The 285084-nt window shown below is 57.3% G+C and overlaps 1 protein-coding gene across 6 annotated transcripts; it reads right to left on the bottom strand.

The window, feature by feature from the left end:
• Positions 1–48595: 48595 nt before the first annotated feature.
• On the bottom strand, positions 48596–250288 carry TNS3 (tensin 3). Of its 6 annotated transcripts, XM_044245712.1 has the most exons (31): positions 250245–250288; positions 208597–208705; positions 195290–195327; positions 178654–178692; positions 154994–155046; positions 153387–153558; positions 151509–151559; positions 149916–150038; positions 146067–146131; positions 143738–143821; positions 137902–138014; positions 137538–137598; positions 136872–136947; positions 126442–126571; positions 126094–126159; positions 125176–125280; positions 107812–109065; positions 100130–100302; positions 99233–99359; positions 99065–99148; positions 70880–71051; positions 68867–69498; positions 68253–68339; positions 65906–66037; positions 62456–62551; positions 61747–61824; positions 61170–61247; positions 53870–54038; positions 52342–52410; positions 52213–52239; positions 48596–50915 (listed from the first exon to the last, which is right to left on the bottom strand). In XM_044245712.1, the coding sequence occupies exons 6-31, from the start codon at positions 153534–153536 to the stop codon at positions 50771–50773; spliced, it is 4347 nt and encodes a 1448-aa protein (XP_044101647.1). In that variant the 5' UTR covers positions 153537–153558; positions 154994–155046; positions 178654–178692; positions 195290–195327; positions 208597–208705; positions 250245–250288; the 3' UTR covers positions 48596–50770. The 6 variants fall into 6 exon arrangements, 5 of the variants coding, with proteins under 5 accessions (XP_044101647.1, XP_044101649.1, XP_044101650.1 ...); XM_044245714.1 differs by lacking the exon at positions 178654–178692; XR_006384240.1 differs by lacking the exons at positions 178654–178692; positions 195290–195327; positions 208597–208705; positions 250245–250288 and adding an exon at positions 161896–161984 and having other exon boundaries at positions 48596–49359; positions 49417–50915.
• Between the last annotated feature and the right edge of the window lie 34796 nt (positions 250289–285084).

Genomic DNA, 285084 nt, shown 5'->3' with positions numbered 1-285084 from the left:
TATTAAATCTATGGCCTGCAGGGCACCTGGTGTCTCAGTCAGTAAAGCCTCTGCCTTCAGCTCAGGTCATGATCTCAGGGTCCTGGGATCAAGCCCCGCATCGGGCTCTCTGCTCAGTGGGGAACTGCTTCTCCATCTCCCTCTGCCTGCTGCTCTGCCGGCTTGTGATCTCTCTCTATTTCTCTGCCAGGACTCCCCGTGTCCAGGTGCCCAAGTGCCATGTGGGAACTGTGGGCGCAGAAGTGTGGGGCCACACCTCTGTGGGACCGGGGACAGGCAGGTCAGGGACCCATGCCAGCCCCTGCTCCATGAGATCTGGCCGGCCATGTCAACACACTCAGCCTGGGAAGAACCCATAACTTACCCTTCAGAGAGTTCCGCCAAGCAGTGGGCACACAGCCAGGCTCTAGGAGGTCAGCGTGGCTCACTGAGCGAAGGATGTGAGGGAGCACCAGGACCCCCGCAACTCTTGGAAATGGAGTCCTGTACCAGCGTGACCCCTTCTGCCTGATAACCGCTACTCCAGGGCAGCACAGCCCGAGCACGTGGTCTCTACTGGCCACAGACTCTCACCCCCGCACCCTGGCCTTGCCCTGTGTCCTTAGCGTCTCACACATACTTCGACAACAGAAATAATCATAGACGGAAAATCAAAAACATCGTTTTGATCTAAATTGTTTCTCTCTGTCCAGAACCTCCTCATTTTTTTTGTTCTGTTAGGTGCAGGTCACGCCGGGCATTTTGAGGTTCTCATCATCTACAGAAAGAGAGGGCAGCCAGCCTCCCAGAGTTGGGGCAATCCACACAACAAGTACGGTGGGATAACAATCTGCCGTCGTCACGGAAGCATAGCTCACTCCTGCTGTTTCCTTCGTCACCCCTTTTGATGCTCGATGAGAAGGTAATACATTTTTTCTGCAAGGAAGCATTCTTACAGCAGAGCGCAAGACACAAAAGAGGCAATTCTCAAAAGTCAACAAGTATGGGCTGCCTCTCCCCGCCCTCCAGAAGAGCAAGCATTCCCCAAGCTGTTGGAGGAAGAAAGACATGAGCCAGCCCTAGCAGCTGGGTTATCTTGGCATTCCTGACATGGGCGCTGAGGCTGGGATGAGAAACAGCGAGCTGGGCAGGCCTGGGGGTCTGAGGACAGCAGCCCTAGCCTGGACCCAGAGCCAGCCACTCAGGAGTGTCAGGGACAACCTCAAAGAATGTCTTAGAGCTGCAGATGCTGCACACACGCAGATTCCAGTCTACTTTGAATCAGCATGGGATTAGAAAGAATCCTGGCCAGGTCCAGGAGGTCAGAAGCGAAGATAAGCCAAGGCGGTCAAAGACAGGATCATGGCTGTGCGTTGACGATGAAGGAATGGGCCAAATTGGATGGCCCCAGTGGCCACCGACCCACATAACCACTAGTAGAATCACAGATCCCTAGGCTGAGGGACCCTGAGTTGTCAACATTGTTTCAGAAACTCAAGGATTCTAAGTAGAAATTGTGTTCAAGGTAGAGGTCTTGTGCACCAGAATTTGCAGGACGATGCTCTCACATCCAGCAGAAGCAGACAGTTCTCTCCAGGCATCGGGATAGCGGACGAGCAGTTTGGTTTTCGACTGCGTTCATAAGCATGCTGCTGCAAAAAACCAAGGCGCAGAGCACTGGGCAAGGTTGGGTTGGGAGAGCAGACGCTGGGCAAACATGGGCTCCTGATCCCTTGCCCTGATGGTTCTCCAGTGCTTCTTCAACTTTCCATCTGATGTCAGCAGGCACAAGTAGAGTGCTCCCTTCTCTTAGCTCACCAGGGTTTTGACGAGCTCAAAGAACCAGGGGCAGGTCAACACGGTCCCAGTAATGTAACAGTGGTTACAGGCTATTTACCTCAGGTCTCACCACCCAGACGTCATGGTGGCCTTCCAAGAAGAGAATGACAGAGCATGATAAAGGCAAGAGAAAACACTTGCTTTGTTCTGTTTTTTTAGAGAGAGAAGGAGGAATGGGGGAGGGGCAAAGGGAGGAAGAGAATCTTAAGCAGGTTCACACTCAGCACAGAGCCCAATGCGGGGCTCTATCTGAAGACCCCGAGATCATGACCTGAGCAGAAATCAAGAGCTGGACGCTTACCCAACAAAGCCATCCAGGCGCCCCAGAGAAAACCCTCAGAAGAGACGACGCCGTGCACTCAGACTCAGGTGGGACCCGGATCTGAGAACGATGGACGGGGAGCAGGGTATAGCTGTGAGGGACACATTAAGGCTCTCGTGGGAAAGTAGAGAAGTTGCAACAGATGAGTAACAGAAGTGGAGAGATGGAAAATTTAAAAAAGAACAAGAGGCAATTGCTAGAAATCAAAGACACTGTAACAAATTAAGAATGCTTTTGATGGGCTCATCAGGACCATGGGCACAGCCAAAACTTGATCTTGAAGATAGCCCCATGGAAATTTCCTAAACAAAACTGTGAACAGGGAAAAAAAAAAAAAAAACAGAACATTCAGGAACTGTGGGACAATTTTCAAAAAGGTATGACATGTGCATGACTGAGATACCAGAAGGAGAAAGAAGGAGACATGGACCAGAAGACAACTTGAAGGAATGAGGACAGAGAGTTTACCCAAAATTAATGACACACTGCCAACCCCAGATCAGGGACACTCTGAGGGCCGCAAGCAGGACAAATACCAAAGAGCCTACAACATTTCCTACTCAAACTGCAGAAAACTAAAGACAGAAAGAAATTCTTCAAAGAAACTCGTGGGGGACAGCTTTGTCACAGGGGAGCAAGAAGAGTTTCGGGGGTCTTCATTCCAGAAGTCATGTCAACAAGAGGAGGATAAAGCAAAATGGTTAAAAAAATTAAAAGGGAAAGACATCAACCTATAGAATGCAAGGTTGGTGAGATCATCTTTCCAAAGACCAGCAGGAAAGAGACAAATGAGGAATGGAACATGCTGTTTTGTGGGGTACTCAGTGCAGAATCTGAAATGCACGCATTTCCTCTCTGACAACCAGAAGAAGGGGTCATACAAAGGTGGGACCTGGATTCTCTGAGCCCATGGCTGTGGTCCACGCGACGATGCCAACCACAGCCCCCTTATGCCTGCCTCACTGTGCTAACATGGCACAGGCGGAGCGTCTGACCAGACAGAAGGGAGCCTGGTGGTGATTCCATGAACAATCCACTTACTTTGGGCTGTTGATGGAGAAGTGAGTCAAGCATGGCCACTGTGTGCATATGAATGGCCTTTGATGAACACTCCCCTGTCAATGACCGGCCTCGAATGGCATGTTATTTTCCCCTCGGATTAGGTGGGTCTTCCTTGGAACCCAGGCCGGTGAAGCTATGTGCTTCCCCTTGGCCTTGCCTGCTGCCCTTCAGAGGTCACAGCTAAAAACCCAAGGGTTGTGCGGCACTCCAGCCACAATGACACTGTCAGTGCTAGCAGTGGACGGGGTGCCTGTGCCAGGCTGTCTGCTGTCCACTGACCTCCTCCTGGTGGCAGGTGGACACGCGCCCTCACCTCAGGCACACACCCCTGGTTTGGGTGGGCTCCTGGATGCCTCCCAGCCTTACTCTTGAGAGAAGTGACCCCAATGGCGCAAGGTAGGTCAAATATAGGTTGACATTTAAGAGGAAACTCATTTATCCTAAAACAGGAACACAAATATGCATGATAGTTTAGCCAAATTGATGCCATACCAGAGTTCTTTATACTAGACGAAAATCAGGAATGCCTCCTTGCCCCCCCCCAAAAAAATAGCTTATTTTTTTTTAAGATTTTATTTATTTGAAAAAGAGAGATCATGAGAGAGATTACAAGCAGGTGGTGGGGGTGGGCAGAGGGGGAAGCAGGCTTCCTGCTGAGCAGGGAGCCCGATGCTGGACTCGATCCCAGGACCCTAAGATCATGACCTGAGCCGAAGGCAGATGCTTAACCCACTGAGTTTCCCAGGCACCAAAAAAAAAGATCATTTAAAATAGAATTGTAACATAACCAAAATGGACTCACACAGCCACGTCACGTTGGTCTGTGAAGGAAGACTTCAGTAGCCCCCAAATCCCTGAGGACACATATGAGTCCCTGCTGTGTCCCCAGGCCTCTGGGGCTCCACCTTCCTGGTGCCTTCCATCCCCTTCTCTGCCGTGGATCTCTCTCGCCACCCTCCACTGCCTCGCTCCCCCACATGCCCTGCTTCGGAAGGATCTCGAGCTGTGATCACCCTTTATGGACCCCGGTCCCTCGCGCAGCCCTGAGTTTGAGGATCATGCAGGGTATGCCTTCACGAGGCTGCCTTAACTGAGGGCCGCAGGTGGGGTGGCCCAGACAAAGGATGCTCATGATCTCGGGGTTCTGGAATTCAGAAATCAGGAACCAGACAGGGCCATGCTCCCTGGGGCACCACAGAGAGGAAAGCTCCAGGCCTCTCTCCTGGGTTTGTGCCTGGTCCCCAGCCCCTGGGTTGCTTCATATCACCTCCCTCTCAAGGATTTTATAAAGACGAGCAATCGTTTTGGATTAGGGCCTGCCTGATGACATCTTAGCTCCACCGCGAGTGTGCTACTCTGTGTCAGACCCTGTGACGGTTCAGATGACGTGTAACGTTGCAGACACAAAACTACTCTGTCATGCACGACAGAGATGGGTCGTTTTAGGGAACTCTGGAATCAAAGCTGGTAGAGCCCCGAAGTTCCCATCGGAAATCCCTGTCTGCGCACCGCCTCTCTGTCAGCTTGGCGCTGACCGCACGTCCCAGCTGGACATGCCACGGAGACTCGGGGGGACAGTTGGGGGCCCTCTGTTGGTGGGACGCCTCTGCCCAGATGCACACGACTGCCCACTGCACACACACACAGCATCGTGAAACGGGACCAATTATGTCCATTTCGCTGGGTGGGGCCCCAGGGCCCCAGGGGAAGCAGCCTTCCAGCTCCTGGAATGAAGGGCTGGGCACAGCAGGGTCCCGGAGGCCAAGCCCACGCCCTCTGCCGGGAGAGGCCCACCGACCCCTGAAAAGGTGTGCACGTGAGCGAGGACAGGCCCAGGGTGCCCTTCTGTCTTGGCAGCCTGCCGGGAAAGCCCATGCCGGACACAGGCCAGTGCTCTGGACGCTGGCAGACCCCTGGCCCTGCCGCTGAGCCATGGGGCAGCAGAGTGAGCTGCCCCTGTCCTGAGGGACAGCTTCATCCCGGGAGGAAAGCAGGTCAAGGGCACAAGACAAGGCATGTGCATGTGGGAGACCAACACGACCCAGGCGTCGTGAATCACGACAGTAGCTGGAACCAAGGAAACGGTCCAGGAAGCAGGAGGAGATAGAACATTCTGGAACTTGGCAGTTGCATCCCTGCACGAGAAGCAAAGCGCAAGGAAGAAAATCCCTGCATAGAGGCCTCGTCTCGCTGGGGTCCCCGTGTCCTGCAGGACAACCATGCACAGCCACAATTAAGGGAAGGGGTGAGGTGTGGACGCCAGGGGCCAGTGCGTCACGTGGGTTTGGACAACTTTAGTTAAGAAGTCAGCACTGGCACGAGCGGCTAACACCCAAGAGGGAGGGCATCTGATTGCGGGCAACTTCTGCTGTTTCTTTCTAGGGGAGTTAGGAGTCAGAGAGAGTCCCTTTTGGGGTTGGGGACATCCTGGCGGATAGGACCCCCGTCTCCCCAAGTGGAAGCAGAGCTGGCTGGTCATTGCTGGCCCAGAGCCGAGCAGCCCTGCTGAAGTGGGCCAGCTGTCAACACCTCCTCCGAGCAGACCTCACCAGAACCCACCACTGAGCCAGGTCTGTCTGCAGGAGGAGTGCTCCCCACCCACCGAGTGTAGACCCCAGGATATATAAACTCCGTGGGGAGAAACAGAAGATGGGAATGAAGCAGCCTGCCCCCACCGGGGAAATCAGCATTTCCCTGTGGATTTTGTAGAACGACAAACTCTGTCAAGACAGTGGGTCTTGGGCTGGAGGCCTCTGTGTCCCCAGAGCCAGATCGCAGGCAGCCCAGAGTCGGTGAAGAGAGGAGAAGGGGGAGGGGTGGCCAGGACAGGACACCCCGTCCACAGGGGAGCCCATGGTGGCCTTTCAGCTTCTTCTCCTCCAGCGATGAGAACCAGCAGAAAGCTACCTGTCCCCCCACCCCCACCCCCTCATGCCTATGACCTAGTCAAGCTGTTACGGAAACTGAGGCCACAGCTACAAATCCAGGGGGACCAGGGCAGGCCAAGCCTGGGAGAGCCTTAGTTCAATTTTCCTGACACGCTGACATCCGAGGCCATCGTGCTGCAGAAACTGAGGGGAAGAGGCACGTCCGAACTCCAGAAAGACAGCATCTCCTCCTCAGACAACAGGGACAACAGCTCGCCCTCTCTTTCTCAGGAGCGGTGGGGGCTGGCCCCGCGATTCACGGTCGGAGACTGCCATCTGCTGGAACAGAAAACAACCCAGACCAGGCTACTGCGGGGCAGCTTGAGATACAGGAGGGCCAGCCGCTACCTGGGACCCGGCAGAGAGTTCCGGAAGCACTAGAGCTGTCCGCGGAGTGGCCCCACCGTGAGCAGGTGTCAGAATGCATCTCCAAGCTCTCCCCTGACAGTGTGTGCCGGAGGGACGCACGCCCAAGGGACCCCCAGCATGGCCCAGGAACGACAGAGGACTCGCGACAGGCTACACAGCCTGGGCGTGGCCCGTCCGAATTCCAGCCCCTCCCTGGAGTCCTGGACAAGCCGAACCCCCAGACAAGGGCAGAGCCCCACCCCACCTTCCTGCCCACCGCAGGTCACACAGCCTACGTTCCTTAGGGGACCTCGGGCTCCCCCAGCTCCTGCTGTCCACACTCCCGCTCACAGGACGTGGAGATCCTGGGGACTCCACCGACTTCGTGGCTGAGGACAAGGAAAGCCCCGTGGCCCCACCATCACCCACCACCCCTCTTCGCCAAAAAAACTGTCCCTGGTCCTGGCAGACAGGAGCCACGCAGGTAAGAGTGGCTCGGGCGCATACATCCCGTCCGTTCGCAAGAGCAGGGCTTGGGGAATGTGTTCTGCCAAGGTCAGTGGTCCACGGAGGCCCCGGTCCCTGCGGCCACACCGGAGGCCAGCAGTGCGGCAGGATGCAGCCTCCCATGGTCTCCCGTGCACGGCAGAGCCGTGTTCTCAGAAAACCGTCCCCACCGCCTGTCTTCAGCCACTGGTTCTGTGTGACCGAAAAATAAACCAATAGCAGGCAGGTGGGTCCTGGTTACGGCAGAGGGCGTGGTCTGGGCATCCTGAGATGGACACCGGCCACGGGTGCCCGTCTTCACACCGGTTAGCGCGCCCGAGGGTCCATCAGCCTTGTCCCACCCGTGAGGAGATTAAGGCTCAGAGAGGGGACGGCCCAGGACACGGAGCACCTACGTGTCTGTCTGTCCTGGCGTGTCCGTGGTCCTGAGCCCCTCCTCCCGTCTGCAATCTTCCTGAGGCAATCTTCAGGGCAGCCCGCCGGCCTTCTTCATGGCCCTCACGCATGGCCCGGAGCTGCCTCCAGCCCTCCAGATCCTTTCTGCGGGAACCAGCTCAGCCCTCCCTCTCACCTGTCTCTGTCTCTCTGTCTCTCTGTATCTCTGTCTCTCTCCCATGTCTCTCTCTCTCCCTGTCTCTCCTTCTCTGAACCTCTCCCTTTGTCTGTTTCTCTATCTCTCCCTCCCTGTCTCTCTCTCTCCATCTTTCTGTCTCTCCCTCCCTGTCTCTCTGTCTCTCCCCCTCTGGCTCCCTGTTTCTCTGTCTCTCTCTGTGGCTGTCCTTCCCCAAAGGCTGCTTCTCAGTCCCTCAGCCCTTGGCCAAGGGGCAGCCGGGAACAGTAGGGCCAACGCAGCATCTTCAATCCCAGCCGTTCTGGATGGAAAGGGTGCCACCACCGTCGAGCCCACGGGTGGTTTGGGAACATGGATTTGGCACGTTTTAAAATCTGTCACCCGTGGACGAGCCCTTACCGAGGACGTACTCAGGGAGAACATCGTAAGGTCGGCCCTGCAGGTGCTGGGATGTGACCTGAGGAGGGACAGGACTGGCCTCATGCTTAGTTTTCTGTCTGCTGGGGCCCGTGCGCCCCTGTGTGCCCCGAGCCAAGCAGGCACACTGGAGTCCTGCTCGGAAGGGGGCCCTGGGCAGGTCACCACAAGACTCGGGACAGGGCTGGAGTGGGCTGAGGCCATTGGGGTTGCCTGGGGCGTCCTGCCCAGGCTGGGAGGGGAACTTCTTCCACCTGCCCAGCTTCTAGCACACGGACGGCTCCGGGGTGGGGGCTCGGAGATGCGCAGTCTCATGCCGACCGAGGACGAAACAGAGCGTGTGCCCTGGACAGACCAGAGGCCATGCTCCCCTCCCACCTCCCGGCTTCTTTTGCGGAGAAGATGCGGAGCCCACTTCCAGGGGCAGCTTGCCTCGACCCCAGTGCCCTCTGCACTGTTGATGGGCTCCTTCCTACGCCGTCCTGCTGGGCCAGCCGTGGTGTGAGCCAATCTCACCGGCCATGCTGCTCACGGCCTGTCTCCCCCCCCGGAATGCGTGTCCCGTGCACATGAGACTGTTTCATCCCCTATGACGAAACCCAGCACCGTCGAGCCTGCATGGGCCCCGGGGCACACAGCCACGCTGCTGGGAACGCACGGGTGCTCCGAGGGGAAGGCTGTGGGGCAAGGACAGGCTCCCGCAGAGTGAATGCCCTAAGTAGATGGGCACGGAGTCCTCGGGCAGGACATCTTCAAGAGCAATCCCAGAATCACATGGTCCCACCAGCCGACGCAGGAAGGGGCAGGAACGGCAGTCCCATGGTGGGAAGTCTCAGAAACACCCCAGCGGGCGGACAAAGCATGTGGCAGAGGAGGGACAGGGAAGGTTCCCGGGGGCGGGAGTCAGCAGCGGCCGGCTGAGCTGGGCGTGCTGAGGGGCCCATGCACAACGTGGCTGTCAGCAGACACGCGAGCCACGGCCACGGCTTCCAGGACCCAGGATGGTGGTGTTGGCAGGGGAGGCACACACAGAAGCCTGGGGCTCTGCACGGGGGACTCACGGGACCACTTCTATTCGCCAGGACCGCTAGTGTCTGCAACAGACAGGGACGCTTCCACACTGCTCCCCGGTGAGATCACATCTCACACTTCCAGAGCTGAAAGAGGAAGACAGTAGGGGTCCCTCATGACATCCACGCCATAGGGGACTCCCTGGCTGACCGTCCCCCGAGCAGAAGGAGGGAGCAAGACCCAGCACCCAGTGCAGGGTGGTCTCTGGGCCGAGCCCTGCTTGGTCACACAGACAGACAGATAGACCACTTTCCTCAGGGCCCTGTCTGCCGTTTCTTACTTAGCATTTGCGCTGCTCCCTTGCGTTTGGCACTTCTGACCTGGGAATGATTTCTGCTGCAAGGCGGGGAGCTGGGACCTTCCGGAGAGCGGCCTGCACCGGACGCCCTCCACCGCATCCCCAGTCCACCGTCATCCTGTCTGGAAGTCTCATCGAAGTGACGGCGACCTGCCACTCCGTGCGGGTTCTGGGAAGGCCACCTGGTGAGGGAAGGAAGCCCTCACCAGGATTTAGGATTTAGGATTTAGGATTTAGGACATAAATCCTATGGACGGACAGACAGGCAGCAGCAGCAGCCCAGGTCCCGCTGAGGAACACAGGGGCAGGCCCACCGCACCTGCCCAAGCAGGTGCACCTATGGGGACTTTGGAAGGCCTCAGGCTCTTCCCACCAGGTGCACCTGGGCCAGGGAGAAGCCCCCTGGGACCTGTTGTCGGGCCTCAAGAACAGCGGCCGCCTTGCCCCTGCCCTGGCGTGAAACTCCTCACTTTGTTCATGAACCGACTGCCCGTTTCTGAGCTAGACGACTGTGCTCAGCGCCTCATTTGTCTTCTGTCAACGTCGACGCTCCCCTCCGGCACGGGGCCTTCCAGACTGGGTCTCAGAAGCGAATGCTGACCCCGTCCCCCAGCTCTGACTTCCCCAGGCCTCAGCTGCATCTCTGGGGCGTGTGCCACAAGTTCTGGCCCACAGAGAGGCCCTGGAGCTCAGGCACGGTTTACAACGCAACCAGGTTTCCCAGGGGCTTGCCGCGGTGATGCTGGGACAAACAGGATGGGGACACTCAGCACAGACACTGCAGACACCGGGGGGAAGGGCGGGTAGACCGGCTGCATTTCCTCATCTTCCAGGACCTTCCACGCTCAGCCTGCTGCGTCCTGCACGTGGCCCCCAGAGACAGGCATCTGTGCAGAGAGGAAGGGCCCAGGCCCGGCTGCAGGGACCACGAAGACTGCGTACCTGGTCCTCCCCGCCCACAGCCCTCATGCAGGGACGGTCATGGGTGGTTCCTGAAGGAGCCGCTGCAGCCCTGTCCTTGAGCTTGACCGAGCCCTGAGCCAAGGACCTGTCTCTGGGAGCAGCTTGCCCTGGAGACCAGAGGTTTGCGGATAAAAGAGGGCAGGACGCAGCCTCCAGCAGCAGGAACACGCCCCACCACGGGCTTCCGGCCCCGCACTGTGCCCCTAGACCCCTCCTCTTGCATGGGCCCAGGGAAACACTCTCCCTCCAGAACCATCTCAGATGTCGCTAGGCCTTCCGCTGGGCCCTCCTCTCTGCTCGGACATCCCATCCAGCAAACCTCACGGCCCCCGGCCTCCAAGAGCGGGAGCTGCCCCTCCCCGAGGACCGCTGACCCACGGGACTGCCCACGCCCACCTCCCGTGTCCGTGCAGAGAAGGTGCTGGGTCTGGGAGGGAACGGCCGTGTGCACAAAGTGCAGGAGTGGGCTGACGTGGCTACCTCGGGATCCCCAGGGCCACGCAGACCGTTGCCGGCTCCCAGACATGCTGTCCACCCTGGGCTCAGCAAACAAGGTGACTGTGTGCAGATCACCCCTGGAGGAACACCCATCCAGAGGCCCGGCTCTGCACGTAACGGCCCTCGCTCCGGGCCTGACCCTCCGGCCTCATCAGACCGTGCGGCGGGCACATCCCGGGGCCTCCAGCACGCCCCTCCCAGACACCGTAAAGTCTCTCTGCACCTCCAGCACGTTCTCCTGCTTCTCCGTCCCGTCCCCCCAGGGGAAGGACGCCCCAGCAGGCCCAGGGTCAATGGTACGGCGCTCGAGGTGACCGTGCTGCGCTCATGCCTCGGGAAAGCATCTGCCATTCATTGTTCCTCGGCAGGCTCCAGAGAAGAGCAGGGATCCTAAAAGCACATAAAGGAACTGGCAGAACAAGCAGAAAGTTTTAAACTAAAACATCTGTGGGTGTGCGCAGTGCAGACCAGCATTTCAACTCTGACCTTTCCTTCCAGAAGCAAGAGGGGCGCCTGGCCTAAGACGGGGGTCCCGTCCGTGAGCGACACACACCAGGGGTCCCCGCGGGTACAGAGGGAGGAGAGAGGACAGACATGGAGGCAGGGAGACAGACAGAGAGACGGGAGCCCGACTCAGAGACAGACGGAGACCAGGAGAAGGAAAGACGGGAACCGAGAGAGGAGACATCGTGGGGCTGGCAGGACCGAGGGCCCATGTTATCGGGCTCATCTTTTCAGGGACCCAAATCCCACTCTTGATTTCTGGCAGAAGCAAAAGTGACAGGGGAGAGGGCTGACACCCCACTCTCCTGCCCCCCTGTCCCCCCAGGAGCTCGCACCGGGCCTGGACTCCCGCCGGCGCTGTGAATTCCATCCCTCCGTCCTCACCTCCCTCTCTGAGGCCCTCCCGGGGCCTCAGCCTATCCCGGGGCTCCTGACCCCGGGACCCCTGGCCAGCAGGGAGCCCGCAGCCCCTCAACCTGTGCCGTCTGCAGCTCCCGTCCCCAGCGGCAGGACGGTCCATGTCCTCTCTGCAGCCCAACATCTTGCCCTTGGACTGGACACAGGATCCCCTGTCATGCCCAGGCCCTGAATTTCAGGCCGGAGGGTCATCCTACGACGGACATGGAAAGGGGAAATTTCATCCTACTGAGCGGACCTTGGCCTCCAATTCGTTGTCAGTTTAATGCCACTGCTCCTGAATGGGGTAGCAGATCTGACATCAACCTCACACACGGAGCTTTTGGAATCTGGGGCATCACACTGGGCTTAGTTAGGGCTTTGTCCCCACCGGCGTGCTGAGCCCCTGACCCGAGGGCCAGCCTGCCCGACGCAGATGCCATTGCTGTGATTAGGAGAGCCCCGCTGGATCACGACGCCTTTGCATGGGCTTCTAGACGGTTCTCCTTCCCGTGCATCCGTGTTCCCTCAGCTTCCTAGAGTCCTGCAAGCCCATGCAAGACCTGGCCAGGTGGGATACAGACCCCCACCCACGGGCCTGGCCCCCCTGCCTGTGGGCGTCCCTCCCCAGGGCAGTGAGTCCCTGAAATAGGACCCCGACCCAGGTGGACACATCTGTTCTGGCCCCCGGGTCCCTCACACTCACCCGGGTAATTGGGAATGCAGCATGACGCCAGCCCCCCGCAGCCCCAGGACCGAGGGATTAGCCATGCCCTGACAGGTGCCGGCCGCCAGCCCCACTGTGGGGCCAGCACAGCCTCCCTTCAGCAGCGGGGAAGAAAAGGTCGAGAAGGACGGAGGGTGCCCCGCGGATAGGGGACAGCAGGCCCGCCGCTCTCCAGGACCCCCGCTGCCGCCTCGGCTCTGCTCACATTTCATGGGGGAGGAACCGCGTCACAGTCTCTGTGAAAGGACAGGGCAGAGTCTCCGCCCCAAGGCAGGGGGCCAGGTGCGCAGCCAAGAGCGACCCCCGACGGCCACTTACAGCTTAGCAGACAAAAGGCTGCAACAGGAGCCTGTGCTGAGGACTGTGAGGGGCAGCAATGTCGAGCAAAGCGCCGTCCCTTTCTGCATAAAGGGCACCGGCCTAGAGATCCAGCACGGTAGCCTTTCCCACTTGTGGGCTGACAGGCCTGCTCGGGGCTGGCCCCCTCGAGGGCTCCTAAGAATTCTGAGGCCAGGGTGCCCACGGGTCCCACCCAGAGACCCCGTCCTTGGGTCACGAGCTGGGAACACCTTCACAGCAGAGGTCAAGCATTAGACGTGGCTTGATCCTTTCCCCCTCGGACAGCATGCTGCCTTCTGTCGCCCAGAACCTTAAAAGAATTGGATTTCTCATCCCAAAGGCACCACAGGGTAGAGTAGAGAACCGGCAAAGCCCCCAGGGGTCTGTGCACGGAGCTGAAATTTCTGTCCTACGACTTTGTGACTGCAGGACGTCAACAAATTTACGTGAATTCACGGATTTCAGCAAATAGGTTATGAAATTACTCTCGTGTTTGGACAGTGAGAAGGGGTGAGCAGCCTAGAAGACCCAGTCTGCATTCTATCCCCACAGAGTCTACTGTCCCTGAGAGCCAGAGGTCAGCTGTGCGTTCTTGTCACCCACATCTGCCGACAGAGGGGGAGCACGCCTTGGCCACTGATCTTCCAGCTGTCCGGGGGAACAGATGTGGTAAGACCCCCTTATTCCCCTTTGACCCCTGGATGGCCCAGAAGCTTCTTGGGGAAGACAGGAGCAAGCAGGTGTCCTTCCGTGTCTGGCAGATTTCAGGCCCTGAGCCCAGCACCTCAGGGTCGGTGGCCGTGCCCCACAGAGGTCCCGAGCAGATTCCAAGTCCCAGGTCCCAAGGCCAGTCTCCAGGCCACCAGCTGCCCGCGGTTGTCAAGGTTCCAGGCAGGTTTGCACCGAGATGGGCTTTCACTGAGCAGAAAGCAGGGAGGAAGGACGGCAGCCCGGGGCCCCTGTGGGCGCTAAAAGCCTAGTCTCCGGTGACGGGGCAGGAATGACGTCTCTGAAAGTGGCCCCACCTGTTGCGCACTCGCTAGAAAACCTCAGCCTCCCCATTGCTGTCTGCGTTTGCCGCCGCTCCTTCTGCGCAGACGCAGCACGGAGCAGCCTTGGGGCGCACAGATAGGCTCACAGATAGGGCACATGGATAGGATAGGTGCACAGATAGGCGAATGGATAGGGCACACGGATAGGACGCATGGATAGGGGCACAGATAGGGTGCGCGGATATGGTTGCCTGAACGCCATCCGCTTTCCTTCCAGTCTTCCATGCCGGACACCCAGAGCTGAAAGGATGGAAGTAACCTCGTTGCCTCCGCTTGACATCGGGAGGCCCAGATCACCTCTTTCCAGCACAAGCACCCAGGGACCAGAGGACATTCAGTTGGAAAGCTCGGCCGCAGCAAGCAGGTGCACCTGAAGACACAGAGTGGGGGCAGCAACGTGCAGGCTGTGCTTCTGTTCTCCGTGCGGAGAGCATGCAGCTGTGGCCTTTTGTGGGTCCTGGGGTGCTAAAAATAAGACAATGGTGGTTTCCCATGGTTTTACTGGGAGGTAACAGCCGAATACCATGGAGTCAGACAAGGCCCTTGAAATAAGCCTGATTCAAAACGGAAAGCTCTCCTGGGGGGGTCTCATGCACGGCACGCGCCAGTGTGCACACACAGAGATGCACCGACAGGAGTCTGTTCAGGGCTCTGTGGCTTTGAGACCCCAAATGGGTGACTTCCCTGGCCAGACATGCAGCACCCTGGGTTCCTGTACTGGTCAGGGAGACATGCGTTCTTCAGCTCTCCTGCTGTCAGGGATCCTCAGCCACAAGGCAACAGCAACAGGCAGAGCTCCGACCTGAGAAGACGTCTCTGGCCTCCCGGGGCAGGCAGGAGGACAGTGCCTGTCAGCAGAGCTGGGGGAAAGAGCACAGCAGTCAGGGCAGGGAAGTAGCCCGGCAAGTCCGCTGGGGTTTGGAGCTGAAGACGGCACATCCCGGGCTCAGACCCTGACCCAGGACCTGCGACTTCTGGAGGTGCAACTGTGCGGAGGGCTTGGCGCCTTACTGCGCTTTATTTTGCACGTCTGAGCCCATGTCAGTGGGTGCCCAAGCTCTGGTCTCAGCACCGGCATAAGATGGACCTTCTGGGGACAGACGGTCATAGGGACGGAGGCGGAAATGCACACGGAGGGATGGCAGGCAGATACTAATTTAGGATTCAATCAAGGGCACCTGGGTGCTCCAGCCAGTTAAGCCTCTGACTTTTGGTCTCAGCTCAGTTCTTGATCTCAGGGTCCTGAGTTCAGGCCCCATGCTGGGCTCCACACTGGGCAGGGAAACTACTCAAAAAAAAAAAAAAAATTACTCAAATAGAGGAAGTCATTTGCAAAGTGGCCATCATGAAGGCCTGGCTTCCACAATGGGGTGCGTAGACTCTGCCGCTGCCAGCAACAGGGGTGCCCTGAGCCCGCGTGGCTCAGAGTTATTAGCAGAGCACAGGGTTAAGGCTGGGGCCAAAGCCCTCGTGACGAGGACAGAGCGCACACGTGTGTGAGCTTGTCCTCAGAGCAAACACTGCGGCTCCGGAAAGCCAAGTGGCCATAGGTGGGAACTAAAAGCACCAAAGGCACCTCGAGTCGTAAAATTACAATCCGGACACTTTCCGTGCTCAGAGTGGTACGTCAGCAAGACCAGCAGTTCTCCTGGTGGGGCCCCGCGAGGAATGTCACGGATCCCACGTGTGCCTAGAGGTGGCCCATGACGCAGAGCAGTGGGCTTGCGGCCAGGACCCCGCTGCCACCCCATCAACCCCGCCACGCACTGGTCCACGTCCTGCCAGTTTCGCTCCCTGGTGCCAATAAAGTGGGTTTTTCTGCCTCTTTTCCTTTTCACCAGGCCAGCCTGGCACCTGCTCCCGAGGAAGGCTCCCCCTCCCTCACTATGTCCCTGGGCTCTCCTGGGCGGTGGGGGGCGGGGGGGGCAGGGCGTAGTTCACATTCCACCCAGTAGAATAAAAGGAGGGCGAGCGAAACACAAACCTGAAATGCTACGCTCACTTTGCGGACACTGGAAGGATTTTCACTGTGCAGGAAATTTTGATTTTAGAGCCAAGTGTCATCATGGCCCAGGACCATCGTGGCCCGGGACCGTCATGACCTGAGACCTAGTTGGGCAGCTGGTGGGTGATGCTCGCGGAAGCCTCATGACCACCAGGGGTGCAGCCAGTCTGGGGACCCCCGAGACCCCGGCTCCCAACTGTGGGCAGGAGGTCAGCCCTATGGGGTCTACACGGAGGCCCGTCTCCCACAGTGATTATGATGCCGGACTGGATTCCGTCACATGGCAGCCCTCCGGTTCCTCCTGGGCCCGTGGGAAGTGCCTTTGACCGCTCGAGCTCTGGGGCTGAGGTCAGACCCCCGTTTCCCACGGCACTCTGTCTTCCCACAAAAGCACCAAGTCCCTAGTTCTGTTTTTGTTTCATCCACATTTCCCCAGCAATGACAATTTTTCCCTAACTTCTTTCATTTGGAATCGTTTCAGGATAGAAGAAACAGAACCTAACAGAAACCAACGACGTAGGTAAGAGAAGAGTTCGCGTTCCTTGTTGCCAGCATTCCCTGTTCCCCCTCTGATTTTATTTTTAGGCAGGTGCATGCGTGGCAGGTGCACATGGCAGGTGCATGTGTGGCAGGTGCATGCATGGCAGGTGCGCGTGGCAGGTGCATGTGTGGCAGGTGCATGCGTGGCAGGTGCGCGTGGCAGGTGCATGTGTGGCAGGTGCGCGTGGCAGGTGCATGTGTGGCAGGTGCATGCGTGGCAGGTGCATGTGGCAGGTGCGCGTGGCAGGTGCATGTGTGGCAGGTTTGACATCAAGCCCATAAAAGTGAACCAATCTTGGTGCCGCCCTGAGGATCTTTACACACAGAGACAACCGCGTAGACATCCTCCCAGATGAGGACTCGGAGAGGCATCCCAGAAGCGTGCTCCGGACCGCCCCCAGTCTGCACCCTGTCCCCCCCGCACCTGTCCCACCTGGTAACTGTGATTCTAGCGTCCACCACCGTCAGTTGGTTTGGTCTTTTGTGCACCACGAATCACTGGAATCACTTTCTTGCCTGCCTTCTCTCTGTCACCATGAAGCCCACCAAGAGTCACCCGTGTGTGTGAGCCACATCAGTAGGACAGTTACGTCCCTGAATGCTTACACGCTCTCCTCTCCCGGACACTCCAGCTGTGTGCAGTTTTATAAAGAAAGCACCTGGGACCATTTACATACCTGGTTGGTAGAGGAAATATTGCCTTTTTTTTCTGTTCTTATCGATACCAAGGCCTGGACTTTCCACCCTCTTCCCAAAGAGTATACTGGAGGCACGACTGTGTCCCTGTGGGACAGCAGAGACTGATGTCACCCCACAGTTCCTATAGGAAGCAGGTGCCAACAGCCGCTGCATGCACCGGTCACCATGCACCTGTCACACGCACCTGCCACGCGTGCACCTGCCATGCGCACCTGCCACACATGCACCTGCCACGCACACCTGCCACACATGCACCTGCCACGTGCACCTGCCACGCATGCACCTGCCACACATGCACCTGCCACGCATGCCCTGGGAATGGGACAGCATGTAACCTTCCCAGTGACACCCCCACATGCCCCATCTCCCCTGCCATGTTGACTAAACACAGAACTCCTTAGAAGCTCTCACAATGAAATGCTGCTTCCAGGACTCAGCCCGAGATCCCAGCTCTGACCTGAGGTCTCTGAGAGCAGGGCAAACACCTAACAGTAAACCTAACTCCATGGCTATCATTTTTCTACAAAAAGGAAAAGAAGAGGAAACCTTTATTCCTGGCAACATGAAATGCTTCGAGGGTCAGGCAGGGCACTACACCCGTCTGCTTTCCCCATTTATGTGCAGCCCTCACCGTGCAGGGAAAGGTCAGAGCACGACCGAGCCTGGACACGCAACTCAGTATCAGTCAGGAATGCGTCCCCAAGGCTCCAGGGCCTCAGAGCAGAGAGGATGTTGAACTTGGCCTAGAAGGGGAAGACTGTTCCAGGAAGTGTGGCAAAGGATGTGGTGGGAACGGACAGACGTCTGAGTGGCAGGGGCAGGGAACGCGAGGGCACAGAGGAGGAGGAAGCCCGCGGAGGTGGCGTCCAAGGACCGGCGAGCAGAATGTACCCCAGAGGGAGGCGGCGTGGCCGGCGGGGCTGGGCAGCACGAGGGTAGGGGTGACCGCGGGAGAGGGGGTGGGGGACAAAGCACGAAGCGTCCCGCATGCCTCGCCAAGGGGCTGTCGATGGAGAGGAGGTGAAGGATAAGGGTGGCAGACGGATGGGAGTAAACCAAGCATCTCATGGTGATGGCTGCAGACCAGGCTGACACTTCACCCAACCCCGGATCCGTCGGCGTGGGCTGGTCCGCGCTCGCTGACAAATGAGCCCAACGGCCTCACGGTTCGCACAGCAGAAATTCGCCAATGCCTTACGCAGAAGTACGCTGCGGGCCGGGAAAGGCTCCTGCCAAGCAGTGGCCCTGAGACCCCAGCGGCTTCCAGGCGGTGGGTGCACCACCCCAACAGCGGGCTCCCACGGCCCACCACAGCCTGCAAGAGCGTCGGAATGCCACGGACCCCACATGCCACCCGAGAAGCAGAGGCAGGTACCACCGCCTGCAAGATAGTGCCTTCTGCGAGGCCAGTACACATGGGGAGCAGATACTGGGGACGCTGGGTGGCTCTGCCCCCAACACCGAGCAGTTAATGTCCCCTTGGGGTCCCGCTGCTGACGTGAGCAAGCGACGGTGCCAACACATCTCTTCTTGTCGTTCTCCTTGGTGGTTTTGTTTCCAGAATGAATTCCGCTCTTCGCATAGTCTGAGGTTTCATGATTTGGGTTAGGAAATGGACCTTTGCTTAATATTCACCTGCAGGAAAGGAAATCCTTTTAAATAGTGATTATGTCAACCCAGCAGTCATAACGCTAAATAAAAACAGTTTTAAATTCTAAAAAAGACATCGCCAAAGTGGTGTGGTTGGCAGAGTCCAGCCTCCCCATTCCAGCCGGCTTTGCACAGAGAACCACAATGCAGAGAGCCGGACTTCCCTCCCCCTCTCCCCCGTGCTCCTGCACCCCATTCACCTGTGCGTTAAGGTGAGCTGCTGAGGCACCTGCTGCCTCCTTCCTTCCCAGGCAGGTGTTCCCACTTCCCAGAGCGCAGCCTGTGGGAATCTAGAATGTGCACCCACGTGCTGAGAAGCCCAGTCCGGCATGCGTGGCTGCCTCTCTGGGCCTTTGCCTTGGGTTTGCTCCACCTACCCTCCCCAGTTTTGGAAGGATCTGTCAGTCCCCCAGTCTGGTCTCCTGATCCCCAAAATGAATACACTTGGATGCCAGCCTTACCACGACCCAATAGCAACTCTAGGTCAGTGCGGGGAGTTCACAAGGCCCATCAACACCGCTGGGACACAACAAGCAAAGAAGGGACGTCCACGTGCTATGACCAGGGCCAGGAGGTCTACCCAGGCATGACACACCTCTGTCACTCCCTTTACCAAGGTGGTCGGATCACCCATGTCATTCTTTCAGTCTCCCTAGGGATTCCCACTGGACGGCTGAAGAAGACTAGGGTTCGCATGTGGCCAGATGGGTGTGCTCATGGTAACTTAGATGCCATGTGTCCCTGTCCCAAGCCAGCCCTTCATCCCAGGTCAGGCAGCATGCCCAGATGCACTGAGAGGAGACCCAGTCCGATGTTTGGTCACTACAGCCACAGCCCTCCGCTCAGTGACAGAGGAGGCAGGTGTCCCCGTGCAAAGCTCAGGAGCGGGGAGGACACCCAACGCTGTGAAGCCCACCTGCCGGTTTCCCTCCTCCGGGAGACCCAACACCTGCCAAGAGTTGGGCGACGTCCCCTATTATTTGAAAACCGCTGAAGTGTCCCCTCAGAGCTTTCATGAGATCCCGGAGAGCCCCACATCCCAGGAAACAGAAGTGGCTAGTGGTCCTCCTATCCCACCCATGAAGGATGACAGCCTGCCTCTCCAGGAACAGACCACGAAAATACACCCTGAGTTGGCGCATCTGGTTTCTTCAGTCTCTCCTGCCTCCTCTCGTTACCCTGTACTGGGACGAGAACTCAGAATTTCAGCTCGGCCACCGTCACTGAGAGCCTTTAAGCATCAATCGCGTGTATCAGGCACAGCATCTGTGACCTCCGCCAGCTCCCTAAAACCCAGGAATGCCGACATTTCTACTGTGCAACTAGGACAACGAGCATCTGAACCAAGGAGCCCTGCAGCACCAGAGCCCTAAATCAGGACGCACAGTCGCTTGTCCACCATGACCCGCCGCCCGGCCGGGCTTCACGACACAGGAGACCCTAGCACCTCCCAATTCTTCCAGCCTTGCTTGCTTTATACATCAAATGCACATGATGATCTTTTATCCATCAGGTTCTGCACGGGACCTTAACTGTGCACCTGCTGTGCTGGGAGACCGGTGTAAGGTGGGGTGCAGTGCGCTCTTCTGCTCAAGGTGCCCCCCCGACAGACGCAGGCACTGTCTGGAACCTCGGCCCGGTGCCAGGGGCCAGGGCAAGGACGGGCAGGAACCCCTGCTCCAAGCCGGACCCTGGACAGCTGTCCCTGATCGATGACCCGCTAAGGACAGCCCCCCTTACCGGCCGTCACCTCTGGGGTTTTCTCTCTCCAAGTCTTTGTTTCCTAATCTTTGAGGACCTACATACTCTGTCTTACAAACCCTTACACCCGTGGCGCTCTGCCGTGTTTCATGCACCCCGTGTTTCCGATGGATGCTGCCTGCCACTATCCCCTTCTGCAGCCTCGTCCCCCGGCCGGCTGCCTGCCTTCCTCGTGCTCGAGTCTGCAGGGGTCACCGGCAGGTGTCCTCTCCCTGTCCTCTTCCTGTCCCATGCGGTTGCTCTGCGGCCGCTCGGTTCTACTTCTGCCTGAGTCTGTCTCCTTGTGGCGCCAATTTCCCGTGTCACCAGCTTGCTCGGTGGGGATCCCGATGTCGCTGGTTCCAGGGCTAATTTTGTTACTTTACCCTTCTTCCTTTTCATCATTAATCCTCGTGCTTTCATTTTGCCACTCAATCTTTAATGTCTCTTCATTTCAGCGAGTCTTTTCTCCAACTTTAATTCTCTCTTTTTCTTTAACGTGTATAATCCCATGGGTTTTAGTACAGTCACAGGTTGGTGCAAATACCTCCAATTTTAGGATATTTTTATCGACCCCAAAGGAAACCCTGACCCTTCAGCAGTCATACCCCATCCCCCCAAACCCTTCAGCCCTCCTTTCTGGCTCTGTAGCTCTGTCTACTCTGGACATTTCACAGAAACGAAAGCCCGCCACGTGTGGTCTTCAGCGATGGCTTGTCTCACTCAGAATAATAGTCTCAAGATTCACGTATGTCACAGCATGTGTTAGTACGTTGTTCCGTTTTATTGCCAAATGCTTTTCCAGCACGTGCTGCGTCCTTTCTGTCCATCCATGCATCTCTTTTTACTGTCCATCTCTGGGTCTGTCTGTGTCACTTGACACCGGGACTGGAGGACCATCACAAGGTGGGTTGTGTAGCACAGGTGCCATGCTGAACCCTATGACTCTTCTCTCACAGGGAAGCCAGCACGCTCAGCCCCCCTTAGCCCCTCTTGGTCAGCACTCGGTCCCACTCGGCTGCCACTCACCTCTGCTCGGTCCCCAATGGTCCGACCTAGCCCCCATTTGGTCCCACGCGGCCCCACTCTGTCCCCACTTTGCCCACCGTCCATGTCTGTGCCAAACGAAGGGGATTCTGCGTCTCTGACAGCACTGCGGGGTTCGAGCCTCTGCCCCCGGCTGGCGCTGGGCCTGCGAGCTCCGACCCAGCATGTTCATGTCCAACCCAGGCAGCCTTCCACAGGCAACAGGGCACCCTCCGTCCCTGACACTGCACCTCTCTGAACCTCGGTATCCCCAGCTGTGTTCCTAGTAACCCACAGGGGTGCAGGTGTACTGACAGTGCTCCCAGCAGAGTCCTCGCATGGCCGCTGCGAACTGTTCCCCCGTCCCAGCCCCAGATTCAAGTTAGAGACTGCAGGGTGAAGAGGGTGTGGTCCATGGAGGGGAACGGAGTTACTCATCAGTGGGCCTCGAGTCCGGCAAGATGCATAAGCTCTGGAAACCTGCCGGGCGTCCTTGTGCCCGCGGTCAGCTCTGGTGGACTGTGCACACTGATGTCCGCTTAGGAGGGCTCTCGTGTGAGGTGTTCTCACCGCAGTGAAATACAATTAAGGAGAGAGAGAGAGAGAGAGAGAGTTGCATGTCTCCAGGTTGGGGCTCACTTCTCCCAGGGGCTTGCTCTCTAACTAGGTCAGCGTCCTAACTTCTAACTACTTCTGGTCCTTGTTGCCAATGCCTCAGCACACCCCAGTGCCACGCCTGACCCACTTACAGAGTACGGCAGCCAACTTAACCCTAATGTCCCCAGGGGCCTACCTCCCACCAGCAACCACTCTTGGTACGCAGCACCTCGGCTCGTCACCTGACAGTGTGGACCCACAGTGGGGCTGTTATTCTTGCCCCTCACCTCCATCCCTGCCTCCCCATCTGACATCCATTGGGTAACTTGGCCACAGGCAGCTGTAACACATCACAATTATTTGCAGCAAGAAGGAAGCCTACCCCCAAAGCACTGACTTCTAGGAACCTCCGCCTCGATTCCAAGAATAATATTTGTGGCTGACACCATGACGATGCTATGAGCGCTGGGAGCTTACAGCTCACAAGGCAGCGCCAAGGATTCTGCATGCTGTTCTTAGTTAGGCTCAGCCCCTGCTGCCATCTAGTAAATTATTTCCATGATGAGTGTCAGAACTAGCTGTCCTCTAGACAAATCCTCCTCTAATTCTGGCTGTCCCTGCGGCACGGCCAGGAACGGGGCTGAGACTACACTACCACCCCAGGAGCGGGGCTGAGACTGCACTACCACCATCCTCCACCTTGTATGAATGACCTTGGGAAAGATGGGGTTGTTCGGGGTCGGAAAGTGAATCTGCTCCCATCAGGGATGGGTGGTCGTTTTCTGTAGGGCTAGGGCAAAGGAGGGGATGTCGCAAGTCTCACGCACTGAGATTCGGGTGCGCTCCCCTCTCTAGGCCTTCATTGCGACGTCTTGCCATCAAGGGTCAGTTACACCCACGCATGTTAACACACCTGTTCAATAAACATACACTGTGAACCTCACATGCTCCAGGTTTTCTGCTGGCTCTGCAGATTAAACACGAATAAGAGAAGAATCAGACCGTTTCTTCACTGTAGCAGATTGTAAGAGCAATGAACACAGCAGGACTTATTACAGGTAAGAACTTAGTGTACGATAAAAGATCCATTAGAAAGAAGAAGAAAAAAAAACGGGGCATGGGCCAATTTTGTTAGGAAGATGACTCACAGTTTTTGAATAATAATAATTTCTCATACCATCTACCAAAATAAATGCCCAATAGATTCAAAAAGTAATTCTAAAATTTTCAGTAGAAGTGACTCTTTCTGGTGGGCAGTGGACTTGCCCCGTATGAAACATTGAAGTAAATTCAAACGGAAACAAAAGGATAGATCAGCCAATATAAGGATTTTAAACGTATTCATATACCATACATTATTTAAATATGATTGAAATATAATTAGATATCTATCAATAATTTGACAGATAATCAGTAATCATAATTTGATATATGCCATATATATAGTTATCTGACATATATATATCGCACAAATCATACAGAGAAACCTCAAGTAAAACTCATTGCAGCCTAGTATTTTAAAAATGCACACAAGGATTAGATGCGAGCTGACGGGCAGCAGAAGACAAAGGAGAAGGAGTGATCAAAACAGGGAGACGTTGTCTTGTGGCTAATATCTACCCTGCGTGTGGTCCTCCACGCCTGCCTTCCTCCCGGACTTGTGCCAGGTTCGAGGACAGCATGAGCTGCTCTCAAGTGTGAGGATCCCTTGGTCTTCTTCTAGCCCCCAAAGTCTGGCACAGGCTCCTGATGGCTTTCTCGTGTTTGGTTCTTTAGCTAAGACGTCATGAGCATGGGCGTGGAGACGGCCTTGTAGGCACAGGGCTGGAATGGGTGTGCGTGTCCCTGTCTAGGCTGAATCCTTGGAGGACATGAATCCGTCCTCCTCTGCCCGGTACCCGGCACACTACCCTGGGACCGAAGGGTTGGAGAATGTCTGAGGAAGGAGCTCCCAGCGAGGCCGCTGTTCTCTACGGAAACTGCCACGAGCCGCTGCCCCGCATCCCTCGCCCCAGCCCCCGGCAGCCACGAGTCAGATTTCTCTCTCCGCGGTCCTGTCCGTCCTGAACGGTTCACACACATGGATTCCTACGAGACTCAGCTTTTCGTCTCTGGCTGCTTTCACCTTCCATGTGCCTTCGAGGCTTATCTACGTTGAAGCATGCATCAGCTCTCCGTTCCTTTTCTTGGCTGAATAATATTTCATTTCATGGAGAGACCCCATTTTTAACCCCATTACTGACTGACAGGCTCGCAGACTGTTCCCACTTTGGCCCGAGATGAACAATACCACTGTGAACACTGTCGTGCCATGTTCCACGTGGACGTGTGTTTTCAATTTTCTTGTTATAGATCTAGAAGTGGGATTGCTGGGTCATGTGGTAGCGGATTTTAACTTTTTGAGGATTTTCCAGACTATTTTCCAAAGGATTTGCACCATTTTCATTTCTACCAGCAATGAAGAGGACTCCAGGGTCTCTGCTGCCTCAAAAATTACTATTCTGTGTCCAGCCTTCCTAAAGAATGTGATATGCCTTCCCGTTATGGTTTAGCTTTGCATCTCTCTTTTTTAAAAAGATTTTATTCATTTATTTGACAGAGAGAGAGATCACAAGTAGGCAGAGAAGCAGGCAGAGAGAGAGGGGGAAGCAGGCTCCCTACTGAGCAGAGAGCCTGATGTGGGGCTCGATCCCAGGGCCCTGAGATCATCACCTGAGCTGAAGGCAGAGGCTTAACCCACTGAGCCACCCAGGCACCCCATCTTTGCACCTCTTTAATGGCTAATGATGTCGAGCATCTTTTCATGGACTCATTGGCCATTTTTATTTTCCTCTTTAGAGAAATGTCTATTCAAATCCTCTGTCTCTCTTTTTTTTTTTTAAGATTTTATTTATTTAGTTAACAGAGAGAGACACAGTGAGAGAGGGAACACAAGCAGGGGGAGAGGGAGAGGGAGAAGCAGGCTTCCCGCTGAGGAGGGAGCCCGATGCCAGGCTCAATCCCAGGACCCGGGATCATGACCTGAGCCAAAGACAGAGGCTTAATGACTGAGCCACCCAGGCCCCCCAACCCCGCCTCTTTTTAAATTAAACTATTTATCTCTGTACTGCTGAGTTGTAAGAGCTCTTCGTATGTGCTGGACCCTGGACCGTTAACAAATGTGTGGCTTACAGTGCCTCCAACTCTGTTCTTCCTTTTCAGGATTCTTTCAGCTCCTCTTGGTTGTTGCATTTTCCTGTGAATTCTGGGATCAGTATGTCCAGCTTTGCTTTGAAAACAAAAAACAAAACAAAAGGAAAAAAAGCAGTCTGATTTGATGGGGATTTCACTGAATCAGCCGACCAGTTTGGGGAATTTTGCCACCTTAACGATATGAAGCCTCCCGATGCACAAACATAGGATGTTTTCTCATCTTCCAGGTCTTCCTCTAACTTCTTTCCACGATGTTCTACGGTGTTCGGTGGACAAGCCACAGAGCTGTTGTTACGTTTACTCAGAAGCATCGTGTTCCCGATTACGTTCTTGTAGCTAGAATTGTTTCCTTATGTCCAGTTTTGGGCGGTTCACGGATGATGTGTAAAATGCAATCTACTTTTGCACATTTGTCTTATACCTTCCCACCTTGCCGAACGTGTTTATTAGCTCAGATTGCTTTTGCGTGGGTCTCTGGCTTTTCTCCGTAGAAGATCATGTCATCTGGAAATGTATGGAGTTGTGCTTCCTCCTTCCCAATTGGGATGCCTTTTCCTTCCTTCCTTCCTTCCTTCCTTCCTTCCTTCCTTCCCTCCCTCCCTCCCTCCTTTCTTTCTTTCTTTTTGAGCAGAGTTTCATTCCACTGCTTTAGGCATCCCTGTTCAAGTGAGAAGAACACCCTCTCATGGGGGGGGGCGAGGAGGAGCAGAGTGAAACCACGTTCCCCTGGGGGCGTGGGGATGAGTCACAGCCTCCGCGAGCCCACACGCCTTCGATCCCAAGTCACCACACCCCACGCCCGTTCCCCCGCTGACCTGATTTACAGAATCGGGCTTTTCGACCGTCCTCTCCGCATTTAAGACTGAAGACTGGGCCTCTTTCTGCCACGTCAGCAGACTCGTGGTCTCAGCCCCTGGAAGGGGGTAGGGTGGAGGGGGCCATCGTCCTTGTACCTGCTGGGGGAGGGTGACACTTGCCACAGGCAGATTTTTCCAGGGCCACAGACTTCCCTTATCTAGTAAGAAGGCAAGTTACTTAGCACCACCCACACCTCAGATCGTGGCAGAAAGTGGTTTCAGACCGGGTCCTTCTGACACAGCGCTGAGCTGTCCTCACAACAGCCTCCTCCTCCTCCAGCGTCATCTCCCTGGGACAGAGGCCAGCCCTCCCGGGGCCAACCCAGAGGCAGGGGAGCATAGACTCTATGGTGGAAAGGGGCAGAGGAAAATCCACACATTCAGAAAAAATTTCAAGAGGAGAAGGGAAGAAAGGGGAAGGAAACCATCGAACGTCTGTCTGGAACCAGGCGTGTTCACACACTTCATCTCATTTAACCAACACAGGGCGGTAGACTTGTGCTCTTTCTGTGAGCGGTGAAACAGAGACTGATGATTTTTAACAGAACCCTTTGAAGAACTTGCTCAAGTCACAGACCCGGGTGTACACCTGGATTCTCTCCTTGCTTCCGCCTGACTCCCTGGGCTGGGTTTCCCCCTTATGCCTCCCGAAGTGACTTGTGCAAGGTCCGTTCTGGTAACAAAGGCATCTGGAGATGTGCAGGAGCAGGCAGCATGAGGCTTGGAGCTTGGAGGTACTCTGAGCGCGGCACAAGGCGTGTCCCTCTCCGGTGTCTTCCGAGGTCTCCAGCCGGTTGAGTCACGACATCCAGTCAACAGAGAATGAGCCACTGCTTTTAGGAACTCACAGACATACCTAAAAAGCTGCAGTGAGCGACCCCAACACTGCCTGTTGCTCACTCTGCAAATTTCGGCACAAATCTGGGCAAGTCACGGATCTGGAGATGCTGCTTCCCATCAACAAGGTGGGAGTCAGAAGACCAACATTCCTGGTTTGCCCAGAGAGTAGCCCGTGCTTCCCCGACCCGCAGCTATGTGAGCACTAAAACCTGCATGCCCCTGCCTATGCTCCTGGGGGTGCGGGGACCCTCTCCCGGCTCTAGGCACACGCAGTGTCCACCATTCTTCCTTAGGACCTCCCTGGGCCACCTCTGGGGACACAGGGAGCTGCTGAAACCTGGCCAAGAGAGTCTGGCAAGACCCAGCCCAGCCTGCTCTCTGCAGAGGGGAACGAACGTGCTCTTCCCCACGCTGGAGATACGCTGGAGCTTGGTCCTGAAGGCTGCAGTGTTTCCAGAACACAGCCTCCCTCCACTCCTCCTCCTGCCGCCCCCCTCCCCAGGGACCTGCCGCTTACTGGAATGCCCTTATGACTCACTGGGGGCTGTGGGCTGTTAGGATTTTGAGGAGAAATGAGGTGAACTAGAAAGATGGTGGAGAGTCTCATGACGAAAGGCAGGGCTTTATTCTTAGGAAACCTTCAGTCAAATATAACCTTTGCGCTGTGTTTCAGGTACGCACATCATGACATAAAATATCCCGAGATTCCAGGAGACAGAAAGTCTCCCACAAGTCCCGTGACAACGGTGTCTTATTACCACAGGTGACGCAGGCGAGGTGATGGGTCAGACGGCGGCTCTGCCCCGGTAAGTTGAAGGCACATAATATCTAAAATCTTGAACCAAACTGAGAGCCAGAGAACTGGTCTGCTCTTGACTCATCCACAGACAAGCTTTATAACTCTGGGCAAAACTCTGCACCTTTCCGTCCAGCTCCAATATTTCATAAGTTTATGATTTTGTTTCTCTATAATTCTGTACTGGTGAGTCGAAACGCCATGTGTGTTTTCCAGACAAAGTTCCAAATAATGACACAATGACATTCTGTGGGGCAGGCCATCGGCAGAAGGAAGAATTACTGAAAACCACAGTCTGAAACCAGTGACGACCGAGTGGCAATGACGACCCCCATCTCCTCACACTGCCTGATTCCCGCAATGACACCAGAGTCAGTTGTACCCCTGGGGGTCCCTGAGCCACAAGAGGAGACCAGGATGGCCATCTGACCTTTGTTCCCTCTTATCTACTCATCTCCAAGAGTCCGAAGAACAAAGCACAGGGTATCAAGGGAGCTGGAGAATTTTATTTTTCTACAAACCAAGCAATTATTGTGTTGTGAGGTGTTGAAATTTCACGAGTGGCTATATCCATAGTATTTCTCTCCAGCCAACAGTGCCAGCTCTTGTGAAAGAGAGGAAGCTGGACAGATTTCTAGTCTGTCCCAATAGAGTCAGAGTCTAGATTATCTCAGGCAGGTTAGAAAGACTCCAGGTACACTGTCTGGGCAGTCGGATGCTCATGCAAGTTCTGTCATGACGTGGGGGACAGAAATTCCCGCGGACGCCTTTCTGTCATCCCCGCGGATATGTCTGTATCCAGGACGCAATGGCCTCAAAGCGAGAACTGAATGTACTTTCACAACAGAAGCGAGTCTGCTCACTGGAAATAAACAAGGCTAGCAGGTGCCATGAAGAAATGAAACCACGCCCATTGCTGAGCCCATGCCGTGGACCCAGTGACGGGTGCCGGGTGCCCCACAAATGTCTCCTGAGTTCCCATGAATGACACCCCAGTGATGTAAGGACATTCTCCTCCTTTGCCAAAGGAGGGAGCAGAGATTCAACATGCCCCATTCCCTCAGATGGCACGTCTGGAGTTAGCCCTATTGCCAGTGCGTGCCTTTGCCTCTAAGAGACCTGGGGCACACGGGTGAGCTCACCCCAACTGCATTACCTGGGACAAGAATAGACCAGCTGCCACCAACCATTTATTAGCCCATTCAACACAAATTCAGTGAGGGCCCCTAGAAAAACAGCAACTCCCAAGCTGTGGTGTGCACGTGAGTGACCTACAGTGAGATCTGGATTCGGCGGGTCTGGGGTTGACAGACCACCTGCACCCAACAGGCTCCCAGGGGACACCCGTTGTCCTTGGGACAAATTTGAGCAGGATGGCAGAGAATTCGCAGGAGAGCCCACTGTAACCACAATGCTAGGAACCCCAAAAATTATAAGAAAGCTGGAGTCATTAATCCCAGATTAACGAGAAAAGCATCAGACAAGTTCAACTTATGGGGCTTTCTATAAAACACTCAGCCAGACAGGGCTCCTCAAGTTGTCAAGTTCATAAAAAGCAAGGAAAAGTCTGAGGTGCTGTTCTAGACTGGAGTGGCCTGGAGAGAAATGACAACTGAACTCACGGTGACATCCTCGACTGGATTAGGGAATGACGATGGAAAGGTATCAAGAATCAAAGTAAATCCAAATTATTCCGAAACAAAACAACTATCCAAACCTACTCAAGAAGATAAAACCTGAATGGTACAACATGCATTAAATAAATTAATTTTTTCATTTAAATCTTCTAATCCACATAGAAAATTCTCAGGACTCCATCCTCAAAACAATATTTATTTATTTCAGAGCAAGAGAGAGAGCAAGAAGGGAGGGGCAGAGGGAGAGAAAGAATTGCAGACTCCCCACTGAGCACAGAGCCCATGGTTGGGCTTGATCTCACAACCGAGAGATTATGACCTGAGCCAAATCAAGAGTCGACACTTAACCAACTGAGCCACCCAGCTCCTACCCCCAAAAAATTTTCTTAAGTTAGAACTGAACTAGCTTACCAACATCATAGAGTCCAGGTCAATGTACAAAATTCAGTTGTTTTTTTGTGTACAGTAGACCCTTGAATAACAGAGAGATTGGACGGCCAGCCACTCCCTCTTCTCCCCACAAAATCAAAAATCCACATTTAACCTTTGGCTCCCCCCAAACTTACCTACTAACAGCTTCCCATTGACCAGAAACTTTACTGACAGCATAAACAGCCAATGAACTCACAGCTTCTGTGTTACATTTATCATATGCTGTATTTTCACCATAAAGCAAGCTCCAGAAAAGCAAGTGTGACCAACAAGCTCACAAGGAGGAGAAAGTAGGACTACAGTGTGTTATCCAGAGCATCAGCTGACATTGTCTGCAAGACGAATCCTCTGTCAGTACTTCTATCAACACTTCCATGTAAGACACGGAACACCGCAGGTATGATGTGTATTACTAACACTCACATCAAAAGTGAAAAGATCATGCGGCAGCACCCGGCTGGCTCAGTTGGTGAAGTGTGTGACTCTTGATCTCAAGGTCATGAGTTCAAGCCCCATGCTGGGTGTAGAGATTATGTGAAAAAAATAATCAAGCTCTCCTAATAAAAAACTCTAAAAAAAATAATGAAAAGATAATGTGAAAAAATTATATTTACTTACAGGTAGACTGATTTGTGTATTGTATACAAAAAAGCAGCAATATGATTGCTTTAAGGTGGCCTGGTGTAGTCAAGGCAATTGCTTTACAGTAGCCTAGCCTGTATACTAACGAATAAAGAGTTATTAAATTTTTATGGCATACAGGATGACTGTCCTATTCATAATACAGTATTAAAAACAATAACACTTGCTACTTCCAGGCTATGTGGTTCATCAGAGAGCCTTTTCCAAATTGTCACACTTCCAGAAACTTTTCCAGTACATTTACTGAAAAACATCTGTGGGGCATCTGGGAGGCTCATCTGCGGAGCATCCAACTCTTGATTTCAGCTCAGATCATGGTCTCAGAGCTGCGGGATCGAGCCCCACTTTGGGGTCCATGCTCCGTGTGGAGTCTGCTTGAGATGCTCTCTTTCTTGCCCCCTCTGCCCCTTCCTGCACTCTCCCTCTCTCAATCTATCAACAAATAAATAAAATATTTTTAAAAGAAAAAAAGAAAACACCTGCATATAAATGAATCCATGCAATTCAAACTCATGTTGTTTGAGCATGAACTGTGCCGAGAGTGAAGGATCTGAAAATAAAATAAAGAAAATAATTCTATTAACAGTGGCATCTGAAGGTTAATAGGCTTAGGAAGAAATTTAACACTTTACCCTGAAAACTACAAGACATCGCTACAATTAATTGAATACCTTAAATTAAATAGAAAGTTATCCCATGTTCATGGAAGACACAACGTTATTCAAGATGGCAGTGCTCCCTAAGGTGGTCTTTGGATTTAGTCCAATTCCTGTCAACATCCTGACAGGCTCTTTTGCAACAATTAGCAAACTACTCTGATGTACAAGGAGATGCAGAGAATGTAGAATAATGAGGCAGTTTTTGGACACCTGAGATGTCAGGCTTACTCACATCCAGGACCCTTCAGAACACCATGTCCTTACCAGGGTCCTACTGAAAACTAACAGAATACATCTAAAAACATCTGACATACCTATGGCCAAGCCGGGACATGACCTACCCAGCGTGTGCCACTCCAGGATGGGAAAGTTCAGACTCTAGACACCGTGTCTCTGCCACTCCCCACAGATCTTCCCCACAAGGTAGGTGTCTGCTGCTTACACAGCGGAGAAAGGTCAGAGGGACCCGGGGGTTGGCTCGCACCCAGGGGAGCACTGAGCCTGAGAGGCCAAAGGGATGTGGGAGTCAAGGCTTCATGGGACAGGCATTGTGGGTGTGCAAGGGATGACTCCAGGTGCCACGCTCTCGCTCAGGTGGGCAGGAGATGAGCAGGAGGACACAAGCAGAGGGAGACCAGGAGCCCTGCTAGAAAGCTCCCCGGGATCCCCCCAACCTCCAGGTCTCCTGTCAGGACCCACAGACCAGAGCAACCACCCTCTGTGCCCACAAGGGGAGCCGAGGAGCTGCTGTCCAACCTCCGGAGCAGGAGAGGCAGGTGGCTGCGAGCAGAGATGCTGGGCTTTCTGTCCCGCAGGACCAGCCCATTCGCATCACTGGGAATGAGGGGGTTCCCGTCACTGGTTCCCCGCAGCAGGCCAAGGCTGACTGGGATCCCGCTGTGTTAGTGCACATACAAGTGTGCAGTCTTCTGTTTAAAGAAATCAAGGCTTGGCTTCGGTGGCGCTGTGAAGGCTGGTGACCCCTTCCTCCGTCTCGCTCCAGAGGCTGATCTTCTAAGACAGAGCAAGGACAGAGACGTCCATCACCCCTCCTGCCGTGACCCCACGTACACGTTCCACGTTACCATAGACGGCCTCCCCGGTTGGCTCTGTCAGGCTGCACCCCGGCCTGGCAGAGCAGTGTGGCAGGTGTTGCTGCAAGGGACCCTTCCCGGGCCCGACAACCCCACCGGGTGGGGTAGCACCCAGGCCCAAGGCACCCCTTCCACAAGTCATCGGAGGCCCAAAGCTCCCCCTCAGCCTGTTTGCTGCTTCCCTCCTTGACACAGCGGGGTGGGGTGGGGCTGGGGCTAGGGCGGGGCAGGGCAGGGCATAGTGGGGCAGGGCTGAGGTGGGCAGAGGAGGGCTGGGCTGGGCAGGGCAGGGCAGGGCCAGCTTGGGCTGAGCTGGGTGGGGCGGGGGTGCGGCAGGGCTGGGGACGCACCTGCCCCGCAGCCTGGAGAGACCAATTCCAAGCAGAGCTGCCGCGCCAGCAGCCCTGAGATTTGGGAAGAATCCGCCGGCTCCTCATCAGCGATGCCGACATCTAGAACCTCCCAGGGCTACGGCCTGAGGAGGCCCTAATGAGCGTCTCAGACGGTAGCAAATGTTCCTCGCCATGAAAGCCGACGCTAGCAGTCTGCAGCTGGGCACTGACGGGTGTGCAGGGCTGGCCGAGAGGTCGCACCCTTGGCCGCCCTGAGCACTCGCTCAGCCGCTCCTTGGACAAGATGACCCAACGCACATCATCGAGCCTCTAATTCGCATCTTCACAGGCGCCCGTGTCTGGTTTCTAGCGCTCGCCCTGAATTGTTATTCCAGCTGACCTCCTTTTGTGACCTCTCAGGGGATCCGCGTTTAAAACAAAACAAAACAAAACACAGTCTAGGAAACTTGCATGTGTCCCAAACTGAAGTGATCTGTTATTTCCAAATTTGTTATTTGTAAATGTGTGTTTTTCGTTCCCTGCCTAAGCTCTCCTCCAGGGGTTACATCGGTCCAGATCCTTGAGCATCTGGGAGAGCCAAGCCGCACACTCAACATTCTTCCGCGATTACAGAGCCGAAATAAACACCAGCGTGCGCCAGGCCCATCAGGGACACAGACGCCAGCGCCGCGGGCCAATGGGGAGAGCCCGTGGGTCCTGCTGGGAGCGTGCCGGTTCTGACACAAGATGACAGACGAGCGCCCTCCGAGCGGAGGACAAGGGAGCAAGCCGTCCATTCTGGCAGCTGCTTTGTTTACACCAAAGGGAAGGTGGGGAGCGGCCTGGGTCCCCACAGGCCTCCACCGTGTTTTGCAACTTCTGACTTCTGCGAAATGCTACTGCAGGAGCGAGGCCTCCGCTCCAGCTGGCGATCGGATGGCAGGCGCTGGCATCCAGGTGCCACATGAAGGGCGCTGGGCTCTCTGCTGGGGCTGGGGGTGTTGGGGGCGCTGCCTGGCAGGAACCGGTGGCTGGTCAGGCGCTGGGGGGCCCTCGGGGCTGTGCTGTAGCTGATGGTCCTCTGGCACGATCTTACCTGGTCCGTGGCATCTGCGGCGGCGCTGGACATGCTGGTCTTCCTCACGACCTCGCGAGCACGGCCACCAAGCGGAAAAACAGGACCGTCCTCACCCACAGTGGGAAGCGAGCCTCCTAGGTCCCCTGTTGAGGAACAGGGGACCCACTGCGGGTCCACGAGTAGCAGAGACCTTGGGCTCCGCTGGAAGCAACCATCACTCTCAGAAGCTCCACATGGGAAGGCTCCCGGCCAGGCTGCGATGGGCAGCCTGTGGCTCCCGGGAGGCCTGAGTGGGGACAGGGTCAGCGCACAGACAAGAGACAGCAAGGCCAGTGAGGGACGCCCAGCAGGGAGGAGGGGGTGGTGGGGCTTGGCTCCGGGTCAGAACATCTTTTGAGCTGGGTGAGCCCCTTCCTGGCTCTTCTTTCGTGTCCTTTAGGGCAGCTGAGGTCGGGTTGTGCTGCCTAGGCACCTGAGAGAGCATATGGGAGCTTTGTTCTTGTCCCCATAACTTGGCCTGCTTGCAGGAGCCGACGCTGACCCCTGGGCCACAGCCATGTGCCCCTTGAATGGTGTGTGTGTGTGTGTGTGTGTGTGTGTGTCTGGGCCCTGGAACGGTGCCCCTGTCACGTGAATGAAGGGATGGGGGCAGATGTGACAGGTGACTGGCCCTGGCTGCTCTTGGAGCTCTCTCACCCCTGCTCTGTGAGGACGGGATGTCCCAGATGGGGATCAAGAGGGAGCCCCCCGGGCCCTGGCACAGGAGGCAGAGCTGGCGTGGAGCGGGGTAGGGCAGAGCCACGGGCCACCCAGGGAACGTGCGGCATGAGCAGAAGCTCGCTTTTGCTGGCCTCTGCTGCACCCACTAAGCGCGGGGCCGCCAGGAGCACAGCGCCGGCCGGTGAACCCTGACCCCTGCACCCCCGCTCTCCTCGGAAGCCCCTGGCCTTGGCAGGCCACCCGGCTTCCCTGCCTCCTGTGCTGGCCACATCCCCAGTCAACACTTTCCAGAAACAGGTCGTAAGACGCATCGCTGGAAGGGTCACACGCCCCAGGCTTTGATCACCTGACAGCAAGTTCTACAATGTAACACCCTGAAGGAGCTCAGGAAACACTGCAGCGTGGAGCTGCGGGGGGGAGCCGGGGGGGGGGGCACGTTTTGGGAGGCAGAGCAGGAGGGCAGGAAACTGGGGGAGCCGGTTCTGGACGCCACAGGGTAAGAAAAAAGTAGGATTCCGCCCTTCATGGCGGGCTGGCCAGCGACCTGTTAAATGTCATCCGCCCCAAGGCAAACCCAAGCCCCACCCGCCCTCCACAGTCCAGAGATGCTGTGATTTGTAAGAAATACAAACTTGGTCTTCATGCCCTTTCCAGACAAGGAGCCTCTAAAACCCCTGGAATTCCCTAAGGGGAGGAGGGGAAAGGGGTCTCTTGTGATGCTAACGAAGTGATGTTTGGGAAGCACCTGGGGGTGGGGGCTGGTTGCCAGGGGAACCGACCACATGGTGACAGGGTGGGACCCCTCAGCCCCACCCTGACCTCTGGAGGGGAGGGGCTGCAGTTTGGATCAATCACCCATGGCCAGTGATTCATCAGTCACGTCCTTGTCATGAAACCACCATAAAATCCCAAAGGACCAGCCGGAGAGCTCCTGGGTTGGTGAGCAGGTGGAGATGTGGGGGCCGCGGCCCTGGAGGAGGGGCTGGGAGCCCCACGCCCCCCTCCCCAGACCCCGCCCCGGGCAGCTTACATCTGTCTTTTATTACATACCAATGGCGTAGTGGTACCCCTTTCCCTGAGTTCTGTGAGCCGCTCCAGCGACTTCACCAAACCAAACCCGGGAGGGGCGGTGGGAACGTGTCTGGAACCCGTAGGTCAGAAACCCCGGACACATCGTGGACTCTTGGTTGCCATCTGAAGTGAGGGAGGGTCAGGCTTGTGGGTCCGAGCCCTCAACCTGTGGGTCAGCCCCTTCCTCATGCCTGCAGCCCTAAGCACCCCCTCTAAAATCCCATCAAAATCCCTCCTATGTAACTCTAGCTTCTACTGCGCTTCTTGGTGCCCTATTGTCAAACCCGTGAAACCCTGGGAAGCCTGTGGTGTGGAGTGTCCCGGGAGCCCGCTGGGGGCTTTGGAGTGTTTAAGCCCAACGTCAGCTTGCCACTGGTTAGAGCCCGCTGCTAGGGGAGGGGATTCTAAGGCAGGGACCAGACACAGCTCCGGTGGGCCCCAGGGTGGGGGGTGACCCTGGCCCTTCTCTTCACCAAGCAACACCCCCTAGGTTTCCCGGAACCTCCTCTTGCCCACTGCCTGAGGGGCCCGGTTTGCCTCCAAGTCTCTGCAAGTGTTCCCAGTACTCCCCAAAACACTCAGCACCTCTGTAGTCAGCTCCTTGTCCCCAAGCCCCTGGCCCCTCCTGCTGGGTTCGTCCCTCCTGCCCGGCCACACAACAGCATCCTCAGGACCTCCAGGTGCTTCCTGGGCGTGGAGCTGCTTAGAGACACCGAGGTCACCATCCCGGATGCTTGGAGCCCCAGATAAGCTCCTGGGTAGCCATGTGGGATGGGGACTGCTTCCTCCTAGATGGGGCAGTCCCACCTCTGAGCCCCAGATTGGTGTGTCCTGCTGGAGGGCTTTGCCCTTGGTCACGCCCCCGCCCATCCCCAGGAACTGCCCCATCATGGTGGGCACATGCGGTACCCAGTACCTCCCACCTCTGCCCACAGAGGTTGTGGGCTCTGGGGAGAGCTCACCGCACCTGTCTCCTTGCTCCTAACCCTGCTCCCAGCAGGTCACTAGGGCAGTCTTAGCGGGCTCCCCCCAAATGCCGAATGCGTGTGGACCCCAACTCTGGACTCCGTCTCCAGCCTACACCCCACCAACTGCTAGTTAGCTAGTTCCACTCCCTAGATTGTCCTGGACAGGGTGAGGGCTGGGCTGGGGCGGCAGGGGGCAGGGGCCTGGCGCCTGGTGCTGATGACACTTGGCAGGTGTTCACCCCCCAGATGCTGACCAGGGCCGGGGCTTCCTCCAGGCACCGCCCTGGGGCTGGAGGCCACTGAGCATCCCCCAGCGTCTTCCGTGGGCCGGCCAGGGAGCCTGGGTCTTTCTCTCTGCCCTGCAGGAATCCAGTCCCCAGCCTCATGCTCACCTGGGGAAGCGGAGGGTCTCTGCCAAGCCTGGGGTGCCCCCTCCCATAGGGTCTCCCAGCCCCTCACACGTGAGGGACCCCTCGGCATCCCCCTCCAATGATCCCACGTTCTGAAAGACATATCACATTCTGGCAAATTCTGTTTGTAATCAACATCCAAAATGCCCACGAACTCGGTAACAGAAATGTTTGGCCATCTTATTGAAAGAGGAAAAGTGTCCATACCACAGGAAATGGACCAGGGCATTAGCTAGGGGAGTATGCCCCAGGCAAGTTCTGTCCCAGCAAGGGAGATAAGAGGCCCTCGGGCATTCCCCTTCAGGCTTGCTGCCATCTGTCCCAGACAGGCTCTGGAAAACTAGGTAAGTGAATTATTTATTCAGATCAAAGGAGCAGGGTTTACTGACCACGCACAGCCCAGTAACTCAGTCTCCCCCGTAATGAAATCAGGAATCAATGCCCTATGTGGGCAGGGGGCTGCAGGGAGAGTGTCCACAGGGGCACACGCCTCTCGCCCCAGATTCCAAGCCACCCAGGAGCAGCCGCAGAGACCAAGACCGACGGTGCGGCCGCCGAATGGAACAGTGGTCCCATAAAACACCTCGAAAGCCCCACTGTGCTCCCGGCTCTGCAGCCTCTGGTCCCTACGGAGAGCCCCGGGGGTCCAGGGCAAACTTCAGGTCTGATCCAGCCACAGGGCTCTCCAGATAGAACCCCTGGGAGGGGGCAGGTGGCACAAGCAGGCTGAGCACCCGCACTCGGTCCCCAGAGGCAGAGAAGAGAGCAGTGGGAAAGGGACCTAAAGCAAGAGCCACTAAATGGCCAGGGTTCCCGGACAGAAGAGCACCAAGACGCAGGGCCAAGAGCAGAACCGAGGGCAACTGCAGGACGGTCCCCACGATCACTGGGTAAAATGCAAAAGACGCCTAATGACCCCACAGGGATGCCATGTGAGAGGACAGGTGGCCCGCACAGGCCAGTGATGCGCTCAGAACAGCCCAAACCTCCAGCTGAAGGACAAGTAAGGTCAGACCCCACTGCCCCCATCCAACCCTTGGGGGCCGGGGGTCCCGTGCGCCCTCGACTCCCGTCCCTGTTCGCTTCCCCGCTTCTTCATCACTGAAGCCCAGCACCCCGGGAGCCAAGGCGGGTCTGCAAAACAGCACCACTGTCCCCAGCAGTGCCGCCTTCATTCACCCCCTCCCAGACCCCTGGACGCTGGGACATGGAACTGAGCCTCTGGCTAGATGTGACGCTTCCGGGATGTGGCCTGGGAAGGGAGGAGGGGGTCTTGGGCCGGCTCGCTGACTGTCCATTCAGCTGTCCCACAGGCTGGATATAAAAGGAACCACCCCAATGTGATCTCCTGTGTCTGACTCCTTTACTAGCCGGGCTTCAGAAGCTCCCCTATGTGGCCCTGCGGACCCCACCCTGCTCCTTCCCTCCCCGGCCTGAAGGCCAGCCCGGGGCACGAACAGGTGAGTTTTAGCTGAACCTCAATGAGGGACGTGGGAGCCGTTTCCACCTTCTGGCAGTTGTGAACATGGAACACGCTGCCGGGAGCGTTTCTGGCCGCTGCTTGTTGAAATGCCCCTTCCCAGACCCATACAGCGCATGCCTCCAAGTGGGGTTTCTGGGTCACAGGATATCTGGAATTGTAACGGCCATTTTGGGGCAAGTCGGACTTGGATGAACCACCTTAGGGGCACCTCGCAGGAGAGGACCACACACCTCTCCGGGGCAGTGGGCCCCGTTCTCAGGTTGCCATGCGGAGGCTTCGGAAAGACGAAAGGACACCCAACACTGCTCCCATAGGCTCCCTACAGCGTGCAAATACCTCTTTAGTTTAAAATAAAATATATCTGGCCGCGGGGGGTCTCAGGCCTGTGTGGCCACCCCCTCTTTAAGGCTGCCCTCTATGCTCCCGCCCTCTGTCCCCCCACACCTGGTCCCTGGGGCAGCCCCCACTGCTCTTACAGGACCTTAGCAAGACGCCCTCTGCGCTGCGCCCACCCAGCCCCCAGCAGCATTTGGCCCAAGATGCATGTCGGCCAGAGAACCCTCTAGATCCTCCCCCTGGACCCGTGCCCCCTCTTCAAACCCCTCTTGGTCCCGGGCGCGGAACCCACCCCCTCCTCCAACCTCTGCCCGCCCCCCCACCACCCCGAGCCCGCAGCCCTCCTCCGTGCAGACCCCGCCCCATCCCCGGTCCTCCCAAAGGACCCGGCCCCGACCTCCGTCGTGCAGCTGCGTGCTCCCTGACCTCCACACGACCTCTGCCCCCGCCCCGATCCCGCCCCGGGACCGACCCCCAGCACCGGCCGCGTCCCGCCAGTCCCGTTAGGCGCGCTCGCCCCCTGGCGGCCGCGCCGGGCCCTGCGCTGCGCCGCTGGAAGGGGCCTGTCCCAGTGTCCTTGAGAAAAAGGACTTCAGCCTTCTGGACGGTTCTGAAGACACAAACAAAGGAAAGGAGGAAGGCAGGCTCTGACCACTGCGGCACAACCGCAGTTACTGTCTGGCGTCCCTCCGGTCTCCTGCGGTGCCCTCCGGGGCACTGGCCGGCGCCGCGCCCGGCAGTACCTGAGGGTTTATGTTCCGCAGTGCGCATCCCTCGTCCTGGGGCAGGCCGCTGCACGCCTCTAGGTCCCATCGGGCGGGAGCGAACCCCGGGGAGCAGTGCTCAGGCCTGGCTCATCCTCTAGAGGCTCTGGGATTTCTGCAGCCGCCTTGGGATCTCTCCACGCTGCAGCCCGCGCGCCCTTACTGTAACCCCTCTCCGGGGGTTGCTCCCAGGGTTGTATAAGTCCAGCCGGGCACAGAGTCTGCCCTCGCCAAGTTCAAACACTCACATTGCTCGGATAACACCCCTCACTTTTCGTATTTATTTTTAATTTACAAGCGGTGGAACCCCTTGCTGTCCACCCGCCCAGGGAAGGACGTGGGCTGCTGCTTGGCGTGTGGCGGTGCTGGAGGAAGTGCTGTGAACCTCCACGTTGGAGGGTTGGGTAGGAGTTTCACAAGCCTTGGGTAAATACTTGACAGGTCCGCTGGGACTCAGCGTGTAAGAAATTGCATAAGAAATAAGAAAGCGTGTGGGCGCCTGGGTGGCTCAGTGGGTTAAGCCACTGCCTTGGGCTCAGGTCATGATCTCAGGGTACTGGGATCAAGTCCCACATCAGGGTCTCTGCTCAGCAGGGAGCCTGCTTCCCTCTCTGTCTACTTGTGATCTCTCTCTGTCAAATAAATAAATAAAATCTTAAAAAAAAAAAAAAAGAAAGAAAGAAGAAAGCGTGTAAGAAATTATAAGACAGTGGGCACCTGGAGGGCTCTGGGTTAAGCCTCTGCCTTCGCCTCAGGTGGTGATCTCAGGGTCCTGGGATGTAGCCCCGCATCGGGCTGGGCTCTGCTCAGCGTGGAGCCTGCTTCCCCCTCTCTCTCTGCCTGCTTCTCTGCCTACTTGTGATCTCTGTCTGTCAAATGAATAAATAAAATCTTTAAAAAAATTAAAAATGAACTTACAAGACAGTGCCGAACAGTTCCAGCATTTGTGTTCACACGCAGCGTGGAGTTCAGTAGCTCCACGTCCGTCCTCTTCATTATCCTCCTCATTCCAACCACCCCAGAAGAGGCAGATGATGGCTCATGGTGGGTGTAATTTCCGTGTCCCTGATGCCGCATGATGTGGGTGGCATTTTCATGCACTGATTTGCTATTTATTTGTACATCTTCTTTATAAAGTTCCTGTTCCAAATGATTATCCAGTTTTTATCAACCTTCGCTTTTAAATGTAACTGTGCCCATTTTCCACGGATCTTTTCCTGCTTTTTTTTTTGGACGACTGGAGAGATAATAGGCCCATCTAAGAGAGTAAACACAGGTCTGCTGCACATACGTGGTCACAGTTGACCACATGCTGGAAGAACTAGTAATTTTGCATCTCTACCAACCACAGTAATAGTGATGGTGGTGATGATGGTGACGGTGATTATAGTGATGGTGAAGAGGTAATGATGGTGTTGATGGTGATTGTGTTGGTGGTGATAGTTATGATGGTGGTGATGGTGATGATGGTCATGCTGATGGTGTTGAGGTTATGGTGGTGGTGTTCATGATGATGGTCATGATCATGGTGATGATCATGGTGATGGTGGTGGTCATGATGGTCATGATGATGATGGTGATGGTGGTGATGATGGTGATGATGGTGATGGTGATGATGGTGGTGATAATGGTGATGATAGTGATGGTGGTGATGATGATGGTGATGATGGTGATGGTGATGATGGTGGTGAAGACGAGAGTGATGATGATGGTGATGGTGGTGATGATGGTGATGGTGGTGATGATGGTGGTGATGATGATGATGGTGATGGTGATGATGGTGAGGGTGATGATGGTGATGATGATGATGATGATGATGGTGGTGATGATGATGGTGATGATGGTGATGATGATGATGATGGTGATGATGTTGATGATGGTGATGATGGTGATGATGGTGATGATGATGATGATGGTGATGATGATGGTGGTGAAGACGAGGGTGTTGATGATGGTGATGGTGGTGATGATGGTGATGATGATGATGGTGATGGTGGTGATGATGGTGATGGTGATGATGGCGATGGTAGTGATGATGGTGATGATGATGATGGTGATAATGGTGATGATGATGATGGTGATGGTGATGGTGGTGATGATGATGATGGTGGTGAAGACAAGGGTGATGATGATGGTGGTGATGATGGTGATGGTGGTGATGATGGTGGTGATGACGGTGATGGTTATGATGGTGATGATGGTGATGATGATGGTGATGATGGTGATGATGATTATGGTGGTGGTGGTGATGGTGATGATGGTGGTGGTGGTGGTGATGGTGATGATGGTGGTGGTGGTGGTGATGGTGATACAGCCCACCCAGGGAAAGCTCACTGTCCTAGGTTCTCCGCGGGTTCTTCTTACACAGATCCTCACATTATCTTCATTGAAACCCTTTGAAAACAAGGAGTCTGCAGCCCCTCGTGACACAGTGGCAACTGGCCAGGACAACCCCACCCATGTGCCGAGTCACCTACAGAACATACCACGGTGCAGTACCAACCAGACCAACTGTTCCTGTTTAACTGACACTCGAACATTTTCAGAGTATGTCCTTGATTGGCGTTCTCTTTGTTCTTAACCACAGCGGGAACAGCAAGTGTGCCTTCATAGCTGTGGTTCGGTGGACTCCTCTCCACCACCTGGAGAAGCGACTTTCTTGGCACTTCCATCTTACAGAGGAGGAAAACTGTCCTCCCCCATTGCCCTCCTTCTCTCCCTCCCAGGAGTGCCAGGTCCTGGGTCACGTGCATGCAGCACATGGGCTGGGATTGACGGCTCGTCCTGCCATCCCCAGCCCACCACGGCCAAGTACACATGACACAGGCAGAGCTCATGGGGACACTGCAAAGCTGCCTTGCTTTGTCCCCCTTTTCCCCGTATGCCTGCTCAGCAGGAATGCTCACTGGTTGAAACCTCAGGCATGCCCTGGGACTTCTCGGTCATTTTAAATAATAAAAAGTGACTGTCCCACAGTCACTTGTGATTGTGGAAAACAGTACAGTTTGGTGTCAAGGACATGCAGGTTCCTGCAAGAACTCAAGTGTCTCTCTGACTCAGTGTTGTTCTCCCTCCCTGAGAATTCACTACTGAGCCCTCAGGAGGTACCTTAGAAAGAAGAGGAAAGGGAAAGGAAAGGTGCCCCTAGCTGGGCTCTGACCCACCCTGGTTCCCGGCAAAGGCTGACCATTCTCCAAGTGCCTCTGAGGGTTTTCCAAGCCTCTGCCCCAATGGGTGTGTACCTCGCTGGACCTGGGCAAAGTTTTCTTCAGGAAATCACTGCCTCTTTCTTCCGGCTCTGGCTCTACAGGATCAGACCTGTTTATTCTGCTGGGTGGCAGTGAGAGATCCAAGATTGAAGACGCCCCCCCCCACCAGCTCTCTCCCAGTGCCACAGGTCTCCCCGTACATGGGGGGCTGCAACCCAGGTCCAAGCCCCGGCCACCACTTGGTCTAGACCTGTGTCTGGGCCAAATTCTCACTCTGGTGTCCAGAACCAGTTTCCAGGTTCCCAGTGATGGAGGGAGGCTGTGGACACATCAGCTCCTCCTTGCCTAGCCAGGAACAGGGATGCCCACCTATGAGCCCCTAGGAAATCCTACTGCAGAGCGGGATTTCTTAATCTAAGGTGACACTGGAAAGCTCAACCCAGGTCTTTGGGAGAGCAGCTGCCCCGTTCAGAGCCCCCCATTATGTCTGGGGGCCAACCTCTCTCCAAGTCTCCTCCCGTCCCCTCTGCTGTCCTGCAGGTGCCCAGGGGTTCCTCAACCACAGAGGAGCCTGACACTGGCCTCCACAGGCTCGTAGGCATGTTGTAGTTCTCGAAATCAACACGAGCTAGAAAACTGACAGAGAAAGGCCATTTTCTCCTGGTTCCCCAGTCACCCCTGTGCCGCAGGCCAGGTCCCCGCTCGCTTCTCGCGGAGACGCTTGGATCTGAGCCTGTGTCTCAGAGGCTTGTCATGTCTGTCTTCACTCTTCTTCTAGATGCTTCTCTGTTTTTATTTTTGTGACAGCGTTCTTGAGATATGATGCATGAGCATACACTTCACCCAGCGGGAAGGTAAGAGTCGAAGGTTTGGGCCCCATTTCCTGCAGCCCACTGCCATCCCAATTTTAGGACATTTCCATCACCCTATGGAGGAAGCTTATTCTGTGTTATGTCCTGGAATTCCTTTACACCTATAATCCGCGCACACGGATGGCGGGCCCGCGGCTGGGGGCCTCGCACCAGAGGGGCAGGGCGGCGTGCAGAGGGGAGAAGGGCCCACTCTCCTCTCTTCCGAGCTCACCAGCTTTGCCACATCAGCGCCTGTGCCCGCTAAGACGGAGACAGCCCGACCGCCACGTTCATCGTGAGAGGAGGCTTTCGGAAGCAGCAGCCGAGGGGCTGCCCCAGCCACAGAGCGAGTGCGTGCCAGAGCCCAGACCGGACGCCAGGCCCGGCATCCGCGCTCCTAACATAGGAACAACCCGCATTCTTCCACTCCCGGGGGAGGCGGGGCTGTCTCTGGCCTGCAGCCCCCCCCCCCCCCGCCCCGCTCACAGACTCAGGTCTCTGGGTGTTGCGCCGTGCTGCAGGAAGCCAGGATGGCCACCAGGGGGCAGTGCCGCCCGCAACACTGGGGCACCGCCTGGATCCAGCCCAAATCCCGGGACACTACGGATGGCGCTTCAGGGGACCCTTCCTGTCCAGAAGAGGGCAAAGTGCAGCGGGAGGAGCCTGTCGTCAGGACATCGCTCAAGAGGGGAGGGTGGGCAGGGTCAGCCTCTGGGGAGCCGGACTCCGGGCTGCCTGCCTGGGACGGAAGGACACCCACCCGAGAAAGGGGCAGCTAGAAACTATTGGGCTCTTTCTTCTAGGCCTGCATCCTGGGCCGTGGCTGAGCTACTGAACTTCTTGACCCCTAGTGCCGTGACCTGTAAATGGGGGAGGGCCACCTGCCTGTAGCCACCTGCGGCTGTGTGGACAGGCAGGCGCGACGCCACCCCCTACAGGGCAGAGGCGGCCACTGCGGCTCCAACCCTGGACATGGTCCCCCATCAGCCGGGTCACTCGGGCCCTCCTTGTGGGGTCCCCGCCGGCCGACAGCAGGGTGCTCCTACCCCGGTTTGCAACCAGTGGGGACTGCCTGGGCACCGCCTCCCAGGGACGCTGGACCCATCCGCCAGCGCTAACAGGGCTGGCACCGCCCTTGGCAAACCGTAGGTGCTCAACCAATGTCTCTCTCTGCCTCCTTGTCCCGCCAGAGGCCGGTGCCGTCCAGGGCCTGGGAAGCCGGGAGCTCTCCCCAGACAGCACACACCCCTTCTCCTCCCCCCCACTTCGGGGGTCAGACTACGGTCTGTCCTGCTGAGCCTTCCAGGGTTCTTGAACACAGGGATGTCGTGGCCGTGGGTGGGGAGCCCACGTCTGTGTGTTGGGTCCTACGGGCTGCTCATGTTGCCAGCGTTCCTGCATCCCGAGGACTTTCTGCCGAGTTCTCTCTGCTGCTGAGAAGGGGGTGTCGAGCCCCCTGTCCACAGCTCTGGGTTCGTCTGTCCTTTCGGCTCTGCCAGCTCTGGTTTCCCCCACTGAGGTTCTGTGTTTGGCGGGGGCGTGTCCAGGGGGTTCTGTCCTCCTGGGGGACAGGGCCGTTAGGACTGTAGGACACGTGTCCTGTTCTGTGCCCTAAAGTACACTTCGTCAGATGTGAAAATAGTGGCTTGATTTTTAAAATTAACGTTGACCTGATAGGTCTTTTTAAGATCTTGTAATTTTTTTTTTTATTTGTGAAAGAGCATGAGCGGCGGGGGGGTGGGCGGGGGAAGCAGGCTCCCCGCTGAGCAGGGAGTCCGATGCGGGACTCAATCCCAGGAAGGACCCTGAGATCATGACCCGAGCTGAGGGCAGACGAGTCACCGACCAAGTACCCCAGGGGCCCCAGAGCTGCTGTTTCAATCACCAGTCACCCGTGATGATACAGCCTGCGAGTCTCCTGCTCTCCCCGTTCCCTCTTCCTTCCTGGGGCTCCACGTCTCAGTCTTGGATGGCTCCCTTTCTTCACAAAGAGTCTCTGCAGGCCTCCCGGCAACCCCATCGAGCTTTCCTTCCCCATGAACGTCCACTCTCCCTGCATCTCCAAAGGACGGGCCCTTGGTCGGTGGAAGCAGATGCTTGCAGGACCTCGGCTGCCGCCGTTCCTCTAGTTCGGGGCTCAGCTTCTTGAGTCTGCAGGCTGGGGGCGTGAGAAATCTGGGGTCTGTGGGGGCTGCCTCAGCCGCTCCCTCGTCCCCCTGTCCTGCTCCTCTCCGGGGACTCAATGACACCAGGGAGGGCCTCTGGACAGGCCCCGGCAGCCGCCGGATTCCTGGGTCGGCTGGGCGGGTGCAGATCCCTTCCCCTGGCCCAGAACTCATGGACCCTCCCATCTCCTCCCATCCTCGGCCCGTCCTCCCATGAGCACCCCCTCCTGTGCGGTGCTCGTCAGGTCTGGGGTTTGTTTTCCTCCTTTCCATCCCTCCTCTTTGCAGTGGCTTCTCTGTTTTGTCCCCCCGCTGTAGGAACAAGGCTTTCGAGTGCTCCCAGAAGCCTGTTCTCTGGGTCATCCCGCATCGGATCATCCCACATGTCCTGGTTCTTGGCACACGGGGGATTGTCCATCGCATCCAGGACGTTTCGGCTGTGAAGTCAGGAGACTCTGGGTCCCACGTCCGACTGATCCGTGCTGGGGCCTGGAGAACCAGCATGCACCGTGCCCTCGAGGAAAGTCCGGTCGCCACAGAGATGGCACGAGATTTGGCCTGTGTGGTTTACATGTTGCTGTGGCCCCCACAGTCCTGATGTGGCTGCCTGGATGGGGGCAGGGGGCACAGGTGTCTCAGTGGTAGAGAAGGGGGACCCGTGGCTCAGCTTCCCTGGCCTAGCCTTCTTGGGGGGATCCCGGGACAGTGGGAGACACAGTGTGCTTCCTGGTAGGGGGCAGGACATCCTGCTGGTGTCCCCCCCTCCCCCCACCTCGCTGTCTCAAATGCATGGGGACAAAGAGGCCTCATGGGTCCACTGGGTTGTCCTGGCAGATGCCTTTTGCAGGCGCCCTCCCATAACCAAAGGGCTTTGGGGGCCCACCTCCCCCACCTGTACTGTGACCCCCACCCAGGCTTATGAATAGCATGTAGTTTGGCTGTGTTTTGATTCTCGCTCTGCCAAGTTCTGGTCTCTGGTTCCTCTGGAACCTTACGGCCACTCATTCCTGGAGCTTTCTCTTGTTACCAACTCAACAGCCTTGCCCAACCCAAGCGTGTCCAGACACGGCCAATCCCCGTGTCATGAAATGTCCCTCCCTCCGTGTTCCCGGGGCCCCAAGTCCACCTGGAAACTCCAATTCCACTTGAAGTCTGCTCTGTGAAACGTGACCGGAGACCCTGCGGAAGCTCGGCTCAGGACCACACACATACCTCGAGGGGAAACAAGGAACCCGACGGAGGATACGACAGACGTCCCCAGTGGGCAGGGCCAGGTGTTCATCTCCAGTAGATCCAGAGTCCCCTGGTGGGCGGGACCCCTGAAGCGCATCACTAACAGATCCACGGTTCCAGTGTGGGCGGGACCCAGGCACCCTCTCCAATAGATCCACGGCCCAAGGGGGCCAGGCCCGGGCACCCATCGTTCATCGCTCCTGGGTCCCCAGCAGACGGGACAGCAGTGTTCATCTTCAGTAGATCCTGGTCCCCAGTGGATGGGACCTGGGCAGTGACCACCAAAACATGCAGGGTCCCGACTGGGCAGGTGGAGGGCCCACCACTAATAGATCCAGGGCCCAAGAGGGTGGGCACAAGCAGCCATGTCCAATAGATCCGGGTCCCAGTGGGTGGGACCGGGCGCCCATCCCCAGCATGTCCACCAGTGGTAGCCGCTGAGTGATGAGCAGGGAGTTAATCTGTGCACAAGCTCCTGCCCGGGCTAGGACCTGGTGGTGGGAATTCTCTGGGTGGGCTCCAGGCCACAGTGACCCATCCACACGGTGCTCCTGGAAAGCCCATGCTAGTGGCTGTCTGATTGGTGCCTTGCCCACTTTTACTCTGTGACAGTGGTCGGGGTCCAGCCCCGCTGCCCCCCTAGAAACCTCCTTCTGGAGGACACTCTCCCAAGTGTGTCTCCTCTGCCTTAGGCCCCTGGCTGGGGCAGGAGCAGTCACCCCAGCCTGCAGGGGGGAAGGAAGGCACTGCCTGGGGAGCCCAGTGACTGTGCACCCACTGGGGGCCCCAAGACAGAGCGGCTCAGGGCTTTAGGACGCAAACAGCATGAGGGCCATGGGTCCTGGGTCCCCATCACCTAACTCAGGAAGGAGGTCAGCCAGGGAAAGGGAGCCCAGACCCCGGAATGCAAAAAGCCAGCATGATGAGCCCCATCTGATGGTGGAGCCCCCCGGAGGGGTGCTGGGCGACACCTGTATCCGGTGCAGCTACAGATAAGCCCACCGAACGGCACACTCAGGTCCAGCCCCCACCCTGTAGACACCTGGAAGGTCCCCTCGGGGCTCAACATCAGAAGAAGTCAGGTCCTCGGCGCAACAGCACATGTCGCAATTAAATTCTTAGTATCTCTGAACGTGGGGTGCCTGGGAGGCTCAGTGGGTTGAGCCTCTGCCTTCGGCTCAAGTCATGATCTCTGGGTCCTGGGATTGAGCCCTGCATCAGGTTCTCTGCTCAGCAGGGAGTTTGCTTCCTCCTCTCTCTCTGCCTGCCTCCTCCGCCCACTTGTCATCTCTCTGTCACATAAATAAATAAATAAATAAAATCTTTAAAAAAAAAAGTCTCTGAATGTTATTTTTCAAAACAGATGCCCAAGACAAAACATTATGTGAATATATTTTTTTATAGTTTTTAGAATTTTTTAATTTATTTATTTGACAGAGATCACAAGCAGGCAGAGAGGCAGGCAGAGAGAGAGAGGGGCAAGCAGGCTCCCTGCTGAGCAGAGAGCCCGATTCAGGGCTGGATCCCAGGACCCTGGGATCATGACCTGAGCCGAAGGCAGTGGCTTAACCCACTGAGCCACCCAGGCGCCCCCGTATGTGAATTTATAACCGAATCCAACACTCCATAAAACTCCCACTGAAACACGTGTACGCACACGCGTGCACACACATACACACACAAGCTCACAGAGGCACACCCCCTCTGGGCACTTCTACCCAACACAACAAAGTCCAGTCTCCCCGAGGCTTTACCACGTTGATAATTTTATTAAACTCTGAATAGAGACTGTATCTGAAAAGCAGAGAAAACGACTATACAAAGGGTTTATAGAACATTCATTTACATACTGGATATATTCTTTACAATATAAGAAAAGTAAAAATACCCACTAACAATAAGGCCGCTAAGGAGACGCGAGGTCTTTGACACCGAGGGTACACGCGGAGACCTTAAATTCGGTGTGGCTTACCCCGGCGCCAGGTTAACACTGGAGGACACGGCGACCGGTTAATGAGCGAGCTAACAGGACCCTGGCTGTGAGGCGGTGGGGACCGTGGAGCTCCCCGGGACAGGACCCCGTGCCCGCCAGCACCCGGAGGCCACGCACCTTCCACGGAGCGGCCCCGAGCCTGCGTGGGGGTGGGGGCGGGGCTCCCTGAGGTCGGAGCCCTGAGTTCCCGGGTTCCCCTTGCGTCGCATGACGCACGTGTAACAGGAAAAGAAACCTGCCACGCCGGCTCATCAGGAACCGGGGAGCAGACTTCCGGACATCCTGGCCGCGGCCAGGAAAAGCCACAGGCGGCCGGTCCGCCTCACGAGCGAGGGGCTGTGGCTTCTTGAGCGCTCGGGACGGGGACTGCGCGGGAGGACCCGGAGGCCGGGTCACCCACCCGCACTCCGTTTCTAAACTAGCCCTCTCTTCATGGGAAGGGTGAGGGACCTGACCTGCGGTCTTTGGGTCAAACTGGGTAGAAGCCATCTCGGGATGAGATGTGTCTTGGGGACGGCATCTCGGGTCCCTTCTGGCCGAATCTCTGCCGTGAACGGAATCCCGAGATGCCAGCCACCTCTGCTGAGGACCAGGTCCCCAGGGTCCCCAGGAGACGCCAACGTGTCCCACACAGCCACACCGACACCTGTCAGGGAAGAGGTCTGTGAAGACCAGGCAAACATTTGGCACAGAAATGAGGCACTTGTGTCTGGGGCATAGAGAGGAGCCGGACGGCGGATGCATCCCCCACTTTCACCTGCGTCCGACACCCCGCAACGTGAGGCTTTCTGCTCTGTGCTTCCCCACATCCGTCTCGGACTCACTTAACATAGAACATCACGTTCGCACCGCTGGAGTGACGGCTGAAGAGCTGGTCTTGGGCAGAGCGGGCAGCTCCTGGGAGCCCAGAGCCACGGAGTGCCCGGGCCATGTGGGGGGAGACCGAGCCCCCGGTCCACCCTGGGGTACCTGTAGGAGCTGTGGCGTGACAGGCATCTGGCTCAGAGGGCTCAGAACTGCCTGGGAGAGCAGGGCCGAGTCTCTGCCCAAATGTGACCCGCCCTCCGGAACCTTCCCCCACAGAAAGGATGTCACCCGCCTGCCAAACGGGAACCATCCCCCAGTGAGCTTGGGGGAGGTCAAGGTTGCTGAGGCTGGCCTGTCGGGGACGTGGCCCCGGATCGTGGACACAGGCTCGGCCTGGCAGCTCGCAGCACCGGGACCCCATCCTGCCCAGCAATTTACCATAAATAATTTGGCATAAGTAGAATATAAATTACACAAAAAGACACTTCATGTCCATGTTCCTTCTCCTCTCACGGACAAGACTCCATTCGGAGCCGGAGCGAGAGCGGGAGGCCGGAGCCACCACTGCCCGCTGGGCCGGGGCGCTCGGGCAGCTCAGTGCCCTCCCCAGGGACCAGGTGGCGTTCCTGGTCCTCGAGCCAGAGCGCCCCCCCCCCGGCTCGTGCCCCCAGACTTCTGGGAGGGCCCGACCTGCACGGACCTTCAGCAAACATGCATCCCCTTCTCGGTGAGCTAGTGTCTCTGTCGTGGGAGAGAGGCCTCCCCAGGGGCTGGATGGACGGAGCCCCTCCGCGTGGCTGGTGGCACCCCCGGTCACCCAGGGCTGCCGTCCAGGGGCCGGATGCGCTCCTTCCCACCAATGCCGGTGTGCAAGGGGCACGGGGACCCGCGTCCTCGCTCGGCCCTGCTGCGTGGATCCCACTTTCCTCCACCCGGGAAGCGCTTGGCTACAGAGATGTGCTGGCGAGCAATGTTTCGGGGAAGGACAGCAGACGGGGGGCTGTGTGTCCTCGGGTCTGTGAAGCCGGAGGAGAAGCCCCCGGCCCTCGTGGGGCTGGAACGTCAGGCTGGCCAGATGCCGGCAGCGGACGCTCCAGCCCCGCGCGGTCTCGGGCTGGGAGGGGTCAGATCTTCTTAGGGGAGCCAATCATGACCTTTGACACAAAGTTGACAATGGCACTGGCAGGCTGCTCGGGGTCATGCTCTGCGAATAAGTGGCACACGTTGTCTGTGGCGCTGCCCTGCTTCCGGGCCACAAACCCGAAGACTCTGTAACAGAGAAGGTGGGAGGTCAGCATGCCAGCGTCCCGGAAGGTCTGAGAGTGGGTGCAAACCTTTGTGTACTCCCCCTGCACCCCCACAACCTCTACTCACCACTCACCGCCACTCAGCCAGACACTGCCCACACCTGTCCACCCCTCAAGCCCCCAGGTACGGCAGGCACACAGCCGGCCACTGCCCCAGCCACTGCCCCAGCCCCAGCCAACGCCCTGGCCACTGCCCCAGGCCACTCCTGGCCAGGATCCCACAGACTCAGGTCAGGGCGGGTCCCAGAGTCCCCACACAGCTGGTGGGCTGACTCTCCCAGAGGAGGCCAGGTCCCTCCGGTACTGGGGTAGGGCAATCAGGTCACAGGGGGCTCAGGTGAGGGCCGCACGCAGGCCCTGTCTGGATGTCCCACACTCCTGCCCTTGGACCTCCTACACCCCAGTTACAAACTACAGGTAAGGAAGGAAATGGTTTAAAAGAACAGCACGTCTAACTATTAGAGGAATCGGGGCCATTCTCCAAATGAGCCTCCGTGAGCCCTGACCCTTGCACAGGGACTTCTGCTGTCCCCAGGAAACTTGCCCTGCTCCCTCTTAGAAAAACAAGGGATTCATCTGTTCCAGAGGCGCGGCTTCCCAGCCATGAGAGGGTGTGGCTCGAGGAGCTAGGAGGGGGTAGCACACTCCCCACACGGGAACACCGCCAGTCCCGCATGCCAGAGCCGGAGCCTCTGAGCACTTTGTCAGATCCCGAGACAAACAGGACCGTGAACGGGGTGCCAGGGTGGGACCCGTGTGGTTTGAGCGATTCCCGGCAATCGGATTTAGGTTACATGGAGGAAGCCGGCCTGAAGGGTGCAGACAGCTCCGGAAGGTTCCGGAAGATTCCAGGAACACTGCTGCCCAGCGGGACTGGCCTGCCGCAGGGCCAGGGCAGCGGAAACCATGTTCCCCCTGCGTCTACAAAACGCTGAGCACAGGGTCACTGTCGCTCACAAGGGACGTCCTTCCTCTACCCCGACTTGTGCACCTGCCGTCCGCTCCTGCCCCGAAGGGCCCAAAAAGCCGTGCGACTGGCTCCACGCTGCAGCCCCGGGGAACTGTGCGCCTCAGGGAGGAGCGAGCGGGAAAGCAAACCCCAGGAGGCCCTTCCTACAGAAGGACGCGCTTCCCTGTGTTTAAGCCATGCACGCGCTGGCACAATTCTCTCATTTCCCTATGGGAAACCCTTGCAGGAACTCAGTAAGGTCATGTACTTTGGTCCGTGCCGGGGAGGGCGCCGGCGTCCGGGAACCCACCTGGAGCAGGGTCCATCCGTGATCCACCTCGCAGACAGAAAGGAGAGGAAGAGTTACGTTAACGTCTTTATTCGCTTAACAGGCAAAGGACGCACGCGCGCTGCTTGATAAAAACAGAGATTATCTTACTTCCTGTCCTGTGGGTCCAACGCACAGAAAATCACGCTGCTCACGGGGTAGTGCCTCCGGAAGAAGAGCCTGTCGGGACAGGGCAGGGGGACACGGTTCTATTAGTGGGCGGGAGGGGGACAGTGACGCACGATGCAGGCGCCCCAGAAGGAGAGTCGGGCGGAGGGTGACTCGATTACTTGGAGAGAAGAACACAGAGACGCTGGTCAGAAATGGACAGTGACGCACGATGCAGGCTCCCCAGGAGGAGAGTCGGGCGGAGGGTGACTCGATTACTTGGAGAGAAGAACACACAGACGCCGGTCAGAAATGGGCAGACGGGATGTGGGGCTGAGTGGCATTGGAAATGTTGGTTCTTGGCAAGAGGGATGCACAGAGCAGAGCAACACTGTGCCCCAGCTGGCTGCGTGGGGTTTAGGACCAAACCCCAGAGCCCTGGCATGGCCCCGGAGGAGAACCAGGGAGCCCAGCCTTCCTGTGCTTGCCCGAGAACCGCAGACAGTGTCCAGCCACAGACCACGTCCAGCGAACCTTCCTTGCTGGGCATAGGGTGTCCAGGCAGGGACCGGAGCCCACGTCAGACAGGGGGATGGAGCAGACGGCTCACTGTGAACATACAGACTAGCTGTGAGGCGGATGTGAAGGGCGGGTTGGGGCTGTCCTGGGGACAGTGCTGCCTGCTGGCTGGAGCCAATGGGCTGGCCTTGTGCCCCATGGCACTCCTGCCATCCCTCTGCCTTTATGGCTGAAGACTGGCTCTTTCAGTAACCACACTGGGCTGTTTCCATAACACATGAATAACAACTGCATCAAAAATCCTTTGATCCTGAGGCCAGGGGCTCTGCTGGGAGGAGGGGCATGCACGCTGTGGTCCGTGCACCAGACTCTGCTCCCCCTTTGGACGACGGCCCTACTATGTTCCCGCCTGTGGCCCTACCATGTTCCTGGGACATCTGCTAGGTTGAAGCCGCTCAGGAGCAGCTCTGCTGAAAGCCACCGAAACATTGTTCTCTACATATTTCAACGCCACATAGAGAACATTTAGTATCATAACGACTGAGAGTAACTGTCACTAACGTTAGTTAGTTAATGTATCACTGATGGTTACATTACGGTTCATTATCTAGATACTGAAGGAACACCTAGCAGCGTCGAAACGGTACGACCTCCAATCAGATGGAATGACATGGAACCAAAGACAGGGGGTTCTACCACCGTCTCCCAGTGTTTTAACAGAATCGCGTTAAAAGGTTTTTCTGTTTAAAAACTATACTCGTGTGTGGGTGAGACACTCAAAGGTCCAAACCTTTCCTCCTTTTCTTTTTTATTACAATTTTACTGACTCCCAAGAAGAATGACCCTGGGCCGAATGTCCATGGTTTACGTGCAGGTCCTGGGAAGTCCCGAAGGACAGGGGGTGCCGATGAGGGACGCGTCCAGAGCCACATCCCGGGGACGTGCAGGCTGGCGGGAGGTCCAACCGGGTGCCCAGAAGCCCCACCCGCAGCCCGGGCCCAGGCACACTCACTTCCTCTGGTTGTCCGTCAGGGTGATGCCCTGGGCCGACACCTTGAAATGCACGACCGTGCACAGGGGAGGCGGCTCCTGCACGAGGGTGAGGCTCAGGGCCTTCTGGATGGCCTGGTGGCCGGTGAGCGACTCCATCTCCACGGAGTTCAGGTACCACACGTTGCAGGCTGGAAGACACCCGGGGAAGCAGGTGTTCACCAGAGGCAAAGCCCTTGGTCCCCGATTCCACAGATGTGGATGGGGCAGGACGTGGGACACACGTGCCCGGAGGCCCCATCCCGGGAGCCTCCCGCTGTCCCTGCCGCTTCGTCCTCCCCACTGGGGCTGGAGACCCCTCCCCGCCTCCGTGACGGTGTGGGTCCGCAGCACCACCGCCGGTCAGGGAACATGCGGGAGGGAAACCTGAGGGCCAGCACTCCACAGAAGCGTCCACACATGGAGCTGGAAGCTGCGGCACCCAGAGCAGCAGGGACAATGCGTGAGGCATGGGACTTGGAGCAAAGGCTGTGTGAGGAAGGCTGGGGTCGGCCCGTCCTGTCTGGGTCACATCCCCGCTATGCCATGGGGCTGGGGGCTTCTTGCGGGTGGGAAAGTCGACTGTCGAGTCTGAGCAGGGCTTGACAAACAGCCCATGGCCCTCTGAGACCCCTGCAGCTCACGCAGAGGCGGACATGGGACTTCAGGGTGCGTGTGAGGTCGGCCTGACCTGAGACGCTCAGGACTCTGCCTACCGTTCCCTCCCAGCAGGAGTCACGGCCCCACCTGGCCGGCCATCAAGAATGTGTCCCTTCCACCCCCCACCACCCCTAAGAAAACAGCTGCCTATGATGCCTGCCCTGCTGGACGCCAGGCTCCACCCGAGTGTCCGTGGCCTGCGAGCGTCCAGCCCCTGCTGGCCTCTAGGCAAATGTGGCAAATCACGGCTCATCTTCAAAGCCCGGGGGTCTCAGAAGCAAGACCCGGGTCTGCACCGAGTTCATCAGAATGCGGAGCTCTGCCCTTGATCCTGGGTTGCTGAGTGTGACAAGCATGCCGGCCAGGGTCAAACTGAGGTCACGGGGAAAAAACACCAGAACTGAATTATCATCAGAGCCACTGCAGAGGCCCAAGTGGAAAGGCCCAGGAGAAGGGAAGGAGCAGATTCTAATAAGCCTCTCGGGAAGGACGCAGCCTGAGGCTGGCGGATGGGGTCTTCAGCGAGACTGTCCGCCCTGCACGGAGCCGGCCATGCTCACTGCAGGGGGGACCCCACTTCCTCTAGGGGCACAGCCCCGAACTCGCCACCAGCAGTGAGTTTCCTCTGAGACCCCAGCTTTCCCCTACAAAGTTCCCTGAACCACACCCTTGCCCTCACCAAGAGCAGCTTGAGACGGCACCCCGGTACCAGCCAGAAATGCCCTGTGCTGCCAGGCAGCCGTGACAGGGAACTTCCTATCTCAAATGCGACCGTTTTTGGGCCTCCGGGTTCTGCTAACGCTGTGCACTCTGAGGACAATCCCTGCATCTCGGGCTGTGGAGAGCACTTTCCGGAGCCCATCTCCGCCCATCTGCACCTGTCCCGTGCGGAAGAGGGCACAGTGGCCCGGAGACCCCGAGAAGCGGTCCGGCCTCGCAGCCCCTGGGCGTCCACACCGCCACAGCTCTGTGCTGCTTCTGCTGCTGCCGCGGTGTCGACGGGGCGCGCTCAGTGAGACACGCCGGACGTTCCCGCGCGTGCGCTGTGGATTCTACCGTGAGGCCTGCAGGCTGAGGGTGCGCACCCTCAGCCACAGGTGATGCCTGCGGATGACACCATGTGCCTGTCCTCACAGCAGACACACCTTCAGAAGGTCGCATCTGTGCGCTCTCACCCAGAGGGATGCTTGGGGGGTGGGCAGGAGTCGCAGAAGCACTTGCTCCCTCCGGCTGGTTGGTACCGACCTGAGGGGAGCGGCAGGGCTGGGGGTGACCCGCACGCCAGCTGCCCCCTGGACTTGAGGGGTTTACACGGGTCGTCTCAGGACAGAGCTCATACTGGTTCATTATGACCGTGACTGCCCAGCGCCCCATGCCCGCCACGCTCCAATGAAATGCCAGGTCATCCCTGACTGCCCTTCCAGATAACGTGGCTGTCTTTATCAGGAGGCTCGGGGTCCCATAGGTCCCAGTTCCAAGAAGACTCAGAAGGAGAAATCTTCCATAACCACGGCGGACAACCATCTCAGAGGTGGGGATACTGGAGGCACGTGCTGACTTAGCAGGAAAACGGAATGGTTCGATGAACCCCCAGGGAAAACTGAGCAGCCAGCAGATGGGGGTCATGCCGCATGTACGATGAGAAAATGGGAAAGGGGGGTGTGGCGGCCACAGCCGACGCTCCATGTGGCTCACGGGAAACACATGAAGAGAGTGAGTCCTAGGATTTCTCAGCACAAGGAGAACCTTTCTTTCCTTTCCTCCTTGTATTGTATCCGCATGAGAAGATGGACACGGTCTGAGCCTCTGGAGGTGACCACCTCGAAACTTAGATCATCAAACCCTCTAGACGTGTGCCGCAGGCCTGTGCAGTGATGGTATGTCAACTGTTCACAAAGCCAGAAAGACGTGAGAGGCGGATGGGAAAGCAGGATAAAACCACGTCCCTGCTATCGTCACGAGTATACAAGGAAAGTGCGCGTGTTCGAGCAGGAGCTGGACGGGTGCCTGGAAACTTCAAGACCATGTGATTTTCGGAGGGTGGATGGCCTGCCTTCGATTTCATGAGCATTCCTGTGAGCATTTCCAAAATCAAGACGAGGAATTCTGATCTCACTGCAGTGAATCCCACAAAATGGGCACAGCCTGGGTCTAAAGAATGGGCTCCCACCAGCCCTTGTGGAACCACATGTGGCCTTTCAATAAGGAGTCGGGGCGTGGGGAATCTCACCCTTGACGGCAGAGCCACGGGGTCTTTTCTCAGAGCAGAGGAGGGAAGCTGTCCCTTGCCAAACCACAGCCGGGGTGGGTCTGCCAAGCACACGGATCCCAGAGCCCTGCTCTCCAGTGGGGAGGGGGAGCACAGGGTGACCAGGGTTTGTCCACACAGCCTGGACCCCAACGTCTAATTCTACCTGATGGCCCTGCCAGGAGTGGGGGTCGCCTTGTGGAGCAGAGCTGCCTCCTGTGAACGGGGCCGCACCTGTCATACCCACAGGAAACAAAGCCTCAGGGACACACAGCCTCCCTCAGCCCTACTGCGTCCAGGAACCCGGGTCCGAAGACGGCAATGCAAGATTCAGAGACAAAGACATAATGAGGAAAGGTAGCCTCCCAAGGGTTGTTTCTAGTATCAAGAAGCAGGAATAAGCCAAACGAGCAAGACAGACCATTGTGCAGCTGCGAGACCTGTGTGGTGTGTGGATGAAAGGGAGAACTTCTTACTCGGAGCGAGATACGGAAAAACTTCCAGGGCGTCTGGCCTCTGAGCAGTTCACCTTTCCTCTCTCTTCTGAGTCTTTTTTTTTTTTTTTAAATCAAGATTTTATTTATTTGTCAGAGAGAGAGCATGAGCAGAGGGGAGCAGACAGAGGCAGAGGGAGAGGGAGAAGCAGGCTCCCTGCTGAGCCAAGAGCCCGATGTGGGGCTCGATCCCAGGACCCTGAGATCATGACCTGAGCTGAAGGCAGATGCTTAAGGACTGAGCCACCCGGGCGTGCCTTCCCTTTTCTTAATTTAAAGAACTTCTACTGCTTTTATAAAGAAAATATCCTTCACAATCTGGTAAGTTAAGGACACAGCGTAACACTTCTGGGAAATGGCAAGAGGTCTGTCCCTTCTTCTCGGGATGGACTGTATCCGACGGCTTCAATGCCACCAAAGAAGAGACAAAACGCCAACAGTCAGAGATAGGAATAACCCAGAAAGCCCTCGGCCACCGGAGAGGAGGGGAGCGTGCACCCCACCCCCAACCCAGGGCTGCCTGTGTCTGCTCACGCTCCCGAGTGCTGCTCCCTCAGCTAGACGGCGAGGGGCTCCACACAGGACCATTCAAGCCCTGGGGTGAATGAGGACACTCACAAAATTTAATGTGGGTCGGGGGCGCCTGGGTGGCTCAGTGGGTTAAAGCCTCTGCCTTCAGCTTAGGTCATGATCCTGGGGTCCTGGGATTGAGCCCCACATAGGGCTCTTTGCTCGTCAGGGAGCCTGCTTCTCCTCTCTGCCTACTTGTAACCTCTGTCTGTCAAATAAATAAATAAAATCTTAAAGAAAAAAAATTTAATCTGGGGGGAAAAAAATCAGTTCCCTCGAGGTGATCGCTGATGGGGCAGTCTGACTGCCTCCCTACGCTTTTTCCTACAACCGCAGGGCCTCTGCGAGCTCGCAGCTGTTTTGTCCTCACTCGAGACATGGATCCGTGTACTGATTCCATGCCTTGCCTTGTCCCCCATGAAGTGAGCTGCGCGTACGTCTTAGAAACATGCAATTTTAAAAGGACACAGGCATCGCGCTGTCATGTGCTAACGCACAGCTCAGAGGCTCACATGTGGTCTCCGGGGCCCGCCTCACGTCCTGGGATCTGCCATTCTTCAGAACAGCATGTGATCTAACACTACTGGCTCCTGCCAGGCGCTCTTCAACAAGACTGCGAAGTTAGATCATTGATAAGCCGGAGTAGGAGAAGCTGTAATATCCAACCACGAGGGCCACAATGGTTCCTAAGGTCGATTAGCAAATGCACTGATACGTTTATTAACTGGACATTTACCGGGAAAAACAGTAACCAAGAAGCTGAGGGAGAAACGCGAGTGGGGCTTGTCTAAGAGGTTCCTGGGCCAAGTGCAGAGCGCCGAGGCATGTGGGGGGTGGTGAAACCCCAGGCTGAGCACATGCAGCCTGGAGACATCGGGCACCCCACTGTGGCCACAGGAAGGGCTATGTCTCCTGGGCCAGGAAGAGCATTTTCCGTGCAAACACAGCAGGGATAACACCACAACAACTTGTGTGAGTGCCCCGTCCCAGCTCCTATGGCGGTTTTCAATGTCTGATTCGCGTGGTGTTTGTAGCCACGCTGTTGGGAGAGATCATTATCATCGTCACGTCGAGGTCCACGTGGCTGAGTGGTCCAAACCCTGTGTGGTAGAGCCTGGATTTGAACCCAGGGCTGACACAGCCCACGCTCCTGGACACACAGAACGTATCCCTCAAGGACGGTCTGAAAAGAGTTCAATACTCCATTATTCGTTGAGAGAGAGATGGATTTTAGCTGAGCAAAAGGCGTAGTGACAGGGAGATCCACAGAGAAAAACTGCACGAGAGAACCATGCGCATCCTACAGAGGCAGAAACAAGAAAAGAGCTGTAGATCGCACTGACCTCTGACACACGGCTGTGAGGTAGGTACCGATAACGCGGTATCGTTATCGATCCAACCAGATGCTGACATTCCCTTCCCAACCTTTCCAAGAGCAAACGTCCATCATCGGGAACTCGGTTCCCTCACAGCTGCAGGCCCACAGGAGCCCTGTGGCCTTGGCCGTATCCACAGCCCACCTACACTGGGGCCACGAAGCCTGCATCAAATGTGGCAACAGCGAGCAAGGGACTGTCCTTACATCACGATACAGAAAACAAGATTAATATAGACGTCAATCCCTTTCCTGCCCACCAGAAAACAATCACAATTTGGAACTAAACACACAATCCAATGTACATTAGCAGCCCCCGGTGAAATACCTCGGTATAAATTTAATAAAATTATGTACAAGAAATAGTCACAAGGAAAACTGTAAAACTTTGATGAAAAACACAAAATAACTAAATAAACGGGCAGAAGAATCCATGTTCATGGATAAGAAGACTCAATTTTGTCAAGATGGCGGTTCTTCCCAACTTGATCTATAGATACAATTCAATTCCAATAAAAATCCCAGCAAGTTATTTTGTGGACATTGACCAACAGATTCTAGAGTTTCTATGGAAGCAAAAGACCAAGAAGAGCCAACACATGCTTGAAGGGGAAGCAGGACTGAAGAACTGACAATACCTGACTTGAAGATTTACTGGAAAGCCAGAAGTCACAACTGTGTTACTGGCAAAAGAACAGACAAATAGATCAGTAGAAAACACCGGGGGCCCAGAAATAGACCCGCGTAAGTACAGTCAGCTGATCCGCGACAGAAGAGTAAAGATAATACAATGGAGTGGAGATCCGGTCTTCCACGGAGGACGCTAACACACACCTCACACCTTTCCCAAACACTGACTCGCCGTGGGCCACAGGCTGGAATGTAAAATGTCAAAGTATAAAACTTCCAGAAGATCACACAGAACAAAATCCAAATCATCGTGGATTTGGTGACAAACTTATTAGAGACAACCCCAAAGGCATGACCCACGAAAGAAAGAAAAGATAAACCGGATGTCATTAAAATTTAAAATTTCCACTCTGTGAAGACAATGTCAAAAGAATGAGAAGATGAGCCACAGATTGGGGGAAAATATCTTCAAAAGACATATCTGATACAGGACTGGTCTCCAAAATATACAAACAGCTTCTAAAATTCAACAAGAGGAAAAATACCCAATGAAAAAACAGACCAGATACCTTAACAGACATCTCACCAAAGAAGGCATATAAGCAGCAAAGAAGAGAAGATCCATGTCACGTGTCATCATGGAAATGCAAATTAAAACATCGATGGGATACGAAAGCCCACCTATTAGAAACAGCCACAATCTGGAACCCTGATGACAGCAAATGCCCCAGTGGAGACTCGGGGACAGCGACATGTAACATAGGTTCATGCAACAAAGGTACCCTTTGGCGGGGGACACCGTAATGTGGAATGTCGGGCAGGGGGTCTGTGGGAAACCTCTACCTTCCTCTCAATGTTGCCGTGAACCCACAACTGCTCTAAAACTTCATAAAGTCTATTAGTTTTAAAAAAAACAGGTGCCCAGGCAAACTCGCTGTCCGGGGGTCTGTGTCACCCTGGGTTGTGGGCAAATGGGACGATGCTGTTGGCTGCTCAGTTAGGCCCACGAGCAATTACACTCACAGCTGGCGGGGGCTGGGCCCCCACAAATGGCTCCCTGCCTTCTCCCCAGACAAAACCCAGGACCTGGTTTTCTCCCGTGGTCTCTCGTCTTGTCCGCAGTGCGGGGTATTTCCAGCCCCGGGAGGCTTCACTCTGTCCGTCGGCACTCGCTGTTGCGCCCGGCCTGGGGGTCCCCCAAAAGGGAGCTCCTTCATGCACCCAGCAGGAAGGAAACCCGCAGACCCAAGGAAACCCCCTTTCCAAGCAGGAACTAGGACCGGCGGACACGAAGCCAGCGACTGACCTGCTCCTTGCTTCAGCAACTCTGCGGCCGAGTTGGCTGCCGTCTGGGGAGAGCTGTCGGCGATCTCCTCCAACGGATCTGCGGGAAGGAGAAAGAAAACGCGGGCATGAATCTGGCTCCCCGAGAAAGAACCTTCAGAACAGGGTGGGACTCGGGGGCCTGGGTTCCCAGGCGGTGACAGCCCCCGGCGTTCTGAGCAGGTGGAGGGGGTGACACAGTCCAGCAACACGTCTCTCTCTGCTCTCACGAACCACTGTGGAGGGCGAATGGCACTTACCTACGCCGTAAACCAGTCACTACGGAATCTACCACAATCCCGTGACATCAAGGCTGCCCAGGAAGGTGGGAAGTACAGCCAAATGACACTGTAGTCACATGAGGTGACGGCGTCACCAGGGCCTGCCTCTGCCAACTAGGCTGGACCACACGACGCTCTTTGGGATTGACCCACAGGGCACGCAACGGAGGACGACTCCGGTCCGACTTCTGTGGGCACATCCTCATGGACCCGACACCGCCGTTCCCCACACACACACGGACAGGCAGGCCCCCCAGAGGATCCCCCCCCCCCACGTACCTCGGTCTGGAATGAGCAGCTTGCAGGGCAAAGCCAAGGGCGTGATGGAATGCTGACACACCAAAGCCGTCAGGCTCCCTGGAACGGGTGCACAGCAGACGGGCATTAGCGGGGCCCCACACACCGCCAGCTCCACCCACGTGCCGCTGCGGGAAGCCCCTGCGGGGGTGGCGAGCGCTTCTGCTTTTAGAACTAACGCTCTGTTATTGCGGGACTTGGTGCAAAGCTTCAGTGGTGTGACCAGTCCCACAAGACAGCTAGAAGCTATGTAAAGGAACTGCGGGTGAGTCTTGGCACGACATGCAGGTGCCGACTTCAACAGAGGACGTCGGCCGTCGATGGAGTCTGGGACTGCAGCCCAGATGCCTCCGTGGTCCCTGCCACGTGCTCCTGGAGGCTGGGACTGTGTGTCTGGGTGCATCCCGGCAAGGGCTCCTCTCACGGAGAGGAACGGCCCACGCTCTGGCTCTAACCCAGACCCCACTTGCGGGCCTGCCTGTGAGGACGCCACCTGCCTGCCATGTATTTGGGTCTGAAAAAGCCTTTGGAACAATTCCCTACCCAGTTTATCGCAGAGACAGTAACTCGGGGGAGGGCATGGGGAGCCCGGAGCATGGGAGGGGACGGCCCCGCCTCTCGGGGCAGCAGTGGGGGTGTCCACCATTCTGGCATGGGCCAGAATGCCAAGTGGGACCTTACAGCCACTTACCGAAATAGGGTTCGTTGGGGCACCCTTTCAACCGCACTCCCTTCGGGGTACACTCGATCAGAAAGTGCCGAACGAGTTCATTGGCCAGATCCCCCGCTGCAGTGAGAGATTGAAAAGAAAGAAAAAAGAGAACTTAAAAAACAAGAGCACGGGAGGAGGGGAGAGAGGGACAGAGCACCAGCTAAAGGGAGGGGCCCCTGGAGCTGGGCCGCTGGCATCGGTGGGCTGCCAAGCAGCACCCTGGGGATGAGAACCGAGCCCCCCACGGTGACATGTCCAGAAGTGCAGGGGTCCCGGGGACGGACCCTCACACATTCTGCAAGCATCCCCAGTGCAGCGATGAGTCAGGAACATGCCATCTAGACCCTGCCCCTCGTAACAGGAGAAACCAGAAGAATCTGGACGCAAGGTGATGCCCGAGAACAAGCCACTGACGGGAGCTGGAAGGGACCAGCCAGGAGCCCCGTGGCAGACCCCCAGGAAAGAAGCCCTCTGTCACTGGGACCAGACAGAACATTGCCGCTGCCCCCCACCGGCCTGAGCATCTGAAGACGGGCGCGTCCAGAAAACCACCCAACTGAGCTGGAAACCACCGACAGTGGCAACAGCTGGCGGTCAGTCTGGTCGCCCGCCTGGCCCATGGGCAGCTCCCACACAGGCTGACGGACAGCAGCAGCGGACACATCGGGGTGGTGGGGAGGGCTGGCAGGAAGGACGACGGTCCGACTCCGTGGCAGGTTGTGGCGAACACAGGAGCGCAAAGGAGCAGCGTGCCACCTCGGCTGTGGGAGGAGAAGGATCCGCGTCTTCCACACTGAAGGGGACACAGGCTCCAGGAACAGGTGTCTCAGGGGGATGGCCAGCTGCTGGCTGCCCGGAGAACAGATTTGTCCTGGACGCCTGTCACTGCCTGGTCTCCGGGTACCAGAGGTGGGTGCTGACTCGCCGGGCTCTTCCCTCTTTAACTCCCCCTGCACCATGACAGCCAATTGCCAAATCCAGGGCTGGGCGAGGACAGGCAGCCAGTGAAGATTTCAACCAGAGGACAGCGGTGATGTTTTGTAATCTTCACCTTCAGGCTGAGTCAAGGTTGGCCTGAGAGGTCTGTGCCCAGCGGGAGGCGAGAACACGCACATGGCACCGTCCGCATCTCTGAAGCCACAGCACGTGCAGGAAGGATGTCGGCTTGCAGTCTCCGCGGAGCAAGAGCCCTACACGCTCCGCAGCGCCCGTCCCCACTCTCCTCGCAGACCCCGTCCACAGACACCAAGTGCTCCCATCTGGAGACTCTCCAGCTTGAGTCCTTGCTCAGGACTGCTGGGGCTTCTCCCGCTGGGCTCCTCTCCAGGCTCAGCTGTCTTACTCGATGTGCACGAAGCCTCCTCCTCCCTCGCTTGCAGACAGCAATGTCCGGATGTGGGTCTGAGTCCCTGCATCCCCGCCCCTTCCGCTGCCCCCACGGCAGACACCTCGGTTCCCTGAGAGCCCCTTAGCTGACGCCTCAGCCACCGAACCTCACGTCCTTCCAGGCACGGCTCCGAGGTCACTTGCTCCTGGACGCTGTGAGCACAGTCTCCATCCAGGCTTCCCGTCCACCTCTCGGGTCCTGGACGCGGCATGTGAGTGAAGCAGGCCAGTGTCCTTTTGCTCCTTAAACGTGTGAGCTCCGACTCTGCTTATCTGGACACCCCCGTGCCCGGTGATGAGCCCGCCGCCCAGACAAGGATCCCGCCTCCTGGCACTTCCTGACGTGATGTTTTTTATGAACTACTGACGGCTACGCTGCATCAGGGGAGTCTCTGGAAGCCATTCTTCCAAGGGCATATGCTCACTTCGCATCCCTGTGTCACAGGCTGGTATTTCCTGCAGTATTTCCAGCTTTTTCGTTATTATTACACTTGTTACTGTGACCTGGGATTAGACAGGTGGGACGCTCAGACGGCTTTCCCACCAAAGTGTTTTTTCATTAAGGCGTGTGTACTGCTTTTTGAGACAACACGCCGTTGCACACTTCGTGGGCCACAGCACAGAGTAAACGTGACTTTCATGCCCACCGAGAAGCCTGGACGCTCGTCTGACACGCACCAGAGCTATACGCATTATCAAAATACGCGCCTCAGGGATACACGCGTACTGTCAATCACCTTATTCCGACACACGTGTCTGCTGTGTCTCCGAGGCGGGCCTACGATCCCTGGAAAGCCGTCAGAGTGACAGTTACCACAGTCTTACAAGTAGAAACAATGAATCTTAGAAGGCAGCAGAAGAACCTCACGGAAGAATACATATTAGTTCTCTGATGCAGAGTTGAAAAGGGGCAAAACCACGATGTGTAGGGATTGCTATTTCACTGGTTAAGAGGAAGATGCTGTAACTCTCCCTTCTCCTTAGCAAGTGTCCTGTCCGCAGTGGCAGGATGCGCGACCTGGATGGTGTATGTCCATCGGGGCACAGAGGAAGGGGCAGGTGTAGCTGGGGACGGAGCTCGTCACCAGGGGAAGGCAGGAAAAACCCTGGGACCCCATGATTCCACGCCAGAGCTGCTATCAGCGCGAACTGACCAATGCTCTAGAGTGAGTCAGTCCCCCTCGGACACCCCAACACACCCAGCACTCACACTTCCCAGAGACCACAGCACACAGGGATTCTTGCAGGAATGGTGGACAGGAAAAGGACAAACAGTAGGACATCGGAAGGACACGTGGACAGCCCCAAGGGCCTCACAGAGCCCAATCTATGGTCTCTGGGATACGCGCAAGGTCGCAGGCTGACGGAGCGTGACACACAGGAGGGGTGCAGGGGCTCCCCCGAGGTTGTCTCCTGGTTGTAGGCACACGCCTGTTTGCTCATGAGAACATTCACCACACACGCAGCCCTCGCGACCTTCTCTGCACATGGTCATGTCCGTGATGGAAAGTACTCGGGAGAGTGAGCAGAGATCTGAACACAGCCGCACATGGTTCATGGGGTGGAGGGCCGTGGGGACACCCCTGGGGCTCATGATCCAGCGTCACTCTTAATCCAGCAAAACGCTCTCCGGAGGGTAGGTGCGAGAAAGCATGCACAGGCCACTGCCTTTCATGTGAGGAAAAAAGAACGTGCCTGTCTGCAGACACTGGAGAGACGGTCAGGGAGAAGGGGCAGGAATTTATTATGCTTCCTGGGGCAGAATGGGGCCCCGGGGCCTCGGTGAGGCCCATTTCCATCGTTCCGGCAGCCGAGCAAGGGAACGTATCACTCATTCACAGCAATAAAGAACTAAACTCCACAGATCATTAACGATGTTGCTTGCACAAGGCCAGTCCTGAGGGGGCCACACTGGAACAACACAGAGACTGCAAAGAAACTCAGAGCCATGTCCGTAAAGTCCCCCAGCAACGCAAAGCCGTATGCATAAGCCACAGACCTCCCAGGCAGGGGAGCGCGCCCCATCAGCTCCCGGGTCCCTACCTTTCTTGTTGAGCTGCAGGACGGAAGGGGGAGGTGTAGCCACTTTCATGGCCAGGCCGTAGGCTCCTCGGAAGGAGTGACTGTCCCGGACGATGAATGAGCCCGGCTCCTTGTCCTTCAGCATGGCGATGGCTGGGGAGGGAAGCAGAGACACACACACGTTTGCCGGGGCCCACGCGGCCTGCCCGCACATGTGGCAGATGAGTGTTTTTGCAAACTGGGTCGGAGGGAGCAGGCAAAGGCCTCTGGGGTAGGGTGGGGGTCTCGGTGATGACACATCGTTTTCAAGGGGAGCCTGATGGTAGAGGCTACAGAGAGCAACCCCCTGCCATCTGGCACACACAACCCCTGCTTGTCCCATGTCACCGGTGAGGCACAGGCAATGGCCCACAGCTGACCGCCCAGGAATGTGGTCCAACCGCCAGCCCAAGTGCTTGGGCCACGTCCCAGTCTGCATGGCATGGTGGGGCAGAGGCGAGGTGTGAAGCTCTCTCCCGTCCTTGAAGCTCTCTCCCGTCCTCGTGCAGCCCTGCCTGGTGCCCGTGGGGCACTGTACTAAGACTGAGTCCTTCCAACCGAGCAGACGGAAAGATGGAAAGGATGGCCCCCAAAAGTTACTGAATGTTTAACCCAAATCCCACGATTCATCCCACGGGCTTGGCGCAGCCCTGGGAGGGCCCGCACTTGACCTCAACGACCAAGTCCAAGGGTGCCGGGGCTGGTGGGGAGGTGGCGCCCACGGACCCCAGCAGGCTTCTGCTCATGGCCGATGCCTGCATCTGGGGGCTGGGCACGCGCTATTCTGCAGGCGCAGGAACAGATTTCTGACAAATGACCCGTCTTCAACCCTGCTATACCTCACCAGGCGTTTTGGTTTTCCCATTTAACTTTATGATCTTATTTCGCTGGAGGTGGGGGGGTGGACAGAGGTGCCCCAGCGTCATGGGCCACAGACGGAGAGGAGCTTGAGGACAATGTCAGACCCTGTTCTGAAACAGAACAAGGGGGATATGTCCTGCAGGGCCCGTGAGGGTCTCCCATTCCCCTGTGAGGTCAGTGGGATCAGTGGCCAGGTCTCCACCGCCTCCCGCAGCTGGTGCTTCCGGAGCCCCACAGCAGAGGCCCAGCCAGTGCTGCCGACACAGCTCTATTCTGTCTCTACTTTGCCTGATGGTCCCCTCCCCTCCTGTGGCATTTTTACATTCGGTTTAGGAAAAATCCTGAGCAATCCACCCGGCCACAGGGATACGGGACCAGCTGCATCCCCGAAAACGCTATCCCACTTTTGCTTCCCATTCTTCCTGCGTGTCCCTGACGTTTCACTGTAGCTTTTCCAGAAAAAGGCTCATCCCTGGCACTCACCACCTGCCTCCGAGGTGGAGCCCCAGCTGCTCCGGCAGCCCAGCCGGCCTGCCCAGCCCGGACGCGCACCAGTGGAGCAGGTGGTCTGCACAGAATTTTCTGGAACATGGCATGTCACAGGCCCTTCACAGCCCCTCTGGCTGGACAAGGTGCTGGGCTCACAGCCTTCCATCTCGGGGGCTCCCATACCACGGGCAGGGAGGGGACAACAACGCAGCGGCCATGCGGAGCCCGGACCGAGCTGAGCAGCACCGCCCCAAAGGCCAATTCAGGGAATCAGAGGGCTCTCTGGGCCGCGGGTCTCCCCCCACAAAACATGACAATAGGTTCCTTGAGCTCAGGGCAAGAAAGGCACATTCTTACCATTTTTATGAGCTACTTAATTGAATAGAAGAATTCCAGAGAGAAAGCAGAATGGTGCTGTTTGCCAGCGACTTAACTCTTTCTCTCCAGGTAGGTGGGGAAAAAGGCTCAGGACGACACCAGATGACTTTCTCCCCGAAATGCTGTCCCTGCTCAGCCCCACGCCTGCCAGCAGTCCCCGGGGTTCCTCTGGGAGGATCTCGGGGATGATCAGCCTGTCCCAGCAACCCTGCAAATCCTGCTGTGAGACGGCAGGGGCTCGCCCCCGGGACTGCCTCGTAGGACCGCCTCCCGCCCAGACCCCTCTTCCATTCGTCCTGCGGAAGGAGTGGCATTAGTGGATCAAACACAGATGTCAGATGTTGGGGCAGGAGCGCACAGGCAGATGCCATACAGCATGAGTGTGAGGCCCGAGGTTACACCCGGCACAGATGTCAGGGTGTTGGAGAGACCTCTGTCCTTCCTCTTGACCATTGGCCCCTGTGGCTCAGGTCCCAGACAGGAACAGGGAACCTCTTCCTGGGACGGTCTGTCACACTTTCCGCGGGGGTGCCCTAACCCTTCACCCCAGGGCCATGCCCCTCCGACGTCACCACCCCGAGGTCCCGTCCCGCCCACGCACCTTGCTCTCTGGAGATATCCGCCTTGTACCAGAATTTGGATGTGTCTTGGACGAAGTTCACGGACACGTGCTTATCACCCAGGTTATCTGAGAGAGAGAAGGCAAGAACTCTCTGGACGGTTTATTGCCGCCTGTCACCTCGCATGGAGCCCGGTGCTCCAAGTCCAGCCCAGGGCAGGGACGGCGTGTCTCAGGGAAGGAGCGCCATCTGGCCCCGCGGGGACCTGCTGGGGTGCTATGGGCAGCGCATGCTTCCCAACACATGTAGCACAGACCCAGCGTGACACACGGCCAGTGCAGTGTGGCTTAATCCTGCCGGAGCCTCATCTTACACATCTGAAGTCTTGCATTAAATACTGGATGAACTTACTGAATTCGAGAACAAAAGGTTATTTTCAAAGAACGAGGATTCCGAGTGGCGGGAGAAACAGAAGCTGATGGGGCCGTGTGCAGAGCAGAGGGAAACAGAGGACAACAAAGAAAACACCCCGAAGGGCCACTCTGGGCTTGGCTCTCAAGTTGCTGCCCTGAATCCCAGCACCCCCCCGCCCCAACTGAGTGAATGCACACAAGGTCGGGGGGGCAGGTGCCCACCATGGCTGACACGTGCCTACCTGGGGAGGGCGCTGCGGCCTCCAGAGGCTTGGGGAAGTCCGGGAGGACGTTTGGGAATGGGATGCTCATGGTGCTTCCACTGTGTGGGCTAGAGAAGCCACTGGAGGAGGGGGAGGCCGAACCCAAAGACCGGTCCCCCTCTGAGGCTCGCTTTTTCTCGGGAAGGGGCGGCTGCCCGGGCAGGGTCAGGCCCTGGCCCGGCAGGACCGGGCTGTGGTGGCTGCTGTGGCCAGGCATCACTGTGAGAAAGCCGTGGGACAGGAAGCCGTTGTCAGCCGCTGCTGTCCGCGGGGTGCCAGGGGCCTGGGGGGCTCCGTGGGAATGAGCCAGCAAGGCCCCTGGGTCCTCTGCCGGGGGAAGGCCGCTTCCCACAGGAACCGTGCCGAAGCTCAGGAAGGCCTGGCCACCTGGGGGGCCCACAGCTTCAGGGGGCTCCGCCAGGGACAGCTCATGGTTGTGGAAAGAGGCCTGGAGCTCCGCAGGCGGGCGGTGGGGCCGCCCGGGGCCGTCAGGACCGGGGCTGGAGAACTCTTCAGCGCCGAGGAGGCTTCCTGCCGGTCGGCTGCTCCCCAGCAGAGCTGGGGTGGCCTTGGGGCTGCTCTCCACCCACGGGAGCTCGGCTGACAAAGGGCTGTGGGAAACATGCAGCAATCAGAACGCCATCCTAGGAGACGCCCCAAGACCACCAAGGGTCCTGTGGACGGTGAGGACAGGGATGGGCACTGGTGCTGAGGCTTGGCCCAAGACATCGGAAGTCAGACACTGCCGTTCTCCCCTCCCCATCACTGCGCACCCCAGATGCTCTGCCCCCCACACCAGTGGACACCTGCCCTGCCCCCTCCTTCCTTGGTCTTCACCCAGCAAAGGTCCCTTCCCCTCGAAACAAAAGTCAACTGTGGCCCCGTGTCCAGCTCGCAGCCCACGTCCCTCTGTTCTTCCCTCTGATGCCATCCACATGGTGCGCCATGTGCGCTCCTGTGAGAACATCGTCCCCTGGGTGCAGACTGTGTCCCCCACTTTCCTCTCTCTCCTCCCCTGAGACCTAGCACTGGTGCCCGACTCAGTTTCCAGTAAGTGCCTGCTGGATAGCCAGCTGCTTAAGGGATCCCAGTGAGAAGGTGAGAAGTTGGGGCTCCCAGGGGACTCCGTGCGTTAAGCAGCCGAGTCTCGGTCTCAGCTCAGGTCTTGATCCCAAGGTTGTGATTTCAAGCCTCATATTGGGCTTTCACAAAATAGAAACACATTTAAAAAAAAAAAAAAGGAACAAGAGAAGTTACCATATCCAGAATGGGGACTTCCCAGATCAAGGGTATCAGAAGGTACCACACAGTTAGAAATCCAGAAAGTCAACCGCCAGAAATCCAGAAAGTCAACCTCCAAGCCCCACATCACACACACACTTGACTGGCAAACCCTTTGCGCTCTGGGTGGGATGAATCAGTGGAGCCCCCCGTTGCACGGAGGCAGGAGGCAAAATGTGGACACTGAACTGGGGCACTGTGTCCTCGCACAGGAGACATTCCTACGCTGTGCCCGTGCAGTGGCTCAGCGGCCATCCCTCGCCAAGCACCCACACGTCTCTGTCTGCACCCCCCTTCGCACTCCCCCCCACTGGGGGGTGTCCCCGCACTTTCCCGAACACCGGCACAACTTCCACGTCCCCAGGCCACCACCACCCTGCCCGCCAACCCCAGCTGTGGAGGGACACCCAGCCCCGGCTGCCCCCCCCCGCACCCCTGCTCCCACTACAGCTCAGAGTGCGTGTCACAGACGCCCGGTCCTTAAGTGGCCCATGTCCCCAGACTCCAGCTGCCCGTGTGGTCCCTGAGCGCTTGGCCTGTCAACACCGGGGTTGGGGGGGGGCACTCTCTGGAGTTTGCCTGTGACTGCATTTCTGAAGCATGACCGTTATGCAGAGTGGCCGGGTGTCAGGTGCAGGTCGAGCGCCCTGTCCTCCCTTCCTGGGGCCTACGGTCAGGTCTGCGGGAGTCCTCAAGGGCCCGTCTTCCTACCTGTCCCGCTGCTGGCCAGGGCTGCCGCTGGAGACGGTGCAGGAGGACGTGAACGCCCGCTGAAAGGCAGGTCCCGCCGGCACGTCGGCCCTGAGCGCCGCAGGTCTGGGCCCCCCAGGGCTCTCGGACATCCCCGCCGCACGATGCAGGATCTCAGCACAGCCTCGAGTATCTGCAGCGGGGAGAGCAGGACGAGACGCGCTTACAGGCCTGGTCCCTGTACTGGAAGGAGCAGGGTCGCTTCCGGACATACAGGCCACAGGTCCCATTCGAATCGAGGAATCGAGGGGCCCGATTCTACCATGTGTGGGTCGCTCTTGCCTGGCACGCTCCCCAAAGGCAGGACAGGATGCAGAACACACACCCCGCGCCTGGCTCAGCATGCTGGCTGAGCTGAGGAGCCTTGTGCAAGGTCGTCTGCAAGGACAAGGGCGTGCAGCCCACGCAGCCTCGCCCCTGAAGGCCAGGGTACTGACCGACGGAGTCCGCCCAGCCCACAGGCGCTCACTTCAGAAAGGGCCAGGCCTTCTCCCTGCACACCGGCAGGAGCCGCTCCACAGAGAAGACCCGTGTCCAGGGCGTGCACGCCTGGGGCTGTGGCCAGGTGACCGCTGAAGCTCCGTCTGTCCCCAGCTGGGAGCTTGGTCCACACGCTGGGCCAAGAGCTTTCCGGTTCAAACAGGGCCCTGCCGGCTGGTGTCCTCACCCTGGCAGGGGGCACAGACCCTGGCCCAGCCCCTGTTGCTCGGGGCGTGAGAGGCCAAGCACCGTAAAAACCTGCTGTTTAACACCAAGCCCGCACACTCCACCGAATTTTACACGCTTCCGTGACAAAATGCCCACCTGCTTGAGGCCCAGCATCACCATCATTTCTGGATATTTTTAAAAATCTTGCTTTTTTTTTTTTTTTTTTGGATTTTATTAATTTGACAGAGACAGAGCGAGAGAGGGAGCACAAGCAGGGGGGTATGGGCGCAGGAGAAGCAGGCTCCCCGCAGAGCAGAGAGCCCGATGCAGGGCTTGATCCCAGGACCCTGAGATCATGACCTGAGCCGAAGGCAGAGGCTTAACCTGCTGAGCCACCCAGGTGCCCCCCTCCCTTTTTTAAAAATTCAGCTTTAAGAACAGCACAAATCTACCAGGGTCAATGACAACATCGTAAGGAATACGGGCTATTCTGGTTTCCACTTTACAACAAGGTGGGGCGGATGAAGTTCCTGAAAACCCCGCATCACTCCCATCACTCATTTCCAGGAACGGGGTGCGGCGAGTGCGGGTCACATGTCCCGGACACAGGCCCGTTTGCAGCACGTGGATGGGAGGCCGAACCGAAGCCCACCGGCAGGGCCGTGGGAATCCCACTAAACCCGAGGCTGAGGCTGAGCTACGCGGCAGCCGGGACTGGAGGGACGTGGAGAGCCGACCCGAGCGCAGCCGCCCCTGCTGGCATTTCGGGATCCTCGGCTCGGAACACGGGGCCAGACGTCTGCCCCCAAGACGGAAGTGGCTGCTGAAGACCGAAGAACAAGCAGGGATTTCAGCACCTCCGTGGTGGGGCCGAAAGATGACCAGCGGGCTCAACGCACTGGCCTCAGATTTAAGGGGAGAGGGCCCTGAAGGCTACACTGTGGGGACACCAGCACCAGAAACAGACGAGCCCCCCGGATCTCAGTAGTGTGCCGCCCTCTCCGGAAGTAGACATCACCCTCCAGAGCCTGCCTCTGTCTATTACGGATCGACTGACCGATCCATCCACCGGCCCATCATCCACGCATCCACCCATCCAACTACCTCCCTCCCTCCATCCCTCTGCCCACCTGACCACCCACCCATCCAGCCACCTAATCATCTATCATCCATCCAACCATCACCAACCCATCCAATCTTCTACCATCCATCCATCCATCCACCTATTTTCCTATTTGTTTTTCTGTAATTTTTAGAAATAACTCAAATATTTACTTTTAAAAACAGACTAGGCATGCTAGTAACCAGAACAAAGAAAGGAAAACAAAGACAAAAAAAGAGAACGGGAAAGGGAGAAGAGCCACAGCTGTATATGCGTTAGAGGTCAAGACACGCACTTGAAAATAAGTAAGTGGAAACCGTTTCAGAAAAATACAGAACCTCACAGAAGAACGGGGGAACGTTGGGAATAACTGAGTAGAAATCCTAGGATGACGTTCAAACACAATTAATGAAATGAAGCAGGAGGCCGACGAACCCATCGGCGGATGCGCGAGCTGGGACAAGGCAGAGGCCGGAAGCAGTGGCGGGAAAGGCATGGAAGACGGGGACGGGGATGGCGCTGTGTGGGACACGATGAGCAATGTCTAATACACGCGCAACGGGGGCCCAGGAGGGGTGCAGGGATGAGCAAGGTGCAAGCAAGCCTGGGGAAGGATGTACTGAGAATTCTCCCGAACACGCTGAAGAAATCGAGCCACAGGTTCAGGAAAAAAAATCCATGAAATCAAAGCAGGAAGAGTTAAGAGAAATCCATACACACTCCTCGACCGCAGAAGCGATGAAAATCCAAGACCAGCCAGAGCGGCATCTTACGGGTCGGGGAGGGGGCGGGAGCCGACTTCAGTGCTGGCGCTTAAACGCTCGGTTAGCCCGTCTCTACGGGAGCCCAACGCCCACGTCGTGTCTGGACAAACCGCACGTGAGTCCCGGGGGCAGGTACTGTGCCTGGTCCATGCTGACGCCCGTGGTCACCAGGGCTGCGTCTGGTCCGCATGCTCACCTCCGACGCCTCCACAGCCCTGGGGCAGCGTGGTCTCAGTCCCAGTCGGGAGGCGCCCGACACGCCAGTGTGACCTTCCAGAAGGTTGTATTTTTAGGTCAGAAAACCTTCTAAAATACACATTTGTTGGGTGCCTGGGTGGCTCGGTCGGTGGAGCAGCTGGCTCTTGGTTCTGAGTCAGATCGGAATCTCAGGGTCGTGGGATGGAGCCCCGTGCTGGGCCTCCCTCACACGCAATTGTCTTCTTCATAGAAGAAATTATGTTCTCGATAGCGCATCCCTGTGTCCACCTCCCACATAAGACAGAGCTGCTGGGCGCCCACCACCGGTCAAAATGGTGCTGGCTGCCGGCCTCCGGTGAGCATGTTGCCAGAAGGTCAGCCTGCGGGCCTCAGAGGCCCCTGCCGGAAAGCTTCCTGGAGGGCTTCCTGGAGGAAGCACGTTCCATGGGAGCCTGAAAGCATGTGGGTTTCCAGTAAGCCAAGCAGATGCCATGGGAGTGGGGGTACCACCCAGGGCTCTGCTCCCAGCTGGGCCTCCACCACTGGGCTGGTGCCATGGAGCGCTTCACACCTGCTATGAATGAATGAATGAGTCCGCAGTGGCTCAGAAGTGACAGGAAGAAGTCCAGGGTGCGGTGTGGGTCTGACCCCAAGGAGTCAGGCTGGACGTCCCAATCACCCCCAGGCCAAGGAGCAGCACTGGACTCTGGGGTCAGGACTGCTTCTCAGTCCAGCCCACGGCGGGTGACTGATGGCGCTCTCAGGGGTCCTGCTGCAGCCACAGGGGCTGCCCGCTCCCATGTCCCCCACGACCCTGGGAAGCCCATGCCACGCCCGCAGAGTGCCTGAGATCACCACCAGCGGAGAAGAGGCAGGCGGGAAATAAGGTCGCGCTTTGTCCGTTACCCTGTCCCTGTTCCAGAAAACAGCAAACTCAGCGCTCCCCATGAAAGTGGCTTTGTTTGCAGCTCTGCACCAACACGGGGGCCGTGGCTGGGTTTGGTTCCCGGCCCTGGGCAACAGGACTTAATTAACCCTTCCATCTGGACGAGGGCCAGCCAAGGACCTCATTGCAGGGACACTGGCTTCCCGGCTACTTCTCCCGCAGGGCCGGGCCTCTCTGTGCTCAGACAGGCACGCCAGCAAGGCACGGCGGCCACTACGGGGCTGCAGCCCCCACCGTCCAACCAGGAGTGGAGCCTCAGGAGCAGGGGCATGGCCTCCGTCCTCAGACACGCAGGGTCCACGAGCAGAACGCGCCAGGTCCGGGAGTCTGGCCGCAGACCATGAACACGCATGGCATTCCTTCCAGGCCATGCACACCAGGAGGGCAGACATGATGCGTGCAGTCGGGCCTCTCCACCCTGCACATCCGTTCACAGCTACAGGGACATCTCCAAACGGGCTGTCTCTGGGCCCAGCCCCCTGTTCCACACACTCAGCATCCGTAGGCTCAGTTTGGGCCCAGAAGGGGCCCGGGGGTGCGGTGAGGGCCATTGAGAGCGGGGGAGGGGTCCTGTCTTCGAGGGAGCCTTGCAGGTGACACGGTGGCGGCTTTGCTCTGCGGTGGCACGTGTGGCTGCCTCGGAGGGAGCATGGCCAGGTCGGCCCTCCTGCGTCCCGGCGAGCGGCTGGCCTCAACCACTGTGTGGTGGTCAGACTTCTCCCTGGGGCCACGGCACGGCCCCCGGCAGGACGCATCCACATGTGGGGGTGCTGGGAGCCGTGAGGGGGCGGCTGTGGGCCCTGCTTCCTCCAGGTCCCTGACGTCCCCCAGGCTAAGCACAGTCTGTGTTTCTCCTGAGAGAGTCTCACATTTCCCCTTTCCGGCTGACACCCAGAGGAGGGGGCACAATACGGTCAGTGTTTGGAAAGCGGGCCCCCGGCTTCCTGGTTCCTTCGGCCAGCTGGTGTCCTGGCGCCTGCAGGGACCCAGGACCGAGGGGCTGGGGATGGAGGAGGGAGGGAGAGTGCCTCTCGCTCCGGGGCTCCCAGACCTTCCAGGACCTTCTGGGCCCAGGCTCCCCTTGGCTTCCCCTTCCTGCACTTCCTTTACCCGGAGCTCGGGTGACGGAGGGTCACAGGCTCTTTTCCAAAAGGTCTATTTTTAGGCTGCACTGGAGCTGCTGCAGGAGGTTCCGTGGGAAGCGGGGTAGCATCTGCTCTCCGCCAGCCACGATTTCCATCACACAGAAGTCAGCAGGAGGAAGGGGACCCCACAGGGTCACCACCTGCACAGCGGAGAGCCAGCCAGATGCGAAGGTCCACGCGCACACGCAGGGCCCACCGCGTCCTGGGCAACACCCAAGCCTGTGACGTCAGAACAAAACCGACGCTCCCCCCCCCCCCCCCGCCTTCACGGTGCAAGAGACCCTTATGAGGCACAGCAGTGACCACCAACCCGTCAATTACTGTTCGTAATTACAGACTGCCATGACACTTTCAGGTCGTCTTTAAAGACAGAAAAATTGGGGCACCTGGGTGGCTCAGTCAAGTGTCTGCCTTCGGCTCAGGTCATGATCTCAGGGTCCTGGGATCAAGTCCCGCACCGGGCTCTCTGCTCAGCAGGGAGCCTGCTTCCCCCTCTGCCTATTGCCTCCCTGCTTGGTGGCTTTCTCTGATGAACAAATAAATAAAATCTCTGATGAACAAATAAATAAAATCTTCAAATAAATAAATAAAATCTTTAAAGACCAGTAAATAATATTTAGCAGGGCTCGCGATGATACTCGCCTTTTCTGGGGAAGAAAGTGCAGTTTTGCTGTCTGACAACCAAGGCTGACCTCCGGGCTATAAGAAGCAGACTGCTTCTCAGTCAGCCTTTAGAAGGGAGTGTGAATCTTTAACGATGAGTCACTGACCATCATCGATCTATCGTCGATTGGTATCCATCTATCGGCCATTTTTCCGTCTCCATCCCCTGCCCTCCTACTCATACCCTGGGACTGCGGAGAACCGAGAGAATTCTGCGGAGTGTGTCTTAACACGTTTTGGGTCTCTGGCTCTGTATTTCCAGGTGTGATAGTCGGGGCGGTGGGGGAGGGGGCACCCAGTCCCCCAGGCTCTGGGGATACAAGTCACAGACCACTAGCCTCGTGCCCAGCCTCGGGGGCCCTCCAGGCTGCACGTGCAGAATCCCATTGACAAACGTGAGCTTAGATGTCTTCTCGGGTCTGTTCAGTGCTAAATTTAAAGCATTATTTTTAAGAGGCAAGACTTTGTATGGGAAGTTGGGTAGCAGTGATTTTTTTTTTTTTTTTTAAAGGAAGGCCTTAATCTTAGAACGCTTCTGTTATTTGTCCAGAAACAACAGGCCATTGACCCAACCTTCTGGAAAGCAAAGGAAGGAGGGCCAGGCAGCCACAGATAACGAGCACTAATTAGGGGAAACCCCTGAAAGACTGGAAAGGCACACCGTGCGTCTTGCTCGGTGAACACGGAAGTCACACGTCCGCGGTCCCACGGATACGCCGCCCACACAGGAGGAGGGGACCAACGGCCCCCACGGGACGGCCCGAGCATTCTCTTTGGTACGTCTTCTCAGAGCGTGAACGTGTTCCCTGGTCAGGTCAGCGTTTCCTGTGAGCAGCGGGAATGTCCCCCCAAGTGAAGGTGCCGGAAGCATCCCACATTCTCGCCCACCCCCCACCCCAGCACAGCTCAGGGGGGCCCAGCCAGCGCTGGGGTCAGGGTTTCTGCCTGGGCGCAGGCGGGTGACCCTGCTGGGATGCCCTCCCCCAAACTGGATGTGCCCCCGCCAGGGGCACGGAGAAGCCGGAGCTCAGCTAACGCAGCTCACGGCAGCTGGGCCCCGACCACGTCCCATGTCCACTCCAAGGCTCTCACTCCGACATGCCGGCAGGAAGAGCCATTTGCCCCCAGCTGGCGGCTGCCCCGTAGGGAATTCTAACGTGGAAAATGGTGAGACGCTTTGTTTCCTGCCCATGAGAGTTTCCGAGTGCTTCCCGCTCTTCAGGCGCACGGAGGGGACCAGTCTCTAGGGCGCTCACGGGGGCCCCTCTGCAACCCGCAGAGAACGAGCACAGAACTGGCGTGCGCACCCGGGGAAACAAACTGCTTCCTTCTGCGGGACTGACGGGAGCACAGCGTCGGGGCTGGATGTCCTGGGGACACTGAGACCACCAGAGCCTGGGCCCGGGAGCTGGGTCTCCTCCCAGACCCAAGCCCCTCCCCAGCATGGCACCCACCACCTGCCTCCTGCCTCCACAGATCTGACACCCCGCAGACCTCATTCCCGTGGAACCACACGGTTCTGGCACTTCGGTGTCCGGCGTCTGTCCTCGAGGCTCGTCCATGGGTGAGCGTGTATAAAAAGGTCCTTCCTTCTTAGGGCTGATGTTGGGCCGTTGCTGGTGGGCCACTTGGGCTTTATCCTCCGTCCCAGAGAGCACAGGTGTGGGCTCGGCTTTCGGGCTCCTTCGAGTGGCTCCAGGCTTCCTTCCGTGTTCTTTCCGCCAGCCACATGGGGACTGGTCACCTGCAGCAGCGAGCGGCCCCAGCAATAGGAGATCTCGGCCTTCAAGCTGCTTCCCCTCGGGTGGGAGTCGCAGTAGACAGCGATGCCCACGGCAGATGGCGTTGGGCCCTGGGGACAGGACACCAGGGAGGAAATGGAACCGAGAGGAGGAGAGCGTGCTCACCTGCCGGAGGGACGGCCGAGGAAATAGTAGGCATCCCGGGACTTACACACGGGTGGCTAGAGCTGAGCAGCACGCACGGACTCCGCAAGACGCAGGTGTGTCGGTGAGGACGGGGTCTCTGTGACCCCTGTTTGGTTCAGAGTCCCAAGTCCCCAGAATTATTCCAGCCCTGCACGGGGGCTGGGCCACTGGACAAGGAATCTTGATGCTTTCTTCCCTCGGGCACAAGCCCCAGCACATCTGGCTTTCCTCTGATAAACGCCCACAGGCTTCACGCTCTAGTCAGCCACGGACCTTCTGCGGAAAGGTGTTAAAAGGGCCTTCAGCCTGGTGAAGACCGCTGACCACGCGCGGCCCCCAAGGAGCCTTCGGCCGCAGGACACGTTCCTCCCGGCACGACGGCACGGCAGAAACTCACCGTCACGCTCGCAGAGCCTGGGCTCCGAACCTGCCTCTTGGCTGTGACTACAAAACCTCCTTTCCTGTGGAAAATCTGAATAAATCTTCAACATCCTTCCAGGATGCTCATCTCCCAGAATCCCTGCCATCTGGGGACCTGGATGGCCTGTATGCCCCAGCGCAGGCGGCAACAGAGACCCCAGATGGCTAATGGGAGGTTTCTGCCCTAATTTCAGAAACCGTTAACTCTGGGGATCGCAAGAGGTCATCGGTGCTCAGACCCTAAACCCAGGTCCCTAGCCAGGTAGCGGCACACTTAACATGCCTAACCCCCGGCTGGGACCACGGGATCTCAAGACCACAGACCCCGGGAGGTCAGCGCTGCATGTGCTGAGTGTGTGAAGCAGCATCCGTTTGTTACCAGTAATGACCGAACCTGTGGCACTTCCCGGGCTTACCTGGTCCTCAAAACAACCACTCAGAATGCGGGCTGACCCAAGCTGACAGGCCAGGAGGCCACGTCTTCCGGAAACCCCCTGCCTCGCCTGCTGGACGGGACTCCAGCGCCACGCCCATGTCCCGGGTCTCAGCTCTGCAGCGAAACACGTTCCTCTTCAGCCGGACCCAGCCTCCCTGGGTCGGAATCCTGGCATTCCCACACAGCAGGTACCAACAGCCAGCACAGGGGGGCCGCACTCACGGCTGACGGGAGCCTTACACATCGGGAATGTGCCCGCACGTCCTGGAGGCTGTACGCCCCCCATCCAGGCGCGGCAGGGTCAGTCCCTCCCGAGGCATCTCCTGGCCGTGCAGACAGCCGTCTCCTCCCCGGGTCCTCATGGGGTCCACACGGGTCTCTCCGTGTGTCTGCGTCCTGATCTCTGCTTATGAGGACACCAGTCACGCTGGACCAAGGCCTAATCATGTTGGCAAAAGCCCTAGCCCGAATGCAGCCACATTCTGAGGTTTGGAGATTTACGTGAGCTTCTGGGGAGGGACACAATCCAGCCCACAGCATGGGGAAGACAACTTGGGGCAACGTGGCCTCCCTGAAATGGCAGGCTGAGAAGGACTCTCGGGAGGGTCCCTCAGGTGGACATGGACGGTGCTCACGCCGTCCGCAATGAGGAACCGGAAATGGAAGAAGCCTGGTCTGGGAGGAGGCCACCCGTGGACGCCCAGGGATGCAGGCCAACACGGCAGAGTGCCTGCCGTGGGAACAGCACAGGCACTCTGGGACACAGCAGGGACCCAGGCGACCTCGTGGGAAGAGCACAGTGTCCGTGGCACCCGCCATCCAGTCCTCATTTGTGCAATGGCCCTGTGGCCTGGTGGGGCACCAGGAACCCCCAAGAGGATGAGAGGGCAGCTCCCTGGACCCTGCTGCCTTCCCTCTGGGGCCTTCACTCGGGTTCCCACTTGACAGCATTTCCGACGGGCAGGCTGGTCACGCTGGCGGGGGAGGTGTCTTCACTAACACAGTCCCCAGTGTTGTGGGTGCCGGGTGGCCTTGCGGGCACACGGGGACTCCGAGGAGCCCACGGCTCGTGCGCCAGCACCGGCGGCCACACCAGGAGCGTCCAGCCTCAGGTACGTGAGCCCCAGCTGAACTGGCCTGGGGCTGGGGTTCATGGGCACACGTGCAAACATTAGGAAACTGTTCAAATTGCTCCAAATAAGCAACTGACCGACCACTTAAGGAGGGGACTGAGTGCACCCACAGCCCAAGACAGGCGCTCCCTCCACAGGAGGCAAGGCTGGATGGGGAACCGGGCAGCATGTGTCTGACCCTTGCCCCCAGAAGGATGCCTCCCGCAGGAAGAGACACAGGAAACCACTCGACGCAGGGGGAGGAGGAAACCAGTGATTGGAGGGTCAGGTGCCCGCCACAGACCCGGGTGCTGTGCTCGAGCTGCATGCTTCCTTCTGTCCAAACACAAGGGCACACTGCAATCCGCGGTCGAGGACTGGGGCGCCGCTCCCCGTTGGAGGCTCCCAGATGGTGTCCGCCCCACGACCTCGTGTCTCCCGTCATCTGTTACACAGAACGATCACGGCTGACAGGGACCATGTGACTTCTGACCCGCTCAGCCTCCCGGAGGAGGGGATTCTGTGTGTCTACACCTGAGCAGCAGAAGCATGAGCTGCCCCAGGGGCTGGGAGTGACAGCCAGCCTGTCCCCTGGGCACCAGTGCCCAGGAGGACTCACGGGAGGCTGAGATCAGAACAGACAAGAATCAAGAGAAAAGGGAAATGGAAAAGAAAAAAAAAAAGTCTTAAGATTAAAGGAAGGAGAAAATAAACTGACGGGGACATCTGGGTGGGCGTGCACAGACCTACATGGGCCAGGAACCTGAGACAAGTCAAGGATGAGGTGTGGAGGTGGAACCACCACACTGGGCCCAGGGGGTCCTTACCCTGTGACAAGCCCCTCCTGGGCGCAGATGCCCTCCTGGTCTAATCTGAGGCCCGACCCAGAGCTCCCCATGAACCGCCCCCCACGATACTCTCTGTGGTGCAGATCGCACCACCCCCCTTAGGACCCCAACCCTGGTGGGCCCCCTGCAGACCCTCCACCAGGAAGGGAGGCCACTCTAGTCCCTGGGGCTCCTCCTGGCCAGCGGGGGCTACAGGGAGGGCGGGCCGAGCCTCCACGTGGCCCGCGGAGGACAGTTCTGCATTCTGGTCTCTAGCTTGGGGCCTCAGCTCCCCGCCGGTTTGTGTCCCCACAGAAACTCAACTCTACACACATTGCCAAATACATGGCGTGCCGCAGTTTACTGGGCACCGTTGTGTCCATCTCTGTGGTCCAGGGAGGGTTTGCTTGGCAACCTCTGTGCACGAGTAGACACGGCACCTCCCCGTGAGGACAGAACTCTCCAGAGCAGAAAGCCCAGGAAGAGGAGGCTGTGCTGAAAGGCGGACAAAGGATCAGGGTCTCCACGGCGCGGTTGGAGTTGGACCAACACACCCTGACCTCGCGGCCAGTGAGCCCACTGTCCCCACGCCACGTACGGCCACAGAGGCATGTGTTCCGGACAGTTCGTCATCGGGAGGTCTGCACCCCGTGGCCACGCTCCACGATGACCACTGGGCGCCACACAGACCCCTGCCCAGGGGATGAAAGAGACGGCTGCGTGTCTCCCAGAAGCATCCGCCAACCTGCTGGGGCTCCAGCCGCAGCAATGCCTCACCCCGTCCCTCGCAGCAGATCCTCGCGGGTGAGGACAACGGGTGTTCTTCTGTTTTCAGCCATAAAGTCTCCTCACATTCTACCCCAGCCCCGCCAGCGCCAGGAAACAGGGCACCACCCCGAGGGCGAGGCTTCGCCGTCCCACACGGGGTCCGATCGGGAAGGCTTTCTCCGATTCCCCAGCCTGCCTGGACAGCGATCTGCCTGCTTGACTGGGAGAGATGCTCTGGGCCTGTGGGTGTCTCCTCCAGACGGTGTCAGTCCCCACTTCGCCTCGGGGTCCTGCGTCTCAGCGCAGAGGAGGTGTTTGTGCAGTGCAGCCCGTGTTTACCAAACCAGCGATGCGGACAACAGTCAGAATGGGAACGTGTGGTTCCAGCCAAGACGGAGCTGCCTCACCCTGCCCAGGGCCTCACCCCTCCCAGGGCCTCAAGGAACAACTCCACCCAGGGCACCACCCCACTGCAGCGGGAGACTTGGACAGGTGGGCAGACGGCGGCTGCCTGGAGCCTTGGAACCTGAGGGAGGACGGGGCTGCCTTCCCTGGTCGCCCTGCTGCCTCTCACAGGCCCCAGAACTATCACCCGGCAGGGACAAAGCAGCTCCAGGAGAAGCCTGCTCAGCTCGGCGGTCGACCAAGCCCACCCGACACCGGGGAAACCCTCACACGAGGGGCTTAGTAAAGCTAAGCGGAAAACGCATGTTTCCTCACACCCCACTTCCTGGAGGAGGCCCTTAGGTTGTCCCCTCCAAGGAGGTGTCCGCAGAGTCCAGGGGCGAGCTGCCCTGCACCCTGGCCTGTGTCGGGACGGAACAGCGGGGCCGGCGGGAAGGTGAACTTCAGCACCGTGTGGCTGCCAACGGGCCTGTGGCTGACCGCCACAGAAAGACCAGACTACAGAAATCCGAGCCTCTTCCCGTGGCCTCAGGAAGCCCAGGGTGAACGGAAACCCCCTCATCACACAAGGACGGGGACAGTCACTTGGACGAGAGTGGGCAGTGAACGAGGGCCGCGTCGACACAAAGCAGGTGCAAGGATCGTCCAGCAGCTCATACCCAGGCTCCAGCAGACAACTACGCGTTCTCTTGAACGAAGTGAAAATAAATAAATAAATAAACAAACACCACCACCACCACCAAAATCTCAACCAGGATGAAAAAGTTACCACAAGAGTAGAAACCACCGAACTGAAAGATACAGGGAGAGAGACGTGAGCAGCAGCAGGGCAGCGGAGGGAGGGGCCTGGACTTGAGGGCCCAGCACGGGGGTCTTCACCACGCCTGAGCAGCACAGCCAAACAGACTTGTAGGAAAGGAGGAGTCCTGGGGGCCCTGGGCCAGTGACGGAGGATCCCGTGGTTGTGCCACCGGAGACCCAGAAGGGGAGGGAGCGCCAGCTGGAGGTCATGAGAAGAAACCATGTCTGAGCCTCCCCTCCCCACGGCAGGCCAAAGACACAACCTCTGATTCAAGGAGCCAAGGAGCTGCAGAGCAGCACCGACACTAGGACACCCACTGTCGGGACGCAGTTTCCGAAGGCCAGGGCAGGAGCCCTCCTACGAGTCCCGCACAGGGGGTGCCGACTCGAATGTGGGTGATTGTTCACCTCAAACCCAGAGGCCAAAGCGGGGCAGCACTGAAGTCCCAGGTACCGAAGGAATAGAACCGTGAGGTAGGAATTCTGGGAATTCCACAGGCAGCCAAGATACCCCTCAGCAACAGGGTAGAAAAGATATTCGCAGAGGATGAACAAACGGACAGGACTTGGTTTCCAAACCTGCCCTTCATGAATGGCCAGAGCACGTTTTCTAGAAAGAATGCAAACCCTAAGGTGTGGAACATGCAACAGAGATGGGACATCGAAGCAGGCGGACAGAGCTCCAGTAAGGCGAGCAGAGAAGCAGGGGTGAGACCCAGGGCAGCCAGCAGAGAAACGCACACACTCCTCTCCCCAGGGAGAACGCGCTTGACATTCAGGGCCCTGCCGCACCTGCACGCAACCCATGCGAGGGCACAAAGGGGCCCACGTTGCTTCTGTCCATGCGGGAAACTGCCCCAGCTCTCTCTGCAGAGCAGCCCTTTTCCTGCGGGCTGCACCCCGTTTCCTGGAACCAGACTTCCAGTGGCTGCGAGCCCGCCACGTGCCTCCCGCTTCCCTCCGTAGCACCGACGGGCCCATCCTCGGTCCGACCCTGCCCGCTCAGCGCCCCGGCTCCCCAGGCAAGTCCTCCCCTCGGCCCATGGTCCCCCGGCTGACAGTCCCCCGGCTGACCAAGATCCTTCACGACTGGACTTCCCCGAGCTCCCTGAAAAGAGGACCGTCAGGGTTTTGATTGGCATCACGCCAAGTACACACGTGAGGCTGGAAAGACTTGACACCTTTATGACGTCGCCTTCCGATCCAAGGATACGGTCTTTCTCTTCCTTTACTGTATCTTTTTAAATGTCTCCTATTAAGTTTTCAAAGGTTCTCACGGGAACAAGACGAGTATCACAGCCAACAGTCTGCACGGAGCTTTACTACCGCACTTTCCCTTCTGCCGCCGCCATCATACTCCTGGCCTGCTTTCCCCCAGCCCACGGGCCGCCGCGAGCCTGCTGAACACGGGAAGCTGACAGCAGAGGGGATGGGACAGCTGGACAGCTACATCCTTCTAGAAGGACGAGGGATGGCAGACTGTGTCACGTCGGGCCGCGCCTACAACGCACATAAGGACGGGCTGCAAGGCCCACGTCTTGTCTTCGGGGAACGCTTCTCCTTACCCCTGCAGAGCTGTCAAACAGCTCCGCAGCATTCTGGAAGCTTCTCTGTGCGCACTCAGCCACCCGGGAAAGCCGGCTCAGCCCTGGTTCCTCCAACCCTATTCCCTCCCATTGAGTTTCTGAATTCATGTCGCTTTCCTTTCCCTGGTCTACCTGCTTCCTGTTCAGCTGCCCCACTCGGCGCCCACCGGCTCTCCCTGAGGCCAACCACCCATCAAACATCAGACAGAGGACACAGTTCCAGGCGGACAGTAGCCGCCAGCTAGGGGCAGGACGGGAGTTCGCACCAGTTCCTTGCGTCTTAAGTCCATCCTTGTAAGCTTACATCCTGGAAGGATGGACGCGTCAGTGGGCACGGACGAGAAGCAGGAAGGGCGTGGTCCGTGCGAGGGGTCGTCTGGACCCCACCTCTTACTGTCCCTGTGACCCCGTTACCTTTACGTCACAGGAGAAGGCCAGCAGTGACAACCGTCTCGGGGGACGGGAGGCAAAGTAAGTGGGGAGGAATTCGGCACCAGTCCCAGCCGGGACACCAGCCTCTGCCCGTCACCGAACATCCTTCGGCCACCGTCCTGCCTGCAGCTCAGCTGGGCGGCTATCTGTGTCCAGACCTGTTACGGGATTTCTCAAAACCGGTTGACAAGGCATGCCAACTTTCTCGACAAAAGAACTGTAGAAAGCTTCTCGCTGAGTACCGATCACCGCCCGCCCAGCGCTGAGCTAAGCCGCATGTCGGCACCGCCAGGTTTAACCCTCAGGAAAGGTCTCCATGGGCAAGCCATCAGCACCGCGTTGCAGACAGGGACACAGAGCTTCTGGGCAGCAAGGCAAGCTAAGAGGCTCAGTCCAAGGAGACCTGCGGTGGTGTCTGGGGTTGCGGAGGCTGCACTCTGTCCCCACAGGGGCAGATGTCAGTCAGATCACCCCACCCTCCTGCCTCTTCCCCCCAGATGCCGTAGGATGTGGCCTTGGGGTCCTACCCGGCCACTGACATGGAGGGAGGGAATGACCCTCCCCCGGAATCAACGGACTGAGACTCTCGAACCTCATCTCCGGGGTCACAGCAATATTCCCGTGCTCCCTGATCTCTCGTCCGTCGACCCACACACGAAATTCACTAGAAACGACTCCCGTGCACAACAGGCAACCCGGGACCCCGCGCGAACCTGCAGTCGGGAGGGAACGGTTCCGGCAGTGCCGGGACGGGGAGGGCACGACACTTGCGGGCGGCAAGAACCAGAAGGCGACGCTGACCAGCTCGGGCTTCGCTTTCTAAGAGACTACAGGGCTTTTTGTGCTAAGCGGCATTTGGGGTTTTTCCTGTCTCTCCCTCTTACCCGTCCCCATCCTTCCAGCCACAGCAGCACGCATGACCCTGGGTACCAGCCCTCCCTGCCCCCCCACAGGCTCACCTGGGCCAGGCGGGAGAGCAGACCCTGGATGGCAGGCAGGCAGGGACCCTGACAACCCCCCAAGGTAACGGCGTGAGCGGGGCATGTCCTGACTGCGGTCTCGTGTGGAAGTCCTGGGTTCTTTCGTGCTCCCTCCGGCTCCAGCCGCATGGGGACCACAGTAAACCCCGTTCTGAAACCCCACATTGCTCCTGGCGCCTGCCTTCCGCCTCGGCCGGCGGACAGCCCTGCTCCTCCCGGGAAGCAGGGGCCCAGCACCTGGATGCAGCCCCCGGGCCTCTGTGGCCGGGCCAGCCGACTTCCCTGGGGCCCTGCGGCAGACGGTGGCAGCCGTGGAACCGGACAGGCATGCTTTCTTGGTTTTAGCAGAAGAATGTGCTGTGCTGGGAGCAGCCGGGCTCCCAAAGCCACACATCTGTGAAGCAGGCTCTCCTCTGCCCCAGGGAGTCCCGCAAACACAAAGCAGGGCTTTCTTCTGGAAGGGGGGGCCCTCCCTCCGGGGAGCTGGGGCTGGGGCCTCTCTCGAAGAGTCTCAGGACCCAAGGGCTGTGGCCAAGTGACAGAGGACGCCTGGCTCCCTGGCTCTGGGATTCTGCATCCCTCTCCTCACTGCCCCTGCCCCTCCCCCACCACTGGGGAGTTCAGATTCCAGCCTGGGCACCTCCCCCGCCCCCTCCCCCACCATGGGCTGCAGGGGGGATGGAGAGAGCAGGGCTTACCTGGGCAGCACGGGGCCCTGCTCAGTCCATGGAAGGTCCCAGGAAGTCACGGGCCAGGCGGAAGCCGCTCGGCAGGCTGTCCCAGGCGGCCCTGTGAGTGAGCAGCGTCCCCCACCCCTGGGGCAGGGCGACTCTGGGTTCCGGCATCCCGGGGGGGGGGGGGGGGGGTCGGGGCGGGACGGGGGCGGCCACCTCCTCGGAGGCCCATTCAGAGGGCGGCGGGAAAGCGCGGCTGGGAAAGAATCCGGGACTGTGGCGCGGGCGGCCTGCCCAGTGGGTGCCTCCAGACGGGCCGGCCCCGCCTGCTCACTGCGGTCCGCTTCCTCTCCAGTCCTTCTCCGGCTTTAACCTCTTGCAAACCCCCAGCTGAAGGCCTCCCCAGCTCTGGTCCAGCCCTGGGGCCAGCCTCACCCAAGGGGCAGGCAGTGAGTGGGCAAGGACCTCCCACCCCCCACAGCAGCCTCTGCTGCCCCAGGACCTGCCTCCCCAGTGCCACCTCCCCCAGTGTAGACCAGATCCCCGGGGATCTACTGCTCACAACGGACTACCACCCACCGAGTCCCTGGTCAGCGCGGGCCCCATCTACCTGAGTCCCCTGGATGGGGACACCCGGCTCACTGGGCCCCACCACCACCTGGGCCCTTCACTCCACCCGTCCCAGGGCAGCAGCCGGGACCCCTCCTCCAGCTCAGACCCTGCAGGCAGTCTTCCAGGGGGCGGCTGACTGACACCCCCACCCTTCCAGCTCAGGAAGGGTCTTCCTGGGGGTGGTCTTCCTGGGGGCGGCTGACTAACACCTCTCACCCTTCCACCCTCCCCCACAGCCAGGGCCCTCGCTGGTGGCCTAGTCCACCAACAGGCCGCTGGCAGGCCTGAACCCTCCCTTCCTCCCTCTTCTCCGTTCATGTTCCTCCCTCCATCTAAAAGGCTAGGCTCCCAAACAAACTGGCAAAGAGCTCCTATACACTCTTCAAAACCCATTTCAAATGACCCTGCATTTTTCCATGGCTCGGAATACCAGTCCCGGCAGGCAGATGGAGGCAGGTGCTCCATCCCTCGTGGCCTGAAACCAGACGGGTCTGCAGAGCACAGCAGAGGCATGCAGCCTTCGAGACCGAAGCTCCCAGAAGCAGATGTGCACCTACTGGCTGTGGGCCCATCAAGCACAGCACAGAGTAAGCACTCGCCCCTGCCCCCCTCCCCCACAGGTCGGGCCTGTAGCCCTCAAATCCCAGCACCGAGGCTGCTGCTACACCCTGAGCCCACCCTCGGGGAAGAAGGGGACGCAACCCTCCCAGAACACATGTCTCTTGCTCTCAGCCCAGCGGGGCCTCCACAGCAGCACAGTGGGACCACACATGCATACACAGGGCCGCGGCCAGCCATGCCATCCTGTGCCGCCCACCCAGCCCCAGGGTGACCCTCCAGCCCGCTCGCCTCGCCGCCATGGTAGGAGCCGACAGGTACGAGCCCCTCACACGGCCCCTCACACAGTACGCCCGGGACCCCCAGGACCAGTTCTCTCTGAGCTCCTGGCCAGGAAGCGCCCCAGGACAGCTACCCCAGGTCAGTGCAGGGCACTTCCTCTGGCTTGTTTATGTGTCTGTGGCAGGGGCAGTAAAGCATCTGTCGGAAACGTCTGCCCACAGCCCGGCATGGCCTCAGCCGGCGGATGGACGGGCCCTTCCCATGGCCCGACTCTCCCTGAACAGAAAGGAAGGTGATCGTGGTGCAGCCAGGCCCAGGAAGCCATTCCCAGGGCGGGCTCTTCCCGTGGTGTCCAGCAGACGCTGCAGGGCTGACGGACGTGGGGCAGCCGTCAGGAGGCTGAGGGGAAGCAGGACACGCTTTCTGAACACTGCTGCTGTGCGACTTTGTGCAAGCATGCCATGACCAGGACCCCCCCAGGTGGGAGTCTAGGGAGACCTAAGAACCTTCTGGAGATGTGTCTGCCCAGGCTGCCTCTCTGCCATGCTTGGTCCCCTGAAGCTGCTGTCCCCCCTGTAAGAGGGCCTGGGTCAGCGGAAGGACACTGCTGAGCTCACCCTTGCTGCACCCCAGCAGGGTCAACCCATGATCAGTGGGGTCACAGGTCCAGTGTGGACATGGCCCAGCTGCCCTCCCTTGGCGCACTCGGCTCAGACGGTGCCCACTGGCCCAGCAGGTCCTCGCAGGGCCTGCAGTTCCCCCAGTGAGGCAGAATCCAACCCCCACGGCGGGGCCCCTGCAGGATGGCTCTGAGGACTTGGTGTCGGTCATAGCAGGGAAGTTCGGGAGCCTCGCAGGGGAAGCCACTGAGACCGGGCGGGGGGCAGGGGGTGTCACTCGTGCAGATCGCAAGCCTTTCCAGAGACTATAGAAGTGGGCTCCAGATCACACAGACGTGATGTCTGCTGACCCGCACGCAGGTCTCCAGCAGGGGTTCTGCCCTCGAGACACAGAACTACGGGGTCTCAGGAAGGCCCCGCAGGACACACATGGGACATGAATCCTCCCGCCAGCACCCAGGGAGGTGTCCTCTGGGCTGCTTCCGACCCAGCCTGATCATCTGCTCTTGCAGAGAAGGGATGGAGAGCAGACGCGACTTCACAGCAGCCCAAGGTCAGGGTCCCCCAAAGCCTGGCCAGACTGCCTGCACCCGAGGGCACGCAAAATTCATGCACAGGGCCCCCCCTCCCCGCACACTCTGGGCTTTGCTGGAGCATCAAAACGTTCTCCCAACTCCAGGGCTCCCGGTTTCCTACCAACGTGCTCGTTCTCTACAGAAGCGCACGTAGTGCATGATCGTGGCAAATGCTCACAAAGCAAAGGGCCCCTCGACCCAGGCCCAACCAGCAGTGCTACCATGCGGTGTTTAAGTGACCTGCTCCACGTGTACGCAGACACGTGCTCAGACGTGACAGCATTTGAGCCCAAGACCGTGTCTCCACATCTCAGCAGAGCGGAGCCTCTCTGACCAGGGGCTCAGGTGAACACTCCCAAAGGCTCAGGGTGGGGGGGACCGTGGCCAGGAACCAGGGATGAGAGGCAGAGGGCCTATCCCCCTGCTTGTGCTCTCTCAAGTAAATAAAACTTTAAAAAAGAGAAAAAAAAAAAAAAAGGTGTCCTGACAGGCCCCACAGCTAGACACAGATCACCGGGGAGGCGGCTTGGGCCCCCCAGAGTCTGTCCCCCACGGGCTGGGGCTGGTCCTGCGTTTGGCAGGCAAGGCTCTGAGGAGGGGGACGCGCACACCCCGCCCCTCACCAGGGAAACACGAAGAAACTCTGCTCTAAGAGTCAGTAACGGTCTGGCGGAGGGGGAAGAAATGAGCGGATTGGAACACATCGGGGAAAACAAAGACCCCTCTGAACCAAAGCAGCACACAAAGGGCGGCATTCACCAGGGCCGGGAAACGGCCGGCTCACGTGGGGACACTTCCAGGCTTGGCCCGTTGGGGGTGAGGCGTGCGGAAGGCCGACCCGGCGTGCCTCCAGAGCCGCCTTCCAGCGGGCGGATGGACGCTCTCATGCCCGGGCCCGGCCGCACAGGGACGCCAGCAGCCCGCGGGGGGCTTTATTGTTCACTAGAATTTGAAACACTCAAATTTCTCTCTTCGTTTTCCTCCTCGGGGGCCCCGGGGTTCAGGGGCCAGTGCACTGGTGCGCGATCCACACCAGCTCCCAGGGTCCACAGTCCCCACGGCTCCCCGGGGTCCACAGTCCCCACGGCTCCTGGGGTCCACAGTCCCCACGGTTCCTGGGGTCCACAGTCCCCGGAAGGCCTTCTCCAGCACAGACCGGCCTGCAGTGGGTGTCACGGGCGCGCGCGGTCACGGAGACTCCTGTCTGGGCACGCGTGCACCTCCGCACGAACGCGTCCCCAGCACCACGCTGGCGTGCTCGCCTGCAGGGTCTGCAAGGCGCAAAGCCCTGGCGGGGTCGAAGAACATCACGCACTCCTCTCCAGCCTTCATTCCTGCTATAAACATTCTCATCAGAACTTCGTAGTTTCAAAAGAAAAGCAAAGCCGGGTACAGGAAGGAAAGGGGACGCCTGGTAGAAGCGTTTTACAATCTGTCAAGCTTTGAAGAACGACAGCTTTTTTTTTTTTTTTTTTTAAACAAAAGTAAAACACTGGGCTCCAAGCACTCTCTCCCGGTCCCTCTCTCAACAAGAAGGTCCTGGAGACGCCCTCTGGCAGACATCACCCATCTGAAACCACGTCCAGCACACTCCTGTACCCCGAGGCTGGGGAAGGCCTACGAGCTCCATCCTTCCCCGGCGATCAGAATCCCTCCTGGTCAGCACGACTGCCCCCATGGGGGGACGCCGCCCCTGAGACAGCCCGGGCCCCAGCAGGACCAGCCCTGTTCCCCAGAATGATGAAGACAAAATGGAGGTGGTATAAGTATAAAGGCGTCCTTCTTCTAGAAACTAACGTTGCCCATCAATCATTCTCCTTGCTGCTGGAAGTCCCCCCCCCCCAGCGAGGTGGGGGGTCTCTAAACGCCCCCTGGGAAGCCTCAGAGGTCAGTGGGTGACAGCAGACAAAGGTGGGGTCCCACAGGGGCACTAACCACCCCTGAGAGGCTCACGTTCCTGGCGGGTTTCACATTCTGTGAATTTCACCTCAACTAAACGAAACTCTCATGGATCACATTCGAAGCTGACGGACACCGGAGCCAAATTTTGTGATGAAACATTCCCGTTCTTCCCCACTTAACGTGGGGGAATATCAAGACTGAGGCTCGGGTTGGGAAAGGCAGCCTAACTGCTCCTCTGACCTGTATCTTTCTCTCCTATGAATGAACCCCTCCTTCACTAAAACTCTTAAAACTCTGTTTCAAGAAGCACGTTTAAAAGGCTCTGCGCCCACATCCAGCCTGTGGGGCTCCCCCACTCCACCAGGCAGCCCTCGGAGGCCGCCAGGGCTCCTGCAATCCACCTCCACCCCAACACATCTGCCCTGAGACACAGACCCACTGGTCGGGGGTGGGTCCCCCAGCACCGCCCTCCCCACACCAGCCCCACGTCCCGGCTGTCACCTGGGTTCTGAGTGACCAGCCACAGACCAGACGTTCCCACGGCCAAGTTCCTAGGCTTGATGGAAGTCGCTGGAGCGGCTCACAGAACTCAGGGCCGAGGTTAACTCAGGAAGGGACAGAAGAGCCGCCGGGGGAGGGGTCTAGGGAAGGGGGCACAGGGCTCCCATGACCTCTTCAGGGCCCACGGTCCCCACATCTCCACCTGCTCAACCCCCCGGGAGCTCTCCAGACCCTGTCCTTTGGGTTTTTATGGGGATTTCGTTACAGGGACGTGACTGATCAATCATGGCCCCGGGTGATTGAATCAACCTGAGCCCCTCCCCTCCGGAGGTAGGGGGTGGGGCTGAGAGGTCCCACCCTGTCATCAAGTGGTCGGTTCCCCTGGCAACCAGCCCCCACCCCCAGGTGCTTCCCAAACATCCCCTCGTTAGCATCACAAGAGACCCCTTCCTGCTGCTCCCCTTAAGGAATTCCATGGGTTTGGGGAGCTCTGTCTCAGCAAAGGGCTCAGAGACCAAATCTTTCTTACTAGAAATCATAGTATCAAAGGTTCATATCTGGAATTGCTGAGAAGTCTGGGGATGGTGTCCCCGTGGGCACCCATCTCCCGGGGTAGGACACAGGCAGGTGAGACATGCATTGGACACACTGCCTATCCAGGCTTGCACTGATGGGTCCCAGGTGGGGCAGAGCTGCGGGTCTCTGTCCTCAGGGGGCTCAATGCCTCAGACAAGAAACCTCGAAGCATGCGTTCCTGGGTCCAGCTCACGGCCCCACGTGCCCCAGCACCGGAGCCCCATCCCGTCCCCAATCCTTCCGGTACCAGCACCTCAGGGAGAATCCACAGTATCTGAATTCAGGTTTAAACACTGATTGTTTGTGTAAATGCTTAAAGGTCCCTCGCTGTCCTGGCAGGGGGGTGGGGGGGGTGATGCTGAGAGAGGAGCTTACTGGGCCCCACCCCCACAGCAGCGGGAGCGGGTCAGGGAGGGGCAGTCCCAGCACTGACCCCCGTAACCCCAGGACTTTGGCTTCTCATTCCACCATCTGTCTCTACACCTGGGGCACCCTGAGGCATGCTTTTTAATTATTCTGCTTGTTCAGTGCATAGGTTTGTTTCTGGCAAGGGGTGGATGTGAGGGGCTCAAGACAGGGGGCAGGCCAGGCAGGCTCCAAGGACACCTGGCACTGAACCTAGGTGGCCAGAGGACCTGGAGGAAACCAGAACAGAGGACACGTGGGCCGGGGGGCCGGGGAGCATAGGGCACACGCTGCCCCCCAGAGCCGCAGGGCACGGTGGGCCTGACCTGGGACAGAGTCCCTCCGTGACCACACCAGAGTCAGGGTTCTAGGAGCCCCTTCTCCCGGAGACCTGGACCTTGGCCTTGGCTGGCTCTCCCTGTAGGACCCTGTCTTAGCCCAGATTCTGCAAAATCATCTCTCCCCAGCCCGCTGGGGAGAGCAAGAATCCTGTGGGGCCAGGTTAGCAAGAATCCCCCTCCCCTGACATCCCATTCAGGAACTTTGCATCCACAAACCGTCCCCTCTGCTCTGGGCTCTCCACTGCTGCCCCAGGACCAGATGACATCTGTCTTCCCCACCTTCAGCGGATGCCTGCCTGTCTCTGCGGGTTGTCCCGGAAGCCACCGACCAGGACTCAGCGGACACCCCGTTATCTTTGAGACAGCGGAAGGGATTCTGTGTTAAGCGTCGCACTGACCCCGCACTGAGACCATCATGGAAATAGCAATGAAGTCGGAACTTGAGATTTCTCCCTTAGCCTAGTCAGCGGGTCCTGAACCCTGCTCCCCTTCACACAGGCTCCAGACCGCCTCACCAGGGAACAGCCTGCTCCCCACCGTGGGATCCCTGGATCCGTCCTCCCCGCTTGCGCACATACCAACAGAAGGACTGCGCTGGTGAGTGGGAGTGCACACGTGTGGACCGCACCCACGTTTACTCACCACCAAGGGCTCCCGGAGTTAACCTGAACTCCTTGTTACCTAACATTCCACACACACAGAGAAGCAGGCAGAACAGTATGATAAGGTCCCCACCCAGCTTGCCAGCATGGCTCCAACCACACCCCTCCCCCATCTCCCCCAGTGGGACCAACGCTGGGCTTGTGAGCCTGAGATTATTCTGGATTCGTACGCAGAGGTCAGGAATTACACAGAGATGCTCTATAAACACCGGGGTACAGGCTTCCGCACAAGTGTCAGTCTATTTCTTCAGGATAAAAACTCAGGGCTCCTCCTCGAATCACATGCATTGACATGTAAAGATTTTTTAAGGAAAGTGCCAGACTGTCTCCACAGAAAGGCTGCATGTGTCCCACCCCCACTAGCAGGACAGGAGAGTTCCAATTCCTCCACTTCTCGCTAGCACTCGGTGTTGAAACTATTTTTCATTTTACCCGTTACACTGGGTCCACCAGTGATCTCATGCGTTTCCCCAGCAGTAATGATGCTGGGCATCTGTCATGTGCATATCTGCCGTCCGTCCATCTTGTTCAGGGAGAGGTCTCCTCCTGGCTCTTACCCGCTTTCTGATCAGGTTCTTTCTTTTTCTACTGCCGAGTATTTTGAGTGCAGAATCTTCTCTCAGTCTGTGGTCTGCCTTTTCACCTCCTGGCAGGTTCTTCCTATAGAAAATTCTTTCAGTTTTATTTACCAATTTTCCTTTTTATGGATTGCTCTTTGGGTGCTAATCTAATTAAGCCTTGAGTAGCCTGGATCCCAGAGATTTTCTGCTATGTGTTTTTCCTTAAAGTTTTACAGTGTTATATTTGTTTACGATCTCTTTTTAAGTTAACTTCAGTATAAGATACAAGACTTTGGTTCACGTTCATTTTTTTTTTTTTTCCGAGAGTGAGTACCGTTTGTTGAAAGGACGGTTTCGCCCTCATTGACTTATCTTGCATATTTTCCAAAAGAAATCAGTTGGGCAGATTTGTGTGGGTGTTATCTTTGGGTTTCCCATTCTGTTTCCCTGGTCTTGTGGCTGTCCCTTGCCCCACACCACACAGTCCTCATTTCTGTGGTTACCTAGAAAGTCTGGAAAGTCGTCAATCCATGCCTCTCCCTTTATTCTTTTTCCAAAATGATTTTAGCTAGTCTACTTCCTTTGTATCTCTGCATACACCTTAAATTATCTTGTCTATAAAAATAATATTGCTGGGATTTTGATAGGAACTGTGGTAAAACTGTGTATCAGTTTGGGAGGAACCGACATCTTCACCAGGGTGTTCCAATCCATGAACATGGTACGCCACTCCATCTGTTTGAATCTTTGATTTCTTCCACTGACACTGTGGAGTCTTCAACAGAGAAGTCTTGCATATTTTCTTAGGTTTACGCCATACATATATACATACGGTCTGTTTGATCTATTATGAATGGCACTGTATATTTAATTTAGGTCTTACACATTTACTGCTGGTCAATGCAAATATAATTGATTTTTGTGTGCATCTCCTGGGTCCTGCAATCAGCTGATGTCCCTTACTTGTTCTGGGAGGTCTTCTTCCTAGATTCCTTGGAATTTTCCACATAGATAAAATCGTGAATCTGCGAAAAGGGACAGTTTTATTTCTCCCTTTCCACTCTGTGGCCTTGTGCCCCTCTTCTCGTGTGATAATCTTATAGAATTCCCAGCATTATGTGTGAGCTGTATAGTTTTAATAGATTCTACTAGGTTGAGGAAGGTCCCATCTGTGCTATTTTGCTGGGAGTTTATAGTCAGAACAGATGTAAATTTTGTCAAAAAATTTTTTCTTTGCATCTACTGATAGAAACTCATCTGGGCGCCTGGGTGGCTCAGTGGGTTAAAGCCTCTGCCTTCGGCTCAGGTCATGATCTCAGGGTCCTGGGATCGAGCCCCACATCAGGCTCTCTGCTCAGCGGGGAGCCCGTTTCCCTTCCTCTCTCTCTGCCTGCTTGTGATCTCTGTCAAATAAAATTTAAAAATCTTTAAAAAAAAAAAAAAAACCTCATATGGCTATTTTTTTCTTTATCCATTAAATACGATGGATGATACAGATGGAATTTGAAATATCTAAAGAGCTTTGCATCCCTAGCGTAAATCCCACCTGATAAAAGTGTGTACTTTTTTAATATACACTATTATTCTATTTCCTTGGGTTTGGTTAAGAGATTTTGTGTCTGTTCATAAGGGATAATGGCCTCTTGTTCCTTTTTTGTTCTCTTTGTCTTATTTTGGTACCAGGGAACACTGGCTCCATGGAATGAACCGGGATGTGTTCCTTCCCCTTCATTTTTGGAAGACGTTGTGGAGAATTCGTGTTAATTCTTTACATGTTTGGTTGAATTCTCCAGTGGAACCATCAGGGCCTGGAGAATTCTTTGGGGGCAGGGGGAATGCGTATGTCATGGATGAATTTCCTCACTAGCTACAGGGCATCCAAAGTGCCTAGTTCACACTGAACGAGTTGTCACGGTACATCGTCATGGTGAACCACTATGTACAGCGCTGCCATCCTCTTCCTGTCTACAGGCTGTGCAGTGAGGGGCCCCTTTCATTCCTGATATTAGCCATTTGTTTCTTCCCTATTTCTCATTCATCTTTGGAAAGACTGACCAACTCTCAATCCTCTCCAAGAACCTGTTCTTTTTAAATTTCTGTTTTCTATTATTTCCTCATTCATAATTCAAAAAACAGTGATTTCTGTTTGTATTTTAAATATTTTCTTCTTTAAAAATAAATTATTTTTTTTTTCTTTCTGGGGATCTTGGGGTTAACCTTTTCTAGGTTCTGGAGGCAGGCATTCAAATTCTTCATTTCAGATTTTCTCCTTTCCTAACGTATATGTTTACAGCCATGAGTGTTCCTCTCAGCTCTCTCTTACCACTTGTGAAATATTTTACTTTCATTTTATTCACTTTGGTATACTTTGTGATTTCCCCCGAGATTTTCTCTTGGACCCACAAATTATCTGCAAAGGGGCTGCATCACTTCCAGGCATTTGGACATTTTCCTGTTACCTTTCTGTTACTGGTTTCTGGTCACATTCCCTGTGTGGCACCCATTCTCTCTGCTCTGCGGAAGCCTGTTCCACAGCCGGGGATGTGGTCCATCTGGGTTCTGCAGTCCTGGGGCCAGGGCCAGTCCACCGCTCGGCTTCCTGGCATCTGTCTGACATACCGCCGGGAGGGAACAGGGAATGCCACATCTACTCCATGCCAGGAGGCCAACACCACCCTCCTGAAGGGGGTTTAAAGCAAATAATTTCACATATACACACAGTGGCACCTGGCGCTAAACGACACAGAGCCGGGCACTGTGTTAGATGCTGAGCACATCCCACCCCGACCCTGTGCGCCAATCACAGATGAGGCATTTTTGTGTTTGCAGATGAGGCAACCTGTTCAGCGGGTGACTACGCGCGGCACAGCTATTCTGTGAACGGACTCACGTCAGGGCGCCCCCAACCTGATGGTGTAGAACAAAGCACACCTGGCTGGGGGGAAGCTGGCCAGTGCACAGTCCCGGCTTTGCCCCCTGCCCGCTGTGTGGTTTGGGCGATGTGCTGGGCCTGTGTCCATTTACCCACCTGTGAGCAGGACGACAGGGACAGCGAACCCCACAATGAGACTGCAAGAAGAGAGAAATCACACTGCAAAGACCACAGGACAAATGTCATCTACACACGCATGAGCTGCCACAGTCCCAGCACTTGGGACCGCCACATGCAAGCAGGGTCCCCGCGCTCTGCCAGGCTGGTGGCCCCTCAGAGGTCCATGCCGTGTGGGTGTGTCTCTGAGCCCTTCATGGACCAACATTGGGGACAGTCCGATTAAAAATCCAGAGGACTCCCAGGTGTTCTTAGGATGCACCAACTGCCCCTTGACCGCGTCCGCCTTTCCTATCTGAGCTCAGAGCCCTACATCGCCAATGCGTGGACACACACACGGAAGGCTTTTAGGATGTGCCGGCTGTGCTGGGTGTGCAGACCGTGTGCCACACACAGACATGCCAGCCACACTGCCCACGGGCCTGATGCCCCAGAGCTGGCACCCCTGCTGAATATGCCGACCTCCTGCCTTCCCAGGCCTTTCTCAAGTTCCGGAAGGTTCCACATTCCCCTCATGCTCCTCCACACAGTGAGCCCAGAGGCCCAGTCAGGGGCTGCTCCTCAGTCTGAAGTTTTTTCTGGTATTTTCTTTCCTCGGGCTCATCACCCATGTCCCACGGCCGTCACCAGCAAAGCTGGTGTTAATACACTGAAATGAGCCCTCAGTCACGGTCGGTTCCCGGAGGAGGGGCGAGTGGAGGCGGAAGCCATGTCCCTGTGTTTGTTGCAAGACAGACACGCGACGCCGTGCGTGCATCCCTGCCGGTGTGATGCCTTCCACAGCCACACACGCACGAACCGCACCGCACACCTGCCTTGCCCATGGGTCAGCCCCACCTGCCAGGAAAGGCCAGTGGGTTAACTGCTCTGCACGTAAAGAGAAGTGTGTAAGGTCTTAAAGCCGATGGGAACTTTGAGGACAGCCTTTCCTGTAAATGACACTCAGATCCGGTTTTATCTGGGGAAAGGGACACGGCACCGGGTGTCCTCACTGCGACCTCCATGGGGCGCCCGAGGACCCCTCATGGAAGGCTGGCGGGCCCTCCCCAGGGCAGAGAAGGAGCCGCAGAAAGCAGCTATGAGCAGAGACCAAAGATTTCAAAACGCACACAGGGCTTCAGCTCCACACCCCACCCCATGCTTGAGGCCCGGCTGTCCTGGACACTCAAGGCCAGGGCGGTGTCCGCAGGATGAGGTGCCGCCCGGTGCCATCGCTGCTGCTCTATTGCTGTTCTCTCACCTGGGCCCGCGTGCCCTTGAACTCCATGCCGAGCACAGGGGATGTGTGCCAGGGCCTCGACAGACGTATCCTCAAGGTCACCCCCCCCACTGGGGAGAGCCAGTATCGTGGGTGGCGGGGGTGCGGTCTCGGGCGGCCCTGAAGCACTGAGTCGGGCTCCCTGACCCCGCAGGGCCCAGTTCCTCTGTAAAGGGTGGGGCGGGCATTCCAGCAGCTGCTTCCAGCTCCAAGGAACAGCAGGGGGAGGTCAAAACCATGGACACTGCACCCCGAGTGCCCACGAGCTTTCCCCTTGCTCGCAGGTTGCAGGCCGTGGTTAGCCCCAGCGGGCTGCACTCCCCGGGCCTTTTGAGGTGCCTGAGACGTGGCACCCATGAAACATGTCCACACAAGCCGCTGCCAGAGCAGAGGAAAGGAGGGATTCTTACCGTGAGTGTCTCTGTACAGACCACCGGCGCTGCCAACCTGCGGCCCGGGCGGGGTGAAGGGCACGTAACGTGGGGGTGTTGTCACTGGAAAAGAAAGCAAAGTTCTGTCGCCGCATGCTCCCTGAAGGGGTGCGGCTGTCCACCACGCGGGCGCGGTGTCTCGCTTACCGTACGGTGTTTCTGGAGACACAGGAAACGCCGGCGTGGGAGAGGCGGAGTCAGCGCCGCCCTTGGTTGGAGTGAAGGTCCTGCCGCTGATCCCACTGGGGTCTGGGGGGTACGTGGCGGCCACCGTCTGGAATGGGCACGGAGAGTCAGGTGAAGGCCGCCCCCTGACGACAGGCCTGGGCTGGCCCACGCGTGGGGATGGCGGCCAGGGCTCCACACGCAGTGCAGCCATCAGCAGCCACTGTGAAGAACTTCAGTAACTCAAAGGAAGGGGGAGTCCCTGTGGCCCAGCCACCTGCGACCGTGTGGAGCTGGCAGAGAGGGGCGGGCACCCGGCGGAGAATGGACAAAACCCATGCCTTATCGTGGGCAGTGAGACCAGGGCACTGAGAAAAAGCAGAAGGACTTCTCCAAATAGTCCTTTTCTAAGCTACTCCGGGCTCCAAGTGCCCACCTGGACAAGGAGAAAACACTGACGGGGACGCGCTCATCGTTCGGGGTTCAACCTACCTTACTACGTTCTCATTAAAGCCTGGAAATGCTCCGTGGATCCCACCACGGGGGCCACAGCCACGCTGACCCACTTTCTTCCTGCTTCCCTCCTGTGGCCTAAGACCACGGGCAAGTCCATGTCCTCCTTGGCCACCACCGTGCACCCTCGAACCCCCCCCGCATGTTCCCACCTCCCCCCACTGTGCAGTCTGAGCGATGAGGCCCAGCAGAGCCCCCAGTGGCCACGCCGTGCCTTCTGGGGGCAGGGCTACACACCTGGGCTCTCCCAACCGCACCCCTGCCTTTCCAGGAGAAACCCTGCCTGCAAGATGGGAGGGAGGCAGGGTGGCAACAGGACCCCAATTAGGGAAGGGGCCTGTCCGGCTACCAGGGGATGGTGCCTACCTCCTTGGCATCTGTTGGAGAGAGGAAAGACGCCAGACCTGTGGCCTGGTCCGCACTGGGGGTCTTGCCCCATCCGCATCTGGAGAAGGCTGGCTGCCCCCCAGCATCGTTGTCATACTGCCCGAGACTCAGCTTCCGGAATTTTCCACCCAGCGGCTCATCCCCCGAGGAGCCTGACAAAAGACACACACGTGGACTGCAGGTGCTTTTCCCACAGTGGAGGACAGAGTCCTTAACTAAAAGCTGACTACAATTCCCCAAACTGACATTTATTTTTCCTAGTTCCAGAACCTTTTCAGCTCCCACTGCCCATTCCCCTCCCCCTGCCCCTGGCGACCTCTGGTCTTCCCGGTTCAGGATGTTTCCTAGAAACGGAATCACCCCCGGGGGTCCTCTGCTCTCTGGCTTCCATTGCCAAGCGTGCTGTCTCAGCCTGTCACTATGGAAACCCACTTTTGTTCATTTCCCGCTTCTCCCAGCATCATTCCCAGAAGGGGTCTCTGTGCCTCTGCTCCCCGTTGCCTCGCACAATCCAGCGCTGTGGAAGCACGAGGGAGAGCCCGTGAGGCCGGGATGGAGCCCGTCCCCCGTCCTGGACCGTGCACGGAGGATTCTTGGTGGCCGCTACGCTGCGGTCTGCACGCTGACTGTATCGCTTTCACAACCAGAAAAACAAGATGCCGGACATCACTGGAGTTCAACAGCAAAACTCCTCAAACCTCTTTTCCGAACTGTATTGAAGAATCGGCAAAATCCACCTGCCTGAGCCCATGTTTCTCCTTTTCCGTGAAGAAGCCACATCAGGGGAAAGCGGAGCAGGAGACCAGAGGCAGGCAGGTCAGACTCAAGCTAAAGCAGCACCATGGGAACCGGCAGGTGGGCTCAGCCCTACCCCCAGCGGGGGTCCCTTCTGAGAAGGACCATGGGGAGAAGGGGCAATAAGCCCCGGGCTCCCTTGGGGGACCTCCTGCGAGCACCAGGCCCCGGATGCTAATTACCTGGACGCCTCCGTCCCATCTCCGCCCCCACACAGCCCCAGCCCCACACTCCTGTTTAGACACCCCCTGCCCTGCTCTTCCCAAGCGCTCCTCTTCCCAGCTGGCAGCCAGGACACGGGGGCCTCACCAGCCCCTCAGTCACAGAGGATGCTGCAATCGATGCAGCAACACAGCAACCCAGGACCACAGAGTCCGCAAAATCCCTGGGGACCCACGCATCCACCCGCAGGCCTGGTCACTAGAGGGTTGGCCTGGGTGCAGCTCTTTCTCTGACGAGTGCCGTGAGCCTGTCCCACCGGGTGACCCAGCGGCCCCTCGGCTGGAAGTTCACATCTTCACTTTGGTCTCTTTTCCTCCTGCCACCGGACACCACATACCCTGGGCGTCGGGGTCCCCCCCACCCCGGGCTTAAAGTTGCGTAGGTGTCCCTGGGAGACCCTCTCACGGCCATTCTCAAACACCAGCATGTCTGATTTTTGCAAATCCACTTCATTCCCAGGGAGGGGGTGGTGCTGGGGTCAAGGACAGGACAGACACCCCCCGCTGAGCCGCAAACCCTGTGTCAGCTTGGCCTTGGACAGGCTCCAGGAGGCTCAGATTCCTGTGGGGTGCAGGGGCTCGAAGACTGGCTCATTCGGTCATTCAGCAGATACGCAGGGACGGAGTGCGGCTGTGATCCGTGATCAGCCCCAGGACAGAAGGCATCTCAGCCCCTGGCGTGCCCATTCACCCAGTCTTTGATGGATGCGACTTACAGCCACTGTCACCAGAAGGTGTGGTGAGGCCCAGGGCAGGGAAATTCCCGGGTACCCGGACTCCCCCGCTGAGCCCCCAAGGGAAGCCCAGGATTCAGCCAAGACCATGGGGTGCCCACAAAGCCCTTCGCAGCAGGACTGAATTCAGCCTGACCTGGGAGATCAGCATTGTGGTCGCCAACTGCCACGGGGTCGACGGAGCGGCAGGAGGGGACTGGCTCAGATTACTCAATAAAATCCTGGATTAAACAACAACAACGACAAAAAACCCAGAAGCCCCTTGACAAGTCTGCACCTGTTTGTAAATACACCGATCTTTCAGAACTCAACACCCCTTTTTATCTTCCTTGCACTCCAACAGGGCGATTCAGACCTCTGGAGGTGACTGTCTGATCTTGTCCACAGGTGAAGGACTTGAGAACTCACAAGGTGGGGTCCCGGCCCCTCCTCTGCCCTGTCGAAATCAAGCCCAGACCAGGCCTCACCACCCTGATCCTCAGCACTTGACATCCCTCCAGCTTCCAAATTCCACAACAGGGTTGGAAAAGGTTTGTACCAGCCCTCCGGGTGGGCGGGGTCAGCCCTCCGGGTGGGCGGGGTCAGCCCTCCGGGTGGGCGGGGTCAACCCTCCGGGTGGGCGGGGTCAGCCCTCTGGGTGGGCGGAGCGCATGCCCAGGCAGAGCCATAAATACAAAACAGCCATTCTCAAACTTGGCTGCACATTAGAATCGCATTAAAATTCCTGGTGCGCGGACCTCACCCCTTCCCTGGGAAGGCAGAAGCCACGGGAGTGTGGCCCAGAGCCTGGCATTTTTCTAACTTCCTGGTGCCCCTGACTCATGACCACGCTGAGCACAGAGGCAGGTCTCCACCGGGGACGCCAAGACGTTCCAAAGGTGGGGGGCATTTAAAATCATTCTGATGCCCCCATCGCAGACCAGGTCAACCCACGCCAGCCCTCTGCAGGCAGACTCTGTCTCCGCATCTGGTAATGCTCCCAGGTAACTGCTCTCTGTAGCCCAGGGGGTCATCTGAGGCCCGGAAAGTAAATGGAAACCTCCAAGAACACGCCCTTTGTCATGGATCTGGGCCCCTAAAATGTGAAGTGCCCAGAAGCCATTTATTTACCTCCAGACAACCTCAGAAGAATGAAGTGCTGGGTCATACAGGCAAGCACACTGGGTTCTGGAAACTCCCTTGCATTCCTAGGAGTGAGGACAAACAGCAGCCAAAGCCTGCCCCACGGCTGTGGTCGTGGGAGGCCTCCCCAGTCCAGCTCCTTCAACTAGACACGTGCATCTTCTCAAGAGAGGGTGGGCAAGGTCAAAGGACCCGCTCCACACGACAATGAAGGTGCCCAGCTAAAATGTCCCCAGAATGGCTCCAGGAGCCTTATTCTCCCTAAGCTGCCACGGGATTGTCCGTCCTTGCCACCTGCAGGGTATATCAGCGAAGAGCTAGAAGACGTTTGTTAGAAATTCCCAGCACTGGCCAACACTCAAGACTGTAGCAGAAGCAGCCTCCAGAAGCAGAGAACTCTCTTTCTGGGTCTCTGGCCACCCTCCGCAGCACCATCCCCACACCAGGGGAGCCCGTGGGAATGGACTGCCGCTGGCACCACGAGGTCAGGGGGCCAAAGAAGGCAAGCCTGTCTTTTGGATTGCAAAACTGAAAATCCTTTTCACTGGGGGAACACCAAACCCCTTGGTTAGGTCACATTTCTTCCCCAAAGGTGCACTTAAAATGGAAAGGATGTGTCCCAAAAGCTAGAAGGCCATCCTTCCAGTATGAGAAATGTTAGCCATCCTCCTCCCACTATTCACTCCAAATGAGACAGGACCTCAAGCAAAATGTACGAAGCCACACAGCAACCAAAAGGCAAGTTCCTCACCCGACTCACTGAAAACACCAAAACCAGAGTCTGGTGCCTGGCTTTGGGCCCCTTCTGCCTCTTTGAATATATTTTCCCTTTGAATGATTTGTCCCCTCCCCAAAGCACTAGGTCTCACTGGTCTGCTCCTCAAACATGCGTCTTTCAGCAACCATATCTTTTTTTTTTTTTTTTTTTTAAGATTTTATTTGTCAGAGAGAAAGAGAACAGGAGTGGGAGGAGGGGCAGAGGGAGAAGCAGACTCCAGGCTGAGTAGGGAGCCCAACGCGGGGCTCCACCTCAGGACCCTGGGATCATGACCTGAGCTGAAGGTAGATGCTTCACCCATGGAGCCCCCCAAGCATCAGCAACCTTAGGGGGACATAGGATGGTCGTCGGAGCTGTCCACTTCAGGACCACCCTCGGGACAGGGAGGTGCAAGCCGGTGCCTTGGCCAGTGGTCCCTGCTGGAGAGGTTGTGACCTCTCTATCCAGACACAAAAGACCTTACCAGCCTTACCCAGGGGTTAAGTAAATGACAGCTGTCTGTAACTGACGGTGCACATAGCCATTAGGGGAACGCATCCGTGTGGACCCACTAGTTCTTAGCACATCCACGCCAGAGCTTCGGGAAACAAGCCACCCACATCAGAGGCCAGGGGGCCTCCAGAGCGAACTTTTCAACATCGGAAGGGGTGGTCCCTTGACAAGTTAAACAAAGAAGGGCCATGTGGCTCAGCAGTTCCACTCAAGCACTGAAACCATTCAGGAGCGCCTGGGGGGCTGAGTTGGTTAAGCGCCTAACTTCGGCTTAGGTCATGATCCCAGGGTCCTAGGATAGAGTCCCATGTCAGGCTCGGCACTCACAGGGAGCCTGCTTCTCCCTTACCCGCTGCCCTCCCTCTTCTCTTCTCGAGTTCTCTCTCCTTCTCACTCTGCCTCAAATAGAATCTTAAAAAAAAAAAAAAAGGACTGGAAACATTCAGGGTGGTACTTGCACATGGATGTTCACGGCGGTGCTATTCTCAATGGCCAAAGCGCGAAGCGACGGGATCTATGCTCGGGTGAGCGGTATACACACTGTCTGATCACCCTGCGGATACAAGGCAGCCTCACAGAGGAAGGACGCTCTCACACACGCTGCCGCCTGGACGAGCGTGGAAAAGCGGACGCTCGGTGAAAGAAATCAGACACACGCCGTACACGCCCATTAAACAAAATGCCCAGCACAGGCAAATCCAGGGTCAGAAGGCAGATCGGAGCAGCCAGGGGCCAGGGTTGAGAGACAGGACTGACTGCTAATGGGGACCGTGCATTGCACAAGTCACCGAACTTAGGGCTTTAGAAAATTGCCATGGATGCATCCCCTTGCCTTGCTGACTTGCTCAGAGGCAGCCGTCCTGGTGTTGACATGACCTTGGGTTGTTGCACGTCTGTGCATGTCTGCTGCATAGAAAACAAGGTGTGCAGGGCAATGACGTCAGGCTGCTTTCTGAGTGCCCACTTACCCTCACGTTCTCACACTGGATCCCTCTGTTTGGGGTTTAACATCTAACGTCGATGGGTGGGCTTTCCAGGATAGATGATTCAACGTTGCTACTTCTCAGGGCACCCAGGTGACTCAGTCTGGGAAGGGTCTGACTCTTGAGCTTTGTGTAGGCCTTGATCTCAGGGTCATGAGTTCAAGCCCCACCATGGGCTCTGTGCTGGGTGGGGAGCCTGCTTAAAATAAAAGCTGCTCCTTCTCATCGCTCTGAATTCCCCTGGAATGAACGGGTTCCCTGACTCAGTATTAACAGGTGGATGCATCCTGTCATTGTGGGCTCAGGTCGAGTTAACACAGACAAAATATTTGGCAACATGAAGCAAGGAGCCCTTGAGAGATGGGAAAAACAGAACTGGCTTCCTGCCATCTGTGGGACCATACCTTTCAAAGACTGAGTCCTTTCTTTTGCTACCTGGGCATCATCAGGCAGAGTTTCCCCCACCTGAAGAATGTGACCCGAGAAACCTACCTACGTGCTGGGCTGCAGGGAGGGGTGCACAGAGGGGCACACACACACAGGGCATCAACCAGAGCAAGAGAGCCACAGAGGCACAGAGGGAGTAAAACACCCCAAAACCCACTCTCCCACCTCACCCCCTTTCACGAGGTGAGAGCTTTCCAGCAGGACTCTCTCCTGTCTTACGGGCAGGGACAGGCTCCCTACACTGTCCTGTGACGAGCCTCTTGAATTCAGCAGAGCAACATGGGTCCTTGGAGAGTCATTGCCTTCCTGCCAGCACCACACCCCTCTACTGACAAACATCACTGTGTGCCAGGACACAAAGAGGCTTTCTGGCTGGTGGCAAAGTCAGAGGTTAGTGGAATAAGGGCTCAGCCACGGGATGCACAGTCAGACAGATGGAGTTCTGGATACATGCCATGGTAGACACAGAGATCATGGGTGACTCTGAGAAGCTCAAGCATGATGCCTGGGATAGCACAGGCACTTACTTACAAGTGCCTACCGTCCCTACTACCATCATCAACACCATTATCACACCAGTGGTCACCACCACCACCATCACCACCACCATCATCACCATCACCATCATCACCATCGTCATCAACATCATCATCATCATCAAGGCCATCATTGTCATCACCATCACCACCACCACCACCATCATCACCATCACCATCATCATCACCATCATCATCATCATCACGGCCATCATTGTCATCACCATCACCACCACCACCACCATCATCACCATCACCATCATCACCATCGTCATCACCATCATCATTGTCACCATCACCATCATCACCACCATCATCATCATCATCACGGCCATCATTGTCATCACCATCACCACCACCACCACCATCATCACCATCACCATCATCACCATCGTCATCACCATCATCATCATCGTCACCATCACCATCATCACCACCACCACCATCATCATCAAGGCCATCATTGTCATCACCATCACCACCACCACCACCATCGTCACCATCACCATCATCATCACCATCATCACCACCATCATCATCATCATCAAGGCCATCATTGTCATCACCATCACCATCATCCCCACCATCATCACCTCCATCGTCGTTATCAACACCACCACCATTAATACAGTGCTGGCATCGAGTCAACTTTCTCGGGAAATGCTCAGCTTTCACATACCATCTTCCTCCCAGAAGTAACCAGACCCACAGTGTGTGTGCGGCCAGTGCTGAGCCGTCAGGACACGCAGCATTCTCCAAGAGTGGCTGTGGGGAATGCCATTCCCAACGTCCTAACACTAGGTAACTAGTGGTCTTTCTTAGGATCAGTCCACATTCTATAAAGAGTGAGGGATTCTACTTGCCTCTGGATGCTGAGGTCCCTGCACCCAAGTATTTGCTACAGAAGAATTGCATCTGAGGCACAAGGCAGACCAGGCAGGGTCTTGCTGGGAGGTACAGCACCTTGGAACTTCCCCACCCCTTTCCTGTCTGAGCAAGACTCAAGGTGGCTCAGGTGAGACACGTGTTGGTGGGGCCAAGCCTCAGGCACACAGACACAGACACAATGCACGTCAGGTGACGGCCACCATGCTGGGACCGCAGGGTGCCTTTCAGACTCGCCAGCCCTCCTGGCTTGGACACATGTGGCTCAGCTCAGCTGAGCAGCCCTGGCCTCCCCATGGAGGTTCAGCATAGGGTTCCTGCATTGCCAAACCTGGAACATGACAGGGCTCAAAACCAGTTGGTTAGGGGACTGTGCCCCTCTGTGTTGAGGCCCTGCTGGGCCCAGATCCCCTCATCCCCACCATCCTTCCCCATGCCTGAGTCTCCTGCCCTCTCGGGTCTACCAGATCCATAAGCAGCCCCCTACTCCCGCAAGGCCAGCTAGGTGCATAGCTGCTGACCCGTCCACACAAGGCTGTGCCCAGGGGCCCCCCATCCTTTCTGCGGCCCTTCCCCGGACCCAGGGACGAGCCCAGCACTCCTTTGCAGGCCCCGTCCCATAAGACACAGACGCAGACAAATGTGCATCCCATGGGACTCCCACTCACCTTGCCGCACAGAGGCCCTGCCCGGGCCCTCTCCTGTGTCCTGCAGGCCGCTTGCCCGCAGCACACCTCCCCCGCTGTCAGGGGGCAGGGGGCCGTTGGCCTGGCTGCCCAGCGTGTTCATGTGGGTGGGGATGGGCTCGAAAGTAGGGTCCAGCTCCAAGATGAGCCTGTTGAGTTGCTCGATGGACTGGTCGATGTCCAGGGTGGGTGAGCCCGGGGAGGGGTCCGTGCTCGGCTCCGGTCCAGTCCCATTCACGACTCTGACATCTGGAAATCTGGGCTTGAATGCTCTGCCGGGAGGGGGCCGCTGTGCATCGGGGACCTGGGGCCCGGGGCCCAGGCTCCTCTGGATGGCCATTCTGTTGCCTGCCCCCCGAGTGGGGGTGACTGGAACCCTGGGCTGGGACTGCACCAGGCCAAGGCCGTCCTCCGGGCCGCGGCCCACGAGCCTGGCCTCGGCGTCGGGTGCAAAGCTGTACTGGTGGGCGGCCACCATCTGCTGCTGGCGCACCCAGGTCTGCGTGGAGTAGCCGCTCTGTCCGTAGGCCTGCGTCTGGGCGGACACTGAGGGCCTCCGGAGCACTGGTGGCGGCTGCTTGCACTCTCGGGTCCCAAACGCCCGGTCCCGCTCGTACAGGGAGTCCACGCCGAGGCTCAGGTCAGGGGCAAGGCTGCCATGGGGGTCCTCACCAGGGTTGCTGCCAAACCCTTCCGACAGGAGGGAGTTCTGGCTGCTTTGGTGGCAGGCAAAGGGGCCCAGGTGGGCTGACGGGTGGCCCTCCGAGGAGGACAGGGTCCCGATGCTGTCCACGCTGTGTAGGTCATGGCCGGGCATCTCGTCGTCCAGGATGTCTGTCTCCCGGTCCTTGAGTGTGGCGTCTCCGTTCACGTGCACCTGAGCAGGCACAACATGGCGTGTCCCACTATACTTGGTGGGTGCATCCGTCATATCCTTGATGGGGCTTCCGGAATCCTCCAGGCCAAAGCCACTGAGCAGCTGGTCCAGCTCGGCCTTCTCCTGGGGGCTCAGGCCCCGCCTGGACCCCACGGCAAGGGGCTCCTCGGTCCTGTCGGTCCTGACGGAGGCAGTGGAATGGCCAGAGTCGCTGCTGACAGACAGGGTGTGGTCGCCGTGGTCCGGGCTGCTGGCGGAGGGGACGCCTGGAGACCCGCCTGGGACGCCAGGATCCGAGGCACTCTTCTTTCTCACCTTGGCATAAAGACTGCCATCGACGGGGCCCTGCGTGTGCGGCACTGGGGGAGGAAATGGGAGACAGGTGGTAAGTCACGGCTGGAAAAGGAGCTTGGGCTCCCGGGATGCATGTGTCCATCTTCCTGAACAAACGAACTCCTGACAGACACCTCACCATAATGGGGGTGAGGACTCCTCAGGGCCCCCAAAGTCTACCCACACCCCGGTAACACGAGCATCAGCAAAAACAACTCAAAGAGTCCAACAGCTTTGGGACCCAGGACCCTTTCTTTCTACCTTTCTGTGCAAAGAGAGCCATCACTTAAGAGAACCTTCCGGAATCTCTGCACTAAGGAGTCATTTTGCCCCAAGGGCTCAGAGTTAATGTCTAATGTCATCATTAGTCTACATGTTGGGTACAGCTGAGCTCCTAAGCTCCTGGGAATGCAGAAGCAGGACACAGGGTGTGGGGGCCCTGAACCTCATGGGGAGAGAGAGAGGCAGAACTCATCTGCAGACTTCCCAGTAGCACAGCATCCCTCCACAGAGAAAGTCCAGCAACGACACAGCAGGACGCAGGAGACAGGAAGCAGATCTTCTGCACTGGCCTCCGCCCACCAGGACAGTTGGGAAATAAGCAGGGCCACAGCAGGGGCGGGAAGAGTGCGGCTCTCTTCCTCTTTTACTACTTCCAACCCTGGCCTCCACCTGCTGCTGGGCAGCTGGGGAGAGCCTGGGGCCCGGGACCTCCTCTGGTCTCCCACAGGGACATGGCTGGCAGAGCGCAACGAGGGGGCTGTCCAGGGTGGTGTCCACACTCTCTGGTCACCGGGGAGCCACCGTGGATCCGCAGCAACTGGGTCCCCGGAGGAACCAGCCCCAGACCCGGGGTCCCGGCCCCGGCATGCAGGGTACTCTGGCACAGTCAGCGGCTCCCAGCAGTTTTGGAAATGCTGGGATGACGAGACAGGACTGAAACCTGTAGGGTATCACAGGTTCTTGTGTGGATGGTACGTGTGATCTTGGGCTTTCTTCCTGATGGGCGTGGGAGAAGCAGGACGAAGGCAGTGTGCGACTGCACCGACCCGCAGCCACAGCAGAGCGGGGAGGGGGAGGACCCAGAAGATCCCATGAAGACACCGCGTGGTAGAGCTCAAGGGCGGGGGCTGCACTCCGACTCAGGGTCCCAGGGCGTCAGACCAGGAGCCCTGGCTGCATTCCGGAGCACCTGCTCGAGGGCAGACGCCTGCTCGCCCGGATTACTGCAGGATGAACTAACTCGTTCCTTCCTTCCAAGTACAGAGCTGAAGCTCCGCAGGAACTGGCCACTGGCCGAGGTCAGGTAACTGCTGGGAGGTGGAGGCGGGACCAGAACTCAGGCCGCTTGGACCCTGGGCACCAGCGGAAAAGACCCCACTGCGATCCCGAATTCCATGGCTCCCAGAGGAGGGGCTTTCCAGGCCCGACACGCATTCAACTCGGCTTCTGTGGGAGACCCCTGGGGCCAGGAGAGGATCTTTCATAAGACCCGCCGAGCACGCGCCTTCCCTCTGTCGGCAGATTGCAAGGCCAGGGGTGGCTCTCGTCCACACCACTCCCCACCACATGACAGAGACAAAGGGGTCAGAGCAGTCCAGGCCAGTGGGTGAGGGGCTGCGGCAGAGCCAGAGTTCTAGACACGGATCTCACGCCACAGCTGTGCGTCTGTGACATCCACATCCTGCTCCCCAAATCCCACTTAAATGCAGACACCATGACTTAAAAAAGGAAGCCAGCAAAGAGAGGTACAGAAGTTCTTCTAATTGACAATGGGACACAGGGCAAAAGTACCACTAATCACTCTGAGTCAGAAGCCCTTGGCCAGACCCACGAAGAAGGGTTTACATGACGTGGTCAAGGGTAGGAAACCCCCTTGCCTGGGGAGTCGTGAGTACCCCTATCGTTATCTTTACTAGCAGGAGCCCTGTCAAGAGAATAACTAACGTGTTACGGCAACACCATTACTGCGCACCCAACACCAGCCCCAGGCAAGGCCCAACGCTCAGGACAAGGGATCCTCAGCTCCTGGGGTTGTGAAGGGGGCCTGGGGGCCTCCCCATGGGCAGCACAGCGATGGGACACAAACCATCGCCAGCATGGGCCCTCCCTGAACTGCCCCCGATGCACACAGATTACAGGACGCACATTACAGCTACAGGAAAGGAACAGGACCCGCATCCCTAACGCCCAAGACAGACCCGCCCGGGCCTGCAGGTCCCTCTGTAGGAGCTCAGACTCTCCCAAAGGCATGGGATGTGCCCAGAGACGCACCCACTTGTGATCTCAGGGAGTGGGAATGTCTCGGCCATGGGGCGAGGGAAGGGGCCTCTGGCCCCCACTCTGTACTCTGAAGGGTTCCACCTTGCAAGAAGGAACAGGAAGGGTTTTCCAGTGGGAAGAATGTGACACCCGCGTTTCCATTCTGCATTTACGCTCTGTGCCCTCAGCTGGCACTGAGACGGCTCCAGCCCCTGGTTCCTTACGAAGTGGAGTGATTAATCCCACCTCTTAGTGCGGTTAGAGGAAAGAGAAAACGGGCGTACAGGTGGCCAGCGGGCTGCTTCCCTGAGGAGAGCTCTGTCCCTGGTGGATGGAGCCCAACACTCCCTCAGGACTTCATTTCCCGCCTGACCCTGCCCCTTCCAGACCCCAGCAGGTGCACACCTGCACCTGCCCCTGAGCCTTTGCTCCTGCTGTTCTCGGCCTCCATTGCTCTCTGTCCTGGCTCACTCCCTCCCCTCCTCTGCCGGGCCTCCCTGACCATCCTTTCTTGGGGAGGTGTTCCGTCTGCCACACACTCACACTCAGACACTGCAGCTTTGAGCGTGTGTTAGGGACCATTTGCATCTCCCACAAGAACACAGCCTCTGGCTGGGCTGGGGGTTTGGGAACCTGTGGCATCCCTAAAATTAGGGAACAGACTCCGGTACCCAGTGGGCAACAAATAACCAAGAGAGCCAATGTTCTAGCACGTTCACACACAGGGAAGACTGAGGAGCTGTTCTAGAAGGTTCCTCTAGCTCATTGGGCAAAAGAACTGAAAACCAACCAGCCCAAACAAACCCACAGCCACACAGCATGAAGGCAGGCATGCCCACAGCCCCAGGGCCCCCACTCTCCTGCAATCGGCGACCACCCCCACCATGAGACCAGCCGGCAGGTCTGCAGAGACAGAGCAAGGCTGCAGGGGCACTGAGGTCGCCCACACCAAGGCTCCAACACGCCAAAGCATGCACATGCAGTGAAGGTACAGCTGGCCCGGGGCGCCTGGGGGTCTCAGTTGGTTGGGCAACTGCCTTCAGCTCAGGTCATGATCCTGGAGTCCTGGGATAGAGTCCCACATTGGGCTCCCTGCTCGGCGGGGAGTCTGCTTCTCTGTCTGACCTCTCCCCTCTCATGCTTCCTCTCTCAAATAAGGAAAATCTTTAAAAAAAAAAAAAAAGGTACAGCTGGCCCACCGGCAGGCAGAGGGACCAGATATGCCCCTGGGTCACCCAAAGGTCGCCGGGCATTGGCACAGGGTGCGGCAAAGAGGGGGGCACGCATCAGGTGCTAAACAATGGCAAGGTATCTCTGCCACTCAAGTCCCCCCACCATCCTCCCAACAGTAGTGCTTTCCCTCGCTCAGACCCGCCCACTGCCCCGCCTCCCCTCCCCTCAGACCCGCCCACTGCCCTGCCTTCCCCCCCTCTCAGACCCGCCCACTGCCCCGCCTCCCTCCCCTCAGACCCGCCCAGCAGAGGCTTCCAAGCAAGCCGGGTCTTTAACCACCGGCACCACAGGTGGAAAAGGGGCTGCAGCACCTGGGTAAGGACCCGCTCACCCGCCTAGCTCAGCTAGGCTCCGACACCCGAAGTGAACAATGCAACCAGGGCCCCACACAGCTGCCTGCAGAACCCTCCCCCGAAAACTATCAGGATCCCGCCCCCCGCCATGCGCAGCCCCCCAGGGGCTTGGCTCAATCCTTAGGGACACTCCTGTTTAGTGATGGCAGAGGGCCCCTTGGGGTGTGGCAGGGGTCTGGAAAAGAAAGGGGAATAGTATTACCCCAGGGCCCAGGCACAGCCCTGACTCCGGCTATGGTCCCAGGTCCCCTGTGTGGCTAGTGTCTTGCTACTGCCACCGACCCTAGGGGGTGGGGGGTTTGGGGAGTGGGGGGAAGAGGTTAGGGAGGGCACGGCCCCCAAGGGAAGGAGGCTCCAGGCTTCGAAGCTCTGCACCATGTCCAAACCCAGCCGCTACAGAGTGGCCCCCTGTGGGGTCGGAGTGGGGGCGAGGACATTGAATTCTAGAAGGTGCAGCCGGGGGCTTTCTCTTCCTGCAGGCTTTCTGCTGGGGAACCGGGAGGGGAGCTTTCACTGGTCCAACCCTCCCTCCCCCCGTCATTCTCCTCTGTGTCACCTTTCCCTTCTGAGCCAGAACCCGGGCTCCTTTCAAAACGAGGCGAAGGCGTAGCCTGGTAATGATTTCCCCGCAGCCAGGGACTAGTTAAAAATCAAACGAACGTAAACACGGCTCTGATTAGGCGTGCATGACACAGCAGCGCGGCTTATCAAGTGGAAAAGAACAAGGAGGAAGAAACCACGGAAGGGGCTGCCTGGGCAGTGCCCCAGCCCTGCCCACCCCCACCTGACCTTGAGAGGGAGCGTTCCCGCCAGGAGAGAGCAGGCCTCTGAAAGCACTAGGAAAAGACTGCAAGAAAATGGGGGAGACCAGAAGATGGACAGAGAGAAGGAAACTCTCCTTCCCACCCTGTCTCCGCACATCAGGCAACGCCCACCTGTGCACACAAAAGCCTGTCAAAAACCAGCCAAAGGGACCCACTCTGCCTCCTTCCAGGCACCAGCCCCTCTGAGGCCAAAAAAGCGTAGAACTGACTTATAATAATTGGTTCCGCCACGCACCGGCCCTGCTTCCAATGGACGTCCGTTCTAAGAGAACAAACGTGACGGCTGCTTGGGCTCCCTGGACCCTCCTCTGTCTCCTGCGTACTGACTATGAGCCTCGCCCTCTACTGTCCTGTCAGTTTCCCTTACAAAGCTGGTTCTCATCTCAGAAGAGCTAACAGAGTCCTCCCTGCAAGTCTTCCATGCTAGCAGGCACATGTGTCCAGGCCTGGCTGCTGCTGGGGGAGGCTGTGTCCACAGAAAGAAAGAGATGCAGAGATGTCCTCCAGCAAATGTGGGGACATTCTAAAGACACAGGCCCGATGTGCGGGGCTCCTGTGACGCCCCCAAAGCTGTGAAGCAGGAACCGGAAAACCTGTTTTGCAGATGCGAACAGAGGCTCAGAGAGCCTGTAGGGCATCCAGGACGCACCCTGACCTCTGTCCCCTCCCCAAGTCCATGCCTGCCATTCCTTGAAGACACTGGAATCCTACAGCAGACCAGCTGCCTCGGTGAAATGAGCAATTTAATTTAGAAAAGGAATTCGCCTGGATGCTTTCTGTGCAATTTCCCCCCCACACGGCACTCCCTCCTCACACCATGCTTCCCTCCCTAGCTCCTGACCTGGCTCCCGGTCCGCTGAGTCCCCTGTTCCATGGCTGCTGGGTTGGCGGTGGCAGTTCCGTGTCCCCTTTGCAGGCTGCAGAGCGGCGGGCACCCAGGCAGACTGTGAGACCTGTTCCCTCCCGTGGCGCCCACAGTCCCTGGGGGCAGGAGCCCCTGAGAAAGGGAAGGCTCCCTCCCTTCCCTGATGCCCCTGCCTGGGAATGGCTGCCCCTGGCTGGGGTTGGCAGCCCCTGGCTGGGGACAACAGCCGATGGCTGGGGCTGCCTCCCGCTGGGGGTACATGGTGCTCTCCAGCTCCCCTCCAAGTGACACACTCAGGCCACACAGCCAAACCAACTGCCTCCTTGCCATGTCCCCACCGGACCCGTGCAGGGTTCCCAGGGAAGGAGAGAAAAGGACCCCATCCCTGCATCCACCTCCAGGCGCTGTCAGGCACACGGCCTGCTCCTGCCTGACCTTCTGGGGCAGAGAGGGAAGGCACCGAGGGGCACCAGGGCACTCGGCACAGGTATGTGCCCTATTCTGGCTGTGGTAGGAGTCTGGGGACAGAAAGCCCTGTGCAGGCTGAACAGAGTTCGTTTTACCTGAGGCGAGGTAGGCCTGGGTCAAACCCAGCTCTGAAATCAGGATGGAAAGGGGTCACTGCACCATGAGCCCACCCTGCTATGGCTCCCACCCCCCCACCTCTCTTCTGGGACCTTCATTCCTCCTCCTAGACCGCATTATGTGCTCAGAACTCTTCTCTCCTAAAGATAACTGTCCTTGGGGCCCCTCGGTGCCCTCCTCGTGCCACAAAGCATGCTTGGGGTTTGCTTTCGGAGTGATTTATAAGTACATCTCCACTTCCTTCTAGGCTTTCTGCCACAATCCACCTGGGCTCAGGTCCTGATTAAAAATTCTGACCACAGCTGTGTGATCTCGGGTGAGTTACTCAATCTCTCTGACCTCACTCTCCTTATCTCTGCAGAAGTGACCCGGCAAAGGGGAGTTCAAGGAGAGCCACCCTGAAATCACAGAGGGGGATATCCTTTGAGACCAACACAGAGGTGAACGCTGTCCCTGCACACCCCCTTCCTGCCCTGGGGACGGATTCTGGAATCTGCCACACTCCAGGCCTGCCTCCTCAGGGGCTGGGGAGTAAGAGCATGTCGGATTAAGGAGAAGGCATAACTCAGCTCAACTGATCTTGTCCTTCGGGAATAAAGTTGAAAAACAGATTCTTTATAGAAATCTAAAGTAAAAGCTAGATTTTTAGAATAATTCCTCCCAAAGTTTTATAAGCCTTCGTCCAACCTCATCCAGACTGCCAGCGTTGACTGTCCCGCACATGCCTGGGCACGGCTCGAACTGACTCGAGCTTTCCGCAGCTGTAACACAGCATCCCGTGGCCAGATGGTTAGGGACCCCATCTCCCACACCTGCTGCCTGGGCTCTGACCACCCGCTGCAGTGGTGGCGATGGTCTGCTTTCTGAGAATGGACCCTGCACGGACACCTGCCTGTGTCCCCACCTCTGGTGTCAGACAAGTGTCTCGGGGTCCTCTGCGTTGTGCAGACGGTGCACCCAGGTCCCAGCCTCTGGGGCCTAGAGAGCTCTGTCACCCAGCAAGCCCACCTGGAGGGGGTGAGCACGTGGGGGACCCCCGCGTCCTCTGGGCTGGAGGGGAGATGTGGGTGATCTCAGAAATGTCCTCCTCCTTGAGGGGGGGCAGGGGGAACTGAGGGAACTGAGGTGTCATTATCTCCCCAAGTCACCCACGCAGAGATCTGTCTCTCCTCTGGGGCGTGCAGCACTGCGGCCCTTATAAACCTCTCCCAAAACGAGGTCTGCTTTCATTTTACTCCAATAGCATCCTGCATCCTGTGCTAATTAAAGACTGCCCTGCATTTGTACTGAATTACTTCTCATTCCAGAGTAAATCGAGAACCAAAAGTGAGGACCACACTTGGGCCTCGGAGAACACGACCTCTTGGCCCCAAGAGCAGACCCTCGGCGACTCTGCTATGCTCCAGGGTGAGAAGGAAGCCTCCCTGAGCCTCAACCCTGGTTTCTGTTTTCTGAGCAGCAAAAGATGCAGGGACCCCCATGGGCATGAAAGGAGACTGGGTTTCTTTCCTGGGGCCCCGAAATACTTGCATCCCCGAACTGGGGGCTTCTCGGGGTGATCCTTGTCACCTGTAGACTGAGCGCTGCCAGGCCCCCAGACCCAGAGCCGCCCCCTGAACCGCCAGGCAGGAAGGCGCCCGCAGCAGGAAGGCAGGGGCACCTCGCCCGCTGAGCCGGGCTGCTGGAAATTGCTCCCTCCGGAGCCAAGATGAGCTCTGGCCAAACGTTCCCTAGAAACAAGGCAGGCTGTAAATTCTTGGAGAAACCCAGAGTAGGAGGGAAAAGCAAGAGAGAGAGAGAGTAGGGGCAAAGCATTCCAACCGGGAAGTCTGAGCAGAGGCGCCTCTCCGGGAAGGGGCGCGCCCACCGCGCCCAGTGGCTCTCAGTGGCAGAGGAGGCCACCAGGACTCAGGGCACTCCCACCTGTCCCCAGGCTAGGCTCAGCACAGTGCGGTACAGAGCACTGGGGCACGCAGCAGTCCACCCCCCAACCACGACAGCACAGCATCTCTCCAAGCCAACCACCCAGCATGGACTTGGCATGTCCTGGGCACTTACTTGGGCAGCCTTTGACCAGGCCCCTTGCGGGCACTCCTAACCACGAAAACACATTCCAGACCCAGTGGGCCAGGAGAACAGGCAATCGTGGCCAAATCAGAGCTCAACGGGTCAGCCAGCCATGAACCCCCTTCCAAAACACTATGGCCTGCCGCTCCCAGAGAACACACACACAAGGCAGGCTCTCCTCGGCAAACCGGCTTCCCGGAGCTGGCCTGGCACTCCATGGATCCTTAAACCCTGGAGGTCCCATCTTCCCCGGAGCATCGTCCGTGCCTCTAGTGGTCTGGTTTGCGAGTCTCCCAGAAGCACTGGGCTCTGATGCAGGTCTAGGAAGCCTTGCAGAGGCCGTGCGTGCACACACACACACAGGCGCGCGCGCGTGCAACACAGGCGCACACACTCCCCACTTACCGTCCTTCCCGACGGCCCAGCAGTGTGCCCAGGCAGCACCCGGCGGCCCCGCTCTCCCACGCACAAAACCTTCACCCCCAGAACAGCAGCATCCCGTGCACGCAGGGGGTTGGGGAGGGGGGAGGTGTGCCTCCCCACAGGGCCCTGGCTGCCCTCTCTGGGGAGCAAGACCTTCTGAGCCAAGCCTGGGACTCCCTGACTGGATTCCTCCAAAAAGGCCAGTGCAATGTAAACACAAGGGCGGGGTTTCGCACAATCAGGTTGAGTGAAATTTGAACTCTGGAGGTTGAGGAGGCAGAGAAAAGGCGTCCCAGGAGCCACTGAGCCAGACCTCAGCCTTCCAAACCCGCCGCCCATGCTGCGGACGGACGAACTGCCACCTGAGCATCCCACGGCCTGAGCATCCCATGCATTCCTCAAACTGTTGACAGGGACATCCCCGCCCGGCTTCCTTCCTCTCTGAGGCTGTTTCTCCCTTTGGAGCTCCCCGGGGCTCATCACACAGAGCACATCCTGCCTCCTCGCGTTCCTTCCACCCCTCCCCTCCAGGGATCCGCACCTGCTACCCCGGTTTAAGCCCCACCCTCGCCGCGCAGCCCTGTGCTGGGGCCTCGCGCTGGGGCCTCGTGCACCGACTCCGTAAATGGGCAGAATGGCACGCGCAGACCATCACAGCCCCATCAGAGCCCTGACCCGTGTGGCCGCTCTGTCAGCCCGAGGAGGGACCCTGCCGGGCGGGCAGCGCCCACCTCCCATAAACCGGCTCTCACCGGGGAGGAAGGATCCCTTTTGTTAGGGATGGAACGCACTGTTGTTGAGCCAGAAGGCCGAGTTGATGGGGTGCAGAGAGGACATGGACCGACCCCCTTGCCCTCGCAGGAGCGGACCCCGTGTGTCACAGAAGGGACCACGTGCAAAGGAAAGGAATCAGAGCTGCACGTCTCCGGAGTGCTTGGGGCCTTGCTGGGTCGGAGGACACAACCTGCACACCCATCCCGCGTCCGGAGCCAAGAGCTCCTTCCACGCCGCTCGCCGTCCTCTCCTCCTGGGCGTGGCCCAGGGTGGGCGCTCTTGGTGCTTCCCAGATGAGCCGCCGCAGGCCTTCGTGATCGTGGGGTGACCGCACCCGCCTGACTCGCGGTGTCCACGCTGTGGTCAACCTGCCGTGACTTCCCAGCACTCCCACCAGAGGGTTTGACGACACGGACCCCATCAGGCCATCCGCACCCACGTCTCCCGCAACGACGTGGTCTCTGAGGCCCTGCTGAGGCCTGGACCAAAGGCAGCGGCGGGCTCAGCATCTGCGAAGGCCTCCAACATTGTAGTGTCACTAGAGCTGTGACACTGTACACGGGATCACACGTCTAGTGTGGGGAAGACTCCGTGGGTTTCCCAACGATCTCAGGAAGCCCTTGGCGGGGGGCACAGGAGGCTGGGGGGCCCCTTGCAGGTGGGATACAGAGAGACGCCCCACGGGAGGCCTCAGGGAGGCCCCCAACCAGCCCCGACAGAAGCTTTCAGGGACGCTTCCTTGCTCTCACGCGTTGCTCACTGGGGCCTGTTCCTCGTCCAAAAGCAAAGCACCAAAATGTCTCCAGCAGTCGCCAGACCGAGGCCCCACATCCACGACACCTGGTCGAACGCCAGGTAACAAGAGTGTCACACTCAATAGTGATCCAACTCAGGTCACAAATCACAGGGTGACCGCCCTCAGCGCGATTCCATCAGGACGCGAAAGATCCCCATGTCCTGCAGCGACGTCCCAGGGACCATGACGACAGGGACCATGACACCAGGGCTTCATCCGACTGTGAACAAGCCACTGCGACGTGAACGTAAAACAACTAAAAGTGCGCCACCTCTCAGTTTTGGGAGGAAAACTTCCCGGGGCTGCCGAGCACCGTCCGGGGCCTGTTCAGCGAGGTGAGCACTGAGTGTGTGCAGGGAACCCTGCCGTGCACCAGGGTCCGTCCAGATGCCTTCTGCTTATCCACCAGGACCCATTTTCCTGGCCCCTGCACCTGCCCGCCTGCAGCCCCCAGTGGCCTGACACCAGCCTCCTCTCTCGAACAGACACACCTGCCACCCGGTCACCCACATGCCAGACGTCCCCACAGAGAAGGGCCTCCTAGGAACACGGCTGCCTGGAGCAGCAACAGGGACAACCACCCCCCAGCTCTGTCCTCCGTTCAAGGGGGGCCCGGTGCTAGCCCCCAGCTCACGCACTGAGCAATCTGAGGGTCCCTTGCAGCCCCCACGGCTGACGCAGGGTCACACACGGCCACCAAGATGAGCCCAGTTCTCAGAAGCGTCTGGCTGCCGGGCCTACCGCATGCTCTGTGGTCCGGGTGCGATATGGTAAACGCAGCTCCAGGAACAGACACATCGTCACATGCTTCCGCCTCGCGCCCTCTGCCCTGCCCGACGGTAGTTTCCAGAAAGAGAAGAGAATGAAACACGGCCATGCCCTCTGTCCTTGGACTGGCAGTGGGAATAAAAGCCTGATTAGGTGTAATTGTGTGTGTAAAAACCTTGTTTGTTGAGAGGTGTTTTTTTTTTGTTTTGTTTTGTTTTTTAAGATTTTACTTGTCTGACCGAGAGAGAGAGAACACAGCAGGGGGAGTGGGAGAAGGAGAAGCAGGCTTCCCCACTCAGCATGGACCCTGATGCGGGACTTGATCCCAGGACCCCGGGATGATGACCTGAGCCAAAGGCAGAGGCTTAACGACTGAGCCACCCAGATGCCCCTTGTTTATTGAAATTTAAATCCAATTCCAAAGCTGCATTGTCGCAAAACAACCCTGAGGGCCATGGCTTCCCGCTGTCAACGGCAGAACCTGGTCTCCGAGTAGGGCTCCACGCAGAATCCCCAACATGACAGATCCAGAAGGCAGGGGAGGGACGGCGGGCAGAGAGGGTCCGGGCAGGGGAACGGCCGGGGACATGCCTGCTGGAGAGCCTAGAGCTGCTGCACAGGCAGCATGTCCGCAGGGACACCCTCCCTCTCCCCCCGTCAAGGCCACGGCCAAGAGGAATCACGCATGGCTGGAGCCAGGTTACCTGGCAACACCCGGGGGGACACACATGCATCCCAGCCCCGGCCCTGCTCAGGCTCTTGCTCAGCTTACCAAACACGGAGTGAGACCCGACCCGCTTTCCCCATGCAGGTGGCCTCGCTGAAATGTCCCCGACACAGCCAACACGCCTCCACAGGCCCTGGGTGGAGGCCACTGAGAAAGGGGCGCCCTTCCTGTACCTGGCAGGCGAAAGACCAGGTCTCCCCACGGAAGACACAGAAGGCCGCCTCCAGGCCTGACGTGCGCGCCGCCTTTGCCCAGCTGAGGTGCACGGGAAGAGAAGGTGCGCGGGAATCGATGAGATGTGATTGGTAACAGCTTGTTGGCAGGAGTGTCCAGAAGGGGGACGGGGGACAAAGCCGTCACCACGCCTCGCGTAGGCACCCGTGCATCACACACCCGCGGACGTCACAGGATGCACCGTCCGGGAGATGGTGGGCAGGGCCGCTCCCACCTTCCAGGATTTTTCCAGGCTAGTGTGTTCCTTTAATTACCAGGTTGTGGGGTTTGGCTTCTTTAAGTTGAACGACTCTGCCTTCACTTACCACCTCGATGTTAAATTACCACGCAAAGACCCAGGATCACTGACGCCTGCCTTCACGGGCCAGAATCCCACCCAAGAGTCTGGGCCTTTGACATCCCAAAGGTGGCTTACCCGTCCCCGTAACAGATGCCCTGGCCATCCTTTGAGAGGTCAGTGCCCCCTAATTTTGCGAATATGCGTTGGTCCTAAGCCCACCAGCAGTCACAGCTCAGCTGCCGGTCCCCAAGGCAGGGCGCCCATGACAGCGTCCAAACACCGCGCTCCCAGGAAGGATGCAGGGCCAGGCAGGAAGTGCCAGGCCACGTCAGCAGGTGCAGCATCGGTGGGCAGGCGTGATGCCCCCTCAGTCACGGACGGGGGGGGGATGCGGAGGATGGTACAGGAGCGCCTGCCAGACTCTGAGCGCACCCAGGTCCAAGGCTGTGAGGTGGGGGCCGGGGGGGCTGAGAACCCCGGCCAGACCCAGCTGAGCCTCTGTCCCGTGTGCAGGGCGAAGCCGCTCCAGGAGCTCAGCCGTCCCAGGGGCATTCACGTGAGTTGCCGCCTGCAAACTTAGCCAGATGTGGATCCTGATGGCCTTTCTCAGATGCCACCAGGGCTAGCAAAACCGTGGGCTCCGAGGGCCGAGACGGCGCATGCCCGGCTGTCACTCATTTGACTGTCTCCGACATGGTGCGCATTCTGGTGATGGGATCCAGCCCGGTGTCGAGCGAACCCCCACAGGACGTTCCCTCGGTTCTGAGCACAGAGATGAGCGTCTTGTTCTTCAGGTAAGACGAGTGTGTCAGCACACACTCCTCCTTCCTGTCTGCTGCCTGCGTTCTGGGGCAGTTGAACTCTTGGGGTCCCGGGATCAGCCCTGAAAGGTGGGCTGGAGGCTGAAGCCTGGAATCAGGAGCGTGAAGCGCAGGTGCTTTCCCAGGTCCAAGTAGGATGCCCGGGGGCAGACACTGTCGCAGGACCCCAGCACGCGCCTGAGCTCTGGGGTGTGCGGCGAAGGGACGTTCCTGGCTGGTACACAGTGACGAGGCATCCAGCCCTGGGAGCTCGGCGGGCGGCACGTCCATCATGCCGATGTGGGGCCCCGCCCGCCTCCCACTTCGTCTGCCGGATGCAGCGGAGCCTCCTTGGTGAAGTGGCTGAAGATCCACACTTGCGTTGGTTTCCACACATTAACACCAAACCACGATTTCCAAGCAGGAAAGCTTTCAAATCCACTTCCGAAACGGCAGCACCGACTGTTGTCGCTGGATCAGGAACACAAGCCACGCGGCTCCCTGACCAGCTCTGCACACCCCGCAGCGAGATGCCTCCTGACCCCGCATAGAGGCACTGTCAACACTGAGCTCCGCCATCACTGGTCCCCGGAGGCGGATGATGCTCCACACTCAGGGAGTCCTCCCAGGGAGCCCTGTCCGTGTGACGCTCGGTGACATTTGGGGACGTTGCACTCACTGATCGCTGAGCAACACTGGGATGACGGTGATGGAAAAGTCACCAGGGTCTAGGGCACCACAGCCCATCACCCCAGGCCCTGGAGCGTCCCGGTCTCACCCCGCCACAGTGGCCGTCCGACGGTGCAGGGAGAGATGGGAGCCACGTGCCCTCCCACAGCCACCTTGGGGGTACCCAACCCTCACCGACCCCATGCCAGGCCAGGTCATCCCCAAGCCCTGGGCTCCAAAGGAGGAGCAACATTGTTACTGGGTCCTCTGACCTGCAGCACACTCGGGGGTCCATGGCCCACGTCCACTCAGCGCCCCTGGCTTGACGACAACTCCCTGTGCAGAGTGGGGAAGGGCTCAGAGAGGTCAAGTGACTGTTCAAGGCCACACAGCTACCGTGGAGAGGCAGGAGGCACACCGGAGCGACCCACGCTCCCCCGGATGGGACGGTCCCGGTCACCAGGCCCAAAGGGCACAGCCCCACAGGAGATGTGGAAGAAAGGAGGATTTCAAAAAAAACAAAGACAGCAGGTAGAGTCAGTGGCCATTGTGGGCTCCACGTCTGCAAATCCACCCACTCACCGAGCACCGTTACATCGAACCCCAGACCAGACCAGCTTGTGGCATTCTCACCGTCACTCACTGAGGGGCGCAGAGGGGCCCCGCTTTGGAGCCGTCCCACGTGTGTGCTCCCAGCTCCCACACCATAAACGAGCCCCCTCCAGTCCTACGGCACGTCAGTTTTTGCATTTCCATTATTATCGTTGGTATCTTTGCTGTTTAAAATGACCCCCAAAAGTAGTCCTCAAGGGCCATCTCTTCCCCTAAGCGGGAGAAGGTCACAACGTGCTTTACAGGGAACATCTGTGCATCAGGGACACTTGGCTCCTGCCTGAGTTCCGTGCTGCCGGCCGAGGCGGCTCATAGGGTCAACAGGACGGATTAGGTCTGGTGTGTCCGGACGGAGCTGCAGGGGTGATGTAGTTACGCACTCGTGGGCTTACGAAAACGTGGCGACGCGAGGTTCACAAGACCCCACCAACCCGGGAGCAAAGGCCAGTGTTCGCTAAGTCAGTGTCAGGGAGAGTGGGGGGGTGGCAGCCCCACAAGGTGGTCAATGCCCCCCCCACTGCTCCCGGTGGCCACGGGCCACCATACAGTGCTTCCGAGGAGAAGCCGATCCCTGAGTTCCAGCACCTTGGGGCAGGCTGGGTCTGCAGGAGGCAGGCTCACACGCCCAGTCCAGCAAGGCGCGGGTTAGTAAGGAACAGAATGGACAGTGGGTGGAGAGGAGCACAGCAGGTGTAAGAGGCCGCGCTGGGCCAGCTCTCCCTGATGGTCCCTGTCCTCTACATGCCTGGGGCTGCCCGGCCAGTCCCAGGAGGCAGCGCCCCAGGCTGGCCAGCCCAGTGCAGGAGACACTGACATCGGCCCTAACGAACCTCTCTCAGCTCACACGGCCCGACTGAGACTCTGTTCTCCAAGGCCTCCTGTGGCCCGGGCACCAGTGAGGGCAGGGGAGACTGTGGCCGAACGAAACTTGCCCGGAGGAGCTTTGGGATCAGCGGGCTGGGACGGGAGCCCTATCTCCCTCAGGCTGCCCTGCGTGATCTCTGACCCATGACCCCGGGCCAGCTGCACCTGTGAACAATGACGGGCCCCCCGGCCGGTCTCTCAGGAACCACGCCGTGTGTGTCATGGTTACTGCCTCTTGTAAGGAAGAAACAGAATGGGTTACGTGATATCCATAGTGTGTCCCCCACAGCTCTCTGCTCGGGACAGGGCAAACCACGCATGCTACGGAGACAGCAGGCATGCCCTCCACCACTGCCCGCCAGGACCCTGGACCCAGGAGGAGAGGCGTGACTGCCCCCCATGAAGACAGGAACTGCTCGGCCACACGCACACCAGATGTCCCTCCCCGGAGACCCTGCAGGCCAGTGGCCCACGACGTCAGGGTTGGGGGAGGCTAGTGTACATCAAAAGGAAACCAGTTTGACAAAGAGCCTGGTGGTTTTCTCTCCCAAATCAGGCCCCACCATGGAGGGGGGTGGGGACTATTCCTGCTGGCCGGGGAGAAGGCCCCCATCCTTCCTTGGACCTGTGTGAGGTCTCTTCTGTGGGGGAGCCCGGCAGAGCCTCTTCCCCATCGTGACAGCACCAGGGCCCGAGGTGTCCATCCCGAGGGTGAACGGGGCAGGTGAGGCGGTTCCACGAGCCCATACATTCCTGCCAAGGGAGTTCCCGGGTGCAGGACAGCAGCCTGGCCATAGCCCAGCGAGGCCACACCCACTGTGCCACCCCAAATCCCCAAGCCTGCTTTTCACAGGCTCCCCCAAACCACAGCACTGGGGAGGGGCGCTCTGGACCCCCAAAGAAGTCAGGATTTCTGGAAAGCTTGCAGACCCCGAGCAGACGGTAAGCAGGCCACCGTCTCCATCCCTCCCTGGCCCAGGGCGGTGGCAGCCAGACGTACCTTCTCCCCCCGCGCTCAGGCTCTCGTAGGAGTCCCAGCGGATCAGAGGGTCTGCAGTGTTGAAGTCCACGATCACTCCGTGGTCATTGCGCAAGTGTTCACACCCTGCGTGGAGGAGGTGTCGGTCACAGGGCAGGCACGCGGTGGCACACCGGCCCGGATGACAAGGCACGAGCATCCCAGGCGCAAGCACCGGCAGCCAGCGCCGAGACCCCCACACCTGCCCCCACGGGCCCGGGGGCGTTCACAGCGTCATGCACTGCTCTCAACAACATGGTCGAGACCAGAGCCAGGTGGGCAGGGAGAAGAGGGGACGCGGGTGCTCTGGCCACTCTGGGCTCACAGACGCACGTGCCCACCTGCCAACACTCTGGGGAGGCCAGTGGGGCTCTGACCTCACGAGCCTTGCCCTTGACCATTCACTGAATTAGGACACTGATCTCACTAGGAGGGGCCTACTGTTCCCAGCAACAAAAGCAAAACGCTCCCCTCTATGGATCTCGCTGTACCAAAGAACCATTCGCCCTGATGGTAAAAGGACAAGATCTCTCCTTCAGGGCATTTTTTAGAAGAAAGGAGAACCTGCTTTGCACATAAACATCTGCCGTCCACTGTACTTCCAATCCTCTCCAACAACACTCGATTCTTCGTTGGGGGAGAAGTAAACATTCAGCATGATCTCCCAGACAGACAGACAGACCTCCAGGGACCAAGCTCTCACTGTTCCTGGGGTCCTGCTGATGCAGCCAGACCTGCTGTCTCCCAACCACCCCCACCCCCTGAAAGACAGCCTGCTTTGAAAAAACTCCTACGGCAATTTCCCGACACGCACAAAAGCGGGAGACTGGACGGAGACCCCACAGGACCCTCCACCCCACCGGGTGAGCACTGCGCCCCGGCACTCGGCACGCCGCCTACCTTTAAGCTTCTCAGGAGTGGCGGAGAAAAGCAACTCAATCTTGCCATTATCGGGAAAACGGTCATCTGAGAAAAAAAAATCACACGTCAACGAGCTCAGAGATGCGGTGGCCAAAAAGCACGGACAACGCTGTGCTTCCAATCCCACCCGGATGGCGCCCATGTCCCCATGGTGGCGAAGTTCCACCGCTTTTCCAGAATGTTCTGTGGACCAGGGCTCAGCATTCCGAAAGACCGGTACCGCGCAGCACGCAGGTTCACCGTCTGGGGCATGGGGCTGAACAAGGACGGAAATGACCAAGGACCCGCGGCCACCGCCCCCCGCACCCCCATCAGCCGTGGCCCCACCTTGACTCGCGTTGTCCAGATCCTCCTTCCCGAACACGAGTCCGAAGCTCTGAACGGCCCCCGTGTGAAACTGCAGGCGGAAAATCACGTCACGGGTAGCCGAGCGGTACTTCTTGTGGTAGCACTTGACCTGGGGTGGAGAGGGGCAGGCCAAGGGCCAGCTGTTGAGCAGGAGGGGTGGATGGATGGGTGCAGGCCAGCCCCCCTCTGAGAGACCCCTGCTTCGGTGCTCCCACGGGACCTGCTCCCAGGAAGGGCATGGCCTGGGTTGTCAGACCAGCACATGGGAACCTGCTTCGGATGGAGTCTGATGGCCCCGTTTTTAGGCTCTAAGAACTCCCCATGGAGAGGATGTTCCCCTGGTCTGAACTGTCTGTGTTTCAACTTAAAACCCCTCTGTCTTCACATGAGAAGCAGGTGGTCGTTACCATCTGTGGGATGTCCAATGAGTATGTGTGGGCGATGACGTAAAGAGCGAGGAAGACACGGGGTTGGGGAGAGACATAAGGAGGGGACGGGGCGGGGGGGGAGGGGACGGGCGGGGGGAGGGTGGGTGAGGCCCCGGCATTTAATCCCCAAGCCTGTTCGTCCCATGTTCTGGATCTCACTTAAGACCTGCCCCCAGAAGCACCCTGGAGGAGACGTGAGCCCAGGCTGTGGTACCGCAGCCCCGGGACTGGGGGTGCACTGGGTCCCTGGGAGTGGCTCAGGCCTCAGGGGTGATAGGCTCATGTGCAGCTTAGATGCACCCCCCCCCAGGGCACTCGGCACCAGTGGGGAAGGGCAGGCAGGCAGGGACCCTGAGAGTCATTTCCCACCTTAACGTGGCGGCCTTCCCCGCCCAGGGGAAAATGGATGTGGGGGCTGCAGGGAGGGCTCGCAGGAGAGAATGCTTGCCAACAACCTCCCCTGTCTGCTTCCCAGCCACAGCAAGACTGGGGCTCCTTTCCAGGGTCTGCAGGGGCCCGAGGCCAGAAGCGGGCTGGATTCTGTTCTCAGACAAGCGGAGCACGGGCAGCAGGTTCCTCTACTGTGTATGCCCAGAAGGGAGGGGAGGATGGAGGCCAGGGCAGGGGCTCTCAGAGGCAGCTACGCTCACAACCATGACTTCTCTAGGCCAGAGACGGGCCTCAAATGTCTGGTGCGTCAGAAAGGTCAACAAGAAGCGGCCGCTCGCACTGGTCTAGCCCAGCGGTGCAGAACACCCCAGTGGAAGGCTTCGTATGGCCAACCAGACAGACACTCCCACAGAGGAATACTCAAGCCCCAGAAGCCCCTGGGATACGCGCCCTCTGAGGTTGTTTATCTCTGTGCTATCTACAAGGAAACGGTCTGATAAATATAGAAGAAAATGTAAACAGCCGGTCCGGGGAGCATTTGGTGCTGACAAACACAGGGCCAGCTGCGGGGAATGCGGGCCCCAGGCTCTGGCCTCCGGGACCCGGGCACACGGCTGGCAAGAATTCTGGGGACACGCGGCAAGTGTGGTGCACTTGCTCCCAGCAGTGTGCCGTCTCCTCCTGCGGCTCCGTGAGGTCTCTGACCTCCCAGTGGGGCCCAACCCAAGGCCCACCTCTGGGCTTCCTCCCAGAACATGCTGTGCATGCCTCCCCATGCCACAAGCCCTCGCCTGCGCTGACCCCACTGACCCCAGAGGAGACCCCTCCAGGGTGGGAGGAGGTCTCCGGTGCCCCCATCTCTCCAGGAGGACGGGCCTGAGTCTGTCTTGAGGGTGACACGGGGACAAGGAGGGATACGGGCTTACACCGGTCTGGTTCTCCAAACTTCTTAAATGCCGGGGTGAAGCAAAGCTTGAAGCTACAGTACCAGGAGCTCCATCCTGCAGGAGGCAGCCCAGGCTGGCCCCACTGTCACACCGCAGGAAGGAGCGGTAACACCAAGCGTGGCCACTGGGGTCTGTGCGCAGGACCCCGGGGAACAAGAGGCACCACGAGTGCTGGGTAGACCAGCCCCCACCCCCCAGCACAGCCCTGTCTCTGAGGCCTTCCTCCTGCCCCCAGTAAATAGGCTCCCGCTCCAGTTGGTTCCCGAGGGGCAGCTCCTCCTCCCCCGCACCCCCAGGCCAGGTCCTACCCTCCACAGGGACCCAAGGAGCTCCCTCTGCAGCTCACTGTGACTCATCACAGCTGCCCCCCCCACAATGTGGCTCAGAGCCACCAATCCCAGCACTACTCCCCCAGTGCCCGGAAGCGGTGGTGGCAGAGGTCATGGCACTCGGGGGCAATGGATGGTCAGAGATGGGGGTCACCCTCCCCAGGTCATCCGCGGCTGATTGCCCTGGGACACAGTCACCTCCCCAGGCCCTGGTGACTCTGGTGTCTGCGGACATTCCCCAGGACAAGGGCTCAGAACGGAGGAGTGACCGAGCTCACTGACAGAGCAGCCGCCCGGCAGGGACACACGCTATCCCACGGGGTGTCCGTGGGACTCTCCCCAGCATGCTGGCTGACACCCAGGCTCCCTGCATGCCTCTGCGTGCTGCACACTGAGCTGCTCCTCCCACAGATGGGGTGGCACCTGCCGACCCCCAGCCCACCTTGGGGACGGACGCCAGGTGTCTTCAGAAGACACAGGCACGTCCATGCACGAGGTCTGGACAGCACTGCCCATACAGCAGCTCTGACCCTGAGACAGGATTGACAGGATTGACCCACCTGCCAGGAGCCCCCTGGGGTCCCTGACACCCTGTGTAGAGCCGGAACCCTGAACCGCCCAAGCCGGCAGGGCTGGCTAGCATCGGCGGTCAGGGGCCAGAACTGCGCTCTCCACACTCAGTGGAAAGAACTGTCAGCGCCTGCTGGACAAGAGCGCCCCGAATTCCCCCTTTAAGATCTCAAGTACTGACAGCACTTCGTAAAGATTACAGGGACCGAGGCCCAGAACGTCCCCTTCATCCCCCTGGCGTCTGCAAGTCTCCAGAACGCAGCAATCCTCCGCCTTCTGGTTTTGGAACATGCGTGTCTCTAACAACCCAAGGGCCACAACCTGGCCCCTACAGGAAAGGAATGACGTCCGTCCACCCCAGGCTGTCCCCGAAGCCACGGCGGGGCACACGGGTATGACATGAACGCCACAGCTCGCAGGGAGTGCTCGCGCCTGGGGAAGGTGCTCAGCAGGGACATGGACTTCTCGGAGGCCACGGCGGGTGCTCGAGCAGGGGCCCCGCGAGTCTGTGACGAGGATGAAACCTTCACTCTGGGTCAACACGCAGGAGAACCACGTGCTGTGTTGTCGGAGGCCAGAAGCCTCTGGTGAGGGGGCGTCGGAAGGAAGAAGGTCCGTGGCCAACCCCACTTCGTTCAGTCTTGATGCAACAAGCCGCACCCTTCCGCTCGGCCCCGCCTTCTTAGTGTTGCCTAAAAACCTGCCCGGCCCCTGAGGGGACTGAGTGGCGGGCACGTGGGAGCACAGCCCGCTGGGGCCTCGGTCCCCACAGCGAACACTGTGCACAGCTAGTGTCCTCGAGCGTGATGGAACAGCCCCTCAGATGAGCTCCCACCCACCGGCGCCCGCGCGAACAGCTGGGCCTGACCCTCACACCGCATGGGGGTGTCCGTGCTTCAGACTCTCAGCGACAAGAGAACGGCACCTGGGACCAAGGGGTCGAAGCCCCGGGAGCACCTGCGCCCAGGTCAGAGGTCAGCCGGCAGCGGTCCCTCTCCCCCCAAATCATCTGAACGCCCAGCTGCTAACAGGAGTAGCAAAAGAAGCTTCATGCCCCCAACCCCCGCTGCTGGTGGCCTGTGGCTGCCGGGACAGGCCGCGAGGAAGGCGTATCCACGGAGCATAAGCGGCAACCACGCACTGAGAGGACAGAGACCTGGAGAGCTCGCCCGCGGATGTCTGGACGCCTGCACAGCGAGCGCCAACACGGGCCACGATTTTGAAAGACTGGGATCACGTCCAAACCCAAGGAGAGGTCAGCAGGTGCCCGCTGCGGACCAGCACACAGCCACCACGGAGCTAGGACCCCGGGATGCGCCGAGACCCAGGCCGGGCACGGAAGAGGGCTGGCACAGGACGGGAGAGGGTGTGTGCGCAGGAAGTCCAAGGGAGCACAGGGACAGGCCCGCGGGGGTCTGGAAGAACCACCCGCCAGAGGACCAGAGTCCACACAGGGAGCAAAGGATGCTTCCAGAAGGCCCCGAGCACGAGGGCATCGGCGATGGTGCTGTGTGTCTGCAGCAGCTCTCTGAGCCGCTGTGCTCTCCAGGGAGAAGTTAGGTCACGGGCGCGAGCTCACAGAGCCTCACAACCACAAGGACAAAATGTAAGTGGCCACAGGGTTTGCACTGCAGAGACAGCAAGACGGGGCATGCCGGACGGGAAAGTGTTTACGAGCCCATCAAGGCCCTGGACCGCGGCCAGGCTCCCGCTGCGTTGGCGCCCACGGCATTCCTCAGCGAGCTTACATAACAGCCTGGTCGCTCGCAGGAAGACTGCCCTCCTCCCCGGGGACAGCACGTTTACTGAGCACCTGAGGACCTGCCCTGTGGGAGGCGTGGACCTGGGTGATGGGGGAGCCGGGGGTGCAGAGCGAGGGCAAGGGGGGCAGGCTGGCTGCGTCTGGTGGTCAGACGGCGGGGGGTTGCTGCCCAGCCTCACCAGGAAGTACACCCCCAGGAGACCCCGCCTTGAGGGGACGACAAACAGAGCCCTGGTCTCCCCAGCAGGTCCCGGCCCCTCAGAGCCCACACGGCCCAATTCCTGCAAAGGTGGCCCCTGTCATCTCTGCGAACAGCCCTCCACATCGCATCCCGGGGGAGGAAAGGGGCCAATCTGTCTGCACGCACACGCAGAAAATCAAAGAGAGGAGCACACACGGGGCGAGCGGCCTTCTAGGAGGATGTGACCCGGGGGAGCGACCCCTGCCCCCACGTCCAGAGCAAACCCAAGAACCTGGAGAGAACCTCTGCTGCTGTCGACGGTAAACCTACAAATATCGTCTCTGCTCCTCCGCGTCCTTTCCGAGTGGCCGCTGCTGCCACAGCTACTGTCACATTCCCGGGCGGAAAGGACGACGCCTGCGTGCACGGGCCTGTGTGCAACGGCCCCGGAAGCTACTCTCCCCGCGCACGGCTCCCCGGAGGTGAGGTTCACCCGTGGGCTGGCCCTGCACAGGGGTGCGTGGAGCGACCCTCCTGGGGAGGAGGGAGCAACCCACATGGGGGTTGGGCAGAGCCACAGTGCACAACTCTCCCCCAGCTTGCAGGGAGATGGGGGGGCATAAGGGAGGGGGGACAGGTGATCCTCAGCCCGCGTGGGCAGAGCGGAGGCGGCCTGCCCTCTGTGCTCTGCCAGCATCGGGGAACAGAACCGTGCACCGTCTTCCTCCCGGGGTGACCCCCAAGTGGATTTCGGGGATCCAAAAGCCCCGGGGGTTCAGAGCTGCGGCACAACGTGGGCCCCACAGATTATGACCCGAGCATCCGGACTGTCCTCTGGGTCACCTCTCCTCCGACACCCCAGCATCTTCTCCCCCCAGGGCCCCCCGTGTTTCCCTCTGTGCACCGGTCACCTGCCTGCTCACCCCCCCACAGTAGGAAGGTAACTGGGGAGCAGGCTCTGCATGCATTCCCCTTCCCGCCCGCGGCGCACACCAGCACTGAACGAGCCCGCGGGCCCGATCACGGGGAGGGGGGCGTGATGTTGCTGCTCGTCTTGCTGGGACAGGTTTGCTTACTGCACACGGGAATCATGGGTTGGACTGTGTCCCCCCCCAAATTCAAATCACGGGGCCTGACCCCCAGGACCTCGGCCGGGCCTGTATCTGGAGACTAGATTCTCACCGAGAGGTGATCAAGGTCAATGAGGCCACCAGGATGGGCCCTGCTCCTCTCTGGCTGTGGACCCATAAGAAGAGGGACCAGGACACAGACAGGCACAGAGGGACGACCCCGTGAGACCCGGGGAGGAGACGGCTGTCTGCATGACCAGGAGAGGCCTTGAGGGGGCCGGCCCTGCCCCGCTTGTATCAGGGGCGTCCAGCCTCCAGACCGGGGACTGTGTAGGTGTGTTTTCAGCCCCTGGCCTCCGGAGCTTTGTTAAGGCAGCTGCGGCAGGGGGGAGGCACCTGGGGGCTCAGTTGGTGAAGCGCCTGCCTTCGGCTCAGGTCATGATCTCAGGGTCCTGGGATCCAGCCCCGCGTCGGGCTCCCTGCTCAGCTGGAGTCTGCTTCTCCCTCTGCTGCTCCCCTGACTGAACCCCTTGGGGCGTCATTTCTGTGAGCGGCACGACATGTCACCCCGCGTGATGGAAAAGTACCCCTTCCCAGCCACAGCCCGTATCATTCTCCTTCCATCTGATAACACGGCGGAAAGTGCAGCGTGTACAGAAATGAATCATAAACACAGGAAGCATAAGTCAAACTGTCGCCTGACCCTAAAAATACCCAGGGTGGGGAACGCACAAAGGGACAGGACGGCACCAGTGTTCCCCAGGCGAGCGGCTCCCAGGAAACCGGCCAGGGAGTCTTCTCTGTCGGCTTTGGCGATGGAAACAGAAACCCGCGATGGAAATAGAAACCTGCAGACAGGGTGCCTCCCTGTGCGCCACAAAGCGTTCACCCCGAGACCCGCAGCCACAGGACGCCCAAGCACTGGCGCTGTCCTGTTCCACACCCACTCGCGCACCATGGCTTCTGCGAGTGCCCAGGGCCCCGAAGCCACTGCGTCCGCTCACCTGGGAGGCTGCAGGGGGCTACGCCCAGCAGCAGGGGTCGGCACATCCGGGCACAGAATCTCCATCATGGGTGACATGTGGGCCAGACAGCAAATTCACACTTGGGTGTCTGGGGGACATGGCGGGGGGGGGGTCCCAGAAGCCTGGGCTGGTGGACACGAAGGGGGACCCGGGGCCCAGGGACACACATAAGCACACATAAGAGCAGCTTCGACCTGCAGGGGGCACGGGGAGAAGCTGCTGCGCTCAGCTAGGGGTCAGCAGCTTCTCCAGCGACAAGCAAGGGGCCCACCAGGCGCTGAGGGACGGCCAGGAGCACGGCAGGCTGCAAGCATGGAGCCAAGGGTAGAGAAGCCTCCAGCAAAGACAGAGGCATCTGCCAGCATAGGGTCTCCGGCTGATGGCCCAAGGCTAGGAGAACGGGACAGAGGAGATCCAGAAAGATCCAAAAGGTCAGACAGGGGAGGGGGAGAATCCAGACCAGTACAGCCTGTCCCCTCTCCTATCCCCTCCCCATGTGTTCCATCCATGCTCCAGGCCCCGAGGTGAAGTACAGACAAGCAAAAGAGACCCAGACAGGACCCTGCACTCCTGGCATTGGCCTGACCCACCCCTGTCCTCCTGATTTCTAACACCTGTGTCTGGTCCTGCTCGTCCCTAGCACAGGGTTCTCCCTGCCATGCGTCCTCTGTTCCCCAGGACCGTGGGCCTGACCCCCCGATGACGTGGACTGTAGGCCACGCGGGACAAAGCCGCAAAGCCCTGTGAGCTCCGGACTGTCCTTGCCCCCTGTTTAGCCAGGCCTTCTTGCCACAGCGACCCAGGGGCCCCAGGCCTCTGTCTGCACCTCAGAGGGCCCTTAGGTACAAGCTGGAAATGAAATTTCTCGACAAGGGCCATCGGATCCTGCTTTTGGACTCCCGGCCCTAGCAAAGGAGGCCCAGGGAAGAGCCCGGTGCCACACAGTCCCCTCTTAGCTACTCGACCAAACCCATTTCCGGGGAGACCTGAGAACCACGTGTGGCTCATACGCGTGGCGACGGGGCCCCCTTCCCGCAGCCGTGGGTGCCCGGAGGCATCCTCTGAGTCTGAACACAGCATAGGCAACAGCTCCCCAAACACACAAGACAACAGCCAGCCGGAGGGCCAGCACGTCCAGGAGCTCGCCGCTCACCCAGGGCTGGCTCCCGGCCCCAGCACGCGGGCGCTGAGTCCAAGCTCGAGGGTCAGGGCCTCCTGCCTGCCCCCCACCACCTCCCTTCCAGGACCCACCGCCCAGCTCCCTAGGGCCACACCGGGTCCCCTCCGAATGCCCCCATGCCCCCTCCTCCGGATGTTTCTGCAGACCCCGAGTGGTGAGACACACACACAGGTGCCCTCGGGCTCAGGCATGCAGGGGAGCAGGGCTTTGGGTCAGGGGGAGGCCACGGGAGCCCCAAGGCCAAGCCCTCACCCGTGCCCGTGCTCACAAATGACGTCATCCCACACCAGCTCACCCAGTCGCCCCTAACCCCGTCGGGACCCTCTCTTAGCTTCCAGTCTACAGATGCAGGGTGACCTCAGAGGCCACCCAGACCCTGCAGGTGGCAGACCCGGTGGGCACCCAGTCGTGGGGCTCAGGGCCGGCCCCCGGGAGCACGGCCTCTCCCCACAGGCAGCCGCTCACACACACCTTCAGGCCAGGTCCCGGCCCCTCCTCTCCCCTGCTCCCCGCACTAGCCCTCCTCTAGGGCGACCTCCAGGTTCAGAAGCAGTGTGGCCTCAGGGCCCTGGAAACGGCTTCAGGATCACCAGTTTTCCCAAAGAAGAACCACGGGCAACCAAGCCGGCACCATCTGGCTTCACCCTCCCAGGACAACGAATCACCCCCAGGACGACTGAACACCCCTCGGAAGCTCCCCACCTGCCCACCTCACCCAGCACGGCCCATCCTGGGGTCCCTCGCCCACTGCAGGTCCACTGCCCCCACCAGCGCCTTCGGGACAAAGATGTCACCCTGTCCCTCCCTTCCTTCCTGTGCTAGGGCCCCACACAGAGACCCAGAAAGCGCAAAACTTTCAAAACAGGACAGTTGCATAAATAAATTCCTGGTGCGGAAGGAAGGAGGGAGGGAGGGGATGGGAAAGGGAAGGGAGAAAGAGGAGGGAAAAGGAGGAGAGTGAGGAGGAGGGGGAGGAGGGGGGAGGGGGGGAGGGGGGCTGAGGGCCCCAGGCTGCTGACTGGCCATACGCACTGCCGCAGCAGCCCACAGTCCAGGGGTGGGGAAGGCTCCCTCGTGCTCGAGAGTCACCTACCACATCTCGGGGCTCTGCCCCCCTCCCTGAGGTCCTTACAACAGGGGACACCCGTTCTAGACAGGCCGCCTCCCGAGGTACCGACCAGACCACAGGGCCCCGGGCGCACGTCCTGTCGGCATCCCCACTCGCCTCTCGTGGCCTCTCTGGGTCGCTTGGCCTCCTTTAAACCTGGAACAGTAGACCCGGGGCATGGAGCTGTGGGCAGACTAAAGCCATGGCCACATGCAGCCCTAGGGGGCTGTCCAACATGCAGCAGGTGCCCAAAAACGGCTCAGCCCATTGTCTAGTAATCGAGTCCTGGGAGACATGTCTGGAGGTCACCCGGGCAGAACACAGAGACACACCCTCCCTTCTCCCTCTCAGTCTCCTGACCACAGGGAGACTGGGTGCTGCCTTGCAGAACATTCTAGAAGAGAAAGCTTTCTCCATGGGGACAGTGCATCAGAACGTGTGAGCAAATGTGCTAAGGAAAGGCACCGGCACCCTATACATCCGCTCTGGCCCCTATACATCCGCTCCCGCCCATATACATCCGCTCCCGCCCCTATACATCTGCTTCCGCCCCTATACATCCACTCAGCCCCTATACATCCACTCCAGCCCCTATACATCCACTCCGGCCCCTATACATCCGCTCGGCGCCCCGTGGCCTGAGGACACCGGCCCCTTCACCTCGAGGTCGTCAGGGGCGAGCGACATGCTGTTTGTGAAATGCACGTGCAGAGCCCTCTCGCCGGACAGCGGGCTCCTGCACCGTGGGCTGAACTCAGCAGTGTGACGTCTTCACCAGGGAAGCCAACCTCCACGACCCTGCTGACCTGACTTTCGTGAGCACTCGGGACAGGCCCGCTACTGAGGGGGGATGTTGAAATCCAAACATTTAGGGAAAACGAGTAAGAATCTTCCTTTACCCTCTTGTCACAGGCCCCCCTCCCCAAGGCCCTGCAGACACCCGGGAAATCACTTCTGTGCGTGTGGGAAGGAGGCACAGCAGCCCCACGGTTTCCCTGTGCCAAATTCCTCTAAAATTAGTTTAGACGAACGATGTCCTCTATATTCTAGACAGAGAAGAGACAACATGTCCCACATCCTCTCTTCCAAGCAGCAGTGTGCCCCAGATCTGAGACTACCGGAGGGCTCTCCGTGGAGGTCATTCACCAAGCCGTGATACGCCGGGGGATTTCGCACTGGGACCACTGAGGACAAGCGAGATCACACGTGTGGTCGGGGGATGGGGACCCTCGGACGCAGAGGGGGCCAAGCTAGGACCCGCAGTTCAGAGAGCACATAGCGAGTGGCCCTCTCGATGCCTTCTGCCCCTTCTAGTAAAACATCTTTGCCCAGAAAATAAGCCAAAGGCCTTAGATCACGGCCACTGGCCGTGCTTCCCATGGGCTTCACCAAGGCGGAGGGACCGGCACGTGCACTCACCATGATGTCGCCTTTCAGCAGCTGGGCGGGCTCGATGGCGATGTAGATGCTGCTTTGGGTTTCCGGGCCCACGTTGCTTTGGGACACACAAGAAGGTAAACCACGATGCAATTTCACGATGTAACAGAAAAAACCCCTTTTGAGAAAAGCGACCTCGCCACTCAAACTCAGAGAGGACACAGACTACCCCGCGTGGCCCTGGGATGCCCCTCCCCGGGGTCCGGCCGGCGTGTGGACCGTGCGTGTCGGTAACGAGCGGAGTGCGTGAGCGCCCAGGTGCCCCCCGCGGGCAGGTCCGCCACGAGTCCCGACCACGACAGCAGCTCGTTCCGACCTACTTCCCACTCACGTTCTCGTGATGTCCACAAAACACGTACAGCGAGCAAACAAGAAAACAAACCAGGAAAGCCCGGAAACTCAAGCATTCTGAGGGCACCTGCCTGTTGCCGAAAACACGCAGGGGAGAGAAGGCTCCCCAGTGCAGACCCTGTCACAGGACTCTGGATTGTGGGCCTCCCCGCCCACCAGGCTCTCCGCGTCCACACCCCTTCCTGGAGCCAAGGTGCCCCTTCCAGCCCCGGGGCACTCTCCCCCATCGACGCCCCGACCCCTTCCCGCAGTACGGGCGGCTTGGAAAGGTACATTTCCCATGAGCCCAGCACTTACTAGATCCCGGACGTGTACACGGGCTGCATGGCCTGGTAGAGCTTCAGGAAGGGCCGGCACGCTGCAAGAGAGAGCTGTCCGTGAGACACAGGACTGGACAGACAGACAGGAGTTTGACAAACAGCAAGACAGAGGCGACCTGGGACAAGGTGGCCCCTGTGCTGTGTCCGCGCTTTTGGGGAACAGAGCTGGAGTCAGACCACAGAGTAGGGGACAGTGGGGCTCCCTGGGAGAGGTCCTCCTGGCCAAGGGACACCGCACACAGTGACCAGGACCCCTGGACGGGGCAGGGAGGGAAGGCAGACTGGGGAAGCGCAGGGTCCGGGACAGGCTGCACGTCTGGAGCACGGTGTGTGGACCTCACCTCCACCCGCGTCGAAGTTGGGAGTGCCGTGCAGGATGACAAAATGCAGGAAGAGCGGCGAGGCGTTCATTTTCACCGTCCCCGACAGGAGCCCACTGAGGAACTGCACGTACCTGCAACGGACAGCGGCTCAGGGCTCCCACGGGGGCCCCCACGGCTCTGAGCTCACGCGGGGCCACGTGCGCAGGGAGACCGAGCCTGCTGTCCTGGGGCGCTGGGAGGGGACCCAGCCTCACTGGCGACATCCAGGTAGGGCTCCACCTCCAAGTCTGACCCTGGCGAACACAGCCCGGGCACGTGACCCTGTGAGGATCCCTGAACACCCCCAACTGCATGTGGCTGGGCACCTAGTACAGAACTGCGGCTCCTGTGCTGGGTCCGCACCCACACCACAAGCACCTCTCTGCCCCCAACCCAGAGCCATGCGGGCTCAGGCCACAGGGCTGTCACAGTGCCCCCAGAGCCACACAGGTTCAGGCCACAGGGCCATCACAGTGCCCCCCACCCACAGGGGAAGACGGGAGAGTGAAGGAGAAGACCTGTGACAGGGTCACTCTCCCCTCAACTCCCACCCCACGGGGACACCCCGGCCGGGCTCTGTGCCGCTCCTGGCCCTGGGAGGGCCTATCGCCAAGCACACATGGGTTTTGGGATGAAGAAAAGGTCACCTTGAGGCTTATAACCAGCACGCCTGTGACCAGAGAGTTCATTAAAGAACAACTGATCCCAGTCCCCTACTGACAGCACCACTGCTAAGAGGACATATGACAAAGGTCCTCCGTGTGTTTATTTTGGTGAAGCGTGTGGACAGGGTGGAGACAGCAATCACACCCACGGCCAGTGCTTCATGTGGACAAGCCCGAGCTCAGCACAGGGCCCTTGGCTCTGCGTGCGCAGCCAGGGGCCTGCTCACCCCCAGCAGGGTTAGGGCAGCAGCCCCAGGCAGCCCATCGCCTGCCCTTAACGGTCTCCGGGGCCTACAGGCAGGTGGTTGACGACCAGCAAATCCTCAGCACGGAGCTGAGCCAGCGGTGGCTGGACCGCCACGTGCCTGCGCACGGCTCAGTCCGCATCCGGCCAGCCCCGCAGGAGCACCGCTGCGTGCCAGGGACCCCGGGTGCACAGAGCACACGTCTCTCCTCTCCGCACCCCGGTTCCACCCCAGTGTGCACGTCAGGGAGGAGTCAGGGAGGAGTGAGGAGACGTTTCACAGTAAGCCACGCGGTGAACGTTCACAGATCCCCCGCTGGGGCGGCCTCGTCCCGCTGTTCGCAAAAGCAGTCAACACACGCGCAAATGCCTTGTCCAAACACGCAGCTGAGTTAGGGGAGGCGGGACACGGACAGGTGACCAGGACGTCTCCTCTTGGCCACCGCGAGGCACTCGTCAGCACCAAAGGAAAGGGAATCGGTTCCCGGGTGAAGACAGGAGCAGCGAGAGAGAACGGAAGGTTTGCGCCCCCAGTTCAACTGGCCCACGGGGAGGAACCGCATTTGCCTGCGGCGGTAAAGGGGGTGGGAACCTGACAGCTCCCCCAGGGCCCAGTGTAGGGGCCCTGCTCCAAACAGCTCCTCTGCCTCTCACCGTCTCCTCTCTCTCTGGAGGAAAGGAATTCCCTGCAATGATGCTTTCCACACTTCCTCTCAACTAAAGTGAGAAAGTTCAGGAACCGCACATGTTGGAGGGGGGACAGATGGCGGGGCACGTGCGTCACCCCTGTGCCAAAGCAGCTGGAAATCTGCAGATGTCCAACACATTCCTTACCACCAGGGATGGTGGTTGGGAGTTTCCTCGAATTCCCCTAAACGCCGACCTGCCCTGGACACCGCTCAGATCTCCCCGAACACGTATATGTATCAGAGCTAGCATGACCACGTCCCATGGCTCAGCACGAGGACCCGCTGTAAGGGCACATCCTTCCCTAAGGCTTCCTATCTTCCCCTCCGTGGTGCTCGTGGGGGCCGCATGGATGGTGGGGAGACAAGAGCTGGGCCCTTGCAACAGGACGGGACCCAAGCTTGCCGGTTACCTAGCGCTCCCCAGCACTCCCGTCCCTGGCTGTGCAGGAAGCCCTGTGGGAGAGCCACCCTGCCTCCAAGCATGAGAAGCCTGGGGTGGGGGGCTGCAGCAGGCACGCTCCCTGAGGAGAGAGGAAGGGTGCCTGCTCCCTTTTATCTACCTTGTCTCTCAAGCACGTGCTCTTTGAGACACACAAAGGGTCATGTCCAGACTATAAAAATGTCAAAAGCCAAATAAAGCTATGCTGGGAAAGGTCCGGCCGTCAGACACAGCTGAAATCTTTGTTTCTGCAGGCCTAGTCCCTTTACTAGGCAGGGTCGGACACGGGAATGACTCCACCGGGGGCCTCCTCGGGACCCCTTCTGCCCCACACCCCTGGGAAGGTGAGCTCACCAGTCTGGTATTAAATAAGGCTTGGAGGGTTTGCTGCCAAGGCCCCAAGCCTCCCAGGCCATAAACCCCAGCAAGCTAATTAATTCACTCTCTCAGGAGACCCAGTTGAAATGGGTTTCTTAAGCTCAGTCGAGACAGGGGCTGCACCGTGCTCCCTTGGGGCAGCGGGGACCACTGGGAGGGTCCCCATCACAGTGTCTGTGCCACAGATGCGGCCAGCCTGGGCTCCTCCGGACGCATCAGAGCGGTCATCTACCTCCTCGAGAATGGTCCGTGAGCATCTCCCACTGCAGGAGCTGGGTGGACGGCCTTCCTCTCCTCTCCGGGGGTAGGGAGACTCGCCAGGGAAGGCAGAACAGGACTCACACCACCTTTACACAACGTAAATCCTACGGCTTCCGGAGCACGCAGACAGGAGGGGAACGTGAATGCTGTGGGCTTGCTAAGGTGAGAAGGTATATTTCCACGTTCCCCAGTCTCACGTTGCTATTAAAAAATAGTGCAAGTTGTAAGAGCAAAAAAAAAAAAGAAGAAGAAACGAAGGCAAACGTCTTCCCCGTCGGGTGCTGAGCATTTTGAGTGGCTGGGAAGAATAAACATCACGCGGTGGTCTCAACAGATGCAGGAAAAACACTGGGCAAAATACCACTTCCGTTGAGGATGGAAAGCCACAAGACAGTGGGTGTCGAAAGAACACCCCTCGTTGTAAAAAGACTGCGCACGGCAAGCCCACAGCTAGCATCACACTCACGTGAGAAGCTGAAAGCTTTCCCCCCAAGATCAGGAACAAGACAAGGGGGCTTGCTGTCGCCGCTTTCATTCACATGGTGTCGAAGTCTCACGCCACAGCCGTCAGACAAGAAAAAGAAAGGAAAGGCACGAAACCAGAAAGAAAGATTTCAAACGGTCCCGGTTTGCAAACGACGTGATATTAGAGCGGAAAAGCCTAGCGACTGCCCTCAAAAACCGTTAGAACTAATAAATGAAATCCGTAAACTCAGAATATAAAGTTAATACACCCCGTGCTGTCGCCTTGCCATGGGATAATGACGCGCCACCCTCACAAGAAGTGCAGAAACCAGCCCCTGACGATAGCATTGACAAGACTGAAAGTGACCTAAGAACAAAGCTGAGCAAAGAGGGGAAAGACGGGCGCGCTGGAAACTATAAGACATTGACGGAAAAGACGGAACAAGACGCAAAGAAATGGGAAAATGTTCCATCCTCAAGGAAGGGAAGAATAACACTGGAAGAATAATCAGTCTCTAGATTCAAGGCAGTCCCCATCAAAATTCCTATGGCATTTTCCACAAAACCAGAAAGAAAACCTTAAAATCTGTATGGAACTCGGGCACCTGGGTGGCTTGGTGGTCCGATTCTTGATTTCAGCTCAGGTCCTGATCTCAGGGTCATGGGATGGACCCACCTCCCACCCCCCCAGCCTTGGGCTCCACGCTCAGCAGGGAATCTGCTCCAGATTTTCTCCCCCCTCTCAATCCACCCTTCCTAAAATAAATAAGTAAACCTTTTTTTAAAAAGGGCAGTGGGTTAAGCTGGCTGGCTGGCTCAGTGGGTTAAGCCTCTGCCTTCGGCTCAGGTTATGATCCCAGAGTCCTGGGATCGAGTTCCGCATCGGGCTCTCTGCTCAGCAGGGAGCCTGCTTCCTCCTCTCTCTCTCTCTGCCTGCCTCTCTGCCTACTTGTGATCTGTCAAATAAATAAATAAAATCTTTAAAAAAATAAAAAAATTAAATTAAATTTAAAAGGGCAGAAGATCTGAGTAGACATTTTCCAGGAAAAGACCTGCAAACACCCAACAGACACGTGGAAAAGCGCACAGCGTCACTCACCCTCAGGGAAACACCCATGCACACACAGGGAGATACAGCGCCACACCTGCCAGGACAGCTGTAGCCCACACAGGAGACAACGGGTGCTGGCAAGGATGTGGAGAATTTGGACCCCTCGTGCCCTGTTGGTGGGAATGCTCACGGGCGCAGCCGCTGTGGAAAACGGTAGGGAGGGCCCTCAAAAAGCTTAACGCAGGAATACCATATGGCCCAGGAACCCCACGGCTGGGTTATCTACCTAGTGAAACGGAACCACAGCCGCAGCCCGGGTTCACTCCAGCTGCGCCAACAGTAACCCAGCTACGGGGCAGCGCACGCGTCCGCCCGCGGATGGACGGGCGAAGGCGCGGTACAGGGACAGCACAGACCACGAGTCAGCCGTAAAGAAAGGATGAAATCCTGTCGTCTGCAACAGCTTGGATGGCCTGCGAGGCACTATGCATCGCAAAATAAATGAGACAGGAAAAGACACTTGCATGTGGAATCCCAAAAAACAAACAAATGAACAAACAAAACAAGCTCAAAAGCTTACAGATACGGAGAACAGAGCGGTGTTGACAGAGGCAGGGTTTGCGGCATGGGCAAAGGGAGGGAGGAGGAGAGGGAAGATGGGAGGGGGGGAGGAAGGAAGGAGGAGAAGGGGGGTGGAGGGAGGGGGGAGGAGGGGGGAGGAGGGGGGAGGAGGTGGGTCTGACTGCAAACAGTCCTGGACATTGGGGACTCCCAGGACAAAAGGAGGAGGGCCTGTGGCGGCCTGGAAACCCCTTTCCCAGATGGAAGTATCGAGGCCCAGCTCCTGACCAACACGCCCGTGGCCGGCCCCCCCGGGGTGTAGAACCCTCCGTCTCCCGTCTGCCAGTCATGCCCACCGGCACCTGGGGGAGCAGACGTAAGGGTGAGCCACACAGGACAGGAAAGCACCCTGGCAACCGTCTTGGCAATTCTTGGCCAATTCCCTGCTGTTTGCTTTCAAATAACAGTGCGGGAACTTCCTCGGCTGGGCCCAGAGGGTGGCGTGGACTCACCTGGGGGCGCGGGGCAGGAGGAAGTCTGCTTCCCCAGGGCCCTCTGCTGCTCAGCCCTCCCAGGGGCTGAGCTGAGAGCCAGAGAGGGAGTGGTGGGTGGGCCGGGGGGGCAATGTGAGGAAAGGGCTTCGGGGTGGACAGCCTAGCGCACGAGTCGGCCAACCGCACACCTGTCTGCTGGGTCCGCCATGACAGAGACCACGTGGCCGGCGGGGCCCCGACCAGCTACTCGCCAGCGGGTTAGAGACACAGTTCGCTGACCCCAGGTCCAGCAGACAGAGCCTGGTCCCGACATTGTGGCGTGAATCCACAGCCGCCCTGAGCGTGGAGGCCCCGGTGTGAAACGTGGAGCACATGGGGGCGGGGGGGTCCTGGGTCCACCTCCCAGAACCAGTCGGAGCCGAGGCTCCCTGGTCACCCACACACGCAGTGGCCCTTCTTTGCCGTTGGGCACCCGCCGGGCTGGCCGGGGAGAGGTCCCTTCTGTCCCACTTTCTAAATCGTAAGATATCACCGAGCTGTTGGCTCTGGCTCGGGGACGCATACGCACCGCTTCTGGGAAGGCTGCATTAGGGCTGAAACTTTATCATCGTAGAACTTCTTCATTGCAAACCTGTCGAGGGCCTGGTCAGCGCTGAGGAAGGAAAGAGAGAGCATCAGCGCAGCATTAACGGTGGACGGCGTGGGTGGCCGGGTGACGGAGGCAGGGGCTACGGCCTGGCAGGTCTGGACCACCATCCAACACAGCGGCACCCTCTCTCCAGGTGGCACAGCTCCCAGGATAGCCACCCCCAGGCTCCTTCCCCCAGGCGGGCACAAGGCTGGCATCCCAAACTGTCCCATTGCCACACCGGCCCCACGACAGCAGGGAAGTAGCAGAGGGCTGTGCATTGAGTGTCAGGATCCCGAGGGTTTGGGGCACAGCAGTTAGCACTGCCCTTAGTGACCACCAGCAAGACCCGGGGGCCAGCTCGGGACCCACAGGGAGTCACGACCCTCAGCCGGCCTGCAGAGGGAGTCACACAGTGGTGGCCACCCACAAGCAGAGTGGGCTCAACAGGACCCTCAGGAAACCCTGCAGCTGAGCAGTCACAGTCTGGCTGACCTGATGGATCCGTCCCACATCATGGAACACGGACGTGAGAGGTCACAGCAACCGAGTCTTGCTCGAGCCCAGAGCTTCCCAGACAACCTGATCAGAGCTGGGTTCTCCCCTCAGAGCGCACGCACGCAGCCCTGTGGAACACGGGGATCCACTGCAGGCATTTGTCCTGGGCTGCGCTGGGGGAGGGGGCGGGGGGGGTGGGGGAGGGCTGTCCTAGACGGACGGCCGCCTGCCCGGCAGCACCCAGCCTTCACCGTCGTCAAGAGTGCATGTTTTAAGCCGAGAAGTAGTTTACACAGAGCTTCACTTGCAAGTGTTCCTCTGCCCAGAGCTCACAGGTCTTACTAAATGCTGACAATGCTCCGGGCTCGTGTGTGTGTGTGTTTGCGTGTGTGTGTGTGTGTGTGTGTGTGTGTGTGTTCGTTCAGGAATAACGTCACCGTCAGCGTTAATACTCCCGCTGACAGTCTCCCCAGTCACCCGTGCCCAGGGTGCCGACCCAAGAAGCTTCCTTCTCCTTCTTGATTTCCCCTCTCGGAGGCCATCCCGAGCATGGTTTGCAATAGAGGTCTTAGAGATGCATGCTCCCTGTGACGGCTTCTGGGAGTGCCAAGGATCAAGGACACACAAACGTGTGAGAGGCCAGTCGCCATGGCGGGCTCAGAGCAGGGAATCAGGAGATGCTGCCTCGATGGGCACAGACCAGCCCTGTGCCTAACGACCTAACGCCGCCTCCATGCTTGGGGGCTGGGCCCCCTCTAGGAGGCCGGTCAGGCAGCACTTCCGGCAAAGTGCAGTGATCGGGAAGAACAGGGCCGAGCGGCGCTGCCGTGGCCAAAACGTGAGGGCGACCCGAGCAGATCGGCCGGGATGCGGTCTCGGTGCCCATCTGGGCTCTGCAGGGGTCCCGGCAGGAACAGCCACCTCGGGCTCTGGCACACACACAAACCCTCATTATCACCAAGAAGGGCTTTTGGTTTCACGAGGGCTCGGGTTTCCTCCCGGGCCAGCCCCAGCTCCGCTGTCTATGTCCAGAAAAAAACACTTGGGAAGTCAGACTCCACTCCTCGCTGCTGGAAAGGGCAGGACTTCCTGGCTAATGTGAACAGCGTGTGCACGTCCTTGGAACAGAGCGGCCCTGCCCCACACAGTGGCCCCCCAGACGATGGGGTGAAGGTGCACCCACAAAGGGCGGTGTTTCTGGACCGGAGTTCAGTGTGAGTGAGATGTGGGCTCAGGGTGCATGCCTCTGGGGGCACCCTGGTCCAGGGGATCCCGCGCTGCCCCAGTGCCCACAGGCTGCCCTGGCCTCGCTGCGCCTGCCAGCCCAGCCTCCTGCGGGCCGGTTCCCTACGGAAGCCTGGGACCAGGCTTCCCACTCACAGGCCAGGAGACCAAGAGCAGGCCGAGCCTTGGGTGTGTCATCTGGACAGTGCAAGCATGACAGCAGCCCCCAGGTCACCCAGGGGGATGGAGGGAGAGAAGCCCAACCTGCAAAGTACCTCCCAGAGACCCAGGGCTCATGAGGCCGCTCAGCTTCACAGAGCACGAGGCGCCCGGTGAGACCGCACAGGCCCTGCCTTTGGTACGGTCACGTCCACCCCTGCGGTGTGTTAGAGAAGGACAGCACGCTCACTGCTCTCCCGCCGCCGCCACAGAAGACGCCAGTGCGAGGCAGACACGGGGCGCCCCCGCGGCTGGGGCTGCTCCCGGCCGAGCCCCCACCCCGTCCCAGACCTCCCGAGGTCCCCGGCGGCGCAGACGCCCCGCGTACCTGGCCGACACGTTGGTGAAGTGCATGTAGGAGGATATGACCACGCCGATGCGTCCCTTTCCACCCTGCGGGAGACAGAAGAGGGACGCGGTTTCTCTCCACTCCTGCGGCAGCGGCAGAAGGCTCGCTCGGTCCACTCAGGACGACAAAGAACTCATGTTGTTGGGGGAGCTACGGCCAGCTTCCAAACTGGTCCCCATGCTAGGGGACGGCAGCACTGAGCCCAGCAGGCAGCAGGCTCTCCTGGGGGCATCCGTGGGCCCCTCGAGGACAGGTCTGCAGAGAGGCAGCCACTCAGCTAACCAGGTCCCACCGGGGCCATGAGAACGTGCAAGGAGGAAGCACTTAGCGTGACTTCACTACAGGTGACAGGGCCTAACGCCCACCTCACAGGCTAAGGGATCTGAGAGCTGTACACGCCGTGCAGAGGGCCCAGAGGGCATCACAACTGCCACCTGCCACCACCAGCCTGGCCCTGCCCAGTTCCACGGGGACCACGGCCCCAACATGGGGGGCTCAGCTCATGACCACAGACATGTACAGCCTGGACGGGGAAGCCACCAGAACCGCAGGCCAACGGAACCACGGGACCCACGGGAGAGGGTGCGTGGAAGCACCACGGCTGTGACAGGCCACCTGCACCCAGGGCCACGGGCCACGGACTGCCACCTTCTGGAACATTCTGCCATGACCCAGATCAACGGTCGGCAAACCACAGTGCACAAGCCACTTCTGCCCAACCCACGTCCTGCAACCTGTGAGCAACGCAGTGCCATGTTTTAGAACAACTGAAGAAAAGTCAAGAGTCAAAATACCCTTCCGTGCCACACGGCAAACCCGCAAAGCCCAACCATGACCATGCGTGTGACAGGAACATGCCACACCTGTCTGTCCAGGCGCCTCGGGGGCCAGATCCACAGGCAACGGCACGGGCAAACACTTACAAGACACTGCAGCCCCCACAGCCCAAAATATTTGCGGTCTGGGTTTTTCACGAGAAGTTAGGCAGCCCAGACAGAGGAGCACACAAAGCTAGAATGGCAGGGCCATGGACACGCACGTCCCCACGTCTATCCTGGAAAAGAAAAAGCGGAGCAGGGGTGCCTGGGTGGCTCAGTGGGTTAAAGCCTCTGCCTTCGGCTCAGGTCGTGATCCTGGGGTCCTGGGATGGAGGCCCGTATTGAGCTCTCTGCTCCTTGGGGAGCCTGCTTCCCTCCTCTCTCTCTGCCTGTCTCTCTGCCTACTTGTGTTCTCTATCAAATAAAAAAAAATTAAAAAAATAAAAAAACCAGAAACAAAACAAAACAAAAAAACCCAGCAGAGCAAATCCAGGCCATGACCTCCACCAGAGCAAATGCCTCTCCACGGTGTGCACATGGGGCCCACGGACACATGGCCGGTTCCTCCCCACGTGGCTACTAGTCGACTATGAGGAAATGTCTCCCCAACCACACTGGGCATGCGTGGGGCCACGAGGCTATCACACCCAGGCAGTCCCTGTGTCTGTGGTGACCCTGAGAGGCTGACTCCAGCAGGACATCAGGACCGTGGACTGCATCACTGCAGCACAGGGCACCACACCTTCTGGAAGACCCATAGGCTGTGTCTGCTCAGCCCGTCGCCCGTGGCAGGTGGAGGCAAGGGGCCCCGGTGCAAAGCCACACAAACCCGTCCCGTGCTGGGCCTGGGTCTGCCTCCCTGCGGCCAGGGGCCCAGCTCTGCTCCCATTCCTGGGGCGCGTGGAAAAAAGCACAGCTTCTGCAGAGCTCACAGGTTTCCACGAATGATCCCGATCTCACCCCTCCACGAACCAGATGAACTTCTGTTAATGCCGACATTGGACGTTCATGTTGAGTGAGGACGCCTCACTCACGGCACGTTTTCTAGAATGTCTCGGAAAGGGCTTGCATGTCCCCAGAACGAAGCAAGAGGAGAGCAAGCAGTTTCCAAGAACTCCTGATGTGCTAATAAGATTTATAAGACTTATTAATAAGTCTTATCTAATAAGACTTATCCACTAATAAGTCTTATCCACTAATAAGACTTATCCCGGGGCACCTGGGGAGGCTCAGTCGGGTACGTGTCTGCCTTCGGCTCAGGTCATGATCTCAGGGTCCTGGGATTGAGTCCTGCATCAGGCTCCCTGCTCTGCGGGGAGCCTGCTTCCCCCTCTGCTGCTCCCCTCCTCCTTGTGCACATGCACACACTCTCTCTCAAATAAATAAATAAAATCTTTAATTAGAAAAAAAAAAAAAAAGGCTTGTCTAGGGAGCCAAGCATTGGGTAGGACCACACGTGGTTCAGAGATCTCTCTGCAGTGAGTCTGTCACCTGTCACACAGACACTGTAAGCGACACTGTAATCGACTTCATTAAAAAGTGAAGTCGGTGACCAAAATGGGACAAGTAGTTAAGAGGAGCCTCCTGAGGTCCGGCAGGGCAGAACCTTCTTGGGGCCCAGGTGGCAGCGGCCAGGAGAGCAGGACCTGGGTTTCTCACCTGAGCCAGGTTGGCCAGACTGCTCCGGCCCCTGCTGGGGACTGCTGCTCAGAAAGCCTTATGCACTGAGCTCCAGGGGAAGCATCCCCAGAAGCACCAGGCCAGGCCTGATGGAAAGCAGTTGGTTTTAACTGACAAGAATTGGTTTAAGAAACAAAGAAAAAGCCTATCATCTTTTGAAGTTTGCACCAAAACATAAATCCAGAAAGAAGATCCTTAGTATAATGCCACCCTGAAAGGCTCCAGGGAACGTAATTTCATAAGCAAAAGAATGGGGAGCCTGGCTGTTTGCTGGAGAAAGTAAGCAAGTCGGGTGTGAGCAGAAGAAGGGAGAGAAGGAAGTGTCACGCTCGTTCGTGTGCACCTGCCAGGCTCTGCTGGGAGCCAAGGGGCCTGCCGCACACCACGACCGAGGCCCGCCGCCGTCCTGTAGCCCTCACGCAAGCAGGTCTCAGAACCCCTGGGGGACAGTGGCTCGGACGGCCCAGCATAGCTTGAGGGGAAGGGTCCCACCAACTAAACTAAATCCAAGGCAATGGGTTTTCCTGCAGTTTTTGAATGTGAGAAGATCTGAAAAAGACATTTCAAGAAGGAAATAGGAACACACTGGAGAAGTGGAGAGAGTCCCTGGGACATGGTGTGTAACATACAAAGTGAGGAGGGGCCCCTTCCTTCTGGGAGCACTGTCCTTTCCCAAGGTGCCCCCCACACGCTGCACCAGCGCACATGGGGCTGCGGAAACCACCGTCCTTATGGAGCAGCCGGCCTCCAGCCTTCCCCACGCAGGACACTGGCGTTCCATCCAGCCTCGTTCTCCACCCATCAGACCCGAGGACCGGGAAGCACAGGACGGCAGCAAGAAACCAGAGGAGGAAGAGGAGAGCTCCCAGGAGGCCAGAGGTCAGGTGCGGCCAGTTCCAGCCACGCTGCCAGGGGGCCACCAAGTCCCATCCCCCTCAAGCAGCCAGCTGGGTAGGACCACGTGTTCACAGCTAACAGCTTCCTTCCCCCAGGCTCAGGTGGACCAAGTATAAGCGGGAGTCAGACAGCATCCTAACAGCGCCCTGCTCCTTCTCCAAAGGGCTTTCCGGAAAAAACAAACCACATCCGGCTAAAATGTATCATCACCGTCAATGCCTTCCGTTCATTTAAAAATGTGTATGCGTTCAGTGCCCCCAAGGCCTGCCCATTCTAGAGCCCAGCTCCGGGAGAGCGAGGACTTTTTCCTTCCTAAGGGCGGGTGTGCAAACGTGACCACCAACACCGGCAGGTCCGCACGTGGGCGTGGAAGGTGGTCCCCGCGGGGGACCCGGCGGCCCCGCCCCCCAGCCCAGCACCACGCGGCACTCACCCTGCAGTGGATGACGACCACGTGCTGGGGGTCGCTGTTCAGCCAGGTCTCCTGCGCCTTGCAGATGGTGCACACCTGGTCCAGGGGCGGCGCGTGCAGCTCCGGCCAGCCCACGTCCAGGATCTGCAATGAGAGACGGGCTCTGTCTCTACAAAGACCCTTCACATGCCGGTAAGCAACGCTGCCGCATGTTCCCTCCCGAAGGCCGCCTGGGAGCTGTGGCCGGGCACCTTCCCTGGAAGGGAACATGGCGGGAGTATTATGTTGCCCCCGTGAGACGTCCGTGCCCGTCTTATCTGCTGTCCTGCAGCTGGGACAGCAATCCGAGAAAGGGCTTTCAGTGCCACTAATGGGACACAGCTCGTGGGGCGGGCAGATCTGGCCCGGTCAGATCTGAAACAGGAGTTCTTGGTCGGAGCTGGTGCCAAAATTCCTCAGTGCAGACTAAAATCAGAGCTTGGGAAAATGCAGGGGGCCGCTCCCCACGCACCGCGCAGGAGACGTCCCAGAGAACAGCCCAGCCCACATGCTTCAAGGAAAACACGCTCCTCTCAGGACAGGTGCGTGCCCATGAGGGAAGCACCCTGAGCCCGGGTGACAGCTCAGAGCAAGAATAGAGACAGTCTTCACCGCGTGACACAGAATACAGTGTCTGTGCATGGGAACAGCCCCCCACCTGAGCCACCTGACAGCCTCCAGGACCCCTGCCCGGGAGCCTGCCTAGCAATGCAAAATGCATCCTATTCCACCTTCATCTTTTTTAAGGGGAGTCGGAGCTCTCTTCTATGAAAGTAACAGAAACCGTGCAAAATGATGGGAAAATTTCAGAAAAATCCCAGGAAGCTAGAAAATACCGCATATCCCTTCCACCATGTGGGTAACAGCTTTAACACTGAGGAATCCCCTAGATTTTTTCTATGTAGTTGAGCAGAGCTGAGAGGCCATCACACGGAACCTCTAGGGCCGGCTTTGTTAACTGGCATTAAAACAGGCAATTCGCCAACACACCACACTCCCACTCCAGCGGCGGCCAGACATTCCGACGTACGGCACACACACACTACACGCACTGTGGCTCACACACATGCACATGCATAAAGCCCTCTCTAAGTCTTTACGAGAAAGATGAACGCACAGAGGGAAGCCGTGGCGGGTGGCAGGAGGGAGACCCCGGCAGTGGAAATGTCCGGTGGATCCCACCAACCTCGGCGTCCGGCATCAACAGGTTACTGCGAGTTACTACATGGTGGCCACGCAGAAGACTGGGGCTACGTAGGGTCTCTCTGTGTATTTTCGCAACATCCCGTAAATTCAATTATTTCAAATGAAAGAAATGAACAAGGACACCTCGCTGGCTTAGTCAGTAGAACATGTGACTCTTGATCTCAGGGTGGTGAGTTCAAGCCTCACAATGGGGGCAGAGATTGCTTAGGGAAGAAAACAACAACTCAAAAACAAAAACAACCACCCACAGATGAGTTCCCGAGACCCCTTAGGACATCAGGCACCACAGAGACTTGAACGGTTTTGCACAAGCAGGTAAGCCTCAGGAATGTTTGACAAAATCCAGAACATAAAGGGCTAAGGTCGTACCTTTGGGTTGAGCTTCGTAAGGTCATATCTCTTTTCGGAAAGGTTTAACACCTGTGAAGGGCAAAGAACAAGCTATCAGACAAGTTCATGACCTTGGAGGTCAAAGAGGAAACCGTGTTCACACTTCCCATGCTGTCTGCCTTCAAGGCACTGAGGAGTCTGAAACATTGAAACTCACGCGGAAATGTTACTGTCACGGAATGAAACCCAAACAGAATACACAGGGACGGTGGACGGAATTGTGGCGGGAGGGATGGGCAGGAAGTCGGGCTTGCTGGTGGGGGGACAGGGCAGTGAGGGCCAGACCCGGCGGGGGCCCCACCATGCACACTGCAGCAGCCAGGGGCCTGGGGGAGGAGATCAGGTCCCCTTATGGCAGAGACAGTGGAGCTCTAGGACCCATCCAGGTCTGCTTGGGGCACACGGCTCTGCCCTAGCCTGGCTCCACAGCCCTTCTAATTGGACCAAGCTGCTGCCCAGACCCTTAGGCCATAGGCCTGGTCCCATTTAAGGACCAGGTCCCTGCCATCTGGGGCCCAGGGCCCTCCCGAGTATCCAGGGCCAGTGAACAGAGGGGAAGGAGGACAGGTGCAGGGACCAGGAACGTGCTGACCCCTGGGCCAGAGGAAGGAGGGTGTGCCTGCAGAGAAGATGGCCTGGGTCAGAAGGGCAGCTGTCCCAGAGGTGCCAGGCCCCAGGTAGACGTCTGGGTTCTGGGCTGCAACACGCTTTCCCTGGCTGCCATTAGGTCATACCGAGGACTGACATGCAGGGAAGTGGCAGGCTCTCGGGGGCCAGGAGAGTGCTGCTCCACCCGGCTCGACTGCTTGGGGCCAGACGGCCCATCTGGGGCCAGCAGTGACCGCTCGGACCACACTGACCTCTTCTGGCCGGCACTGACCCCCTCGGGCCACACTGCCCTCTCAGGGCAGGCACTGCCTGTTTAGGCCAGCACTGCCCTCTCAGGGCCAGACTGACCACTCGGGGACCCGTACTGGCCACTCAGGCCACACTGACCACTCAGGGCCGGCACTGACCTCCTCGGCCAGCACGGATCATTCAGGCCACACTGACCACTCCGGGCCAGTACCGGCTGCTGGGACGGAGGCATGGCCCCCTTGGATCCACTCTGTCTCTGGGCCACTCTCGCAGACAGCCATGTGGTCATACCAGAGGGTGGCAATCACGGCCTTATCGGGCAGGGCAAAGGTCAGCAGCTTCACCAGATAACGAGGCCATGTGGGGGCAGGTGCAGACAAGGTGTGAGACTATCATTCAATGCGTGGTCACACCTGGACAACCCAGGGCCGCTGCACAGGGGCCGCCACCGCGGGAGTGCACGGGGTAGCCAGGGGACACACGGGACTCTGGCCCACACTTCTTTGGGGGCTCCCTCTTACCAGGTCACATGGGTACCCAGGGCACAGCGGCTTCCAGGACCCCACCCTCTGTCCTTGTAGTTCAGGCCAACAGGAGGGAAAGGCTGAGCTTTGACACCAGGGATGCTGGGTGCTTGGACACCACTGGGGCTGAGGGGTCTGTCTGATGCTGAACGCCAGCCACAGCACGGGGCCTGCCCACCCTCAGGCGCCCAGGGGCAGCCGCCACGGGCAGGCGCAGCAGGTGGCACGACAGATAAGAGGCCCAGCGGGAGGGAGTCTCAGAGCACCTCCATGAAACCGGGTGCCCGGAGGACCAGATGCGGGGAGGCGTGGGACCACGTCCCCCCACGGACTTAGCAGCCACCCCGAGACACTCAGTACCTCTTCATATTTCCGGTAACTCAGTGTCTCCCCAAGTATGGTGCTCTGTGTCCCCTGACTGTCCCTGCACTCCCTGGCTCCCCCGTCCTCCTGCTCAGTGCCCTCCCGCACTCACCAGGTAGTTGTCCCCATGCTTGGACCTCAGCATCCGCGTCACCTCCTGCAGGCCGCGCAGGTAGGACTCCTCGGAGCAGCCGGCGGGAAAGGACACAGCGATGATGCGCTCAGTGATGTAGGTGAGGTCCAGCTCGCGTCCGTCCTCCATGGTGCAGCTCAGCCCCGCAGGCCTAGGAGCAGGGTCAGGAGCAGGGTCAGGAGCGAGGCCAGTCCCCAGAGCAGCGGACGGTTGGCCTCTGCACATACAGCTCACACAGGAGCCCACGTGTCCTCTTCTGTGCAAGCATGGCTGTGTGCGGCTCTCTACTGAGGATGCCCAGGTGCTGGGGGTGGGGGCGGGGGCACAGCAGGTGGGAGGGCAGGGGCGCGGTAGCAGGAGGGTGGAGAGCAGGACCGCCAAGTGCTCCCATTCTACAGAGGGGAGGGCCTGGTGAGGCCAGGATGGGGCCTCCTGCCCACAGTGCCCCGGCTGCACCTGCATCACAGGACGGTGCTGTGCGGACCATGGTCGAGAGCCGCTCCTCCTCCCCCACCTCCCATCTTCCTCCTCCTCCTCTTCCTCCTCCCCCTTCTCTCCTCCTCCTCCCAGAGGACAGGCCTCCAGGGCTGAGAGTGGTTGGGGACGAGATGCCAGGTCAACCCCAACGGGGTGATGCCCCATGGCAGAACCACAGGGAAACACAGGACACACGCCGGACGCGGGTTTGGGCCCAGAGCCCACGAGCTATGGGGGTTTGCAGCTGTCGCCTATTACTGCCTCTTTCCTCTGTGTTTCTCTCCTGACTTTGGAAAAGTTCAGAAACATACAAAACCACTTTACAAACCACTGCGTACCCATCATCCGACTTCCAAATGACCCCACGTGCACGCCCCTGCTACCTCTGCCAGCTTTCTGCTTTAAAGAAATCCCGGATGCTCCACAACTTCATGTATAAATACCTTAGCATTTCTTTCTAGAAGATAGACACTTTTTAGAAATACCTACAACAGACCTAAAACAAGGAACATCGCCAGACCCCAGGTCACAAACTTGACTTTCAAAGCTGATTTATTCACATCAGGAGGCAGACGATCGCGGAGATTTTTGTTCTCTTTACCTTACACGCCACAGAGGGATGCGAGAGAGTTCTGATTACTTTCAAAAAATGAACCAGGTGTTTGAAACACTGATCTGAAAAGTCATAATGCGGATTTTCCACCAACCGCATCTCCTGAGGGACAGCCCCACGTGGAGCATGGGCTGTGGCCATCCCGGCAAGCATCTGCCAGGGCACTGGTCAGCAGAGTTCTGTGCACATGCCGGGCTCGGTCAGGGAACACCCCCAGAGGGCACAAGCATAACAAAGCCACAGCCATGTCTGGAAAGAATCGCTTTCCCGCGATCTGGGCTTTAGGGCTGGGAGGCTGAGTCCCGAAAAAGAAAGTCAATAAAGAAAAACTCGATACGAAACACCTTTGAACATCTTCCTAAAGTAAAAAAAACAGAACAAAACCAGAAGTATGATGACCACAGAATAAAGTAACACCAAGCTCAGGGGCTCCCTGTCAGGTCTGACCCCAGGCGGGTACAAGTGGATGAGCTACGTAACGGTGCTGGCCACTCACCTGGGCGGTCTGGCACGGCAGAGAGCAGCGGATGGTGCAGAAGCCCCCGGAGCCTGCAAACGACAAAGCACTGATCATTCTTGGTCCCCGTCCCCAGCCCGCAGCCCTCAGTCTGCCGAGAGGGAAGGACATGGCCCATCCTAGTCGAGACACGGGTGGGAAGTCAATGTGGTGACCGCAGGCTCATCTTAAGGCCCGGGACGGTCTCTGGCACATCGGGGGATCTCAGCCCGTGGGCTGCGGACTCCCAGCCACACGCTCCCTGAACCCCCAGTGGGATTCATGGGGAGACGGACCCACCTGCAGCCCCAGGCAAGTGGCCCTCGGCAGAGGTGTGTGCCGGCCCCCATCTGTATACAAGTGGTACTCAACCAAGGTCACGGTTACCATTAATTTAGCCACTAGTATTTACTTGGGGAAAAAAAAGTAGTGAGTATGTCTACGGTTTAAGAAGGCTTTCAGCAGGGGAAACCCTCAGCTTGTGCCGAGTGTATAACTTCCACGCCCCTTCCGTGTGCATGTGTGTGCGACACGCCGGCGGAGCAAACAGCATTTCAGGAGACACACCCGGCAACCGCGGGAGTAGGAATCCCCTCCCCCGTTCCAGAAGTGGGGAAACCAAGGCTCAAGCGGTGTGCAAGGCTTTGCCCGAGACGGCAGAGGCGGGAGAGCCCTTCCCACGATGCGGCAGCTCCTCTCTCGGGCCTATTGTGAGTCCCAGCCCTGCTCTGCGGACCAGCCAGGGCGCCCGCCAGAAGGGGGGTGATGCTGGGAACATGCGTGGCAGGACACCCAGATCTCACAGACCTCCCTCCTGCTCCCTGTTGGCCCCAGACCTGGGGAACCCTTCACAGGCTCAGACACCCAACATCACCAGCGCGTCACTGGGCACCTGGCTCAGCCCGACTCCAGAGTGAAAGGAAGATGCCAAGGAAGACTCCCAAGGCCCCTTCGGGAATGGAGATGGCACGCCCCAGAAGTCACACCAAGCCGTGCCTAAGCCAATGGCAAACCCGAGGCTGTGATCCGGAACCCCAGGCAGAGGCGGGACCCAGAGGGTACCCTCCTCTGTGCACAGGACGCTTAGAGAGCTTGCCCGATGGCTGTCCCTGGTGGGTGCGTGCCTCTCCTACACGTCCCCTTACAGATGAGTCTGGGGGCTGACAGAGCCCGCTCCCTCAGTGCCTAGACCCTGAGCGGCATAGGACAGTGGCCCCCCAGGAGGTCAGGGAGGCTGGACCCACTCTCCCCAAAGCCGCCCTGAGGCCTGCTAGCTGGGTTCCAGCCAGGCCCCCCAAGAATCCCCGCCCACATCCCTTGGCAACGGATGAATGGCAGACAGATGAGAGGACACAGACGCACAGATACGTGCATGAAATGTAGACCGCTGAACACACCCACACACTCGCACGCGCGCCCACACACACACACACACACACAGCGAGATGGGAAGGCAGGGCCTGCCTACCCTTCCGTCACTGCCTACCTGCCATTACTCAGCTGTGCCTGAGGCTGAGTTAGACAGAACAGAAGCGCATGGACTAAGAACCAGCAGACACGGTCCACGCACATGAGTGTGTGGACAGAGCACAGATGCCTTTCCGACGTCCCCATCACCCAAGTGGATGACGGGCCACACCCCCAGCCTGGCAGCGAGGCCACCGGCCACCTCACGGTGACAGCCGCAGCTCAGCGTGGAGGGGCTGAGGGTCTTTGCGGGGGGGGGGGGGGGCGTCACCTGAAGGGAATGTGTATTGGGCACAGCACAGCCGGTACCCAAACCCTGAAATGGCATCATTCTGCACCTGGGGGACAGCAAGGGGATGGGCGTGGCCACAACAGGTGCACGCAGGGGCGGAGTGACAGGAGGGTTTCCGGGGACAGAGGCAAAGCCAGCCTCGGACCGTGGTTCACCGTTCCTCCAGCATGGTGTCCTGTGAGGGCTGGCTGAGATCGGCAAGCACAGACACACCTGGGGGATACCTGGCTCCTGGCGGGAACCCGAGGAAAGCAGACGGGACCATCCTCGCCCCCCAGCCCGGGAAACGGGCATTCGGGAAGACAGCGCCGTGTGCAGAGCCGCACAGCTGAGATGCGGTAGCCGCTTCTGACACCCAGCTCAGAACCCTGTCAATCCGCAGCCCCGGCGGCCTGTAGGCCAACTGGACGGGGCACGACTTTGCCACACACGGCGCTGGTCAGAGGGGGACACAAGGCTACCTTCTGGGTGCGTCTTTGCTCAGGGACAAAGACTCTACCTGCTCTCGGGGTTCACAAAGCAGGTTCCCCTTCACATACCACAGCACAGTTCGTGGCTTAGGAATGACCCAGAAACCAACTTACTAAAAGTCTCCCGTGCTCCCCAGAACCCTACACCCTAGCCTCATCTGGGAGGCCCCAGGCCTCCTGAGCTGCCTGTTTCTCGTGGGGCTTCTGCAAGAAGACAGCGGCCTGCCTGCTTCCCTGGGAAGACTTCCAAGGACACGCCGCTCTTCAGGCACCTCACCACGTGTGCCGAGACAACAGGTGCTTCCTGTACGTGCGTCGGGTCCCCACCTGCCTCGGCCCGGCCCCGCCTCCTTCACCCTCGGCCGCGTTGGCACGCGCTTATCGCAGCCTGCAACTCCAAAAGGCCCTAGAAACCCAAAGGCAGGGGGGCGGGGGGTGCCCGTGGAATCTGGGGCCAAGGTTACACCTGCACCAGGCCAACCGCAAAGCCTGCACTACCCCTCCCCCCTGCCGTGTCTCCGAAAAGGAGCTCCTCCGCTGGCCCCCAAAGCGGTCCTGGGCCCCTGTGACGTCACCAGCCTCCCTGGCCATCTGGGGAAGCCTCCGGGGTCCAGGATGCACCGGCAAGCAGCAAAGTGGGCATCCCACCTGGTAAGGACTCGTCCCGTCAGCCCAGGGGGGCTCCTTGCTCAACACACTTTTGCAATTTCCAATCCTCATTTCCTCGGCTAATGGTGTGATTTTATATAAGAAACAAGCACAGCAAGACCGATTTTGCAGCCGTGGGACACCAGCCCACACCCATATTTCAGGAGAAGACAGGGACCAGAGGGGGCACATGAGTGTGTGTGTAGAGCACAAATACCTTTCCAACGTCCCCATCACCCAAGTGGATGACTTGGGTCCATGCCCATATTTTAGGAGGGGCTAGGAGAGGACAGGGACCGGTGGGGAGATCTGCATGCGGACACATGCAACTGTCTTATGAAGGGAGGCCCACTGAGCCTGGGGCTCACTTCCGAGTCGGTTCCCCGGGGGCGGAAAGCAGGCCCAGTGCCTGTTCTTGGGAGGAGCTGGTCCAGGCTTTGTCAAGGGACAAGGCTCCTTGGACAACACAGGCTCTGCCACTGGGCGCCCCGTGATCGCGACCAGGTCCTTCACCCGGCCCAGTCTCAGCCACGCTCCTTGTCTCCTAGCACAGGAATCCCATCCCCTACTTCACCTGGGGCTAAGGGACCAGGAGGTGCTGGCACGCAGGGTCCATCCTCTAGAACCCCGTCCTCCAGAACCCCAACCCCCACAGCGCCCTGTCCTCCAGAACCCCACTCTGCAGGACCCCATCCTCAGGGCACCATTCTCATACCCAGTGGGTAACTCCAGAACGCCTGGGGACACGGCCCACACATCACTGGGAAACCACGGCTTCGCGGTTCATAATCGGGCCCCTTCTAAGGGACAGGCCCATGGAAGGGAGGCTAGGGCTGCAACCAGGTCCCAGAGCCCCGCCCACTGTGGGACTGATCACTGATCTTGTAGGGGACCTGATGAGCAGGATGGGCAGGGAGCCCGTCAGCCCATCCCCCTCCCCAGGGGCACCCCTGGGTCTGCAGCTCGGGGGACGCCCGAAATTAGGCCGTGTGGCACAAGACGAATGTTCCATAGGCCTGAGCTTCAGGAAAGAGCCCACAAGGCACCAGGGTCGGGGCACCGCATTCCCAACTAAAGGGACAGTCCGGGCTAAAAGACACGGCGTGTGGCTCTCCCAGCATGGCGTGGGAGCCACAGGTCGGATCGCTCGCACGGGCTTCCGGGAAAAGGGACGTTGCGCAAACGTCTCTGCCCATGCCTCGGGATGGTGGGGAGGGCAGCGAGGACACGCGAGCCCCAGGCAGGAAGGCAGAGGGAGGACGCTGACAGCAAGCCCCCAACACCACAGCACACCCTTCTGGGCGGCTGTGCCCGCAGGACCATGCAAGGACTCTGAGGCTCCTGCTCTGTGACCTTGGGCAGGCACCTCGAGCTCCTCATCCATGAAATGGGCTGCTAGGTACAGCAAGCCCTCTGCAGGGGGGTGTGGGGCAGCGCAGGGCCGGCGAGGAGCAAATACATCATTAGCATCTGCGATTCCCGCGTGTTCTCTGGCAAACCAGGATGGAGCAGACCTGCCTAACAAGACTCACACCCTGGGCAGTGTCCCCATGTCAGCAGGGAGGGGCCTGCCCCTACACGATGGGCTGGCGTGGGCACCAGTTGTACAGGTGGACGGGAGCCAATGCTGGTGCTGTGCCCCCATATCCCACCACTGTGGGCAAAGGGCGGATCCCCCTCTCCACCCCTGCCCCACAGCCCTCCTTCCAGTCCCACCAGCACACTCCACCCCTCCTGCTCCAGGACCTTTGCACATGCTCTACAGGTCTGAAACACTCCCCACCCACTTAGGCCAGCCTCACCTGGTTAGCTGCTATTAATCCTAGACCTCTCCACTCACATGTTGCTTTCCCAGCAAAGCAACCCCTGATCCCTGGTCCAGCTGACATATCCTGCAAGGGCCCAGATCTCAGCCGTACAAACACAACTGACGGCAGGCATTCCTATCCATGCTCTGTGCCCCCGCCACGAAGACCCGCAAGGGCACTGACTCCCACATTCCGCTCATCCTCTGGGGACACATCCTGTCCCCAGGAGCAGGCGGAGAGCGCGGCATGCCGAGGAAGGAGGGAATAAGTCAACCACTAAGTTCACCGCGCCCAACAGATGATCCAGCCACGGTAGAGCTAGAGCTACTGCTTCTGTGTTTTGGTACTAAGTACCTAGTACCTACTTAGCTTTCTCCTTAGGATAACAAAACCCAACGTACCAGGCTTGAGCAGACTCATCACCTAAAAGAGTAGCAGAGTGGAAGGTAGTAAGTATGTCCTCCTTGGCAAAGTCATGACACAGGGGATCGATGACATTGGGGGAAAGAGACTGTCCCCCGCAGAGCCGTGTGGGGATGCACAGATCTCGGAGATCAAAGAAGGCTCTGGAACAGCACAGCTCCCCAGACCGGTCCGATGTGCGTTCTGCTCCCTGACGGGGTCCCCCACTAACTGTGCCCACCGCCCCGCGAGTCAAGCATGACCACCCTGTGCACAGACTCACAGGAGCATCCCCGTCCCCAAAGACAGGGACCCGAGGCAGGGTGTCCGCAGCCAGGCGGGCCTCTGAGCCCACTGGGGAGCTCACCTTTGCTCCTGCTCACATGGAAGGGAGGGCAGCACCAGGGGCTAGAGATGAAAGGTTGCATGCACCCCTGCCTCCCGCCTCCTCTCACCCTCTCTGGCTCTTGAGGATAGACCAAAGAAAGCCCCCCCGCAAGGTGGGAAGCGCAGGGAGGGCGCCAGGGTCGGCGGAGCCCAGGCCTGGGTGCTGCACCCCGCCGGGCTGACTGACGGGCCCTGAAACTCGTGGCAGGAACAGTTTTGTAAAAAAGAACAAAAGGGACGATTGCGTAACTGAAGCCAGATTTACAAGGAAGCAGGGCTCGCGGGCCCTGGCAGGGCAGGGAGCAGGCCAGCTGTGCCCTCGGGAAGGAGGCACCCGCGGAAGCACGCCACATGGGCAAACGGAAAAATAAACGAAAAACATTTTTCAAAGGCCACCACCGGCCATGTTCGGCTGCCACATCTGAAGGTCACGTCACTCACTCACGGCCCAGCAGGTGGGCTGCAGGGGTCACCGGCTTCTCGCTCCGAGGCCCGGGTCCAACGCCAGCCCTGCAGCTCCCCGGGCTGTCCGACCTCGGAGAGACTGAGGCAGCCCTCTGTGACTCAGTTTCCTCCTCTGGAAAGTGGAGGGTCGGCGGGATTCAGTAAGGAAGTACGCGTAGAGGGCTAGGAACAGCAGCTGACCAAACACGAGCTCTAAATAAACATGAGACACGCATTCGGGCGCCAGGCGGGGGGGACGGGGGAGACTGACCCCACGAGGCAGCACCTGCGGGAGTCCACACGAACACAGTGCCCGGCACAACCACGGCACCATCCGTCCCGCAGAGGAGCAAGGCTCTAACAAGCAACCTGCCCAAAGCCAGACAGACAGAGAGACAGCCAGACAGACAGCCAGACAGACACTTCTCCCTTCCAGAAGGAGGCGGCCAGAAACAAAGTCATTATCAGGGGCGCCCACCTTGAACTTTCCTTAACGCTCTCGACCCCTAGCCACGGCTCCTGTGGCCTCTCTAGGACAGACATACCAGGCTCACATTAGGAAATGACAACAGCGTTCCTTGGTCCCCATGCTCCTCTACGAGAAGCAAGGTCGTGCTCACTCTGAGATTTTATCTGTGGATATTTGTCACCAAGGACTCAGAATTCTAGGGTGCGTGAGCTGGTCTGCACCACACGGACGCAGGACGCTGGGAAAGGCCCGTGGCAGGGAGGAAGGAGGCCCCTGGGGCGGGGCGGGGGTGAGGAACCCAGGGTGGGGAACCAAGCTCTTACCCACGTCTGGGCTCCCCAGCAGGGGCAGCCCAGGAAGCAGCCACCACAGTCCCATGTGCAACTTTTACGGCCCCTTTGCTGCAGAGCAAGGACATGAGCAAACGGAGGAGGGGCGCCAGGGACAGACCCCATGCCAAGAGCACGCGGCAGCCCGCGGTGGGGGCCCCACAGAGCCCTCCGGGTGGAACTTACCGTGCTGCTGAGGGGCCGGCTGCGGCTTCTCCTTCCTTCCAGAAGCAGCTCCCTCCCACCACCTCACCCCTTCCCTGCTTGGAGTCCTGCGCCCTCCTGCGCCGAGGGGGGTGGCGGGGCCGAAAGCAGGTGGGACAGCGCCCGCCCCACCAGGGCTGGGGAGGTCCCAAGGGCAGTGGTGCCTAAGCCGGCAGGCACGCCCAGCCCACGGCGGCAGCACGCATGCCTGCTCGCAGGGCACAGACACCGCTGCCCGGCCCAGGGCTGGCCCTTCCAAGGCCCCACAGGGCCGACGGCCAGCAGGACAGGCCTCACCAGGCGGGGGCCCCGTCCTCAGGAACCAACACCTGCCCCCTCCCTGGGGGTGGTTGACACAGGGACACAACGAGGGGTCTCCTGTGTCCAAGGAGCCCCCCCACCACCTGGAGACCAACCCACCACGGACTGACTGCTGGGTGGACAGGTCGCCGGCCAGCACCCTGAAACCGACAGGTGCTGGTGCCCGCCCTCCTCCCTCCCCCCACGCTCCTCTGCCCCTTACCATGCTCACGAAACCACAAAGCAAACACAAAAACAAGGTCAAAGTGCGTCACTGGACCAGAAGAGGAGTGGGCTCGCTCCTAACACACATGGGCTCCAAGTCTCCCGGAGGCCAAAGCAGAGAGAGAGGGGAGAGGTGGACAGATGTCAGGCGGTGCGACAGGCTCCCGGTCTATCTGAGGCTGGAGGGACCAAGGTCACGTGCCACTCGGAGTCAGGAGCACAAGGCCGTCCCCCACCGCCACGGTCTACACTGGCAACCGGCCGGATTTCACTGTCAAACATCCAGTCCCGTTCCTTACACTCAGAGGGACACCCGCGTGGGCTCACAGACAAGGATGCCCCACACACGCAGATGCTTTCATTTTAATCACTTCATCACGAGAACACATCTCCTCATTAAAAGGATAGGGGGAGGGCGTGGTGGGTCGCGCTGGGCCCCCACAATCCTGTCCCCGACACCAGGGCTGGGGGCCCTGCCGCTGAGGGTGTCACGTGCGGTCTCCTTCCCGCCCCAACGTGTGGGGAGCCCTGGAGCCCACGGCCGGGGTCTCTGTTTCAGGTGGCCTAGCTCCTGTGGGATGGTGGGGCATCCCGAGGGACAGCGTGGGGACAGCCCTCCCTTCACCTGTCTGGACAGCAGACCAGAGACAGACTGCAGTTCTCACTCCTGGAGTACCCGTCCCAGCCCTGCCCCAGGGCCCAAGCCTCCCACCACGGACGGCCCCATGGGGGAGCCGGCTCTGAGACTCTGAGACCCTCAAAGGCTGACAAGTGTAGACCAAGAGGGAAGTCCCTCCACCCCACCCAGATGTCCCAAGGTGCAGGGCTCACGGTCCTGGGAAGGGGGCCCAGTGCGCCCACTGAGCAGCCCAGCAGAGACTAGGACCATAGCTTCCCCACAGCAAGAAGGGCACCATAGGGGTCCCCAGGATGGCCATCCTGGGGCATCTGACCGCTGGCAGGTGGACCGGGGCATTCCCGCAGCCCCGTCTGTGCTCATACATGCCCAGGACGACCCAGTGGGCATCCTGCCCGGCCAGCGTCGGACACACACGCTCCATCCGAACCAGGCCCCACTACCGGCACGCTGAGCCCCACGGCTCCCAGCGGGGCTGGGTGACAGGCCTGGAAGTGGAACGGAACAGCACAGTGGTGACAGCAGCACACAGCGGTGACAGCAGCATCCTTGACGGGCTGTGGGATGGGAGCGCCATCCAGCGGCAGAAAGGGTGGGCCTTCCAGACTGGAGCCCGGCCAGAGGAGCCAGGAGTGCCTGGGGAGGACCGGCCTCGAGGCCAAGAGAGGTGGGGGTCCTGCGGTCGGGGCTCCGGGAGCCCAAAGCTGGTCAGAGCATTTCTGAGAGGAGGAGCCCCGCAGGGGTGTCTGAGGAGGGGTGACAGGATCGAATGTGTTCTTAAGGCGGGTTCGTGGCAGCTGCACCGAGATTGACCAAAGGCGGGCGCATGCGGCTGGGGACTGGAATGACGGTGGGGAGGGGGAGCCACTCTGTCAGGCGTGGGGTGCACGCGTCCCCCACGTGCGAGGACAGTGACAGTGTCAGGCAAGGCAGAGGACGCTAGCACCACAGAGCCCGGTGCACACGGCAAGCCAGGGCCATGCTCCAGAACGCCCACGGACACTGCACCTCTGGAATCCTCCGTGCCCAGCTGCCCGTGGGAGCGGTCGCAGAACATGACCCAACACAGAAACCTCGGGTGAGATCCTGCTCCCTGGCATGAGGTCCACCCTCGATAAGCACCCACTTTATTAGCAGGTCCTCTTCTCGCCACGGAGCTGTCCGTGGAGCTGTCCACGGAGCTGTCCACGGAGGCCAGGGGGCAGGGGAAGGAGTGCAGCAGCTGCTGAGGCCGGGCAGGGGTGCCGGGCAGAGTGAGGACCTGGTCCCACTGCTGAGGAGGGAGACGGTGCAGAGACAGAGTGGGGGGTCCATGGACCTGCACCGTGGCAGCACATGGGCAAGCCACATACAGCACAACCCACCCGACGTGGCCCATAGAACAGGCCCACAGCACACGACCCATTGGATAGAATCCACAGGACACAGTCCACTGTGTCCACAGGGAACAGCCCACTGGACACGGCCCACTAGAAACAGTCCACGATCCACAGGACATGGCCCATAAGACACAACCTACAAGACATGACCCATGGGACAGAGCCCACTGGATACAGCCATGACTCAGAGGACACAGCCCACCGGGCTCTATCACCACCCACAAGGGTGCCTCTGCTGCTGTCTGGTCACTTTAGCATGAGGACCAGGGAAAGCGCCTTCTGCAGGAGAAACTGGGCTCCAACCCCAGCTCATCTCCTCAAACAGGACGTCCTGGCGACACTGGCACAGCCTGTCCCCTCGGGTCCTCCCCTGTGAGCAGGGGAAGACATTCAGCCGTAGCGATCCTGAGCCCTGGGCGAGCTCCTCGGAGCCCGGCCACAGACAAGCCCGCCCCGAAACACCCTGCCGGCTGTTCTAACCATGCGGCTCCCACACTAAGGAGACTCCATTCGGGTTATCCTCCGACAGTTAAGAGCCGGACACAACACCAAAAGGATGACACGGTGCTGGACCCAAAACACACAAAACCAGGGAAGAAGTTTCCTGGGATCGACTGTGTTCACAGAGCCTACCCCAAAGAGCGCCACCCTACCGACCGCATGCGGAACGGGACACACTGGACAGCATTCACACGCGCTCGAAGCTCCTCCCCAAGAGGCTGCCTCCTTCCCTGTGAGGAAATAAAGCTCCTGGCACCTGCCTGACCCGGCCTGACCAAGGCCACAGGGCTCATCGGTGAAAGCCATGGCTACCCTAGGTCCATGCCTGGGGCCTGAGGCCAGCGGTCCCTACTGAGGGACCCACAGGGGCACACCGACGGGACACGCGCGGGGATCTCTGCCCACGCGCAGCTTCACGAGCCCCGGGAGTCCCCCTCCCCCCCGGTTTTCCGGACTCCAGAGTTTCAACCCAGGAACACCGAATGAATGGGCCACTGGCTGGGTTTAGACTTGCCACGCCTCCTACACAAGCCGGTCTCTTTTCTCTCCTTTCTACGGTCCGGGAGGCTGGATGTCCAGCATGGGCTGGGTCTGAAAGTCTATGATATAACACAATAAAATCCCCAAATTTTCTCCCACAACTTTCCACAGCCGCGTGCCGGCCAGTTTTGAGCTGGAGCGCAATTTCCCATGTGCCTGAACGTTGTTTGGGCCCCGATGTCTGTCTCCCGCAGAAGGGGCTTTGATAAACATTCTACAGTCTACAACGCCTCAGCATCCTTACTGGCTGCCTCGGGATAGCCAGCGGCAAGTGCAATTTGCTTTGGGACTCATCGGGAGAACTCCCTGAAGCCCGTCTCCTGGAACGCGTGCTGTAGCCTCCGGGACCTCGCACACCTGTGACAGAGGGGACAGAGGTCCACAAGGCAAGGAGCGGACCCTAGCAAGCCTGAAGAGGGATCCAGGGTGCCAGAAGAGGGGAGACCGTGTCCCCAGGAGCGGGGCATGGAGGAGAGGGACGTGCCTCGGGGCTCCTGTGGATGCATCCCTGCATCAGAGGTTGGGGCAGAGGTCAAGTGCCTCCAGGATGCTAAATCCTCCAGGATGCTAAATCCCTGACGAGAGAGAGACGGCAGGGACCTCCCGAGTGGCTGGGACGCACACGGACAGCACCTGCAGCTCCGGGGTCTTCTCTAAATGTACGTGTGAGGACCGAGATGCTGGCCCGCCGCGCCCCCGGGGTCCTCCTGCTCCTTCCTGGCTTTGCCTCTCCCTGCAGCAAGTGTGGGCTGATGGAGTCCGCCCAGATGGCCCTAGGGGCCCCGGTGTGGGGTGGAAATGGTCCCCTGCTCAGAAGGGTACCCGGGCCCCTGCACGAGAGGCCGTCTCCCCTTTGCAACTGCAAAAAGGTGGGGAAAACAGTGTGCACGAGAAACGTAACGTGCTGGGGAAGACCGACGGAAATGCAAAACATCAGAGCAGGACGAGGAGCAAAGCATGGGGGAGGGTCAGGTGCCCAGGGAGGTCTCCAGCACAGCTCAGGCCAGCGCTGTAACAGGGGTCGTGGGAGTAACACTGGGCATCAGGGAGCCTGCAGGTTAGACCTGGCAACCCCCCACGATGCCTCCCGGAACAGCCGACCTCAAGCCCTACCTTTCCCAGCACTTACCACACCCCCGAACCCCGTAAATGATGGAGCCAAACAACACAGAGGGACAGATCTGCACCGAGGGCTGGTGGGAAGTGTGAGACTGAGTGTGTGGGGTCATGTGCGGGACAGCAAGGATTGCGCTCCAGGAACGACAGACGTGGGGCTCCAGGGGCTTGGTCAGTTGAGCACTTGACCCTTGGTGTCGTGAGACTGAGTCCCACCACGGGTTCTGCACTCAAAGTGGAGCCTGCCTGAGGTTCTCCCCTTCCCTCTGCCCCTCCCGCCCTCTCTAAAAAAGAGAAAGAAAAGGCAGATTTGTGTCAAATGCAACTGGTGGGGGAGTCTTGGTTGGAGCCACAGTGAGAGCCTCCAGAGGTTTGCTGTTTGGACTGGAATCCTGTCTTGCCCTCTAGGAACCAAATGAATGAGATCACGTCTTTGGGTGAATATCCAGCAGTGTCACTACTGATCCCCCGGTGTTTCCATCTGTCATCTTCTGAGGACCCGCCATACTGTTTTCCCATGTGGCCACACCTGCCTGCATTCCCACCAACAGTGCAGGGGGCTCCCCTTTCCCCGCATCCTCGCGGGCACCTGCCATTTCTTGCCTCTGACACTCGCCCTTCTGACAGGTGGGAGGTCCCAGCTCCTCGTGGTCGGGATTTGCATTTCCCTGACAATGACTCACTTCGTGCATCTTCTCCTGTCTCGTCCCCCGCTCTGGGTGGCTTCTTAGGGAAAACGTGTATTCCGGTCATTGGCCCATTTTTTAATGAAATTATTTGGTTTTTTGGTGTTGAGCTGTTCTTGGTATGTTTTGGACATGAACCTCTTATTAAACACAGCAAAATACTCGTGTGAAAACCCAGATACAGCCCTATGTTTCTTGCAGCACCCTGTACATCAGCCAAGATGCGGAGCGCCCCCGACGGACAAGCGGATAGAGTGACGCGCGCGCGCTCACACACACACAGAGCAAGACGTCACTCGGTGGCAGAGAAGAATGAAGTCCTGCCGCTTGTGGCGACACGGACAGACCTAGAGGGTATTAGGCTGAGCGAAACGACTCAGACAAAGAAAGACAAACACCGCAGGACCTCATTTACACGAGGAATCTAAAAAACAAAACAAACACACAAACAAAAAGCAGAAGAGGACCCGTAAGTACAGAGAAGACTGGGACGGGCGCCCAAAGGGAGGGGGCAGAGGGGACCGGCCAACGGGCGCAGGGGAGGGGGAGGCCGAGGCTTCCAGCGATGGAGCAAACAAGTCCCAGGATGAAGGCCACAACACAGGAAACACAGTCAGTGGTGAGGTGACAGTGCCCACAGCCATCGCGGCGAGGACGGCGCACATAACGCAGAGACCCGGGACGTCACTCTACACCTGAAACCAACACGACACGGCACGTCGATGACTCTATTTCCGTAAGAAAGAGAATTTAAATTGTTTAAATCAATAAAGTCATCCCCGGCTGCTCTACCGGCTGGACACCCGTGTCGGTCTAGAACGCGGATGCCTGCCACCCACTGCCCCCGGTCGGGCGCTTGCACATGCGCCTCCGATCCCGTCCCCGTCCTCTGTCACCCTGCATGTGGGCGGACATGGACGTGTGGACGGGACACGGACTGGGCACCCACTATATCCGCTCCCAAGCCTGTTCTGGCCAGAGGCACTGGTGGCCGTCACCTCACAGCTGAAGATAGCGCACAAGCCGACAGCACGTGAGCCTAAGACGCCAGAGATCTGCTGTGGCTCGGAAGGCAGGTCCGTGTCTTGGGACGGCGCGGCCCCAGAGACCTGCTCCTCCCCACCCCGCAGGACGGCTGCAGGACGGGGCAAACCCAGAGCACAGCTGCGGACGGCCATCCCATTAAGGTTTCACAACACTCTGAGGCGGCCACGTGGGGAATTTTAGCTGGTTCGCTGTGGGCACACAGTCTGCCAAAGTAGAACAGGGGAACCCCAGCCCCGAGACCAACGGACACGGCCGTCCGTTTCAGATGCAAGCAAGCGTAAAAGCAAGTATGGCTTAGGATCCCACAAGTCCAAATTTCGATTTAACAACCACCTATAAATCCTGAACATTCTATAATTTTTATCTTTTTAAGATTTCTTTGTCAGAGAGACTCGGGAGCACAAGCAGGGGGAGCAGCAGGCAGATGGAGAAGCAGGCTCCCTGCTGAGCAGAGAGCCCGATGAGGGGCTCGATCCCAGGACCCCGGGATCATGACCTGAGCTGAAGGCAGACACTTAAGGACTGAGCCACCCAGACAGCCCAAATATCAAACTATTTAAAAAGACAAGCTGACTGAGAAGCAGGTGGACAGCATGTGACACGCGACTGTCACCATCCTAGGGAGAAGGACACAGGGTCACGGCAGCACGGGGCCACACTGAATCCAGCCCAGGGCAGCCGCAGCGCCGTCCTCCCATGGCCGTGCGGCATCCCACTGGACTGGGACCCTCCCATCCCCACTTTGCCAAGACAGAGCAGAGGACCAGGCTGGACACGGTGGGGCACGCAGCTAGTGTGCCCGGCAGGGCTGGGGCTCACGTCCATGGCACCACAGTGGATGACCTCCCTCCCCATTCCCTGGCACCCCAAAACGCCACAGGAACGGCCCACCACAGGCTCACAGGGAGGCGGCAAACGTGGGCTGGGGTCCACGCTCTCTGACGGGCAGGTCAGGGGTAAAGGGAGTTCTTAGGCACTGACGTGGCAACGAAGCAGCCTGAGGACCCACAGTCAACACCTTATCAGTGCGCTCGAGTCTTGCTGTCGTGGGTCCTGGGATTCTCACCGTCACTGTGCATGCTGGCCGGGCATCTCCTTGAGCTTAGAGCACTAGACTCACCCATGCGTACGTGGTGCCATTCCCAAGTGAACCCACCAGCAAGAAGCACAGCCGTGCAAAGCCATGTGTCCCTGCACACGCCTCGGGAAGGACAGTGGTTCACGGGGAGCGGCTCTGCCTCAGCTGCACACGTGCCCGGCAGGTCCCACGTGTGTCCGTGAGTGATCGCAGATGCACAGGGACAGCGGGTTTGGGGTGACCCACACGTTTTAGCAAGGTCGCAGATGTGCACACACAAAACCCCCACATAAGGAGGCTGGACGGCTCCTGCATCGATAGGAACCTGTCAATCATTCATCTCGGGTTCACGCAAGAAACCTCGGGAAAACCTCCCCGTTCTAACGCCCCCACCGCCCCCCACCGGAGCACAGGAATCTGTCACTGTAATGTTTCGTAAAGAATCACAACCACAGTCCAGTCTGGTAGTATTTTTAAGCGTGTGACCCGTCTCTGTATGCGGAGGACGCCTGACGCTCTTGGAGGGCGCTAACCTTCGGGGCCCCTTCCTCCTCGCTTGACGAAGGTCAAGACACCTTCTCTTCCAGTGCTCCCGCCCCTGGTGGGGAGGCAGAAATGAAGCAAACGCCTCCGTCCAGAAAACACTGTGTCAACCCCGTGTCCTGTGCTGATGTACTCAGCAGGTTTTCAGCCAAACACATCACCCTGTGGACTGGTCTCTCCAGATGTCCACCATCCATCCAGAATGCCACAAGGAAGACACTCGGGCAAGCCTGGGCCATCAGCTCAAGGAAAACCCGGGGACCGCGGGCGGGCTGGTCCTAAGCCCTGAGCTCCATGCTCCCACGTTACCGGCATCCTGACCCAGCTCCAAGGTCCCGATGTCCCCGGCTTCCCACCGCCCACAGCGCCCCTGCCCGGACCGTCGCGGCATGAGCCGCACACACCACATGGCCCCTCTGTAAACACGTCAGCAGGCCTCCTTGGAAGAGAAACCACGTTCTGAAATGACACCAACAAAATACCAGTACCGTGAATGGGGGGAGGGATTCCTTAATACCCCCATATCACGACTCCATGGTCAAATTTCCCTGTTTTACAAGTTTGAGTTTGTTTTTGTCTTTTTTTTTTTTTTTTTACAGTCAGATTGTTGGGATTAAGTTCCAGATAGAGTCTGACAGTGTTTATCTGACATCTCTTCCGTTCCAAAGCCACAGAGATCCTTCCTCCTCCCGCAGCATACCTGGAGATGACCGACACGCTCTCCACCCCGTGCCCCCGGGACTCGCTGACCCCTTAGAACGCGTCCACGGGGCTCAGGCCCCATGCCTCCTGGAAGCCGTGGATGGGTCTGTACCCAGGGTGGTTCTGGTCTGATTTCTGGCCTCCCGTGAGGGCCACACGCACAGCCAACTTCCCCAAAGGAGGCATGTGACTCGACCAGCTTCCTTCTGCGACCCAGGAGGTTACAGAGGGTCATGGTCGTTTGGTTACTTACGGTCTTCAGTTTGGCACATTTTAACTCTTTCCCTTTCTTGGCATTCGCTGGCCAGAACTCCTCCTTACACGGAACTTTCCCTCTTCGTCTATTTTTAACCCTGGGGTACAGGTTGTGTAAGAAAAGCAGATCAAAGGCTTGCTTCTCTTTATTTACTGATTTTTCAGGATGAATCGTTCCCTAACCCTAACCCTCAAAGGCAATGAATGAAGTTTCGGATCTGGATTGAGTTTTTATGTTTTTTTTTTGTTTTGTTTTGTTTTTTGTCGTTATTAAGTGGGTGCTTCATTTACAGTCTGGTGCAGAGATCAGAAAGCGATGTCTGAGCCCAAAATCACAAAACGGACAGTCCTCACCACGGGACTCAGGCCCATATCTGCACTGGTTCTCAACCATCTACCATCCAAGACCCCACTCAATTCCGAGGACAGGCACCATGCTTGCCACCCCACGGGACACACTGGCACAGGGCCAGCGTGGGGACTGTGCCTGGTCACCACCGCCAGCTGGAGAAGCCTCTCCCCAAAGTGGAAGGAGCCCAGGCAGCCCCACGGGACTTTCCTTATTCTCTCTGTACAGGGGGTCCTCCAGAGAGGGACACGGTTTCTGCCAAGGACAAAACTCCCTTTTCTTTTACAGGATTGTTGCCTTTAAAAAAAAAAAAAATCTTTTATTTATTTACTTATCTGAGATCGAGAGATAGAGAGAGAGAGAGAGAGAACAAACAGGGCAGAGGGTAGAGGGAAAGGGGGAAGCAGGCCCTCAATGAGCAGAGAGCCCGATGCAGGACTCGATCCCAGGACCCTGAGATCATGACCTGAGCTGAAGGCAGAGGCTACACCGACCAAGCCCTACCAGGTACCCTTGCAGAATTGTTTTCTGATGCTTGAGGGAAAATAAACGTGGCTAACAAGGCTGCTCTAAGTGTCCCCAGGGAGAGGAGGAGGAGGAGGAGGACGTGAGCTCAGTGACGAGGCTGGAATGGGCTTGGCTTCTGATGTTCGGGACCCAGATGCCCCACTGCCTGGGCTGGCTTCTGCCTACATGCAGGGTGCGCCTGGAACGAATGGGGAGACCTCCAAAAGTTCAGAGGCACTTGGGGAGACCCGAGGAAAAACCAGCCCGAGGCCCCTGGCTCTCTACAGAGACTCTCCAAGTGAGGCCAGGACGTCCCAGATTCCATATCAGCCGGCCCGACACCCACAGGTGCCGATAAGAAAACAGGAGGTGGGGACTCCGGGCCACGGAGAACCTGGGGAGGAATCGAATTCCAGAACCCTGGGCCCCCCCAAACTGGCAGCCAGGGTCCCCTTTCTGCACAGACTTTGATTTCTTCAGGGACCCAGGGAGGGGGTCAGGATGCCGTCGTGTGCATTTTCTTTTAAAAATGATCCCTCTTGCAGGTAAAAATGCACCCGGGCCACAGACGCCCCATCACAACAGCGTCCCTCCTGACCTTGACCCTCCTGACCCTCCTGACCTAAACTCCGTCCCAGCTCACAGTGTTGAAAAAAATTAGCGCTCAACCTCGCCTTCCACAGGGAGCTGTGATTCCCCCCAATTCCCACACACCTGCCACCGTCAAGCGTCATCCCACATTCACAACCCATGACTGCTATAGAGTCCACACCATCAGGAAAAAAAAAATTGACCCACGACCAGAACCTTCTTCTCCATGGCAGATTCTAGCCTTGAGACCTGGGGACATTCATTCACTGGAAACATTTCCTAAGGCTCTTGCCTGGCACAGAAGCTGTCTATCATCCGTGAGTGCCGGCTGGGGGGGCGCCCCAGCCACCAAGCGCCCCAGTCAACCCCGAGCAGCAGCCCCAAGCCCACCATGCGGTCAGAGACCCAGGGACTGGCAGCTCTGAGCCCGAGTGCACCAGGCCGCTGGCCGCAGACATGCCATGGGACACCTGGGTCTCACGGTGCACAGAACAGCTGCGGGCCAGCCTCTCCCGGTGTGACCAGCTGTGGCCAGCACAGGTGCTAACCATTAGCCAGACCCCAAGCTCCCAGTGGACATAAGCTGACACCAGGCCACTGTGTCCCCTGCCCTGCCTCCCTCTACCCGTGGCCAGGCCCACCGCAACATCTAGCTGGGCCCTGCTTCCAATCCAGGCATGCTGGGTTGAAGCTCAACACAGTCGGGTTTTTTGTTGTTGTTGTTTTTTTCTTAATTCACGGAGGACTGTGCCTTTCTCAGAGGGTCTGTGAACCAAAGCTCCTGTTTGCCCCCTGGGGCTCCCACCTGGGAGCTGCACACCAGGTGACCTTTTCCGGAAACGCGGGCAATCTCTCCCTGCCAAGGCTGAAAAGGCCAAGGCCCGGATGTTATTTTAGGTGCAGGAGGGAACGGTGAAATCAAAGCGAGTGGGACCGAGTTTGGCCTGTGATTAGAACGGGGAGGGGCGGGGCCCCGGATTTCCGGAGAAAACTACCTACGCACCAGGTTTTGGAGCCAGCCCTGGGAGCGGTCCTGCCAGCAGCTGCAGACAGAGGTCTGGGGCAGAGGTCAGCGGAAGAGGGTCCCCCCGACACACACAGCCGGTCAGTGGCATGGGCTTCAAAGGCCTTCCCCGGAAAGCTCCGGGGGCCCTGGGCTCCCATCCTGCCCGATCCCCAAGCACCCTCTCCTTCGACTTCCACAAAGAGCCTGCCCCATCCCTCTGCACGTCTGCAATGTCTGTCCCGCCTGTGAGGTCTGTGGCAGGGTCCAGAGGGTTACAGCCAGCCCCCGAGAGCTCCCCTGAGTGCACTTGAGCCCCCAGGAGGGGCCCACCCAGGTCTGTGGCTGAACCCGTCCCAGAAGTGCCGGGGGGTGGAGGTCATGCTAAGTGACCCCAAAGAGGTGGAGGGAGGGACCCCACACACTGCTCCCCTGGGCAGCCACTCAGACCCGAAGGCTGCGGGGCTACGTGTCCTTGGGAAGCATTTCACCAGCCCCTTTGGGCTCTGGGCTGGACAGACCTCTCCAGATACTGCCTCCTGTCCCTAAGCCAGTCCCCTGTGCATCTGCATCCTCTGGTCTGCTCACGAGGACACGCATCTGACCTGACCTCCCTGCATCCCTATTCCAAACTCAGCCACATCCCAGGTTCCTGGCAGACGAGAAGTAAGGGGGACACGGGTCCTCACGCCCACCCTGGAAGAGCCCCCTCCACGTCTGTGCTCCCCTCCACCGTGAACCCCTGCCTTGTCTCGGAAGCCCGCTGGGATCTGTGCATGAAAGTGGCCCCTGGGCTGCCTGCATCCATACTTTCTCTGCTCCCTTCAAGAGCAGGTCGCCAAAAGGGGTAAAATACATGGTTAAAGGAAAGGGAATCTGAGCAGAGTTTGGGATCCTGGCTTCCAACGCTGTCGCCCGGTGTCCCGCACACATTAATTCAGATCTCAACCTTCACGAAGGACCCTGAGGACCGAGGGAAGCACAGCAGCAACCAGCACTGCCCCAGCACAGGAGCCCAGACTGAATCCGGATTGGGGCCACGGGAAACCTGGGGAACACTCGATACGTTCAGCGTTTCTTGAACACTTCCCACTCTGCCTCAAGTACTAACACCAGGACCCTCCACCTCCATGCTTGCTGAGAAGACAGAGCCAGGTACAGGCACTGAGGCATCACCAGGGTCAGGCGGCCCAGGGCTCTGAGGCACAATGGCTGGTGCTCCAGCAGCCACAGAGAGAGGATGAGGACACAAGGGCTGGCTTTACCCTCGCAGGATCCCTGGTGTGCTCACTGAGCCTCGGCTTCCCTTGCACTATCCACTCCACATGTCCCATTAAAACGGGCTCCTCTGACACCCCACTGCGGAACCAGACGTGACTCTTAGATCACTCAAGTGTCAAGGTAAACGTCTGAAAAAGCAGCATTGAGTGTTTTTATTTCTGGGTCTCACTTGCCTTATTACCAAAACCAGAGGTGATAAACTTGAACAAGCGGAAGGCTCGACTACCATCTGGCAGGACTCCCGAGACTTTCCCAGCTTCCTGAAGATCAGAGGATTACAGAACAAGGATGTTTGCATGTCTCTGCTGCCTGAAGCAAGGGAATGTCCTTGGGACAAGGTGAAGGATGCTCGTGTGAGATGCAAAGACCCTGGCGGGCCAGCCATGGGTGCAGACACAGCTGGGGGTGCACATGCTCCCAGGGTCTGTGACTTCCAGAAACAGAGGCTATCACTCGGCTAAGACCCTGATGTGCTGGGGCAGATCTGCATCTGTGTTCTGACGTGTCCCGCTGGGGCAGATCTGCGTCTGTGTTCTGACGTGTCCCGCAGCGTGTCAGTCGCTGCCGTCAGAGGCCGGCCAGCGGAACAGTCCGTGGCAGGAATAATCTGCACGCAACCAAAGACCTACACTTAACGAGGACAAGAAATTTGCACGGTGGCTGTCGTGGCCTGGACTGGAGCTGGCGCCAGAGGCCGAGCTCTCCAGGCACTCCAGTGAACCTTCTGGGCAAAGCCGCCCTCCCAATATTTGACAGGTGGGTAGCCTGAGCTTTGCCGTCACTACCTAATTCTGCAGGTAAAGGAGCACCATTAATGGGGGTGCCTTTCCATCCATCTCAAGCTTCCAAGTGTCCAATTCGGCGGGCAGTCTTTCCGAGATAACCAATCCCTTTGGGGAGATCCCCTCATGGCCCCCAGTAAGGAATATGACACGGACACCGTTTGCTCAGCGGCACCTGTCCTCAACAGTCACACTGTCCCCGCATGAACCTCACCACTCGGGACCGCTTCCCCCAACCGCGTGTTTACACAAATCATGCTGAACAAGGTCCCAACACACCCACGCGCCCCCGCAGGTGCATCGAACAAGGACCCAGTCTGCAAACTCCAGCCTCCGTCTCTGTAACCTGACACCTCATGTCACCTGCAACAGAAACCACCCATTGTCCTCGCCTCCCTTGAACAAAGAGCACAGCCGCAGAGCTCCCCAACTGCCCACTCAAATTTCAAGAGTGACTCTATACCTTGTCTCCTCCAGCGGGAGGACCCATAACAGCCAAGCAAAAACAATCCAGGTGTGCGCGCTGGCAGCCAGGTGAGGGCTCGCACCTGTGCCCCCAGCGGGCTCTGGCACTGCCCGGAGCGCCCGCACCCGCGGCCACCACCAGGCGGGGACACGGCCTCTCGCAAGGACGGAGGCTGCTCGTAGGAGTGAACTTCTCCAACGCGGGGCCGCCGCACTGGCTGCTCGGGCCGTCCCTCGGCCAAAGCTGCTGGGTGCTGTCCGGGAACACTGGCCCCGTGGGGCGTCCGCACCTGCTGGACTGAAGGGTGTCCCAGGGAAAGCCACCTGTGCACCCGGGGGGCCTGCAGGTCCACTCCTGCACCGGCGTGACCCCGCCCTCCTGGACGGACACAGTCCTTGCAGGACAAGACTGAGGCAGCAACGGCGCTCTGCCCGGAGCATCAGTCATCGCCGTGACGCACGCCCAGCCCTCCATGCGGCCGGCCAGCCCCTGCCAGCTGGGGCACCCTCCCTGTGTCCCCGGGGGCTCCGGAGGAACAGGTCCTCTACGCATCTGTCCCAGCTCCTTCACCCTCGCGGAGCAGATGGTACGTCTGGGAACCGACCAAACCGGTTCTCCCCTACCAGACGGCCAGAGAACAATGGTTAAACCAAACAGACCGGCAGAGGCCGCGGGCACCGGGAGACCGGGACTGCCCCCCTCGCGTTTGCCCAACCAGGGAGAAGGCTGTCCCGCACCCGGTGCCTTTCCCACGAGCCACAGCCAGTGCCCAGACTTCCCACGTGCTACTCCATCCGTCCCACACGGCGCCCACAGGGGACGTGGCCATATCCCCACACACAGCGGAGGGAAGTGAGGCGCAGACACAAGAGGGCCCCATGTGAGGTCACGCGGGTCTGCAGGTATCGTGACCTGGCTGGAGCCCGGCCTGGCACTGGTCCCATGCGCATGATCGCTACTGAGCTCTACACCTGGGTGTGCACGCGAGCACATGTGGCTGACACGCATGCCCACAGGCATCTGCAGAAACGCTGAGCACAGAGGCACAGCTCGGCCCCGGTCACAAATGATCTGCCACCTGGGGACGCCCCAGAGCCTCCCGGTCATGACCCAGCAGACCCTGCCCCACACGGGCCATCTCGGCGGGAAGCTAACACACAACAAAGCCACAGTCGTGCTTCTGTACCCTCAACGCCGTACCAACGAGCAGAGCCAGAGAAAGCCAAAGGTCCTGACGACGCTGCCCTCCAGAGCAGCACATGACTTCCCCCTCAGACACCTGCTGGGTGCAGGTGGGACATCTGCAGGGCAGCAGCAGCTCAGGACGAGCCCCCAGCCACAGCCTACACCCTGCATGACTCCCCCCGATGCACCCATTCTCTGCTGGTCCCTGCTTCCGTTGCGGACAAGGTGCACACCCAGTATCCTGGTTTCCCGTCTATGCCGGCCCCCGGGGAAACTCAATGCACATGCACGTCTCATCAGCTAAGCTAACATTTGCAAAGGGAGGTTTGCCTCCAGGACCTACTGCCTGTGGTTTTGGTCTGAGGATGGACCTGGCCTCACCCACCACGTACTTAAGCCCCTGCAATAAGCAGAAGGAAGCTAGACACCAGAGAAGTTCAAGAACGATGGCCATCAAGGAGACAGCCATGTGTTCTGAGCACGATGACCCCCACGGAGCTGTCTGCCCTCCTGTCTCGCCAGCGTCCCACACGGTCCCAGAAGCACTGCTGGCCAGTAGACAGCTGCCCTGGCAGAGTTCAGGTCATCACGTCAGCCCCCTGATGCGGCCAGGTCCAGCCAGCACAGTCCATCGGTGCCACGCCAGTCTGCCTCCCAGAACAGAGCCAGCAGCTCACCGTGGGAAGGAGCCAAGATGAGGCTCTTCCAGAACCTCTTGGAAGGGCTGCTGGCACCAGGACACCTGCAGAGCTGGTGACTCCCCCTTGGGGAAAGGCCCCAGAGCTGGAGGGAGCAGACGGCGGCCAGGTCGGACGGGAAGAAAGTGCAGAAAGGGACAGCACACGGCTCGGAGCCGACAGCCTGAGGTGGACAGGAAGGAGGCCGCCAGCTCCCACGCCTGAGGACTGATGAGTCACCACAAGCATTAGACACAGAGCATGGCGTGGGAGGACCACGGGCACACAGAGGACATGGGGCCCAGGGATGCATGGACTGGCCAAAGGGCACTTGCCATCCAAACCCGGTGGCCACCTTCCCATCCACAAGCAAGGCCTGCTTAGGGACGGTGCTCGTGAGACCAACCTCCACACGGACACCCCACGACACGGTCACCACGGCCACACTGCACACAGCCCAAGCACCATGATACACACAGACGTCCCACAACACGGCCACCACAGGACCACGACACACACAGACGCCCTGCCACATGGTCACCATGGCACCGTGACAGGCACAGATGCCTTGCAACACGGGCATCTTGTAGCCTTCATTCGACCCCTAAGACAATGGACTGAAACATCTTCTGTCCCAGAGAAGGAAACCCAGGCTAAGCATAGGGGACGCCCGATGTGGGGGATGTGAAAGGCCGTCATGGCTCTGGTCACTAAGGAAGGCGTGCATGGGCGAGTACCAGAGGCCCGAGGTCCATGCACAGGCTCTGGGAGTGAAGCGGGTCCCGTGTGAGGTCCAGAGGGAACCCAACAGCCCCAAGAAGGGCCCCACATCAAGACAAAGACAGTCCCACGTGACAAGCCAGGACCCGCGGGATACAGCGAGGACTCACCTGTCCCAGGTACACCTGTGCACAGCGGCGAGTCACCACCTACGATGAGAAGACACAGCATAAGTAGACAGGCTCCCGGGAAAACGCCACCCGAGGTCCACTCAGGTGCGACCCCAGAGCCGTCCCTGTCTGTCCCCACTCACGGCCGCGGAGCTCCAGCATCAGACTGACAAGGCCTGCGGTTACAAGAATCCAGATTTTTCTTCACTTTCATGCAATCCAGCTCCTTTCACAGAATCTCCTGCAAACCCTGGCGCCTCCCCCCGAGAAGTGCTCTACACTCACGTACAGAATTTCCTCTTCAACTTCAAAGAACAGTGGCCTCCCAGGCTAGGAACTTGGGAGCTAGCTGGAGCCCTTCCCGGCCATGACCATGAGGTGGGGGTCCCCCCGGTGGTCTTCAGGCCGCCCCCACCACCCACCCAGTGCCCGTACTCCTTACAGAGTGGACCACCTTTCCTCGAACTTTTTCCACAGTGGGACAGAAAGCAGAGGAGTGGCTCCGGGGTTCGGCCTCCTCATCTGAGCGGGGGAGGTAGGAAGCGCGTGGGTGCTCTGAACCGGCCACATGGGGCAGTCTCCCACACTCTGGGAGCACAGACCATCCCTGGGCAGAAAGGGTGGGCTATCGGAGGGTGACTGATGGCACCACGCCGGCCTGGTGCGGTCCTGGGAGGCCAGGATCCCGGCACCTGCTAGCAAGGTCCCACTGTTCTCCCAGGGCTCCCCGCACCCCCATCCTCAAAGTACAAACATGCACGGGACGGGAGAGACCCCCTCCCAGGGGTCTAACTGTCGCTGTGGCCTTGAGTGGGTGGCAGCATGACCTTGGCTCTTCCTGCAATGCGGACTATCTATAACTGCTGCTTATCTTCCGAAACTCCTCAGGGAACATGACACATGGTCATTCGTTCGTCCGGGACACACATGGCTCCGGCGGAAGCTGACTCATATGCTCACTGGGGCAAGGCCCTGTCCCCTGGCACCAGCCCCTCCCCGCCCGCACCCCCTCCCCACGCACAGCCCGGCACTGCTGACCCAGTGGCCAGCATCCCTGCCCTGACCGATGCCCCCCAGGAAACGGGAACATGCCCTCACCACACGCGTGTCCGCAGCCGCATACACGTGTCTGTCCAAGCCTGATGTGCGGAGGAGGGAACGGGGGATATAGAAACTGATAAATATAAACCACGAAGACCAAAAAAGGGGAAAAAAAAGGTCTCTGGAAATAGAGGAAGTTACAGACAGGCGCCTATGGGGTGGTGCCGGCCAGCCAGGCAGGCCCACAGAGCGCGGAGCTCAGCGGTCACGTCTGCACATAGGCAGTGTCCACACAGCACCCAGGGGGCCCGGAGCGCCACTCTACGGGACTCCCGGCAAGGTCGTGCGAGGAACCGGGGCTCCCATCTTTGAGAAATCACTATCTGTATCCCACGCCGGGGAACATTACTCAGCAATTACAAAACAAGAAAAGATCTTGAGGAACCACAAGGGCAAATCACCAAGACAAAGACACCAGTGAGAGAGGCTAACGCTGTGCGATTCCCACTCGGTGACATTCTGGGGAAGACAGAACTGTGGGCACCGTAACGAGACGGGTGCTGGCCCACGGGGGAGGGGGGGATACGTGGAGCACAGAAGTGTCCAGTGAATACGGTCTGTGTGATGGTCGAACGGTGGACACCTGGGGACCCATCTGTCCAAACCCACAGAACGGGCAGAGCAAGCCCTAATACGACCTGTGGACGTGACTTCCTAAAATGTCCCCGTGGTCACTCATCCATGATAACAAATGTACCCGTTATTGCAACAGGGTAACAGAGAAAATCAGGAGGGAAGTCAGGGGGGAAGTGAGAGTACCGTCCGGCTTCTCTGTTAACCCAAAACTGTCCTTAAAAATCAAGTCTATTCTTGAGTTTTCCACTCGCTGCCTAGAAACATGTGTTTGTCAGCAGGAGGGAAAGTCCTACGCAGTCCCAAAACCCACCAGTCACACACAGGGAGGCTGGGAGGTCTTTTGTCCAGAGGGCAGGTGGGTCCTTGTGCTTCCCACGTGCCCCCCAGCCCCTGGCCAGAGGGGGTTGGTGACACTGCCCGCCTGTCCCCAGGGCATCCCCCGCAGAATGGGCGAAGGCTCCAAGCTGGGGCTCCTGAGTCCCAGACCCGCCCCTCCCTGCGGCCCCATCCGCGGCTGACAGAGGGGGCGACCCGGACACGCCGTCCAGGAGGAGGTGTTCGCCAAGGCAAACGGCATAAGCCACCGTCTTCGCTGGAGAGCAAGCCGGGGCCACAGGAGCAGAGCAGACCCCCCCCCAGCGCAACAGAACAAAGAAGAAGCAACGAGGCTCTAGGCTTCCTCCGATCACAGCCCTGCTGTCTGTGTTCACCCACACCGTAACAAAACGCAAACAGAAAACATCCCAGGGCTACAATGAATTTGCAAATGAAATTACACCAGAAGCGCCAAGTCAGAGAAGAAGGTGTGGCCCAGGGAAGAGCCACCTGCGGGCCGAAGAGAAAAAGAGTATTTACATCAAGAATGGCGGACACCTGGTTTTGCAAAGACCATCCTCGAACGGACACAGTGGGCACGTGTCCCCTGGACATGGCTCATGCCAGATCCCAGGACGGGAACTCTAGGAGAACACACTGGCCTGGTCTGCTAATTCCAAGGGACATTTCCTCCCTGGGATTAAGAGGACGGCAGCAGACTCCGGTCTGGCAGGGCTGTGGAGGGAGGGCACAGGGAGCACATATGGTCCCCCTTGGACCTCCCCCTGCCCAGAACCTGGGATGTAAATGGCCATGCAGACCCCCCTTTGCGTGTCCTGGACACTCGGGCTTCCCTCCAGCTCTTCAATCTGACCAGAGAGGCACAGAGCATGGCTCCCGGGCTTTCCGCCAGCCACGCACCTGCCCCTCCGAGCCTCGGCCCGCCCACCTCCCCGAGGGACAGAGACACCCGGTAAGCATGTCACGGGCAGCTGCTTGGGGTTCAGGTCGGGTCAGTAAAGGCGGAGCCCGCTCACCTGCTTTCTGTCCCCATCTTACTGCAACCTCAGATCACACGCCCAGCGGGCCATCTGCTCTGCTCACTTCCCAAAAAGCAACAACGTGGTGCTGGACTGTTTCCAGGTGGGCCTGGCCTTCCCCGTCACGCAGGGGCTGATGCTTCTCGATGTTCAGGATCTGCAGGAGCCAGGCCTGTCTGTGCTTTGGGACCTTGGGAGGAGGGTCCCCAACGTGGCGCTGTCTGACAGCAGGATGCCCCCAGATCCCTGAGTGCAGGCCAGTGCGTTAGAGGGAGGACATGGCTGCACCCTGGGGTCTGGTCAGTGCCTCCCTCACCGAGCTCCCCCCTGTTCTGGAAGGTGGGCTGAGAACAGTCGCAAGAGAATGGGGCCCGGCTGCCACCAACAGGGCGCACTCACGGGGATGCCCACAGTTCATCCAAGAGCACCTTCACGTCCCAAGCAGGCCATGCGCTGTGTCTGTGGGTCCTGCTCGCTGGCCCTCACTGCCACTCAGCAAGCCAGAGAGCATCCCTTTGGTGTGTGCAGTGCTCAGTCCCACAGAGGCCGGGCCATGTAGGCAGATCCCACTGGGTCCAAACTCCACGTTCCTCCTCTGACAGGAAGGGCTTCACTCTCTGACCAGGAGCACGGGGCAGGTGGGGGAGGGGCGGAGCCCGCCCGGGGTGGGGGAGGGGGGCAGGACCAGGGCTACCGGTGAAGGCCACAGCCCTGGAGAGATGAGGAGAGATCTTCCCCAGGACCATTTTATGGCCTTGTTGTGGCTGTGTTAGGGGACAAGTCACCGTAACCAAGGACAACCATAAACAAACAGGTCTGCACTGGCCACAGCTGGTTCTGTGGCACCTGCCGCACGAGGTATGGGAAAATCTCCCCAAGCCAGCAGGTGGGTAGGTAGGCAGGTGACCAGGACAGGGAGGGCCTCACACCCCAGGGGTGACTGTGCTCCGGGAACGGGAGTGTGGGTGTGAGTCCTGGTGTGCCTACGTGTGACGGTGTGTCTGAATGGAGAATGCACGTGTGTCACCGCACACTCACGCACAACTCAGGCCCAGCCCTGCAGGTGCATCTCCCCATGGGCACCGGAGCGCTCTGGCCGACACCCCTGGGGGCTGAGCCGGGCCGGCGGGAGTGAGACCTCCTCACAGGGTCTGACTCGGCCCCTCTGCTTACTTCTGGAAATTAAGATCTTGGGGCAGAAGTTACAGCTCACACCCCATGGCCTGGATCGTTTCCCTGTGCGTTCGCTCAACAAAACAAACAACCCAGCACTCGCTGTTGCCGATTCTTACGAAACTGTCCTCCGGACAGAGCAACATAAAGCAGAACACCGCAGCGCTCTCCGGAAATGCGCGTGTAGTGAAGCCCCCCGCAAAGGAAAGGTAGAGCCGAGCCGACCTTTCTGGAATCGTGGACAGCCCCAGTTGTGCTTGGCCACGTGAGCGAATGCCACAGAAGCCCACAGAAGCCAGTGCCCTCAAGCACGTGGCATGTTTTTCAGCCGGCCAGGTCAGCTTTCCCTGGGCAGGCACGGCACGCACACCCGGACCCGGAAGGGGCGTCCGTCCAGAAGAACCCAGTTATGAAGACGCGTTAAATCAGCGCACCCCCGTGCCCACGGTAAGCCCGTCCAGCACCACCGGTGCATGAAGCAAGGTGACAGGGAGAACCGGTGGGCGCCCAACTCTAACGGCTGAAGACGCACTTTCCTGAGGGAAGCCCCGGAAAAGGCGCGACCTTATGCTCAACTTGCACCACTAAATACAATCATTTTAAAATTCATCATAACATGAATTGCGACAGAGGCAGGCTACCACGGGGTGACAGGCTGACCTTCCTTGATCTTTGCGAAGCCTTTCCTTTATGAGACCAGAGGGCTGCACCCGCCCCCCCCACACCCCACACCCAGCTGGACAGACGGACGCCCAAGGAACGTGTCCACCAGAATCACGGAGGCCCCCACGTCTCTGCACGGATCAGCAGTCCCAAGGGAGGAGGGCAGGATTTTCTCCTGGGGGCATAATCTTTCATGTTCTCCTCATCTTTTATGATTTTACAGCTCTGACTTCTGGGTCTGTGTGTTACTGATCGACAAACACGAGAGGTTTTTTTTCGCCCATTACGTAAGATGGAGAAGAGATAAAAGTTTAATTGTGTTTACCAGAATCATTGCAGCTGATCAGAAACAGAGCAGAGCAGTGACAGGAGAGAAGCCCAGCACGGACATCCAGAGAGGCGCTCACATACCACTCATGTCAGTCTCTCGGGGGCAAGGACCGTCCCACAGATCCCAGACCTCAAACATACATCTCTTCCCTCCCAGTCGTGGAGGCTAGAGACCCACGTGTGGATCCTCATGAGGCATGAGAGCCACATGCGGCACAACCGGTTCCCCTGATGCCTCCCCTAGGCGCGTTCACGGCCATCTCCTCCCCACGTCCATGACTCGCCCCTCCGTGTGCATCTGTGTCCTGACCCACTCTTCGTCTCAGGACGTCAGTCCTGTGGGGTCCCCTCCGGCCCCATCACCTCCATCGAGACCCCAGTTCCACAAACAGCCCCATTCTGAGGTTCTGGGGCTCAGAATCTACCTGTGGATCCAGGGGCGGGGCACATGTCGCCTGTGGCACCCACCCTCAGAGTCTGACGGGACCAGTGTAGAACGCAGGTCAATGCGGGATATTCCTACAAGTCCCGCAGGAGCAGGGTCCTCTAGGCCGGGCTGGGAGGGCTGCCACAGGAGCAGGTGACTCAGCCTCCGTCCAGTCTGCCCACAGCACTCCTCTGGGTGGGGGCGCACCGGCGAGGGCAGGGAGGCCCAGGGGCAGATCTCCACGGCCCCCAAACAAGGACAGCAGCAGTACAGAGAGACGGTTCCATGAAATGCTGATGTCCCAGACCCCATTAATTTACTCGCCTTCTTTGGGGCCTCCCAGGGGGCAGGATAGCCCGAGTCACCCGAGTAGCCCCAGGAGAAAACATGCCCCCACCAGTCCAGCTAAGCCCCTCTCCAGGGCTGCCTGCTGCACACGGGTGCAGAGGGTGGGGAACTCACGGGGTCCTTTCATTCAGTCTTCACATTAGCAAGCAGCTACTGAAGGTTGCGTTTTTTCTTCCAAAAAGCAAGAAACAAAGGTAAGGCCCAGGTTTGTCGGGTTTGTCGGGCCCAGGTTTGTCCCAGCTCCGTGGGCCCTCAGGGTCAGCCCCCCGACAAGCTCTATGATTCTAGTAACTTCTAGAGCTTAGGACACAGCTGCACACCTACCCCAGACGGGGCCCTGTTCACACATGCATGCTAGTAGTGAGTGTTCGAGGTGGCTTCCTGACCCAACCAGGCATGAGCTGCGGCAAACGCCTGTCAACACTCGCACAGCATGGAAAAGAAGTAAATTGAGAAAATCTGCTCTGAATTCACCTGGTTACCAATATTTACCCGAGACCAGAAATCTGTGAGTCTGCTGGGGGAACAGTGTCCCAATCGTGCTTCTCCAGGAGGTGGGGAAGGGCCATCTGGGCCCACGGTGGGATGCTTGCTCAGTGGCCAGCTTGCACGCCTGTACCTCAGCCTGTCGGACCAGATCAGGCCAAGTGGGGAGGCCAGGCACCTTCTTGAGGGTCTCACTTTCCAAGCGAGGAAGCTGGGGGCCTCAGAGATGAAATGTCATGTGCGGGACCCCTGGAAATTAGACAGGACCAGAACCGAGCCCACAGACCCCTGGGGCCAGTACCTACTAGATTCCTGGGTCCTATCTTTATGAAAAGAGATAAAGAAGATGGCATGTGATAGGTTCTTAAGATGCTGGTGGTTTGCCAAAGAACCAGAAGAAAATCTCATAAATATAACTTAATTGCAGAAAGACAAAATATATTTTTTTATAAAATTAAGAAGCTTTTAAAAAACTGCTTTTACTTTTCTGGTCATTTAAAAATTTATGTCCGAGACATAAGCACACCGAATTCCCGGAACCCTTTCGACCAAGAAAAATCCAGGTCTCAAGCCTAAGCCACTCCTCACCAGTGTCACCGTGGCAGACCTGCGGACGCACCTGAGTAACGGGGAATCTGTAACAATGACAGCACCCATGCTGGCGAATACTTTCATCTGAACTAATCAGAAGAAACCAACAGTCACCCCCACACTAACGCCTGTCAGCTCTCTCCAAAGCTTCACCTGGGACGAGAGAAGCGGGTTGTGTCACCCATGTCCCTTCAGCGGATGACTCGGCGGCGCCCCCACCAGAGGGAAGACCATAAGGCAGGCTGGCGCCTAGGAGATGTGTCCTTCGCCATGTCCCAGCGGGGCAGTGGTGGTCAGCAGCTCCTATCTGTCCCCCTGCAACCCCCAAGGCAGTGAGGATATCACTGACATCGGAGCAAGAAGACATGGGGACTCTGATGCCTGGTGTCCACCTGCTTCAAGGGCAAGGCCACAAGCCTCAGCACGGGCAGGCAGTGAGGGTCCCTGGTGGCACACTGGGGCGCAGGACACACAGTCCCCACCTGCATGGTCACACCCAACTGTCCATGGTCAAAACCACTAGCCTGTATTTATGACACGAGACTTTCCTAACCGTGTGCTTATTTCAAACAAAAATTTACTTTTTAGGGCACCTGGGGGGCTCGGTTGGTTAAGCATCTGCCGTCGGCTCAGGCCATGATCCTAGGGTCCTGGGATTGAGCCCCGCATCAGGCTCCTTGCTCAGCAGGGAGCCTGCTTCTCCCTCTTCTACTCACCCCTGCCTGTGTTCTCTCTCTCTCAAATAAGTAAATAAAATCTTAACAAAATGTTTTTTAAAAATTTACTTTAGATACAACACACACATAGTTTTTCAAAAGCACAGGGTGAGCTGGATAGCACGGAAAAGTCCCTGGACTTTGCCTCAGAGGCGCGCCTTGTGTCCCCTGTCCCCCGCATGCCCTCTCCCAGCGACCTGACAGGCTCAGATGGCCCTTTCTCTGCTCAGTCTAGCCCCTCCCTCTTCTACTTCCACCAAGCCCCGCCCCTGACCAAGCCACGCCCCTGACAAAGCCACGCCCCACGCTTTCCGTGAACCACCCTGTGGAGGGATATCTTGGCAGACAGGGAGATGGGGGAAAACGCCCCCCGGCCCAGGCTTGGACGCCCACCCCAGACCTGGTAAATGGCAGCCACTGGGCGCAAGGTGCACGGGCCAGGAAAGATAATGTGGGGGGCCACACATTCCTACAAAGCACAAGTTTTGCGGCACATCCCGCCCCCGTCCATTTTTAACAGGGCCCTAGCTACGAAAGGAGAGAAGACACAAACACGCCGCAGGCCTCTAAGGAAGGCAATGGTACGTTCCCGGCAGGGCTGCTGAACGGAACGCCCCCAGAAAAGCCCTGCCCACAGTGCCTAAGAATAACATAACGGACCGTTTGGTTTTCACCAACTGTCCCCTGACCCTGGGAAGGGCACACGGACAAATTCTGACAGCGTGTGACTTATCACCACCAGACCTGAAAAAGGAAACACTCAGCTCTGGATTCTGGGTGGCACAAAGGCAGCCGGCCCAGTCGGAGCCCAGAAGCGGGCACCATGGGCTCGCCCCATCGGAAGCTCAGCTTCCATTCGTGCTTACAAAGTCCCACTGCAGCCAGGATCCTGGGGGGACACCCGAGACCGGCCTGCAGCCCCGGCCCGTCTACCGAGGTCTGCCTGGAAATGCAGGGGTGACTCTCTGCTGCCCCTCCATGGGGCGCCCTGCTCTCCCTGGGGAGCACAGAGCTTTTCAAAAGGCCCCGACACCCGAGTCAACACCTGCCACATGCCTTTTAAACATCCAGAAAAAGCCTCTAAGAGGACAGAAAGTAACATAAAGGCTTTGGAATCAGCATTCTGATCCCACGGCCCGTGCTGGTCACTCCAGCATCCTGTCCTCCCTGGCCCCCCACGAAGCTGCAGCCCGGGGTACCTTCCTGCAAGAGGGCTCAGCAGGCCCAGCAGCGTGAGGCCCAGGGGACACCTGCGGGGTTTAGAGCCAGATGCGCAGAGGCACAGGCCCGGTGAGCCACGCTCCGCCTGCAGGAAAACGGCAGGTCAGTGCTTCCCGGATCCCTGCTCGACATGAAGAGCGTTCCAAGATGAAAAGCAAACACAGTGAAATGGAAGCTGCATTCTACAAACTGAAACGTGGTGGTGGAGACTCCGAAGCTGTTACGGGGTCGCCATCCTGTCCCTGAAAGTGGGCAGAAGGAGATTTCAATCCAAAAACCTGTCCTCCGGAGTCGCCACCAGGAGAAAGCTGGCACCGTGACTGGCGATTTCCTACGGGAGGCAGGAACAGGCCACGGGCCCCACAAACGTGAGGACTCAGCCACAGCCACCTGAGGCGGGGGCAGCAGGCAAGGTCCTGACCCCGGCATCCATCCTTGAGGGTCTGACCCTGGCTTTCCGGGGACACACGTGGTCTGACAGCAGGGGGACGGCGTCTGGGGGCGGCCACCAAGCAGAGGGCAGCCGTAGGTGGGAGCGAACACCGTGAGGACCAAGCTGCAGGTCCCCCAAGGCTACCAGCACGTCCCTCCCATGGGGGAAGGAGGCAGGGAAGTCACCAGCAGGGGTATGATGAGCCCTCCCAGCAGGAACCCGGGGCTTGGTTAAGGAAGGAGTGGGCAGCGGAGAGGCGACTCGGAGAAGGGACCTCGTCTCTTGGATGGACTGCGGTCTCTGGCCTGGAGCTGGAGCGCGGCCCCCAGCAGGGCCAGGAAAGTCCCCGAAATCTGCCTACGCAGAGTCTACGCTGCCGGGCACCAGCACGGACCACACGGGCTCCCAGCAGCAGCAGCAGTGAGCACCTGGCCAGCGATCCCAAGAAGGAGCACCCAACGTGGTGTCCAGGGAGCACGAAAAGACCCCAGCGGGGAGCAAGGACGCCAGCCCAGCACGTGCTCCCTGACACCCACGCCTGCGTACACCTTGTCCACCAGGACCCGCCAGCCGAGACTGGGACAGGGCGGGAACATGGCACAGGACCACAGGCGTCTGCAGATTCCAACAGGTGCGCCTGCGGCCTAAGGGCAGGAGAGCAAGGGGTCCGGGAGAGGAGCACTCTGGGAAGCAGCAGGAGCGCCAGGTGCGGGCAGGCTGGGGAGGGTGTGGGGCGCCCGCAGCTGGGAGGGTCCTGCCGAGCCGCACAATGTGGACAGACTCTGAACGGCTCGGAATGTGTGCATTGCAGGGTGAAAGACGGCACTGTGTGTAGACAAGGAAGTCGTGAACGGAGCCCTTAGCTGCCAGTGAGGGTGAATGAAGAATGCAGACTTAGTGCCTTCTAGAAAGAAGCCAGGGCTGCCATCGACACAGGCAAGCGGCAAGCCGCCCGAGTCCAGAGCTATCTGTGGAGGAGACACGGCTTCTATGACGGAAGTGATGACAGGTGACCTGGAGTGCACGGGAGCCACACACCGCAGTACAGGGGTATGCGAGCTGGTCCACAGCACGTGGGCAGCCTAAAAGAGTCACCGGGTCCCCCCAGTGGGGAGGTCAGCAGGTCAGAAAGCAGAGCCCGCACAGAGAGGCAGGGGGATCACGTTGCCATGCCACTGACTGTCCCTGTGGGACCACACCCCAGGAGACCACCCAAGAGCACCACCAAAGTCCTCCCTGGGATGAGCCTGGGCTGCAGCCAGCAAGTACCAAGGCAGGATGCCAGGGACACAGGGAATATGATGGCCAGACAAGTGGGAGGCTGGGAGCCCCTGGAAGGAGCCCCAGAGCCAGCCAGAGTCCAGGCAGCAGGGCCAGGCTCCACTGACCTTGTAGAAGCTCTCGCAGGTTGGACCCAGGCTGCGTGAGGGGCACAAGTGAAGCCAATTAAATGGGATCTGTGTGCTCAGCAGGGAAGATCCCATTCTCAGGAAGAGAACGTGGGAAGTACACCATCCTTTCCTGTCGTTTAAACACTTAGGGAACGAGATGCACAGGGACTGGTGCTATTCTGTGTCTGTGACACAGCCGAGTCAGCAGAATAAGGACGCTGACCACAGAGAAAACAGTCTCCAGAGGCATGTGCCGCTCCAAGTTACCCCAAGCACTGCGACGGGACACACTCCCTCTAGAAGCCCTGGGGCCCAGTTCCCTCCAGCTACTGAACCCGGTTCTCAAACCTTCTGAGGGAAGGTCCACATTCTGATTGAGTAGAGAAAGAGAGGAAGGCCCGAGCATCTATGGCTACCACGGGGCAGTCAAGCTCGGACCCTGCTGTCTTTGCCCCATGGTCACGAGCAGCTTCCCACAGCTGTGCCTAGAAAGGTCCACAGCCTCCTTCTGCTGTCCCAGAAGGAGAGCAGGCGTGAGGAAAGGAGTCCCCCCAGTGCAGAGTTTCAGGGAGCAGTGATTCCCATCACTAACACTTGAGAGAGGAAAATGACACACCAACTGCTCCTTCTCGGTTTTGCCCACATTCAAACCTGGGCCCAGGGCAGCCCGGCCTCAACATCCCATCTCCCACCCTGCACCGGGCACCTGCACGTTCCTGCGAGCCGGCCTGCTTGAACGGACCCTCATGCCCCCAGCTCAGGCTCAGGTGCATGGACAACCCGAGGAACTGTGTGGGATCCCCTCCACGGAAGGTCCCCTTCAGACAAGGGGAGTCCAGGAACACCTGGGAATTAATTTGCTAAAAATACGTCAAACCACGAGCACTACCATTCCTCCCACCACGTCCCACAGACACAAGGGACAAAGGGCAGGGGCGAAGCTGTCACACGGGCCTCCACCAGGTGGTGTCTATAAAGGATCATAAGACACATGGACCGAATGTGACATGGTAGGAAAGAACATTCTCAGAGGAACCTTCCAGAAGGCGCAAGTGTAAGTCACCGCACCACACCACGCATGGATTCCAGTACTTTCGTGATGAATTAAAACCATGAAACAGCCTCTCACGGAGCTGACGGCAGAGTCTGAGCTGGGGCCTGTGAGCAAAACCAGGGACCGAGGCAGGAGTGGGAGCCTCAGCACAGGCCGAGCCCGCGATGCTGGCATCCGTCACAAACCAAGTTGTCCCCCATGGCTCAGAGCCCCACCACCAGCCAAGTTCCGGAGACGCGCCCAGCTCTGCCGGCATCTCCCAAGGAGTTCTGAGAAGCCTGAGTGACGCCAAGAAGCTGCGGCTCACTCCGGGGGACAAAGGACCCGGGAGGGGCTAGTGGGTCCCAGGCCCTCGCGCATCCTTCCTGGTGCAGACCCAGACGCTGCAGGGGTGGGCCATGGGCTCCGGCCAGAGAAGGGGCAGGAGGGCACGAGCTGAGGGGTCTGAAGGCTTCAGAACAGGGGTGCCAGGCACATGGGCCAGCACAGAGCACGAAGCACGCACAGAGCTGGGGACTCTGAAACCTGACGCCCTGACCGCTGGAACGTGGGGGCTGTGTGACAGCAGCCCCCATCCGCTGGATGGAAGCGGGAGGGGCCGACGAACCACACCTGGAGCACACCAGAGAAGTGCCTCACTTACGCCAGTGGCACCGGCTGTACCCTGGACCCGCATCTGCGGTGGTTCTGAGGACCCCACAGGCTCGGGGCCTCATGGCAGAGGGGCCACCTGGCAAACGCGGTCTCTGGCAGGTCACTGCAGCTCCTGAACCACAGCCAGAACTCGGGGGCTGCCAGTGCATGAGGCCAGCAGAGGCAGCGGCAGGAGGGGGCCGCCACTGCCTGGGTTCCAGACATGGGAGGTTCTGGACGGAGGACGGTCGGGGAGGGCCGTGCCTCAACCTTCAGAGAGAGGAACAGTGGGCCGGTCACAGCTCGCGGCTTCTGTTGAGAGGCTGGAAGGCTCCCAGCTTGGCCACCACATGACAGCTACATGGGCACAAGGCACAGAGGCCCCTGCAGCTGCCCAGGGCTCCCTCCTCTCCCAAACGGAGCTCCCACCTCACCAAGGGGGCCAGCCCTGGGGTCCCATCAAAGCACATCCAGAAAAGAGAAGAGGCAAGCTGGACATCCACGTTATGCAAGGGACAAAGGGGCCTGAGGACAGAGCGCTGGCTTTGGAGACAGATGGCAGGGGGCTCATGCGAGCCCAGCATGGGGACCCTCCACGAGATGACCGCTCCCTACCACCACAGGCAGGCTCCAGCCCCACCAACTCACTGTGCTATCCCAATGCGGGGCCTCACATTCGCAAAACAACAGAACAGCACTCTCTGTGTGGCAGTCGGCATACCCTGTGCTCCTGACTGACGGCTCCCGTAAGAGCAGTGTGCGGTCTGGGCGGACGGGGAAGGGATCCGTGCCTGGGGCGTGGAGCGGACGGCGTGGATTCCCACTTCCGCAGAGCTCCCACCCACTTGCCAAAGCGCACCGGGACCCCACCTCTGCCATACTTGCGGGGTCCCACCTGGACCCCATCACCAGCCTCCCGACAATGGCTTTCTCCTCCTTCCCAAGGCTCATGCCCGTGAGTTAGCCAGCGGCTGGAAAAAAACCAGCTCACACAGCCCAGGCAGCTCACAATGCTCCAGAAAACAGCACAGCCTCCCACCGAGCAAAGTATTTGCAACCCCAGTACTCCCCAGCCATTAAACCTAAATTATTTGCCTTCCCTAAAACCTAAATAATCCAGATTACCATAGTTAACAGCTAAGAGCAAGCTGTCTTCACGTCAGACTGTGGACCGATCGCTCACCCACTGCCCACAGAGAGAAACCGCAGCCCCGGGGGGCTTGTCGCAGTGGACGAGAAGCCCCCGCTGGGGCATGGGGATCACAGCCCCCACGGGGATCACAGCCCACGTCTCTGCCTCTCTGTACCCTCCGAGCCCAAGACCTTGCTGGAGGGGCCATACTGCCCGTCGGCCAGGAAGACCGCAACCTCAGTTCACGGCGGCGGGAGTCGAGGTCCCCGCTCTGCCTTGGCTTCCCTGCCCGAGCCCCCAGTCCCCAGCCTCCCGCACAGCCCCAGCTCTGCAGGACGGTTCTGTCCTTGGTGAAGCCGGTACAGCGGGCTTCACCGCGCACTACACGCTCGGCCTCTGTCACTCCTTCCGCGTCCCCACCAAGTCTGCAGGCGTCACAGAAGGAACCCACAGCGCCTGCCTTCCCCAAGTCAGTAAGCGGTCGGGCCAGGTCGGACATTAGGCTAAAGCCTGCGCTCTAAACCGAAGCATTGCGGTTGTGTGCCTTCAGAAACCCAGGGAGCCCCGGGCCCTGAGGCAGCCTGCGTGTGACATGCACTCACGCTGAGCAAGGACCCACGCTGTCGGCGAGAGCCGCGTCTCAGCTCCTGGCAGACGGAGCGGCCCCGCTTATCTCCAGTGGCGGCTGGGCACGTATGGCCGCTCTGCGCCCCGTGATGATGGTGTTACGGTTCTGAAATCAGAAGGGGCTTTGTTTTTGCTGGTGGCATTCCCTCCTGCCTCGAAAGCTGGGTTATCGAGAAAAATGAACGCGGATACATTTCCCCCAGCCCCAATCCACTGAGAGAAAACGCTTATCTACCTCTTAGCAAAATGCCAATTACTGTGGCCAGAAACGCCATCATCGGTGATAGCTAAGACTTCTGGAATATTCTTGGAGCCAAAGAATTCAATCCTCCAAGGAGCCAGCCCTGGGCCGCCTTCAAGACGTGGTGCCGACAGTGGGGGAGGGGCTGCTCAGTTCCCCACGGCCAACCAGCAGCAGCCGGGCTGGCCATACGGCCCTGCACATCTCAACCCTCCCAGTGTGCGGGCGGGGGCCCCTCCGGGAAACCCAAAGAACGCGTGTGCTCTGACACGTCACTCAGAAGCACACAGCACACACGAGACAGCAGCGCATTTGCAGACAAAGCCAAGCTTGGAAACGAGCAGCCCGGTGTGTGCCCCAGCAAGGAACACCTGGCCTCAGCCAGAAAGGGGCCCCTCCGGAGCGAGACCAGAAGGGAAGCAGATACGCCCCGAGGCCCCAACACAGGCGCCTGTTCCTAAAACCGCTCGCACCCACATCCGACATCTTGGAGCAGTGGACTGTGGCTTCGGAGGGCACGGCGGGGTGCTGATGGCCACGGGGTGGGGTGACAGTGCAGCGCAGGGCTCTGGACTACGCTCTCTGCTTCTCCTGCCTTCCAAATCCCCCATCACAGAAAATTTAAAAAGAAAAGGTATTTAATCTCTTTCTTGAAAAAACACAAGGGGCCAGAGTAGCCTGTCGTTCTTGCTGTGGGTGTACGTGTGTGTGCATGTGAGCAAACAGACATCTGCGTGAATGTGTGTGTGTGAAGTGTGTGCGTGCAAATGTGTGGATTGTGTGCGTGCATACATGCATGCCCACATGCGTGTGAACTGTGTGTGCACATGCTTGTGTCTGTGTGTGCGTGCTCCAGCATGGGTGTGTACTGTGTGTGTGCGTGTGCTCCCACGTGGGTGTGAGTTATGCGTGTGTCTGTGTGCTGCCACGTGGGTGTGAACTGTGCACGTGTGAGCGTGTGTGCATAGGTGTGTGTGCATGCTGCCACATGGGTATGAACTGTGTGTGTGCTCCTGCACAAGCGTGAATTGTCATGTGTCGAGAAAAATGAACGCAGATACATTTCCCCCAGCCCCAATCCACTGAGAGAAAACGCTTATCTACCTCTTAGCAAAATGCCAATTACTGTGGCCAGAAACGCCATCATCGGTGATAGCTAAGACTTCTGGAATATTCTTGGAGCCAAAGAATTCAATCCTCCAAGGAGCCAGCCCTTGGCCGCCTTCAAGACGTGGTGCACTGTGTAAGCTTGTGTGTGCTTGTGTTCCTGCATGGGTGTGAACCATGCATGCACATGTGTGTGCGTGCACGCATGTGGCAGGGAGGGAGAAGGGATTCAGGATCCCTCCCCACAGAACTCATCACGAGGAGCCAGCCCACAGCGAACGAAGCAAGCTTCCAGCGCACACTTCTGCACACACTCTAAAACCCCATCTCCCTGGGCCTCCAGCCACGGGGGCGGCCTGTAGGATATGTGAGAGGCTCCCACCGAGGCAGGACTGGCCAGTCAGAGGGGACGATGCATGCGCTCCTGAAAAATGTGGGAGGTGCAGATGTGTGACCCGGGCAGAACCCCAGGCCTCCGTCCCGGGGCGCCCACAGCTATCCACCCGCCAGCTCTAGGCCTCCTCACTGCTCCACTAGTCCAAGTCCCAACCCGACCAAGCAGCCCGGGCCTCGAGCGCTTCAGGGAGCCCTGGGCAATGCAGCCCCTCCAAGGAACTCAAAAACCAGGGCAACCTTCCCCAAGTCAGGCCTCGACTTCCCTGACAGCCTGACCACCCCACCAACCCAAGAAAACTGCCCTAAAGAAGCCCCCCAAATCCTCAAGTCCAGGTACACGCCCCAAACCCTATGCCTACTCCACCCCAGGAATGCAATCGTGAGAGAGAAGGGGCATCTGCTGGGGGGCGAGGGCAGGGCCCATCACCAAATTCTTATCTGGAACCAGATTCTTAGCGTCCCCTTCCACAGTTAGGAGCACAGAACCACAGCACTATAGCTTCCTCCCGAGATGACACGTGTGCGTCCTGCCGAGGCGTCTAGCAGCCCCTTTCTCGCACGTTCCACGCCCGTGGCTGCTGGCCAAGGCGGCAGAGGCCACTGCGGGGTGCGGCCCTCAGGAAGCAGCAGCTTACCTTGGCTTCACATGGCTTGTGACAGGAGTACTTGCAGGCTGGAAGAGAGAGAAAGAAGGGGTGTGCGTTCAGCAGCCTCGGCAGCAACCCGTCTCCCACCTGCAAACCGCCCGCCCTCGAAGATTGGGGCAGAGGGAGGTCTGCCCTGGCCACGCGGGGCCGGCTTCAGCGGCGTGCGGGGTGCACCCGGCGGGCAAGGCCCCGGCCGGCCCCCGGCGGTTGGCAGTGCCAGGAAGACGCCACGCCACAACCGCGGGCTCTCCTGGGTCCCGGAGGAGAGCCGTGCGGACTCCCAGCCCTGCGGAACCTCCATGTCAGCCTGGGAATCACAGCTTCTCCCCCAAAGAGGGACGGGAAACCTCCCCTTCCCCACCCCCCGGCCTCAGGACTGGTGCCTTTCAACCAGAACCAAGCTGCCCATTCAGCGCCACACGCCCCACGCTTCCGGACGGCCTGGGAACGGACTGTCAGAATAAATCCACGTCTAAATTCCCGCAGAGGAGTCCCTGCACCCTGGCCATTGTGCGAGCGCAGAGACATGCATCTGTTCAGAGGCCCAGACAGTGCAGACTTAGAGCCAGAACCAATGGGGATTTCACAGACCCGCCCTCGGGAGGCTGCGGCTGGGCTGCCTGCCAGGGAGCACCCCCTAGGCCCCCACCATGCGGGTCGGGCCCACAAGCTTGCCCCGGCCACCACCAGATGCCAGCATAGAGAAGGCAGGGGTGCAGCTGGGGCGTGGGGGAGGGAACCTGGGCTGGGCGTGTGGGGGTGGGGCCTTCACAGCCCTCCACAGCCATGCAACCCAGGGCAGGACCAGTGACCTCTCTGGACCTCAGCTGCCTCTCCCGGCACGACTGTGATGCCATCGAGGGACCCTGGTTTGAGACGACAAACATGACACCAGCGTACACAAGCAGGGTCCTCGAAGAACAAGGCCTCGGTGGGGGCCAGGAGCCGGGCCCCAAATATGGCTCAGCACTTGGAAGCCCAGAGGTTACCCCCTACCCCCCAACACACACACCATCCCTCTCCTTCCTAGAGCTGGGGATGGGAACGCTGAACTCCTAAAGGTCCTGCAGGACTGAAGAAGGATAAAGCAGGCAAGTAACCTGGTCGCTGGCTGGCGGTCACAGGAGCTCCGGCAGAGAACAGCCAGCAGTGCTATCTTTGAAAGATCTTTTTCCGAATGGTCTTTCTACGCCTCCAAGGTCTGGGAGATTACGCACAAAGACAAACGTTTACTCTGCGTCTCCTAATGGGTGCACTGCACAAAGGCGATGAGTGATTTTCTAATCAAGACACACTTGCCTTTGGAATAAAAAGGGCTTCCGCGCCAGCCTAGAAACGTAGACAGAAGCGCAGCCGGGTCTGGAGGCCAGCGCAAGATCCCGAGGGAGCGAGGACATCATCAGAGGCCCCTGGCTTCCAGGTAAGTGAGAATTAGCAGGAATGCAGGGAAATAATTTCCCTGGCCCCAAAGGATGCTCAGCCCACATGCTGAGTCAGGCAGGCTGAGTACTGGCAGCCTGGGGCGGGGGCACGACTCTCATGGCTGTCAGACCCCAAGATGGCCTGAGTGACCCGTGGACCCGTGCCCATGTGCAGTCCCTCCCCCGGTGGCTCGTGGCTGGTCGATGGATGAGGTAGAACACAGGGCTTACAGACTCCATTCTGAGTTTCAAGCCAGTCCTGCTGAGGACAGCCAGGTGCCAGAGCAGCCCCCTGGAGAGGCCCCCATGGGGAGCACCAGTGTGTGGCCAGCTGGGGAGGGGTGCTCCGGCCCCGGTCGTGCCTTCAGATGCTGCAGCCTCTCAAGAGTCCCTGAGCCACACCGCCCAGCTACATGACTCCCAGATGCCTGTCCCACAGAAGCAGGGAGAAGTGGTGAGTGCTGCCGCCAGGCAGGGCACCAGCTTCTCGAGTAATTCATCTGCAGCAGGAGATACTCAATATGATGGGCCAGAAAGGGCTCTGGTCAGTGGCAAGGTGACAAGTGGTGTGACACACCATGGTGGACGGCCAACTCAGCCATAAGAGAGCCCACGGCCAGCGTAGGGTGAAGCCATTACTTTCACAAAGTTTAACTAATCACAGTGACCTCGTGTAAACCAGCCAGGCACTAGGGTGAACCCATTGTTTCCAGGAGGTAGTTGGCGATCCCTAAAGTTTTATGGACAGCCCGTGGGGGTTTTCCTCAGAATAGCGGCGATCTGGTGGACAACCTCTGGGGGCTGTGCCTGGCCTTGTGCACGATGCTTTCCCGGGTGCTATTGCTTGGGGTCCTGTAACCACCCCCTCAAGTGAAACCCAGCTATGGTCCGTCTCCACCCAGCTCCCCACCCAGCCACACGTGGCCTTTTCAACACTTACAAATGCTTGAAGTGGGGAGAATCCAGGCCAGGTTTCCAATCCTCTTGCCTACAGACAAAATCGAACTCCCCAACATGGATCCCCATGCCGTCAGCAGCAGCCCTGCCCCGTCCTCCCATCCCCTCGACCCAGAACCTCACTCACACCATCTTCACGCACCCCCTTGGCTCTGTTCCACTGTCTCTGCCAAGAACTTCCCACACACCCTTCTGTGTCTAGCTGACTTGTTTCTCTCTCCAAGACGAAAGGAGGCAGCCAGCTTCTCCACCAGGAAGCCCTCCGTCACTCCTCTTAGGCTGGGCTATTGTGTTCCTGAAGCCCCTGGCCTTCCTCCCCAGCCTTCATCCCACTGCCCCTCCCTTCATAAATCATCTCTGTGTCCTTCTCCCCCCACCAAACCAAGCTCGTCCAGGACGGTGTCCTTTGCTGGGAAGCACCAGACGCCTGTAAGAGCGGCAGGAATGGGGGGGATGGCAGCAGACACAGGAGGAGTGCCCACCATGCACCAGCTGTCCCACGGCAACACCTTCCATCACACAGAGTGGCTGGATTTTCCCTGCACGCAGAGAAAGAGCCACAGACCTTCTGCATGTCTACCAACGGGACCTGGGGTCCTCCCATGACACCTCAGATCTTACCTGCCCTGGGTCTGCTTTCAGAATCGGGTGCACAGGGGCAGGGGCCCTCCCTCTCTGACAGTCCCCAGGGAGAAGGGAGCCCATGAAAAGCAGCAGAACTTCCCCCAACAAAGTGCATCCCCAAAACTGCACAAGCCCAAAGGGACACGGTGTACACATTTACTCCGACTGCCTGCTTCTCCCCAGCACGGGTGCTCGTGCCCTGTTGTTTCCTTCCAGTTTTCCTGAGTTGTAATTGACAAAATTGTATATATTTAAGGTGTACAACATGATGATTTGATACATGTCTACATTGTTAAATATTTGCCACAATCACGTTAATTATCACATCCATCACTACCTGGGTGTGTGAAGGAGAGAGAGAAAATGCCTAAGATCTATTCTCGTAGCAAATGTCGAGAATCCAGAGAAGTAAGGCTCACCACAGTCATCACGCTGTACAGTAGATCCCCTAACTTATCTTGCAACTGAAAGTTCGTGCCCTCAGACCAGCAACTGCTCATTTCCCCCACACGTAACCCTGAAAACCACCTTTCTACTCTGTTTCTCTTGAATTTGAGGTATTTTTGGTTTTTGTTTTTGTTTCTAAGATTTCACATATACATGACACCATAAAGCGTTTGTCTTTTTCTGACCTATTTCACTTAGCAATGTCCTCCAGGTTCATCCAAACTATCACAGACTCCGGGGTTTCCCTCTTCCGGGGCAGAATAATTTTTCATCATGTATATACCACATTTTCTTTATCTGTTCATCCTTCAATGAACACTCAGATTGCTTCTATATCTTGGCTATTGTGAACAACATGAGAAAGAGAGGGCAGATTTCGCTAATGATTTCCTTTCCTCCAAATACATATGCAGAAGTAGAATTACCAGATCATATGAAATTCTAGGTTTAAAGGTTTGAGGACCCTCCATACTGTTTTCTATGGTGGCTGTACCAGTCCACATTCCCACCAACAGTGTACAGCATTCCCTTTCTCCACAACCTCAGCGATACCTGTTATCTCTTACCTTTTTCATGACAGTCATTCTAACAGGTGTGAGATGATACCTCATGGTCATCTGCATTTCCCTGATGAAAAGTGATGTTTAGCATCTTTTCATGTACCTGTTGGGAAAATGGATGTCTTCCTGGGGAAAGTGACATTCAGTTCCTTTGCCCATTTCCTAATCCCATTATTTAGTTCTCTGCTACTGAGTTGTAGATGTTCTTCATTTATTTTGGATACTAATCCCTCATCAGACATAAGATTTGCAAATATCTTCTCCCATTCTATGGGATGCCTTCTCATTTTGCTGATGATTTCTTTGGCTGTACAAAAGCTTTTGAGGTTGATACAGTCCTATTTGTTGATGTTTGCTTTTGGTGTCATATCCAGGAAATCGTTGCAAAGACCAACACCAAGGAGATTTTCCTCTGTTTTCTTCAGATCCTTTTATGAGCTCAGGTCTTACATTTAAGTCTTTGATTCCAGCTCAAGTTACTTTTTCTGAGTGGTAAAGAGACAAGTGTGGCTTCATCATCGCCCATCTTCCCAGCACTGCTGCGGGAGAGACTATCCATCCCCATCATGGATTCTTGGCAACTTCGTCAAAAATAGTTGATCAAACGTGTGTGGGTTCACTTCCGGCTTCCTGATACTGTTCCATTGGTCTATGTGCCTATTTTTATGTCAGAACCACACTGTTCTGATCACTACAGCTTTGTAATATAGTTTGAAATCGGGAAGTGTAAAGCCTCCAACTCCATTCTTTCTCAACAGTGCTTTGGCTATTTGGGGTCTTTTGTGATCTCATCTGAATTCTAGGATTGTTTCTATTTCTATAAGAAATGCCATTGAAAGTTTGATAGAGATTGTGTTGAATTTGCTAATTACCTTGGGCTGCATGGACATTTCAACAGTATTAATTCTTCCAACGCAACAACCTGTTTGTGTGCTCCTCCGTGTCTTATAGTTTCCAGAGTGCAGGTCTTTTACTTTACTGGTTCATCTTATTCCTAAGTATTTTAATATTTTTGATGCCACTGGAAATTAGGTTCTGTTCTTAATCTCTCTTTCGGATTGTTCACTGTTAGTGTTCAGAAACACAACCAATTTTTGTATGTCGATGTTCTACCCTGCCCCTTTACCCCATTCACTTATTAGTTCTAACAGTTTTTTGGTGAACTCTCCAGGGTTTTATACAGTATTTGTTTCTAATACTAGACTTTTATAAATTCTACACAACATTCAGTTGTATCAACAGTCCTGAATTACTGTGTTAACAAAAATCATTTATAAAAACTCCAGTGGTTCCTATAAGGAGAGAATCTGTGCAGGTTTTAAGAGACTCTCTGCCCCATTCCCAGATGAAAATCAACATATTGATCTCAACGTTTCTGGGCCCGTCACTACGTCATTTTCTAAGGCCGTGACCCTGCCTCCTGAAACCATGACTGACGGTTCTAAATGTAGATGTTATCAAATACAAGCGTTACACAAATATCTTCATTGTAGTTTTCCTGGTATCCCATTACTTCCACTTACATGAAAATGAAATGAATCCCATTAATCCTAAATGCAAAAATATCCCTTTCACTAAAAAACAAGAACACACACTTGCCTCATTACTCTCATGGCTTTTTGCTCTGTCAACGCCCTTGTCCAATTTCTTCCTGCTGAAAGCATCAGCACATCCTCCAGGCTGAAGTGCAGAGGCCCGACACCCTGGGGCTCAGTTTCCTCACCTGTGACACAGGTGATTGGGAAGACAGTAGAACACACCATACAGAACAGGGCCAGCTGGGAGCTCCTCCGATGCACTGAGTGCAACTGCTTCTATTACTGTTCCTGGTCCAGAGCCACACAAATGCACCAGCTCTGTTCTCCACACACCTCCTCTTTGTATCTTCTCTGCAGTTCAATGTCCCTCACTTCTGGCTGCTGAGCACCCAGTAAACAGCAAGGTTGGAATCTTCCACCCAAGGCCAAACTCACAGGCCACTGGGACATTCTTTCTGCTTCCACGGACCTCTCTCCACATAACCCTCATGTGACCCTGTATCCATGTCGCCCCAAACTCTCCTCCAGCAACTGCCCAAACACCCTCATGATACAGCAAGTGCCTACTCTCCTGGTTTTCCACTGGTTTGTGCCTCTTGGTCACAACCCATCACCACTTCGTACACCTGCCACCTCTGCACATAAGCACATGACCCAGGGAGACAAAACACCCACACACATAACAAAAGACACCTAATGTCTCCTGAGAACCACCACATACTCAGTACATAGTTTCAGGATACACTGCTTAACCAGTATTCTTTTCTCACATTTTTACGATTCCATGAGACCAGCTGGGACATGCGCACTGAGAGTTCCTCTGCATGGTGGAGCTTGGGAGAAGCACTTGTGTGGGTGGAGGCTGGCAGCTGATCGAGCTGCCCTCTCAGGAAACACCACTTTTGTCTGAAAGAACGCCAGGCAAAGAATGCGTGCTCATCAGTCTCACCAGTGAACAAAGCACGCCTGCCGCGGGGAGGAAAACAACGAACAGACAGCATTTGGTCAATGACGAAATTTGAAATTTCGAGTGAAAATTACAATTTGGGGAGACATGCATCCATGCCCATGAGCTTGACAGGTCCTACACATTTCTGATAGACTCAACACTGAAATGAACAAATATGGGGGAGGAGGGTTCTTGGTATTTTATAACAAATGTGTTAACATCCAGAAAACTCTGCTGAACTCATTGAACCAGAATTTTCCAAATGACCACAGTATGGTGTCCCACAGTCACGCCTGGCTGTATACATACACTCAAAGGGCCAGATAGACTCATGGATCTTAACAGAACAGAGTAGGGAAAGTCACTGCTACAGTTCCAGATTCAACACTGAAACTAAGCTTTAAGAAACATCACTTGGAGGCGCCTGGGTGGCTCAGTGGGTTAAGCCGCTGTCTTCGGCTCAGGTCATGATCTCAGAGTCCTGGGATCGAGCCCCGCATCGGGCTCTCTGCTCAGCAGGGAGCCTGCTTCCCTCTCTCTCTCTGCCTGCCTCTCTGCCTACTTGTGATTTCTCTCTGTCAAATAAATAAATAAAATCTTAAAAAAAAAAAAAAAGAAACATCACTTGGGTCTTGGTTTGGTACCCAAAGAGAATACCCACAGTAGTCTGGAAAGGTCTTCAAAATGCTTCCTTTTTCAAATACATACCTGCAGGAGGCTGGATCTCCCTCAAATACTTGAGCCGAAACATTGTGTTTCCTTTGGTTCATTTTATGTGTCAACTTCACTAGGCTACCAGATGCTCAGATATCTGGTCGCACATATTTTTGAACATGTCTGGGTGTGTCTGGATGAGCTTAATACCTGAATCTGAAGCTGTAAGTGAGAGAAGCAGATTGCCCTCCCAGGCCAGGGTGGGCCTCATCTAATCCAGCGAGGAACCAAATAGAAAAAAGGGCAGAGTAAGAAAGAATTCTTTCTGCATGACTATCTTTGACCTAGGACATAGGTGTTCTCCTGCTTCTGAAATTGGACTAGGACTGGAGGTAAGCACCAGGTCTCCAGCTTTTCAAGTGCAGATCTTGGGCCTTCATAGTCTCCTTAACCATGTGAGCCAACTCCTTCTGAAAAATCCCATTGGTTCTGTTTCTCTGGAGAATCCTGCTTAATACAAGATTGGAACGGGTTGAATGCAGAAGCAGATAGGAGGTTCTAGCCTCTCTATTAAATCATGCAGAACAGAAGCACAAAATATACAGATATATACACCCGAAAACATCAGTCTTCTCCTATTACAGAATGAGAAGCAGAACAAAGTGATATCAAAGATCCCTTTCTGCCATATAAAAAAAGAATTTACCAAAGCAATTAAAAAAAAATTGTGGGGTGCCTGGGTGGCTCAGTTGGTTAAGCAACTGCCTTTGGCTCAGGTCATGATCCTGGAGTCCCAGGATTGAGTCCCGCATCAGACTCCCTGCTCGGCAAGGAGTCTGCTTCTCTCTCTGACCCTCCCCCTTCTCATGATCTCTCTCTTTCTCTCTCTCAAATAAATAAATAAAATCTTTTAAAATAAAATAAAATAAATAAGATAAAATAAAATAAAATAAATTACATATCTATAAATAAAATACTGGGTAGCTATTGAAACACTATGATTTCTAAAAATCTAACATGTGACAGTACGTATTAATAGGCAAGAGGAAGAGATGTTAAGCTACATAAATTTAAAAATACCCTGTAAAAACAGACACGACTAATGGGCTTATCCACACATGAGCACTCTGGGCAGGACGGAGGTGTCACCCCAACTCAGGTAAACAAAAACAGACCTTCCAATACATCTCCCTGGAAAAACTAGCTAGCTCATGAAAAATAACAGAAATAGGGCAAATTCCAGATTAATCAACCATGAAACTGGATCAGAACTGGAAAACCAGAAGGAATATTAGAATAAAATATGCAGAACATCATGGCCACAGAGAAGGGAAAGTGACTTAAATAACAATCAAACACAGAGATTAAATGAAGTAATGGGTAGGTTTGAACAAGCCGCGCCTTAAAACTTCCCCGAGATAAACACTCCACAGACAAAATCAGGCAAACAACTGCCTGGAAGGTTTGCCATGCAGAAGGTCTAATACGGTAAGAAATTCACACGCCTATGGGTCAAAGTCCAACAAAGTTTGGCAAATGTTCTGCCTGGTGTCACAGATAAAATGATTAATATGTATAAGATAATGAAATCTCTTAATTTAAGAAGGAAAGATAATAAATAACCTAATTTTTACAAAATATTTGTGGGCGCCTGGGTGGCTCAGTCGGTTAAGCATTGCCTTCAGACCAGGTCTTGATCCCAGGGTCCTGGGATCGAGTCCTGCATCAGGCTCCTTGCTTCGCAGGGAGCCTGCTTCTTCCTCTCTCTCTCCCCCTCCCCCTCCCTGTGTTCCCTCTTTCACTGTGTCTCTGTCAAATAAAAAAATATTCTAATAAATAAAATAAAATGAACACCACAGACTCCACAGTGTCTGTTTAGAGGCTCAACCTCAAGTAATAACCAGGAGAATGAAAAATACAATCAAGGGAGATACTACTTTTTTGTGAGTCCATCAACTTGCAAAAATGGAAAGCCGCCAAGCAACAAGTGAGAGAGTGATGCCGCCAAGCAACAAGTGAGAGAGCGATTGGAGCTCAAGGCCACAGGCTGCAGGTGGGAGCCCGTTCCTGCTCCACACTCAGCAGAGCCCTCCGTCCGAGAGGGCCCAGGGTCCGCGGTGCATGTGCTTCTCATAGGTCTTCAGGCCTCGATGACACACACATCCAGTCCTCTGGAGCGCTGTCTCCACCACCACACACCAGCTCCTGTGTCACACAGGGGTTTCCAAAGCCCGGGGTAAGAAGCCTGGGGCTCCCGCCACACCAGCCACGGTCCAGAGATTCCGGCTCTATAGCACCAGACATTTTTACATGTTGTCTTGGAACTGCTATTCTTCCAAATGTCCGCAGGAGCCTTGGGAATCTAGGCCTGTCGGAAGCTTTTAAACAACACTCCGCACATATTTACCAAGGGAGAGATGAACCCTTGCTTCCCGGCTTCTTGCCCATCTACACTCAGGTTCACCAGCTTCTCTGGGTTCCCAGTAACTGGCTACACAGACAGGAAGGGACCAGAGGCCCCAGCACAGGGCAGCCTGCCCTAACAGTCACTGCTCAGCCATGCTGCTCTCTCAGTTGCCTTGTTGGTCCTAACTGCCACCATGTCCTAGGGCCGTAACACAGCATCTGGCACAAAGAAAGCACCTACCACGTGTACCTCCCGATCTGCCATCTACCCAAGTCTTCATCAATAATCACTTAGTATACTGTGGACCATGATGTTCTCACAGACAGGACTCCCCCTTCAGACTATGAGGCTCTCCCAGAGAGGATGTCTCCTTCAGACCATGACAGACCTCTTACAGATGGGTCTCCTTCCTCAGACTATGAGTCCCTCCTCACTGACAGACTCCTCCCTCAGAATGTTAGAGTCTCCTCACAGACAGGACTCCCCCTTGAGACCATGAGCGCCTCACAGACAGGATGCCACCCTCAGACTATGAGTGCCTCCTCACAGAGATGATGCCCCCTCAGACTGTGAGAGCCTCCTCACAGACAGGTCTTCCCCCTCAGACTATGAGTGCCGCCTCACTGACAGGACTCCTCCCTCAGACCATGTGCTCCTCACAGACAGACCCCCCCCCAACTCAGAGCGTGAGCTCCTCACACACGGGGCACAGCTTTCTCATCCTCTCATTTTAGGAAGTGCTTAACACACAGTTTGTTTACTGAAGGGGAAAAGTCATCACCAGATCTTCCTTACAAAACTCCCTCATTCTACTTTCCTCTGACCTCCTTGTTTCTCCCTTTCTCAACCTTCACCTCCTCAGGCTCCTCCCTAGAGGGTCCCTCAATGCAGCATTCCTTCATTCTCTGTCACTTTTCCATTCCAGTCTGTTATGTCCTATTCCACAATGAGATCCAAGCAAACCCTTTGCAATGGGATCACTTCTGACCCTGCACCCTCCAAGACCATCTCCCTCTGGGGGCCAAAATCTCCCTGAACTCACATCTCTCAACACCCACTCAGTACCAGAACACGGAGATAACCTGCACCACAGCCTCCTGCTGCCTCACCTAAAGTATGACCAGCTTGGGTTCATAAAAGCATCATCAGTGACAACTTGAAAGCATCACTACTTCAAACCATCCAAGGGAACCTGGTGGAGCAGTGAGAACAGGTTACCACAGAGCCCTAACTGGTGGCAAGGGCACAGAACTGGGGTGGCATCAGCAGGGTTCTGGGCGGCACGAGGTGAGCCACAAGCAGACTTTAACCATATCACCACCCTCACTGCCATCTTGGTCTTTTCCTGTAAGGTTCCAGAATCAGGGATAAGAAAGCCTCTATGCCAAGCATCCCGGCTTCATAAAAATGAAGCTTTTTCTTCTAATCTTGCTACATATGAAATATGAGGTAAATCAGGAGGTTAAATATGAAAGTAAGGGACTTGAAGGTCAAGAATGAGCCAGAAAAGGAATAGCACAAACGGGAGCATGAGTCACAGAACACACCCCCACCTTTCTCTACCATCACCACCAGAAGCACCATCATCATCACCATCACCACCATCACCACCATCATCACCATCACCATCACCATCATTATCACCATCAACATCACCATCATCATCATTACCACCATCATTATCACCATCAACATCACCATCACCATCATCATCATCACCACCACCACCACCATCATCATCACCATCATCATCATCACCATCATCACCATCATCATCACCATCACCATCATCATCACCACCACCACCACCATCATCACCATCACCATCATTATCACCATCATCACCATCACCATCATCATCATCATCACCACCACCACCACCACCATCATCATCACCATCATCATCATCATCAACGTCATCATCACCAACATCACACCATCATCTCTAAGACTACTGGACACTCATGATCCAGTCAATGCCCTGTGTGTTCCTCATGCACTTAATCTGTTATTCATAGTAACTAAAGGAAAATTCAAGCACAGAGAAACAGAATGGGAACCCCAGCTGCCCGGCTCCACCATCCTCGCTCAGCTCTAGCATACCTACTGCTTCTCTGGAAATGAACCAAAGAAAAGGCCCCCCACCACAACCTCACAGAGCCGGCGTGCATGACCACTTAGACCACGTATGTCGGGGCATGCCTCATTGTCTCCAGGCAGCACGTACATGGGTTCAACACGCAGCTGCATGTGACATGTATAGATCACAGGAGACAAAACTACTCATGGTGGCTTTGCATAGTCTCTACAGTTTACTGACAAAAGGAACAGACTACAGAAATTAACTCCATTTCATCGGGGGCAGGGAAAAGAACCAAGGAAGGGCTACGGTATCCTCTGAGCAGCCAATCACAGTCACCCACGGGGATCTTGCCAGGCCCCGTCTACACCCAGGGTGACCCTGCCAGGCTCTAAACTCCAGCTCTGGGAGCAGCATGCCCACACCTGCCCCCACATGCCCACACTGGGGGGCAGGGGAGATACCTCAAGTATCCTGTTCTGATCCCAGTGAGACTGTTCCTTCCACAGGCCTTCTTCTCCTGACAGTGTCACAGGGGTGCCCATCACACAGTCACGTTTGGAGGCATCACAGTGATCCCTTAAGACAAGAGCACTAGATCCCACCATACAAGACCTCTCCAGCCCACGCTACAGCTCGCAGGGGCCAGGTGACGGGAAGCCCCCCAGGCCCCATCACACAGGCTGCTCCCAGAGAGAAGGGAGGGGGCCCATGGACAGAAAAGGGGGTCACATGGGGAGGGCATCCCCAGCAGCCCCCCACCCCTGGACGCCGTGGCAGGAGGGACTGACAGAGGTGGTAACATGCTCATGGCTCCGGAAGCACTATCAGCAGGAATGACACAGGGCCCTTCCGAGAAGCAAACACACCAGCCCTCCCACACTCAGGCCCTTTACCTGCAAGAGAGACCCTGAGTGGCCCAGGTCTCCCCCTCCCCACAGGGAAGTCTGACCCTCCTCCCCTGCGGCCCCTCCCCAAAGCAACCCACAGGGACTGAAGACCAGGGTCCCTCAGGGAGAAAGGGGAGCCGAGAGGCAGTAGCAACACCACAGAAGCCTGCTGGGGACACCCCACCAAAGAGAGGACACCACAGGGCAGGCCCCATGCCTCCTCCAGGCCCCAGTCACCAACCTACCTGTGGTCTGCAACATGGACCCACGGCCCCCAACCGGGATTCTAGGGCTCCAGGGATACAAGCAACGTTGTTCTCACCAGCCCACTACCCAGATTCATCACTGCACAAGCACACGACCAACCTGGGGCTTGAGCATCAGAGCCCTGATGCCAGGCTGGAGGGTCTGCCCTGCCTCCAAGCTGCAGAGCTCTTGGCTCTAAACTCACTGAGAGGTCAGAGCACAAGACGGGATAACTGAGTCAGGACCCCCATCGTGGAGGGAGGGCACATCACAGCTGCTCACTGCTGCCCCTCACCCATGCCAGCAGCTTTGCTCCCTCCCCAAAAGTTCCCTCCCCAGTGAATCTGGGTAAATACAGTGGATCCCTGCCCCAGTAAGAGTGGGGGGTAAACACCGGCTCCAAAGGGGAATTCCATGATTTAACTTTTGGAAACTCCCGAAAGCAGCTTTCCATTTTGGTTTTTGTTTGTGTGTCTGCTGCATTTTGGTTTTATTAGCAAGGAAATGAGAAACGGTGCTCACCTCTGCATGCGATCCCTTGGCTGTCGATAATCTGCTTGCAAACCCCGCAGACCTGGGGTTTCTTAAAGACTTTGTTCTTAAAACTGTGCAGACTCGTTAACTCTTCTGGCTAGAAAAGCAAAGGGAGAAACTGTCAGCCCCAGGATTCATTGTTTGTTTGCTTTTTCTCTTCTCTTTCAGGAAAGTCAGCATCTAGCAGAGTTTGGTAAGAGCTAAAACAGGAACTTCACCCATTCCACAGAGAAGGACAAGAAGCCGTCCAGCCAGAGCTGGGATTCCCCAGGGGAGCTCAGATGCCCCGTCAGCATTCTCAGTGCCCTTTCCCCCCCTCCCCCCTCCCCCCACACCGCTTGCAAATCCCCCTTTAAATGGGTGAAGAGGGCTGGGAGTGCTGCACTGATCAATGCTGATAATGTGATCACATATAATCTTCCACCGACTCCATGACACAGTAATCCACAGGCATTCCCTGAACCTTAATGCTTCCTCTGGAAGCAACGCTCAGCAAATAGCACAACGGTGTTTGGAGGAAGCCGGTGACGGATCCTCCCGGCCCCTCGGCCTCTCCAAGTGCACTTCTGCAGACAGAGAAGCCGTCATAGGAGACCAGCACGTTAAGATACATGGTTCCCCCCTAAACCTGACATAGCACAGAGTTCACGACACGCGTGGGTACTGGGGATACCTGAGCCCCTCATCTACCAAACCCCAGTCTGCAGGGTCAAGGTTCACAGCTATATCTGATCATCTCACAAAAATTCAATTTGCCTTAGAAACCAAACCCCCATCATTCTACCCAACTGGTGACATACAGCAGTGTATTCTCCCAGCATGACGATCCACTGAGGCCTGTACTGACCATCCGAAGCAACCACAGCCCCCTGGAAGATTACTGTTGGCCAGAATGGGAAAACTAATGATACCACTGTAGTTTCTTACAGATGTTTTTAGAGCTACACCAACACTGTGACTCAGCAATTCACTCCGAGAGACACTCCAGAGAAGCAAACATATATGCCCACAAATTCTTGTGCAAGAATGGGCAGAGCTACCTTATTTAAAAGTGCCCCAAACAGAAATAACCCAAATGCCCATCAAAAGGAGACAGGATGAACAAACTGTGATATATTCCTACGCCGGACCACTGTTCAGGGACACACAAGAGCTTGCTACCATTACATGCTACTCATCACGAGTGAGCATCAAGTGTTACCGCACTGAGCGAAAGAGCTCCAACACAGAGGCACACTGTGATGACTATTTATAGGACGTTCACAAACAGGCAAACCATTCTATCTAGTTCCTCAGAGACTGGAAAACAGGGAGGTGAGCTCCATGACTGCCCCAGATTCCTGCATCTCAGAAGGATACACAGAAGGAAGGGGACCAGTGTACTACCTGGAATAGAGGAGACAGCGCTAAGCACCCAGGCAGAGGAGGGCAGCAAGAGTTCACTCGCCAGAGCACCACAGAACAAGGATGCTTGGAACCCCTATGAGGAGCACAAGGGCCCTCCAAAATGTTCAGCTGGGCACTGATGAGCACGTGTGTGGTGTACGTGCACATCGCAGTAAAAACTGCCCAAAATAAGGCCCAGAAAGAGGGACCACCTAAGTAAACACACAGATCAACAGACAGAGCATCAGTGAGCTGTGGGTAAGTTCAAACGGCCCAACACATGTGTAATTGAGGTCTCTGTGAAGAGGGGACGGGAGGATCACTGAAAACATAATACTTAAAAGTTTTCCAAAATCAGAGCAAAACTATTAACCCATAGAGTGAAGAAACTCCACAAATCCCAAGTACAAAAAATGTGGCAGAAATGATGCCAACACACATGATAATCACACTGAAAATCGAAAATGATACACAGAAAATCGTAAATGAGCCCAGAAAGGAGGAAAAGCCACATTACGAAGAAGACCAACCATACGCACAATCACAAATTTCTCATGGAAAGTAAAGGCAGGGAGAAAACCATAGAGAGATACAGGGTGTGAAGAGAAATTCTGCCAAGCTAAAATTTTGGACCCAGCAAACACATCATTCAAAAATTAAAGTGAATTTTTAAATTCTTGTGATATGCAAAAGCCAAAATACTTCATCACCAGCTGACATACACTATGAGATGAGTTAAACACAGTCTGAGCACAAAGGAAATGATCACAACTGGAAAGACAGCTTTACACAGAAAGAATGGTGCCAGAAATGGCAAGTATGTGGATAAATACATGCAATTTTCTTTTAAGATTAAAAACTCACTACAAAATAATTAACTTTTGAAGCAAAAACTACTAACGATGTAACATGAGGTTCAACAGACATAAAAGTAAAATTTATGATAAAACAGCACAACGCCCAGGAAAAGAGAAATGTAAGCATTCTACTGCAAGGCTCTTGTACTTTTCATTAGATTATATACTATCCTGTGAAGCAAGCTGTGATAAATGAGAGAGATGCATTATAAACCCCAAAGCAACTACTAAAATAATGAGTGACAGGTAATAATCCAACAAAACAGATAAAATGAAATTACTTCTTAAAAGTTTGACTAATCTAGGGGTACCTGCCTGGCTCAGTCAGTGGAGCACAGGACTCTTGATCTCAGGGTCATGAGTTCAAGCTCCATGTTGGGTGTAGAGATTATTTTAAAATAAGATCTTTAAAACATTAAAAATAAAAGTAAAATAAAACTTCAATTAATCTAAACATGGCAAAAAAGAAAGTAGAGCAAAAACTAGGTGACAGAAACAGAAAACAAATAGCAAGATGATAGACTTAAACCTCACCATATAATGATCACATTATGTAAATAGTTTAAGTGCCCTAATTAAAAGGCAAAGATTGCCAGATTATATTCCTTTAGAAACAAAAAAGACAGAAAAAATACACAAGGATGATGTTAAAGGAAAGCTGGAGTGGCTATATTAATATCAGACAAAGTTGACTCCAGATCAAAGAATGCTACCAATGATATGGAAAGGGATTTCATAATGATAAGAGGGTATATGCATCAAGAGAACATACAATCCTAAAACTGTATGCACCTACTAACAATACCCTCAAAATACATAAAGCAAGAAATGAAAGAATTGCAAAGACATAGAGAGGCAAATGTGTAAATATGGTCAGAAACGTATTTATCCCTCTTTTAGGCTGAACCATGTCCCCATGAAATTCTTATGTTGATGTTTTAACTCCCAATGTGACTATATGTAGAGATGGGGCCTTTAAAGAGGTAATTAAGGTCAAATAAGGTCAGGGTGGGATCCTAATCCAGTAGGACTGGTACCCTTACAAGAAGAGGAAGAGATACCTGGGGGGTGGGGAGATTGCACACCAAGGAAAGTCCATTTGAGGAGGACTCACTGAGAAGGTAGCCATCTAGAAATCAAGGAAAAGACCTCAGGAAAAACAAAGCCTGTCAACACCTTGATCTTGGACTTCTAGCCTCCAGAACTGCAAGAAAATAAATTTCTGTTGTTTAAGTCCCCTGTCTGGTATTTTGTTATGGCAGTGCCAGCAAGCTAATATACCCCTTCCCAATCACTAACGCTTATTTTTATCAATAATAACAATTGATAATTATCACAGGAAATAACCAAAGATAGGTAAGATTTGATTTAACCAAAGATACCTAAACAAAGATAGGTAACATTCTCAAAAGACTTGAACTAATTGACACTGACAGAACAAAAGACCTATGGCAACAGAATACACAACCTTTTCAAGTGCATATGTAATGTCCACACTGAGGCAGAACACAGCCTGGGATATAAAACAAGTCCACATAAATTTAAAAGTATTCAAACCATACTAAATATGTTCTCTGACCACAGTGGGGTTATATTAGAAACCATTAAAAAAAAAATCCTTGTAAAATCCCCCAAGTATTTAGAAATTAAACACACTTTTAAATAATACATTGTAGCAAACAGGATTTATCCCAGGGAAGCAAAAATGGTTTAACATAAAAAATAATCAATAAAATAAAAGAGAAACCTACACAATTTTTCAATTAATCGGGGGAAAAAAAACTCTAACAAAATCCAACATCCATTTCCTGATAAACACTCTCAAATCAAAATAGAGAGAGACTTCCTCAACTTAGTAAAAATCTACCATAAACCCCAATTTAAGGACAACAGACTGAATGCTTTCCCTTTAAACTCCAGAACAAGGCAAAGATGTCTGCAATCAACATTTCTATTTAACACTGTCTTAGAGGGTCTCATCAATGTAATTAGGCAAGAAAATAAATAATAGGTATCCAGTTTGAAGAGAAAGAAGTAAAACTGTCTTTAGTCACTGATGACACCAGTCTTTTTTTTTTTTTAAGATTTTATTTATTTATTTATTTCACAGACCAAGATTACAAGTAGGAGGAGAGGCAGGCAGAGAGAGGAGGAAGCAGGCTCCCTGCTGAGCAGATAGCCCAATGTGGGGCTTGATCCCAGGACCCTGGGATCATGACCTGAGCTGAAGGCAGAGGCTTTAACCCACTGAGCCACCCAGGTGCCCCGACACCACTGTCTTTAAAAACAAACAAACAAACAAAAATTCATGAAATGTAGAAAAAAGCTCTAGAACAAATGAGTTCAGCAAAGCTGAAAGATGGGAGCTCACTGACCGTATAAAATGTAATTCTACATCTTAGCAATGAACATTGCTAATTTCAGTAACTGAAATTCAAAGGACATCACCATTTACAGGATCATCAAAAATACTAAATCTAGGGTGCTTGGGTGGCTCAGTCATTAAGCGTCTGCCTTTGGCTCAGGTCATGATCCCAGGTCCTGGGATCAAGCCCCACATCTGGCTTCCTGCTCCTCGGGAAACCTGCTTCTCCCTCTCCCACTCCCCCTGCTTGTGCTCCCTTTCCCGCTGTGTCTCTCTCTGTCAAATAAATAAATAACGTCTTTTTAAAAAATATATTAAATCCTTAGGAATCAATCTAACAAAAAATGTGAAAGGCCTATAAAGTAAAAAAACACAAATCATTCCAGAAAGAAAGTGAGGAAGACCTACAGAGGCAGAGGGATATACCATGTTCATGGATGATAAGACTCCGCTATAGTCAAGATGCAGTTTCTTTCATAAAATGGACAGATTCCACACCATCTGAATGGAAATCCCAGCAGCAAATGGTTCTAAAATTCAGGTTTACAGTCAAAGCACTCAGAACTGCCAAAACAACTTTGAAGTTTGCCCATGTTTAAGTACACAATTTGCTAAGTATCCAGACCCCAAGTCCTCATTCAATCCTGACCTACAGCAGACATAACTGATCACTCACAGCTACCGTCCCCAGCTGGCCTTAAGAGGGACTGGAACTGGCAGAGGGGGGATTCCAATGTCAACAGCTGTTCGAGCTGTTCCCATCTTCCCTGCTATTTGAGCTTCCTGGAGCTCAGGCAACTTAATGGCTTTCCACCTGACCAGCTCTAGTCCTAGTCTCCCCCACGTCCCATCTGACCATTTCCAGTTCCTCCAAAGTCTCGTCACATCATCAGGCATCTCCTGGTGTTTTTCTTATCTTCTCAAACCCATCTAAGGAGGCAAAGTGTCATGCACCAAGCAGGATACAGGTTCTGCTACCTGCGGTACAAGCTCTGGGAACCTGTGCAAGTTACTAGGGACTTGGGGACACAGACCATACCTTCCCCTCCTGCCTATGAACAAAACTACGGTAGAGGACCAAACGCTATATATACCAGGTGTACAAACGAGCAGCCTATGGGCATCTCTTGGTCAGCTTCTGAAACCACACTCTCAAAACCCCGCCCAGACCATTTAAAACAGATTATCTGGAGGTGAGGCTAGAATAGTTTTTTTCCCAAACTCACCCCGTGATCCCAACTGCAGCCCGGACTGGGAGCAGCCACTACGTAAGGGACTAGACGGCAAGGAACCTCCATCAACGCAAGGGGCTGTGAGCGCATCGCCTGCACATCCGTTCGCGAGCGCATCCCCGCACATCCGTTCGCCGCAGGTCTTTGCAAAAGACTAAACTTCTGGAGCGAGGCTCCTGCATGTGGTGCCTGCGAGGGAGGGACGGCAGTGCTCCTCTCGAGAAGCTCAGGACCTTGGCAGGGCCCTCCTGTCCCATAACCATGACAACCGCGGACCCACAAACATGGATGGGAGGATGCGAAACAGAAACCACAGAGCCAAAGTTAGAGTCTGTGGACTCAGACCCCGTCTCCGCCCGGCTCGTGCCCAGACAGGATCAGCCATTCAAACAGCTGAAAATGCAGTCCTCACGACAATGCCCCAGTTGAAGCCTACGTCCCCACCTCGTGTGTGAGTTACTTGTTTATGGGCCTTCTGTCCACGGCTGCACTGCGAGGGCCTGGAGGCAGGACACAGGGCTCTCGTGCTTGCATCTCTGAGCCCCTCTGCACAGCGCCTGGCAGGCAGAGAACCTCCGGCCCTCAATTAACATTTGTTAAGGGAATGAATTGGCCCTAGTCTGTGGGCCAACCGGGGACAGTGTGACCTTTTATTCCTCCCAAATACCTTTATTCCAACCAGGGAGAAAGAAGCACTGTGTTCCTGCGGTTTTCTTGCCCACTGGTGCCCACTGGGCCGCAGCTAGAAGGCTGGAGGGTAAACAGTAGAGGTGCTGTGGTTGGGGAGGAGGGGGCGGGTCACGCTGAAACCGGTCCCATCCCCAGTCCCGGGTCCCGGGCGCATCCCTGAGGTTCCGCATCCCAGATAGTGTAATAACAGCTGCTACGCTTCATCTGTACGGAGCGTCTCCATTGTGAAATGAGCCGGTGGGATTAGGTGGCCTTTGTTCTCACCTGATCCTGCGCTTTCATTTTGCTCGTTTTGCCCCAGAGGTGGGGCCCCAGAACGCTTGGGGGGGGGGGGTTCCACGCTGCAGCATTCAGCAGACTCAGTTCAGGAATCTAAATTGCATTTAATTGTTAGGACGAGACAGTTGGAAGGGCAGCGGGCAGGGCTGCCTGTTCCACAAGGACTCCCGGAGGGTTACCCGGTAATTAGTGCTGGTCTTGATTGGAAGGTCTCTTTTTAGAACGAAAAATCTCAGTAAAATTGAGCAAGTTTTAGCTCCACGTGAGCGTGGGAGGGAACAGCTCTGCTCAGCTCTCCTCTCCAGATGCAAAACTGCACACAGCTCTCTGGGGGTTCTCTGGGCTAATGCTACAGTAGCAACATGGTGACCCACACAAAGGCTAAATCAGCAGCGACCACGCTGTTTTCCTCCCAGGGAAAGAGGATTCAGGCATGAGTTCTGGTACCTGGGAAACCAGAAGGCAGCATCCCTGGGAGCAGACCCTGGGGCAAGAACACAAATCAACTTGACCCTGAAGTTAAAGGGCCACCAAACCTTCCTCCATGGCCAGAGTAGATCCTAAACCTCTGGGATGACGCCCACAGAGGTCTCCACCCTTTGGCAGCCAGAGGACACAGGCGTCCGGTCACCATCCCCACACCACACACTGTCCCCAAGCTCCACAGCCATAGCATCTGGCCATTAAACTAGTTATCAGAATTCGAGGCGACAGAAGTGGTGTGACACTTTGATTTCTCATTTCCCAGAATCTTAGAAAAGTTTCTGAGGGAAAAGAATGTAATAAATGCCTAATTATTAGGCTCAGAGAAAAGGCTGCGAGAGCCAGGCGGGGAATCTGCTCCGTTTAATTCAAACTCGGTGGAGGATGGTTCCATGGACCCCCTACTGCAACGTGGCCCTGGTGAACTTGTACCACCGCAACATGCCCGCATTCCGACATCACAAAGCTGGGGCCCTTTCCATTTGAAAGAAATCTGGGCTGCGCCCCCAGTGCATCAAGGACCAGTGTCCTACTTCCATTCCAGAAAAGGAGTCCAATGAAGCCCTTTCGAAAGGCAGTTGTATTAGAAAGTTAACCCTGAACTGTCTCCCACACGTTCCAGTGCTCACCAGGGCGCCCACCTCCCACCAGGAAAAGGCCCGCTTCCCTGCTTCCCCTCTCTCCCTCTTCGCCTCCCCTGCGCTGGCGCACACAAAGTACTCACGCGCGTGCACAGAAACACGCGCGAATATGCACAGACAAGGGCTCAGAGCACGCGCAGACAAGGGTTCGCGGACACACGTGGGCACAAGGACGCGCGCGCGCACTGACCTAAAAGCGCTCCTTTTGGAGAACCCCCGCGCCCCGCCCCCGCCCTCGGCACCCCCCCTCCGAGCCCTCCAGCTCCCCTCTTTGAGCCCTGCGCCCCTGTGCCCTGCTCAGAGAGCCCGCGCCCCCCGCGCGCCAGCACCCACTCACCTGGCGCCGGTGCCGGCGCGCCCGAGCCCCGCGCGCGCACCCTCCAGGCGGCCCCGAGGTCAGGGCGCGCAGCCGCATGGCCGCTTGGACACCAGCGGAGAACCCTGCCTGGCCAAGTGAGGATGGTCGCAGCGGGCGCTGGCCCCTCTCCCGCGGCAGAGCCCGGCTGAGATGCCTCCTGGGCCCCGGCGCCTGGAAGTCCAGGGCAAAGTTCGACCCCAGAGACCCGAAAGGACGCAGCCGGCACCTCCCAAGTCCACTCTACCGTCAGAAGTCAGATGCCGGGAACAAAAGCCAGGCGAGCGAGCGCGCGGTCCCCCGGCGCCCCGCCATCTGACACGAATTAGCCCTTCCTCCCCCGCCCCAGACCGCAGCTCCACGGAGGAGGCAAAAGGCTTCTCAGCCAAAGGCAGGCAAAGCGGAGAAGAAAGGCTTCCCAGGGCAGGGCTGGGGGGCAAACCTTCAGCCGCCGCCCGACTTAATTACGCACACCTTTGGAGGGGGTCAGCTTGACTAGGATTTCAGACCTCTCCAGGAATGCCAACCTAGGGGCTTAAAGTCAAACCTGCAGGCTCAGGCTTTCAGGATTTTAAAATCTTGACTGTGGTCCAGTAAACCTGCCTCTGTTATGTTCAGTATGGCTGTTAATCTAGCCGGCCGGGAATGCAAAGAAGGAAAACCCCAACTCAGAAGGGCTCTCTTTCCAATGTGCCTCCCCCAACCAAGGAAAACCGGGAGCCCTCCCTCCTAGAGGGAGGAGGACTGGCTATGGGTCACAGCAGACTCAAGCTCGGGATTAGGGTCCTTCCACAGCTGGGGGGTTGAGGTCCCTACTCTCTTCTCACCATCCTCAGGGCCATCCAGCTGCTGGAAAATCATGTCCCGTTTTCCTCTCAGGCTCTGTGATCTTGGAAGGAAATTTAAAACTGGGAGCATGGGAGCTGAAGGTGACCAGAAGTGTGGGGGCAGAGTGTCACAAGAAGGGGAAGCCAGACACCTGGAAAGTGGAAGGGTCACTTAGCCTGAAGGACAGCCCAGAGTGGGGGAGGGCACAATCCTGGGACAGAATAGCTCTTTTCTTAAGTGCATCGGACCCCCACTGAACAGAGGGGACACGGCTGCCATTGTGGGGCAGTGATCTCAGCTCTGGCAGCTCCTGGGAGAGGGAAAGGCTGCCTTGATCATGTTTGGCCAGAAGAGGAGCGAGCAGAAGGGCTAGGGAGCCTTCTGGCCTCAGGCTGCTAGCCTGTAACCCCAGCCGTGGGCCCCTACTGACCTGGCCTGCTGGGTGCCCAGCCCGAAAGCACCGCGCACAGACCTGGGTCAAGCCAACACTCTGACTTCCCATCTTTGATTCCGTGAGCAACTCCAATGTCTTAGCTGTGGAAGCAGCCAGGGTGGGCTAGAGCAAGGTCTTTATGGCTAACACATGTGCGAATTCCAGTGGTGGATTCAAGGCCAGAATTAACCTCTCGGGTTCTGGCACGGATCATCCATCTTCCTGTTTCTACAGTGAAACAGCAAGGCTCACAAACAAACCCCAACCAACCCAGCATCCCACCATTTGGGTACAGACACCCATCTATTCTCATGGCTCCCGCCCCAAAACTGAGATCACTAATCATCTTTCTCTTCGTTCATTCACTTTGAAGATTCATTCATCGGGGCGCCCGGGTGGCTCCGTGAGTTAAGCCTCTGCCTTCCACTCAGGTCATGGTCTCAGGGTGCTGGGATCAAGCCCCACATCAGGCTCTCTGCTCAGCAGGAAGCCTGTTTTCTCCTCTCTCTGCCTGCCTCTCTGCCTACTTGTGATCTCTGTCTGTCAAATGAATAAATAAAATCCTAAAAAAAGAAAAAAAAAAAAGATTCATTCATCGCTACTCATTTTTCCAGGGCGGATTCACACTTTAGTTTTGCAAACATTTCTCAGTACTTTTTCTACTACACATCCCTCTCCCCCATGGAGCGACACAGGACCCGAGATGCCAACTGCGTCGAACTTATTTGAGCCCCCGACATCAAACATAAGATGGGCACAGAACCGTCTATACAAGCTGAGCTCAAAGCCAGTCATCCTGCTGTTGGGGCCCACAGTGCAAATATGTTTTCCAGCAATCAGCTGGATCTACCATCAGCCTCACCCACAGAACCAGCAGAAGGGACGGGAGTCCCAGCAAACAGGAGGACCCCCCTCAACGTGATAAAGCTCCCTGACGTGGAGGCCCCTGGAAAGGACTGTCAAGAGTTCAAAAGCTCCCCAGACCTGCACATCACGAGGCAGACGCTTGTTTTCATAGGGACAGCCCAAATCTCCGCTTATTTAAAAGGCACATTATTCAAGTGCGTGGCTGGCTTAGTTGATAAAGCCTCTGTCTTTGACTCAGGAAATGATCTGAGGGTCCTGGGATCAAGTCCCGTATCAGGCACCCTACTCAGCAGGGAGTCTGCTTCTCCCTCTGTTCTCTCTTTCTCTCAAATAAATATATAAAATCTTTTTTTAAATACAAGAAAAGCACATGGTTCAGAAATTGCCAGGCTTTCTTCCTCCTCATGGATCAGACACAGGTGGTCCACGTCACAGGTGGTGACCAACAGAGCTGCCTGGACGAGGGTGAGACCCAGCAACCCAGATGGGGTTCTTTGGGTGGAAGTCCAGAACATGACAGACAGATTGAACCTCCCCAAAAGCAAAACTGGGAGTCCTGCCAGGACGGCCCCTTTGCCAGGCCCCCATTTCTCCCACAGCCCCTCCCCAAGCCTCCTGCAGCGCCCACCCCACGCCCCCACCCCCGCCCACGTGCACCCAGAGCCTCCTGGGCTCTGCGCCCTGGTGAGTGCTGGGGCTTGGCTCAGGCCCTCTCCGAGTTTCCCAGTTCTCCTTTGGGGCTGAAAAGTGCCACCTTTCTGGGCTCGGCACAGGACCCCTCTCTTGCCCGGCCTCCCCGACTTCTCACCAGCGCGCACCCAAGCTCACCTCCATCTCCAGGCCCTGTCCTGTCCTCAAGATCTAACCTTTGTCTGGGGTTTTCCACACGCAGACGAGCGGGGGCAATAAACGCCACCGGAACGAAAGAAATCGGCTTTGCGGCATTTCCATGACGTCCACGCGGGTGACTTGGTCCGTCTCAGCTCGCCCCGCCCCTCAGGGGAGCAGCCTGGAGCGGAGGGTTCGGGGCAGCGTGGGGGTCCCTGGGGAGGAGGGCAGGTGCCGTCCCAGCGCCCTGCCCACACTGCCCGGCCCTCCCCGCACCCCCGCAGCCCCGCCTGCCCCTGCCAAGCCACAGCCGCCCCCCTCGGGCTTCTGGCGGCACGAGACCCCCGCAGAGAAGCGAGGCCTGTCCTGCGGGGGACACACTCCAGGGGCTCCGGGGCCAGCCATTGAGCGCCAGCTCCAACTCCGCGCCGCAGGGCGCGTCACCCACCAGACTGGGGACCGGAGCCCGAGCCAGGGCGGGCGCCGACCGGGGACACGGGCCGCAGGGCTCGCTGCGGGAGGGCCGCCAGCTCAGAGCCGGGCTCCCGCGTGGGGCCCGCACAGCTCCGCGCCCTCCGCACTCGGCTCATCCCACCGACATGCGCGGGAAAGTCAGGGAAGGCCGCGGGGGTCGGGCGGGGGCCGCCTGCGGGTCCCACTGGACGCAGACACGTGCAGGAATGAAAACGGAGGCATGTGTGTGCGCATGCACACACGGGCACGCACTCACACGCACGTGCTCGCTCATGTCTGCCCACGTACACCCCCACGGCCCCGCCAGCGGCTAGGGCGGGAAGCGGCAGCCAGTGGCCTCAGCGCCCCGTGCTGGGTCCGATCTCCCAGGGGAAGAGTCGGGCAGGGCCGGCCACGCAGCTGCGTCACAGGGTCCGAGTGACCGGGCCCCAGATCCGAGGCCTCCTGCAGCGGAATGCACCCCGGCTCCCGCCGGGGTGTCTGCTCGCCCGGCACCCCACCACCGCCAGCACACGCCCTGCTGTCCCAGGCCGGTCACCGTTCTGTGGTCAGTCCACAGCCGGTCTGGGGCTCCATGACCCTGAATGCCGCCTGAGGGCACTGTTGAAAGCACGTGGCCTCTGATGACCAGAAAGACTCTGCAGACCCCGTGAGCTGCGGGCAGCTCTCATCCGCAGAGACCTCCCTGCGGGGCCTTCCCTGCTGGTCTGAGGCCGGACGCAGGCCAAGCCGGGCATCAGACACCCGAGGTCCATCTTTGGGGGCTGGCGTCACACCTGGGTCTTTCCCAAGCACAGACCTAGGGCAAATCCTGGCTGTCTAACCTTCCTCCTCCTCCCTTCCCAGCTCAGGCTGCTCTGTACTGCTGCTGGAGGTGGACAGGACCCAGGGGGCCCTGCCGGGCACTGGCCACTTCAGTACTTTCTACCTCAGCAACACTGAGGAAACCCCGACTGCCCCTCGCACTGACAGGGACAGAGCCTGTCCCCACTGGGCATATCCCACCTGCTTTGACCCCCAACCGCCACAGGACACAGCGGACCCCCATCCAAGCACAAAGGATCTCCCCCTCCCCTGCAGATGAATGGATAGGAACGGTAATTATCACACCAGGAAGCAGACACCCTTCCTCTGCACTGTGATGGTGCAGGGGAGGGGGCTGTGGGCCTGGGGGCCCCTCGGGGAGCCTTTCTGTCCCTCACACCCAGAGCCTGCCTGAGGCCACGGAGCCCAGCGGCCGGAGCCCGAGCGCCCTGGCCTCTGGTCCATGGTGGGGGTCTGCGCGAACAAGCCAGCAGTCGCCCCATCCTGTCCCAGGGAAACTGTGAGTCAGGCAGCCAGTTGGTGCCTTTGTTGGGCCCAAGGAGATGAGGCTGAGGACCTGAGGGCTTTGCATCCCATCCCCACCAGCCTCTCTGCATCGTCACCTGACTTCAAGTACAAGGAACCCCCAGAATGAGCTGCTTCCTGAACAAAGCCACCAGACACTCGAAGTCAGGAGAAGACAGGATGCTCTCCGCTGGGAGCCCCCGGAGGCGAGGGAGGAACCTTTGCCTCCTTCCAGTCACAGCAGGGCCAGGGGGGACTCGCCCAGCCTTCCCGAGGCTTGCCCAGTGACACCAAACCAAACCGGTCTGCAGAGGGAGTTTCACTTCACACAGACAAAAACCCAGACCCTCGACCCAGCCTGGTCACAAGGCCTCAAAACACTGGCAGTGGGCTGGGCACTCTCCATCCCCCAGAAATGCCCATTCTGGGGGTTGACATCTCTATTTCTTGGAGACAAGTGGAGGCTCTGGGAGGTTAGGACAGGGGACCCATGCCCAGTGGCCTTCTGCTAGAGCACACCCACCAGCTGCGCCCCTCTCCCCTGGTTGACTGGGTCGGGGGCGGTTCTGGTGAGGATGAGGACGCAGGCCAGGTGGGCAGAGCGCCCGCTGGGTCACTGAGCCTCATCTCGAAAAGCCTGGAATTACCCTCCGTCCTCTCTCACCCCTCACTTCGGCTCCAGTGTTCCCCCATGGAGCCATCATGCTCACGACTGGGCCACATCTGGGCCTCCGACGGGGACTCTGCCCGCAGAACCTATCTCCACCTGGAAACATACAGCCCTCAGCTCACCACCTCCGAGGGACCCCCCAGATGCCAGGATTTCTTCCAAATCCTCCCCGCCTCCAGGCCTCTGACCTGCAATTGAGTTAGAAAACTCTGGATGAGATGGTGACAGGGCACATGCCCACCCCACCCCTGGCCCCCCAGGGCCCGGAGCATCAACCCCCAGGAGGCTGGACGGGGACAGGTAGCACAGATACAGAAGACACAGCACCAAGCTGTGCCCCAGACCCACTCCGCTCTTCGCCGTGTTCATCAGTAACCACTCTGGGCCCGTTTCGTCATCGGCCCGCGGGGACAACAAAGTCACTACCAACCTTGAAAAGTCCTGGGGAAGTTGACTATTTAAGTTGGGTGTGGAGTCCAATGTGGGGCTTGAACTCACGACCCTGAGATCAAAACTGGAGCTGAGCTCGAGTCAGATGCTTAACCGGCTGAGCCACCCAGGCGCCCCTACTCGTTCCTAGGGTTTATTATAAAAAGCAAAAGTGGTTTGTGTTTATTATGGTCAGGGTGAGTCAGTATTTTTAGTCCTGGGCAGGTGTTTGGGACAGGTGCCAAGGCGGGCAAGGGCTGGGTGACCCCCCCACCACTGCTCTGGGGAAACAGGGACTTTGGGGCAACTCCCCCTCAAACTCAGTGAGGCCATAAGTCTTCCTGATCTCCCTCGCCGGGAAGCCGGGAATGCACCCAGCCCCATCAGATACTACACACAGAGGGAGCTGATAATTAAATCCTGTGGTTTGAATTTCCGCAGAAGGCAGCTGGTCCTTCCTAAAGATAGGGGCTGTGTTCCCAGGCTGCCTGTGACACTGACGGCAAGCAATCCCCATGTCACCCATATCTAGCCCCGGGAAGTTCCCAGCAGGTGAAGCACACATTTCCAGAAAATACCCTTCACGGCTCTGTCCCAGAGAACAGGAACGGAACGTCCGCATGACCAGCAGACCAGCGTGTCCCTCGGCCACACACCTGGCAGGACCCCGTGCCTTGGGCTCTCCAGGATATGAGGACCACCCACCTGGCTGCCGACTCAGGAAGGGGAAGGGAGACAAGAATGCAGAGCCCCTGGGCAGCCAGCATCACAGTCCAGAGACCCTGAGCCATTCCGGAAGGGGAGTGCAGGCTGTGACCCCCAACCGCCCCAGAGACTTCCCCGGGCCACTGGACACCTGGTAAGAGGCAGAGCCACAAGATGGCCAAGTGGCTTGTGCCACTTTCTACCCCCTTGCCTATCCAGCCTGAACACAGCCGAGCGCCCACGACACCCCAGACAGGTGCACACACACAGCCACAAACCTTCAGGATAAACCAGGAAGCATGTGCTTGGGACTCAGTCTCAGGTCCATGAGCTAAGCCATGGTCCAGGGACGTGGAGTCCTACGGCCTTGGGTACTCACGTGGGGACCCAGGCTTCACTGTTCTGGAGTTGGATTGAGCCTCCCCAGGGACAGCTCTCCAGCTCATCCCATGGGCTCCTGGCCCGTGAGCACCAGCCGCCACCCGCCAGTCCGCAGGGGCCAGGCATCTGCCTGGGGGACTGCTGTCTCTGCTCCAGCTTCCAGAATGGCCAGTCGTGTGGTGCTTTAACTTTAAAATCTTAATGTCACTGAAGCTTTTCTATTTTATCATCACAAAAAGGCAAAAGTTCCTTGATTTTCAAATGAATACTTTGTATCAGATCCCAACACTCAAAAAAATAAGTTCATTTGCAACCTGGGGTCATCAGATTTTAAAACCAACCAACACTTTCTCCTTTTTACAGCTAAGATCTATAAAGAAATTCTGAGACTCCAAAATGTTGGTTCAAGTGCTCTCAACATACACATCTAGAACGCGTGTAACCTACAAACCTAAGTAATCCCAGTTAGACGAATGTCAGGCTTGGTTCTCAAGGATCTAGCAGCATCCATTTCTAAAAGTGCCACAAAACATTTTAATGAGATCCTTTAATTTAATGCCACGAGCGTGAGCCCGTTATACCCTGGAAACAAAAGTTAAGTGTCACAGCTACATTCAGCAGGTGAACTTGAAATGCTTGCAGCGAAAACGGATGGACGGGTGTCAGATGGTGACTTCTGGGTCGTGACATACGTTAAAAAAGACAAATTGTGGCGATTGTTTTGCAACATATACAAATAGCGAACCACTATGTTGCACACCTGAAACTAATATAATGTTTTATGTCAATTATACCTCAATTTGAGCACAGCAAAAATAAAGCTCAAGAGAGTTTTTAACCAGTTCACGGTTGGGGAGGAGAGAAAATCTACAGGCAAACAGACTTCTAGAAGGAAGATCGTGAATGGCTTTATTCACCTCCCCGCTGTGAGTATCTGAAAGATCCAGATGAAGGAAGGTTGAAGAAAAGCATTAAAAAGGAAAGAGACCCGGGCACCTGGCTGGCTCAGTCAGTTGAGTGCCCGGCTCCTGATTTCCACTCAGGTCATGATCTCGGGGTCGTGAGATCAAGTCCCATGTTGGGCTCCACAGTAAGCATGGAGTCAGCTTGAATACTCTCTCTCTCTCTCTCTCTCTCTCTAACTCTCTCTCCTTCTGCCTGTTCCCCTCACCCCCACCCAGAAAAAAAATTTTTAATTAAAAAGGAGGGGCGCCTGGGTCGTTCAGATGGTTAAGGGTCTGCCTTCAGCTTGGGTCATGTTCTCTGGTCCTGAGATCGAGCTCCACATCGGGCTCCCAGCTCATTGGAGGGCTTACTTCTCCTTCTCATCTCCTTCTGCCTCTCCTCCTGCTTGTGTTCTCTCTCTCTCTCTCTCCCTCTTTCTCAAATGAATAAATAAAATCTTCCCAAAAAAAAATTAAGAAGGAAAGAGGCCATACACATTCTGGGCTTGAGCTTATAAAAGCACAAATTCAGAAGTTAGAGAGTATGGTGTCCTGCTAGATCCATCATCCTCTTCCCCCTCCAAGCACAAATTCAGAAGTTAAGAGAGTATGGTGTCCTGCTAGATCCATCATCCTCTTCCCCCTTCTTCAGGATGGGTTATTCCAAATCAGCAATCTCCTGCAGCATCACTATCTCTGCTTGTCAGACAGAAGCTGTCCTGCCTACAGGGCCCGTGGCTGGTGTCCCCGTGTGTCCCCTTGTCCCACATGGGCTAGGACCATGCACCTTCCCTCACCATGCACAACTGGGGCACCCCGTGCTGAGCACACATTACTGGCAGAATGGGGGGAGGGGAGAGTGAGTCAATACAGACAGACGCCAGGTTCGAAGGCGGGGGTCACCAGAGGCCACACCCTGTGGTCACACCCCGGCTGGGCCTTGGAGCCTGTGGCCTCTTATCTGTTGCCCTTTGATTTCTGATTAGCTGAGTGACACTGATTCAGGCCACCATCTTTCAGATCCCCGTTTACTGTGTGGGAGGAATGGAGGGAAGAGAGCTCCCCAACAGAAGGTGATATTGGTGGCACCGGGTGCCAGGCTCAGGGTGAGACTCGACTGCCGTGAAAACAGGGCGTGAGAGGCTTGCAGCAAAGAGTGGGGAGACAGGGGTGGCAGACCCCTGGAGAGACAGGCCAGCAGGGACCTGTGGGATGTCAGGGGAAGAAGGGAGGCCACCTCCAGGGCTGAGAAGGAGCCTGGCCGGGCCAGAGATTTGGAGCTTTTTGGGGCAGGAACCTTCAGGGGGAGGCCTGGGGATCCGGGCCTGGGATGGGTCACCTGCTTTCACTGACATCTCTCACCATGGGGGAGGGAGTGCACACGGGCCAGGAAGACACCCCTAAATGCAGGCTTGGGGGCTGTCCTTCTGCTCTTAGGGTCTCCTCCCCATCGGCACAGGATCACAGGGACACCTGTCCTTCAACCAGCTGGCCAGGTCCATGCTGTACATCTGCTGTGTTCCAGTTCAGGAAAGGGAAGGTCAGAGGCACAAGACAAGGTCCCCACCCACAGGAGTGCTCAGCGTGGCCTCCAGGAAACCTCCCCACAAGGGTGGTGCTTTCGTTCCTTTATTCCTTCCTTCCTTCCTTCCTTCCTCTCACTGTCCACCACCCTCCACGGTCGGTCCCTGCTCTGCGCACACAGGAGCTCCGTGCTTCCGATAAACCTTGACCCACTATAAGCCACCAGCACAGGGACACTCACACCAGCCACAACCAAGATGTCCAGCAAGGCCCCCTGAGTGAAAGCTCTTGCTCTCCCACTACTGAGCTCAGCCAGCTTCTTCCTCCCTACACTACCTTCCCCAGCATGCACACACCCCGTCCTGGCCCACACCACCCCTGTCCTGTTGCTGGTCCACTTCCTGTCCCCACTCTAGGGGAGCTTCTTCAAGGGCTACCATCAGTGCCCACTACCCACCATCCCGTCCACTCCAGGACCCCCAGCAACCGCCCACGGGAACTGCCCACCAGTCCGCAGCCAGCCGGAGCGGTCAGACCCATTGGGGACTCTGCTCCCCTCTCTTCTAGTACCCAGCTGCACCGGACGGCTCTGTCCTCCCCTGGGTTCTCTGAGCCCGCATCCTGGGCACCTCCCCAGGTGGCACTGGGCACCGCTGAGTGTCCTGAACCGTCCTCTGCACGCTCCCGGCCACCAGCTGTCGCCTCCAGCCCAGCCTGCCAGGGGCGGCTGTCTCCCCTGTCCCCTCTGGCCCTTCCTCTGAGACTGCTGAGCTCTGGGTGCTCCTCACCTCACCTCCAACGGGCTGTCCCCAAGGTGCCATTAACCTCCACCCTCCGGGGCAGAGCTCTGGATTTTCTCCCCAGACATGCTCGTCCCCACCCCCTCTCTCCACAGCTAGCACACAGCCAACGGGAGCACACCCTACAAAACAAACACCGAAAGACACCTGGTCCCAGCCTCCAGTCTCAACAGCCTGCTCCTGCTCCGTGCACTGGCAAGCTGACGGGCTAGACACCTGCAGTCCAGCCAGATGTGCCACTGTGACCAGGGATCAGAACATGATGATGCTCCTGCCCTCCCCAGCTTCTGCAAGGACACGTTTAACAACTAACAAACAAACAAAACAAACTTCTGATCCAGAGCCCACAGACCCCTTGAGCCAGCCCCTGCCCACTCAGTTTGCCTCCCATATCTTCCCTCACCTGTGAGGCTGGCTGCTGCCCCAGGACATTTGCACATGCTCTTCTCTCACCTGCAATTTTCAAATGTCTGCCACCCCCTGCTACCCTGCTACCCCCTCAGAGGGGCCTTGTCTGACACTCTATGGAAAACAGCCCACCTCTTCTGCCCATGCTCGTGGCCCCTTATGCCACCTCATTTTCCTTCGGGTTCTTATTACTATCAACATCCTACCCTGGGGTCATTGTGCATGGGATAGGCAGTCAACCCATGCACCCCTCACTCTAAGGACACAGCCCAGTCACTGTGTCTGGCTCCTCCCATCAGAGCACCCACCCTGCTCCCCAGTCTCTATTCCATGGGGGGCACTTCACCCCCAAATGCCCAGCATGGCCCACTCAGACTTGGACCAAGACCCAGATAGAAATGGAACCACTTAGAAGAGTTTGAGCAAACGAGTGCCTTGACATGGCTTGACACATTCAAAAAGTTTCCTCTGGTTGCCCTATGACAAAGAGACAGGGGATGGAGGGGTGGCCAGGGTCAACATCGCTGGTGGCTGGCACCAGGCAGGGACAGGCACCCGGGGAGTGGCAGAGGACAGAGGGCTTCTTTCCCACCACAGGGTCCACACAGCACTTGTGAGATCAGGAGGATGTTCAAACCCTGGGGGTGGGCAGGTGGCCCCTCAGGGTGTCAGAGGCATGGGGGAGCGGTCCCAGGCGCCAGCACAGCTGCAGGGGCAGCGGAACCCTCCGGCCACCAATGTTGAGAACCACAGCTGGGACATGCCCCCTCCCCCCAAAAGCCAGCGCTTAGCTAGGGTCACACGTGGAAAGTGATTCAACCCTATGTCCGTCCCTATGGAGAACCACAGAAAAAAGTGCATGTTCCTGGCCCTACATCCCTGCCAGCCCAAGTAAGGAGGGGTCTGAAGGCAGCACCAGGCACCAAGGGGCAACCACACTGTCTTCACTTACAACGGGAGGGACCTGGAGTCCAAGCACAGGGGACAGGCAGCACTCCACACAGGGGTGCATCCCACAGACAAGGAAGAATAAGCCGGTGAGCAAATCCATAAATGGAAATACTACGTAAACGTTAATCTCTTGTTGCACAGAGGATACAGCAACAAAGAATGTTTCTGCTGGGGCACCTTAAGAGGAGAGAACAAGGAATGCCAAGGAATGCCGGCAGCTGAGCAGAGTCTACAATGTATCTCAGTCGAGGAAGAAGCAGCCCTTCTGTCCCCTGCTCTCTCGGGACACGGCAGCCCAGCCCCCGTAATCTAGGACAGGGAACGCTGTTGGCACAGGGGTCGCCAAGGAGCAGCACACCCATCTGTCTGCAGGCACCCATCCAAGATACACTTTTTGGACACACCTAATTCATTTATTTTCTGAGTAGGGCTCCCCGGAGGCTGTTTTGGCTGTAAGATAGATTCTAACAAAATAGCAGGGATCTGACAAGTAAAAGAACTACTTAAAGATGCATTCACGTTAATCTCGCCAAGCCCGGGTGCAGCGAGCATGAGAAACCCCTTGCCTGGGAAAAGGGAACGAAGAGCAGCAACAAACACTGTGCGGTGTCTGCCTCCCTCCAGAAATCCACAACACACAGACACCGGCACATGGACCCACGCTCGCACCCTTGCAGGCATGCAAGGGGACACCCAGAGCCACGTGCACATACAAAGTGGGGGACGGTCGGGCATTGCTCCGGGCGTGAAGCCCATGTGCATGTCTTCCTGAACCCCAGGACCCTCTCCTGTAAAACAAACCCCACAAGGGCACCTGGGTGGCTCAGTGGGTTAAGCCTCTGCCTTCGGCTCAGGTCATGATCTCACAGTCCTGGGATCGAGTCCCGCATCAGGCTCTCTGCTCAGCAGGGAGTCTGCTTCTCCCTCTCTCTCTCTGCCAGCCTCTGCCTACTTGCGATCTCTACCAAATAAATAAATAAAATCCTTTAAAAAAAAAAAAAAAACCAACCCCACAGATGGATACAAGTGAGTGGGTCCACAGGAGATCCTGGAGAAGCTTTTAAATCAAAATGTGATGTTTTAGAATTTCCTTTGATTTCGTGAAACACAAGTGGGTGGCCTGAGGGGTGTACCCTGGCTGTTCTCAGATCCGTGTCCTGGAGCTGACCGCCATGCCCCCGCAGACAGCAGCTCTCCTGGCCCATCCACAGCCATGCTGCGCCCCACTGACACCACGTCCTGCTCACAGCCCAACCTGGAGCAGGGATCGTCACAGGGACGCTCGGAGCAGTGAGTGGGCAGGGCATGGCCAGCTGGGAGGGACCCCTGATCCAGGGGCTCTGAGCGTGTCGAGGACACTCTCACTGGAAAGGTCTGGAGCCAACCACGGGCTCCGATGTGTCTGGGAAAGCCTCGAGCCCCTTATTCAAGAGAGAGGCAGACTCTCTGCTCTCCCGGGCTTCTTCCTAACAGGGAACGAGGGATGCCCACCCTGTCACCGCAGGGCCCTCCTCAAGCAGGAGGGGACAGCGGTCGCCTTGACCACCACTCACTCTTGCTTGCTCTGAGCTCACAAAATGACCTTCTCACCCACACGAGGGCTATTTTTTTTTTTTTTTTAACAGAGATCACAAGTAGTCAGAGAGGCAGGCAGGGAGAGAGAGGAGGAAGCAGGCTCCCTGCTGAGCAGAGAGCCCGATGTGGGGCTCGATCCCAGGATCCCGGGATCACGATCGGAGCCAAAGGCAGAGGCTTTAACCCACTGAGTCACCCACGAGGGCTATTTTTAACCCAAGCCTCCTCCTGCCCCAGCCTTCCATCTTTCCATGCTTCAAGAACGGGAAGTGAATCTGCATCACATTCGAGGACCAGAAATGCCCCCGTCCTGCTCTTGTCCCGCTTCCTTTTTCCCGGCACTGGCTTCTCTGTCCACCAGCAGCCGGGCAGGTCAAGGGCATCTGAAAATGTACAGAAACCACCCCCACCCCGTCTTTGAGTCGTCCCACAACTGGGGCAGCCACTAGCTTTCAGAAGGAGCCAGTAGGGATGCCAGGAAAATCCTGGGGCGAAGCCTCAGGCAAAGAATGCTTCCACCCGGGATGCGGTCGAGCACGCACCTAGCACTGCTTCCAGTGTTCAGAAGGCCAAGTCATAGAATTTTCCAGAGAAACCCAGCACACTGGAAGGCCGCCCTATTTTTCAAGAGGTCCGGGTAGGAGGAGGACAGAGAGCAGGCTAGACCCTTAGCACATCTCCTCTGTCTGTCTGTCTGCCTGCCTCTGGCCCACTCCCGTCCACATGAATGAGGCCCCAGAAGGCCTCCCTCCCCCTGCAGAGGGGGCCATGCTTCCTACAGACAAGATGGGAGAAGCCCTCGCATCCTCGGGGCAACCAGTGTTCCGACATGAAAGGCGATGGGTGATGTGGGGCAAGCTGTAGCAGGCCCCGAGCACCCGTGATCAAAGCGGCTCTGGGCCAGCTCCCCGCAGTCTCAGCCAGGAAGGAGGCCTGGGCTCCCCCAGCCACTGGTTTTCTACACTTTTCATAGCCTGCAGCAACCAGCAAAGCTCCCGGGCTGGGCTCCTTCCAGGCTGAGGGCAGGATCCACACCCTCCGCCCCAGGCGCTGCCAGACTCTGGGTGCCCCCAGCTTCCCCAGAAAATTCCATCAGCTCCCACTTGAAAGCTCAGACCGACAGAGCTCCCCTCCCCCTGCGGAGAGGCGGGGTGCAGGGGTGGGGGGAGCAGGGAAAGAGCACCTGAGCTTTCATCCTGCCCTCCTCTGGAGGCGGGGCTCCTGCCATCCCAGCCCTCACCTGCTTGCACATTTCAAGGGGCTCCTGTTTCCTTCCACCCAGTGCCACTCGGCACAGGGAAAGGACGGGGAGGTGGCCTCTCTCCTGGGCCTGACTTTTCCATCCCCTGCACACACCAGGGCTCGGAGGCTGCTCCCCACCCAGGCCCCCTATGCCCCTCTGCCTCCATGCCAGGCTCTCTACTGTCCGTCCTCAGCGGCCAGTGGAAGGATGCAGAAGGACCAGAGGCTGGTGCTGAGGCCCTGCTACTACCTGGATCCTAACACACCTGCGAAGAGCTCCAGACACAGCACAGCCACGGGGAGGAGACACCAGAGAAGAGCTGTCACCATTCGGGTGGGAGCCCAGCGTCTGTGCCGGTGGGGGAGGGGTAGGAAGGCACAGCACGTGTGCAGGGAGGGGACACTAGCTCTGCAATCCACAAGGAGAAGGCACCGGGGTGGACAGAGCTGGACAGAGGCAGAGAAGCAAGGAGCGCACACCTGGAGAGGTGAAATTCCGCACGGTCGTTCCAAGGCTACATTCCTTCTGCTCTGAGAAATGTTCCAGAATTTTCATAATAAGTACTTTTTTCAAGGAAGCAAGCCCTAACGCAAACAAGGACCACACTCACCCTCAGGTGTGCAGAGCTCCCACTCAGAAAGCCCCGTTACTATAGCTCAGGGGACGTCCCGATGCTCCATGTTAGTAAACACAACTGGTATGGTGACAGTCGCCCTGTTGTACACTGGGGGAAACTGAGGCTCGGGTGGACAAGAACAAGGGCAGACAGGACTCGAAGGAGGCAGACTTGGTGGCTGACCCTGACCCCGTGTCTCCGGGTTGCCCTGGCCATCCAACGAAGCCACAAACCTCTGACGGTGGCCGTCCACACACACCTGGCCCCCGGCAGGACCACGGATCTGGACCCCATCCCCTTGCTGCACCAGCGGCATCAAGTCTAGAGCTCTGCATCTGAGAACTCCACTTCCGGGACTCAACTGTCCCAACCACACAGGCTCCTATCACACCTCCTGGCAGGATGCTCTTTCCAGGGACCACCCAGGGAGCCCCTGAGCGTTCTGTCCCCACCGCAGCCCTCCCTCCAGCTCCCGCCACTTCCCCAATGGGGCCCCACAGCCCCAGCCTCCACCCAGTCTGCCCCAAGACGTACCAGTTCAGGACCCCACACCCGGTCCCCACTCAGCCACAAATGTCCCCCGCCCTGGGCCAACCCCTAACCTCTGACCTCCATGTCAGCTCCTGGGGACTGTGGGCTCACCTCCTGTGTGACTTCACAAAAACATGACACCACCGCCACGAGGACACTGGGGGTCAACTCTGTGGCCAGAGTCAACGCCATGTGGCTGGAAGGTCAGCCTGTGTCTCCCGAGAGGGCCCCACACAGGGGAGCTCCAGCGTCGGGGGTGCTCGGGAAGTCCGTCCCCTCAGGAAAGTCCTGTTGATCCGTGTCAGGGACCAGCAGAGGATAATTGCCTCTCTCCCCGTGACCGGCCTCCCAAATCAACACAGAGGAACATGGCCAACATGACTCATAGAAGGCACCACTGTCCACTCTGTGTTAAAGCTTCCCCGGACACAGAGGGGTACTGCCTGGAACAGCAGGGCCCCCTACCTCCAAGATTCCCAAGGAGGCCCCCAGTCGGCCTCCCAGCAGCAAAGTGATGGGAAGCTGAGAACCAATGTTTCACGTGCGCAGGACACCACAGGTCCTGAAGGTCACAGAGCTTGGGGACATGGCTCTGCCTCCTGCCCTCACGTGGGACAAGGGCCACACCTGAGCCTGGGCACAGGACGGAGCCGGCCATCGGAGGCAGAGCACACATCCCCGAGGAGCAGTGGCCACATCAGCCTCACGTCAGCCCATGGGACACCTGTGGACCCGGCTTGTCTGCCGGACACACCACGTAAGGCACACGTGACCCAGCAGCTGCGTCTCAAAGACACGGGAACACTCACTGCACTGACGCGTGTTATCTCACCCGGTAAGCCAAAGGTTATCATTTCGCCACGCTACGGATCGGAAAACCGTCAGGGAGAGAGTTCGCCTTTCCCCGTGTGGTGTTCCAGGTCCTTGCCATCAGCCCCACTCAACTCGGCCACTGAATTTTCAAATGAAAGGGAAATGAAGTCTTTTGCCCAAACCATGGCTCTTGGTCATGCATTAAAAAAAACAAAAACAGGGGCACCTGGGTGGTTCAGTGGGTTAAAGCCTCTGCCTTCGGCTCAGGTCATGATCTCAGGATCCTGGGATCGAACCCCACATCAGGCTCTCTGCTCAGCAGGAAGCCTGCTTCCTCCTCTCCCTCTGCCTGCCTCTCTGCCTACTTGTGATCTCTATCTGTCAAATAAATAAATAAAATCTTTTTTAAAAAAAACAAAAACAAAAACTTAACCCTGCTACATGTATTTCCACATGCTTCAACTTTCAAATTTAATTGAGTTTTTATCCACAAAACACTGGACGTTGTCTCCCCTGGCCACCCGCCACATGTCGTGCACGTGGCCAGGCCCCGCTTGTGGGACAGGAGGCTCCTGCCCTTGGTTCAGAGGCAGAGGGAATCCCTGAGGACTCACCAGGCAGTAGCATAGAAGCCCATTTCTGTCAAATTGCAGCAGTGTGGCCCCATGGGGCCCCAGGGAAGCCTTCATGGGCAGACTCCACTCAGAGGGCATGGAAGGAGTGCTACAGATGTGGCCACCTTCGTGACCCAGCGAAGCCTAAGTCTGAGGGTGACAAAATGGACACTTGGATCCCTTGGAAGCTTCCTCCTACAGACTTCATTTTTGTCCCAATGCCCGTGGCCGCCGTGGAGGGGGTTAGAGACTGTGTGCTCCACATGTCTTCTGTCAGGTGCACAGACAGTGTGGCCAAGCGCGCCCCCCCCCGCCCTGCAACCCAGAGGCATCTCCCTCAGGATCCCATCTCTGAAAAGTCTCTGAGCTCTGGAGTAAAGTACTTGTTTCTGTTGGTGCTGTTTCTCATAACTGAGTTAGTTGTATTCTGTGGACAAGAAGCTATTGAAGATGACTGTTTCCTTCACTGGGCTGCTTCCAGGAGGCTCTTGGCCAAGTCATTAGATCCCCAGGGCTTTGTGGCGAACCCAGCAGATGCCAGCCTTCTACGGGATCCATGGTTTTATCAGATCTGTAGTTTCTCTTGGTCCATGCCTTTTTAAAAAAATAATATTTAATCTTGCTCTATGTATTTCTGCATCCTTTTCAAATCCTTTTGGGAACTCAGCAGGGTATGAAATTATGAAAATAAGTTATAATTCTGGGGGTTAGGGGGAGTCCCTGGGGCACAGAGGCACCGTGGGAGACCCTGAACTCACTTCCTCCCCAGACACACTATATTACATTGGCACACAGAACATTTCCTCCTGAAGAGGAACTGAGGGCCGTGCAAACAGAGAGAGCAGCATGGGGACGAGGGGTCCCCCAGAGACATGGGGACGAGGGGACCCAGAGTACACCCCCTGCCCTGGGACACAGGAAGAAATCCAGCTTGAAGGGCAACAGGCTGTCGGGGGAGGAAACCCACTTCCACACTCTGGAGCCTTGGCCAAACAGAGGAATGCGGAAACTCTCTCCAAGGTTGGAGGCACCACCCAGGACCATATTTGATGTCCCCCTTGACCTTTAGTACAGATGCAAGCAGGGTCCAAGCACTCTGTCAGCCCTGCTAGGACACCCCAGCAAGCCCAGGCCCCTAGCCCACACAGGCTCCAGCTGTCCCACCAAGGCAGTGGTTTGTCCTAGGACCACTGGCACAGCTTGCCTCAGAACACACTCAACCTCCATGTGCTCCAGGTCCAGCCAACCTACCCAGGTAACATCCACAATGGGAGCCCTGGCCCACTCCCACTCCAGCTTCAACTGTCCCACCAAGACAGCCCCAGCACAGTGCACCCCAGTATCCCCAGGACTACACCCACACCAGCTCCAGCAGATCTGCCAAGATGGCCCTAGGGAAGGGCACACAGAACCCCACCCCGTCCAGACAGTACCCACTCCAGACAAACAAAATTGGAAACATGACAGTCCAAAATCTAGGGGACACAGCCAAAGCAGTTCTAAGAGGAAAGTTCATAGCAATACAGCCAACTTTAAGAAACAGGAAAACTCCCAGATAATCTAACTCTACACACACACACACACAAAACAAACAAAACACTAAGTTAGTAGAAGAGAAGAAATAATAAAGATGAAAGCGGAGGGGCGCCTGGGTGGCTCAGTGGGTTAAACATCTGCCTTCAGCTCAGGTCATGGTCTTGGGGTCCTGGGATCGAGCCCCACATCGGGCTCCCTGCTCAGCGGGGAATCTGCTTCCCCCCTCTCTCTGCCTGCCTCTCTGCCTGCTTGTGATCTCTGTCTGTCAAACAAATAAATAAAATCTTTAAAAATAGACGAGAGCAGACATAAATGAAACTAAGACTAAAAAAATTAGATCAATGAAACTAACAGCTGCTTCTCTGAAAGTATAAATGATATCAATAAACCTCTAGCTAGACTCATCAAGAAAAAAAGGGAGGGCCCAAATATATAAAAACAGAAATGAAAGAAGAGACACCCAGAAATACGAAGGATCAGAAAACACTACTACAAACAACTACACACCGACAACTAGAAAACCCAGAAGAAACGGACAAACTCCTAGAGCACACAGTCTTCTCAGACTGAATCATGGAGAAAAAGAAAATCCAAACACACTGGTTACAGGTAATGAGATTGAGTCAGCAATTGCAAAGATTCCAAAGAATAAAAGTCCAGGATGAGACAGCTTCACAGGTGATGTCTACCAGGCATTTAAAGAAGAATTAGTACCCACCCTTCTCAAAGTATTCCAAAAAATAGAAGAGAAAAGAATACTTCCAAATCGAGTCTATGAGGCCAGAATGACCCTGATATCAAAACCAGACAAAGACACAAAAAAGAAAAATGATGGATTCATCACCCTGAACAAAGACACAAAAATCCTCAAAAAAATACGAGCAAATCAAATTAAACAATACATTAAAAGGATCATTCACCAGGGCGCCTGGGTGGCGCAGTGGGTTAAAGCCTCTGCCTTCAGCTCGGCTCAGTGGGGAGACTGCTTCCCCCTCTCTCTCTGCCTGTTTCTCTGTCTACTTGTGATCTCCGTCTGTCAAATAAATAAAGAAAATCTAAAAAAAAAAAAAAAAAAAAAAGATCATTCACTGTGATTGAGTGAGATTTATTCTGTGGATGCCTATCTGCAAATTGGCCCATGTGCTAAGCCACATTAACATTACAAAGGATACCCAGCACCTGGGGGGCCCAGCTGGTTGAGTGTCTGACTCTTGTTGATTTCGCCTCAGGTCATGATCTCAAGGTCCTGAGATCCATACACCCCCCCCCCCGTGTTGCCTCTTCCCCCCAACCCTGGTCATGAACCGGAACTCACTGTCTCTCAAAAAATAAATAAATAAATCTTAAAACAACAACAACATGAGGGGTAAATATCGTGTGATCATCCCAATAGATGCAGAAAAGGCATTTCACAAAACTCAATATCCATTCGTGATAAAAACTCTCGACGAGATGGAAACAAAAGGAACACACCTCCACACACCAAAAGCCGTGTCAAGAGGATCACAGCCAACATCACCCGTAACGGTGAGAAGTTAAGAGCTTTTCCTCTAAGACCAGAAACAAAACAGGATGTCCACTCTCACCACTTTTATTCAACATAATTTTACATATCCTAGACACAGCAATTACATAAGAAAAAGAAATAAAAGGCATCCAAATTGGAAAAAAAGTAAAACTGTCACTATTTGTAGAGGACACAATACTAAACATCAAAACCCCTGGGACGCCTGGGTGGCTCAGTGGGTTAAGCCTCTGCCTTTGGATCAGGTCATGATCTCAGGGTCCTGGGATGGAGCCCCACATTGGGGCTGAGCAGAGAGCCTGCTTCCCCCCATCCCCACCACCTGCCTCTCTGCCTACTTGTGATCTCTGTCTGTCGAATAAATAAATAAATAAAAATCCTTAAATAAACCAAAACAAAACTGAACAAAACAAACAAACAAACAAAACACCCTGAAGACCCAACCAAAAAATTGTCAGATCAAATGAATGAATTCAGTAGGCTTGCACGACACAAAATTAACATACTGATCTCAGTTGCATTTCTTTACACGAAGAACAAGTTATCAAAAAGAGAAATTAAGAAAATAATTCCATGCACAATACCCAGGAATTACTATGACCGAGGAGGTGAAAGTTCTGTACACTGAAAACTGTTAAGACATTAATGAAAGAAATTGAAGACGGCACACATAAATAGAAAGATATTTCATGCTGATGGATTGGAAGAATTAATATTGCTAAAATGTCCAAACTCCCCAAAGCAATCTACAAATTCAGTGCAATTCCTATCAAAATTCCAACAACATTTTTCCCAGATAGAAGAACAAAAAATCCTAAAATGTGTTTCGAACCACAAAGTCCCTTAATAGCCAAAACAATCTTGCGAAAGAACAAAGCTGGAGGCATCAACATCCTTGATTTCAAAGTGCACAGAGCTACAGTAATACCTACAAAGCTGTGATCCTCAGGACAGTAGGGGACTGACGCAAAAACAGACACATGGTTTGACGGGAGAGAAGAGAGACCCCAGAAATAAACCCACAACTATAGGGTCAAGGAATCTATGACAAAGTCAGGACAGAATATGCAATGGGGACATGTCCCTTCAACAAATGATATTGGAAAACTGGACAGCCACGTGCGGAAGAAGGAAACGGGACCGCTTTCTTACACCATCTGTACAAATACGTGCATAATGGATTAAAGACCTGAGAGTAAGACCAGAAACCATAAGGTGCCTAGAAGAGTAAGTTCTCTACGCTGGTCTTAGCAGTACGCGTCAGACCAGTCTCCTGAGGCAAGGGCAACAAAGCCAAAATAAACAGACAGGATCGCATCAGACTAAAAATCTCCCCACAGCCAAGGAAGTCATCACCAAAAGGAAAGGCAGCCGAGGGGATGGAAGAAGTTATCTGCATGTGGTAGGTCCGATAGAGTGTTAGTATCCAAACCATATAAAAAACTTACACAACTCAACACAAAAGAAACAAATAATCTAGTTAAAAAGGGGCAGTGGAGCCCAATAGTCATTTTTCCAAAGAAGACATCCAAATGGCTGGCAGACACATGAAACAACGCCCCACATCGCTCAACACCAGGGAGATGCAAATGCAAACCACAATGAAGTATCACCTCACGCCTGTGAGAATGGCTAAAATGGAAAGGACAAGAAACAACACGTGTCAGAAGGATGTGGAGAAGGGGGAACCCATTACACTGTCGGTGGGAGTGCAAACGGGGGCAGCCATTGTGGAAAACAGTGTGGAGGGGCCTCAAAAAATTAAAAATAGAAATACCATACAATCCAACAGTTCAGCTATTGGGTATTTCCCCCAAAAAACCAAAAATATGAATTTGAAAAGATACATGCACCTCTATGTTGTTGCAGTATTGTTTACGATCGCCAGGCTACGGAGGCAACCTAAAAGCCCATTGACAGGTGAACGGATAAAGAAGGTGTAGAACATATGCGCACGGAATATTACTCAGCCATCAAAAAAGAATGAGATCTTTCCATTTGTAATGACATAGAAGGACCTAGAAGGTGTTACGGTAAGAGAAATAAGTCATTCAGTAAAAAACAAATACTGTATGATCTATCTTACATGTGGAATTTTTTAAAAAGATTTTATTGATTTATTTGAGAGAGAGAAAGCACAATTAGTGGAGGGTCAGGGGGAGAAGCAGACTCCCCGCTGAGCAGGAAGCCTGATGCGTGACTCGATCCCAGGACTCCAGGGTCATGACCTAAGCTGAAGGCAGTCGCTTAACTGACTGAGCCACTCAGAGGCCCCCATTACATGTGGAATTAAAAAAAATAAAATGATAAGCAGACATATAGAGAACAATCTAGCAGTTGCCAGAAAGAAGGAGGGGTGGGGTGCGGAAGGGGATTAAAAGGTAAAATGTGCAGTTATTTAAGAAAAAAAAAAGACACTGGGATACCATACAAGTCTACAGTACAGTTAATAGCATGTGACCACTTTGTTAGGCGACACAGTACCTCGATTTGCAGTGCTGCTCTCTTCTTAACCTGTATGCGGACACAATGTCGTATGCCAACTGCGCTCCGTAAGGAAAAGAACTAAGTCAACACGGAGAAAGAGGCCTGGGGCGGGGCCTCCAGTCCCAGGGACACAGAGGTCCCAGTGGAACGAACAGGGTGCATGAGACTGAGGTGAGCCCCGAGTCCGCAGGGGCAGGCGCAGGGAGGACTTGCTCCCTCCGACCCCGCTGGCCAGCCACGCAGGAGACTTCACTCTGTATCAACACCTGCGGGCCTTCGAGAACGCCTCGGTCCGTCGCGGCCGGAAGAGCAGGAGAAGCTGTGAGCTCCCCACACAGTCTGGCCCCCGCCGCCGGCTGCTGTCCACCCCCAGGGGTCTCTGCGTGCACTGGGACTCGGTGGCCTGGGGAGTCCTTTCGGGACCTGCCGGGAAGGAGAGACCGGCAGGGCAGGGGCAGCAGCGGGGGCTCCAAGGAACTCACCACCACGGAGGGGCAGACCCTGGGCCTACCATATCCAGGCCGCCCTGGCCAGCAAGCCAGGGGACCCCGCTGCCCCCTTGCCACAGCACGTGGTGACGGTCAAGAGCCCCTGGGACAGGCCGGCACTTGGTCAATGTCAGGTGCAAGAAAGCGTGAACGAGGGAGGGAAACAGAAGCAGGTGGTAGAGGCACACCGTGGCCCTCCGGAAGGCTGCTGTCCGTTTAGAGACAGGTGGACGGGCCGGCGACGGGCAGAGAGCACGTGGCCCTCAAGTACGGCCAGCCTCCAGGCACAGCTGTCCGTTCCTCCTCCCAGCAGCAGGCTGCGAGGTTCTGGACCCACGCCGACCACACCAAGGATGCAAACACCTCTCCAGAATCTGGACAGCTTGGGTTTCTGTTTTTTTGTTTTTTGTTTTTTTTTAATTAATTTTTTTAATGCGCTCAATCCCAAAGAAAGACTTAGTGAATATGACCTTGGATCAGCAGGACAGAAAAGCCAGTAATCGGGGCGGCTGGCTCTCGTCCCCACGGGGGTTGCTGGATGCCCAGCACTTTTCCAAGAACAAAACCCTCGTTTAAATATTAGACAAGAGATTACACATGCTGGTGAGTCTGCATCGACAGTGGACACATTTTGAGCGGAAGACAAAGGAAATAATTCTTGCTCTCTCTACAGTGTGGGCTACACGGAAACCCCAACACTCGCTCTATCCAGAAAGAATATTCTTTTGTGCTCTGAGCAGAGGACAGTGTTTGCCGCCCTCGTTGGGGAGTCTGCGTGGGTTCCTAGCAGGGCCTGACTGGCAACTTCCAATAACAGGACCACTTGAAATGTGGCTCTTTTCCAAGAAACTAACAGTGGGCTAGATTCTCCAATCTGTCAGAGTAGCATCAACGGCCTTGCCTGAACGTTAGTGGAATGAACTGCAGAGAGAACCTTCCAGAAAAAAGGAAGTGGTGGGCCTGGAAAACTTCCTGAAACCCTGAGGAAACGTGCGGGTACATCCCTTTCTCCCAGTGAGGAACCAGCTTCTAGAACGTTCCCGTGTGGGCGTGGAACCATGCCCTCGGTTTGTGACACATGTGGGATGGGCTATAGATACAGGGGCAGCCCAGCGGCTTGGGGACCAAGCGACCAGCCCAAGGGCACCCAGCCACGCCTGAAAGCTCTTATCTCACAGAGATGAAAGCAGCAACCTTGATTCTTGTCCTTGGAAGAGCTCAGATTTGAGCAGAGAGACTGCTGACCCCAGAGGGCGCAGGAAGGTCACAGAGGCTATGGGGGGGCGGTCCTTGGCCCAGCCCCTTCCCAGCTGCCATGTGGTGGAGGTAGGGGCTGAGCTGGAGAGAAAGTTGGGGAGGCTCCTCCCAAAGCTAAAGTAGCTGAAGAATAACAAAGAAGGAAATGACTGCAAGTCCCCAGGAGACCCCCTGCCCACACGGTCATCAGGGAGCAGTCATCTGGGAGCGTCCTCAGTGCCCCCAACCCCTGCGTGATCAGCGACCCCACAGAGCAGCCCCGGGACAGTCCACAATAGCAGGCTGGCTCCTGTTCTCCTGCAGAGTAAACACCAGCAGTGTCCAGCCAGGGCCTCCTCTGTGCTCAGCACAGGACAGGGACGTGAGGAAGTCCTAAAAGCCCATGGGCCAGACACCAGCCGAACACAGCAGAAACACCGGGCTCAGCAAACAGAAGGCAGGCAGGCAGCCCTGAAGCCAGTGCAGAGCAAACAAGAGAGCCCACCCTTGGCCAAAGTCTCTGAAGTCCAACCGTCCGGTGACCCAAACCCAGCTTGGCACCTAACCCCGGAAGCTGGGCCTGTCTCTGGGCTACAGAGCTGAGCTCAGCCCTACAGGTCCCAGACAGACAATGACCAAAAACGCTGGTCCCAGAGCCTCAGGGGGCTGCAGCCAGCCAGAGCAAAGCTCCAGCGCCCCCCAGCCTGCTGCTCCCAGATGTGCCCCCCACATGTGCTGAGCCTGGGACCAGTACAGACACAAGAGCCAAACCAGCGTGTGCAAAAGCAGTGGGCTCTGCCCCATGGACCCTGGGCCAGGAGGATGGCCCTGCCTGGGCACCGTAGGGCAGAGACCATACATACCTCCCGGTGGGCTGTATGCAGAGTCAGAAAGGCCTGCAGACCACCCCTCATCCCCCACCCCCTGCCCAGAGGAGGAGCTGCGGCTGCTGCCAGACATGCTCATTGTCCCCAGAGGAAGTTCTGACACACTGGCCCCCAGGGTGGCCAGGAGCCGGCTTGCACCTGCAGGGGAGGAGGAGGCGGGCACACGGGCAGGGGTGCAAACAGTGGTCCCGGGGCAGCATGGCGCGGGGGGGGTGGGGGGTGTCAGCAACAGCTGACATGCTGTGAAAGCACCCTTCTAGGTGACCTCTACCTTGGGCCTTCCTATGTACGTGGGGTGGGGAGGGGTGAGGACAAGGGAGAGGGACTCTGTCTGTGCCCCAATCTCATGCTAACATCTCCTCCGGTTAAAATCGCAGCCTGGCAGGCGGGACACCAGGAGGGGCTCTGGGGGGGCACACAGGGAGCCACCAGGGCTGCTCCAGAAAACAGGGCTTGGGCACTACCAATGTCTGCCCACACAGTCCCAAACATGCAGGGCACCCAAAGGATGAGGCCACGCATCAGATTGTCCCTTAGGGCACTGGTCCCGGACATGCCTGTCCAGTAGCGGGCCAGGACCCCGGTCCTGGGGCCCCCTTCCCCACAGCTCCTCCCAGTCCCCCCACCCAGAGACTTTCCTATGGGTTCTGCTGAGAAGTGCCCTCTGTCAGGGGCCTGTATGCCTCCAGCTGCCTCTCCACCTGCCAGCACAGCAGCCCGGGATGCAGGCCCAGGTCCTATGCACAACTGCTTGGCCTATAGGCTCTCCTGCATGCTGAGGGTCCCCCCCACCATGCAGAAGGCCCGATCCCTGCCAGGTGCACGGTCCCCAGCCACCTCGCCCACTCTCCCTCCTGTGCAACTGCACTCGCTCGGGGACATTCTGGGGCAGCTCCCCATCCACCCTAGAGCTGCCACAGACCCCAGGAGGTCCCGGCACCGGTCGCAGACCTCCCCCCGCCCTAGGTTAAACAGCAGGAAGAGTGAAGGCTTTGACATCTATCCTAGTTCTAACAAATGGATGTCGCACCCTGTGCCTTCTCATCCCCTCTGCCCTCCTCAACCCCTTCCCTGCCTCAGGGACACTCCAGGTGGTTCCTGCCCACAGTCCCTACCCCCAGGGCTCCTTCCCCAGAATGCCCAGGATTTGAGTTCGACTCTGAGATCCAACTTCAAGCCCCTCTGAAAGAAGGCACACAGACCCAGCCTTTAGAGGGCCCGGGCCGAGGTCAGAAGCCTGCGTGGCCTCGGAAGCTTCTACCATCGGAGTCATCTGCAGCCTTTAGGAATGTCTCCCCCTCCGCATCCTCCAAACCTGACCAATGCTGCAAAGGCCTGCGTTGGAAAAGATGCCGGTAAGTCTGGTCCAACTGCCCGGCGGAGAAGGGACGAGGGCTGCTTCCTGGCATTCTCGACATGAGACTCCGAACACGTTCTTGGAGGATAAAAATTAACCAGCGACCACTGGGCTGGGGCCCCTCGCTCCCATCGGTTGTGCGCCCAGGTCAGGAGGGCTGTCCCCCCAACCCCTTCCCCAGCACTGGACGCTCGTTGCCGCCAGACGGAGGCCAGGCCAGCGCAAGGCCCAGGTCCACATTCCCTCCAAAAAGCCGCGGGGGGAGCGCTGGGTAACAGCCCTCAGAGACCCTAGGCTCTGGCACGCAGTCCCCAGACTGAACTATTTATCCAAATTAAAACCATTCTCCAGAAACAAAATCAGACCCTTTTAATTGAAAATAAAACCAAGCAACCCTGAAGGCTCTATTTTTTTTTTTTAAATGAAAGACATTCTTCCTGCTTTCTCATTCCATTAATCACAGAGTTTACACGATCTGTCAAAATAGCTCAGTAAGAAGCCTTCCTCTTCCTTTGCCTGCAGGCCTGGTTTTCAGCCTGTGCACGCGGCATTCCGAGATACCGGGTGGACACGGGGATACCCCTAGTGAGCACACGGGTTACTGCACTGCAGTATATGGGGGGCCTTCCAAAAGCCTGTGTCCCCTCCTGGGTGTACTCCCAAAAGGAGGGAAAGCAGGGGTCAGAACAGATCTCCATGCACCCTTGTTGCCAGCCAAACTGCAGAAGCAGCACGCGTGTCCACCAACGGACGCACAAATCACGGTCTGTCCACGCAGTGGAATGATATGCAGCCTTCGAATGGGAGGGGCTTCTGACACCCGCCACAGGATAGATGCGCCAGGGGCTGTGAGAGGAATAAGGCAGTCACGAAAAGGACAAAGACTGTGTGACCCTTCAGGGGGACCACCCTCAGGGGGCCAGAGAATCGGGGTGCTGGGGGCAGGGGAGGGGAGTGTTTCCTGGGAACAGACATTTCCTTTCACAAGACGAAAAGGGATCCAGGGATGGACGGGGGCGTTGCCAGTACGACACGAATGTGCTCGGTACCACTGACCCCTCCACTTGAGAATGTTAAAATGGGAGGCACTGTTCTATGCATTTTACCACCAAAAAAAAAAAAAAAGTTTGTGTTCTTTGACCTCTGAACCAGGCTTGGAAGTCCTTCCAGGCACAAGACCAGCCAGAGTCCTGCTCAAGAACATCTGCGCACGGGTATACGCGGGGGGCGCGCAGCCGGAGCACAGACAGATGTCCTGTCCACTCCTGCGTCTCCACATGCGGGGCGCCTGCTGCCGTCGACCCCCGACCCCCGAGTGCGCAGAGGCGGTTACAGGTGGGGACGCGCTGTCACTGCCGCGTTGGTGCTGAAATGCGGGGCCCAGGGTGACACGCGGGATCGGGGTGCCGTCAACCCAAACAGCGCAGCCGGTATGGGCGCCAAGCAAGCCAAGAAACACTGCCTCCGGGGCGGTGCTGTCAGAAGGAAAGTTCTCCAAGTCCACAGCCAGGGGAGAGCCCGGGAAAATGGTTTTGTAGGAAAAGACTCAAAAATCAGCTTAAGCAGCTCAGACCTCCATTACCCGGGAAGCTTCTCCTACCCCCGAGTAGCATAGATGACAAGGGTCCCCCTCCCCCAGCAGGCCCGGGCCTCACTCAGCTCCCCCCAGTGGAGACAAGCACAGATCAACCCCCACCCCCGCCCACTACCCACCGCCCACTGGGCACGTCAGATCTTCTAGCGGTGAACTGGAAACACACCTGTTGGGATCCTCGGGATGAAGGTGCCCCACTGTCTCCTCCGGTTATCACAGGACTCGGACACCCCCCCCACCCCCCACCCCCCCCCACCCCCCCCACCCCCCCACCCCCCCCACCCCGCGCAGGATCAGATAACGCATCCAGGAATGAGGAAGTGCCTTTCCAGCAGGAGCTGCTGGGGCTAGGGACATTCAGTGGGACCAGAGTCAGCAGTGGCCAGCAAAGGACAGCCCGTGGGACCTGCCAGTGTGAGTCCCACGAAGGGCATCGAGGCCCCAGGCTGCAGGTGGGGACACCCCAAGGACACTCATGGCGACAGAGGGCGTCTTTACCCCAAGCCTGTGGCCGGCAGAACCCACTCTTTCCCCCAGCGCGCTGCCTGAACCTTGCCTTTGATCTGCGTCCAAAATCACCAGTGGGAGGGAGGGAGCCTCAGGAAACCCCTGAGAGGTGATGAATTAGGAGGGAGGACGGCCAGGACTGAGTCAATGGAGCCCTTTTGTTCCCGGAGCCTGTGCTGCGGCTCCAGCTCCGGCTCCAGCTCCGGGAGGAATGTGCACAGAACACAGACGCCCAGCTAATGGCCCGGCCGGGCCCCAGGGCGCCTCGATCGATGGCCAGATGTGGGCCAACCCCCCCACGAGATCCACCCCCAGCTCCAGATGAGTGGCATGGCACTGCTACTGTGGGCCGTGGTGGGAGCATGGTCCGGACTCTGGCCGGCCTCTCCTGCAAAGAGCAAAGCAGCCACAGGCCAGCACAGGCCCCGGGGCCGCACCCCTCGAGCACTTGCCTGCTGCCCTGGCTCAGAGCTACTCCGCTCCTGTCTTCCAAACCTCATGGAGTGGTTTCACCACTGGCGGCCAGCTTCAGAAAGTCTGCACTGAAATGCCACTGGGGCACACCGGCTGCTACCTCTGGGCACAGCGAGGGCCGCTGAGACCCTCAGCCGCTGGGACGGTGCCCTCAGGCGCAGCGTGGAGGATGCCCGCGGGCACAGCCTGGCCCCGAGGGCACCAGCTGCTCCCTGCTCGGGAGCTGGAACAGGGTCCCACAGACAGACGTCCCTTAATGCTGAAGAACAAAGCTGGAGCTGCGACGGGTACGGGGAGGGTCATCATCTCTCCAGAGCAGAGGAAGAGGAAGGCGGGAGCCCCCCCCAACCTTGCCACAATGAGAGCCCAGGGAGGAAGGAAGAGAGAATCAGAGAGAGACACAGGCTCCCTGTCCGAGGAAGCAGCTGCGCAGGGAGCCCTGCCAGCTGGGGACACCTCGCCGGCCCCTCACGGGGAGCCATGGGGACCCCTGGTCTTGGGAAGGAGTCCCAGTTTTGCATCCGGACCTGGGTTCCAATCTGAGACGCCCCCCAGCGCCATGCCACGCCATCCGCTCACGGGCTCCGGCCCCAATGGCCAACATGGGGCAGACTCCGATCCCAGACGCACCACCCCCAGGACACCGGTGAGCTAGTCAAGCTCCCTGAGTCTCAGGGCCCAATTCTGGAAAATTCGGACAAAACCCACGCCGCTCAAGGCTGGGCAAAGATCAGATCCTGCCCGGCAAACGACCCCGTCGGCAAGCACCGCTGTACCTTCGGAAGAAAGACTTGGGCTCACAAGGTCACTAGCCTGGCGCAGGGGGACGCTCGCGGCGCGGGGGGGGGGGGGGGGGGGGCGCCCAGGCTTCCTGCCCAGCCCAGGAATGCCTTGGAAAAGCTTCTCTCCCCAGAGCTGGTGGCCTCGAGGGGCTCCTCCCTTCCCTGATCAGAGAATGCTCCCCTGGAGGGAATTTTCCTGCTTACTGACCAAGACTTCTTGAACGTAAATTTGTCATTAACTTAGCCCACCTGGGACAAAATCCATGAATTCCAGATCGCCGCTTTCTATTTTTTCTAAATTCACATAACTCTTTTAAAATATGTAGGGGGTCATCGCTGATGACCCTCATCCCCTCTGTGACACAGGCAGGCACTGTGATGGCTTCTAAGGCTGGCCCCAGGTGGCGGTCATCTTGCCTTCCCTGGCCTCCTCCTTCCCATCCAGCAAAGGCAGCCCCACTCCCCCGGGGGGGTGGGCGTTGGGGGGGATGGGTTTCCAGAACACCCTGCAGGGCTGCCCCAGCGCCAGACATACAGACCCAGAGGTCCGCAAGCGCACAAGGAGAGGGACAGTGTGACATGCCTGCAGGAGGGCCCACCTACACAGTCCCCATAGGCAGGGGCCCACAGGAAGTCCCAGAAACCCAGAGATTCACGTTTCCTGCATTTCTAGGAAAGGAACAGACATGGAGACGTAACGGGTCCTGGCCTGAACAGTTGTGGGGGGCAGTGACCCCGCGGCGGAGTGACCTGGCTATTAGTTCTAAGGACTCAACGCAGTAGAACAGATTCATAACATTTCTGGAACCTAAGAGAAGCCAAGTCCCGCTCAGCAACACTTTGATGGAAGCGACCTTGAATGCGTGGGCGTTCGGGGGGGGGGGGGCACTGTGATAACAATGCCTTTGTGCAGCGGGTTGGCTTTCCGTGCCAGCTTCATGTGGGCGCGCCTGGGAAGAGCACCCGTGGCCCACACACCCCACACCCCGCTGGGCCCGGAGGGTTTCAGAAAGACCTCTGCCAGAGCAGCCAAACATTGCGGAGGTCAGAGGACTTTCCAGAGACAGTGTCGGCTGCCCATGCTGTCGCTTCCTGCCGGGAACCAAGGGCAGCTCTGACCTCACCAGACACCCGCTGAACTAACCCGCTCACAAGGACTGCTGTTCCCAGATCCACAGAGACAACCACAGTGGTCTCCAGGCGCACAGGCTGGCTCTTGGGCAGTCCAGGATCTGTGTACCTTGCGGAGGGGATGGGGAGTGGCAGGCATGCCCCTCACCCCTGCTCCCACTGCCAGAAGCAGACCCTCAGGCCCAGCCATGAAACAGGGCCATGAAACAGGGCCTCTCCAGTGGCTGGGAGCCACCCTAAGGAAGCCTCCTACCCTACCGAGAGAGCCATGGCCCCACTGGGTGGTGGGCACACAAGGGTAACACTGCTGGTGGTGGCTGGGGGATTCTGCCCTGCGCCTCCCCCATCAGGAGCTCATGGGGCGGGGAGGGTGATGTGAGGGAAGAGAGGCTTCTCCCCAACATCAGGGTGGTTTATGCCTGGCGGATCCTAGAGAAGGAGCAGGAGAGGCGGGCCACCAGCCAGAGGTTTGATCCAGACCCCTACCTGACAATGTAGTCATCTGTAAAATGGTCCAGCCTGCGGGTCCAAAACCATCCCTTCTGAGGCTCTCTCCCCTCACTTTTCTTGACTTTTCGCCTTCTTCTCAGGCTTTTTCATTTTTTTTAATCCCCGCCCCCATCAGGAGCAACATCCTGCTTCAGGGACATATTTGAGCATGTGACCTTCAGCTCCCGGCAGCTCCCGGGGTCCCCTTTGCAAGGGGCTCTATTTGAAACCATTAGGTGCCAATGCTACACTTTGTAAACATAGTCAGTTTGCATCCAGGAGCACACAGTTCCTGGCGCACCTACTTCTCTTTCTGCCCCCCCAGAGCTTTGCGAAGCATCCACCTGCCCATCTGCCGCCACTGCCAGCTTTGCTGCTGGGCTAAGGAATCCGCCGTGAGAATAGACACCCACTCCTCTGGGCAGCAGGAAGCCCGGGGCTGCACCACCCGTTTCATCAGCTTGGACAAGACACCTAGTCTTTTCTTTGCCTCCTTTTGCACACCCGTAAAATGGGGCCATAATCGCAGCTCCCTGTGGAGAGGCGAAATGAACTCAGGCAAGGCCATCAGCACACACGCTGGAGATGTGCACCCGATGCTTTGTCTCTGAGCTCACCCTTCCTCTGCAAGATTGCAAAGTAAGTTACTATTACTTTGAGGTCAGAAGTCTGGCCTCCTGCCGGTTCCCAGGCAGCTCCCAGTGCACAAAGGTCCCCTCTTTCCCTGCAGCCTGGTCCTGCTCCCTCCACCCTCCAGCTGCAGACTCCAGGGGGGCCCCTCCTTGGCCCCTCCAGGCCTCTCCACAGAAAGGCCTTTCTAATACTTGTTGATTGATTTGCAAATATAACCTTGCAGGCCCTAAAGAGGGGAGAATCACAGGACGCAAACCTCTTTCAAAGAGCCAAGAAGTGGAGCACTTCAAAGACTCAAAGACGGCAATGGGCCACAGCAAACCCACCAGAATGTCAAAACAGGGGTCCTGAAGGCCGGAGGTCAGGCAATGAGATAATTAATGCAATATTAACATTAATGCAATGAATGCAATGAAAACTCGCGCCCTGCTATTTTCAGGATATGTTTCAAGTCTTGGAGGCCCATGCGTCCATATCACAGGGAGTGAAAACCCCCAGAAAGTCCAAGTGTGTGAAGGGCTGGGACCCCATCGGGGTGGGCGCTTCTCCGTAAGCAGGAAGTGACCACCCTCAGCAGTGCTCTCTCTTGTCCCCACGTTCGGGGGCGCTGGTATTAACCACGGTGGACAGTGGGGGTCACCATCTGGCGCTGTCTTAAGAATCCAGTCCCTTCCCGCCACACACAGATCTTCCTATCACTTCAGGCAAAGCCCCCAGCGCCCTTGTCAGCCGGCGGAGCCCACCCGCACGCAGACCCCCGCCCGCGCCCCGGGACCCTCCCCCTTGCGGCTTGTCAGCGACCGCGCGGCGGGCCGGGGGACACGTGCCACAGGTGGCGCAGGGCTCCGGCGACCCCGCGCGGTTTCTGCTCCTTCGGAAGGAGCGAGCCCACCCCCACCCCGCCCCGCGCCTCCCGCCCAGCCCGGGGACCGGGACGGAGCCTGCTGGCCGAGAGTGGGAGAGGGCCCCGAGCTCGGCTCTCCGCCCTGCAAGTCTCGGGACGGGTCCCAGAGAGCGAAGTCCTCCCGGCGCCGCCGCGCAGTGCCGCTCCAGCCGCGCCCCCGGACCCGGACCCGGACCCGGACCCGGACCCGGACCCGGACCCGGACCCGGACCCGGACCCCGGATCCGCGCCGCCAGCCCCGTCCCCGGACCCCAGGCCGGTTCGCTCTCGCGCGCTCCCCGAGCCCCTTCCCGCGCCCAGCGCGCATTCGCCGGCGCCGGCCCGAAACAAAGCGGGCGGCGGCGCGGCCCGGTACCTGGGCGAGCGGCGGGTCCCGCGGGCGATGGCCGCAGCAGGCCGGGCGCCGAGCAGCGCAGCAGCGCGCGGGCGGGCCGTCCTCCTGGCTCGCCGCCGCGCCCGCCGCAGGGCCCCCTCGAGGCGGAGCGGGCAATCGCCGCCGCCGCGCCTGGCCGCGGGTCACCTGGCCTCAGCGCCCAGCCCTGCGGGCGCAAGGCGGATCCGCCCCCGCGCGCCCCCGTGCGCCCCTGCGCCCCGGGACCTCCCCGCCAGGCCCCGCCCGAGGTGGCCCACCCGAGGGTCCCTGCTTCGAGAGTTCACGCGCCGCAGGTGGGGGGCGGGGGGAGGCTGGAGTCCTGACCCCTGCAAAACCGGTTGTTCCTTCCTTCACTCCTTCCTTCCTTCCGCGCTGCAATTACTACTGTGCCCGCGGGAACCCAGGCCTCCCTGCCCGCGGGTAGCTCACTCTCTAGCAGGGTTCTGCAGACGTAAAGCAACGGGGCCATGGGGGGCAAGGCCCAAAATGCTTTAGAAGTGCCTGGAAGGGAGGGACTCGACGGGGAGGACTTAACAAGTCACATGACTTCTTAAAATGAGCCCGGAGAAACAAGCAGGACTGTCTGGCCAGAAGCGTTCAGGAGAGCAGGTCCCAGTCCAGAGGGATACTCAGGCAGAGGAATTCCAGCATCCCCCAAGACAGTCTCTCAGTCAGTCTCTCAGCCTCTGTTTACCCATTAGTGAAATCCGGGAAATGGGCAGCACCCTCCAAAGATGCCCTTAGAAAACGCCCTCTGCAGATTTCAAGTGCTGCCCCTCACAGGCAAAAGAACAGTGTCAACAAGAGCTTATCCTGAGACCCGTGAGTGCGTGGAAAGCCCCTGGCACAGGGAAAGCACATGTGAGAAGACACCCACCCTACAACCTGCAGAAGAAGGGCAGGGGTTGTACCCGCCTCGGGGACCAAATTGTCTTAGAATCCCACCTGGAGAGGCCTGTGCACGTCTTAAGGTGCTGTTACCAGGAACAGCCCCTGATCGGAGCTGGACACCCAACGCTACCCGGGCCCTCGGGGTCTAGCCATGCCTATCCTGGCTTGCGGGGACCTTCCTCAGTTCTTCACGGAGAGCAGAGGCTGAACCTCGCTCCTGTTCCACTCCTACCCAGCAACGCCTCTTGGAAAGGCCAACAACCCCTACCTTGCTCTAGAGGGTAGCACGATTTCTCAAGAGGTCAAAACTCGTGACTCTCATCCTCAGACGGCAGAGGGTCCCGTGAAAGGAGCCTCAGCAGAAGAGGGGAGGACTGAGGAGGTCGCAGCCCACGGACCCCTACATGGGGCTGAGGCTGATATTATCACCCATAGGGAAAGAAGCTGAAATTGTAGCTAACCTGACCAAGGGCACCCAGCTGTTCAGCAAGAGAACGTGACAAAGATCCAGAACCATCAGGCGGACAAGCTCCTCTTAGCTCTCTTCCACGCTGCCTTGTTCTGCCCATCCAGCTGTCCTGGCAGTGCCGACTTGTTTCTTTGCTGGAACATCCCAGAGCCGACCACCTCTGCCCATCCTGTTTCTCAGGCTTTGTCACAGTGTCCAGGTCCCTGCTGGCTGAACGACTAGGTGAACTTGAACTTCTGAAGGTACCAGGACATCTACGTGTGGGGACAAGGCCAATAAGCTTGCCCGAGATCACGCGGCTGGGAAGTGGGGGGTCCTCGCCCCTGTGGGACAGCCTCTCCTAAAATCTCTATCCTCAACTTTCTGTCCCTCAAAGCCAATCAGTCCCCCCCCTCCTCACTGTCCCTTGCCAGCTAGCTGTCCCTTGCCTCTGGGACTGTGGACACGTGGAGGCCTGTTGAGACAGTGTCTGTCTTCATACATCCCCCCCGCAGAGCCCCGAGAAGGGAGGAGGCACACTGGACCTCGTGTTCTCGTGCATTTTGCCTTAGCCTGAGCAGCTGGCTCCCAGATTCACCAAAATGCAGATGCCCGCACCTGCCCGCCCCTGGCCAGAGACTAGCACAGGGTGGGGCGGGCTTCCCAAATCCAGGAGCTCTCACTTCCCAGCCCACAACGTGGACTCTCCAAGAACCTGAACAACAACAGGGCACGCTGCAATCATCTGAAAAAGGGACACACATTTTTTCCATCCTTACCCATCCAAAAATATCTCAAATCTGAAAACAAAAGTCAGAGCAGTTTAGCTGAGGTCAAGCAGGCTGACACCAAACCCACCGCTCCCTCCCCAGCACTGCAGACAGGGCAGGCGGGGGTCTGGGTGGGGGCTCAGCCCCGTCTCCACTGCCCAGAGCCCCTCTTGTTCCTTCCCACTGGAGTTCTGAAAGAACTTTCTGGAACTTTGTCGTTGCCATGAAGATGGTCTTGGCCACGGCCGCAGTCTGACAATCCAGTACGCCTGGGTCAAAGACAGCATGTGGGCAATGACGTGGATAATTTTCTGTTTTCCTTGCACTGAAAAGTAACATTTTCTAGGGAGCTGCTGGAAGGGGCAGCCAGAAGCAGGACACGGGATGCAGGTCCCCGGCTCATGGCGCTGGGAGCCTGCAGCGGGTCCACAAGCTGGTGCGGTGCATTTAGGTACGGTGCTCCTCCAGAGCTCACAGGGACACGGCCCCCTTCCCTCCCTATGCTTCTCTCCCCCGGCACACAAGTCCACAGGCAGAACCCAGCACCTCGCCTTTTCCATTCCCCAGAGGCTTTCCATAAACCCGTGGAATCTCAGTACTATCTCTGCTAAAATGCACACACACCATCTTCTGTAGCTATGGCCCTGGGACCTCCCCACCTGTGCCCTGCTGGGACCATGGACATCAGCTCTGAGACAGATCTGAGCAGGTTCATATGCCAGGGGAGAGACGGAGGCAGGCAAAGAGGGTGCCGGTGCTGTGGGAGCTGTCCTGGAGCACATGGGTCAGTCTTCGGCGTGGGCCACTGCTGGAAGGCCACCCTTTGCCTCTGAGGTCGTCCCCAAAGGAGGTGGATGGCTCAGGGCCAATTCCCAGCAGCCCGGCCAGCAAGTGTTCATTGAAGGAATCTGGACCATTACAGGGACCTCGAGGTCCCACGGGGCTGCTTTGTCCTGCGAGCAGCCTGCCCAGAGAACCCAGCTCGGCTCCATCCTGCGGGCCGCTGGGGCTGCTCTCTCTCCTGATGGTCCCGCACCCCACCCCACCCCACCCCAGGCAACACTCAGAGCAGGAGCCCAGGAGACTGGAGGCAAAGAGCGGGGAAAACGAATGCCACGGCAGAGTGGGAAGAAAGTCGCCGCAGGGCGGACTGGTTCGGGAATTCTGGGGTCCATCCCTGAAGCCCTGACAGTCCAGCGTTCTGTTCCTGCAGCCAAACCCATTCCTAAGGGGACCAGGGCCTTCCGGAGAGGTCTGAGCCCAGGGGTGATGTCAGGAGGCGCCTGAAGGGGCGGGGTCAGGAGCGTGTGGGCGTGGCCTCCCCCACCCCTCGCCTCAAGCGCTAGTGCCTCTTCCTCCTGCCCAGCCCTTCCCGGAGGTGCTCAGCCCTAGTCGGGAGCCCAGAGTCCTGAGCTCCCGGTCCAGCCTCCGCACTGATGGAGACCCACAACGGCCCTCGCAGCTCCCGCCTGCCTTCCGCCCAGCTCCGTCTTGGCCTCCCCAGTGCTGAGCGGGGCGCAGGGGCCTCCGCAAGCCTTTGGCGAGGGTGTGTGTGTTGAATACGCGGGTGATCCTGGAAGAACGAACCAGTCTGAGGGGCCTGGGTGTCCAGGAGCGCTGATCGTTCTGGGGATGGAGCCTGTTTGAGATTCTCTCCCTCGTCCTCTGCCTCCCGCCCCCACCCCGGCCTCTCCCTCTCTTTCTCTCTTAAAAAAATAAATAAATAAAACGGCCCTGAAGAAGACCTGGGAGGAGTAACCCGAGCAGTAACAACGAGCAGACCCAGCCCCCGCGCCCCACGCAAGGGCTGATCCCACTCCCCACTGGGGGGGAGGGGCCATGGGAGAGAGGGCGGGTTCTGGGATCTGGGTCCCAGCAGGAAACCCATGAGCGGAGCCCAGAGCCCCACTAGTGCCAGGGAATGAAAGGCAGTGGGAGGGACCCGGCCCCCAACTCCCCCACCCCACAGAGCTCTTGGTGGCTAAATCTGGAGCCATCTGAGCAGCAAAACGAACACAGTTTGGGGCTATCATTCAAATATGGATATAAACGCGGATGAGTCCATACTGATGGACTGACCGACTGAATGAGTCCGTCAGAATAGGGCTGATCCCCCTCAAAGAAGATTTCCAAACAGCCTATGTGGCTAGCTCCCCACCAAGGAGATGGGGAGATGGGGCTCCCTCCCCACCCCTGAGCCTGGGGGCCAGCGTCCACAGTGACTGTGAGCGGTGCTGAGAGCAGGTGCCCTCGACCTGAGGTGGTGGGGACGACGCTCGGCCTCTGTGTCTTCCTCCCAGCTCACCCTGAACCCCAGCCTACCCGGGAAGAAACGCCAGACAATCCCAGCTGAGGGGCTAGCAGACTACAAAACACTGACCAGCGCTCGTCCACACTGTCAAGATCATCAAAAGCCAAGTGTGAGATCCTCTCAGGAGGATCCCAAGGAGACACAAGGCCTAAATGTCTGCTGGTGTTCCGGGCAGGGTGCTGGGGCAGAGAAAGGATGGAGGGCTCCCATGAGCGAACCCCGAATACGCTGTGGGCTTTAGAGGAGTGTGAGGTCCCAGCCCTGGTACCTGAGCCATGACAATGTGACCGTGTGAGGCAGGGTGGTCTTCGGAGAATGATGCGGGGAATGGGTGTCTTTCCTGGGGCTCTGCACAGTCCTTGCCACGTTTCTATACCTCTAAAGCAATTCTCAAACGAAAAGTTTATTTTTTTTTAAATGCCATCAGAGGGGCACCTGGGTGGCTCAGTGGGTTGAGGCCTCTGCCTTCGGCTCAGGTCGTGGTTTCAGGGTCCTGGGATCGGGCCCCGCGTGGGGGGGGTGGTCTCTGCTCAGCAGGGAGCCTGCTTCCCTTCCTCTCCCTCTTCCTGTCTCTCTGCCTACTTGTGATCTCTGTCTTCCAAGTAAATGGATAAAATCTTTAAAAAAAAAAAAAAAGAATAACATTATAAAATGCCATCAGAGCTAGAAAGAGAAAACGCTTCCCTTACAGAAGTGAGCACCGCCGTGCGTCCCCGGCCACAGATGACCAAGAATGAGATGTCACTGTGGACTGCCCCTCCGTGTCCTGGAGAGAGCCAAGCACCCCCAAACTTCCGTGAACCTTCAGCTACAAAGCACGTGGTTCCCTTGCTCGGGGAGCTTGTGTCGGCCTAAGCTTGTGGACATGTGGAGTTCCTTCCCTTTGTCTCCCCCTCACATCTGCGTCCTTCTTAAATGTCGTCTTTTTTAGTGAAACATGGATTTATTTCCAGAGAGATGAAATTTCTGGGATAAAGTATGTGTCTGATTCCACGTCTCTGCCCTGTGTGTCATGGTGTCTCTCCAGCTGAGCAGGAACAGTGGGCACTGTGGGAGGCATAGGGAGCCAAGAAGGACATGACTGTTTCTAAAACATACATGTCTCTACTGAAGATAATGTGAATATTTAAGGAAAATTTAAAGCATCAATAACACCTGACCTTCATCTTAAGGACATCAGACATAGTAAACCATTTATGTGGTACGTCACATGTTCCAAAACTGGACCGATGGACTTCGTGAACAGTGCTTTACAACAAAAACTGTGACTTACTTAATTTCAAACAAAGGTATCACCATCCTCTTCCTCTATTCTGTGTGTGATCTACTCGGCGAACCCACTAGATTCCTGACATGAGTACCAGTTTCTGATGCTCCGACTGCTTTTTCCACATTCTGCACCGAATTCAACAGCACCATGGGGGGAGCAGGACGCAGGTTATGATGCAGATCTCAAGATAAGCAGTGATTCCTGGGGTGCCTGGGGGCTCAGTCCGTTAAGAGTCTGTCTGTCTTCCGCTCAGGTCATGATGTCAGGGTCCTGGGGTCGAGTCTCTTCCCTCTCTGCCCCTCCCCCTCTCATGCACGGGCACTCTGTATCTCTCAAATAAATAAATAAAATCTTAAAAGAAAAAAGCGGGGGGCACCTGGGTGGCTCAGTCGTTAAGCGCCTGCCTTTGGCTCAGGGCATGATCTCAGGGTTCTGGCATCGAGCCCCGCACTGGGCTCCCTGCTCAGTGGGAAGCCTGCTTCTCCCTCTCCCATTCCCCCTGCTTGTGTTCCCTCTCTCTCTGTCAAATAAATAAATAAGTCTTAAAAAAATAAAGATAAGCAGTGATTCCTGCATGGAGCTGTGGTCGGGGGCCCCCAGAAGACCCAGGAGTCTCCCCCGCAGATCCTGGGCAGGGAGTGCTGACCGGGGGCAGCCTCGGGACTGTAGAGGCTCTGACGACTGCCGCAACCAAGCCAGGGACCGCAGAGAATGGAACTTAGCTGAGGTCAGCTCCCAACCGTGGCTGACAAACCAAGGGCCAGGCCAAGCGTGCATCTCTTGATCACAGTCCCGATGGACCACCCAGACAGCAGAATGTCCCCACCAAATCGTGCAAGAACGAAGCTGCCAGGGGCAGGGGCCCAGGGAGGTGGACAGGGAGAGCCCTTCCTTGGAGACCCATGGACAGGTCCCCATGCACACAGCAGGGCCTGAGACAGAATCCCAGCTGGAGGGGGACTTCAGTGTGGAAAGTGGGTTCCTGCTCACCCCATGGTGCTGTCGAATTCGGTGCTTGAAGGGCAGCTCCCGTGTTGTGGGGCCTTCCCCGCACCCTCAGCCGCACGCTCCTTCAGCTGTGCCGGACTGTGACCCCCCCAGATTCATATGTTGGAACCCTAACTCTCAGGCTGGGACTCAGAACGGACTCAGTCTCAGAACGGACTTAGTCTCAGAAAAGGACTGTACCTGGAGAGGGGTCTTGAAGAGGTGATGGAGGTAAAACGAGGTCCCTAGGGCGGGTTCTACCCCAGGACACTGGGGTCCTCATCAGAGGAGGACGTCAGGATGCAGACGCACACGGAGGGACGACCCTGTGAGGACACGGGGAGGAGACGGTGCCCGCATGGCCAGGAGAAGTCTTGGGGGGTGGGGGACCGGCCCTGCCACGCCTGGATCCGGGGCGTCCAGCCTCCAGCCCCGGAGGAGAACAGATGTTCTTTAAGGTGCCATGGTCTTCGCCATGGGAGCCCACACAGAATAGGACAGAAGCCCCTGCTGCTGGCTTAGAGCACAACCCGAGATCTCAGGTGCATGCGTTTCCTCCCTCATTCATTCATTCATTCATTCATACATTCATGCATCCAGCAAAGGTTCACAGAACACCTGTTCGGTAAGATGTTGTTAGGTGCTTTGCTTAACATGGTTCCCGCAGACCTTCTGGAATACAGGTCTGTCCACACGTGTGTCTGCCAGGTCCTGTGTTGTGCAAACGTTTCCTGAGCCCTCAGCTGGTGTGAGCCCTCCCCTCTAGGATCGCCGCAGTGAGACACCAGGGTCCATGCCGTGCCAGGCAGATCTCAAGATTCCAGAATGTTCCGGGCAGCAAAGTCCCCAGCCTCCACCTTTCATGCCAGGATGTCCCCTTCACCATCCCTGACGTCGCCAGGCTCAGCTTGAAGGCTTCCAACACAGGGGAGCTCCAGGCTTGGAAGCATCAGCCCTCTCTCCCAGGGAGTGAGGAGCAGCTCAGGCTGGCTGGTAGGAGGGCCTTCTCGGAAAGCTCTGATGGTGTGAAGATGTGCCCCAGCCCAGGAGCTGCACCCTGCCACCTCCGCCAGCCTGGGGTCCTGTCTGTGACACAGGGCCCTGTGAACTGCAGCCCCCGGGTCTGACTGGCCCACTGATGGCCTCCCTGTGGCCCTCTGCTCTGGGCCTGACAGGTAACTGGGCCAGCTGCTGTGGTTGGCCTGGGCAGCCCTGGTGCGTGGCAGGACGTGGAGCTCAGTGCCAGGAACCCTGGTTGGGGGGTGTGTCAGGGAACCCAGGTCTGACAACCATTCCAGGGGAGCCCCCGCCCCCCGCCACAGGCCCTGGCCGCCAGGGAGAGGACCGGCAAGGGCCAGCCCATCCTCCTCTTCCTGTTTCTAGCCAGCAGCACTGGCCTTCATGGTTTTGCTTGGAACAATGATGAATTACAGAAGGAATCGCTCGGTATTTTATGTTCACTCAGCGGCTCTCCACGGAGAGGGAAGCCCGCCCAGCAGGCCTGCCCAGGAGAAGGCTCTGTGGCCATGTTCCCAGGTCAGCATCCGGCTGGCTCCCAAACTCAGCCGGGGACCCTCCTGGCACAGCCCGGGTTGGGGTTGGGAGTAATTAGCCGTTGGAATCTGAGAGCAGAAAGGGGGCACCAGGGAGAAGACAGGCCAGGCGTAGGGGGTGAGGGGAGGGGCGTCTGTGAGCTCCCCCCTTACCCTTCCTCCTCCTCCCTTCCCCCGGGGCAACAGGGGCCAGGAATTATTTATCAAATGGTACTAGTTTACAGAGGGTTAGTCAATGGAGGATTCTTTCTAAACAGACTCCTTTGAAAATGTAACATATAATTTATTTATTAAAACCACACACACCAGGTCTCAGGCATTCATCTGTTGCTCGCAGTGAGGGCCGGGCGCACCCCTGGCTGAACGCAGGGCACCCTGCGGGAGTGAGCTCTGGCGCAGCTGCCCCTCACACTTGCCTGACCTCAGACAGGAGCCCCAGCCTTGTTTTTCGTTCTGAAAAACTTCAGAACGAGCGTCTCTGTGCTGCACCCATGAGCACAACCATGAGACAGAGAGAGGGCAACTGATCCGGGTCTTCCTGCAGGCCGGGGGCGGGGGGGGGGGGCTGCATCCCACCCCCAAGTGGCAGGAGTTCACATGGGGGGGGTGGTCCCTCCGTCTTCTCCACCGGGGAGCAACCTGGGAACACAGCCGGCAGTAATCTGGAATCCTGGCTTGGCCCAGGATTCGCTGTGTGACTTCAATGAGTTAATGAACCTCTCTGTGCCCTGGTGTTTTCTTCTGTAGAAGTGGGGACGACACTAGAACCAACCCCATCTGGCTGTTGGCGGGTTCCCAGCTCTGTTCAGAGCCGTGTCCGGTGCTCACAGCAGACGTTCAAGGAGGCTGGCCGGGACCCGGGCTCAACGAACCACCTTCACCTTCGTTCCTCCAGCCCCAGCCAGAAAACAATCTGCTGCCTGAGCTGTGGCTTTTCCCAACCTGTGGATCTTCAAAATCACATCAGGGGCGGGGCAGATGTGGGGGCAGATTCCTGAGCCTGGGCTCAGAATTCCAGGGCTGGGTCCAGGAATGTGCTTAAAAAAGAAAGAAAGAAAGAAAAAACAAAAACAAAAAAACCCTCTTTTTGTAACTACTGCCTAAGAAGGAGATGTGTATATATTTAGGAGGAGGGCTTTGTTACCCTGAAGCATGGGTTACCAACACCTCCTTTTTATTAAAAATGGTCTTTTGTGGGGGAAAAAAAACAAGTTGATTTTAAACTAGTGCAGGAATGTAGGTGGGTGTATTCCCGGCAGATCTAAGGGAGGAATTCCGACCTGCAGGATTCCTTAGCCTGGCCTGTGCCCCGGGGGCTCTCGCTGCCTGGTGCCCGTCCCATCTGGGGCTCCCCACGGTGTCCTGATAGGGCTGGAGGCTAGGGTAGCTGAAGATCCTGATGGTCAGAGAGGCACCCAGGAAGCTGAAGGTTTTCAGCTGAGAAACTTGCAGGGGCAAGCTTTGCCCCCAGGGGCAAAGGAGTGTCTTCAGTGAGTGTCCCCTCCCCCAAGGCCCCAGGAAGTCCCTGCTGCAACCACCCCCCACCCCCCATGGTTCTCAGTCCCCAGTCACTCCTGTCATTCCCTGGTACCTGCAGCAGGGCCCCCCAGCCTACAGTGGGGACAAGTGAGGCTGGCTTGCGGGGAGGCTGCCGAGAGCCCCCTGAGGAAACCCAATGCCCCCAGGGCTGCCCAAGAAACCCTGTGGCCCCCCAGATTATACCCCAAGACACTAGGGTCCTCCAGAATTGTATCCTGAGACCCTTAGACTGGATCCCAAGAAACCCCAAGCCCTGTCAGGTTACACTCTGAAAAACCCTGGGGCCCCCACAGGTTGTGCTCCATGAAAACCCAGGACCCCCAGTCCCCTCAAGGCTGTACCCCAAGAACCCTCTGAATCCCCTGAGGGTTGCTTCTGATTATTTTGTGAATGAGATTTTTACTCCCAAGAGAAAACATCCCGACACACTCCCTGGGTCCAAGGCCCATCTCTGCTATGCAGACCTTAGGGGACAGACCCCCATGGGTCTCTATCCGCATCTTTGGGAGCGAGGTTTTGGACGGGAGCACGGGGCTCAGCCTGGCCTGTCCCAGCCAGGCTGAGATCACAGGGCTGGGGGCTGCTCTGGGTTTCAGCAGCATTCTTCCTTAATAAGTAAATGGGTGGCCGGGGACCGGGCTGCTTTACTTCCTCGTGTGTTCCCCAGAGTCCAGTGTGAGGACACACGGTGGTTATGGACCCCTGCTCTGCCCCGTCCAAAGAAGAGCAGCGAGCAAGTCCCCAGATACAGACACCTGGCAGAAGCTCATCGCCACCTGGAATGATGAAGCCTGGCCTTCCAGAGGTTTCCTAGGGGAAGCCGGGCAAAGACCAGATGAGACCTGTGAGGCCAAGGGGTGGGCCCAAGTCCAGGCTGTGACTCTAGTAAGTCAGACACTGAAGAAAGACAAGCCTGTGGCTAATCAACTCATGATTAAAATCAGACTTCATTCTGGGCCCTGCAGGCTCCAGGATTCCTTTTAAGTAGAGAATCTGCGTGTTCTACCATGGAAAGCCACGGACCTGAGGACAACAGACCACACACCTGCCGTGCCCGGCCTGGGAGCCAGGCCTTCCTCGCTGCTGCCTGCCACACCCAAAGGCAGGCCTGGGTTGACTGGGGGTGTGGGGGTGGGGGTAGGGAGTGGGGCCTGGGGCTCCCATCCTCTCCCCGGCCCTGGCCCCTATGTGTGCCCAGCCACATGCCGTGGCCGTCTCACAGGCTCTGCGTATGCACAAACATTCTGCCCTGGAACATGGACATCTGTATTCAAAAAAATGACGGCTTTGACTTTCCAATATCAGGGCTCTTGTGTGTATCAGTGTGGTTCAATAAAAGGTTCTATTTAAAAAAAAAAAAAATGTTTGCCAACCTCTGTCCTGAGTTTCTACGGCGTGATCTACAGGTGACAAAGTTGGGGCCACAGGATGGCAGGTCCTGCTGGCCTCATTCTCCAGGTCAGATGCACACTCCTTCCTACCTGATTCTGCCCAGCCCTAGGGTCCGCGGTGGGACACACATGAAAATCAGCGCTAGCCCGGGGGGCTGCTCGGAGGAGCAGGGTGACCTCCAGGACCCGCGTCTGCCCTCTGGTACCAGTCCTCCTTCTTTAAGCTACTCTCCCTGGCCATCCCTTGACCCGCCCCCCCCCAAAAGAAGGAGGTCATTTCCCACTTTGAAGCCTCTGCGGGTCCTTGATCATCCTACAGCTGGGACTTAGCCCTGGGAAAGCCGTCCGTGACCCCACCTGACTTTCCCCCTGACATTCGGGCGCAGAGGTGTTCCCCGAGCTCGTCTATAATGATGAGACGTACAAGCACAGGGAAACACTTCCCGAGGACACACCGTGGTGTGGGAGTGTCCCTGTGCTTTACTGTTCCCGTTGTGTGTGTGTGTGTGTGTGTGTGTGTGTTTTAAAGATTTATTTATTTGAGAGAGAGAGAGAGCAGAGCAAGGGGGAGAGAGATTCTCAAGCAGACTCCCGGCTAAGTGGGGAGCCTGATGTGGGGCTCGACTCCACGACCCTGAAATCATGATCTGAGCTGAAACCAAGAGCCAGAGGCTTAACCAACCAACTGTGCCCCCCAGGCGTCCCATCAGTCACATGTTTTACTGTCTCCATATGGGTGTTCCCACTTCACTGCAAAACAAAACGGAAACCCCCGGATGGCCATTCAAACCACAGAGCGCTGCCTCCAGGCCCGGCCTGCCTTGCCAGGGACCTCACCAGGGCCCAGAGATGGAGACCGGATGCCAGTGTTTGCTAGGATGGCCTCAAAGAAGGTTCTCAACTACAGCAGACTTTGCCCACACGCTCTGACACCGTGGGGGAGGGGCGTGCTTATGTCCAGGGAAATGTGGTCAGAAGAAGCCTAGCAAGAAGGAAGGGGGTTATGGGGGGGGTGAGTGGGGCCCGCTCTGGGGCACGGCACTGTCGGCAAGCTGTCCCCGCACTTTCCCCAGTTTTCCTGGATTCCCCATGGGCTCATATCACTTCCCCAACGTGGGATGAAAACACATTTGCCCGTGTCTTAAAATGATGGGTCCTTGTAACGCCCGCCCGGTTGTTAGCTTCTGAGACCCCATCCCGGAGAGCGTGGGGCCGCTCTGTGTCCACAGCCCTGCTCGCCATCAGCATGGAGACTGCTTCTCAGCAAAGTTCGTTTCCCTTCTCCAAACAAAAGGACACAAAGCAGCTTTTTGACCCTGGCCAGCTCTTGCCACATACTTGGGATGCCAACATTCTTGCGAAGAGCCTGGAAGGGCCCCAGTGGCCAACCTAGATGTGTACCTCTAAGTAAATCATTTTACTTGCCAACATTCCTTTCTGGGGTGACTCTTCCAGCCCTTACGCGCCGCTCCGTCTCCCCGCCCTGCTCAGCCCTGCAGCAAGCCCAGGGCCTCCGTCTGTGTCTCCGAGGAGCTCGGGGGTGCCGGGCTCCCCTCCTCCCTGGCGTGAGGTCACTCTGACTGTCACGGCGATAAGCTGTGAAGATAAGCAGGAGTCCTTCAGCAAGTAACGAAACAGCAGAATCAAGTTCACTTGGGCAGGAAGGTCATCCTCATTCTGGATCATGTTGTCACACGCGTGTCGGCGGAAGTCAAGGGTCAGTGTGCACAGTACCGGCTGGCCACACCCACGGGAGGGCTGCCTGTCACTGGCCGCGGGTGATGTGCCAGATCAAAAGTCTGAGCACTCCAGGTAACGAATCAGATGTTGAACAAGAAGGCCTGCTCCCTGCAGCAGTCTGCTAGATGGCGTCCGGCCCGCGGAGTGGGTAGACCCGATGTCGGCGAGTGTGGCCCACTTGCTGGCCGACTGGCTGAGTACAGGGGTTGCCGGAACGGCCCAGAGGAGCTGGGGGTGCCTCAGGGGATCAGGAGACTGGTCGAGCTTGCCAAAGGGGTAGGCTGTGGTGCGCGAGGCCCAGAAGCCAGCAAGAGACACATCAGAGCAGCTCGGAGACCTGCTGGGGAGCCTCGTTTTCTGTTGGACTTCAGGCTTATTGCTGAATGGGGGAGAGTCTGAGCCTCAGGTCGTGACCCCAGCGATGAACGTGAACAGCCGAGGCTCAATCATGTCTCTGGTCAAGGTGGGGACAGATGTTCCTGTTACAGATTCGTGCTGCCTGCCTTGTGCATATTAACTTTTTACAAATATAAATGGTATTTTATTAAGAAAAAGAGGACTGGGGCCCCTGGGGGGCTCAGTCAGTGAAGCGTCCGTCTTCAGCTCAGGTCATGATCTTGGGGTCCTGGGATCCGGCTCCCTTGTTGGGCTCCCTGCTCAAGCGGGGAGCCTGCTTCTCCCTCTCCCTCTGCCCTTCCCCACCACGGCTCTTGCACACACCCTCACACAGTCTCTCTCTCAAATAAATAAATAAAATCTTAAAAAAAAAAAAAAAAGAAAGAAAGAAAGGAAAAGAAGACCAAGACATTGCTGTGGGCTGAGCTCTGTGCCCTCAGTATGTCCAAGTGGAAGCCCTAAGGCCTCCAGGACCACAGGATGTGACCACGGTTGAATGCAGGGTCTTTGAAGAGAGGACTATGGTACAAGGTCAATAGGGGCTTTAGTCTAATATGACTGAGTCTTTATAAGGAGAGAACATCGGGTCACAGACATTCGTAGAGGGACGACCCCATGAGGACCCGGGGAGGAGATGGCATCTGCACGGCCAGGAGAGGACTCTGGAGAGACCAGCCCTGCCGTGCCTGGATCTCCGACTTCCAGCCGCCAGCACGGGGTAGGATACATCTCTTTGTTTTCAGATGCCCGGTCTGTGTGCGCAGTTCTCTTGGGCTGAGCTGACCGATGCAAACATGAAGCTTCCTTGGAGGGGGCCAGGGGAGAGAATTCCCTTGCTGTGTGCTCTGCCGGTCATGCTACAGGGACGTTCCCCAGCCCGCAGACTTGTCCATGAGATTCACAGATGCGGTTTCACGGCTGTGGTCCTGAGCACCTGAGGCACTGTCAGGGACACCCATCTCGGGGTCCCCCGGCGCTCCTTTGTGATCTGCTGCACACGTGTCCTCAAGTGACCCGCCTTGAGTGGAGTGCCTGCTGACCCTACGACCTCAGAGCGACACAGCGCGGCTCCGTCTGGGAGGCAGGTTCTCGTACCCCAGCAGCGGTTGTGCCATGAGAGGAATTCCGCCGCAGCCCTTCTTGGCCGGGTCAGGGTCCTGCCAGCACCCGTGGCCTCGCTCCCACAGACACAGCTCCTCCAGCGGGCCCCTCTGCCGTGAGGACACACGGCCACTGCCCCTCGCCGGCCACCCCGTCTTTCAGCCCCAGAAAGAGGAAGGACCCCACCGTCGCAGCTCCTAGGGAGGAAGGCTGCACACCTGTCCCCAGCACTGTGCTCTGCCAGCTCCCAAGTGTCCCCATGTGTGACCGGGTCACCCCCCCACAATAATTCCCAGGAGAGGGTCAGCAGCGGCCAGGACGGGCCCTATCCACAGACACGGGGGCTGTTGGCTGAGAAGCTGCGCTTCTCTGCAAGGCTCGGAGGTCTGTCTTCAGAAGAGCAAGTTCTCTAGCGGTCAGTCTGGTGGCTGATGGGTTGTTGGAGAATCAGAAATGGGTTGGTCGCTAAAGGGTAACAGCGTTCTCTGGGGACGGAATCTGATCCCGTGTGCTGGCAAGGGACATTCGAACAGCGTTGGCCACCAGACAGAGGCTGGGACACCCCTGCCCGTTCCGGAGCAGGTGCATGGGGTGCCAGCCTGAAAATACCTGAAGGACGCTGAGGCTGCCTAGTTTCTCAGAGACCCTGGGTCACGTGCGCCTGAGGGGGCCGTGGTGGCCGTCACACAGACCGGGGGGGTCCCCGCTCCCTGTGGGGATCCGCTGGGACCCTGCTTCCTCTCCTGCAGACTCATTGTGTGCGTGGTCAGGATTGCTGAGAAGCACCGCCCACCCATGCCTGGCCACCCCCACCCCCACCCCCACCCTGCAGGCAAGTCTCACCCTGGCCTCTGGCGTCTGGCCTCTGGAGCCGCCGGCGCCGGCGCAGGGGAACCACCTGGTAAAGTGTCCAGAATTCCGCCGGTTCGCCACGGGCCTCGTTAAAGGTGAAGTTATAGAAACTTACAATTACATAAATTGTATTAGAAAAACAAAGGCCGTCCCTTCTCAAAACCTATCACTTCCACATTATTCTGCTTTATATTGGCATTGTTTCTGCCCCCGGGGTAGCCCCATCTGTTGGGTCTGCGCAGGGGAAATGCGGCCTCGTGGGCTGACCTCGAGTGGGCTCGGGGATGTCCCACCGGGAGCTTGGCTGCTGCGGCCGGAGACGTTTATGTGCAGACACTGGAGGCGTGTTTTCCCCAATAACCCACTGGTGACATTTACCAGCACCCCAGGGCCATCCTCTTTTGGAGGGCGGTGGTGACCTGCATTTGGGGAGAGATACGCAGGCGGGGCGGGCGGCCTTTGGAAACTCCGATCTGCCCCAGGGAGACAGATATCATTGATGCAAAATGATTCGCTCAGAGCTGGGACCTTAATTCCTCACAAACGCCTCTGCTCGTCAGCCGGTATAGCCTTTAGCAGGGGCCTGCCGCCCACCGCCACCCCCGGGGAGAGTCTCATTTGTGCACGTGCACCCCCGAGGCCCAGCGTGCAAGACGCCCAGACGTGGGCTCCCAAATGGGTCTCGAAAGGAGGAGGCCCCTGCCGGCCATCTCCACGCCCGTGGGGGCGGCTCAGGGAGGCTCTCGTGTTTACAGAACTGGAGATACAGAGAGACGTCCAGCAGTGGGAGTCTCCGGTGTGTCCTGTGGGTACCTGGGCACTCGGCCCTTCTGTGCCTGGGCATACTGGCAGCCAGGACGCAGGTGAGTGACTGGCCTTCTAGACGCCCACCCCGGCCGCACAGGGGGTGAGGGTGCTTACCACCCCCCACCCCTACCAGCTCTGATTCTCTGCTCTCGTGGCCTCAGCCCTGGTCTCACTCTGGCTTCTCTCTTCAGCCCGCCGCCGCCCCTTCCTCCTGGCCTGGCCTTGGGGCGCTGGCGGCCAGCTCCAGCTCCTTCCACCCCAGGCTGATGGAGAAGCCTGGTCCCGGCTCCCGCTGGTCTGCACTGAGCCACAGACGGACCAGCTTTGCCACAGGACTTGCCTGCAAGGGACAGGGGTCCGCCCCGGCTCACCACATGTAGGGCTGCTCGGGGCCCCGGAGACGGGGCGGCCCCAGGACCTGCGGTGGCCCGGCCTGGTCGCCAACACGCCCGCAGCAGCTCTGCTCTCTTCCCCCACCCCACCCCATGCAGCCAGAGACCCCACTCTCCATCACGCAGCAAGAGTGAGGGAATGTGCCCAGGACCCCTAAAGCAGACATAACTCATACAGTCCTGGCCAGAGTGCGGCACATGCCTGTCCTGAACTGGCCAGTGCTGGGCAGCAGACCCACCATCCTCTCCCGGGGTCCTTGCTGGGGCCGTTTCCAGAACAGAGTGGGGCAGGGAAGGAGGGGCAGGCTGCTGGGGCCCCGGACAGTGGGGCCTGCCAGGTCTGTGGGGGCCGGACGGTGATGTGGGGAGACTCAGGCTCTGCTCCGGGTTGTGCAATGTCCCAGGGAGCCGAGACAGCCAGGACTCACAGGGGTTCCCCTAGGGCAGGTGCCTTAAGTCTCCCAGAGAACAGATTGCTTTCCTACTAAGTAATTGGGGGGAGGGGGGCCAAGAGGATGCAGGGCTGAACGGAGAAAGAATTTGGGGACCCAAGAGCGGGCCAGGCAGGTCATTGTTCAAACAGGGTTGGTGCTTGAGAAAGTCCCCTTAGGTACGTAACAGCTGTGGTGAATTTCTGTCCCCTTGCTCTCTCTTTCCTTTTTCTGGCTGCCAAATATTAGCATGGAAGGAACCTGTTAACCCTTTCCAGGGGTGGGCACTCCTGAGCCCCAGACTGTTTTAGGGCTTTCTCTCAATCCTCGAGCACTTCTAAAAAACCATGTTAGGTTTATAACAGCTGAGGTCAGGAGGTGCCCGAGGACAGGACCGTGTGGAGGGTCCCTGGCACGGCTGTGTTTCTGCAGGACCGACCGGATGGGGGCGGGGGGCGGGGGGCGGGCATCATGTGACAACACCCGGCTGCCCCGGATGGCCCTCGGCTGCTTGAAAGGATCCAACAGAGCTTCGACTTCAGAAATAACTTGGTTCCTCGGGGTCGCAGCTGGGCGCGGGGATTGCTCTAAATCGAAACCAGCTGTTTCGTCCTGTTAAACCGAGGGGCTGAGTTACCCAGACTCCTCTCGGGAGCCGCAGAGGCAGGAGACCCCTGCTTGGAGACGGGGGACCCACGCCCAGCACGGAGGTTCCAGGCCCTGCTCCGTAGCCATGTGCGGTAGTTCTGGCCGAGCACCCCTGATTCTCGGGGGGGCAGAGGGTGAGGTCAGTAACCGGGGCTTTCCAGGAACACGCTGCTGGAAAGGGGCGCGTCCTCCCCTTGTCCCGCCCGAGGGGCTCCTACAGGAAGTGGCTCTGGCTCATGTGGAGATCCAGAGCAAGAGCTGGTTTTAGGCGGCTTTTATTTTGTCGTAAAGGGGCGGCACGCACATGGCAGGAGAGCCGACGCCCCAGAAGGGCTCTGAAGCCCCCTGCCCTACACCAAATTCCCAGTCTGTCTTCTCGGAGCTATAGCCCTCACTGTACCCTGTGCCTCACCCCAGAAGTTTCTCAGAGATCAGGAGGTCAGGCGGCAGGGTTGTGAGTTTTGGGGGCTGATCACCTGGGTTTAAACCCCACCTTCCTTCTTGTCACTGGCTGTGTCACCTTGTCGCCTGTTAACTCGGGCCTCTGTTTCCTGTGCTGTGAAATGGGCACAACTTCCTAGCTCAGAGGGTTAGATGAGGAGATGCAGGGCGAGCTCCCAGCCCAGGGCTTGCTTGCGGCTACCTCTCTGTCTGTTACGACAGCAGTGAGGGATCCGTTCCAAAGCACTGGGCAGTGCAAGGGGTATCCCCTCTTGAACTCTTTCAAAACCCTGGCCCCCAGCTGGGCACACCTGTGCATCACTTTGTGTGTCTGTGGGGTCCCAGCACACCCCACCCCTGCCACTGAGATGGGGTACACTTGGACGTGACACCTCCTCCTCTCCTTGGACCCCCACGCCCAGCCTGTTCTGCTCTGGGCGCATGCGCTGTCTGCTTCTCAGTGGGAGGCCCAAGCTCCCTGGGCTCGGCCTGTCTGTGGCCCCTCGCTGGGCCCAGTCTCGATTGAACCCAAGGAAGGAAAGGAAGGTGCTGTCTCTGAGCTGTGGGCAACTGGGGACCCTTGGTCTGCAGGGCCCTGCAGGATAACAAGGGGGACCAGCAGGCAGCAAGTCCAGTGGCCTCGTCTCTAGGAAAAGTGGCTGTGGGAAGGGGGTGACGTCCATGACAGTGCTGGTGGACTTGTTTTGGACCTGTGGAGTTCAAGGGGGCCACCGCGCAGGCGTCCGCTGGAAATGTTGGCTGCCTCTTGACCACGGAGCTCAGAGCCAGCCAGACGCCTCGGTAGAAGGTGTCTTGTAGGATTCCAGCTGGCTAGGGTCCTGTCCCTGAGGACACATGGCCTGAGGCCTGGGGAGGCTCTGAGTAGAGTGTGGGAGGCTGCTGGGAAAGGCTCAGGTTGAGGGGTGAGGCCCAGGGAAGGAGGGAGGTAGGAGGGACGAGTGAGGAGGAGGATGGAGGAGACCCAGACCTGGACCCCTGACTCTTCAGGGTGTCCTCAGTCCCTCCGAGCAGCACCCCCAAGGAGATGGCACTTCTGCTATTGTCTCTGGTCAAGAATCAGGCTGAAGGTGGCAGAAATGGGGTTTGGGCTGAAATCGCCTTAGGGAGTCCCTGGAGGCCTGGGCTGGTGAACACTGGGGCAGGGCCATACCGGGGACAACTGGCCACTGTTAACCTCTGTGTGGCTCTGCCAGAGCTGGAAGATTCCAGTGCCTCCATGTGCCAGGTCCCCGTGGTCACCGGCTGCCAGAAGCAACCTCGAGCTCCACGTGGCCGGCTGCTGGGGTGCCCTTGACGTTGAGTCGAAGGCCTGCCCCTGGGGAGCAGACGGGCTTTGAGTGAAGTCGAGAAACCAAGGAAAGCACAGCGAAAGGATTCCAAAGCGAAAAACTAGCTGCTCCCGCCCAGCTGGGTTTTCCAAACACTGAGCCATTCCGTTATGTATGTATGGTGCCGTCCGTGGAAGCAGGGTTTCAAGCCTCTGGCAGCCGCGAGACAGGCGCACCCTACCCACTCTTGGGCGTTGGGTGTTGGCCATGGCCGCCACTTGCAGGAGGAGGAAAACCCGACAGCCTCTGGGCGCGGGCACTGTTCAATGGAGAAGTCTGGGCAGACAGAAATCCCTGCATGGACATGAGCTCATGTTCTTTTTTTTTAACTTTTTTTTTTTTTTTAAGATTTTATTTATTTATTTGACAGACAGAGATCACAAGTAGGCAGAGAAGCAGGAAGAGAGAGAGGGGGAAGCAGGCTCCCTGCTGAGCAGAGAGCCCGATGTGGGGCTCGATCCCAGGACCCTGGGATCATGACCTGAGCCAGAGGCAGAGGCTTTAACCCACTGAGCCACCCAGGTGCCCCATGAGCTCATGTTCTAAAAGTTCAAACCCAGACAGACCCAGGGCAGAGCTGGGAATATCCCCAAGGTATGGTGGTTGCAGGCTGTGTGCACGGTGGTATCTGGGTAGACGGGGACCAGGCCAGCCATACTCCAAAGGGCTTTCCAAATGTCCCTGGAGGAAACCAGTAGCTCGTTTTGGAGACCCAGGTCCCATGCAGAGGGTGATGGACGGCCCGTGTTTGGCTGCTCGTGCTCACACAGGGACACCGGGGTTCTCACCGGCTCACCCTCCGGGTTTGCCTCCGGGTTTCCCCGCTTCCTCCCATTCCTTCTCTGATGCACCCGAAGCTGGACCACAAAGCCTGGGACCTGGGACACCCCTCTCCCGAGGATAAGGGCTCTAGCTCGCATCCCCAAATTCTGTCACCATGCATGAGAATTAATAGCCTCTCCCAAGAGTATCCACTCGCAAGAGTATGCCACATGCACATCCCCCGACAACTCGCAGAGATGTGAAGCAGCACCTGTCACAATTCACCCATCCTACGGGTTGTTTGTCTCTCTGGAGACTTCCCACCTCCCATGATGCCAGGTCTAGGGAGCCCAGGCGGGGAAAGGCTGACTCTGTGCTACCCCAAAATGAGGTCCCAGTGGAGGTCAGGGCTGATTATGGTGGAGGTCAGAGTTGGTGATGGTGGAGGTCAGGGCTGGTGATGGTGGAGGTCAGGGGTGGTGATGGTGGAGGTCCAGCCCCAGGTCTAGCAGCAGGTGTGACTTGCATTGGTTCAGTCACTACTAACTCACTACATGACTCCGTGGGCGAACCCGACACAGTTTGCCCATCAATGTGGGAGGGAAGCTGCGTGTCAGAGACTAGAGCAGAGGTCCGAGAGCAAGGTGACCTCTCTGTGGCCAGAAGGTAGGGGAGAAGGAGCACCAGGAACACCTGCCAGGGGACCGCCTCTGAAGGCCTGGAGCACAGAAAGAAATGGAGGAAGGCCCTTGGGGTCCCCGTTGCCCCTCTGAGGCAGCCTCACGCATGTAACGGGAGCGACAGCGGGAGGTTGGCCGCCCTGGGAAACAAGAGATGCTTCTGTTCAGACGTTCCGGCCAGCGTGGGAGGGGAGCGGGAGCAGCGGCGGACACAGGGGCCCAGCTGCGTGCTCCTTGCGTGCCCCCCCGGTGGAGGACCCGGCAGCTGGGCTGGGAGGTGGCGCGCCACCCATTCAGCCTTACGCCCCATGGGAAGCCTTCATCTGAGCAAGGCCCGGCCCTCCTTGATTCACAGAGTCCAGAGCTCCAACAGCGGCTGCCCCAATGTCCTGAGGTCAGGGCTCTGCATGTATCTGCACAACTGGGGGCCCCAACATCCTGGCAAAGCACAGATCTTGCAAAGCACAAGACGTTGCTGAGAAGGCAAGAGAGCAGGGCTAGGAGAGAGGGCAGGGCTCAGCCCGGCCATTCACCTGCGTGGGGACGGGGTCCCAAGGCCCTGGGGGCTCCAAGGACTGGCAGGAAAATGGGATGGCAGTGCAGGGAAAACTCAGGGTGGTGTCTGGTCCTCAGCGGAGCCTAATGGACCTACTGCCAACCCCCCTTTCTCACTGCTGCGTGTGCCCCTTTCTGGCTGAGTCCTGCGGTCCCCTCTGTGTGGCCTGGGCTGGGGTGCCCCCCCCCACTCCCGACCTTGCAGCACAGGCCTCCAGGTCACCCGCTCACTGGCTCAGTGCAGCCCCGGACAACCCCACCCCCGCTGTAACCCGAGCCTTCTCTGGAATGCAGGACCCTGTGAACAGACCGGTCCTCTTTACTTTGGCAGCTAGGGCTGGAGAAGGAAAGCGTGGGGGTGGGGTGGAGAAAAGCCAGAGACCCCAGCTCTGCTGTTCCTCAGAAGCTTTACAGGAAGTGGTTAGCGGCCTGGGGCTAGGCCCAGACGTTTTCCGGTGGGTTTTGCAGGGTGGAAAGCGACAGGGCCTTCCAGTAACTCATGTGTGCAGACCCCGGCCCCACAAAGCTGGGGTGTGGACTCAGCAGTCATCGCTCCAATGGGGCAAGAGGGGGTCCACAGCGTCTGGAGCCCACATGTGAGACGGGTGTGCCTGTCCTGTCTGGAGCCGAGACCCCAGGCTACCGCTGGGCCAACGCCACCTTGGCTTAGCTTGGCCACAGGCCTGTGGAACCAGCCATGGGATCAGAACCACCCACAGTGCCTGGAGCTGCCTGTGATGCCAAGGGGGCTGTCCCTGGGGCTGGGGTGGCCCACGGTGGCGGTGACTTGGGCAGATGTTAAAATAGATCCTCCCTCGGGTGCTTGGGTGGCTTAGTGGGTGAAGCTCTGCCTTTGGCTCAGGTCATGATCCCAGCGTCCTGGGATCGGGTCCCGCATCGGAGGGTCTGCTTCCTCCTCTCTCTGCCTGCCTCTGCCTGCTTGTGATCTCTCCCTCTGTCAAATAAATAAATAAAATCTTAAAAAAAAGAAAGAAAAATAGATCCTCCCTCTAGACCAGCAAGGCTCGTGGGATGGACAGACAGAGCCAATGAGTGTTTTGGGGTCACAGGAAAAGAGCTTGGGATTGGCCCGGGCCCCGCCTCTCCAGAGTCAGCAGCGGACTCTGGGCATCTGGCCCTGGACTTCCCGCCAGGTGGTGACAAGGCCACCTTCACAGGGGTGCCCAAATTCATCATCCGGAAGAATTGGAAATAGTGCTGATGTCCTCGTTAAAAAACAAACACAGTGAGGAGGAAGAGCACTTGAGTTCTTCTGTCCTCACGGTCAAGTGCAAAGCTGCTCTGGCCAGTGCCCCAGGCCGGCAGGACCCTCCCTGGCCTCTGCGGGCCTTGCTGGCCCCAGGAAATGCTTCAGGCGAGGGGAGGGCCGCCCGGCTCTGTTTGTCTCCCATGGCCAGTTTATTTTAGTCTCTAAAATCTCGCTCATTCCACCGAGGCTGTCTAATTAGAGGGTTCCCCTGGCCCCGGTCTCACGTTCTAGACAATGCACCGAGGGACAAGAGCTAGTATGTTTCTGGATTATGAAATAGCCCCAAACCAAAAACAAAAACATAACCCACACAAAAAAACAAAGCCCCAAACACTGCAAACAGAAATGACTCTAAATGCATCTTTTCCCAGGCCGACCAGAGGAGGCCGGAGTTCTGGGAAAGTCTCCGCCGCCCTGGGGGGTGGCGGGGGGGATGGGAGGGGGCCTCGGCGCTGAGCGCCCCCCTGCACCCAAGACGGATGTGTGGGTTTGAGGCTTCGCCGAGACTTTCATCAGACCAAACCACAAGAGATAGATGGTTTTTCACTCTGAGATGCCTCCCTTGTTTCTGTTGAGAAAGCTGTATCGATGTTTAGAAAAAATAGATCCGTGCGTACATCTAAAAGCGTGACCTCATTTGTGAGTACATTCAGGGCAGTTTGGGGGAATGAGAAAATTTGTTTCGAGAGAAAGCAAGAAATGAGTCCCCTTCTCCCACAGCCGGAAAGCTGACCTGAGATGGTCTCAGGAGAGAGACAGGCTATAGAAATGCTGAGTCAAGGGCCCGGTGCAACAGCTGGGCTGTTGGTGGTGATGTGGGGACCGTGGTCCTCTGACACCCTCATACGTACCCCTCGCCAAAAGGGGTTCCTGCCTGAAGAGGTTTCCAGGGGCCCAGGAGGGAACAATGTTAGCATCAAAGAGGAAAGAGATTTCTCTCGACCGGGAGGCAACAACAACCTTAAAATCCATACTTTCATGGTTATGGGGACAAAGGAAAGCCAGCTGGTCCCCAGAAGGATGCTAGGGCAGGAATTGTAAGTAGAGTTGTGGATGGATCCCACTTTCTCCTGGGGGAGTCCATGGCTGCGTTCGCTCCCGGGAAGCAGGGACCGTAGTCTGCTTTTCCTCTCGATGCTTGGTGCTGCCTGAATCAGGAGCCCGAGGCCTTTGTCCGCCAGCCCAGGAGCCCGCACTCTGCGTCCATGGTCAGCTCAGCTGACCGAGGGACAGGACTGCTCCAGATTCCAACGGGAAACCTGCCTGATGGGCGTCTTTGCCAATGATGGCGGAGGCTGCTGTGCCTTTCCCCGAGGCTGGAGTCCCTGGCTTCCGGATCTGGGGCAGCTGGGATGTCGGTGCCTTCCTGGTTTCCACGGCAGCCCCCACGTGCTGGTTTTCCAGCCCACAACCCTCCTCCTGCTTAGTCTGCGTGCCGCAGGGACTCTGGTGGACCCCCTAGAGGTTCCCCAGGTATAGCTCCCTCTTTGAGGGGGGACAGTGCCTGTGCCTAGTAAGGGGACGAGGGTCTTCTCCCCTCCCTGGGGACAGGTGGACAGCAGGGTGATAAGGGGGACTCAGCAGGTTGGGTGTTGGGCCCCTCTGACTCCCATCCACAGAAGCCCCCGGAGAGCAGTGTGATGGGCCCGGTCACTCCGTGGCCCTCTTGTGGTGCAATCAGTGTCCCCAAGTAGCAGTGTCTGGGGTAGAGCAGGGTACTGGATGGACATGGTGTCCCTCCCACACAGCCCCCCGGCCATCTCCCGATTCCTACCAACGTGTCGGGAGCTAGGGGCTCCTCTGGGCTTGTCCCTGGCTCCTCCTGTATCCCGTGGTCCCCTGTCTCCCACTCCTGGGCAGGGTCCCTTACCCATGATGTGGGTGTTGGTGGATGGCACCCCTCGCCTTGCCCAGGATCCGGCTGAGCCTGGAGAGACACTTCCTGCTCATTGTCCCCACTCCGGGAGGCTCAGGAGAAATTCTGGGATGCCCCCAGTGCTTGCCTGAGAGGACAGAGGCTCCCCTCACCAAATTCTGCCATTATCAGTGACATGGGTCGGTGGGGTGTGTGTGTGTTGAAATCAGCCACATTCAGTGGATCAGAAACAGTTTGGGAGAGCCAGGAGCCCGCGATCACACAGCCAGGACGGACAAAGTGACTGACCAATTGCTTTGTAGCCCCGCAGGCACACCGGGTCTAGAGTGCACCCCCCCCCGCGTGCACTTCCCAGTCCCCCAAAATATCCCCAAAAACAGCAGCCTCCGGATGTCACGTCTAGAGGCTTACAACTTTCCTCTGGCACAATATCGTGATTTCAACACAAACCGACACGTAATCCCCTACGAATTCCAGACTGAAAGCCCAATTCGCAGGAATCCGTCCAACAGACCACAAGTGATCTAAAGGATCTCGGACCAATGCACTGTCGCCGGGTCCTATTCCAGGTCGCCCCGGGGAATCAGACGTCCTCTGGGGACAAAGTCAGACCCCGAGCGGGCAGCAGGTGTAGAAGGGCCATGGCAGGTGTGTGACCCAAGGTGGGGGCACCGAGGGTCCCCGAGGCTTTCTCAGCTGTAGCACAGCACGGTCATTAGCGTGACTTCTCCAAGGACACTGGTGAGATTTCACTTTTTCAGAAGAAACCCATAAAGCTCTATGGGAATCCTAGGTCCTATGAGTTTGCCTGGCACTGTAGTTTCACCTAAAAACGAATCTGGTTCCAGGCCAGGCTAAACTGAATAAGAAGAAACAGGTGTCACTAGTGGGAAGCTACTAGTCCTCCTCTCTGATGAACTAATTTCTTGGGTTTTTTTCTTTTTTTCTTCTTCTTCTTCTTTTTTTTTTTTTTTTAAATTTCCAACCCATGCCCCGTGACACGCAGGCCTCCAGAGGCTCTAAGCAGTCCACACGCCCAGCGTTGGGCTGCCCTCAGCCCTTCAGGCTCCAGGAGCCCCTCCTTGCCCAGGAACGTCTCCTCCTCGCCTGCCAGCTCCTTGACTCACTGCGAGGGGCCCCGCTCCCCGGGAGAACAGGCCCAAGGGTCACAGGGGTCCGTTTGTCCCAGGCTGGCTTTGCTCAGACGCCCAGGGGAGGGGGAGCAGCAGCCTCCTGTCCTGTTAGACCCGTGCTGCGTACTTATACCAGGTCCACAAGTCCGTGATTTCAGTGGATTTGTGTTTAAATCACCAGGCCTCACAAGACGCCTTGAGAGAACGGCTCCATCTCCTGGAAAGAAATCGCTGGCTTGGACGGATCGTTAAAAAATGAGAATATTATGATATTAAAAGTCCCCAGGGTGCTTGGAGGAGGGCTCAGGCCGTCGCCACGAGACGCTGTGCCCATTGGATCTGTCCTGAAGTCACCCCGATGTCCCTTGCACGCTGACTACTGGGGTGTTGTCTCACGTCACCGACTGACTGTTAGAAGTAAATGATGAAAACAAACATGAAGGCGCAGGATGGTTATTAATGCTCTTAAAGGTTTTAAAATAAGCCCTGAACAGGCCCCAGACCCAGTGTGCCCTGCCCCACGCTGGTCTTTGCAACACCTGGGATTTAAATGGCGACTTTGCAAAACATCCATGTTTCCATGTTCTGAGCACAGGTCCCTCAAACAAACGCAAGGCCTGAAATTATAGGCCGTCAGGATGACTGTGGGTTGGATGAGGTTCCCACAGGCCGATCCTGGGCTTCCTTGAATGTGTGGGTGTGAGGAGCCCGGTGCACCCCCCGGCTTTGGGGCAATCGGGGGGCTGTCCGGTCGTCCCCCCTTAGAGGCTAACACAGGTCACAGGTCATAGCTGTCACCCATGCCCTGGGGTCCACCCCAGGGACCCAAGGCTGCCTCAGGGTGCAGGGGAGTCTGCGAGCTCCTGGCTTCCCCCTCCATTCCCGGGCAGTAGGAAGGCAGGGTGCTGACAAGTCGTCAGCGGGAGGTGCCTCCGGGAGGCCACTCTCGTGGTCCGGACAGTGGCTATTCGTGGGATGGGGCGGGGCGGGCCCTGGGAGAGCCCGTGGGGGTGGTCCAGACTTTTGGATGGCGTGGACAGCCTCTCTGGGACCTGGGAGGGGTGACACGGGTACGTCCATGTCACAGTAACTCACCAGGAGTTTTGGCTCCCCTTTCCGTATGTCTGTGACTCACGGAGGCTTGAAAAATATTGCGAGGCACCCAGAGGCAGGCTGCACCCCAAGATGGTGAGCCTGAGTTCCCATCAGCTGAGCAAGGAGGGTTCAGGGCTGCATGGAGTTCGTGGAAAGCAAGTGAGGAAGCTGGACGTGTCTTGTACAAGGGAAGGGGGTGTCTGTCCAAGCCTGGGGCCTATGGTCGCTCAGAAAGCTGGGGACTCAGCCGGGGTGGCCACTCTGGGAAAACGGGATGGAGGCTCCTAACAGAGTCGAAAATAGGGCTGCCCTACAACCTGGCAATTACACTACTGGGTTTTTACCCCAAAGACACAAATGTAGGAATCTGAAGGGGCACCTGTACCCCAATGTTCATAGCAGCCATGTCCACAATGGCCAGACTATGGAAAGAGCCCGGACATCCACCCACAGATGAATGGATAAAGACAGGGTTCGTATATACGGTTTCCCCAGCACCACTTACTGGAGAGACCATCTTCTTCCCACTGAGTATTCCTGGCTCCCTTAAACAGTTTTCTTTGCGATGGTTCAGCTCCCTTTTCTATTTTTTTAAAATCAGGTTAGCTGGTTTGTACAGAGGTTAACAATTTCCGTTCATCACCGGCTTCCTCGAGAAAAGTCTCACTACTCATTAGATTCCCTTCCTCTTGGTCATTTTCTTTGTAACGCATCAGATTTCCTGATGACAGTGTACTGTTTTTAAAAAATACATATTTTTAAAATTTTTAAAACACCTATGAGGAAGGTGTTTTTATAAGGCCCATTTCACAGATGGGGAAAACTAAGGATACAGGGGAGTTTGGGACTTGGCCCAGGTTCTGCCGCTACCTTTCCCCCTTTCGCAGCCGGACAGAGACAGAAGAGGGGAAACACTGACAGGTTGTTTGGGCTGTCCCTGCAGGCCTATCCCAGGCGCTGCTGCCTCCAGACCCTTCTCCCCATGACTGTGGGCTCCTGAGTGCCCCAATCCCAGCTCTGCCTGTGAGCTTCAGGACGGTGCGTGGGCAGGCCTGCCTGCTGCCTACCCTCCTCACCTCTGCGAGGCCCTTCCTCCCCTCCCTTCCCCCAGCTGACCCCAGTTGATCGAGCCACGGCCAAGGCCTCCCCACCTGCACACCATATGGGAGAGTTTCCACAGACATGCCCAGCTGACGCGGGACAAAAATGCAAAAGCCAGGGACGCCTGGGTGGCTCAGTTGGTTGGACGACTGCCTTCAGCTCAGGTCATGATCCCGGAGTCCAGGGATCGAGTCCCACATCAGGCTCCCAGCTCCATGGGGAGTCTGCTTCGCTCTCTGACCTTCTCCTCGCTCATGCTCTCTCTCACTGTCTCTCTCTCAAATAAATAAATAAAATCTTTAAAAAAAAAAAAATGCAAAAGCCAGTCCATGGAGGGGAACCTTTTTAACAAGCGGATGCTGGGGCAGTTCGAGCTCCCACAAAGAAAAACTGAACCTCAACTAGAGCCACACACTCAATGCAAGAAAGATCTCCAAATGGGTCACGGACTTACAAGAAAAACTATAGAACTTCCTTTGAAGAAGTAGGAAAAAAATCCTTGGGATCGAGCGTTAGGCACAGGGTTCTCGGGCTCTGCGTTGACGACTGGTGTCGAGCATCTTGTCACGTCCTGGTGGCCATTGGTCTGTCCTCTCACGTCCTTTGCCCATCTTTCCATCAGATTGTGTCCATTGCTTTCGTGGAGCATTCTTTTTACACCATGCACATTGGTCCCTCATCAGAGACACAAGCGTGTGCTTGCAAATGTCCTTTCACAGGTTGGGGGTTGCTTTTTCCCTTCTGTGGATGTTGTATTATGATGCACAAAATTTTTTTACTTTTGATCAAATCCAAATTGTCTCTTTTTCTTTTGTTTCCTTCAGCTTTAGCATCACATCTCAGAAGTCTTTGCTGAATCCAACATCATGAAGTTTCCGCTATGTGTTCTTCTGATCATTCGATAGTTCTAGCTCTTAACCTGGAGCCGTCTTGAGACAGTTCCTGAAATGGTGCGAGGTAAGGTTCCAGCTGCATTTCTTTGCTTTAGGATATCTACTTATACCAGTGCCATTTGTTAAAACACTGTCCTTGTCCAATTGGATAGTTTGACAGTTTGTCGAAAATTATTTGGCCATATGCGAGGGGATTTATTTCTGGTCTCTCTATTCTAGTCCACTGATCTGAATACCTTTCCTTATTTCAGAACCACACTGTTTAAATTGTTACAGCTTTGTATTAAGTTTTGAGATGAGAAAGGGTTAGCCCTCCAGCATTGTTCTTCTTTTTTTTCAAGATTGTTTTGGCTATTTAGGGAAACTTCAGGTTCCATGTGAATTTTAGGATTGATTATTCTGTGTCTGCACAGAATGTCACTGGGATTTTGATAGGGCTTTTCGATGCATATGTAGATGGATTTGGGTAATGTGGACATTCTAACAGTATTAAGCCTTCTGTTCCATGAACATAGGCTATCATTCCATTTATTTGTGTCTTCTTTAATTTCTTTTCTTTTTAAAAAAGATTTCATTTATTTATTTGTCAGAAAGAGAGAGAGCATAAGCAGGAGGGGCAGCAGGCAGAGGGTGAAGCAGACTCCTCACTGAGTAGGGAGCCTGATGCGGGATTCAATCCCAGGACACTAAGATCATGACTGAGTCAAAGGCGGACGCTTAACTGAATGAGCCACTCACAGTGCGCCGCAACTGATTTTTATATGTTGATTTTTGTATCCTGCAACTTTGCCAGATTTGCTCATTAGTTTTACCAGTTTGTGGATTTGTGTGGGGCTGGGGAATCCTTAGAATTTTCTACATATCAGATCAGGTCATCTGTAGACAGAATATTTTATTTCTTCCTTTTCTAATTTGAATAGTATTTCTTTTTCTTGTCTAATTGCTATGGCTGGCAAATAATGTTCTTAAAATGACAAAATGTTAGAAATGAAGAGCAGATTAGTGGTCTCTGGGGGTTTGGGAAGGGATGAAGGGAGCTGGGTGGGTATGACTATAAAAGGCGCAGGATACATCTCTGCGGCGCTGGAATGTTCTGTGTCTTGACGACATGTACTCGTGCCAGAATCCCAGAGGACATGTTGTGTTGGGGTTTTGTAACATGCAGCCTTAGGGAATGTGCATAGATGGTACATAAGCTCTCTCTGTATTAGGTCTCACAAAGCCACATAAATCTATAATTATCACCCAGCAGCACCTGGGTGACTTAGTCCCTCAGTCGGTTGGGGTCTGACTCTTGGTTTTGGCTCAGTTTATGATCTCAGGGTCATGAGATCAAGCCCTGCATTGGTTTCCATGCACAGTGGGAAGTCTGCTTGAGATTCTCTCTCTCCATCTCCCTCTGCCCCCTCCCTCCTTGGGGAGGAGTCTGCTCTCTCTCTCTCTCTCTCTCAAAGAAATAGATCTTTAACAAGGTAATTTCTATATCAAAAATAAAAATTTAATATAAAAATCTGACTTTGTATTTCATGTATTTTTCTTTTTATTCACTTCATTATTCTAGAACTGTATTTTGTTTCTACTTTGTATTGACTGGTATGTGATGGGCTGAAACTTATAATGCGGATTGTGCTTCCCCCGCAGGTAGTTTAGAGGCTGTTTTAGCCATGATGCTCTGCGAGATGGGAAATGCTTGTCAGCACCAGTAGGGAGTCTGGACGCTAGGATCTGGCTTTGGGTCACCTGGTGTGATGAGGGCGGTGTGTGCATGAGGATGAGGAGAAATACCTTCAAGGGCCACTTGATCTCAGGAGTCCTGCCAACCCTCCTGAGCTCCAGTGGGCTCTCTGGAGAGTGTCTGATGTGCTCCATTCCAAGAGGTAGCCTGTGCCAGGTGACCATCCAGCTTTTGAATGGCTCCCAATGGGCTCCAGGTTGCAAGGAAGGTAACCTTGCAGGGAGACAACTGACCTCACCGCTCAGCTCCAATCCCCCATCAAAGTTGTCGTTACAATGCCCGCTGGGTCGGATGGCTGCTGGCATTCGAAGACAGGCACCTGGAGGTACATTTGGTCAGAAGCATTCAGGCTGGATGGTTTCTTTGTTAGCATCTCCACTGACTGTTAAAACTAGACTGCTCTGAGGGGCTGAAATAAATCATGCTTCCACTTCCACTATTCCTCTGCTCCGGGCCTGTGCCATGGCTTGGGAGGCCGTGCAGTGTGTTCCTTGAACTCTGGTGTCCCACTGCTTTTCTGTGTCACTGGATGGGAGCTGCTTTCCCTCTCTGGGCTTCCACGACTTGCCGAATGCCTGTGCTCTCAGTCGCAGACGTTAAACTGAATCTAGTCATCATTCGTGCATCTCAGTTAAAGCCCATGAGCTCTGTGATAAGTTTAGGGAGAAGGGAGATTCTTGGCAAGTCGCCAGCTTTACTGCACATTGGATAGAGCTTGGGAGCTGGGAGGTTTGGCTCAAGAACAGCAAACGAAATTTTTAATTGGGGTCTCCGGTGCAAGAGAGAAACTTCTGGGAAATATGGACTTTCTAGTGCACTGTTTTTTGTTTTTTTGGGTTTATTTTTTTGCTTTTCCTATGGGGAAGTGAGCAGGTCTTGGGAAGCCAACCTGTCTTCATGTTTCTCTGGACCTGTCGCTCTTGGTCTTATGCCTTTAAGCTTCTTGCCACTGCCCCTGTGATTTGGCTGCACCTTCTTTCTGGAACACTTCTCTGTCCACAAAATCCCATTCACCCTCGTGCACCCAACCTGCTTGTGACCTGCAGCTGGAGCTCACCCCTCCTCCTCCGGAGGCCTGAGGTCTTGCCTGTCGAGCAGTGGGGTCAAGTTAGCAGGGATGGCTAAGGCCAGGGGTGAGATGTAAGACAGCCCAGGTGTATGCCTGACTCTGCTGTTCACTGGCTGTTGCCCTGGGGATGTCTCTGTGCCTCACTTTCCTTATCTGAACGATGCAGTTAATAACTGTGGGTCCCCATAACGTCTCCGTGATAGTTAAGGAAGCCGACATACAGGAGTGACTCAACAGTTGGCATGGGCTAAGCACTAGACAAGAACTAGGGAGCTGTTATTGTGTTTATCCCTTTGGATCCTGGCCCCTGGCACCCCCAGACCATGAGCCGCCTTCACTTTCGTGTCCCCAGTGCCATATGCAGGCACACAGCAGGTCCCCTCGAATGTGGTGGATCGGGGGTGTGGTCCCAGGCGGCCTCATGCCGGTCCCTCACTCCACTGCCTCCCTGATCTAATGGAAAGACTGCCCCTCATCTGGATCTCTCAGATCCACCCATTTGGAGATGGTGAGAGAGTCTCCCCTGCTCTTTTAGGGTTTGGGGGATGGGGGTAGTGAACAGTCACTAGGCACTGAATTTATTTATTTTTTTAAAGATTTTATTTATTTATTTATTTATTTGAGAGAGAGAGAGAGAGAACCATGGGGAGGGGCAGAGAGAGAGAGAGAGAGAATCCCAAGCAGACTCCATGCTGGGCATGGATCCCGCTGCAGGGGCTCGATCCCATGACCTGAGATCCTGACCTGAGCCAAAACCAAGAACCGACGTTTCGATGACTGAGCCACCCAGCGTTCCGGCACTGCGCTCCTCTGTTTAAACTTCTAAGCACACTCTGCCCTGCTCACATGTTCTCTTCACGGGTGAGCCAACAGCTCAGAGAAGTTAAGCAACTTGCCCAGGGCCCCACAGCTGTACAGCAAGAGGTCCTATCTGCTCCAGGGCTGGAGCCAGGGCTCTGTCCCTTCACTATCTGCCATACGCTTGTTTATAAATTCTGGAGGTGTGGAGGACACGGCATGGGAGCAGGGGGTGGGGTGTTTCAGGATTTACAAAGCCCCTCTTGCCTTCATGAAATTCTTGAGAGGGGTGTGCACAGCATTTCGTGGGTGCCAGTGAGCACTCAGAGCCTGCTGGGGAAGCAGGGAGCACTATTTCTGCTCACAGAAGCCCAGGAGAATCCATAGCGGGGTCCCTATGAAGGAGGCCTGTGGCTTGGAAGGCACCCGAATGCACTTGGGTTGAGGCATGCTCAGGGCAAGGCACTTGCAGCATGGAGCACTCTGATCCCAGTAACAAGCAAACAGGCAGGCGCCCGGGGGCTCAGTGGGTAAAGCCTCTGCCTTCGGCTCAGGTCATGATCCCAGGGTCCTGGGATGGAGCCCCAAGTCAGGCTTTCTGCTCAGCAGGGAGCCTGCTTCCCCACCCCCCGCCACCCCTGCCTGCCTCTCTGCCTACTTGTGATCTCTGTCTGTCAAATAAATAAATAAAATCTTTAAAAACAAAAACAAAAACCGGTTAACACAGGGAGGCCGTCAGCAGGCGAAAGGAAAGCAGGCTCGTGGAGGGACCCAGGACGCTGCATTCAGACCCTCTCGGTTCCTATGCCCGCACGACCCCACCACATCCCAAAAGATGGAATGTCCTTCATTAGGAAAAGGATTGTTCACCTCTATATCCCCCAGGGGGCCTGAGGGACTGATCACCAGAATGGTTCCGGCAGAGACCTAGCTGTCTGTCCGAGGTCGAGTGCTCAAACCCCACATGCCTCCCACGTGCGAGATTGCCATCCCCTGCCCTTGGGTGGGGACCGAGCTCAGGCTAAGCAGGGCAGGGATCACAGCCAGCAGCCGGGCCAGGCCTGCTGCTTCTGGACTCTCCAGCTGTTCAAGGCCCCTCCCCACCCACCCCTGCACCTGGTTCAGCCTCTTCCTGGAGGAGGAGGAGCCAGGAGCATCTGGCAGCCTTATCATCCTCCAAAACCCCTGAGGCCACAAAGCTGGCCCTGGTCACCTGCTTTTGCTCAGGCCCTTAAAACTTCGCCAGCCAGAGGGGACCCTGAACAGGGGCTGTTCCTGTGCACCTGAGCGGCAACAGCACCCAGGAGGGCACCTCTCCCCCACGCTGGGTGCCTCCTGCAGACACCAGCCCCCACCCCACAGGAGCCTCCTGCTCGCCTGGGTCCTGGCCATGCTGAGCTCCGTGCTCCAGGCCTGGGGAGCTGGAGAGACCTAGCTTGCTGGCATCAGCCCTGGGGACTTCTGGATCCGTGTGCCTCCCCTGTGCGCTGCCCTGGGCAGCCCCCACCCCGTTTCACTGCCCCCAGAGTCCACCCCACCCCACGGCCTGCCTGCTGCTCCCCTCCCGTGATACCCCCCCCCATTGCACCTTCCCTGCTGTCTCCCCTGGCCCGTTCCCCCAACCCCGGTTGTGGCCTCCCCTCCCCAGGTTCATCCTGGGCACTGTCCATCCCTTTGCCCAGTCCCTCAGGGCAGACCTGAGTGTCTCCTGGAGGCAGGGTCCAGGGGACACCCCTAGGCGGAGGCATTCGCGTCGGCCCCCAAGAGCACGGGTAGGCGTGTGGGGGGTGTCCACTGGAAACCCCCCAGGAGCAGTCCATCTGGCCCAGACTTTAAAAAATACATTTGTATCCTTTTCACACGTGCATCCTAAGCAATGAGCTCTTCACAGCACAGGCAGACAGTGTCCGTGTAAGACTTGTCTATGTTGTCGCCCCACATCTCATACAAGAACTGCTTCATAACTGTACTGGAAACTCAGGTAACAGAGAGGTGCCCTGGAGCTCTGTGTCCCATGGCGGCATGGGGAGCTCGTCACCACCTCTGGGCACAGCCGGTGGCCGCCACTCCAAACCGCATTCATCTTCAGCGTGCAGCACCCATGGGGCCCCGTGTAGTCAAGATGCAGTCTTTCCTCGGGTCCAGTTCCCGGGGCTCGCTTCCTCATTTCTCCCCCACGTCGCTGACACTGTTAGTGACGTCACTGAGAAGACAGCACGGTGACCCCTGCCTGGGCGGGCGCTCCCTGCAGAGCACGGCCTCCTGGAGTGGATCCTGGGCACCGAGGGACACTGACCTCGCTTGGACGTTTGTATCGAACGTCGTGGGTCTTCCAGTCCCTCTCCGGGAAGTGGTGGCTAAGTGCTAAGTGTCTCAGAGGGAGACATGTCCGTGGTCCCCACACATGCCTGGTTGGAGGAGGACAGCCTTCTGGCTGGTGGCAGGTGGCCTCCGTGGCTGAGCGAGGGGCCGTGAGCGCAGGCAAGGGGCAGCCCCTGGCCTCAGGAATCAGCTCGCGGAGGCATGGGGCCCCAGTCG

The sequence above is a fragment of the Neovison vison genome, chromosome 4, assembly GCF_020171115.1.
Source record: "Neovison vison isolate M4711 chromosome 4, ASM_NN_V1, whole genome shotgun sequence".
NCBI classification, from domain to species: Eukaryota; Metazoa; Chordata; class Mammalia; order Carnivora; family Mustelidae; genus Neogale; species Neogale vison.
Note: the sequence above shows the minus strand (reverse complement) of the source record. Positions and strands in the feature narration are given on the sequence as shown.

Excerpts from the sequence above, each read along its gene's own strand:
- TNS3 (XM_044245712.1), bottom strand. The coding sequence starts at position 153,536 with ATGGAGGACGGACGCGAGCTGGACCTCACCTACATCACTGAGCGCATC. Across the intron at positions 146,132-149,915 it reads TGGTCGTCATCCACTGCAGG|GGTGGAAAGGGACGCATCGG; the intron begins GTGAGTGCCGCG and ends TGTCTCCCGCAG. Across the intron at positions 99,360-100,129 it reads CTCCAACAGATGCCAAGGAG|ACGGTGGCCGCCACGTACCC; the intron begins GTAGGCACCATC and ends TGCCCATTCCAG.